Below are 288,358 nucleotides of genomic sequence, written 5' to 3' on the forward strand. Positions count from 1 at the left end.
CCTTTCTTAAACCCATTTTTTTCTTTGTAATTTAAAATGTAATTTAAAATCTTTGTGCTGATATGTTTGTGTGTGGAATAGACCGGAGGCGCTTTTTTTTTTTTTTCCGGTTGGCTATTAGCACTTTGTGCATCACCAACCTTGGGCAGACAGGAAGTCATCTGTATGACTGCAGCTGCTTTCCGTTTCCTCCCCTGTCTGTAAAGTACATGTGCTGTATAGGAGGGCGCAGCCTATGGGGGGTTGCAGGGTCATATGTAGAGTCTCGCTCTGGGGCCTCCGTTGCCTAATTCAGTAGGGGCTGATATGGGGACAAAATCTTGGGCCATGTCTGGTAAAACACAATTGCTGTAGAGTAGGACTGGCCCTGGTATGGGACACAGGGTAACAGCAACCACGTGACCTACATACTTCCCTCCAAAAAGCAGCATCGGCAGCACTCTAAACAGGCTGCTTTGCGGCCTTCTCCCGCCGGGGCTTTTCCTGCGCCGCATTACTGATGATATCATCAGTGATGTGGCAGAGGGAATGCCCCGGTGGGAGAAGGCCGCAAAGCAGCCTATTTAGAGTTCTGCTGATGCTGGATTACCGCATTTCCCCGAAAATAAGCCCTAGTGCATTTTGTGGGCCCCAGATTAATATAAGACACTGTCTTATTTTTGAGATAGGTCTTATTTTTTTAATGTACAATAATCATCTCTCTCTTCCTATCCTTCACCCCAATTCTTCCTCTTTCCTTTCTCTCCCCCACATGTGCAGCATCTTTTCTCCCCTCTCACCCATCCCCTTGTGCCTTCCCTCTGCAGCATCTTTCTATCCCTCCCTCCCATCCCCCGTGCAGCAGAACCCTTACACAGCTTCTGTCCCTCCCTTCCATGAGCAGCCGCCTCCCGCCGCATGGCCGAACCCCTGCTGACCTTCCATCTCTCGCTCCCATCCGAACCCCACCGACCACTAGACCTAAATACCTCCCTCCAAAGAGCAGCATTGGCAGCACTCTAAACAGGCTGCTTTGTGATCTTCTCACGCCGGGGCTTTTCCTGCGCCGCGTTACTGATGACATCATCAGTGATGTGGCAGAGGGAATGCCCCAGTGGGAGAAGGTCGCAAAGCAGCCTGTTTAGTGTTCTGCTGATGCTGCTCTTTGAGGGTCTCACTATTGGAGGGTCAGCGGGGTTAAGATGGGGGGGTCAGCGGGGGTTCGGCTGCGGGGCAGGGGGAGGGCGGGGGAAGCGCTGCTTCCGGCGAATCCAGGGACATTCAGGTTAGGCTTCTGGAGACTAGGGCTTATTTATGGGGTAGGGCTTATTTTTGGGTAAACACGGTAACAGCATACAGTAGGTTTAACTTTCCAGAATAAATGGAGGGAAGCCTTCAGGGTAAGGGGGGGTTCCGAGTTACCTCTTTCCAGATGGTCTGCGCCTTCCTGCCTTCAGCGGCACTTGTTGCAGGGATGCGGGCAATGGGTTTTACACGCTGCATGTGGCTGACCCACAAGTCTTCCCTCTGACGTCAGCTCTTGACATTGGAGAGAAAGCTTCTGGGTCAGCTACGTGCAGTGTGCAAGCGCCGCTGCCCGTGTCCTTGCAACAAGTGCCGCTGAAGGCAGGAAGGCGCAGACCACCTGGAAAGAGGTAACTGGGATTCCCCCTCCCCCCCCCCGACCCAGAAGGCTTTCCTCCAATGTCAGCTCTGACATTGTAAGGAAGCCGTCTGGGTTGGTTTTGGCGGAGGGGTGTGGGCAGGAAGGAGGGCATGGGATCCCTGGTAGCGGTGGCATTGGTGGAGGGGGGCAGGCAGGCAGGAAGGAGAGCATGGGATCCTCGGCGGCAGCGGCCATTAAGGAGGAAGGGGGGCGGGAGACCCGTGCTGTGCTGCATACTGCATGTTGAGAAACTGATGTAGAAGGACTGAGGTTGAGATAGACACTAAAGAATGACATGGGATGGTTTCCCACATTTATCCACGGTGATTAATTCCGTCACCGTGTCATTCTCTACGACAGGGGTGTCCAACCTATGGCCCAAGGGCTGCATGCGGCCCAGTGAAGTATTTTGTGCGGCCCCGGTCAAAGGCAATGCAGTGTTTTCCTCTGCTGCCCCCTGGTGTTTACCGCCTTACCAGCTCCTTCCTCTGTCTTGCTGAAGTGTTTGCGCGTTTGTGTGGCCCCAGAAATATTTTTTTTCGGCCAATACGGCCCAGGGAAGCCAAAAGGTTGGACACCCCTGCTCTACGATGACTCCTATATTTTTTTGTAGCAAGTGTAAGTGGGACTGGGGCAGAGCAGAGTAGGATAGGTGGTGTTGCTGTTTTGTTTGTACAATCAGTGAAAAGAAGAGAATTAGACTTGTCAGGATTTAGGATGAGCTCACAGGATTTTCTTGTAGCCAATCAGTTATTTGAGTTAGTTTGAAGTTGATATTTTGGTCTTTATTTGCTTTCTTTTTTCTCTGTTTCTGTGGCTACATTCTCTCTGTATCCGATTTGCATCACTGAGTTCCGACCTTGTGCAATCAAAGATTGACTTATTTAACAAATGTCTTAACTGCCTAGTCCTAGGTGGTTTACAAAATACGTTCATAAAATATGGACACATGCAGTAATTCTATGCAGATAGGCAACAAAACAGTAATTGCATTCAGAGAAACATATCGTCAATAACATCCTCATAGGCCTTCGTGGGCAATCAAGAAAATACTTCTACAAAATGGGGTGTAGTGTCTTCTTTAGCAATCCAGTGGTCATCAGCACCTGAGAGCTCCACCTGAAGGTGGCCCTTAAAGTCCAGACCAGAGGGGGGGTGCTCCCTCTCCTAGCCCTTTTGCTATGACATTGGCTTGCTCTCTATCTAGACCTCTCTTTTACCATGGAGATCTTCTCACTTATGACTTGATATTATCAACGCATGATCCTCTGCGTTTATTTATACCATGCCTTTTTAAACTTCGTTGCCCCCTCCACCCTTTCTATGAAAACTTATCTCCTGCCATCGCTCCTCCGTTTACCACCTCCCCCCCTTCAGAACCTCAGATAGTGGCTCTCTGTTCTGATTCTAGAACTTTTTGTCCCTTGAAACAATTCTCTTGATGAACAGTGAGCAACGATCGCACATAGCGTGGAAAACAGAGATCGGTCCGCTGCTCGCACTTTTTTCTGCTGGTGTACAACCCGTCGTTGCACGATAACATTGAGCTTGGATGTCGAATTAATTTTAAAAAAGGTAGAATATTTACCCTACATTCCTCCTTTCACTTTGATTCATTCTATGTTGTGTAGACCTTTATTTTTGATTCACGTCTAGCCATTGCTATCATGCTCCAGTTCTAGTGAATATTTATTGATCCCTACAGAAAAGTGAAACAACAGTGTAATGTTGTCAAGGTCAGAATAAAAATTAAATACTCCCTAAGTACCCCACTCGGTCTCATCAATCTGCACAATTGCCATTGTGCTATGGTGGAAGTCTGGCCTCGTTCAGCGTTACCCTTTATCATATACTCAGTTTCCTTATAATGTCTGATGTTACATTCAGTTGAAGATGTTCTTGAACATTGCAAAAAACACATTATTAGGTAGATAATCAAAATGATTTATAGCAGGGGTGTCCAACCTGCGGCCCCGTGAAGTATTTTGTGTGGCCCCGGTCGAGGGCGATGCAGTGTTTTCCTCTGCTGCCTCCGGATGTTTACCGTCTTGCCAGCTCCCTCCTCTGTCTTGCTGCAGCGTTTTGCGGCCCCAGAAAATAATTTTTCGGCCAGTGCAGCCCAGGGAAACCAAAAGTTTGGACACCCCTGATTTATGGGTTAACGTCGCAGTTAATTAGATACAATGGCTTGAAAATTTGGGGCCAATGACTAACTTGAGGTCCTGTGAAAATTTATTGGGGTAAAATTGAGAGCGCTTCGAAGCATTCCAGGATAAGGCTTTAAGTTGACCAGATACTGCTGATATTCAAGGCTATCTGTATTGCTCAGACCACACAATTGGCTATCCTAAAGCTAGCCAGATAATTCAACAGTTAACTGTAGGACCTCCTGTCCAATTCTATAAACAGCACTTAACTGAAGCTTGATAGGCGCTATGTGCCATGTTCTTTGGGAGCTAGATTTTAGGCGCCATTATAGAATTTTATGCTTAGGATAAGCAGCATAGAATCTGTTTTACTCCTTGGGATCTTGCCAGATACTTGTGATCTGAGTTCGTCACTGTTGGAAACAGGATACTGGGCCTTTGAACCATATGTGCAGTGTTCTTATGTGAGCCAAGTGAAGGACAATCAAGCCATTGTGACATCACTGATGAGTTTGGCTCTTAGGCATTGGTGGAATGAGACATTATGACGTCACGATCTCAGCTCTTTGGGTTTCTGCCTGGTACTTGGAACCTGGGTTGGTCACTGTTGGAAACGGGATACTGGGCTTCATGGACCTTTGAACCATGTGTGCAATTCATATGTTCTTATGTGAGCCAAGTGAAGGACAATCAAGCCATTGTGACATCACCGATGAGTTTGGCTCTTAGGCATTGGTGGAATGAGGCATGATGACATCACAATCTCAGCTCTTTGGGTTTCTGCCTGGTACTTGGGACCTGGGTTGGTCACTGTTGGAAACAAGACACTTTGTTTGATAGACCTTCAGTCTATCCCAGTATGGCAACTCTTATGTTCTTTTGTTCTTATAGAGTAATGCTTAGCGCTAATTCCCGTGCCTAACATTAGGACCAGACGTACGCCTTTTGAAACCTGGAATAAATGCTGGTGAGTGTTAGGAGCTCAGTTTTTCAGAAAGACCCTGACATGCCTATAGCTGCTTCCTTTTGAGTTATGTGCTAGTACAGATAGGCGCCATGCTTTATAGAATAATGCGCAGCCAATGCATGAAAATTTTAATTAGCATCAATAATTGATTGTCAGCATCCAATTACTGGTAATTAAGGACTTGTTTCAATTACTTTGTGCATGTATCTATGGCACACACCCAGATTTAGGCATGGATTTATATAGAATCCAGTGGATATTTTATAAAATACGAGTGTCCATTTGGTGAATGTTTTATTTTGTACAAGAATAGTTACAGTAGGTGCTACTGGATCTGATTCTGGGTGCTTATGTTGATTTTGTAAAATAAGACTTTAAAAAGGAACTTTTTCCTAACTGTGATATATGGGAACTGTTGTAAAATTGGAATAAATAAATAAATAAATTTTATTTCTTATATACCGCTATACCAGAAGTTCAAAGCAGAGCACTAAACTTGTCTCACTTGCTTGGTCTTCTAAAAAGAGATGAAGCGGTCCTTTTGCAGATTATCTGCATATGCGCCTAAAAAAAATGAATCTGTCTTTCCACTTTCCGGTCTCATTGCTTGGGAAGGGAATTCAGGTCCTGCATGGACATGGGACTGTCCTATCTCAAGTGCTCACTACAGCTGTCTCCAGTCTCCATTCCAGAATCATTATATTATTGCCAGAAAAAAAAAAAGATTAAAAACTTCAGCTTCAGGTCTTGTTATATAACAGAAACCTCTGTAAAATGTGAAATGCAGGGTAGCTCAGCACCTAGCAACACATTATTCACTGTCTTCTGTGATTTGCAAAGAAGTATATGTGAAATACAAATATACCCTTATTGAAATCCTGCCACCTCCAATATACATGTGATTCCTAGGAGACGTGTTGAGTTGGTGATTTTTGGTGCTGGGATACAGCGCTTTTCATCTGTATGTGATAAATAGAAATGAAACAAATTAAAAAAAAAAGATACAATGACACCTTTAAAAAAAATAATAAGATTCCAAAATTTTTACCAGCATTAAAGCATGAAACATAGGAATATATATAGTCAAACCTCGGTTTGCGAGTAACCCCATTTGTGAGTGTTTTGCAAGACGAGCAAAACACTCAGCAAACTTTTGACTCGCAAACTGAGTGTTGACTCGATTTGCGAGCACCCCCCCCCCCCGATAACTGGCATCGCTCCCCCCCGCTTGCAAAGGCCCCCTCGCTCCAACCGGCAAACCCTCCCCCCCCCGCGAACCGCCCCCCCCCCCCGCCCGAACAACTTAAACTCACCCCCCCATCTGGCACCAGCTGCAGGCACAGATCGTGCCGGTGCCTAGAAGATCTTCCGGCTTCTGCCTGCGCATGCTCAAGGACTTCTAATTCTCGGCGAGAGGGAGAATTAGAAGTCCTTGAGCATGCTCAAGGCAGGCAGAAGCCGGAAGATCTTCTAGGCACCGGCACGATCTGTGCCTGTGTGCTGGTGCCGGTGCCAGATGGGGGGGAGGGTAAGTTTAAGTTGTTCGGGCGGGTGGGCCGGTTCGCACGGGGGGGGGGAAGGGCGGTTGGAGCGAGGGGGCCTTTGCGAGTAGGGGGGGGAGCGATGCCGGTTATTGGGGGGGGGACGTATCAAAGCGAGTTTCCATTATTTTATATGGGGAAACTCGCTTTGATAAACGAGCATTTTGGATTATGAGCATGCTCCTGGAATGGATTATGCTCGTAATCCAAGGTACCACTGTATATTTATTTATTTATTTATTCCATTTGTGCGTCGCACATACCTATACAAGCTCTAGGTGACATTACAGAGGAAGGAGTTAGAAGAGGGTAGGGAGGACTTTGGAGGGCAGGAAGGAGTGGAGAGGAGAGAAGCAGGTCGAATATTTCATAGAAATTCCTAACTTTACAGATAGGAGCACCATCTATGTAAATGATATGTAAATGAGTTAAAGGAATATGTAAAAAGAAATAGAAGGGAGGAACTGTTAAACAATAGAATTCAGGGAAATTCAATTCATCAATTAAAAACAATGGAATAAAATTTAAAATAATTCATAAACGGGGGAAAAAAAATTGAACACCAAAATCAAATAAGTCTGACAAAAGTCCAGTTTCCTCAAGCAGCTCTGTTGCCTCAGCATATTTTAAATAATCCCAATGGCAAAAGTCCCTTAAGAAATACAAAATGTACTTTGAAAATAAACATTAAAAAAAAGAAAAAAAGAAATCAAAGGAGTATATTTCTGTACAAGCCCACAATCAAAATGAAAAACCACTAGGAAAACAGGAGCATCTCCACAATACATTAAAAATAAAGGCAAATTTTCACTTTAAGAGACATTCCCATAGATTATTGACTATAACCACCCATGCCATAGTGAGGGTAGGTGGCTCCCCCCGTGTGCCCTCCTCCCCACCCCCTGCTCCTTCCCTGCCCTCCCACGCCACACTCACGTCCTCCCTTCTCCCCAGTACCTCTTGAAATATTCACCAGCGCAAGCAGTTTCTCAGGCCTGCTGCTCACTCAGGCTTTGGCTTTCCCTCTGATGTCACTTCCTGGCCCCACGACCAGGAAGTGATTTCAGAGGGGAGCCAGGCTGGCACGAGCAGCAGGCCAGGGAAGTTGCTTGCGCTGGCAAAGATTTAGAAAGGTAGGAGGGAGGAAAGGGGGGGACACGAGCATGGTGTAGGGGCGCGGAGCGGTGCCAGCTCCCCCACCATGATGGCGCCCGGGGCAGTCCTTCCTGCTGCCCCACCTGCCTACACCACTGATAACTACGAAGACATGCATTTCCAACTGCACCTCACCCCAGCAGTAGAAGCCAAACCTGGGTGCCCAGCCTAAAAATGCTTTAAATTGCTTAGGATCTTATAAAATCCACTGAGGGCCAGATTCCATAATTCTGAATAATATGTTAGATGCATGTTAATGACACGTGGGTGCCCATTACAGAACTAGCAAAACTTGGGTGTCTGCACATGGGTTTAAAGGCCTACGTTATAGGCACCTAAGTCCTTCCGAAAATCATGCCTAATGGCATTTAAGTCTTTGTCCACCCCTAAACACACCTACTTTGGTGTGAGGTGTCTATCTTTTGCAGAATCGCGCCTAAGAAGAAAAATTTGATTAATCTTACCATGCTAATGTAATTTTGAAAAGTTTTTTTGTCATATCGCTGTCTGTATACAGTCTCTTCCTCTGTAAACCGCTCTGAACTGTTTGTGGTATTGCATTATATATAAAGTTATTATGATCTCCCAATTAAATTTTATTTTGTTTTCAATTATGAGTTGTGAGGCTTGAAAGATTGTTATGCTCGCGCTTTTGAGTGAATGTGAAGGGAACCTTTCCGTCCTGTCAAGTATGTGTTGTTGACATGGCTGTACGTGGATCTTTCAGTCCCTGATCTCCTGAAGAAGCTTAGGGCGAAACAGGCCCCGTTGGGATCAGAGATCAGAAATATATTGATATGATTTCAAGTGTGCAAGCTAAGTCCTTATTCTATTTTTTTTTTTTTTGTATATTTATACCTTTTGGTATATTTAAGCTGTTGGAGGGGGGTGGGGGGTGGACCGATGATCGAAAAGTCAGACCCATTGAATAGATCAGCATTTACTGTCCTATTGTGAATAGGGAAAGGGTGTCTGAGGTCCCTCCACTTTTGTCCAAGATTTTCACAATTGATTTGAGCAATTTCTGAGAATTTTTCATGCCAACTTAGGTTTTTATACTAAAAAATTTTTTCAAGATATATTTAAAAGGAATTTATTATATTTTGTGAAAAATTATATACCCGCTCCACTTTTGATGTTTATCTTGATGATAGTCCGGTGGAGTAGTTTGTCTTTTTTTGTTGTTTGTACTCCCCCGAAATTTGTGGGGATTCCGTTCCAGGAACACCCATAAATTTTAAAAAAAACCGCATATGCGGTCTTGCGTCTTTCGAAAGGCAGGAGAGGGCAGCCAGGGCGCCAGCGGATGTAGAAAATCATTTGCGGTATGCTCCAACCACCTCTTCCTGTTCCTAGTCAGGCTACACCAATCAGGAGCTGCTTTGACACACAGCTCCTGATTGGTGTAGTCTGACTTTAGTACAGGAAGAGGCGGTCTTGCATACTGCAAATTACTGAGTCCGAAACACTGTATACTTAATCAACCATTTACAGGGAAAACATAAAATTGGCACCTTTTTTATTGGACTAACTTAATACATTTTGACTAGTTTTTGAAGACAATACCTTCTTCTTTGGGTCTGAAATGTGAAATACATCTACAGTGGTGTGTAGTTCTCACTTCTCAGCACAGTTCAAGAGCTGAAAGGAGGTATCAAAGCTGAACCGCAATGAGGTTATTCCTTGCAAAGCAGGACCGAGTTGTATTTGCAAGACGATGCTCACCGTACTTGCTTGTGGCATTTAAGTTCTGCAGAAAAACAGAAGCGTTTCGTTTCTAGTGGTTTCAGTTTGGTATCTTTCCTATTACTAAACCTAACTGAAAAAGCTTATTAAATCAGATCAGCGTACCCAAATGAAGAGCTGACTCTGTTAAAATGCTCTGTGCATGAGTTCAGTGCTAGTTCAGATGGTACCCTACTGCAGTAGTCTCCAGTGGGTGGCCCCAGGACTGCTTGTGGCCCCTGAGGTCCTCCATTGTGGCCCTCAGACAGTTGACTGAGATGTTCCTCAATTCCTGCAAATTTGTTAAGTTCAATCTTGCCTGTTTGGATAGTGCGCTAAATCCATAGACTGGGCATGGACCAAAGTTGGTATAGGGTAAGTAGGACTACTATGCCATATGTCCATATGGCCGTAGGACAGGTTAAAGATCAGAATTCATATATAGATGCACCTGTACTGTAGTCAGTGGCGTAGTAAGGAGGGGGTGGGGGGTGAACTGCCACTGGGCGCCGTCTTGGTGAGGGAGCAGGTAGCCATCCTCCTCTCTGTCCCCCCCACCACATATGGATGCCGCTTCCCTTCCCCCGTACCTCTGTAACATTCCTGGCACGAGCAACAAACCCCCAACCTGTTGCCACGCCAGTGTCAGCTCGTCTTCTGATGTCGCTTCCTGGATGCGCGTTGACGCTGGCGCAACAGCAGCTTGGGGGTTGCTGTTCGTGACAGGGACATTACAGAGGTATGGGGAGAAGGGAAGCGGCACGTGGCAGGAGGGAGTGGGGAAGGAGCGTGTGGAGGTGAGGGGAAGGGACACTTCTCAGCGTCACTACGCCACTGATTGCAGTGGTATGGCAAAGCTAGAGAAACCATGAAACGCTTGGATTGTATGCAAATCAAGCTTATGCATATTTATTGTGGATATCCTGAAAACCTGACTAGCTGGCTGAGGGAGGGGGTCCTCTAGGACAGGGGGGGGGAGGTCCCCTAGGACAGGATTAAGAACCACTGCTCTAATACCTACTGCCTGGGAGAAGGGGAAGGGGAGAATGAGGAAGCCTTTGAACACAGTTGACTGTTGAGTTGGCGACCCGTCAAACGCGCGGACAATGGTACCAACAATGCACTGAGAGACCTGACAATTTTTTTTAGGGTTATGAAGTAACCCTTTTTTTTGAGATGGGTGAGGGGAACCCCCCCCCACACACACACACACACTACACTGAAAACATTCAATTGCTATCTAGTGTTAGGGCAGGGATCTCAAAGTCCTTCCTTGAGGGCCGCAATCCAGTCGGGTTTTCAGGATTTCCCCAATGAATATGCATGAGATCTATTTGCATGCACTGCTTTCAATGCATATTCACTGGGGAAATCCTGAAAACCCGATTGGATTCCGGCCCTCAAGGACCAGAGTTGCCCCTGCCTGGTCTAGAACGACACCCAATACTCTAGAACAGGGGTCTCAAATTCCCTCCATGAGGGCTGCAATCCAGTTGGGTTTTCAGGATTTCCCCAATGAATATGCATTGAAAGCAGTGCATGCACATAGATCTCATGCATATTCATTGGGGAAATCCTGAAAACCTGACTGGATTTAGCCCACAAGGAGGGACTTTGGGGACCCCTGATGTATAGGTTACGTCTCTTACATATTCTATATCAGGGGTCTCAAAGTCCCTCCTTGAGGGCCACAATCCAGTCAGGTTTTCAGGATTTCCCCAATGAATATGCATTGAAAGCAGTGCATGCACATAGATCTCATGCATATTCATTGGGGAAATCCTGAAAACCCGACTGGATGGTGGCCCTCAAGGAGGGACTTTGAGACCCCTGTAAGGCTTATCAAGCCTTGGTTTCAAATCTATTTCTTGCTTAAAGTATGCTGGAAACCAGACAAGTCAGGTGGGCAGATTGGAGACTGTTCAAAGAATTCTGTTACCGAATTTTTCCATTCCTGTGCATCCGAGTACAGAATAGTGAAGTTGAAACCATGCATTTGAAAAGGGACTTTTGAAACGGGAAAACCCGGCCCCGGATCAGATGGTTATTTAAACCCTAATTGAACTGAATACTGTCATTTCAAGATCCCAAACATGCTGCATTGTGGGATGGGGGTCTGAGCATCAGCCTTTTCAGTTTTCAAGGGGATAATGGACCCTCCCAAGGCTGGATCTTTGGACCCAGCCCCTCCTCAATGATTTTAGGAAAAGCGAGAAACATTCAACCGATGCTAAGAAGCAGCAAAAACCCTCCATCTTCCCACAAAAGAAAGGGTGGAAGCGCCTACGAACCCCACGAAGCGCCCCCCCCCCTAAAATCCCCCTTGCTTGCAATTGCCTATAAAAAAAACATGCATTGAACAAACGCAGACTCCAGTCTAGATTCCCTTGAACGAAAGATCAACGAAACGAAACGAAACGAAACGAAACGAAAGAGCGACCAAACGAAACATATGGCGATCCCTTCTTATTCGGTCCCTCTTACGGCGTCAACATAAGCGTCAGGGGACCTCCCTAGACAAGCGTCGTCTGGCACCGACACCGGGGCGCCCCGGAATCCAGCGGCAGCGGAGCTGCAGTACGAGCGGTAGCCGGCAGGGGGCGGCGGGGAGCCCGGGGGAGGAGCCAGGCTCCGGCAAACAAAGAGCCCGGGCGAACGGAAGCCCCTGCGAAGGCGGCACGGGCGGCTAGGAGCGGTGGGGGCAACGGGGCGCCCCCGATCATGCGGGGGATGGAGGCCGGAGGCCGGGGGCAGCGAGCCAGGGGGTGACTCTCGGCGCACGGGCCGGGCTGGGGCTCGGCGCTGCCGCTGCCATGGCTTCCCTGGTGAATTACTCCCCTCCCTGGTGGGTGAAGCTGCTGCACCGGCTGCCCCACGTTAACCTGAAGTGGGAGCCCGTGGGCAGCGAGTTCCGGCCGGAGGACACCGACTACCAACAGGTAAGAGCCAGCGCCCGGTCCACCTGCGGCTGATGCACGACGGGCTGCAAGTTCAGACCCGGTTCGTTCGGGCTTCCCCTCCCCCCCCTCCCGAATGCTGGCCGATGGTGGCATGGAAGGACAGGGGTGGCACAGGAGCTGTGCCAAGGGATGCCAGCCTGTCTGATAAGAGAAGCAGGACTCCTAACCTGAACCATTCTAAGCCCGACAGAGATCCTCACGGGCATAGAGCGAGGGGGTCAGGAGAAAGGCACTAGTGCACCCCCATGACCCAATAGGAAATTAAGTGGCACTAGCCTATAAAAAGAACGAGTTTCAATCACCTTCTAGCATAATCAGAGTGAAATCTCCCTATGTGGTTCTGCAGTAGACATGTTGGCTTATCTCTGACAGGGGGCAAGCAGATGCCTGTCTAAGGTCACCAGTGGTTTTGCTTGACCCCTTGACTTCAATGGCAACCGTTGTGGAAGTGTTTGGTCAACTCCATTTTGCTTCACCCAGCAGCCACTTCACTCAGAAATCTACCTGCTCCATCTTGCAAAACGACTCTTGTCATGAAAGAGCTCATGTTTGCTAAACAAAGGGGAAGAGCGTGGCTTTTAGATCTGCCTGGTAAATTTCTGGTTACTTTCTGCTAATCTTAGACCTTCATGCTAGAACAGGGGTAGGGAACTCCGGTCCTCGAGAGCCGTATTCCAGTCGGGTTTTCAGGATTTCCCCAATGAATATGCATGAGATGTATTTGCATGCACTGCTTTCAAGGCATATTCATTGGGGAAATCCTGAAAACCCGACTGGAATATGGCTCTCGAGGACCGAAGTTCCCTACCCCTGGGCTAGAAGATGATTAGAAATGATCTTAGAACAGGGGTAGGGAACTCCGGTCCTCGAGAGCTGTAGTCCAGTCGGGGTTTTCAGGATTTCCTCAATGAATATGCATGAGATCTATGTGCACGCACTGCTTTCAATGCATATTCATTAGGGAAATTCTGAAAATCCGACTGGAATACGGCTCTCGAGGACCGGAGTTCCCTACCCCTGTCTTAGAAGATTGTTTTCTGCTAATCTTAGACATTATGTAAATATATATATATGACAATTGTAGGGAGACCTACAGTTGCATATAGATTGGCCGTTCACCAGTCTTGAGAACTTGGGGAAATCGCTACTTGTCCTGGGATTCTCAGCATACAATGCTGGTACTCTTGGGGAATTCCAGAATCTTGATCCTCTTTGGGATTCTGTCAGGTACCTGTGACCTGGATTGGCCCCTGCTGGAAGCAGTATACTGGGCTAAATGGAAGTTTCAAGTTTATTAAAATTTTTGATTAATCGCTTTGTCTTTTTTTCAAAGCGATGAACATACATATATATAAATAGAAGTAGTTTAATATTACAATATGAAAATAAAAATTAAAACATTAATTATATATGACCTTAAAAATTAATTTAAAAGAGAAAAAAAGAAGAAGAAAAAAAAAACAAAACCTAAATACATATTTGACAAAACATGAGTAAAGGGAAAAGGGATAAGAACTACAAAATATAATAAAAAGAAGGGTGGGGAAAAACATAAGGTAGGAATTTTTTTTTTTTTTAAATTATTGAATTATTGTGTTCCAGATTATAAGTTATTAATCATAAGCGTCCTTAAAAAGGAACGACTATCAGTCTGGCCCAGTATGGCTGTTCTTATGTATGCTTTTATCTGCTCAGTTTCTAGATGAAACAGTTACCATATTTTTCGGTCTATAAGACACATCACCCTGTAGAGGAGGAAAAACCAAGGAAAAAAATGTCCTCCTCTACAGGGGGGTGCGTCTGGTAGTCTGGTGCGTTGTGCTAAGCAGCATAAAGCAGCCCACCTGCAGCCTAAAGCCACCTGCACCTGAAGCTGCCTGCAGCAAAGAAACCTGCCCAAAGCTGCCCGCACCTGAAGCCGCCAGTCCGAAGCCGCGGTGCTCTCCTGGGCTGTCTTTGTAAGTGGAGCAGAGCGGCGCGACGCAGGAGCCAGTCACTGAGCGGCACGGGACCAGGCAGGAAGCGTTAAGGTCTCGCTCCTGCATCGCGCCACTCTGCTTTCCTTACAAAGACGGCCGTCCGGCAGGAGAGCACCACAACTTTTAAAAAGGTACCGAGTGGGGGGAGTGAAGGTGTATTTATGGGGGGGAGGGAGGAATGTGTATTCACTCCATAAGACGCCCTTTTTGGGAGTGGAAAAAAGTGCGTCTTATGGAGCGGAACATACGGTATTTTTCTCTTACCATTATATATGGGTACGGTAATCTTATCAGCTAAGTAAAATGAAACATACCCCAAAAAAATGCTACTGATAAGCTGAATTGTGTGAATATATATATATATATTTTTTATTTTTTTTTAAATGTATTTATTTTTTTTGTAACTCTGACAATCAAAAAGTCCAAGTTTGGGTGCCACACTTCAAGAACTATAAGGAAAAATTCTGACTAAGAGTAATGAAGAGCTGAAGGTTTAATAAATATGATCTATGGGGAGAAGCTGAAAGAGCTGAATTTGTATTAGTATAAAGAAATTGGAGGGGTTGATTTGTTTACAACTGTGTTTCTCAACTCGGTCCTGGAGTCAGGTTTTCGGGATATCCACAATGAATATGCATGAAAGAAATTTGCATATAATGGAGGCAGTGTATGCAAATCAAGTTTATGCATATTCATTGTGGATATCCTGAAAACCTGACTCCAGGACCGAGTTGAGAAACACTGGTTTATAAGACTGTTTTAAGATATACTTATATCCTAGTACCTAAAGATACTCAAACGTTTTTGCTTATCTGTCCTGGTGGGCTCAAACTCGATCTAATGTACTTAGTGCAATGGGGGGGATTAAGGGCTAGATTCCATAAGGAAACCAATCGTGTACCGGGTCAGCACATGCGTAGACCATCTATAGTCAAGGAAGATGGTCTGCGCATGCTCAAGGATCGCTCTCCAGCGATCCGTGCGGTTGGTGGGGGGCGTGTCAATGATCGCCGCCATTTGCATGCAGGCCTTTAGTGAATTCGTCGGCCTGCCTGCAATTGGTCACGGATCAGACATGGATCTCTAGCTTAGTGAATCTAGCCCTAAGTGACTTGCCCAGGGTCACAAGGAGCAGCGTGGGTTAAAACCCACCACCTGAGGGTGCTGAGGCTGTAGCTTTAACCACTGTACAATTTGCCCTCTGGGAGTGATCTTTGCCCCCTTCCACATTTGCATCATGTGTGGCTGCACCGCTTGTACAGTCCTTGGTATAGTTCTGCTTACTGTTCATTCATTCCACGGGTGGTCTCGGGTGGAAACAGCCCCTTCACTTTGGACTCGGGCCCACCTAGTAGGGACATGTCCTTGCTGTGTCTGGGAGGGATTCCCAATTGCTTCCAGCTGAAGACTCCTGGCACTTGTCCGTCCCCTTTCTCACGGGTGATCTGGCATCCCCCTCAGTCTCTCTCATCTCCCCCCCAGCCCTTCCCCCCCCCCCCATGTAACTTTTAAAAACTTCCAGAGGTCACCGGCAGTGAGTAGTATCTCGCCCACACTGTTCTGAAGGGAAGCAGGAAGTTGCACCAGTCGAGAGGCTCTGGTGCTGGCACGAAGAACATGTGTGAACTGCTGCTTACTGTTGGCGACCTCTGGAAGTGAAGTTTTAAAAATGCGCAGATATACCAGATTGCTGGCAGAGAGAAAATTTCATGCCCGCCCGCCCACTTTGGGCTGAGGTCCACCCAAAACTAATTGTCTGGCTACGCCCTTGAATCATTCCATTTAATAACATGCTGTGCTAAAAAAAAATATTCCATGTGTGGAATGACTTGATGGCTTTGTTTGAATACATAGAGGTGTGTTGGGTTATTAAGAAGATATTGATCCGTGAATACGTCGGCATATTCAGTGGGGAGTTGGAATAGACACAAATGATGGGCTGTATCCGTAGGGGTTTTGTCAGCAGAAAACCTGAAGTAATAATGCCACTGTACAGATCCATGGTGAGACCTCATCTCGAGTATTGTGTTCAATTCTGGAGACCACACTACCGAAAAGATGTGTTGAGAATTGAGTCGGTTCAGCGAATGGCTACCAGGATGGTTTTGGGGCTCAGGGATCTCACGTATGAAGAAAGGTTAAAAAAACTGCGGATGTACTCATTGGAGGAGCGAAGACAGAGAGGAGACATGATTGAAACCTTTAAGTATATTACTGGGCGTATAGTGGTGAAAGATGATATCTTCAGTCTTACGGGGCCCTCGGTAACCAGAGGACACTCGCTGAAAATCAGGGGAGGGAAATTTCAGGGTGATGCTAGGAAGTACTTCTTCACCGAAAGGGTGGTCGATCATTGGAACGAGCTGCCTCAACGGGTGATTGAGGCCAGCAGCGTGTTAGATTTCAAGAGGAAATGGGATATTCATGTGGGATCTCTAGGAGAGTAAGAATCAGGGAGTGGGTCATTGGTATGGGCAGACTCGATGGGCTATGGCCCTTTTCTGCCGTCAATTTCTATGTTCTATGTTCTATGTAAATGAGTCTTAAATTGCAACAAGAGAAATTAAAGATGGATATTGGAAGAGCTTTTTAATTATAAGGCTAGTTGAGTACAGGAACACATGTATTCTAATCTAATCTAGGATTTGTGGATCGCTCTGTGCCTTTAAAGGTTCAAGGCAATGTACAATTTACACATGAGCCCATTCAAACATGGGCTCCTGTGTCCTAGCCAAGTGATATAATCTCCCACCCTTAAGTTTTTAAGAGCAAAATACACCCTCATTTCTCTAGGTACAGTGGGTTCTACCTGGAGACTGGTAAATGGACCAAAGGACAGATAAATGGCAGATAAAGGTCAAATGGCCCATCCAGTCTGCCCATGAGCAGTAACCATTATCTCTTCCTCTCTCCAAGAAATCCCATGTGCCTATCTCACACTTTCTTGAATTCAGCCACAGTCTCTGTCTCCACCACCTCTTCCGGGAGGCTGTTCCACGCATCTACCACCCTTTCTGTAAAAAAAGTATTTGCTTAGATTGCTCCTGAGTCTATCACCTCTTAACTTCATCCTAGGCCCTCTCATTCCAGAGCTTCCTTTCAAATGAAAGAGACTCGACTCATGCGCATTTATGCCACATAGGTGTTTAAACGTCTCTATCATATCTCCCCTCCCACCTTTCCTCCAAAGTATACAGATTGAGATCTTAAAGTCTGTCCCCATACGCCTTATGATGAAGACCACACACCATTTTAGTAGCCTTCCTCTGGACAGACTCCATCCTTTTTATATCTTTTTGAAGGTGCGGCCTCCAGAATTGTACACAATATTCTAAATGAGGTCTCACAAGAGTCTTATACAGAGGTATCAATACCTCCTTTTTCCTACTGGCCATACCTCTCCCTAAGCAACCTAGCATCCTTCTAGCTTTCGCCAATCCAGGTCACTAGTACCTGGCCAAAACCCAAGGAGTAGCAATATTCCATGCTACCGATCCAGGACAAGCAGTGGCTTCCCCCATGTCTTTCTCAATAACAGACTATGGACTTTTCCTCCAGGAACTTGTCCAAACCTTTCGTAAAACCAGCTACACTATCCGCTCTTACCACAACCTGTGGCAACGCGTTCCAGAGCTTAACTATTCTCTGAGTGAAAAAAACTTTCCTCCTATTGGTTTTAAAAGTATTTCCCTGTAACTTCATCGAGTGTCTCCTAGTCTTTGTAATTTTTGATAAAGTAAAAAATCGATCCACTTGTACCCGTTCTACTCCACTCAGGATTTTGTAGACTTCGATCATTTCTCCCCTCAGCTGTCTCTTTTCCAAGCTGAAGAGCCCTAACCTTTTTAGTCTTTCCTCATACAAGAGGAGTTCCATCCACTTTACCATCTTGGTCGCTCTTCTTTGAACCTTTTCTAGCACCACTATATCTTTCTTGAGATAAGGAGGCCAGAACTGAACGCAATACTCCAGATGAGGTCGCACCAAGGAGCAATTCAGGGGCATTATAAGTTTCTGGATATCCAGAAATATCCATCCTCTAGCGCTATATGGTTATATTTAGGATAGCAGCATGGAAAATGTTTAAATGCCAATCATGGGGTTTAAATATTGATCTGAATGTGTCTTGCTGTGAAACAGCTTATTTTCCGTCCTTTATATTACTTTTGGCTGTTTTATGATACTGATGATTGACACTGATATACGACAAAATCGATTGCAGCTTTTCCCTCTGGTTTGCACCTCGTTGCCGAGACTTCCCCCTTGAGTTGCAAGAAATCTTGGACCGATTTTGTTGAGAGCTCGATTGCTTTGGTCTACCTTTGTGCTTTCAAAGGCTTATTGTGGGCAGACATGGGAGGCTACAGATTTGTACCTGATTGTAACCCGCCTTGTTTAAAGGCGGAATATAAATAATAAACTATTAAACACCTGTTTTTCTAAAGGTTCTGCCTAGGGCCGCTCAGGTTACTGGCATAAAAGACTGGGACGGACGAAAATGAGAGAGTAATTGCTGGGAGAAGCTACAGGGAGACTGGATGCTATTTTTATTGATATTGTAGTGGAGTTTCTTTTATATTGAATTTACTTTTCTCTGTTCTGCGTGCTAACTGATTTAGCGGACGCTGAATGCTAAGGCCTCCATAAGAACATAAGAACTGCCGCTGCTTGGTCAGACCAGTGGTCCATTGTGCCCAGCAGTCCGCTTACGCGGCGGCCCTCTGGTCAAAGACCAGCGCCCTAACTGAGACTAGTCTTACCTGCGTAAGTTCTGGTTCAGCAGGAACTTGTCTAACGTCGTCTTGAGTCCCTGGAGGGTGTTTTCCCCTATGACAGACTCCGGAAGAGCGTTCCAGTTTTCTACCACTCTCTAGAATATAATACATACCTTAGCATTTAGCACGCGCTAATCTTTAGCTTGTGCTAAGTCGGGTAACGTGCCTTAGTAAAAGGACCCCTTAAAGAGATGTAATTGACCGTGTTTTGCAAAATCACAATTATATGTTGTACTTTCCCCCCCACTTTTTCATTGTTAAAAATTTAACAGTGAGCCAGGAGTACATGAAAATGAACTTGAGCTAGTGAAGGCTGAAGTTTTGGTAGCGTAGAGGGTCCCCACACCTCTGGGGTGCTATTGTGGGGTGCATGCTAAGTTCGAAGTTGGTAGGGACCATTGAAAGTGATTGATGGTTGTTTTTGTGGAGGGGGGGGGTTGTGTTTATGAGATATACATTTCCCATAAACGTAATAAGGAAACAGATTATAGCTCATACATAAACTTCCAAATAAGCATATCACAATTCAAACCCAGGAATAACTCTATAAGAAATTTAACATTAAACATAATCAATCAAGATCTCAAAGAGAACTCGAAATTCTGAAGGCTCCAAAACCTATTTGAACTCCAGTAAAATTTCCACGACCCTTTCAGGATCCCGATACAGCATTTTCCAACTTTTAAGGATCGAAAAGCATGTATTGCTTGTCTTGAAATGTTAACTAAACACTTACAAGGGAAGCAGAGAAAAAAGGTAGGGCCCCCCCCCCCAACCCTCCCCTTTGCTAATACACGGTTCTTCGAAGGAAGACAAGCCTTCCTCTGAAGTTGTGTAGCTCGATATACATCTGGGAAGATCTGAGTGGTCTTACCGCAAAAAGAAACCACTTTTTTCCTGAAGTAGGATCTTTATTTATTTAAGTATTTATATACCACCTACAGCCTAAATAGTTACATTCAGGTACTCAAGCATTTTCCCCTGTCGGTACTGGCGGGCTCACAATCTATCTAATGTACCTGGGGCAATGGGGGGATTAAGTGACTTGCCCAGGGTCACAAGGAGCAGCGATGGGTTTGAACCCACAACCTCAGGTTGCGGAGGCTGTAGCTTTAACCACTGCGCCACTCTGGAAATCAAAATGTAGAAGTGAGCCGAGTAAAGGACAATCAAGCCATTGTGACATCACTGATGAAGTTGGCTCTTATTGGAGGAATGAGGCATTGTGACATCACAGTATCAGCTCTGCTTACCAGAAACTTTTCATACTATTTATTCAGTTTTCTATACTGATCTCCCAGGGGAGCTTAGAATGGTTTACATGAGTTTATTCAGGTACTCAAGCATTTTTCCCTGTCTGTCCTGGCGGGCTCACAATCTACCTAATGTACCTGGGGCAATGGGGGGATTAAGTGACTTGCCCAGGGTCACAAGGAGCAGCGTGGGTTTGAACCCACAACCTCAGGGTGCTGAGGCTTTAGCGCTAACCACTGCGCCACACATTCCCTACAGGTCTGTCCACTTCATTAACAAAGGTCGCCAACAGGGTGGTTCTAGTTGGAACGTTATCTGTAGAGTCTTCCAGGAAGGCAGTCAAATCGGTGCTTTCCAATGGAGGCTCTTGTACCAATTCATCCCGCCATGTCTTCTTCTAATAAATGTGCATTAAAAGTGATTCTTACTGTGCAAAACCATCAGGATGGGGGAGAGAATTCATGGCCCATATTTAGAAAGAAAGTTGGGCGGTTGTAAGAGGGATGTCATACACGAAAAAAACCATAGCTTTGAAACATAGAAGATGATGGCAGAAAAGGGCTACAGCCCATCAAGTCTGCCCACTCTGCTTACCCACCCCCTGTCTATGCCCTAATGACCCAATTTCCTTATCTTGACCCTCGTAGGGATCCCACATGGGTATCCCATTTATTCTTAAAGTCTGGCACGCTGTCTGCCTCGATCACCTGCACTGGAAGCTTGTTCCAATGATCAACCACTCTCTCTGTGAAGAAATACTTTCTGGTGTCGCCATGAAATTTTCCGCCCCTGAGTTTGAGCGGGTGCCCTCTTGTGGCCGAGGGTCCCTTGAGAAAGAAAATATCATCTTCCACTTCGACACGTCCCGTGAGGGACTTAAATGTTTCGATCATGTCTCCCCTCTCCCTACGTTCCTCGAGAGTGTAGAGCTGCAATTTGTTCATTACCCCCTCTTCTACGAAACCGCACCAGTGGTTTTTAGCACGGGGAGCCGCGCTGAATGGCCCGCGCTGCTCCCGACGCCGATAGAAACTCAATGAGCGTCGGGAGCAGCGCGGGCCATTCAGCGTAGCTCTCTGCGCTCATAACCGCTAGTGCGGTTTCGTAGAAGAGGGGGTAAGTGTCAGTATAGACTGCAAACAGCAAGAGCTTAATTTTTACTTTTTTTTTGGGGGGGGGGGAGGGGGCAGCAAAGTCTGTGCAGAACTCTTTCTTATCTTGTTGGTTCATTGGCCAGGGGGAGTAGGCCTAAATGCAACATTAGAACGGCTTGTGTGTCTTCCCGAAGCAGAATGTCTTTTATTGGTAAAAATGCCATCATTGTACTTTGTTGCTTTGCATTTACTGTGAAATAGCAGCAGAGTTAGATCATTGTGAAGAATGCTTATCCTGAAATTTCAGGCATTGAGGGCCAGATTCACTAAGCCCACCGATCGTGTCCCGACCCAGTTTGCGACCCCCCGACCCGATTCACTAACCTTCTGCCCGATCCGATCCGCACCGGATCTGATCCGCACATGCAAATGAGGGGAAATGCACGCATAAGAAGGAAGGCAGCGATTCACTAAACGGAAGATTGTGCTGGCCGATCCAAAAAGAAGCGGCTGCTGAGGATCAGTCGCTCACGCCCTCCGCCGACTGTCCTGCTCTCTGCCGCCCTGAAATCCCAGGCATCAAAACAAAAAATAAAACCAACAGAATAAAACATTTTAAACCCATTTCCTTGTGCAAAAAGCACAAAAAGGCAAGCTCTGCCGACTCTCCTGCTCTCTGCCGCCCTTCCCTGCAGTGCGAGGCCGTGGGTTTAACCTGCGGTTTTAACTCGCTGATTAAAAGCGTGTTCTGTTCCTTTAAAGCCCCCCCCCACCCTTGTTTTGACCTCACTTGTGTGGAGAGCAAGCGCATGCGCGGACCGCATCTACAGGCAAAGAAGATGGGTCTGCGCATGCGTCTGGGTCGCTCTGCAGCGCTCCGTGGGGGTCGCTGTGGGGCGTGCCTCCGATCGCATTAATTTGCATGACGACGCGTAGTGTATCGGTCGCCCGGGAAGACTCGGCCACGGATCGGATCAGATAGGTGAGTTTAGTGAATCTAGGCCTGAGCGTCAATAAAGTGGGAAAAGCATGCAGAATCCCTCTCTATGTGTGACGATCGCTGCCTTAATTGATCAAGCTCAATGCATTTATTTATTCTTGAGTAGCTTTCTGAATTGCACTCCTTTCATTAGGGCCAAAGAAACTGAACAGGTAAAAGACAGAGGATGACGTTTGAATAAAGTGATTAATGGATCTAGTTGTAGTGGCGGCAGGGGAGCCGAGGTTTACAGATAGCAGTGAGATAGAAAACCCCTTTCTCTGGGAAAGGTCCTATTGAGCATGGTTTTCTTGTTAAGATTTATTTCCTGCCTGTGCATCTGAGTACAGAATGGTGAAGTGCAAAGCGGCTGTCAACCACTAATTCATTTGAAAAGGAATTTTTTAAATGGGAAAACCCAGAGGTTTCCCAGGCAGTGATCAGTACAGTAAGAATAAGCCGGATATTGGCAATAGATAATTACGGCTGCGACAATATTCAAATACCTTTAAAGCAGTGGTCTCAAACTCGTGGCCCAGGGGCCACATACGACCCACCAGGTACTATTTTGAGGCCCTCGGTATGTTTATCATAATCACAAAAGTAAAACAAAACAGTTTCTTGATCATATGTCGCTTTAGCTATAAATGACAATATTGTTATTAAGACTTATCCAAAAGGAAAGATTTATCAATTACTAGCTGATGCCCCGGCGTTGCACGGGTATTTAATTATAGCAATAACACTGTAAATGGATTCAAATAAAGATACTTTATAGTGGTGAATGAAATTATTTTTTTACAGCTTAATAAAAAGTACAATATTCAAATTATAATGTGAAATATTTGACAAAATGAATACAATACAACTAACGCAAAACGTGATTATAAACAACATTTTTAGTTTCACCTCCTGGAGCAAGAACATATAAATTCTTGGGTGAACCCAGCCTTGAGCAAGCAACATAGAGTTGTGGGCCGCGAGACCCCCAGAACATATCACCCCAGGTAGTGAGGGATCTGCATACCAAGTTTCGTTCAAATCGGTTAAGCCGTTTTTGAATTACTGTGAGAATGGCAGCTTTTTACATTTTTTCCATTGACATGAATGGGTGAAATCTGATTTTCTGTTTGTAGCTCCGCCCACGTGTGCAGGTGGGCCGCGAGACCCCCATAACATATCACCCCAGGTAGTGAGGGATCTGCATACCAAGTTTCGTTCAAATCGGTCAAGCCGTTTTTGAATTACAGTGAGAATGGCAGCTTTTTACATTTTTTCCATTGACATGAATGGGTGAAATCTGATTTTCTGTTTGTAGCTCCGCCCACGTGTGCAGGTGGGCCGCGAGACCCCCAGAACATATCACCCCAGGTAGTGAGGGATCTGCATACCAAGTTTCGTTCAAATCGGTCAAGCCGTTTTTGAATTACAATGAGAATGGCAGCTTTTTACATTTTTTCCATTGACATGAATGGGTGAAATCTGATTTTATGTTTGTAGCTCTGACCACGTGTGCAGGTGGGCCGCGAGACCCCCAGAACATATCACCCCAGGTAGTGAGGGATCTGCATATCAAGTTACGTTCAAATCGGTCAAGCCGTTTTTGAATTACAGTGAGAATGGCAGCTTTTTACATTTTTTCCATTGACATGAATGGGTGAAATCTGATTTTCTGTTTGTAGCTCCGCCCACGTGAGCAGGTGGGCCGCGAGACCCCTAGAACATATCACCCCAGGTAGTGAGGGATCTGCATACCAAGTTTCGTTCAAATCGGTCAAGCCGTTTTTGAATTACTGTGAGAATGGCAGCTTTTTACATTTTTTCCATTGACATGAATGGGTGAAATCTGATTTTCTCTTTGTAGCTCCGCCCACGTGTGCAGGTGGGCCGCGAGACCCCCAGAACATATCACCCCAGGTAGTGAGGGATCTGCATACCAAGTTTCGTTCAAATCGGTCAAGCCGTTTTTGAATTACTGTTAGAATGGCAGCTTTTTACATTTTTTCCATTGACATGAATGGGTGAAATCTGATTTTCTGTTTGTAGCTCCGCCCACGTGTGCAGGTGGGCCGCGAGACCCCCAGAACATATCATCCCAGGTAGTGAGGGATCTGCATACCAAGTTTCGTTCAAATCGGTCAAGCCGTTTTTGCGTGATCGCAGCACATACATACATACACACACACATACATACCTCTGATTTTATATATATATAGATAAAGAGTTTTACCTCATGCAAAATTGTCATTTCTTTAATAAGACATTAACTATTTTTTCTTTTTTTTATTTAGGAATTTAATAGTTAACAATATCAAATGATACCAAGGAAAAAAAGGTTTCTAACACTAAATTTAACAATAATATACAACACAAAAAATCCGTTTTCAAGTCCACAACAATGATGATAATAATAATAATAACTTTATTCTTCTATACCGCCACAATCTTGCGACTTCTAGGCGGTTTACAATCAAGAGTGCTGGACATTCAGCGAAATACAATAAGTAGATATTCAGAGGAAATACAGAGATCAGAGACCTCAGGAGGCAATAGTATAGAAATACAATTTGCTGAGCAAAAATGTAATATGTACATTTTAGTAGGTAATGTCCGACAGGACCTGTTGGGGATAAATAGCAACGTAAAGTTACGATAAGATGAAGATAACAGATTATATTTATAACAGTGCTGTAAGTTCAGGTGGAATAGGGAGGGGGGTGGGAGAAGGAAGACATGCTACTTTACAACTTTACAATGGGGAGACATGCTACTTTACAAACTAACAAAATAAGGAAAACTAAGAGATTGTTCTCGATTCATATGAATCTTGACCATTTTCAACTATTTGGAACTCTGACATCCTACCATGTTCTCAGTGATGAATCATTTAATGGCAAAAGTAAAAACTCATTTCTGTTCTCGAGCTATTAGAAATTGTTGTAATTGAATGGGATCCCAAAATATATATTCAATGTCTTGTATTTTAACAAGCCAATTACATGGAAATTTTAAGTAAAAAAATGCCTCAAGTGCTAAGACTCTTGTTCTTAATTTTAAAAATTCTTTCCTTCTTAGCTGCGTTGCCCTTGAGACATCAGGAAAAATCCTAACAAAATCTCCACAAAATTTAGTCAACCTGTTTTTAAAGTAAAGTTTCATTATTAACATTTTATCTATCTCACTCATGCATGTTATTACCATGGTGGACCTAATCTGGATCACATCCTGAGTATCCTCCAAAAACTCTTCTGTTACCAGGTGGTCCACCTCCTGGTCGGATTGTATTTTCTTTTGCGGAATATAATAACAATTATTTATTGGGAAATTCTCTGCATTGGGTAATCCCAGTATTTCTTTAAAAATTTTTCTTAACAATATTTCAGAAGATAACAAATTAACTATTTTTTTTCTGAGGCCCTCCAAGTACCTACAAATCCCAAATGTGGCCCTGCAAAGGGTTTGAGTTTGAGACCACTGAACAAATTTCTTAAGATTAAATATCAAACATACTGTGGAATTTTGGATAATTTGTAACTTTTGGAAATTTTTTAATAGAACCCTGCCAAGTATATTACATTGCAATAATCTGGGATGCTTAATAAAAGAGACTGCACCAACAGTTGAAAGGGATAAGGGTCAAGGGTACCACCAAAGTATGTTATATGCAGGTTTTCTGTCCCTAATGGGCTCATAATTTGTCTTGTACCTGGGGCAATAGACGGTTAAGTGACTTAAAAACACAGAGGTGGAACCTATGGATAGTTACCTAGTAAATGACGGCAGATAGAGAAACCTGCATGGTCCAACCAGTATGCCCAACAATCACATTCATTCTCAAGGCAGCAAACCAGTTATTATTCGTTTTACTTGCTGAGTTTCAGTATAAGATGTCTTCCCCCCCCCCCCCCGATGATTTGAATGTATTGCTTCTCCCTCCGTATTCGCGGTTTCAGCAATCGCGGTTTCGATTATTCGCGTTTTTTAGCTTGCAGGCTCCTCCCCCCCCAAATTACATCAGCTTGCATAGAGAAATCACTGATTCCAAGCGTATACAGAGAAAATCGCGGATTCCCGGCACTTTTTTCACCGGGTTTTGCCTCTCCTTCAGGAACAGGCCACGTCTCCCACCGTGTCGTTTGCGGTTTCACCATATTCACCATGGGTTTGAATAAAAAAACGGCAAATAGCATATGAAAAAGTTATTTGCGGTTTTTCTGTACTCGCGGGTCTGTTAATCCCCTATCGCAGCGAATACGGAGGAAGAAGCGTAGCATAAAATACTTATAATTGCTCTTGATCCTTTTTGCCGCGTATGGGACGGAGACCGTAGAAGTCTATCAAGCATCAGCTGCATCGCCCCACTGCTGGAGTCACCATCGCAGCTAACTCCAGCCCCCACCAATCCGTCTTGCATCGGCCAGCATGGCCTTTACTTCCCTGCTGCTGGGCTTCCTTTTAAGTATCATTCCTACACGTCATAAATGAAGTCCTAGTTTTTGATATGCCAAGTTTTCTGTCCATACTATTCTCTTTCTATTCAGGGATCCTTATCTCAAGCATTTTTGAACTCTTGTCACTGTTTTTGCTTCCACTACCTCTAAAGCAGGGGTGTCGAAGTCCCTCCTCGAAGGCCACAATCCAGTTGGGTTTTCAGGATCTCCCCAATGAATATGCATGAGATCTATTAGCATACAATGAAAGCAGTGCATGCAAATAGCTCTCATGCATATTCATTGCGGAAATCTTGAAAACCCGACTGGATTGCGGCCCTCGAGGAGGGACTTTGACACCCCTGCATTAAAGGCTTGGAACAAAAAAGCCAAGCGCAGGGGTCCCTAAAGTCCCTCCTTGAGGGCCGAATCCAGTCGGGTTTTCAGGATTTCCCCAATGAATATGCATGAGATCTGTGTGCATGCACTGCTTTCAATGCATATTCATTGGGGAAATCCTGAAAACCCAACTGGATTCGGCCCTCAAGGAGGGATTTTGGGGACCCCTGGCCAAGCGTTTATCTGCTTCCTGAAGCAGAGAGAGTCCTTGGTAAGCAAAGTTTTTCTGGGAGTGGATTCCAGAATGTGAGAACTACTCTGGAAAAGGCTCATTGGCTAAGGCTGCCAGCTGGATCCAAATTCGCAGGACAGGGTTGATCCAGTCCTGGGTTTACCCCAGTATATGCTGGGCCTAGAAAAAGATGCGGGGACAAATTTTTCCCCGTCCCCGCGGGAACTCAATTTCCCATCCTGGCAAGTTCTTTTCCTGTCGCCGCCCCGTTCCTGCATGCTCTGTCCTCATCGGCATAAGTCTCAAACAATTAAAAATCCTAAGTAGCAACATTAGAGCTCAGATTGTGATGTCATAATGCCTCATTCCACCAATGCCTAAGCTCCGTCCTCATCTGCACAAGCCTCAAACACTTTAAAACCAAAAGTAGCACCATTCTAGAGCTCAGATTGTGATGTCATAATGCCTCATTCCACCAATGCCTAAGCTCCGTCCTCATCTGCACAAGCCTCAAACACTTTAAAACCAAAAGTAGCAACATTCTAGAGCTCAGATTGTGATGTCATAATGCCTCATTCCACCAATGCCTAAGCTCCGTCCTCATCTGCACAAGCCTCAAACACTTTAAAACCAAAAGTAGCAACATTCTAGAGCTCAGATTGTGATGTCATAATGCCTCATTGCACCAATGCCTAAGCTCCGTCCTCATCTGCACAAGCCTCAAACACTTTAAAACCAAAAGTAGCAACATTCTAGAGCTCAGATTGTGATGTCATAATGCCTCATTCCACCAATGCCTAAGCTCCGTCCTCATCTGCACAAGCCTCAAACACTTTAAAACCAAAAGTAGCAACATTCTAGAGCTCAGATTGTGATGTCATAATGCCTCATTCCACCAATGCCTAAGCTCCGTCCTCACCTGCATAAGCCTCAAACTCTTTAAAATCACAAGTGTTCGAGGCTTGTGTGGTTAAGGCAGAGCTTACCGGAATGGGATAGGAACAGCGACAATACTCACGAGGATAGGATGGAGAAATTGAGTTCCTGCTTTTTCAGCTTCTCCTGCTAATGCCTGGTATGTTGAGGGAGAACATTTTATGGTTTCAAGGGACAGGATGGACAGAAAGGTAAATTACATGATCAATTGATAAGATTGCTTGAACCTGCCGACTGCCCGACACTGAGTGAATTGTACATAATTAAATTGGAAATCTGCAATCAAGTTAGATAAAAGGTTCTTGTTTGTTCGACTGCACCTTGGACTGGGCTGGATTTCTTTCAGCTAGCAAGCTGGGCCTGGTCTAAGTGGGTGACGATTGAGATCTGGGATTACAACTCCTCCGGCCTACCGGAGTTCTCTGGCACCAGCGTACACCCACGCTCGAGAGAGACTGTGAAGTGAGGTCAGGGTGAAAATCATTTTATTTTTCTGTGAGCCCTGGTTGCGGGTCCCTGACCCTGGCTGGAGCCTGCAGAGTGGCCACGAGGCGGGACCAGGGTTGCGCCTATTTCGGTCCAGTTGTAGTCTATTCTAAAGTAACAAAGAAATTGCACCTGGCAATTTCCATTCCACTTCCTTGTAATTAGTGGCATATTAGGGTGGGGGAGGGGCGGTCCACCCCAGGTGCCATGTTAGGGCGTAGGCACCCGTTCTCTTCTCCTTCCCTGCCCCCCCCCCCCCCGCCGCGCTTGTGTGCAGCTTCCCTTCCTTCGTTCCTCTGTAACGTTCCTGGCCTGAACAGCAACCCCCAAGCTGCTGCTTGGCTCTTCTTCTGACATCACTTCCTGGACTCGCACCTAGGAAGTGACGTCGGAGGAAAAGCCAACGCTGGCGTGACAGCAGCTTGCGGGTAGCTGCTCACACCAGGTCCGTTACAGAGGTACGGGGGAAGGGAAGCAGCACGCAAATGGCAGGAAGGGGCGGGGGAGGGACACCACCGCCCCAGGCACCTCTCACCTTTGCTACGCCGCAGATTGTAATCCAAAGGGTTCTTCTTAGCAAATCTCAATGCTTTTGTCCCATCCCGGAATAGGGGCTCTCCACTGGTATAATGAATGTCCTGCCAAAAGTAAGGCTTTCCCGCTTCCACTTCCCCTTCCCCAGGCACTCCTATTTGCTCCCAAGCTGGGAACACTGTCACAGTCATTCTCTGCCATGTTACAGGGGTTTCAGACACCATGCACAGCAACCCATCTTGGTTCCCAGGACTAGAGAATGACACGGTGACAAAATTCATCACCGTTCCCATCCCCGCGGATAACCGCGGGAAATAATCCCATGTCATTTTCTAGTGTCTCTTTCAACCTCGGTCCTTCTACACCAGCATTCTTCAAAGCAAAGCTGGGCCCATTCATACTCTGATTCTTATGGGAGCCAAGGATAGTGAAGCCATTGTGACATCACTGATGTGATTGGCTCTTAGGCACTTTTGGAATGAGGCATTATGACATCACAATATCTGCTCTGGATACCAGAGACTGTCATTCTGTAGTGTCTATCTCAACTAATCCTTCTACACCAGCATTCTTCAAAGCAAAGCTTGCGGGTCAGTGGTTGTGCCCAATTATACTCTGATTCTTCCCTCTCTTCTTAAAGAATGACATGAAAATGGTTTCCCGCGGTTATCTGCGGGGACGGGAACGGTGATGAATTTTTGTCACCGTGTCATTCTCTACCCAGGACCTCCTCCTCGGTTCTAGGCTCTCGGTAAGGGGGGAAAAACCCAAAACCTCTATTTCACAGATCCGGTTCTTTTTATTACCTTCTGGCCCTGCCCATAAGGGCTGCCCCCCCCCCTCCAAAAACCACTCACTGGGGCTTTACATCCCAGCCCTCCTGGTTTAGTGACTGCCATGAAAATCTTTTCTCCCACCACCCGAAGCGGAGACATTTTCAGGGTGGGGGCCCTCACATCTGCTTTCTTTCATTGGAATAGCCCAGGGAATTATTCTTCTCTGCCTTCCTCCTCTGTGGGAGTAGCTCAGGGATTTACTCCTCCCCTTTCATTTCCCGCCTTCCTCCTTTGCGAGAATGAGGCAGCAGACAAGATCCTCGGAGTAGCTAAGCATTTTCCTTTAGAATATAAACTAGGTCTAAGCTTATACATGGGAAGGGGTAAAATGCGGACCTTACGGACCTCACAGATCTAAACTCGCACGTCCTTAAACATCTGAGATCCGTGTCACTTTTTATGTGTAGTCAATTTTTATTTTCAAACAGAAAAGCAACCTGGAATAACAACAACATAGAACCAGAATACAAAATAGACTAACCCAGCACCCTGCCACTTTTAGTCTCAGCCTAGGTTATGGCTCTGACAGACCCTAATGCTTCCCCCTCCCTATGCTTAGACTAAAAGTGGCAAAACCTGTGCCTACTTTTAGTCTCAGCATAGGGAGGGAGAAGCATTAGAATCCGTCAGAGCTAAATTGTCATAGAGGTCTGTCGGAGCCATAACCTAGGCTGAGACTAAAAGTGGCAGGGACCTCGGATTTTTAAGGACGTTTAGGTTTAGATCTGCGAGGTCCGTGTTTTACCCTTTCCCCATGTATAAGCTTAGGCTGCTTCATATCTGTTTCCTTGGTGCTTCCTTGCTTGTGGTGCTGCTAAACCAGCAGCTGCTATCAGGGCTAGGTAAAACTTTTATCTGCATGAGTAATTGGGAGTCTGCGTTCCTGGCAGGGGAATTCAGTTCAGGAGATAAAGACCTGAGCAGAGTTTGTTTAGGAAAGTTTTAGACAAAGGGACAATTCACTGGCCAGATAAGAATTTAGCTAAAGCTTGTGTAAACTCTGTCCCCCCCCCCCTCTCCTGCCTTTCAGTTTTTGCTTCATCCTGACAGCTCCGGTCTCAGCTGCTAAGGGGTTCATAGACAACACCGCGAAAGACAAAGGCGCGCGCCGACAACTGAGCGCAAGACGGAGGTGCGCGCCGAAGAAAATTACAGTTTTTAGGGGCTCCGACGGGGGGTTTTGTTGGGGAGCCCCCCCCAAGTTTACTTAATAGAGATCGCGCCGGCGTTGTGGGGGTTTGGGGGGTTGTAACCCCCCACATTTTACTGTAAACTTAACTTTTTCCCTAGAAACAGGGAAAAAGTGAAGTTTTCAGTAAAATGTGGGGGGTTACAACCCCCCAAACCCCCCACAACGCGGCGCGATCTCTATTAAGTAAAGTGGGGGGGGGTTCCCCCCTCACACACACCCCCGTCGGAGCTCTAAAAACTAATTTTCTGCGGCGCGCACCTCCGCGCTGCGCTCAATTGTCTGCGTGCGCCTTTGTCCCGGCGCGCTTTTGACCTGACACCTTTTTAACTGGGAGCAGAAATGACTACAGTAACTGAGTTGGCTTGATTTAAACGCTTTTGCCTTTCTTGAATCACTTTCTCTGTATGTTACCTGGGTCTGTTGCTATAAGAACCAGAAACCTTCCCCCCCTCCCCCGTTTTTACGAAACTGCAAATGCTTTTTAGCGCCGGCTGGTACACTAAAAGCTGTGTGCTGCTTCGACGCTCATAAGAACATAAGAATAGCCCTACTGGGTCAGACCAATGGTCCATCAACCCGAGTAGCCCATTCTCACGGTGGCCAATCCAGATCACTAGTACCTGGCCAAAACCCAAGGAGTAGCAATATTCCAGCATCTCAAAGAATAGCAAGATTCCGGAACCCCAATGAGAGCAACATTCCGGAGCCGAGATTGTGACATCATAATGCCTCATTCCACAGTGCCTCAGAGCCAACCTCAGCAGTGATGTCACAATGGCTTGATTGCCCTATATTTGTCTCACGTAAGAACATAAGAATAGCCATACTGGGTCAGACCAAAGGTCCATCAAGCCCAGTAGCCTGTTCTCACGGTGGCCAATCCAGGTCACTAGTACCTGGCCAAAACCCAAAGAGTAGCAACATTCCAGCATCTCAAAGAATAGCAAGATTCCGGAACCCCAATGAGAGCAACATTCCTGAGCTGAGATTGTGATGTCATAATGCCTCATTCCACAGTGCCTCAGAGCCAACCTCATCAATGATGTCACAATGGCTTAATTGTCCTATACTTGGCTCACGTAAGAACATAAGAATAGCCCTACTGGGTCAGACCAATGGTCCATCAAGCCCAGTAGCCCATTCTCAAGGTGGCCAATCCAGGTCCTCAGTACCTGGCCAAAACCCAAGAAGTAGCAACATTCCAGCATCTCAAAGAATAGCAACATTCCGGAACCCCATTGAGAGCAACATTTCAGAGCTGAGATTGTGATGTCATAATGCATCATTCCACAGTGCCTCAGAGCCAACCTCATCAGTGATGTTACAATGGCTTGATTGCCCTATATTTGGCTCACGTAAGAACATAAGAATAGCCATACTGGGTCAGACCAAAGGTCCATCAAGCCCAGTAGCCTGTTCTCACGGTGGCCAATCCAGGTCACTAGTACCTGGCCAAAACCCAAGGAGTAGCAATATTCCATGCTACCAATACAGGACAAGCAGTGGCTTCCCCCGTGTCTTTCTCAATAACAGACTATGGACTTTTCCTCCAGGAACTTGTCCAAACTTTTCTTAAAACCAGCTAAGCTATACGCTCTTACCAGCTAGAGTTCTGATGAGTATTGGAGCAGCGCACAGCATTCAGCCCGCCGGCCGGCGCTAAAAACTGCTTTCGCGGTTTTGTAAAAGGGGGGTGTGGGGGTAGGATACAGTACATTCCCGCTATATATATCGGAAAGTACTTCCAAAAGCTTTCCTGGTTTTTCAGTGGAGTGGAACATAGTTTTGAACAAATTAAGGACACAACGTTGCCCTGTAATCTTTTTTTTGTAGATATTATGATTGAAAAGCTTAGCATATGAGAGTCTTTAAATGGCCCTTAATGGTTATATGCACTATTGCCAAAACAAGCAAAAAAAAAAAAAAAAAAATACTAGCAGGAAAATGAATTGGCTGAATTACAGCCCTGTCCTTAACCCTATCCTGGTCCCTTCTGCTGATAATACACAACACTATACCATGCTAAGTAGGGTTACCATATGGCTCCAGAAAATAAAGAGGACAGATTGAGACAGCCGGGTTTTACTTCCACTGAGAGCAATGGAAGTAAAAACGCAGATATCTCAATCCGTCCTCCTTTTTCTGGAGCCATATGGGAACCCTAATGCTGTGCAATATACTTTACTGTGGGGCTCATTTTCAAAAAAGGAAAAACGTCCAAAAAGTGGCATTAAGGGTCAGATGGACGTTTTTCTCGCCAAACCCTTCCAATTTGCTATTTTTGAAACCTATAGTCTAGAGCAGTGGTCTGAAATCCGCGGCCCGGGGGCCACATGCGGCTCGCCAGGTACTCTTTTGAGGCCCTCGGTATGTTTATCATAATCACAAAAGTAAAATAAAACCGTTTCTTGATCATATGTCTCTTTAGCTATAAGTTACAATATTATGATTAAGACTTAGCCAAAAGGAAAGATTTATAAACTATTAAGAGTTTTACCTCCTGCAAAATTGTCATTTCTTTAATAAGACATTAACTATTATTTTCTGAGGCCCTACAAATCCAAAATGTGGCCCTGCAAAGGGTTGGAGTTGGAGACCACTGATCTAAACCGTATGAGCCGATGTATTCTTGGCTTCTTACCATCTGAATCTGTTTTGTGGGAGCCTGGAGTGGTTCCTTTAAAGAGCAGAGAGTTGATTTCACCGTTCAGTCTTCCCTCGGCTATCGGAGCATAACCAATAATGAACTTTGGCACGTCACAATGGCTCTTTGTAAAGCAGCAGAATGCGCTGCGAATCTCGTGGGGATTCTCTCTAAGAGGTTACCTATTGAAACCTAATTCATATTTCTTGGACAAAGGTTGTTGGCACTTTTTCACTCCAAAACATCTGATTTAAATTTAGTTAACTGCTTAAGAGTCATTTGCAAGGCCGGCCCTGGCTTTTGTCAGTCTGCCTTCTAAGCTCTGCTATTAACCCTGCCCTTGCTGGAAGCCAGGCTCTGGGGGCGCCGAGCACTCCCGATGTTGAGCATGCTCCTTCATTATGTCCAGGGAGGGGGCATTTGTATTGGGTATAGCACCTCCAATCGTTTTGAAATGCTGGCGCCCGTGGCTAGAAAAGTGCGTCTCAAACTATGTGCCCCCCCGGCACAGTGATGTGCCGAAAAAATTTTCTGTGTGTGCTATGAGAGATTCCAGAATTTAACTTTGGTTTTAGAAATTCCCTTCATAAGTATACCCTAGAATAGATGGCATGCACGTCCTGTGTGCAAGGGGTCTGTCGGCGTTATGAGCGTCTGTGTACGAAAGGATACATCCGCCCAGACGGGCATCTTTCTTTGATGTGATTGGTCCTTGAAAACTAATGGCAAAGTAATTTTACCTTTTTATTTTTCATTTTTTAATGCGGCAGTCCTCCTAACTTTAGCCAAAAGGCGGTCATGGTTTTGTTACCGTTTGGGTCTTCTTCTCTTTGTGAACTTGGATGCTCAGCTCTGACGGAAATTAATTTGAAATAAAGAGGACGACTGCAGATGGTGGATGATGAAACGCGCGTTTTGCTTGTCGACTGTCGAGCTGTGTTTTGAGTTAATTTGCGTAGATTCTAACAAGATGGCGGCCAGTTAAGTCATCAGTTATGCCGTCTCCCTTCCTTATTTTATCTTTTGAATTTATTTCTAAGTTTCCCCTGCATCTTTTAGCATTTTAACTTAATTTTTTTCTGTTGGTTTTTTTTTTTCACCCGATTTGAATTTTCAGTCCTACAATTCATCTTTTTATCCAATTCTCCTCACATTGCCCCTCATACGGCCTTTGGCCCTAACGGCTAATGGCCTTAACGGCAGTGGACATTCTTAATACCTTTTTATAGCGGGACATGGATGTTCGGATGGTTGTTCATCTGCTGGTAAAGGGCAGCGGGATGGAGGTCAGCGAGGGGGAGATCGAGATTTGGCCCGCCGAGACGAGAGACGCATGCATCAAGGGAGGTGGCTTGCGGAGGCATCCGGCTTGCTGGCGAGGATCCGCCGGTGCCGGTGGGAGAGATCGAGGTTTGACCCGCTGAGAGGAGAGCGACACTTCACGTTGGAGGAGGTGACCTGCGGAGACATCCAGAGTACTGGCGAGGATCGGCCGGCTGGCTGACCCACCGAGGACTGTGGTTGCAGATGCGGCGCGCGGTGGGTGGGCCAGGCCTCTGGATGGTGGCTGCTGGGTCCTCCTTCTGGTCTTGACCGTTTACCTGACTTTGTGGACATCAGCTTGAGTTGGGGGACGCTTGCCTTGGTCTGCTTTGGGACCTGGCTGTCATGTGGCTGTCTTCCGGATCCCTGTCTGCCTGCCGTGCTTTCCCGGCATCGCGTGGTCTCTTGTCTCCACTGGACTGGAGTATCTGACTGGACAGGACCTAATATCTGACTGGAATTTATCGCATTTATTTATTGTTTTTTTTAATTTAACGAATTAATTTTTAATCTTTTTAAATTTCTAATTAACTATTACTTTATTTTATTTTTTAAGCTAATCTTTGGGCTACTTTTACTAAGCTGCGCGCGCTAGATGCTAACGCCACCATTGAACTGTCGTTAGTTTTTACGCGTAGCGCGGGGGGTAGCGCGCGCTAAAAACGCTAGCGCACCTTAGTAAAAGGAGCCCTTTGCTTTCATCCTCACCGATTATTTGTTAGAATATGTGTATCTTGTCTCTATCGTTCCTATCTTCAATGGAGTTCCTTTCATTAATCAGTTGTTGCATTGCAAACCGCTTAGGTCAGTAAAATATTGGAGCGGTATATCAAATCTTAATAAACATAAACACATCCATCGCATTGATTACCAATTCTGTTCTGTCTACTTTAGTTTCACCGTTGCATCGCTTATTCTATTCTTTCAAATTTTGAATGTAATTCTTGTTTTTGGTTTGAATGTAATCCGCCTTGAACCGCAAGGTAATGGCGGAATAGAAATCACTAATGTAATGTAATACTCATACGTAGCTTAAAGAACTTTAAATAAATAACTAGAGGATGACACGGAGACAGATTTTTTCCCCATCCCCGTGGGAACTCAATTTTCCCGTTCCAGCGAGTTCTTTTCCTGTCCCTGCCCCACTCCTGCAAGCTCTGTCCTCATCTGCACAAGCCTCGAACACTTTCAAATCCTAAGTAGCAACATTCTAGAGCTCAGATTGTGATGTCATAATGCCTCATTCCACCAATGCCTAAGCTCCGTCTTCATCTGCACAAGCCTCAAACACTTTAAAATCCTAAGAGGCAACATTCTAGAGCTCAGATTGTGATGTCGTAATGCCTCATTCCACCAATGCCTAAGCTCCGTCCTCATCTGCACAAGCCTCGAACACTTTCAAATCCTAAGTAGCAACATTCTAGAGCTCAGATTGTGATGTCATAATGCCTCATTCCACCAATGCTTAAGCTCCGTCCTTATCTGCACAAGCCTCAAACCCTTTAAAATCCTAAGTAGCAACATTCTAGAGCTCAGACTGTGATGTCATAATGCCTCATTCCACCAATGCCTAAGCTCCGTCCTCATCTGCACAAGCCTCAAACCCTTTCAAATCCTAAGTAGCAACATTCTAGAGCTCAGATTGTGATGTTATAATACCTCATTCCACCAATGCTTAAGCTGTGTCCTCATCTGCACAAACCTCAAACCCTTTCAAATCCTAAGTAGCAACATTCTAGAGCTCAGATTATGATGTCATAATGCCTCATTCCACCAATGCCTAAGCTCCGTCCTCATCTACACAAGCCTCAAACACTTTAAAATCATAAGTATTCAAGGCTTGTACGGTTAAGACAGAGCTTGCAGTAATGGGACAGTGACAAAACTCAGAGAGAAAGGACGGGGAAATTGAGTTCCTGCAGGGACGGGGACAAATTTTGTTCCCAAGTCATTCTCTATAAATAACTCTCAAATTTAATTTTTTTGTTGGTTTTGCAATTTTATAATTATAGTGTGCCACAAAAAACATTTGCTCCGTTTAGTGTGTCGAAGCTAAAAAAAAAAAAAAAAAAGATTTGAGACTCACTGAGCTAGAAGAATAACAATGGCCGATAAAAGCCAAATGGCCCATCCAGTCTGTCCATCCACGGTAACCATTATCTCTTCCTCTCTCCAAGAGATCCCACGCTTTCTTGAATTCAGACACAGTCTCTGTTATAAAATCCTGTTTTGTGCTCTCCTCTTGATTATAGGTTTGCTCGCTGCCCTAGGGCTGCTAGGGTTATAGTATCTGCACTGTCTTCCCTCTCTATGCCTGTGTGCATCCATTCTGTACCCCGACATAAGGATAACCTAATCACGCCATTCTATGGCTGACCCATAAGGCCTGCTTTGTACTCTGACTTTCACACTAAAACAGGGGAAACAAATCCACAAAAATCAAACAAGCAAGAGCAAAAGTGGAAATGTCCAATCAGAATGGTGCACAAAAAGTGTCTTTCAACTCATCTGATAAATCCAAATGTCTTTATTCATCCAAAATAACTCATTCATCCAAAGTAACTCAATGACTCGACATGATCATGTTTCGGCCACCCGGCCTGCATCAGGAGTCAAATCTTGTGACACTACAAACCAACACGACCAGCATGATCATGTCGAGTCATTGAGTTACTTTGGATGAATGAGTTATTTTGGATGAATAAAGACATTTGGATTTATCAGATGAGTTGAAAGACACTTTTTGTGCACCATTCTGATTGGACATTTCCACTTTTGCTCTTGCTCGTACTCTGACTTTACCAGGAAACTGCACCAGCATGTGTGTAATTAGTGGATATGTAATTAGTTCACAGGAGTTCTTGTCGGAGTTATTGCTAAATGACCAGTTGGTTGTAATGCTAGCGCTTTCTAAACGGAAATCAAATGCCGTTATCCCCTACTTATGTAGGCTGAGCAGTGAAAACAGAATGACCACTTTATGAAGGAACAACGGAACAAGCGGGATCCAGTAATGTCATGAGAGAACAGAGCAAAACACTCGGCAACTGCAGATAACATAGCAATAATATGACAACCATATTTCATAAGAAAACATCGAGAGGCATAAAGCTCCAGACCGCTCCCTCAGGATAATCCATTAGCAAGAACATCCCAGTACCCCCATTGACCCCATAAATTTTTTTCAACGTGTAGTGCTTATCCCTAAGAATCCCCAACGCATGGGGCAACTCCCATACTGGTCTCTATTGTGGAGGTTGAAGGTTCATATCTGTGCATTACCAGCGAGGGAAAGTTAGATTTTTGGAATGAGTATCGGTGAGCTGGGTAGTAGAGGATGACACGGGGACAAAGTTTGTCCCATCCCTGTCCCCGCAACAGTACAAAATCAAATTCGTACAAAAAGCAAGCAATTGTCTTTTATTTATTTTTTTAAAAAACCTGATGGAACTAGTGCCACAGAGTTTGAGTTTGCAGGAACGGGGTGGGGAAGTGATTAGATCTTGTAGGAAAGGGTGGGGATGAGGGTTCCCCATGTCATTCTCTGTTGGATGGATTTAAAAGGGACCTGAAAACTCCTTTTTAAATGTGCATTTGGGGATAGAGATGGGAGAGAGAGAGAGCGAGTGAGCTGCGAAGTGCCTTCTGCTGTCCTGTTATTTTTGTGATGCTGATTTAAGCTCGCTTTCTATGCCGATTAGAGCAATTTGGAATAATGTGGCAGATAAATTAAAATGAATCATTAGAGCCCATCACCGAATGTAAACACACTGTCTCTTGGGAAGTGCTTGCAAATACTTTTCTGTTGTTTGAATGGAATCAAAGAAAATGAAACTATACTCCCCATGATGGCTTTACTTTTTAGTACCTGATTGTAAAACCACTTAGATAACCTTGATAGGCGGTATATAAAATCCTAATAAACTTGATACTATTAGACATATGCAGCTCTGTTCATCAAAACTGAAGAGACAGTCCCTGCTCAAAAGAGCTTACAGTCTAGTCAGAACAGACAAACTGGACAAGAAGGTGCATCTATACACAGTGCTCAGGTGGGGGAATTATAGAGGGAATGATAAGACAGATATTGGTGCTTAGCAGGTGGGTTGGAGTTTTGGAACTGAGAGCATCTTCAAAGAAGTGGACTTTGAGTCTGGATTTGAAGACTGCCAGAGACGGAGCCTGATGCATCGAGTCAGAATTCCTGAATGTTGCTATTATTTGGAATCCCCAAAGAGTAGCAAGATTCCAGAATCTCGAAGAGTAGCAACATTCCGTGAAGAATCTGCAAAGAGTAGCAACATTCCGTGAAGAATCTCCAAAGAGTAGCAACATTCCGTGAAGAATCTCCAAAGAGTAGCAACATTCCGTGAAGAATCTCCAAAGAGTAGCAACATTCCGTGAAGAATCTCCAAAGAGTAGCAACATTCCCTGAAGAATCTCCAAAGAGTAGCAACATTCCCTGAAGAATCTCCAAAGAGTAGCAACATTCCGTGAAGAATCTCCAAAGAGTAGCAACATCCTGTGAAGAATCTCCAAAGAGTAGCAACATTCCATGAAGAATCTCCAAAGAGTAGCAACATTCCATGCTACGAATACTGCTACTACTAACCATTTCTATAGCGCTATTAGATATATGCAGCACTGTACATCAAAACGTAGAAGAGACAGTCCCTGCTCAAAAGAGCTTTGAACTTAGTCAAGACAGATAAACTGGACAAGAAGGTGTATCAATACACTGTGCTGAGGTGGGGGAATTACAGAGGGAATGGCAAGACAGATATTGGTGCTTAGCAGGTGGGTTGGAGTTTTGGAACTGAAAGCATCTTCAAAGAAGTGGACTTTGAGTCTGGATTTGAAAACTGCCAGAGACGGAGCTTGACGTACCGAGTCTGGCAGTTTGTTCAGGCATCCTCTGGGTATATCCCATGTGTTTTTGAATTCCAGTACTGTTTTTGAACCCATCAGGAGGGTCTTCCAGACATGGGAGGTGGGCTAGTGAACCGTAGAGAGGAGGACCCAGGTCCATAAGCCATGGTGGAAAATGTGAGCCCACCAAAAAAAAACCCAAATCCTACTCTACTGCCATATAGGTGCCACCTGCAGCCATAAGGGCTATTGGGGGTTGTAGACAGGTGGGTATAGTGGGGTTTTTTTTTTGGGGGGGGGGGGCGTTTATGTGCATCTAGAGTTTGTTTTAAAAAATTGCTGAACACATTTGTTTGTGAACACTTTTATGTAAATTAATATATGCCCAAGAAATGAGAAGTGTAGTACGATGGGACAGAAATGGTTCTGTGATGATATGTGCAAATTTTGCTCTTAGCTGTTCTAAAAATATTAAGGATTTATTTGACCGTCAATCTTCTTATAGTAGGGAGATTTGGAGTAGATGCGATTTTTAGATGTTATATGTGAGTCTTGTTTTTACTTATTGTGTATTTATCAAGATTTACCAAATTCACTCCACTAGCAATCGTCTTTCACCAAGGCTAAGCTTCAAGAGATTTTTCGCACTGTTCGTTGCTGCGATTCTATCAGGCGAAGTGTTTGTTTAGCGGTTTTAGTTGAAATCTTATCCACCTGGGACCCCTGATGAAGGCGTGTTTACCGAAACACGGACCGTGTCGGGTCCCTTGGTATGATACAAGGTGGTAATATTAACCGCATTTATGATCTTGATTTAAATAAATTTAGCCTGCATCTTTGTACACTGGTCTGCAGTTTTCGGATTGCTGTCTTCACTGCAGATTTTGTTGGATTCCTTCCTTTGTTGTTTGCTTTACCAGAAATGAATGAACATGTACCGAGAGAAACAAATATAAGCATCAGATACTCAAACCACAAGAAGGACCATCGACTACAAAAATTTGACGTAGATTCCAAAGGCGCTTCAGTATGCGGACCTTTTAATAAGCTGCGTCAGACACTGGAGCACACCTAACGCAGCTTAAATGGCGTACCGTGGGGATGTGTTCAGTGCGTCCTAATCCATGTGCTAAAACTTTTTTCAGTTTGGAGGGGGGGGGGGCAGGTCGTGCCGGGGCCGTTCTGTACTGATCAGCACAGCTGCATTACCGGATTACAGGATTCCTGCGTGAGCCCATACCGCCTACCGAATTTGCTGGCAGTAATTACTCGGATGGTAATTTTAAAAAAAATCTAATCAGGCTGATCTTCGGCTTAAAAAAAAATATGACCCCCGTCTCTGCTTACTACTGCGGTGACCCGTCAAATGCGCCCCGACAAATGTGCGCACCGAATGGGAGGTGACCCATCCAATGTGCCCCGACAATTGCGCTCCCCGATCCCAATCCACAGCGGATACTATTTTCTCTTTTTGAGGATGGGGACTTCCCCCCCTCCCCCTACACGTAGTGTTAGGGTAAGGTTTAGATTATGATGAATCTTGAAACTGGGCCGACTGGATGGGCCATTTTGATTTTTAGCTGTGGCCATGTACCGTGTTATCTGGATGAGAAACTCCTTTAGGTACTGCTGGAAGAGACGTTTCCGTTGGGTTAAAGGGACAAATGTGGCTGCTTAGTGGTAACTCTGGGAAATAAAGTCTCCGTTTTGTTTTCAGATTTTCATGTCATCAGCTTAAGCCTAACAGGAATCGAAATATTCAAAAGTATTGCATGCACATCTGGTTGCAATTACTGCTGGGAGCCTTCGAATCTGTTCCAGCTATTTGAGGGACGCTTTGGGGTGAAAAGAAATGAACAGTGTGGGGATGGGGGAAAATAGGTGAAGGTGGGGCTGAATTGTTGGCCTTCCTGAGAGCGTATGGCTGGCTGCTTTGTTACAGGGTGGCTTGTTCCATGAAACCCAGCAGCTGGTTTCTATTTGCCATTGACTTCAGAGCTTTATTTCTCTCTGGTTTGTCCTTGATGAAACTGATATGATGGTCACAGGTCTAGGTAGGCACTCACTCGGCTGCCCCTCGCTATCTCTGTTCACTTATTTCTCCCCCCCACCCCCACCCCCGCGAGCTCTGCTCAGCTGGTAAGTCCCTACTTTCTGTGCCCTTTTCTTTAGCTGCCAATTCCAGACTCCATTCCTTCTACCTTGCTGCACTATATGATTGGAATAAGCTGCCTGACTCCCTACGGCGTGCTCCTCTCTGGCAATGTTCAAGGCCCAGTTTAAAGCCCACCTCTTGGAGAGTGCTTTCGACTCCTAACTCCTCTCACCTTGGGTTCCGCATCCCAACCCTATATCTCATGTCTGTCTGTCCAAGTGAGATTGTAAGCTCAGGGACCATCTGTACGTAAATGTCAAAATGTACAGCGCTGCCTTCCTCTGGACCGTCTCCATCCTTTTTATATCTTTTTGAAAGTGCAGCCTCCAGAATTGTACACAATCTTCTAAATGAGGTCTCACCAGAGTCTTAAACAGGGGCATCAATACCTCCTTTTTTACTACTAGCCATACCGCTCCCTATGCACCCCGGCATCCATCTAGCTTTCGCCGTCACCATTTCAACCTGTTTGGCCACCTTAAGATAACCACATACTAATCACGCCCAAGCCCTGCTCTTCCGTCGTGCACATAAGTTCTTTACGCCTTGGGTTTTTGCAACCCAAATGCATGACTTTGCATGTCTTCGCATTAAATTTTAGCTGCCTAATTTCAGACCATTCTTCAAGCTTCGCTAGGTCTTTCTTCATGTTGTTCACACCATCCGGGGTGTCTATTCTATTGCACATTTTGGTTTCATCTGCAAAGAGGCAAATCTTCCCCGATAACCTTTCAGCAATATCACTTATAAAAATGTTAAAAAGAACAGGCCCAAGAACAGAACCTTGAGGCACACCACTGGTAACATCCCTTTCTTCAGAACGATCTCCATGGATCACTACCCTCTGTCGCCTTCCACTCAACCAGTTCCTGACCCAGCCCGTCACTTTGGGACCCATCCCGAGGGCACTCAGTGTATTTATTAGATGTCTATGTGGAACTCTTGTCAAAGGGTTTGCTAAAATCTAAATACACTACATCTAGCGCACTCCCTCTATCCAATTCTCTGGTCACCCAGTCAAAGAAATTGATCAGATTTGTCTGACAAGACCTATCTCTAGTGAATCCATGTTGCCTCCGGTCCTATAATCCACCGGATTTCAGAAACTTCACCATTTTCTGTTGTAAAAGCATTTCTATTAATTTGCTTACCACAGAAGTCGGCCTTATCGGTCTGTAATCTCCTACTTCTTCCTTACTTCCACTTTTGTATAGAGGGACCACATCCGCCCTTCTCCAGTCCTCCGGTACCACTCCCGACTCTAGAGAAGCATTGAAAAGGTCAGTCAGTGGAGCCACCAGAACTTCCCCAAGTTCCTTCAGCACCCTCAGATGTATACCATCTGGTCCCACCGCTTTGGCTACCTTTAATTTAGCTAGCTCCTCACGAGCAGGACCTTCGGAAAATCGATCAGGGTCTACCACTCCACCATCCCTATTCGCATTTGTCTTCTGCGGTCCCACGCCCACACGGATCTTCAGCCGTGAACACAGAACAGAAATATTTGTTTAGCAATTCAGCCTTTTCTTTATCAGCTTCTACATATTCCTCCCCTTCACCTTTAAGTCTCCTATCACTGTTTTTTGCTATGGGTTCCCTTCCCCTGTATTGTGCCCCCCAACTTTCCCTCGGGACCTTTTTGAGTAGATTGTGGATGGAGCTGGTGTTGAAACTCAACTGGTAGAATGACAGGGAGTGGGAAAATGGAGCCAGTGAGTTAGGAGAAATGCTTGCCGGCGTTACAAAAAGTCATCCAGTTCGTCGTCTTGTAGCTCCAGTGTGAAATGATTTTCCTGCAGGGCTAGTTTTCATTCCTAGCCTTTTGAATGAGGGCTAACAGGAGATTTTTTTTTTTTTTTCTTGAAATTGCTAGCAGTTTAGTTACCAGGGAAACCTGATCTCTGTGCACGGTTCCCAGAGATCACCTTTGTAACTTGTGAAGAAGTCTGATTTTGTTGTTCATGGTATTTGCATTGCGGAGAGAGCTCAAAGGTTCTCCAGGAAGAGAATGAGAGACACCGGAGGACTGATGCGGGGATGGCTGCTCCTGCAGCCCGGGCTGTCTCTCTGCTATAACACAACTGATCAGTTTCACAAGCGCCAACTTTCCAAATGAAGGAATGCATAACGTCAATACTGAAGGTGCTCACGCTCCCACACTACCCACAAAGCTGGCATCTGTGGTTGACTTCAAGACACTCTAGTCATCCTATCATTATATTTACTTTAAGAAAAAAAAAAAATGTTCCTTGAGACTAGCCTGGCTATGGATCTGGCATCCTATCCTTACTGAAAATCTAGTTTCCTCATTCTCCATAACTTCTCCATATCGTTGATGGTGAACTTTTTTTTATTAGATGGCAGAAATTCGTTGGACTAATAATTACATCTGCAAAGGGGCCTAACGACACTAGAAGAATGGGCCAAAAAGTGGCAAATGAACTTTAACATAGGGAAATGCAAGGTCATGCATGTAGGGAAAAAGAACCCGATGTTCAGCTACAAAATGGGGGGATCACTGCTAGGGGTAAGTAACCTTGAAAGAGACCTGGGAGTGATGGTAGACACATCTTTGAAGGCGTCGGCACAGTGCGCCACAGCCTCAAGAAAAGCAAACAAAATGTTGGGTATCATTAAGAAGGGTATCACAACCAGGACGAAGGAGGTCATCCTGCCACTGTATCGTGCAATGGTGCGACCGCATCTGGAGTACTGTGTCCAGTACTGATCGCCGTACCTCAAGAAGGACATGGCAGTACTTGAGGGAGTCCAGAGAAGAGCAACGAAACTGATAAGGGGTATGGAAAACCTCTCATATACTGACAGACTGAAAGAGCTGGGGCTGTTCTCCCTGGAAAAGCGGAGACTTAGAGGAGACATGATAGAAACCTTCAAGATCCTGAAGGGCATAGAAAAAGTAGACAGGAACAGATTTTTCAGATTATGGGGAACCACAAGTACAAGGGGGCATTTGGAGAAATTAAAAGGGGACAGGTTTAGAACAAACGCCAGGAAGTTCTTTTTCACCCAGAGAGTGGTGGATACATGGAACGCGCTTCCAGAGGCTGTGATAGGCCGGAGCACGTTACAAGGCTTCAAAGAAGGTTTGGATAGGTTCCTAGAGGACAAAGGGATTGAGGGGTACAGATAGGAGTAGAGGTAGGTTATAGGGATAGTCAGGGACCACTGCTCAGGCAATGGGCCTGATGGGCCGCCGCGGGAGCGGACCGCTGGGCGAGATGGACCTCTGGTCTGCCTCAGCGGAGGCAACTTCTTATGTTCTCAAGTCAGTTAACACTACAGTGTAATCGCGTTATAACAGACTCACTTATAACGGAATATCGTCTATAGCGGACGAGGTCCGCTGGTCCCGGCCGTGCGCCTTTACGCTATATGCAGAAAAGCGCCACATATAGCGGACTCATATATAACGGAATTTCGCATATAACAGACAAACAATTTGGTCCCCAGAGCTGCTTATAGCTGTAGTTTTGTTCGGCTATAACAGACATGCAGGCTCCGCCTACAAGGCACGTGGCGTGCTGACAATACAGTATCAAAATGGAGCCCAGGAGAAAATGACAGATTATTTTTCTTTCCAATACAGTACGACATAATGCTTTAGACCAGGGGTGTCAAAGTCCCTCCTCGAGGGCCGCAATCCAGTCGGGTTTTCAGGATTTCCCCAATGGATATGCATGAGATCTATTTGCATGCACTGCTTTCATATAGATCTCATGCACATTCATTGGGGAAATCCTGAAAACCCGACTGGATTGCGGCCCTCGAGGAGGGACTTTGACACATCTTTTAATGTTCTGATTTTACAATCGTTTCGGGCCATACCAATGTTTTGCTGAGTTTTGTTCTTGATGTTGCCGATACGCTTGTGCAGTGACTGTTGTTCATTGACTGAACGTTGTTTCAAGTTGACCTAAATAAAGTTAAAAAAAAAAAAAATGCAACTCTGGATATAACGGACCGTTTTTCCAGGTCCCTTGAAGTCCGTTATAACGAGATTGTACTGTAATTTTGTGAACTAATTATGTGTTAACCGAATCGAGCTCCTTTCAGGAGAGGATGCGGCATACAAACTTAAGTTTAGATTAGATTAGATTCTCAGGGCAGGATTCTCAAAACTTTTAGCGCCGTCGCTAAACTGTTTTCGGGCGGTTTAGCCTATATGCGTTTTAGTGGCGGATTATCAAAATGGATTATCTCTGTCTTTAGCGAGGTTTCTATCAGTCTCCTACAATGGCATGCAAATGGGCTCTTTAACATTGACATGAGCCCTTCGGTGGATTCTTAAAACTTGCCGAGGCATTTTTGAAGAGCGGCGTCGGCTTTTGGTGACAAAAAGCGACTGGACCGGGAGTGCCGTTACAGTGCCAGCACTTAAAAAAAAAAAAAGTGTATCTATATATTTTTAGTGGAAGGTAGTAAAATCACGCTTCTTTTGAGTTTTGGGGAGAGACGGGCATGTTTCATGCACGCTTGTTAAAAGTCTATGTTTCTTCTTGAGCGCGTGTATGATACCCTTGTCTTGTGTGTTTCTGGCTGTGGGTCTTGATTAAATTTTACATTAAAAACAAGATTTACCTGAATTATAGCAGTTTTTTTTGTAGAGAAAGGCATGTTTTGTGCGCTATTGATAAAAGTCAATGTTGGCTTCTCCCCTCCCCTCCCATTCGTCCAGTAGCTCTTGTATGCCTATGGTTGACACAGCGCTTACGGCTTTCCAGGGACATGCGCACTTTCACGCCTCTTTACTTTCATATTCTGTGCATGTGCCGGTCACTAGCACCAGCGACTTGACGCATGCAAATTTAGCGAATCTTCTCTGCTGTCCGTCGACATCATTTACATGCGCAATTTTTAGAGAATGCCTCACTTTATTAAAATTTGCTTTCAAAACGGCTGCGTTAGCAGACCGTCGCTTTTTAACGCGGCTTTCTGAGAATCTTGCCCTCAGTGTCACTCTGTGACAGGGGGTTATCTGCAACCCTCAGCTGAAAGGATATATTTAATTTTTTTTTTTTTTTTTTTTACTATGGGCCATATGGATTGCCCTGTCCGTCTGTCTCTTCATACTGTAGGAGTTTGGTAATCCTCCCCTTGTCATACTTCCTTTTAGCTGGAGTTAGTTATGCATTTCGACTTACAAACAAAAGCTAACTGTGGTTAAGCAGTGTCTTTCAAAACTTCCTTTTTGAAGAGCTGCCACTGCCTTATCACGTTTTCGACGTCTTGTTATGTCACTCTATTCTTGGGAAATGATGGATTGTCCACTGCCAGTGTAACGGCTTTTTGGGGGGTTACAGACGGAATGGAATCTGGAGCACACCTTGTCTGCCCCATTCGCTGAACCTTCTGACCTTTCTTACTGAAATGTGAGCAAGTGCAAAGCGATGCATGTGACAAAGAGGAAGCCGAACTATGCCTACGTGATGCCGAGTTCTGGGTTAGGCCAAAGGGGTTGAAAAGGTGACGGCGAAAGCTAGAAGGATGCTAGGTTGCATAGGGAGAGGTAAGGCCAGTAGGAAAAAGGAGGTATTGATGCCCCTGTATAAGACTTTGGTGAGACCTCATTTAGAATCTGGTGTACAATTCTGGAGGCCACACCTTCAAAAAGATATAAAAAGGATGGAATCGGTCCAGAGGAAGGCTACTAAAATGGTGCGTGGTCTTCGTCATAAGGCATATGGGGATCTCAATATGTATACTTTGGAGGAAAGGCGGGAGAGGGGAGATATGATAGAGACGTTTAAATACCTACGTAATGTAAATGCGCATGAGTCGAGTCTCTTTCATTTGAAAGGAAGCTCGGGAATGAGAGAGCATAGGCTGAAGTTAAGAGGTGATAGGCTCAGGAGTAATCTAAGGAAATACTTTTTTACAGAAAGGGTGGTAGATACGTGGAACAGCCTCCCGGAAGAGGTGGTGGAGACAGAGACTGTGGCTGAATTCAAGAAAGTGTGGGATAGGCACGTGGGATCTCTTGGAGAGAGAAAGAGATAATGGTTACTGCGGATAGGCAGATTAGATGGGCCATTTGGCCTTTATCTGCCATCATGTTACTATGTTTCTATAACCATAAAGCTCTATGACCTCACAATGCAGGTGTAAAGAGCCTTAGCCTATAGGAAGAGGAGATGCAAATGTTAAGAGCCTTAGCCAATAGAGAGAGGAGGAGATAGTGGATGCTCTGGATGGGCCATTTGGCCTTTATCTGCCATCATGTTACAATATTTCTATAACCATAAAGCTCTATGACCTCACAATGCAGGTGTAAAGAGCCTTAGCCTATAGGAAGAGGAGATGCAAATGTTAAGAGCCTTAGCCAATAGAGAGAGGAGGAGATAGTGGATGCTCTGGATGGGCCATTTGGCCTTTATCTGCCATCATGTTACAATATTTCTATAACCATAAAGCTCTATGACCTCACAATGCAGGTGTAAAGAGCCTTAGCCTATAGGAAGAGGAGATGCAAATGTTGAGCTTTAGCAAATAGGGAGAGGAGGAGATACTGGATGCTGCAGATGGGCCATTTGGCCTTTATCCGCCATCATGTTTCTGTGTTTCTATGAGTTACTGCTGTGTGCAATTCTGGTCACCATATCTCAAAAAAAAGATATAGCAGAATTAGAAAAGGTACAGAGAAGGGTGACAAAAATGATAAAAGGGATAGAAAGACTTCCCTTTGAGGATAGGCAAAAGCATCTAGGGCTCTTCAGCTTGGAGAAAAGGCGATATGATAGAGGTCTATAAAATAATGAGTGGAGTGGAAAGGGTCGATGTGAATTGCTTGTTCACTCGCTCCAAAAATACTAGGACTAGGACTAGGGGGGCATTCAGTGAAGCCACCGAGTAGTAGAGTTAAAACAAACCGGAGAAAATATTTCCTCACACAACATGTAATTAAATTCTGGAATTCATTACCTGAGAATGTAGTGAAATCATTTAGCTTAGCGGGGTTTAAAAAAGGTTTGGCTCATTTCCTAAAGGAGAAGTCCATAGACCGTTATTGAGATGGCTTGAGGAAATCCACTGCTTATTCCTAGGATCAGCAGCATAAAATCTGTTTTACTACTTGGGATCTGGGTTGGCCACTGGATGCTGGGCTTGCAGTATGGATGTTCTCATGTGCCAATTATAGCGCAATGAAGCCATTGTGACATCACTGATGAGGTTGGCTCTTAAGCATTGGTGGGAATCGACTCAATCCCCCGGTACTTGGCACGTTACACTAACCATTAGTCTACTCTTCCACTCCCTGTTGTAAAACTGGTACCAGTTACTTGTTTCTACTTCCTTTTCCTTTGTTGGAGAGAGTGGTATGTAAACATTTATCTGTTCTCTCCCCCCCCCTCGCATATAGGACAGTTACAATGTGGAAAACCTCTTTCATTTTTCTTAGTTTGATGACAAATATTGTTTATAAAGCTTGTGGTGTTGTCCTATGAATGTGTATTGTCTGCACCATGCAAACAACAGAGAGATTTTAATGCTACGCAGCCTTAAAGCTGACCTGGAGATTCTGTAAAACCATCTTACTATTCCCGGCTGTAGTGGGCACAGAGCTTTCATTTATTAAATGGTTGATTGCTCCAGAGGCAAAATGCCCAGGGCTGCCCAAGGATAGGGGGCCGCCTGGTTGCACCCTCCTTCCCTCTCCATCACTCCTGATCCCAGATCCTGCTTCTCTCTATCCTCCTGCCGGTCTCCAGACATTCAGTGCGTTGCAGTGAGTTATCATATGGTCATGGTTCTCATGCGGGAAGAGGTGGGTTTTTTTTTTTATTTTTTAGAAGCTTAAAAATAAGACAATAAAATGATTCACAGGGTGGCATAAAGTCTGGCATTTTTCAACATAAATTAGAAAGAATTAATTTGATGCACCATGATATTGGCCAGTGGGTTACATTTGTAATGATGCCACGTAATCCCTTAGGAGCGTGGTTTTCAAGATCAGCAAACTTGCTAGCGTGTGATGTAATTGGACTGCAATTCAAAAGTGTAGGGACTCGGACACACTCCAGAACAAACAAGAGGTCTTGGACCTGTCTTTTGTCCCAGACACCGACAGTACCACCTGTACACAGTCATATATTTCTCTCTATTCTGGTTAGTTTATAGACACACTGATAGGAAGAAAAGTTATACAAAATAGAAATGGACAGTAAACATAAAACATGACGGCAGAAAAGGGCCACGGCCCATCGAGTCTGCCCATACCAATGTCCCACCCCCTAACTCCCTCCATGAAGAGATCCCACATGCCAATCCCAACTTTTCTTAAAATCTGGCACGCTGCTGGCCTCAATTACCTTTTGTGGAAGATTATTCCAGTGATCAACCACCCTTTCGGTGAAGAAATATTTTCTGGTGTCGCCATGAAATTTCCCACCCCTGATTTTCAACGGATGCCCTCTTGTTGCCCTGGGTCCTTTAAGGAAAAAGAGATCCTCTTCCACCTCGATACGGCTCGTGACATATTTGAACGTCTCAATCATGTCTCCCCTCTCTCTGCGTTCCTCGAGTGAGTACAGCTGCAACTTACCCAGTCGTTCCTCATACGGGAGACCCTTGAGTCCTGAGACCATCCTGGTGGCCATTCGCTGAACCGAATCAACTCTCCGCACATCTTTTTGATCATGCGGCCTCCAGAATTGTACTCAGTATTCCAGTAGAATTCACTAATACAACACATGCAGATATTTCAGGGAAGGTATTACAAATGTAAGACAGACAGGGACAGATGAGAAAGGAGATTTGTAGTCCTGGAAGAGAAACAGTCTGAGGCAAGAGAACAAAGTTCCCTAGAGCTATTGCTCTCCCAACAGAGAAATGCACGTGTGTCAGTGACAGGGTTACCAGATAGTCCCGAAGGAAAATCCGGTAACAGGATAATCGCGCGCCAACAATTCAAGACAGAAGTGCGCAGGGGAAAAAGTAATTTTTAAAGAGCTCCGACTGGGGGTTTGGGGTGACAACCCCCCCACTTTATTGGTTAGTGTTCGCGCTGCCGTTGCTGGGGGGGTGGGTGGGGGTGAAACCCCCCACATTATAGAGAAAATGGAACTTTTCCCCAAAAAAGTCAGAAAAAGTTCCGTTTTTGCTATAATGGAAGTTTACAATCCCCCGAACCCCCCTCCAACAGCAGCATGAACACTAACCAATAAAGTGGGGGGGGGGTTACCACCCCAAACCCCCCATTGGATCTCTTTAAAAATTACTTTTCCCCTCGCGCGCTTCTGTCTTGCGCCGAACTGTTGGCGCTGGATTGTCAGCGCGCTGGCATCTTGCGCGCCATTGTCTATGAACCGGAAAATCCAGACCCATGGCCACGCCCACAGGCAGTCCAGTTCCACCCCGTTCCCACTGTAACACGCCCCATTCTGCCCCCCCCAGCCCTGCTCCCAGACGGCATCAATCTATGCATGGACGTTTCGCGATGACATCACCGTGTTGTGTCTGCGCGTGCGTGGATCCCCACCCCTCCCGACCTGATTTTTACAGGAAGCTTTTCAAAGTGCCGGGTTTTGAAAAGCCGTCCGGACCCCCAGACATATCCTCGAAAAAGAGGACCTGTCTGGGGAAATCCGGCCCTCTGGTCACCCAAGTCGGTGAGGGCAAGACCCCTCTTTGCTGAAACTAGGAGTTCAGTTTTCATAGGATTCTCTGTCATGTACAGAGTAGGGAAAATGTATATTCATTAGTTCAGTGTTCTTCAACCTTTTTACACCTATGGACCGGTGGAAATAAAAGAATTATTTTGTGGACTGGTAAACTATCTGATCCCATCCGCACAAGCCTCAGTTATGATTTTATATTGAACGTATTTTATTAAAGTATAAAAAGAAACAATATTCTGTACAATTGTCATTTTTAAATACAAATAATACAGAGCAAGGATCAACAAAACCCCTGTTTCCCCTCCCCTCCCCTTCACATATATCCCCTCTACTATCAAGAAAACTGAACAAGCAAAATTATTACTGAATCCTACAAAGAAATATCATGCTAACAGAATACCGCAGTCACACATGACAGGAATAGTGTTAGGGGAGTGCCCCCTGGTCAGAGAGAGCCCTAAGCCAGCGCACTGCCTGGGCTTTGCAGTCCCCATTTATGTCTCTAGCATAATCTGATATATTCTAATGACAAAATAGAAATAAAATTATTTTTTTCTACCTTTTGTTGTCTCTGGTTTCTGCTTTCATCTTCTTTTCACTCTCTTCCTTCCAGCGTCTGCCCTCTCCCCCTTCCATATGGTATCTGCCTTCTTTCTATGCCCCTCTCCCCTTTCCATCCAGCCTGTTCCCCCTCTCTCCTTTTTACATGATTCATTCCAGCTTCACTGCTCTCTTCATTTTTATCTCTCTTACACCAGATCTAGCATATTTGTCCCGCTCTCATTTCTCTGCTGACCCCCTTTCCAGCATCAATCTCTCTCTATTTTCTCATTCCTCTGTCTCTCCCCTTTTCCTCATCTGATCTTTCCATTCTATCCTGACCCCTTCCCCTTCTCTAATCTCCATGCCAGCTGTTTCCTTCCTTTTTTCCTTCTCCCTTCCCTCCTCCCCCTATCCAACAGTAACTCTTTTCCCATCCCTTTCCCATCTCCCCTCCCAGCAGCATCTCTCCTTCTACCTCCCTCCAGGTCCAGAAGCAGCTCTCCCTTTATCCAGCAGTTTCCCAGCCTCCAACAGTGGCTTCCTCCCCTTCCCTCCCTCCAGCTCTTAGTACTTGCCTGCAGCAGCGACTCACTTAGGCAGCCTTGGGTCCTTTGCCGCTTCTGAGGAAAGAGGAAGTTGCCGAAGTGAATCACTGCGCTAGCAAGTACAAGAGCTGCTGGGAGGGGAGATAGCCACTGTCGAAGGCTCCCCTTGATCTCACTCACCCCTGCTCCCAAACACCCGCGTGCCCTGCCGATTCACAGCCCCCTCCAGCCGGCACAAACAGCGTTGCACCGCAGGCCCTGCCGACCAAGACGAGCCGGAGGCCCCTACCCGCTGCCCTGCCATCAAGTCACCACAAGTGAGTGGGCCACCGACAGGAAAGCTCAGGGCCGGCGCCGCACCACTCGCTCACCCGTGGATGCTGTCAACAACCCGGTGGCAGCCAGCAAACACGGCATGACCCTGCAGCCGCATGGGCTCAACCGCTGCACCCAGAGGCACCGTCTCAACCGACGAGTGCCTGCACACATCTGCACGTGGGCGGACTCTCGCTGCACAAGCAAGCCGTCGCGGAGGGAAGGCCCAGATGCTGCCAATGGCCCCAATCCACACGCTGGCCCCGCGCACTGCCTGGAGCCCGAGGCTGGGTGGAACAGCAGCCTACCGCCAACACCACCGCAGTTGGGGAGCCCAAGACTGGTTCTGCACTGCTATACACCTGGCAGGAAATTTAAGCGCGTCGATCTTGTCGGCCCTGTGCGGACTGGCAGGAATTTTCTGCGGACCAGCATCGGTCGGCAGATAACCCAGGGTCAAGCAATAAACCTTTCATTTCTTTTCATGTTTCTTTGCCCATCTGAATTGTGCTATTTCTCTTTTTACTAAAAAAAACAACTTAAATTGGTCCCTTAATTGGAGGGTTCATGATTGATGAATGGGGAGTAGATTGCCATGCACGTCTCCCTAGGTCACAGTAGCCCCCTGTACTTTCCATGAACCCTGTGAGATGCATGCGATCAAGGAAGGGAAAAAAATAAAATGAAAGGAAAACATGATGTGTGAATCTTGAGGGAATTAGACCAAAGACGCCTCTAGCAAGATGGCAGCAGTTATTTATTGTGGCACCTAAAAGATTATAGGATTGTTAAAGATAGAAAAAGATTCTTAGGAAAGGCGACACACTTCAAAGAACAGAGGGAAAAGAAAAAAAGTGCTATTTATTGTAACACTTTGCAGAGGCTACGTTTATAGCTTTATTCTATCAAGGCTTCATTCTGACAACCTTGAACAAACATTCACACATTCTACATCTCCCTGTAATTAGACCTGCTGCAGTCGCTATGGTTTTTCTCATCCTTCGTACCACAGAGGCTTGCAAAGAGGGATAACACTGAAAGACTTGCACTTCTCCCTCCGTATTTGCGGTTTCGATTATTCACGGTTTTTAGCTTGCTGGCTCCTCCCCCCCCCCCCCCCCCCCAAATTACATCAGCTTGCATAGAGAAATCGCCGATTCCAAGCGTTTACAGAGAAAAATCGCCGATTCCCAGCACTTTCTTCACCGTGCTTTGCCTCTCCTTCAGGAACAGGCCCGGGTCTCCCACCATGTTATTCGCGGTTTCACCATATTCGTGATGGTTTTTAATAGAAAACAGTGAATAACATATGAAAAAGTTATTTGCGGTTTTTTTTTGTATTTGTGGTTCTGTTAATCGCCTATCACAGCGAATACGGAGGGAGAAGTGTATATGAAAAAATGAAGAAACGGTGAAAAATTAAAAGCCCATCACTGTAAAGATATTCCCTTCTCTTACATCTTTTAAAAAAAAGCCACAAATAACTGGATTTTGTTAGGACCGTTCTCCCTGGAGAAGCGGAGACTTAGGGGAGACATGATAGAAACCTTCAAGGCATAGAGAAAGTAGACATAGACAGATTTTTCAAACTAAGGGGAACCACAAGTACAAGGGGGCACTCGGAGAAATTGAAAGGGGACAGGTTTAGAACAAACGCCAGGAAGTTCTTTTTCACCCAGAGGGTGGTGGATACATGGAATGTGCTTCCAGAAGCTGTGGTAGACAGGAGCACTGTACAGGGCTTCAAAGAAGGTTTGGATAGGTTCCTAGAGGACAAAGGGATTGAGGGGTACAGATAGGAGTAGAGGTAGGTTATAGGGATAGGAGTAAGAGGTAAGTTACAGGAATAGGAGTAGAGATAGGTTATAGAGCTAGTCAGGGACCACTGCTCAGGCAATGGGCCGCTGCGTGAGCGGACCGCTGGGCGAGATGGACCTCTGGTCTGCCTCAGCAGAGGCAACTTCTTATGTTCTTACTACCGAATATCCAGGTAAATCTGATGGCACATTTTTGTGCTCAGATTTAAGACTGCAGTTTTGGGGCTTAAAGAGTTGTTTGCACAAATTGTAGTTGGATCCAGTCCAGTCTTTAGTTTTATATACCGATTCATCCCACACAAGAAGGGCTTGACTCGGTTAACAAAAATTTCCTAAATTCAACTAGAGAGTAAAGATAGACTCTACTCCAAATATTAACTTGGAACAGAAGAATCGATCAGATATTTTTTTGAAATAAATGAGTTTTTAACATTTTCCGAAAAGTTGTTAATTGAGAAAGCCAAGTTTCGAAATTCTGAATATTTCTTGAATGAGATGATAAACAAGAATTGAAAAAGACAGGAATTAAGGGGGGGGGAAATAAATCCCATACAAAATTTTAAAAATCACGCAAGTGCATTTAAATCAGGGATCTCAAAATCCCTCCTTGAGGGCCGCAATCCAGTCGGCTTTTCAGGATTTCCCCAATGAATATGCATTGAAAGCAGGGCATGCACATAGATCTCATGCATATTCATTGGGGAAATTTTGAAAACCCGACTGGATTGCGGCCCTCAAGGAGGGACTTTCAGACCCCTGATTTAAACTGAATTCTCCAGAACACGGGAAGCCAGTGAAGTACCCTAAATAAAGGGGGGTCACATGATCGTATTTATGCATACCAAATATCAATCTTGCCGCAGTATTCTGAATAAGTTGCAGCCTTTTCAGGTTGCATTTATTCAGACAAACATAGAGGGAATTAGCATAATGCAGCTGTGAGAAAATAATCGCCTGAACCAGAACTGCAAAATGCTGCTGGAAAAATAAATGGCGTGGATGGTGTGGAATATTCGACTGTTTGGCTAAATGTAAAATCTTTGCTTCCCCTCCCCCCCCTTGGAACGCCCTGATTAGCTTAATTTATGCATGGTGAAAGTTATACGGGTAACAATGTTACCCATGCAAATTTAGGGGCCCTTTCAATGCACTCTATGATCGTTGGAGCAGCGCAGAGTATTCAGCACACCGGCTGGCGCTAAAAACCTCTTGCGCGGTTTTATAAAAGGGGGGGTGGGGTGGGGGTAAATAGGCCCTGATTTTAAAAATGATGCCTAAAAGTTAGGCATTCTAGACGCCTAATTCGGGGCTAGATTCACGTAGCAAACCGATCGGTTTGTGACCCCGGCCTGATTCGCTTACCTCTCCTGCGATCCGCTTCGAATCCGTGCATGCAAATGAGGTGAAACGCATGCAAATTGGGACAGCGACCCGATTCACTACACCAAATTTCCGATCCGACTGGGCTGGCCGATCACCTGAAGAAGCGACCGCTGGGGACCTGTTGAAAACGTCTTTCCGACTGGAAGCCCTGCTCTCTGCCCTGCAGTCTCTCCTGCCTGCTCGCCCTGAATGCAGCCCTGCTTCTTATCGCCTGCTGCTCGTCTTTCCGATGCTCTTCTCCTGCCTGCCCAAACTACTGCCTGCCCCGAACTGTCATGGTTTCTTGCCTGCCTGGACTCTCCCACCCTTCCCCGCAGTGCAAGCCCGTGGTTTTAGCCCGCGGGCTCTAAGCAGGTTAAAACCACGGGCTCCATTTATCTTTTTATTAGTGAGGGCGGCAAGATCGGGACCAGCTTTTTGGGAGCCACATGGGTTGGGGGGGTCAGTGGAAGTGCAGCGATTGGTTCAGTCTCCCCGAAGTCCTGCCGCCCAAAGTACAAAAAAATTGGGCATGTCACTTAACCCTCCGTTGTCCCAGGTACAAAATAAGTACCTGTATATACGTAAAATTTTTTAAATACTTTGTATAAATTGGAAACCGCTTTGCTTCCAAAAGCGGTATATCGAGACCCAAATAAACTTGAAACTTGATTTAAAATGTTTTTGTACCGTTTACAAAAAAACCAAAATGGTTTGAATATATAACCACAAAAAGACGGTATACAAATCCCATTCCCTTCTCTTTCTCCTTTCCCTTTTTTTTTTTAAAAAAGGAGACTTACCTGGAAAACACTTGATTTTAGCTAGGCAACTCTTGACTATTGAGAATTGCTCGGTAGACATCAAAATTTAAGCAATTTTAAAATGGAGCAATCAAAGTTACACTCGGATCTTACTTCGAAATTGGATCCCAACGATTTACTTCCTGTTTATCATCATAGGTTTGATAGAATGCCTAAGAAAGAACACCAGGTCCATTCAGTGTTCACTTATACACGAGCGGCTGATCAGCCAAAGATTGCTATGTTTTGGCTGCTGGGTAAACAAACCAAAAAACTGCAGACTTTGTACACGATGCAGGCAGACTTTATTATGACAAGTAGATCTTTGATTAAAAACCTTTTACCAGGTGAGGGACCCAACACGGTCCGTGTTTCGGACTAAAGTCTGCAGTTTTTTGGTTTGTTTGTTCTGGATTGTTTTTCACTGCAGACAGTTGAACCTTGGTCTGTTCCTTGGTTTTGGTTGGCTGCTGGGTAGCCAACGCAAAGTTTTCTGTGTGTTTAAAGAAAATATATGGGCCATTAAGATTTTGCTAGCAGGGTTCCAAGAAAAAAAAAATTCAACAGTTTAGGAGGCTACACGTGCGTTAGCCTGTTTCTTAAAATCATTGCTGTCCCATGTTTCTATAAGGAACTTAATATGTATCCTATTGTTTGTTTACAAAGGAACTGTCCTTATGGATAGCTCCTTTGTAAAAGTAAGGAATATTTGATTGGAAAATATGCTTTACTCAGGTTTCTGGTTCTGAATTAACTTTGTCTTGCATCTTAATGAGTCTGATTTTGACCTGCAAAGAGAAGTCAGGAGTTGAACCAGCACAGCCCGGAGATCTGTAAGATATTTTCCATCCACAATAGTCCCAAGCATTTAACGGATGAAAGACCATTTTCAATAAGGAGTTGTTTTTCCCATCAGGACAAAAATGGGGAATAATCCTTTGTGAATAAGGCCTTAAGTGCTCCGTTCTTTCCCTCGACGACACTAAATGTGTTAGAGCTGAATTGATCTTTGTGGGGTTGTATCGTATTCTGTTCTCGAGAGGGTTTCCTCAAATGAATGGAAGAAAACAGTCTTGGAAATATCCAGCATTCAAGGGATAGTCTGGGAGAAAATGTTCTTAAAATCCACTCACTGGACTTCCACTGTCTTAAATGCACTGTTTCCTATACCTTCCTATACTGTCCTATATCTTCTGAATGTCTTCAACTCTGTTGGTTCCTAATATGAGCTCTTTGATTCTTCTTCTCTTTGTGCTTTAGTCATTAATTTAATTAAAAAAATGTTGACCTACTCTGGGGGCTGAACATCTCAGACAGTGTTAAAAAGGGATGCCTTAATTCATCCTTTAGGAAATTTAAACTCTGCGTTAGAGATTTTATCGTTGGCCATCACGGTAGAAGCTCCAGTACTCATAGAATTCCTCTGAGCGTCGGAGCTTTTACCACAGCAATTGGCAATAAAAAAACCCTAACATGGCTTGATAAAAGGAGGCCTTAGTACGTATTCTTTCCTTTGTTTTCTCGAAATTCTTGGTCATCATCTTCATGGGCACCAACCAGTCAGGCTTTCAGAATTCCCCTAATGAATATGTGTGAGGTTGATTTACACGCCTACTACCTCTATCCTGAAAACCAGATCTGTTGGTGGCCCTTGAGGACTGGAAGTGAAGTCTAAGGATTGTATGTTTTGGCAGATGCATAACTGAGCTTCTTCAGGGCTGTTTGAGAACTTGATAGTGGGCTACTGGAGCAAATCCTCCACATTCTTCTATTGGTGGAATTGTTTCCTCATACTTATCATTGATAGGATGCGTCAGAACTAGTGAATGGTACGGTTCTATGCACTTCTGTTTCATTCTTTTCACAACTAACACTTTAAATTAATGATATTTTGCATGTAAAGAGGTTCAACTGGAGATCAACGGTGGGAGACAAGGGTAGGCAAATGTTAAATCCCACAATGAAGTGCACAACCACACTTTGCAAAACAGCTATATAATATCAAGAAGTACAGCTTTTCACAGAACATTAACTGTTGGAATATCACATCAATCTGAAATACAAGTTTCCATATGAGAGTCTGCAAACAGATATGAAAACAGTCGCTTCTAATGCGAACTAAGTTGGCCACACAGGGGAACTCCTCCTCTGGTGAAAAAAAATAAGAATAGTTTCACAGTTTATTAAAATTTGATAAAATGCTAATCGTAAAATTCAAAGCATTGTACAATATAATGAACATAAAATAGGGGCGACGAACTCCAAGTATCAAAGAAACACACACTAGACCTAACAAACTAGACTTGGGTAGTATTGCGAAACAAAGACTGGGGATGAAGTCACAGGGAGGTGGTAAGAGCGGATAGTGTAGCTGGTTTTAAGAAAGGTTTGGACAAGATCCTGAAGGAAAAGTCCATAGTCTGTTATTGAGAAAGACACGGGGGAAGCCACTGCTTGGCCTGGATCAGTAGAATGGAATGTTGCTACTCTTTGGGGATTCCGTATGGAATGTTGCTCCTATTTGTGGTTCCAGAATATTGGTAATCTTTGAGATGCTGGAATGTTGCTACACCTTGGGTTTTGGCTAGGTACTAGTGGCCTGGGTTGGCCACTGTGAGAACGGGCTACTGGGCTTGATGGACTATTGGTCTGACCCAGTAAGGCTATTCTTATGTTCTTACGTGAGCCAAGTATAGGGCAATTAAGCCACTGTAACATCACTGATGAGGTTGGCTCTGAGGCACTGTAGAATGAGGCATTATGACATCACCATCTCAGCTCTCATTGGGGTTCCGGAATCTTGCTATTCTTTGAGATGCTGGAATGTTGCTCATCTTTTGGTTTTGGCCAGGTACTAGTGACCTGGATTGGCCATCGTGAGAACGGGCTACTGGGCTTGATGGGCCATTGATCTGACCTAGTATTCTTATGTTCTTAAGAGGTAAGGGGGGAGAGCTGCAATATTGAAAGGAAAGAAAACAATCAAGGAAGAAACGAGGAGGGAGGGGGAAAAGGGTAATGAGAATAAAAGAGAGAGAGAGAAAAAACTCGATATGGTAGCATATAATGAGTGTCGATGTACTGAGGAAAGCTTGTCGGACACAGATTATCTCCCTTGTTTTCCCTTTTCAGTTTTTAATATTAATAACTTGGATTTATATAGAGCCTTTCATCTAGAGAGGGCTTCCACTGTGCTTTACGTGTTAATGCTCTGAAGAATGCATGCAGCCATTTTGGAGTTTCCGGAGGGAAGGAGGACCACCGTTGTTGATGATATTGTTATGGTTACCAATTCTGGTTCAGCAAACTGAACTATAAGGAGAGAAGGTGACTTTCTCGGGCCTTAGCGAGAGTTTCAAACTAGAGAATGACACGGTGACAAAATTCATCACCGTTCCCGTCCCCGCGGATAACCGCGGGAAACCATCTTCATGTCATTCTTTAAGGAGAGAGGGAAGAATCAGAATATGAATGGCCACAACCACTGACCCTCAAGCCTTGCATTGAAGAATGCTGAGATTGAGCAGCAACATTCCAGAGCAGATATTGTGATGTCATAATGCCTCATTCCACCAGTGCCTAAGAGCCAATCACATCAGTGATGTCACAATGGCTTCATTATCCTTGGCTCACATAAGAATCAGAGTATGAATGGGCCCAGCTTTGCTTTGAAGAATGCTGGTGTAGAAGGACCGAGGTTGAAATAGACACTAGAAAATGACATGGGATTATTTCCCGCGGTTATCCGCGGGGACGGGAACGGTGATGAATTTTGTCACCGTGTCATTATCTATTTCAAACTTTCATCTAACCACTGGGCTATGCTGCCTTCTTTCAAACCATTAAAATATCAGTGTAGGTTAATTTGAACTCTTTAAGGTCAAGTCATTGTGTTGTTATTAAGGACATAAGAATAGCCCTACTGGATCAGACCAATGATCCCTCTAGCCCAGTATCCCATCTTCATGGTGGCAAATCCAGTTGGTTCAGCGGGCACCACAGTCCCTTGAGCCAGCATTGGTTAGGACTGCCAATGTGGGCCCTCTTGAGTGCATGCATGTGCTCAAGGCCTGCCCCTTCTAAATTTCTGTTTTGGAAAGGTGAACCGTGAGTGCACACATGTGCTTAGAAGCCCTGCGCTTGCTGCCTTGAGGGTCCTCGACTCCTTAGCGCTGTAAAGGTGGGCCGTGATGGCATTCTTGATGGCAACGATAAAGGTGGAGTTAACCCCGATAGTGGGACAAGAGGGGGGGGGAATTGTGGATACCAGGGGAGAGGAAGGGAAGAGAAGCAACTGGACACCGAGAAAGGGGGGGGGGGGGGTGGAGAACGAATGAAAGGAAAGGTAAGATGCTGAGCATCTGGAGCAAGAGGAGGGAAGATTATGGACAACTGTGTGTGTGGGGGGGAGGGTTAAGGAAGGGAAGCAGCTGAGCCCCTGGGATTGGGTAGCGATCAGAAAGCAGGGGAAATGCTGGGCATGATGGGGAGGAAGAGGGGTAGAAAACCAAAGGAAGTTGCTGAATAAGGGGGGGAGGAGCCTGAGTTGCCATTGGTGGGGGTGTAGGACTGAATTTTGCCTAAAGTTTCAGATGCCGTTGGTTTGCTCCTGATCGTAGGCAAAGCAGGGTAAACTAAAACATTTCTTTACCAGTTGATACGGCTTCCCCTCATATTTCTTTTTCTTGCCCTTGCATCGAATGCTGATTTGAGTTACAGATTGAGCTGTGCCTGTTTCCCTTCCATTTCTTCTTTTCGCCGCTGTTGCAGGCATCCCTTTTGTCTTCCTCTCTAGCTTCTCTGGATGCGCGCTGATTAGCCGAAGTGCTCTGACAGGAGCTGTGGCTGTCGTGCGTTCGCAGGCAGAGAAAGGAGAGAGAGCGGGGGCACCTGCAGACGAAGCCAGCCCCCCCCCCCCCTCCATCGGGCCTTGGTGTTGCTGTGCAGCTCTGAACATCGGCAGCCAATGGGAAGCTGGGCATCTCGTCGATCAGCCAGCCAAAACGGAGCCCGAAGACGTGCCGTGTGTCTAAGCCCAAGCGACTGCCTCCTGCCTTGTTATTGCCGAGCTCACGTTCGACTGGTTCCGTTGTGGAAGCCGGGAAGTCCGGCTGGCACGGTGGCACATACCTTGCAAGCTGGTCCAAAAGTCCAGAACAGTTCGACCTCCTTATCGTGGGTGGTGTCCGCCTGTAGCTTTGTCTGCTTTTTGCTGCAGTGAGAGATAGCTGTGCTAATTTGATATCTCTTTTCGTTTTCTGGCTATGTGCATTTGACGTGCCGTCTGAATCCCGCAGTAGTGACGGGGGGGGGGGGGGGGGGGAGGAGAATCTTCAGTGCATTTCCTTTTTCTTTGTAGGCGCACTAGGCAAGGCCACTGAATGTAGGGTTAGTATATGACTCCAGAAAAAGGAGGATGGATTGAGACATCAGGGTTTTACTTCCATTGAAGTTATATGGTAACCCTAACTAACCCCACCACCCTTTTTTACAAAACTGTAGAGCAGTTTTTAGGGCTGGCTGCAGCAGTAACAGCTCCAACGCTCATAGGTTTTGTAAAAGGGGGGGGGGGGGGGAATACATAGTAACACAGTAGATGACGTCAGATAAAGACCCGAATGGTCCATCCAGTCTGCCCAACCTGATTCAATTTAAATTTTTTCTTAGCTATTTCTGGGCAAGAATTCAAAGCGCTAACCGGTTCTGTGCTTGGGTTCCAACTGCCGAAGTCTCCATCAAAGCTCACGTCAGCCCATCCACACCCTCCCAGCCATTGAAGCCCTCCCCAGCCCATCCCCCACCAAACGGCCATATACAGACACAGACCGTGCAAGTCTGCCCAGGACTGGCCTTAGTTCAATATTTACTATTATTTTCTGATTCTAGATCCTCTGTGTTCATCCCACGCTTCTTTGAACTCCGTCACCGTTTTCCTCTCCACCACCTCTCTCGGGAGCGCATTCCAGGCATCCACATGTTTCACAGGGTGGCTGTTTATTAGAGAAGTTGTAAAGGACCTATATACAGTACGCACAGCTCCAGAAAGGGCAAGAGGGGGTCGCTTTTTAAAGTTGCAGAAGCCGGGTTGGAGATTCCCCCCCCCCCCCACCAACCTTACATTATGATGTAATCAAATCTATGAGCTCTTGACAATAGAAAGGTTATCTGTAGAACAGGGATCTCAAAGTCCCTCTTTGAGGGCTGCAATCCAGTCGGGTTTTCAGGATTTCCCCAATGAATCTGCATGAGATCTATGTGCACGCACTGCTTTCAATGCATAGTCATTGGGGAAATCCTGAAAACCCGACTGGATTGCGGCCCTCAAGGAGGGACTTTGAGATCCCTGCTGTAGAAGATCGGGGATGATAGGCTAAGAAACGATTTCCGAAATTGCGGCTCCCTTACCTACATACCCTATCAGAAAGCAACCTGTGGGACCTGTGGTTTTACTTTTGACCGACTATAGCATCTCACAGCTGCCTTTAGCTTTTTGTAATATGTAGCTTGGGAAGGGAGGGTTACGGGGGTAAGAGGGACATGAGAAATGGAGCTCTTCATAAGGTTAGAGTGTTAATCTTTGCATAGATGTTTTAGATATGAATTGCCAGAACAGGAAATGTATGCGAGTTTGGTGTTTATATGTAATTTGTTCACAAGCAATACGAAGACAATAAAGATATTTGAATTAGCTAGGGGGATGGGGTTCTCCTAAAAGCAGACTAAGGTTTTAGACCTCTCTGAACTTGCCTACCACGACCCCAAGTCCCTTCCTTCTCCCTCTCCTGAGGCGTCTTCCTGTCTCTGTTGCCTCTTACCACCCACTAAGGATGTGCATTTGTATAAAATGTTATTTATGTGCATAAAGAAACAAAATTTTAAAAAATGAAACCCAAAGTTAAAAAATGAAACCCAAAGTTTTCCCTGCACCCTCCCCCACCCCAAAACACATTAGACGTATTAGACTGAGATCATTTCCAGTGGCCAATGTTGTATAGTATCTTAAGCAAATATAACGGATTACTATACTTAAGTCAGGGTGTCAAAGTCCTTCCTCGAGGGCCACAATCCAGTCGGGTTTTCAGGATTTCCCCAATGAATCTGCATGAGATCTATTTGCACGCACTGCTTTCATGGTCTGCTAATAGATCTCATGCATATTCATTGGGGAAATCCTGAAAACCCGTCTGGATTCCGGCCCTCGAGGAGGAACTTTGACACCCCTGACTTAAGTAAAAGTTTTTGATTCTTTTACTTGTAAAGAAGAACAGGATAATATTTGTTACTTTTACTTTTATTGAAGTAATAATTTTGCAGACTTTTACTACTTTTTCTTAATAATAATAGTAGTAGTAGTAAAAAGTGTAAGGGAGATGTAGATGACAATTCCTCAGTAAACCAAATGAAAGAGCAAAACCGGGAGCAGGATTTTGCTATTGCAAACTTTATCATGTAAACAGTGGATCATTTCATCTTAAATTTTGCTGTTCAGCGAACATAGCAGATAAGAACAGTGGAGTTGCCTGTGTTTGAGCTGGTTAGATGAGTTGGGTCACTTTAAAGTGGAGATGAAGCTGAAGCCGGTAGCAATTCTTGATGATAACCTGCCTTAAACTCTATTTCTGAGGATTTGGCAGGTTATAAGACTACATATAACATAACATGAACAGATATTGTAGCTGCGGTGCTTTTACTTTTTACTCAAAAAGTATTATTTTAGGCACTTTTTACTTGAGTAAATTTTTGTGTTTTATTATATTTTTTTACTTTTACTTAAGTATACTTTTTACTTCTACTTAAGTAAAAAGTACCAAAATATGCATTTACATTCCAGATGTAAGCTCCCCCAACCCCTTTTCCCTACATGTTTGGGCCCAATCCATCGATTTTTCTTTGAATTTATGCCTCCGGTTGAATGGATTGGAGCAACGCTTAGGATTCTTTTATAGATCTTGAAATGTATTAATTGGTTTTTTTTTTAAATGCCAAATTTAGAGCTTTATGCTATTCAGAATGTTGCTTACCATTTTAATTTTGTTCCATTCATGTGCATATATGTTTCTCCTGCCTTTTATTAATGGCTTTCACGCCTTGGGCATAGAATCTAAAGCTGCCTTAGTAACGGTCTCTTTGTTTTAAACATGACATCCCTTTGCTTGGCCCATTGCTGCCATAAAGCCAGGAATTTCCCAGAGCTTGCTTGCTGCATATGACTGCTCTCTGTAAATACGGCCCTGAGGACAAGGCTAGCTTTCATGGTCCACTGTCTTGAAGTTGTGCTTTCCTGGCACTGTTAACAGAGGAAACTTGGAGGAGAAAAAAACATCCTGTACGTAAATCTATTAAAATGCCTGTTTTGAACTGTGATGCATACATGGAGTTGCTTCTGTTAAGTGTCAGATGAAAACCCACTTAAAGTACGGTAAGTTTCCTTGTACAGTCACCCGAAAGCTAATTTCCTCAAGAAAACATATAACATAAATCTTTATATACCGCGAAAGCCTTTTGGTTCAAGGCGGTTTACAGGAAAAGTGGCCGAGTAGAGTCAGTGAATTACAATAATGGAGAAAGGACTGAAAATTGTATAGATAGCATAGAGCAGTGGTCTCAAATTCATGGCCCAGGGGCCACATGCGGCCCGCCAGGTACTATTTTGAGGCCCTCGGTATGTTTATCATAATCACAAAAGTAAAATAAAACAGTTTCTTGATCATTTGTCTCTTTAGCTATAAATGACAATATTATAATTAAGACTTAGCCCAGGGGTAGGGAACTCCAGGCCTCGAGAGTCGTGTTCCAGTCGGGTTTTCAGGATTTCCCCAATGAATATGCATGAGATCTATTTGTATGCACTGTTTTCAATGCATATTCATTGGGGAAATCCTGAAAACCCAACTGGAATACGGCTCTCAAGGACCGGAATTCCCTACCCCTGATTTTAGCCAAAAGGAAAGATTTATAAACTATAAAGAGTTTTACCTCATGTAAAATTGTCATTTCTTTAATAAGACATTCACTATTTTTTCTGAGGCCCTCCAAGTACCTACAAATCCAAAATGTGGCCCTGCAAAGGGTTTGAGTTGGAGACCATTGGCATAGAGCGAGGTTAAGCAGGATTTTATAAGAAGGGAGGAAGATAACTAGGTAGGAATGTTCATAGTCTTAGAGCAGGGGTCTCAAAGTCCCTCCTTGAAGGCCGCAATCCAGTCGGGTTTTCAGGATTTCCCCAATGAATATGCATGAGATCTATGGGCATGCACTGCTTTCAATGCATATTCATTGGGGAAATCCTGAAAACCCGACTGGATTGCGGCCCTCAAGGAGGGGCTTTGAGATCCCTGTCTTAGAGCAACAACGTGAAATAGAGAGTCAAGGGGTCGGGAGTCTTTTCAAGGAAAGATTTAAGGTGGGTCATCCTGTTTGGGGACGAGGAGCGTTTTGAGGAGCTTTCTGAAATTCATGTAAGAGGTTGATGTTCTGACCAGTTGGCTCCATTCGGGATCTTTGGAGGCTTCTTGGTAGGGTAGGAGTCTGTTGATGAATCTCTTATGGGTGCATCCTTTAATTGAGGGGCAGGCGAAGAATGATTGAGGTCGAGTAGAGCGTCTGGGTCTGACGAATGTGAACCGATTGGTGAGGTAGTTGGGCAGTAGACCGTACAGAACTCTGTAGAAGAGGCATCCGAATTTGAAAAGTACTTGGCTCTCAATTTTCAGCCAATTAAGTTTTTGTTAGAGAGGTGTGATGTGTTTGAATTTTTTCATGTAGGTAAGGTAGGGTAGGTAGGTCTCAAAATGTAACATGGTACAATAAATTTTTTTCTAGGATATGAATTAATTTATAGAAGCCAGTGGCCAAGTCCATGGGAACCAGGGCCTTGTCTCTTGTTTTGCAAAATTTAATGCTTTGAACTTGGCGCCGTAACCACTTTGTGTCATGATTTCTTGTTTTTCAAGAATTAAATATCTTGGGGGGTTTTGGATGGATCATTCTAAAATATCAATGAAGCAATCATGGCTAGGGTTACCATATGGGTCCAGAAAAAGGAGGACGGATTGAGACATCCGGGTTTTATTTCTACTGAAAACAATGGAAGTAAAGAGGACAGACAGAGACCTCTGGGCTGTTGAAATCAATGGAAGTAAAACCCGGATGTTTCAATCCGTCCTCCTTTTTCTGGAGCCATATGATAACCCTAAACCAGGGGTAGGGACCTCCGGTCCTCGAGAGCCATATTCCAGTCGGGTTTTCAGGATTTCCCCAATGAATATGCATTGAAAGTAGTGCATGCAAATAGATCTCATGCATATTCATTGAGGAAATCCTGAAAACCCGACTGGAATACGGCTCTCGAGGACTGGAGTTCCCTACCCCTGCCCTAAACATTAGGCCTCTTCTATTAAGATTCTAGCATGGGGAGCCGCGCTAAATGACCTGCACTGCTCCCGAAGCTCATAGAGTTCCTATGAGCGTCGGGAGCAATGCGGACCATTCAGCGCGGCTCTGCGCTAAAAACTGCTAGTGCAGTTTAATAGAAGACGGGGATTGTGTCTAGTCCAGGGGTAGGCAATTCCGGTCCTCGAGAGCCGGAGCCAGGTCAGGTTTTCAGAATATCCACAATAAATATGCATGAGATAGATTTGCATCTCAAGGAGGCAGTGCATGCAAATCCGTCTCATACATATTCATTGTGGAGATCCTGAAAACCTGACCTGGCTTCGGCTCTCGAGGACCGGAATTACCTACCCCTGGTCTAGTCAGTTAGATCAGGGAGAAAGCATACGTCTTTGTCCTTCCCCCCCTCCCTCTCTGAGTGTGGTGGCTCTTGGCTGGTTTTCCATGTTCTCTTTCAGAGTGCGAGTGTTTCTGATCTGGAGCTGCAGGACCCTCACCCACTGTGAAGATCTTTTCTCTGCCTTGGGCTTTGAAGTGTGAGTGGGGGGGGGGGACAGAAAGCTAAATAAAAAAAAAATAAACCACTTTACTGTTTTCTGAGTAGTGAGTCACCTTCTGGAATAAAATGGGTTGATAGTCCAAACCCCTTCATTATGCAACCCCCACCCCCTTTAACAAAACCACGCTGTTATCGCCATGGCTGATGCTAAAAAACGCTAGTGTGATTTTGGGAAAGGAGGGGTAAAAAAAACATCTATTTCAGCACTCTGGTAGCTATGCATGTGTGATCAATTAATCGTTAGCCTTTTTGTTCAGGATTAATGAAAAACAAAACGGATATGTTTGTGGGTTACAATTCGATCTTAAAGAATGTATGAAATAGAAAGCACATTGTGGGTTTATCTTGAAAACTATCCAATTTTTTTTTTTTTTTTTAATTGGATATCTGTTGCATTTGCAACTCCAGAAAATGGTATATCCCCCCCCACAAATAACTGTGATTAATTGCACGGATATCAGCTAGCATTGTGCATCTGAAAAAGTTTCATCGTGCATGGCAAATTTCCCCACTAATCTGAGTCAGAAACGACTCTCAGCCAGGCTTTTTCCTGCCACTGTTTGACCTGTGCTTGGCGACCTTTATTTTCCCTAAAGGCCTGAAATGAAGGGAAGGTTGCCTGCCCTGTCATTGTGAGAGAACATTTCCAAAGCACTCTGGGCTGTGGAAGTGCTTACTTTTTTCCGTTTTCCTCCGGAAAGCTGCCTGGGAGTAAATAGGTGCACCTTAGGGGTAAATCTTTTGATTGTGAACTTTCCTGCGTTAGCTATTGTTATTTAATTGTTAATCACCACTGGATCCTTTTGCAAAATTAGTCATAATAGGTAGCTGGAGAGAATTTCTTGTCCTGTCCAATGTGCCTCTGTTGGGCCATGAGTTTGTCTGAATTTCTCTCTAGGAACATAGTTATGGCTTCGTCCCCATCTCAGAAACCAGAAGGAAAGTACCGTATTTTATCGCATATAACGCGCGCGTTATACGTGGTTTTTACAAACCGCGCATACCCTTGCGCGTTATACGTGTGAGCGCATTGTACAAAAATTTTTTTACATAGTTTCCCCCCCCCGACGCCCGATTCATCACCCGGAAGGAGCGCTCGCACTCCCACCCCAAAGGACCGCTCGCACCCCCACCCGAAGGACCGCTCGCACCCCCACAGCCTCCCCCCCTCCCCCATGGAGAAGCTGTCTACCTTGTTTCCAGATGCCAGCCCAGCTGCTTCCTCTGCCGGCGGTCCTGCCCCTTCTCAGAGCCCTGTGCTGCGCTGCTTCCTCTTCAGGCGGTCCCGCCCTTTCTCTGATGTCAGAGAAAGGGCGGGACCGCCGGAAGAAAAAGCAGCACAGCAGGGCTCAGAGAAGGGGCGGGACCGCCGGCAGAGGAAACAGCTGGGCTCGCTGGCATCCGGAAACAAGGTAGACAGCTTCTCCATGGGGGAGGGGGGTGAGGCTGTGGGGGTGCGAGCGGTTCTTCGGGTGGGAGTGCGAGCGCTCCTTCGGGGTGGGGGTGCGAGCGGTCCTTCGGGGTGGGGGTGCGAGCGGTCCTGCGGGGGGGTGAATCGGACGTCGGGGGGGGGGGCATTAGGCTTTCAGGGTAGGGACAGGACTTCAAGGAGGAAAGGAGAGTCGGGGCGGGCGAAAACAGAGTCAGGGTCTCCAGAGGAGAGTCGGGGCGGGCAAAAGGAGAGTCGGGCAGCATGCGCGGTATACGGGTGGGCGCGGTATATAAAAATTTATGTACATAAATATGTGTTTTTTGCACGCTATACCCGGGTGCGCGTTTTACACGGGTGCGCGTTATCTATGTGAAAATACGGTAATTCCAGTGGTTTATTGTAGGTTTCAGTTCACGAAAAGAATAGGGGGATCATAATCAAAATGGAAATACGTCTAAAATTGGCACTTGGACTATTAATAAGACAAGTCATCTAAGTGCCGATAACCAAAACGGGTTTTAGACATATTTAAAAACAGCTTAGACCTTTTCAGTGCTGCTGTACGCCCAGAGCTGAAAGGGGCGTTTTAGGAGGAGTGGTCAGGGCGGGACGTGGGCTAACTTGGACTTAGTCGCACTGCAAATATAACCGAAAGTGTAACGAGGCTGCCTGGACGGAACTTGTACGTTGTGACTTAGGCAATGTAAAAGCAGGTCTAAGTGTTCAGAAGATATCAAAAATGACCAGATAACCACTGTAGACACAAAGTACAGACCCCCACACACTCCCCCAGTGATCACTGACCCCCCCCCCCCACACACACACACAAAACACCATAAAAATAGGAATAAAAACGTACATGCTTGCCTCCAGAACAGTGGTCTCGAACTCAAACCCTTTGCACGGCCACATTTTGGATTTGGAGGTACTTGGAGGGCCTCAGAAAAAAATAGTAAAGAAATGACAATTTTGCATGAGGTAAAAACTCTTTATAGTTTATAAATCTTTCCTTTTGGCTAAGTCTTAATAATAATATTGTCATTTATAGCTAAAGAGACATATGGTCAAGAAACGGTTTTATTTTACTTTTGTGATTATGATAAACATACCGAGGGCCTCAAAATAGTACCTGGCGGGCCACATATGGCCCCCGGGCCGCCAGTTTGAGACCACTGCTCCAGAACATCAGCACCTGGCATAGGAATGCCTAGTAGAGCAGCACAGAGGTGGCTTAAGTAGTCTGGGGCTATTGGGGTTGTAGACAGATGGGTCTAGTAGGTTTTGGGGGACTCACCATGACCTATAAGGGAGTTCTGGTGAGAAGTTTATATGGCACCCTTTTTGTGAAGTTCGCAGCAGTGCCCTGTAAGGTGCTCCACTACTCTTTTGCCGTGTCTGGGTGTCCAGTCCATCACATTGCTGGCCCCTCCCACGTCCAAAAGGTCTTGTTCTAGGTGTTTTTGACTTGGACGAATTTTTGGACGAGAATGGGGTATAAAGATAGACAACTTAGCGGTCTGGATGATCAAACGGCGCAGTTTACAGAATCAATAAGATCCTGAGATAACATACAATGCTGTCGCGTTCCTTAACTACTAACCTGTGAAAGTCAGAACCTATAAACTCTGAGGGCCAGGTTCTTAAAACTTAAGGTTGCCTTTAAGGCGGTCGCTAAACCAGTTCCAGCCGGTATAGCTTGCATGCATTTTAGCGGCGGATTATCAGAACGGCTTATCGTGGTCTTTTCCGAGCTTCCTAGCAGTCTCTGATTCTTCCATGCAAATGGGCTCATCAGTATTTAAACGAGCACTCTGGTCGATTCTTCAACATCGCCGAGTGATTCTCCAAGTGTGGTGTCGGCTTTTGGCGGGCAAAAGGGGAATGGTCCAGGGGGTGCCGGTACTGTGCCAGCATTGTGAAAAGCACATCTCCAGTGTGTGTTTTGACTGTGGCTAATGAAACTAAATAAAAATTACATGATTAATATAAATTATAGTCTTTTTTTTTGGGGGGGGGAGGGGTGGACAAAAAGCATGCTTCTTCAGTGCGTATATTATAGCCGTGTCTTATGTATTTCTGGCTGTGGTTCATGATAAAATTTGACTTTAAAAACAAATGACAAGATTTACATGAATTATAGTAGCTCTTATCAGTTTTTGCGACATGAGCGCCCAACGGCTACAGCCGCATGTGTCGCGCGCCTATGACGTGAGCATATATTATGCTCAAATAATGTGTGTGCTCACGGCATTGCTTTTCTCGGCACAGGCGCGCATTTACATCTCGTTCGTGGTGTATTCCGCGCAAGTGCCGATTTCTATCACAAGTGACTCATCTCATGTAAATTTAGCGAGCCCTCGCTACTTTCCGCCAACCTCATTCGCATGCACGTTTTTTTGAGAATGACTCGCCTTTTTGAAATCACTACAGTATCGGCTGCAACAGCGGTCCATCGGTTTTTACCGCATAGTTTTAAGAATCTAGCCCTGATTTCTTCAGCCTGCAGTAATCGTGTGTAAGAAGAAGAACCCATATCTTTAGAAAACTTGACATTTTATTATCCTTAAAGATACCACCACTTCTGCAAGAGGAAATCTGACGGCAGCTGTTATCCTACGGCTATGTTTTTCATTCTGTCGGGTGCTGATCCATTCAGGAAGCTTTTTTTCGGGAATAGCTCCGGGTACTCTGTGTTTTGCTTTAAGATCCAAATTTAGAGAATGACACGGTGACAAAATTCATCACCGTTCCCGTCCCCCGCGGATAACCGCGGGAAACCATCTTCATGTCATTCTTTAAGGAGAGAGGGAAGAATCAGAGTATGAATAGCCACAACCACTGACCCACAAACTTTGCTTTGAAGAATGCTGGTGTAGAAGGACTGAGGTTGAAATAGACACTAGAAAATGACGGTGTCAGGTCAAAAGCATGCCGGGACAAAGGTGCGCGCAGACAATTGAGCGCAGCGCGGAGGAAATTACTGTTTTTTAGGGCTCCGAAGGGGGGGTGTGGGGGGGAACCCCCCCACTTTACTTAATAAAGATCGCGCCGCGTTGTGGGGGCGTTGTGGGGGTTTGGGGGGTTGTAACCCCCCACATTTTACTGAAAACTTCACTTTTTCCCTGTTTTTAGGGAAAAAGTTAAGTTTACAGTAAAATGTGGAAGGTTACAACCCCCCAAACCCCCCACAACGCCGGCGCGATCTCTATTAAGTAAACTGGGGGGGCTCCTCAACAAAACCCCCCCGTCGGAGCACCTAAAAACTGTAATTTTCTTTGGCGTGCGCCTCCGTCTTGCGCTCAGTTGTCGGCGCGTGCCTTTGTCTTTCACGGGGTTGTGTGTGAACCGAAAATGACATGGGATTATTTCCCGCGATTATCCGCGGGGACGGGAACGGTGACGAATTTTGTCACCGTGTCATTCTCTAATCCAAATTAGGGACTCCCAGCAATGCAAGGAGGCCGTCTGGGTGTTCTGCAAGACTTCTCTTTTGACAAGTTGCTAGTTTTGGGTAAGCCTAATTTAATGACGTTTTAAATCACCAGGGCCCTCCAGAGGAAGCTGATTTCATACAGTGGGATGAGTACTTCAGCCTCTCTCTCTCTCTAAACAGGCTTTCAGGTAACATTTCAGCGACACAAAAAATGGATGAAAAGTAAGGGAGATAGGGGACAGCAGGCAAGTCACGACTGAATGAGTTATGATGATTACAAAGTTTGAAATGAGCTGGGATCTTATCGGAAACAAAATTAACCCTGCCAGTCACAAAAAAACCACCTAAAGTGACCAGATAAGCACTGCAAACACATAATACAGACCCCCACCCACTACCCTAATGATCACCGACCCCCCCCCCCCATAAAAATATTAATCATAACTTGAAAATTGTGCCTCTAGAAAATCATCACCTGGCAGCCTGGAATAGGAAAGCCTAGTTGTGCTGCACAGAGGCGTCTTAAGTTGTCTTGGGGTGGGTTAGGCACCCATGGAGAGGAGGACCCATGCTCATAAGCCCCTGTAATCACTGCATTGATATTACAATATGTGCACTCCCCCTATACACCCCCAAAACCCTTCTTTACTGGCATATAAGTGGCTCCTGCAGCCATAAGGGCTATTGAGGTGGTAGATAAGTGGGTCTAGGGGATTCTGGAGGTGGTTCGGAGGGCTCACCATGACCTATAAGGGAGCTGTAGTGAGATGAATTCATGGCACCCTTTTTGTGAAGTTCACAGTAGTGCCCTGTAAGGTACCCCACTATTTAGGTGCCATGTCTGGGTATTCAGTCCATCACTTTGCAGACCCCTTCCACGTTCAACAGAACTAGTTCTAGGCGTTTTTGACTTGGATGAAAAGGTGGACGAAAATGTGGTATATAGATGGACGATTTAGCGGCTTAGACGATCAGATCCGCAGGACGTATACTTAGACGATTTTTGAAACGGAAAAAAATTTGGACGGATTTTTCGAAAATGTGTCCTAAGCTGTTTTTTTACTTTGGACGACTTGCGACTTAGACGAAAACGAATTTAGACGTTCCTTACGATTACGCCCCTCCGTGTGCCTCTATAAAATAGGCTACAAATAAGTGCCCTTCATACTGAGAAATTTTTTATGAAATTCCCCTCTCAGTAGGTGATCCTTTCCACGTGGAGGCTGCAAACTAAAACACTGCTTTAATTTTAGCCACCCTTTTTTTTTCTTCAGTTGTTGGCAAATTTTGCGATAAAGTATGACCCAAAAGTCATATGGAGACTCCTCTATAGCTCAGCCCCTTTCTACTAAAAATGTGAGTGCAATATTCAAATGGTTTGCTTCAGGTACATTCTTCCAGTAGGCAAAGCGGAAGAGGTTTAGTGTACATCAGTGGTCTCCAACTCCAACCCTTTGCAGGGCCACATTTGGGATTTGTAGGTCCTTGGAGGGCCTCAGGAAAAATAGTTAATGTCTTATTAAAGAAATGACAACTTTGCATGAGGTAAAACTCTTTATAGTTTATAAATCTTTCCTTTTGACTAAGTCTTAATAATAATATTGTAATTTATAGCTAAAGAGACATATGGTCAAGAAACTGTTTTATTTTACTTTTGTGATGATGATAAAACATACCGAGGGCCTCAAAATAGGACCTGGCGGGCCACGAATTTGAGACCACTGTTATAGGCTAAGGCTCTTTACACCTGCATTGTGATGTCATAGAACTTTATGATTATGGAAACATAGTAACATGATGGCAGATAAAGGCCAAATGACCAATCCACAGCATCCACTATCTTCTCCTCTCCCTCTATTGGCTAAGGCTCTTAACATTTGCATCTCCTCTTCCTATAGGCCAGTGGTCTCCAACTCAAACCCTTTGCAGGGCCACATTTGGGATTTGTAGGTCCTTGGAGGGCCTCAGAAAAAATAGTTAATGTCTTATTAAAGAAATGACAACTTTGCATGAGGTAAAACTCTTTATAGTTTATAAATCTTTCCTTTTGGCTAAGTCTTAATAATAATATTGTAATTTATAGCTAAAGAGACATATGATCAAGAAACTGTTTTGTTTTACTTTTGTGATTATGATAAAAATACTGAGGGCCTCAAAATAGTACCTGGCTGGCCAGATGTTGCCCCTGGGCCGCGAGTTTGAGACCACTGGGTGTACATGTACTTATTTGTAGAAGCCTTAATGTTAAAATCGGATTTGAGATTTCAGCAAGAGACTGGTTGGTAGGACCTGTCAAGGTTTCTTTAGGTACCTATTTCCACTTCTTGGCCAGCAAAGTAGGTTTTTGTTCCACACTTTCTGAAATGATGTCTTTCACACCACAAATACAACTTGCTTTTTGGTACTTGTTGGAAAGCATGCCCATAGAGGCAAAAACATAATTGCCATACTGGGATAAACTGAAGGTCCATCAAGCCCAGTATCCTGTTTCCAACAGTGGCAACCCAGGTCCCAAGTACCTGGCTAGATCCCAAGTAGTAAAACAGATTTTATGCTGCTTATCCTAGGAATAAGCAGTGGATTTCCTCAAGGCATCTCAATAATGACCCTGGACTTCTCTTTTAGGAAATTATCCAAGCCTTTTTTAAACCCCGCCAAGCTAACTGATTTTACTACATTCTCTGGCAACAAATTCCAGAGTTTGATTACACGTTGTGTGAAGAAATATTTTCTCCAGTTTGTTTTAAATCAGCCACTTAATAGCTTCATTGCATGCCCCCTAATCCTAGTACTTTTGGAAAAACAAGCGATTCACATCTACCCTTTTCCCCTCCACTCAGTATTTTATAAACCTCTATTATATTACCCCTGAGCCATCCCTTCTCCAAGCTGAAGCGCCCTAACCGCTTTACCCTTTCCTCATAAGGAAGTCATCTCATTCCTTGTATCTTTTTAACATGATGGCAAATAAAGGTCATTTAGGGATGTGTGGCCAGAACATTTTGTTTCGTGTCATTTCTGTAAATGTTAATCCTTGTTTTTGTTTTTTTTTTTTTCAGGCAGGGTTTGGAAGGCATTGCCAGAGGTTGTGCAGTTAACGTAGCTAGTTTTAAGAAAGGAAAAGTCCATAGTCTGTTATTGAATGTTGCTACTATCTGGGGTTCCGGAATCTTGCTACTCTTTGAATTTCTGCACGGAATCTTGATACTCTTTGGGGTTCCGAAATGTTGCTACTATCTGGGGTTCCGGAATCTTGCTACTCTTTTGAGATTCTGCATGGAATCTTGATATTCTTTGGGATTCTGGAATGATGCTACTATTTGGGTTTTGAGGGCTGGATGAATCATTGGCCTGATGCAGTAAGGCTATTCTTATGTTCTTATGCTCTTAATAGCTTATGACTACACAATGAGGATACACCTGTATATATTTAATTATATTGATATTGGTAATATTTGTGGTTTATTGTGTGTGCTCCTTGTGAAATGAATATTGTCTGTGGGGGGGGGGGGGGGGGGGTTGTGAGGAACTTTCTAGCACACCTTAATAGGTGGAGCTAGGAGCCAGGCTTGATTCCAGAATATAAGCAAATTGTTTTTGGTTTTGTCCAATGGCCCTAGTTACGATTTTATACCTTGAAGACGGCATTTGGAATCATGTAGACAGTACGAGATGTGGAATAGGTCCCTGGGGGTCTGTTGTGGTGATTCATTTAGAAAGTATTTTGCCAAGAATTTGAAGGGGGAACAAGTATTAGAAAGTATGTGAAGTATAATTTACCTCTGAGTCAATGTGTTTTTCAGGTTTTACTTTCTTCCTGTGCTCTTAAATGCTAATCTGGGTATGTGGGAGTATTCTACCGCATTCAAGAAAGTCTCAAAGGTGTTATCACAATTGTACTTATTAAAAGAAAGGCATAGTATATTGTGCTAATAAATTCCACCCGCCAAGCTCCCAGCCCACTCATTACTTCACCCTTTAAGTGTACTTTACATTTTGTGGTCTTCACAGATTAAGAGCATAAGAATTGCTATTCAGAAGGTCCATCAAGCACAGGAACCCAGGTCCCAAGTACCTCAAAGAGTAGCAACATTCCAGAGCTGAAATTGTGATGTCATAATGCCTCATTCCACCAATGCCTAAGAGCCAACCTCATCAGTGATGTCACAATGGCTTGATTGTCCTGTACTTAGTTCACATAAGAACATAAAAATTGTACTAGGACAGACTGACAATCCATCAAGCCTAGTATCCTGTTTCCAACAGTGGCCAACCCAGGTCCCAAGTACCTAGCTAGATCCCAAGTAGTAAAACAGATTTTATGCTGCTTATCCTAGGAATAAACAGTGGATCTCCCCAAGCCGTCTCAATAATGGCCTACGGACCTCTCTTTTAGGAAATTATCCAAACCTTTTTTAAACCGTGCTAAGCTAACTGATTTCACCACATTCTCCGGCAGCAAATTCTAGAGTTTATTTACACGTTGTGTGGAGAAATATTTTTGCCGGATTGTTTTAAATCTACTGCTTAGTAGCTTCATCGCATACCTATAAAAGGGTCCTCTTATATGCGAAGGAAAACAAAAATCTTGATTGCTGTTTAGATTTCTGTGGGGTACAATTCTACATGTCTCTTTTGTGGATGCCTTTAAAAAAAATCCAAGGACATCAGGGAAATTATTTTCAGTTCATTTTCAGATTTTTGGGCATTTTTCCTTTTGGACATTTCTGTTTTTGGCTTGTTTCATACACTTCTGGTAATAAAACTTTTAATACTTGAAAAATTAACTTATATTAATCTGTGGGTTAAAGGAGTAGAGGAGTAGCCCAATGATTAGGGAAGTCTGGGTTCAAATCCCACTGACTCTTTTTCCTTGTGACCTTGTACAACTTAGGGGAATTTCTATAAACTGGCACCACAAGTCTGCTATTACTACTTCAGCTCATATATGAAACTACATTGGCTGCCTATAATCTCAAGGATCAAGTTTAAATAGGCATCACTGCCTTTAAGATCCTGACCGGCAAAGCCCCCGACTACCTAACAGAGTTGGCCAACCTACTCCAGGGTTCCTCCAACAGACATTCCATCAGAAATCTTTTCCACTTAAAATTCCCAACACGCAACAATATAGAGTCTGCCAGGCATATTACCTTAGCCATCTAATATTAATTAGCAAAATACTGGAACCAACTCCCACTTTCACTACGATCTTTTATCTCAGGTTCAGAAAACTTTTAAAAGCATTTCTGAACTAAGATAGGGAGCCATCTCTGAAGTAACTGAAACGGTAATTGTAAAAGCCCATTTCTAAACTGTCTAATGCAACTCTTGGGACGTAATGATGAGCCAACAATGACCTACATGAACTTATAACCGTGTATTTTTAACTAAAACCTAACTGTATTAATAATAGCAACCATATAGAGCCAACTTGACTATGGTAATATAGCCTACCTGGCAATTTCCCAGAAGAACTTCCAACGATCATAACTGGTGCAAAATGCGGCGATCAGGCTAATTTTGGGTCTGAAGAAGTTCGACCATATAATCCCTTCCTACCGACTCCTGCATTGGCTGCTGATGGAGGCAAGGGTGAAGTTTAAATTCGGATGTTTCTGCTTCAAAGTACTTTTCGGCCTAGCCCCCAGATATATTACTGACCTTTTCTCTTTCTCAACCAATCGACTTAAGAGAAGCTCAAGCTTGAATTTTGTCCATGTCAGACTGTCCATTGTAACTTCCTGGGTAACTGATCCAACCTCTTGCAATCTGACCTTGAATAGGTAAAGGCGGAATAGAAAACCTGATTTAACATAACATTATAACATAGATATCTTACTGACTCGGCATGAATCATGGTTTGGCCAAATCGGCCTGCGTCGGGGGGTCAGTATTTGCTCAAGAATGTTGTCCCATTTAACATGGATCAGTAATGTGACTCGGCAAGGATATTCATTGCATGGTAACAATTAAAGTAACAACGACCTAAACACTAAATGCAATGGCGTTCTTCGGCAAATGCTAATTCCTGACGCAAGCCTGTTTGGCTGAAACATGAGTCAGCAAGATATCTATGCTTGGATTAGATTGGATTGGATTAATTACTTTATATACCGCTTATCACAATGTATTTAAGTGGGTTACAGAAAAAATATTAAAATAAAACATTTGGAAACGACCTCTATACCATCTACTGCAGTGGTCTCAAACTCGCGGCCCGGGGGCCACATGCGGCCCGCCAGGTACTATTTTGAGGCCCTCAGTATGTTTATCATAATCACAAAAGCAAAATAAAAGTTTCTTTATCCTATGTCTCTAGCTATAAATTACAATATTATTATTAGGACTTAGCCAAAAGGAAAGATTTAAAAACTACTAGCTGATGCCCCGGCGTAGCACGGGTATTTAATTATAGCAATAACACTGTAAATGGATTCAAATAAAGATACTTTATAGTGGTGAATGAAATTATTTTTTTACAGCTTTATAAAAAGTACAATATTCAAATTTAAATGTGAAATATTTGACAAAATGAATACAATACAACTAACAGAAAACTTGATTATAAACAACATTTTTAGTTTCACCTCCAGGAGCAAGAACATATAAATTCTTGGGTGAACCCACCCTTGAGCAAGCAACATAGAGTTGACCATGGGAAAAACAGGGGGATCTTAAATCCACTCCACGGTATGTAATAGTCTGTCCCTGTGATTTGTTGATTGTGATAGAGAATGCAAGTATCACTGGAATTTGCAATCTCTTAAACGGAAAAGGAAGATGTGTAGCAAGTTTCGTTCAAATTGGGCAAGCTGTTTTTGCATTGGCAGCTTTTTACATTTTTGCCATTGACATGAATGGGTGAAATCTGATTGTCTGTTTGTATCTCCGCCCACGTGTGCAGGAGGGCCGCGAGACCCCCCAGAACATATCACCCCAGGTAGTGAGGGATCTGCATACCAAGTTTCGGTCAAATCGGGCAAGCCGTTTTTGCGTTGGCAGCTTTTTACATTTTTGTCATTGACATGAATGGGTGAAATCTGATTTTCAGTTAGTAGCTCCGCCCACGTGTGCAGGTGGGCCGCGAGACCCCCAGAACATATCACCCCAGGTAGTGAGGGATCTGCATACCAAGTTTTGTTCAAATCGGGCAAGCCGTTTTTGCGTTGGCAGCTTTTTACATTTTTTCCATTGACATGAATGGGTGAAATCTGATTTTCTGTTTGTAGCTCCGCCCACGTGTGCAGGTGGGCCGCTGGACCCCCAGAACATATCACCCCAGGTAGTGAGGGATCAGCATACCAAGTTTCGTTCAAATCGGGCAAGCCGTTTTTGCGTGATCGCGGTACATACACACACACATACATACATACATACCTCCGATTTTATATATATATAGAAAGATAAACCTTGTAACCCATTCTGAGCTACTGGGAGGATGGGATAGAAATTGAATTAAATAAAATAAAGAGTTTTACCTCATGCAAAATTGTCATTTCTTTAATAAGACATTAACTATTTTTTTTCTGAGGCCCTCCAAGTACCTACAAATCCAAAATGTGGCCCTGCAAAGGGTTTGAGTTTGAGACCACTGGTCTACTGTGTTGTTGCCTAATTTTAAGGGCCGAGGGAAGAAATGGAAAGGAAAACAGTGACAGAATTCAAGAAAGCGTGGGATGAACACAGGGGATCTCTAATTAGAATATGATTGGGATAAATTGAAGTACTAAGGCCAGTATCAGGCAGACTTGCTGTATATGGCAATTCGGTTTAGGATGGGGTTGGGAGGGATCGGGGATCTCCAGCAATTTGGAACATGAGGATGGTGCTGGGCAGACTTATCACAGTCTGAATCCCACAAAAGTTTGAGACAGTTTGGATAGGCTGGGGTGAGCTTTGAAGGCAGCTCCAGCAGTTGAAACCCAAGGACAGTAGCGGGTGGACTTCTAAGGTTTATGGCCCAGAAATAACAAAGAAAAAGACGCTTTAATCATGAAATTGTAATTCTTGTAATTAAAGGGCAGACTAGATGGACCAATCAGGTCTTTATCGGCTGTTATTTACTATATTATTTTTTTAATTTCTAGGAATGAAAAACTCTGTTTGTAAACTCAAGCATCAAACCATAATTCTTCACAGAACTTATGGCAGCCATCTTGGAAATCTGGTTGCCTGGAAACAGCACATACTTTAAACAGTGCTGAGGGCCTGCAGATTTCAGACAGTAATTTACATGCATGAATTACTATTTGCTTGCATAAATAGATTTGAAAATTGCTTTCTTCAAATAAATGATTACCATGTTTTTTGTTTCAGAAACCTTGCAAATAACACCCCGTGCAAGAGTGCAAATTTGTTTAGAAAATTTAAATGATGGCCAAGATATTTAGAAGCCAAGGGAAGAATAATTGAGTAATTCATTTTTTACTCTGAGTTTTCCCTGAAAATGTGTTTTTTAAAATTTCCTTGTATATGTTTGTATCTTTGATACCCTTCCACTTTTTTTTCCTCTCCTCTAGACACTCTCTCTCTCCTTCTCTTTTCATTCCCTGCTCCATTCCATTCCAAACAACTCTTTTTTTTTTTTTTTTTTTTTTGTAGCCCATCAGCGGTGGTTCTGCTCTGCCTGGGTCCAGCTTCAGCAATAACTTTTCCACCAGGGCTTAACCCCAGCAGCAGAAATTTCTGGGTTGGGCTGTGCAGAGTAAAAGGGATTTCTGTGGTTCAGTTGGCCTCTTAATTTCCATCTGCCTATATGTGGTTCTTTTTAAAATGTATGAGTCTAAAACTATGGGCTCCTAATACGAAGGTGCGCTAGTGTTTTTAGCGCGCACGCCGGATTAGCGCGCGCTGGCCAAAAAACTACCGCTTGCTCAAGAGGAGGCGGTAGCGGCTAGCGTGCGCTATTCCACGCGATAAGGCCCTAGCGCGCCTTCGTAAAAGGAGCCCTATGTATGTTAAACTGTGAGTCGCGGATTATAAATGTTTATAAAAGTGGATTAGAAATGTTTTAAATAAATAAATCTGCTTTAGTTTCACCGTTGTTACAATTACCCATAAATAACGCTCAGATTTAATTTTTGGTTGGTTTTGCAATTTTATAATTTCAATTACAATGTGCCATGAGAAACATTTCTTCCGTTTAGGGCCTGTTTTACAAAGCCGCGCGGCAGCAGCCCCGAAGCCCTTTAAATCGCTATGGGCTTCGGGGCCGTTGCCATGCGGCTTTGTAAAACAGGCCGGATCTAAAAATGTTTGAGAGACACTGGTTTAGGAATATGACTGAGCTTCCCTAATGCTGTGGCTTTTCTTTCGCTACTGCAGGCCCTGCTGCTTATAACTGGAATTGCACTGTCCTGTCTCGCTCTCGACCTTTTATTCCTTCTGATCTATTCCTTCTGGTTATGCTGCTGCCGCCGTCAGAAGAGCGAAGAGCACACAAACGCGGATTGCTGTTGTACCGCCTGGTGTGTCATCATCGCAACGCTTCTCTGCAGGTGAGTTAAATCTGCGGTGTGCGAGGGAGGGCGTTCTGCATGGAGATGTTTTAGCCAGTTTATGTTTTGAGTGTAAGGGGTTAATTTCTATTCTTAGGAAGCGTTCATTTCATGTTCGCCATTTTTTTTTAACGCATGCAAAAAGGGTGTGTCCGTATAAAAATAAACTGAAATAATGAGGCTCATTTCCAAAGCAGGTTGGTTTGTTTATTCAGTTTTCTATACCGTTCTCCTGGGGGAGCTCAGAACGGTTTACATGAATTGATTCAGGTACTTAATCATTTTTCCCCGTCTGCCCCTGTGGGCTCACAATCTATCTAATGTACCTGAGGCAATAGGGAGATTAAGTGACTTGCCAGGGTCACAAGGAACAGCGTGGGTTTGAACCCACAATCTCAGGGTGCTGAGGCTGTAGCTTTAACCACTGCGCCACTGTAGAAATCAAAATGTAGTCAAAGTGAGCCAAGTATAGGACAATCCAGCCATTGTGACATCACTGATGAGGTTGGCTCTTATTGGTGGAATGAGGCATTATGATGTCACAATACCAGCTCTGGTTATCAAAGGCTGAAACTTGTCACACTATTATTTATTCAGTTTTCTATACTGTTCTCTCAGGGAAGCTCTGAACAGTTTACATGAATTTATTCAGGTTCTTAAGCATTTTTCCCTGTCTGTCCCGGCAGGCTCACAATCTCTCTAATGTACCTGGGGCAATGGGGGGATTAAGTGAATTGCCCAGGGTCACAAGGAGCAGTGGGGGTTTGAACCCACAACCTCAGGGTGCTGAGGCTGTAGCTTTAACCACTGCGCCACTGTAGAAATCAAAATGTAGTCAAAGTGAGCCAAGTATGGGACAGTCAAGCCATTGTGACATCACTGATGAGGTTGGCTCTTAGGCATTGGTGGAATGAGGCATTATGATGTCACAATACCAGCTCTGGGTATCAGAGGCTGAAACTTGTCACACTATTTATTCAACTTTCTATACTATTCTCCCAGGGGAGCTCAGAATAGTTTACAGGTACTCAAGCATTTTTCTCTGTCTGTCCTGGCGGGCTCACAATCTACCTAATGTACCTGGGGCAATGGGGGGATTAAGTGACTTGCCCAGGGTCACAGGGAGCAGTGTGGGTTTGAACCCACAACCTCAAGGTGTTGAGGCTGTAGCTTTATCCACTGTGCCACACTCTCCCCATATGTGTCTATGGATCTTTGTATGTCATAAGAACCTAAGAATTGCCGCTGCTGGGTCAGACCACTGGTCCATCGTGCCCAGCAGTCCGCTCATGCGGCGGCCCTTAGGTCAAAGACCAGCGCCCTTACTGAGACCAGCCTTACCTTCGTACGTTCTGGTTCAGCAGGAACTTGTCTAACTTTGTCTTGAATCCCTGGAGGGTGTTTTCCCCTATAACAGACTCCGGAAGAGCGTTCCAGTTTTCCACCACTCTCTGGGTGAAGAACTTCCTTACGTTTGTACGGAATCGATCCCCTTTTAACTTTAGAGAGTGTCCTATGTACTTTGAAAATAATTAGCAATGTATGCTATACCACCTTATTTTTCTAAGATGCACTATATTTCTCCCTCCATATTCATAAGGGTTAAGGGAAAGAGAGCCCGCAAATACCCCAAAATTGCAAATGACTTTTTGCTTTCATATTCGCGAAGTTAGGGTGTTTGCCCTTGCGAACGCCCTGAATTCACAAATAAAACTTCCCCTTTGTTTTCTCAGAGGTCCTCCAGATGCGGCCCTGAGCTGGGGGAAGGAGACATGAGGTTCGTGTGGGGGCAGGGCTGGAGGCAGAGCGGGGATGGTCTGGGAGCAGAACAGGGCGGGGCCAGGTATCCTCTTTTTTTTTTTTTTTTTTTAAAGACAAAATCTGGTATCCCTGCACATGAAGTTTAAGTACTCACAGACCTTCAGGCTCTACCAAGACACTGAAAATTGCTCCTTAGATCTATTCAATCAGCCCAATAATTTACCAAATTCAGATTTTGGATATAATCCAACTTTTTATTTTCATTGCTTTCGATCTGTCAAGAGTTATAGATTATTCATGTGAATAATTTCTCTGTATACTTCTGCCGCTATAATGTTTTTACGATTAAATATTTATTCAGATTGCCCTTAACTCGAGTTTGTCGTATGGATGAACTTACTGCTTCTGGAGTTAAACTTTCATTGACACACATGTCAAAAGTTAATCATTGGTTATTTCTGATTTGTACTAAAATTGTCAGTTCCTTCTAGAAGTAGGTTCGGGTCCTTTTGATCTGCGCTGCAGGGAAGTGATAGAAAAAAAAAAAATAAAAAATCAATCCAAGGGCTGAGAGGCCTCAGTAGGTGAACATTTCTGAAAGGAAAATGGCTTCTTTTAGAGGCCTCTCAATCAGGGTGGTTTAAGAGAATTTCAGGGGTTCAAAAGAATGCAAAATATTTTAAATTGAAATGATCAAACATTTTAAAAGAACCATTAAAGGATTTGATAGAGGCACTTGGTTTTCTTTATCTACTGGCAGGTATAAGCCCTTAAAACTGTGCAGATTTGAAGTTATTACAGTCGCTTCTATCAACCCATTCCCCCACCATTATCACCACCCTCCCTTCGTTGAGATGTTGAAGCATATGTTGACTGACAACGTAATGCCTAGATGAGCCTGTACTGGTTTTAGGGTTTTTTTTTAATTGCAAGAAACAATAGGAAAGGAGGTCTGTCACGGAGCCCTGGTAGTTCACAAAAGAGAAAAACTTAACAGTATCTAAACAAGCGTTTAGTACCCAAAGAGGGCCGTTTTCAATAGGATGTCTAAGTCCGACTTTGGAAGTTTCCTGTAAGACGTCCAAAATTGGAGATAGAGAAACATCCATATATATATATTTTTAAAAAATATTTATTGATTTTCAAGTATTAACAGTCCAATACATATATCTCTGAACACATAACAAATCAAGAAAAGCACATTTCCCCCCCTTTACTTAATCAATACTATAAATGCACTTATTCTTCCAATAACCCACTCTTATTTAAAGTAGTAATACCTTCCCACCCTGGATGTGTAAGAAAATCCAACAGAAATGAAAGAGAAATGACAACTATAAAGAAGCAATAAAAGATGCCAACGGGCCCCACACCAAGTTAATTACCTTATTATGCCCCAACATGAATCAGGTTGGGCAGACTGGATGGACCATTCGGGTCTTTATCTGCCGTCATCTACTATGTTACTATGTTAACATCTCAGCATTCATTTTTTCATACTTGTAACTGGAGCATAGGTTCGCCCACCAAAAATGAAAGTTGAGGCGATCATAGTTCTTCCAATTACGTGTTATCATCTGCATGGCGAGAAACATCCATTTTAAAAACGGGAACCACGAGACATTTAAAAAAACAAAAAAATTTCTCTACACTGCGCTTTTGCTGACGAAAAAACTTTTGCTACAGCACTGGGTGAGCCAGGCGCAGGCCTCCTTTACGCAGTGGATTCAAAGGATGCAGGAGCTTGCCTCCTTTGAGATACATGCCTACCGTTCTGCTTCTTCCACCGATAAATGTCTTTATGTTTCTCTGTGGAGCTGCTGAGGCGGCTGTGTCTGCTCTATCACTCTAAGTCTGATCTGAAGAATCTCGGAGACTCGCTGATGCCTCTGTGTTCTCTCGGGCCGGTATGATTGGGGTGTGTATGGATGGTGAGTTTGAAGGGGTTTGCCTGGGGTTTGGCTGGTGTGGTTGGTCTGGTGTGCCTTGCTGGACAGTGTGAGTTGAGTGAATGGAGGACGTGCGTGGGACGTGGAGTCCATTTATATATAAAGTTGGGCAGCCTTACTTTGTTCCCCTCTGAGGCCTTCTAACTGCCTTAGGTCTGTACCCATGTATTGGAGGCCAACTTCAGGCCACTTTCGGCATTGATATTGTTTATATTATTCTTGCACAGCATTTACTTGCTGGGGGGGGGAGGTTTCCACCTGCCTTTTCATGGTTGAGCGTTACTGTGGTCCTCCCAGGCCTGCCTGTTTTATTTGCTCTTTCTTACTGTGGTGTTGTAGCTTCTGTTTCTTTGTTATGGCGATGGCTGTTACCTCAATAAAAATTATTTTTAAAAAAAAAAAATTGGGGGGGGGGGGGAAATCGGCCACTTGGACGCCTTGGCCTTGGCCACCAGAACATCTAGGCCGCCAGAATGTCTAACTTTATTCGCTATTTTCGACTTCAAAAGCATCCAAGTTAGAAATATCCGAATCAGCACCTTTTAGACATGGGAGGGGCCACCTTTCTAATGGACTGGCCACATAGACATGCCAGCAGAGCAGTGGGGTACCTTAGAGGGCACTGCTGTGAACTTCACCTAAAGGGTGCCAGAAGTACATCTCGCCATAACCCCCTTATAATTTACGGTGAGCTCTCCAAAAGTCCCTCAGAATCTATACCCACCTGTCCACTACCCCAGTAGCCCTTATGGCTGTAGGGTTTTGGTAGGCCCATACTTAACACTATACATGTGGTTAGAGTGCCTTATGGGTCTGACTTCTCCTCTCTATGGTTCACTAGCCCACTCACCAGTCTACTTAAGACATCTGTGTGCTAGTCTAATAGGCTTTCCTATAAGAGGTATGTACTTATTCATTCGGATACTTGGGGGTGGGAGGGGGGTCTTTGACCACTGGGGGAGTGTGGGGGGATCATAACTTAATCCCTCAAGTAGTCATCTGGTCAGTTTGGGTTTGTTTTGGGCATTTAGATGCTTCTAAACAGGTCTAGCCTAAAACGTTCAAGTTCTGTCCGGGACATCTTACAAAAGATTTGTTTATCACCGCAAGATGCCCAAATCTAACCCGCCCCAAAGACTGCCCATATCATGCCTCCTAACAAACCTCCATGAACTCTGGATGCACAGCGGGAAAAACGTCCTGCTAGATGTCCAGGGAAACGTTTTAAATTATTGACACTCGGACGTCTCCTGTGATTAGAACGTCCACATGCCGACATAGGCAGTGTTTTGGATGGTTTGATGGTTTGATTATGCCCCTGAAAGTAGGGTTACCAGACATCCGTGAAAATAATAATAATAATTTATAATAATAATAATAATTTTATTTTTGTATACCGCCATACCCAGGGAGTTCTAGGCGGTTCGCATCAGTTAATCAGAGTTACAAACAATGAAGTCATTGAAATTAACAGGTTAGGAAAGTACACTAAAAATGAGTAGGAGGGAATTCCTGGCCATTAGTGGGTGGTGATGAAAGAAGTAGGAGTCAAGTGTCTTAAGAGTTCAGTCTGTGGAATAAGTGTGTTTTGAGTTGTTTTCTGAAGTCAAGGTAGGCGGGGGCATCGAGCACAATTTGGGCTAGCCATGGGTTCAGTTTAGCTGCCTGGAAGGAGAAGGTTCTGTCGAGGAACCTTTTGAAATGGCATAATTTTAGTGAGGGGAAGGCGAACAGGTGAATTCTGCGGGAGCTCTAATTGTTGTAGTTTAAATTGAAGTGAGGGTTGAGATATCTAGGTGACATCCCAAATACTGTTTTGTAGCAGAAGCATGAGAACTTGAACAGGACTCTGGAATCAAATGGTAGCCAGTGCCATTTATGGTAGAAGGGGGTGACGTGTTCCCATTTGTTCAAGGCAAAGACGAGGCGGACGGCGGTGTTCTGAATCAGTTTCAGTCTCCTGATGGTTTTCTTCATGGAGCCCAGGTAAATGATGTTGCAGTAGTCCAGGGTGCTAAGAATGGAGGATTGTACTAACAATCGAAAAGAGGTGCGGAGTTTCCAAAGCACCGAGATGCTTTTCTTAAATATTAGATCGGTGTGATTCTCCAGGGTTAGATGTTTGTCTAAAGTGACTCCCAGTACTTTTAAGGTTTGTTCCAGGGGAAAATCTGATCCATTCACTTGAATTGTGGTGTCCTTGATTTTGTCATTGGGTGTTGCTAGGAAGAATTTAGTTTTTTCAGAGTTTAATTTTAATCTATAAGATATCATCCAGAGTTCTATCTGATTTAGCGTGCTTGATAGAGAGTTTAGCAACTCTGGTGTAAAACTGGTTAGCGGGATGACTATAGTGATATCGTCTGCGTAGATGAAGAATTTGAGCCACAGGTGGATTAATTTAGTTGCTATTTATTTATTTTGATTTCTATCCCGCACTCCCGGAAGCTCAGAATGGGTTACAAAAAATAACAGTCCCAGTAAATTAAACATACTTGGGGGTATTGGTGGATACAACGATGAAGCCAGCGGCACAATGTGCAGCGGCCTCAAAAAAGGCGAACAAAATGTTGGGCATTATCAAAAAAGCCATCATCACCAGAACGAGGGAAGTTATCCTGCTGCTGTATCGAGCGATGGTGCGCCCGAATCTGGAGTACTGCGTCCAATACTGGTCGCCCCACCTTAAGAAGGATATGGTGATGCTCAAGAGGGTCCAGAGAAGAGCAACAAAAATGATTAAGGGCATGAAAAACCTTGCTTATACCGAAAGGCTGGAGAGGCTGGGGCTCTTCACGCTGGAAAAATGGAGACTTAGAGGGGACATGATAAAGACCTATAAAATCATGAAAGGTATAGATAAGGTAGAGCGGGACAGATTCTTCAGGCTAGCAGGGACATCAAAAACAAGAGGGCACTCGGAAAAACTGAAAGGAGACAGATTCAAGACGAATGCTAGGAAGTACTTCTTCACTCAGAGGGTGGTGGACACCTGGAATGCGCTTCCAGGAGAGGTGATAGGACAGAGGACAATAATGGGTTTCAAAAAGGGCTTGGATGACTTCTTGAGGTTCATAGACAACCCCGCGAAAGACAAAGGCGCGCGCCAACAACTGAGCGCAAGACGGAGGCATGCGCCGAAGAAAATTACAGTTTTTAGGGGCTCTGACGGGGGGTTTTGTTGGGGAGCCCCCCCAGTTTACTTAATAGAGATCGCGCCGGCGTTGTGGGGGGTTTGAGGGGTTGTAACCAGTGTTCCCGCTAAGCTGCGTTGGCCTGCGCTCACGCACAAAATATTACATCGCAGCGCACAAGTTTCTCTTCACAGCGCACACACGCGTCGCAAATTTCCCCACAATTGCCATGCTTCGGTTCCTCTTCTTCCTTCCTTCCTCCCCCCCCGCGGGACCCTGCGGCACCATCAACTCTTACTCCCTCTAATGTCGGCCCTGCAGCTCCAGACTTCCTCGCACCTTCTCCCCTCCCCCTTTGGATCGCTATTATTTTAAATGTTATAGCCGCGGAGCTGTATCCATCAGTGGAGATGTCTAACCTCGGCCTGCCCCGGAACTCTTACTGCAACAGTGACTTCCTGTTCCTGCCTAGACGGGCGGCTGCTGCAGTAAGAGTTCCGGGGCAGGCCGAGGTTAGACATCTCCACTGATGGATACAGCTCCGCGGCTATAACATTTAAAATAATAGCGATCCAAAGGGGGAGGGGAGAAGGTGCGAGGAAGTCTGGAGCTGCAGGGCCGACATTAGAGGGAGTAAGAGTTGATGGTGCCGCAGGGTCCCGCGGGGGGGGGGGGGGAGGAAGGAAGGAAGAAGAGGAACCGAAGCATGGCAATTGTGGGGAAGTGCAGAGCTGCAGGGAAGAGTGTTGCGGTACCCAGCTGGAGGGAGAAGGAAGATGAGGGAGGGAATTAAAGGAGATGCCAGGGCTTGGAGCGTAGGAGGAAGGTATGCCAGTCTAAGGGAAAAGGAAGGGGGAGATGTGAGAGCATGGAGGGGGAGCGAAAGATGGAAGAAAAGGAAAGGAGAGAGATGCCAGAGAATCAGGGAAGGGGAGATACCAGACTATGAGGAGAGGTGTGGGAGAGGGAAGGCGAGGAGAGAGATGCCAGACCAATGGGGTGAAAGGAGAGATGGAAGGGGGAGGCATACAGTTTCTGGAAGGGGCATAGAAGGAGAGAAGATGCCATATAGGGGAAGAGAGACGGCAGACAGTGGATGGAAGGAAGAGAGTTACAAGAAGATGAGGAAAGGAGAAACCACAGAAGACAAAGGTAGAAAAAAATTTCTATTTATTTATTGCTTTAGGAGACATGTGTCACTGTTTCTGTGAAGCATTGTATGCAGAGTCCAGCTTCTTGCTGGTTCAATTTAACCTTTGTCTATGTATTTTTATTTTATCCCCCCTTTTACAAAACTGTGAAGCGTTTTTAGCACCAGCCTTGGTGGTAGCAGCTCTGATGCTCAGAATTTTATGAGCATCAGAGCTGTTACCTCCGTAGCTAAAATCCACACTACAGTTTTGTAAAAGAGGGAGGGGTTAGTTTGTGATTACATATTCCTTACTAGGCGAAGGTGTTTTCTGTGTTCTGTGTGTTTTCTGTTAGGATTGACGGTGTAGGATTGATCTGTGCTGGTCTGGCTTGTTTAGTTTTACAATGGGTGTATTGATGTACTGCTCACTGCAATATGTAAGATGCTGCCTTTTCCTAGGTACTCATGTGTGACGTGTGGTTTGTTACTAAAAATCATGTTTTTCTTACAGATGGGGGGGGTGCCAAAAAATGATGGGCCCCGGATGTTACATATGCTAGGTACGCCACTGTATGTAAAGATACCAGAAAGCTGGCGTAGCAAAAACTTCTAAGTTTTGAGTATTTAACCCTCCCACAATCTCACGGGCACTCGTTTCAAGTTTATTGAGATTTTGATTTAAACGCAATATCAAATATTTTCAATGCGTATAACAAAAATAAATTTGGGGAAATAAATAAAACCATTTGAACCAGTGTTCCCGCTAAGCTGCACTGGCGCACAAAATATTACATCGCAGCGCACACGTTTCTCGTCACAGCGCACAATCGGAAGAGGCGTACGGCAGATGGCAGGGCGGCGAGAGGAGAATCGGGCGAGTTGGCTCATAACTTGCTGGCGCCCGATATTTTTGGCTCACGGTGAAAAAAGTTTGCTCACAACACCCGCCCGCTTAGAGGGAACACTGGTTGTAACCCTCCACATTTTACTGTAAACTTAACTTTTTCCCTAAAAACAGGGAAAAAGTGAAGTTTTCAGTAAAATGTGGGGGGTTACAACCCCCCAAACCCCCCACAATGCCGCGCGATCTCTATAAGTAAAGTGGGGGGTTCCCCCCCACGCCCCCCCGTCGGAGCCCTAAAAACTAATTTTCTGTGGCGCGCGCTTCCGCACTGCGCTCAATTGTCTGCGTGCGCCTTTGTCCCGGCGCACTTTTGACCTGACACCCTTTTTGAAGGAGAAAGGGATTACAGGGTATAGATAGAGGGGTACTTTACATGGTACTTCAGGATTAGGGCATAAACAATTCAGATGGAGGGAACTTACAGGTCAAGGACCTGGAGGGCCGCCGCGGGAGCGGGTTGCTGGGCGCGATGGACCCCTGGTCTGACCCGGCAGAGGCAATTCTTATGTTCTTATGTAGTGCATCAAGGGCATGACTGGTCATGAGACATAGGGGTCCTTTGTAGCACACGCTAAACTCTAACGCCTTAGTTAAAGAGGGGGATAGTGAACATATGAGGAGTCTGTCTACTGGCGTCCGTTTAGTTGAAGGGGAGGGTCTTGCAACCAGGCCTATCACTGGACTCTAAGCACCTAGGGAAGTCTAACAGAAGGGCTGGCTGGCCTTGGCAGCCGCAACATGGATCACTTATGCCACACTCCCCAAGCCTGGTATTCCAGAGGGTAGCCTGTTTTGCCCACCCCTTCTCACAGCCCAGCCCAGGATTTATTTGTGGTCCTGAAATCTACCTTGGCTTAAGAGCAAACCACATTACTGTGTTGAAGAAGTAACCTGATTTTAGTCTGGCTGGTACTTGCTCTTGGCTTTGCGCCACTGCATTTCCTTCTTGGAGTGGAGGAACGGTTAGAACAGTGGCCCAAGAATGAGGGAAGTCTGATTCAAATTCCACTCTGGCTCACTGCAATCCTGGGCAAGTCATTTCATCCCCCCAACTTCCCCCCCCCCCCCCCACACACCTAAGGTATAAACTTAGATTGTAAGCTTTCCAGCATATCAAAAAACAAAACAAAACACTGCACCTGAAAGTAACTCGCTTTGAACTTCTGAAAAAAGCAGGTGCTAAATCCAAAATTCTTCAGTGCAGCTGGAAATAGATTGGTTTTCCCCGATCCAGTGAATTGGCCGTTGCATTCGCTTCGTTCGTCTCGGTAGTGTCAGAAAAGACTGCCATCTGCTGGTTGGCTGGGAAATATTTTGTTTGAACTTGAACATTTTCAATTGCCTCCGCGATGGTGTGGAATTCCTTGCTGGATTTCCCCACCCCCCGGCATGAAATTGATTTGTGTAAACATTTAGGAAACAAATGAAGGCCCCGTTACATGGAGAGGCTTTTCATTTAGTTGAGTAATATTTTGGGGGGAATGTGTTGCCTGTTTCTGCTTTATTTCTGATAAAAGCAAGGCCAAATGGCCCATCCGGTCAGCCCATCTACACCAACTACCATCCCACGTGCCCGTCACACACTATTCCATGCATCTACAATCCTTTTTGTTAAGAAAAAAAAAAAAAGTATTTCTTTAGATTACTCCTGAGCCTATCACCTCTTAACTTCATCCTATGTTCGGAGAAGAGACGGCTCAAGGGTGATATGATAAGAGGTCTGTAAAATACAGAGTGGAATGGAAAGTGTAGATGTGAATCACTTGTTTACTCTTTCCAAAAATACTAGGACTAGGGGGGCATGAGATGAAGCTACTGAGTAGTAGATTCAAAACAGACTGGAGAAAATATGTCTTCACACAACATAAAATTAAACTCTGGAGTTCGTTGCCGGAGAATGTGGTGAAATCAGTTAGCTTAGAAGGGGAAATCCGCTGCTTATTCCTAGGATAAGCAGCATAAAATCTGTTTTACTACTTGGGATCTAGCTAGGTACGTGGGATCTGGGTTGGCCACTGTTGGAAACAGGATACTGGGTTTGATGGACCTTCGGTCTGTCCCAGTACGGCAACTCTCATGTTGTTATGTGAACCAAGTATAGGACAATCAAGTCATTATGACATCACTGATGAGGTTGGCTCTTTGACATTGGTGGAATGAGGCATTATGACATCACAATCTCAGCTCTGGTATGTTGCTACTAATTGAGTTTCTGCCGTGTATTTGGGACTTGGGTTGGCCACTGTTGGAAACAGGATGCTGGGCTTGAGGGACCTTTGGTCTGTCCCAGTATGGCAATTCTTATGGGCTCATAGACAACCCCGCGAAAGACAAAGGCGCGCGCCGAAGAAAATTACTGTTTTTAGGGGCTCCGACGGGGGGTTTTGTCGGGGAGCCCCCCCAGTTTACTTAATAGAGATCGCACCAGCGTTGGGGGGAGTTTGGGGGGTTGTAACCCCCCACATTTTACTGTAAACTTAACTTTTTCCCTAAAAACAGGGAAAAAGTAAAGTTTTCAGTAAAATGTGGGGGGTTACAACCCCCCAAACCATCCACAACGCTGCTCAATCTCTATTAAGTAAAGTGGGGGGGTTCCCCCCCACGCCCCCCCGTCGGAGCCCTAAAAACAGTAATTTTCTGCGGTGCACGCCTCTGCGCTGCGCTCAATTGTCTGGGCGCGCCTTTGTCCCAGCGCGCTTTTGACCTGACCCCATTCTTATGTTCTTATGTCCACTCATTCCGGAGCTTCCTTTCATATGAAAGAGACTCGACTCATGCGCATTTACATCACGTAGGTATTTAAACGTCCCTATCCTATCTCCTCTCTCCCGCCTTTCCTCCAAAGTATACAGATTGAGATCTTTAAGCCTATCCCCATATGTCTTAGGACGAAGACCATTGACCATTTTAGTAGCCTTCCTCTGGACCGACTCCATCCTGTTTATATCTTTCTGGCGATGCGGCCTCCAGAATTGTACACAATATTCTAAGTGAGGTCTCGCCAGAGTCTTATAAAGGGACATCAATACCTCCTTTTTCCTACTGGCCATACCTCTCCCTATGCACCCTAGCATACTTCTAGCTTTCGCCATCATCTTTTCAACCTGTTTGGTCACCTTAAGGTCATCACATACAATCCCACCCAAGTCCCGCTCTTCCGTCGTGCACATAAGTTCTTCACCTGCTAAACTGTACTGCACCCTCCAGGTTTTTGCAGCCCAAATGCATGACCTTGCATTTCTTAGCATGAAATCTTAGCTGCTAAATTTTCAGACCGTTCTTCAAGCTTCGCCAGGTCCTTCCTCGTGTTATTCACACCGTCCGACGTGTCTACTCTATTGCAGATTTTGGTATCGCCCGCAAAGAGGCAAATCTTTATTTGTCAGCCCATCAGCAATGAATGGATGGATTATGCCGCTGAGTTAGCTACTGACTCATGGCATCATGCACCCTGAGGGCTCCACCCTGTGATGGGTCAGGGCAGAGTGCAGGGGTGGTGTGCCATTGCGTTCTCCTGTGTAGTGCGTAGCTCCTCGGATATGCTGCGGCAGCATTGGCTGTTCAAAATCCATGATGCAGCTGTCTAGTGGCGAAAAAAGGACCTTGTTGGAAGCGAGAACGAGCAGTTTGTGACCGTTTAATTCAACGCCTTTTTGATGCTGAGGGTGGAAGAAAACTATGCGGAACATGTGGTGAACACCATGCCCTTGAGTCAAGTGAAAGCTTTTGTTTTCCTTTTTAGTAACCCGGTGCATGGTGGCGGGCTTGGTCCCTGTGTGAGATGAACATTTTTGTTTTTATGGGTGACCCGTCAAACGCGCGCACCGTCAAACGCACGCAGGACAAATGCATGCAGGAGCCTTTGAGAAGTACACTAGCAGCTTAAAATCAATGTGATTGCTGCCTTGTAACACTATTTTGAGGCTTTTTCTCCACGTTTTGTAATAAATGTGTCTCTCTCTGAGGTAAATCCACCGCTGGCTTGTAACATTGTTGATGTCTGGAAATTTTTAGAGATTATTCGTTACTGTTTAAATTATTTTTTCGTGGGATATTTAAACGTCTCTATCCTATCTCCCCTCTCCCGCCTTTCCTCCAAAGTATACAGATTGAGATCTTTAAGCCGGACCCCCATATGCCTTATGACGAAGACCACGCGCCGTTTTAGTAGCCTTCCTCTGGACCGACTCCATCCTTCAAAAGAGAGGAGAAGTTATTTTAAAATGTGTTTTTCTTTAGCTCATGATCTGAGCTTCAAGATGCCTTTTTCCCTGGCAGTATAATTAGAAACAGCATTTATTAATTCTAAAGCTCTTGTCAATGAGAAATCACATGAGCCCGGACAGATACTCATATGTGTAATCCTCCAGAACTGCTGACAGACACCAGGAGGTCAGTGGTCTATAGGAAATACTGAGGATCCAATGCTTGGTTTTCTCTGATTGAGTTCCGTGGCACCCAAGTAAAGAATTCTGCAACACAAGGCTTTGCTAAAACTCCAACGGGGAAGCAAGCTGCAACTTTTCTTAGAAGAAAAACCACTGGAACCCTAAATGCTGGATCAAAGGCAGAACCCTTCCAGTCTCTATGTTAGAGAATGACATGGGGGACAGATTTGTCCCCGCAGGAACTCAATTTCCCTTCCCGTCTCCGCGAGTTTTGTCGCTGTCCCTGCCCCATTCCTGTAAGCTCTGCCTTTACTGCACAAGCCTCGAACACTTATGACTTTAAAGTGTTTGAGGCTTGTGCAGATGAGGACGGAGCTTAGGCATTGGTGGAATGAGGCATTATGACATCACAATCTGAGCTCTAGAATGTTGCTACTTAGGATTTTGAAGTGTTTGAGGCTTGTGCAGATAAGGACGGAGCTTAGGCATTGGTGGAATGAGGCATTATGACATTACAGTCTGAGCTTTAGAATGTTGCTACTTATGACTTTAAAGTGTTTGAGGCTTGTGCAGATGAGGACGGAGCTTAGGCATTGGTGGAATGATGCATTATGACATCACAATCTGAGCTCTAGAATGTTGCTACTTAGGATTTTTAAAGTGTTTGAGGCTTGTGCAGATGAGGACGGAGCTTGCAGGAATGGGGCTGGGACGGGAAAATGAGTTCCTGTGGAGAAGGGAAAAATTTGTTCCTGAGTCATTCTCTACTTGGAAGAACAGTATAGAAAATTGAATAATGTGAAGAGTTTCAGCCTCTGATAACCAGAGCTGGTATTGTGACCTCATAATGCCTCTTTCCACCAATGCCTAAGAGCCAACCTCATCAGTGATGTCACGATGGCTTGATTGTCCTATATTTTAGTAAATTTTGATTTCTAGAGTGGTGCACCAAGTCATTCTTCATTCCTGGAGTGTTATCAGCTGAAGCTTTTTAATTCTTGGAAATCTCAGGAGATGAGCTAATTAATTTGCCTGTGTAATTACCAGTTTGCACTGTAACAAGGGAAGATAACTTCTATTTCTAGGAGCATGGATGGCAGTCTTAGAGCACCCTGCTCCCCGCCTTACTTTTGTAATAGGAGGCTTTTCATTAAGTCCTCTCTCCCAGCCGCGGTTCTAGATTTGTCTAACAGGATTGATTCAGTCCTGGGTTTACCCCATTGCACGCAGGGACTGATTTTCCCATTGTACACGCTATATGAAAACAAGCCTACTGTAACGTCCTCTACCTTGGCATCACTAAGACAAGAGGGAGAGCTTTGCAGTTGGTACAAAATGCTGCAGCTAGGCTAGTACTGGTTGGCAATAGGATGGCACAAATAACACCAATTTTGAAGAAATTACACTGGCTACACTAGAAACATGATGGCAGATAAAGGCCAAATAGCCCATCCAGTCTGCCCATCGGTAGTAACCGTTATCTTCTCCTCTCCTTATTGGCTAAGGCTCTTAACATTTGCATCTCCTCTTCCTATAGCAGGGGTAGGGAACTCCGGTCCTCGAGAGCCGTATTCCAGCTGGGTTTTCAGGATTTCTCCAATGAATATGCATGAGATCTATTTGCATGCACTGCTTTCAATGCATATTCATTGGGGAAATCCTGAAAACCCGACTGGAATACGGCTCTCGAGGACCGGAGTTCCCTACCCCTGTCCTATAGGCTAAGGCTCTTTACACCTGCATTGTGAGGTCATAGAGCTGCCCATCCACAGTAACCATTATCTCTTTCTCTCTCCGAGAGATCCCACGTGCCTCTCCCAGGCCCTATTGAATTCAGACACAGTCTCTGTCTCCACCACCTCTTCTGGGAGACTGTTCCATGCATCTACCACCCTTTCTATAAAAAAGTATTTCCTTAGATCAGTGTTCTTCAACCTTTTTACACCTATGGACCGGCAGAAATAAAAGAATTATTTTGTGGACCGGCATTGGTCTGCAGACTGGCGGTTGACGAACACTGAACTAAGTCGTGGGCCATCTGGAAGCCTTCCCTCTGATGTTGCGACATCAGATAGAAGGCTTCCAGTTCAGGCGCAGGACGTGCGTAGGAGCCGCTGCCCGTGGCTTTGTGCACTGAGTCAGTGAGGAAGAGGAAAAGGGAGCCGGTTAGAAGATAACGCCGCTTCAATCGCACCGCGAACCGGCGGTTGAAAAACACTGTTTTGGGCCTGATGCACATGCCGGCCCTGTGGACTTCAGCTTGTCTGCGGTGTTCTTTGCTCACAGGTTTAAAGACATTAGACTGTTTTCAGTCCAATTCTTTATATGTGAGGTTGCAAAACCATTGGACCCCTGAGGAAGGCGTGTTCGCCGAAACACGGACCGTGTAGGGTCCGGGTGGATTTTTATCACTATATTTTTGAGCATTGTACTTTTTTAATTGAATTTTCATGGTTTTATATGTCAGTGTTTAATAAATTATCTCCAGAACATCTGTATCCACAGTTTTTGTTTTCATCAGTGGATTGTTTTCACTGTGGATCATCGGGTCTCCTCATTTTTCTTTGTTGGGCAGACTGGAAGGGCCATTTGGCCTTTATCTGCCATCATGTTACAATGTTTCTATAACCATAAAGCCCTATGACATCACAATGCAGGTGTAAAGAGCCTTAGCCTATAGGAAGAGGAGATGCAAATGTTAAGAGCCTTAGCCAATAAGGAGAGAGATAATGGTTACTGCAGATGGGCATTTTTTTTGCTACTTCAGCTTGTCTGCGGTGTTCTTTGCTGACATGTTTAAAGACAATAGACTGTTTTCAGTCCAATTCTTTATATATGAGGTTGCAAAACCATTGGACCCCTGAGGAAGGCGTGTTCGCCGAAACACGGACCGTGTAGGGTCCGGTTGGATTTTTATCACTATATTTTTTATCATTGTACTTTTTAAATTGAATTTTCGTGGTTTTATATGTCAGTGTTTAATAAATTATCTCCAGAACATCTGTATCCACAGTTTTTGTTTTTGTTTTCATCGGAGCTTTTACCGCTGCAGCCGGCGATAAAAAAAAACCAAATTCTTAACATAGCTTCATAAAAGAGGGGTTAATGTTTATGATTGTTGTAAACCGTGTAGAGGCCTAGTCGAAAGTGGATCAGCAACTTTAGGAATTTGTACGTTCATATGATTTGCTATATTTCAGTAAGTAAATTTCTGCTATCCTGATTTTATATTGCAATGTTATTTTGACTGTATATTATTACAGTTTGTATTGCATACTCTGCTACTTGCAGCTCATCTAGATCTTTATCAATTAAATAATCTTACATCCTATATAATAAAACCCTAGAGCGCGCATGCGCTCTTGAAACTTCGTGATCCCTGCCACTTTGATTTCTGATCCGTGGCCGCGTTCCATTTTAGAACATGGTGGCAGGGATCACTCTAGCCACTCCCCTCCTCCCGCCCTCACTCACCAACCGCTGGAGGAAGCGCAGGCAAGCTCTCTCCCTGCCCGCGTCCTCGCCGCCCCGATTGGTGCTGGCAGCGGCGGCCGGGAGGAGGGCTTCGTGGAGCGTCGCCGCATGCCAACACCTTCACAGTCTCCTGAGCCGCGTCCTCGCCACCCCGATTGCTGGCGCTCAGTCTTCACGCTTCCGCGACGCAGGCGGGGATCGGAAGGGTAAGGGAGCCGAATCGGCGAGGGTTGGGCTGGGAGGGGAGAGAAGCGGTCTGCCTCGGGTTTTTCAAGGCCTGGCTTCTTCGGGCAGCAGCAGCGTTTACAATTCACTGCTGTTGCTGGCTTCAGGCCTTCCTCTCTGGTGGGTCCTGCCTACTTTCTGTTTTCAGGAAAACGACCCGTCAGAGAGGAAGACCTGAAGCCAGCAACAGCAATGAATTGTGAATGCTGTTGCTGCCCGATGAAGTTCAAGGAGGAAAGGGAGCAGAGAGGGAGAGAATGGCTTGGAGGGAAGAAGAGATGGCAGGGCATGGAGGGAAGGAGGAATGTATGCCAGACCAAGGGGAAAGGAAGGAGGAGATGCCTTATGGAACAGAGAGAGAGAGGGCGTACACTGGATGGAAAGAGAAGAGAGGGCAGTGAATGGAAGGGGCAAGACAGAGGGTGAACAGTAGATAGAAGGGGTAGAGAGAGGGAGAAAGACACTGAATGGAAGTGTGGGGGAGAGGAGGGACAGCTGCTGAATGGAAGTCTGAGGGACAGGAGGAGCAGACGTTAGAAGGAAGTGGGGAGGAGAAAGAAAAAAGGGCGCATGCAGGATTGAGGGAAGAGGATAGAGTTAGAAATAAAGATAGACAGACAGGGGGCCATGGAGAGACAGACATAAAGAATGACAGACAGACAGTATCCAAGGAGAGTGAGACAAATTAAAAAAAACCAGAGAGACATGTACTCTAGCACCCGTTAATGTAACGGTTTTAAATATTAGTTAGAGTAATAATGCAGGTAAATAATAATGTTTCTGCAGTAATGACATTTTGAATCTTAAAAGCATGTTTAGATAACTGATAAGCTCCTGTGAACATAGTAATTCAGGAAACATAAAGTAGCTGCCTAGTTTCTCATACCCCCCCCCCCCACCACCACCTCTTTCGTGCGTCACAAGCTGAGTAATGGCGCCTGCCAGAATGTGTGGAGGAAATACTTGGCAGCGCATCGTTTGGGGGTGTGAGGAAGCGAGACTTTGTAGGTGTATAAAAAAAGAGAAATTGGGTACTGAAATATCTTTAGCTCTCTGAGCGGTTGCTGTGTTTTTTCCTTATGTCCATTGTAAGAATGATGGTAGCTTATAGAAACCTAGAAAATGATACGGCCTGTCTTCAGGGCCGACTCGAGGGACTGTGTCACCTTGAGCCAACATAAACATAAAACATAAAATCAACTTATAGACCGCATAACCGTGAGGATCTATACGGTTTACAAAAGATTATACTACAATCACAATTGAAACTTTTAGAGAAATTAGCTGCCCAAGAATCTAGAAAACAAATAGGTCTTTAGATGCCTTCTGAAATTCAAGTATGAAGCAGATACAGAGAAAAATATGAAAGCCAACTTTTGCATTAGCGGCTCTTACCCCTGCAGTCTAGTATCTCTGTCCTCCCTCCCCTGTGATCTGGCATCTTCCCCTCTCAAGTATCCCCCTTCTGTTGGCTCAGGGCACTAATGATACAAGATGCTAAAATTCCAGTCTGGCATTGATCCTTCTAGAACAGGGGTAGGCAATTCCGGTCCTCCAGAGCCACAAGCAGGTCAGTTTTTCAGGATATCCACAATGAATATCTATGAGATGGATTTGCATCTCAAGGAGTCAGTGTATACAAATCCATCTCATGCATATTTATGTGGATATCCTTAAAACCTGATCTGCCTGTGGCTCTCGAGGACCAGAATTGCCTACCCCTGTTCTAGAAGGTTTGAAGGTAGACCAGACTGGGATTTTGGTGAGAACATACGAGTGGTTCCATCAAGCCCAGTAGCCCGTTCTCAACCTGGCCAATCCAAAGAGTAGCATCTCAAAAGAATAGCTAGATTCTTCAACAAGGCTGCGTCAGGGGCCTACAACCAACTTCCACCAGGATCGTTTTTTCAGCACTGGTGGGAAGCGGTTGTGTGTCACCAGTTGGTTGTAGGCCCCAGACGCAGCCTTGTTGAAGAAACGCGGTCACGTGAAGCACTATCTCCTGGGAGCATTAATTGAAAAACCGCTTTTCTTCATGCGGTCTCCTTCTTGTCTTCTGTTCCACATTGGATCTAATAGATAGGCTGCCTTGTTGTTTTCTTACCCCTTGAGACAAGTTTTACAGGTGCAAAAGAGTGGTGGGAGAGTGTGGCGCAGTGGTTAAAGCTACAGCCTCAGCACCTTGAGGTTGTGGGTTCAAACCCACATTGCTCCCTGTGACCCCTGGCAAATCATTTTATTGTCCCGGGTACATTAGATAGATAGTGAGCCTGCTGGGACAGACAGGGAAAAATGTTTAGTAGTAAGCTTACCTAATTCTGGATGTGGCCTTCTCTTTACTTTTTCTTTTGAGACCCCCTTCCTCTCCTGGTGTGTAGGAAGGAGGAGACTGTGATACTAGGGTTGCCAGATTTGTTCAAGAAAAGAAAGAAGACACGTGGTCCCATCTCATTTTGCACCAGCCCCACCCACACAAATCTTGTCTCTTTTCCTTACCAAAGTCCGGGCTGCGCATGGAGGGCCTCCGGGCATGCGCGAGTGCAGTGCGATGACATCACACGCTTGCGCACATGCATGTGACATCATCACGTCACATCCACCTATGCTCGGTGGCCCTTCAGATGCGGCCCTGAGCTCGGGGCCTGCCAAAATCCGGACAGACGGCTGGGTTTTGAAAATCCGTCCGGACATCCAGACAGTCCTCTAAAAAGGCGGCACACCGACAAATCCACGCAGGACAATTGCGCCCCATGACTGAATCTGCCGTAAGTGGATATCTGGAAGGCCCTGATTTGCTCAGACTCCTCAGGCCCCGTCCCTTGGAAAGCGCCTCAAGCCCCTCCCACTTATATAAAGGGTTCCCATAATCATGATATAAACCTTACTTTAACTCTAGATACCAAGTGAATGTTTTAAGTGTAGTGGGGGGAGGCCCCCCCCTCAAAAAAGTACCCACCATCGGGGCGCATTTGATGGGTCACCTCCTATTCAGTGCGAGTATTTGTCTTGCGCACAATTGTCGGGGCACATTTATCGGAGCGCAGTTGATGTGCGCCGATTTGTCGGGTCACCTTCCCGGCCAAATGGCAACCCTATGTGGAATGGCCAAACTTAAAGATACAATATATTTCAAACACGCAGTCCTCATACACCCTAGACGCTACTCACATAGTTTTCATGCCCATTGCTGGGGTGGTATATTCATCATTCTTTGCTGTATGGTAATTAATGTGCAAAAAATATGTGTATAACAAGAAGGAAGCACTTAACTTCAGCCCGACGGTTACTCGACAAACAACATAATGAAGGGAATAGACTTAGTAGATAAGGACAGGTTGTTCACTCTCTCCAAGGTAGAAAGAACGAGAGGGCAATCTGAAGTTGAAAGGGGATAGATTCCGTACAAACGTAAGGAAGTTCTTCTTCACCCAGAGAGTGGTAGAAAACTGGAACGCTCTTCCAGAGGCTGTTATAAGGGAAAACACCCTCCAGGGATTCAAGACAAAGTTGGACAAGTTTCTGCTGAACAAGAACGTACGCAGGTAGGGCTAGACTCAGTTAGGGTACTGGTCTTTGACCAGAGGGCTGCCGCGTAAGCGGACTGCTGGGCACGATGGACCACTGGTCTGACCCAGCGGCAATTCTTATGTTCTCATGTTCTTAAAGACGCTGCCTGGAATACGTTTGGAATGTAAATGAAATAGAGAACGCTCTAGTGCGCTTTGGTGAATAACCTGCGTAAAGGAAGTGGCACGGCCCCTGAGGAAACTATGCAGTGAAACGGTGACAGGTCAAATGCACGCTCACTTGCCGGCACTCAGATGTCCCTCGCTCAGACGTCTTGCGCTCACTTGCCGGCGCTCAGATGTCTCTCGCTCAGATGTCTTGCGCTCAGTTGTCCTGCTCGTGCTTGTTGCTGAAAATGATTTGCGTGGAATTGTCTTGCGCTCAAATGTCTTGCGCTCAGTTGTCTTTGCGCTCAGTTGTCTTGCACCCATTTGTCCGCGCGCTGTTGTCTTGCGTGCATTTGACTATGAACCCAGTGAAACGGTTGAGTAACCATCGGGCTGGTTAAGTGAGATAGAGAGTTACATTCTTTATTTGGCGGGTCCTGTTCTTATGTACATTACAGAAAGTTACTGAAACCAAGTCTTGCTTGTAAAATTTTCAGAGAATTGAATTGATTGATGTCTACTTTGTAGTTCACTGGGAGTGTCCAGTCTTCTTTTTTTGTGAACCGCAAGGTTTTGCAGTCTAGAAATGTGATGTAATGTTGTTATAACAAAAAAATAAAAACTCTGTGGAGTGACGATGTTCCTAAATGGACTTTATTCCATCCACATAAAAATAAATCATCCACATAAGAGCCTTAAAGGACCTAGTCCGCTAGGGATACATGACCCAACACGGTCCACGTTTCGACAAAAAGTCTTCTTCAGGGGTCCTATAAAGGTGAATACGTGGGAAACAAATGTGTACCTTTGGAACTTTGACACTTTCAAATAAAGCCCATTTAGGAACATCGTCACTCCACAGAGTTTTTTTTGGTTTTCTCTGGATTTTCTTCTTTGTGGATATTTCGGGGTCAATTCCTTTTGTTTTTTGTAATGTTGTTATACACACTTATGAATACACCACCCCAGCGATGGGCACGAAAACTGTGTGAGAAGTGTACAGGGTGTATGAGGTCTGCGTGATTGAAAAATGTTGTATTAGTTTGCTCTCTCTCTTTTTGTTTTTTTAAATTATAATTTTAAAAATTATACATTACACAAAGTATAAGAATGGAATTTCCAATACGAAAGAAAAAAAAAAAAAGGAAAATAAACTACATCTGTAGTAAAAACAACCAACATTTTCCATCAAGCCCACATCAAGAGAGATTACTATTTTAAATTAAAGAAAATTACATTCATAATTAAGAGATTTATAGTAATATAATCCAAGTAAATTATATTCCATGAAATCAAAAGTTCTCAATTCATACTGGTATTCTTAATTAACTCCTAAGACAGTAATTATCAATTTAAATTTATGAAGATTTATGGGTTTCTTGAATTAGTAAAAACTGCTCTAATTGTAGAGGATCCCAAAAAATATAATCTTTGTCTTGATATCTTAATAAACATTTGCACGGGAATTTTAAATAGAAGGATGCTTCAATTGCCAAGACTCGAGGTTTTTTAATGTCAGAAATGCCTTCCTTTTAAACTGTGTTGTCTTGGCTTCGTCCGGAAAAACTAGAACGTTGTCCCCACAGAATTTTTTATTTTGAAAAAATAAGTTTTCAAAATCAGTCTTTTGTCGGATTCATTTAGATATTTTACTAGTAAAGTTGCCCTAGTCAAAATAGTATCTCGCGAATCTTCTAAAAAACCGGTAAGATCAAATTCTGTGGGAACAAGTTGTTCTGTACCTTGTTTAGAAGTAATTTTTTTCTTTTGTGGAACATAGTAACATGTCGATATAGGCAATAAATCTGCGTTAGCCAGACCAAGGATTTCCTTGAAATATTTCCTAAGAAGGATTTCAGGTAATAATAAATGAGTCCTTGGAAAGTTAACTAAACACAAATTTTTGCTCTCTTTATGTTTGGTAACAGATCAAAAGCGTGCCGGGACAAAGGCGCGCGCAGACAATTGAGCGCAGCGCGGAGATGCGTGCCGCAGAAAATTACTGTTTTTAGGGCTCCGACGGGGGGGTGTGGGGGGGGACCCCCCACTTTATTTAATAGAGATCGCGCCGCGTTGTGGGGGGGTTTGGGGGGTTGTAACCCCCCACATTTTACTGAAAACTTCACTTTTTCCCTGTTTTTAGGGAAAAAGTTAAGTTTACAGTAAAATGTGGAGGGTTACAACCCCCCAAACCCCCCACAACACCAGCGCGATCTCTATTAAGTAAACTGGGGGGGGGCTCCCCAACAAAACCCCCCCGTCGGAGCCCCTAAAAACTGTAATTTTCTTCGGCGCGCACCTCCGTCTTGCGCTCAGTTGTCGGCGCGCACCTTTGTCTTTCGCGGGGTTGTCTATGAACCTTATGTTTGGACATTTAGGATTCTTTGAGTAAGCTTGAAATTTTCATTTTTGAGTGGAGTGGCTAAACCCCGACGTGAAACAATGAGTGAAACTGGGACCTTTTCCTTACAGACTCAGTTCACCCCGCTTTTAAGTGTGAAAGTCCAACAAGTCCAGAATTCCCTCGCCATTTCTGGCCTGTACATTCCTCTGGGTTCTGGAGGCCATGCGCCATTCCAGAGTACCCAGCAGGGGCCTGGAGCCCACCCTGTGTAAACAGTGTAGAAAAGCTGATTAATTTGGTTCTTTCTTGCTCTCTCTCCCAACAGTGCTGGAATTGCTGTGGGTTTCTATGGAAACGGAGAGACCAGTGATGGCATCCACCGGCTCACATACTCGCTAAGGCATGCCAACCGCACAGTGGCTGGAATCCAAACCCGGGTGAGAATAAGGCGATACTCTCCATCCTGCTGGGGGGGGGGGGTAAAAAAAGCAAAAATTCTGGGAATTTGTTTTGTGCTTTCTGCATGTTTGTTTGCTTGCGTCTGTCTCGTCTGTAACCTCCCTGTCCCTCTAACAGGGATAACTTGTGCAATTTTTTATTTTTATTTTTTTGTATCGACTTGGGCCAGACATAGAAAGTAGTTTCCATTTCAAGCCCCTCTTCCATCTGTATGCAAATTATTTCAGAAAAAGATGGGACTTTGGCCTAGATTCACTAAACTTACCGATCCTGTACCGATGGTTTTGCGATCTTTCCCGACCAAATTCACTAAACTGCTGTGCGATCAATCTCCGTCCTGATCCGATCCGCCCACGCAAATGAGGGGAAATGGCATGCAAAAGTAGGAAGCCATCAATTTCACTAAGCAGAAGAACAAACACCGATTGGGTTTGCCGATCCGAAATGAAGCGACTTCTGAGGACCAGTCTCTTATGTCCTTGCCGACTCTCTTGTTCTCTTCCGCCCTGATATCTCAGTATCGAAGTTACAACTCCATATAAAACAACCATCAAAATAAAACTGTAAAATATCTAATATAATAAAACGCTAGGCCGCACATGCGCACTTCCTATGTGTGCGCCGGTTTTCCGTGAGCTGTAGCGACATATAGGAAGTGCGCATGCGCGGCTTACGATCTGTCCTGCTCCCTCTTCAAAGACGCAGCGGTCGCCGCCTCTCTGCTTTCTCTCTTCCTCCCCCCCCCCCGAGCCGGATTTCGACTGCCCTTACGGGTTTTAAGTTGGGCACTGCTTCTCCTGCGGTGCGGCGGCCCGAGTCGGATGTCGGCCGCGGCGGCCTGAGTCAAATGTCGGCTGCGGCGACTGTCGGTGGCTGCAGGCCGCGGCAGCCAAACCCGGAAAACACTTAAGTAGGGCATGGAGTTAAGAAGCAATATATGGGGGGGGAGGCAAATACTGCACAGGGAAGTGGGGTGGGAGGGAAATGCTGCAACACACGGAAATGGAGGGCAGAAAAGGGGTTGATGGACAGGGGAAGAGGTGCTGATGAACAGGGGGGGGGGCAGAAAAATAAAGACAGGCCTACTGCTGGACAGGGGGAGCAGGGGGAGGTAAAACAAAGGGAGAAGGGCTTCTGTTGGATAAGGTGGTCAGTGATGGGGTGGTGGAGGACACAGGGGAGGTAAAAGGAAGGGAGAATGGACAGGGGGAGCAGGCAAGGGGTGGTAGTGGACAGCCAAGGAAAAAAAAACAAACCAAAAACAGATAGAAATGCAGAAAGCGGCTAAGGAGAGAGAGAAAAAAATAAAGACAGACACACACACACATATTCTAGCACCCGTTAATGTAACGGGCTATAAGACTAGTTTTTATATATATATATATATATATATATATATATATGCATACGAATTCCCTTTTTATATATTCTGTAAAAAGTGCAGTGTGATCCCGTGGTTTTAACCTGCGATTTTAACCCGCGGGTTTAAAGCGTGTTCTGTTCCATAATCTGGCTAATCATTCATTTTAAAATGTCCACTCGTAGGGCCAGCAAGTAAACTGCAGCCACCCCTTTATTTTGAGCTCGCTTGTGCGAAGAGCAAGCCCATGCGCAAATTGCACCTACAACCAACAAGGATTGTCTGCGCGTGCGTCTAGATCGCTCTACAGCGATCCGATCCGATGATTTGCATGTAGAATCTGTTGTGAATCGGTCGCTCGGCCAAACTCGGCCAAGAATCAATCGCCCAACAACAATCCAGACCGGTGAGTTTGGTGAATCTAGGCCTTTGCTCTTAACATTTCAAGGGATGATGTGATAATCCAGCCTTAGGCATCTGGTTTTGCAGGTGTGGAAGCAGGTTTCCTATTTGGATTAATTTCCTTAAATAGTGCTGCCATTTTAAAAAAAAGAAAAAAAAAAAACACCTTATATTATCATGTTATTCTAGACCACAGGTGTCAAAGTCGGTCCTCGAGGGCCAGAATCCAGTCGGGTTTTCAGGATTTCCCCAATGAATATGCATGAGATCTATTTGCATGCACTGCTTTCAATGCATATTCATTGGGGAAATCCAGAAAACCCGACTGGATTCCGGCCCTCGAGGAGGGACTTTGACACCCCTGTTAGACTCTTCATGGCAAAAGATTACTAGCAGGTTTTGGAAATATAGGGTTACCATACGGCTCCAGAAAAAGGAGGACGGATTGAGACATTTGGGTTTTACTTCCATTGCTTTCACTGGAAGTAAATCCTGGATGTCTCAATCCGTCCTCCTTTTTCTGGAGCCATATGGTAACTCTATATGCCAAGTTACCCAGTTCCAGGCTAGAAATTGTAGTACGTTCCTGGATTTCTGACCACCCCCATCCTGGTGCATTATGGGACTTGCATCACTGAGTTCAATGGGCAGGGATCAGGCACTACAGATCCCACACTGCTTTGAGATGTAAGTTCAAAACCAGGACTGACCACAAACTCTCCAGCCTGGAACTGGCTAGCTTGGCATCCCTGTACATGCAGCTCCTGTTAATGTCTTGTGGCACCTCAAAGCGTGAGCTCCAAAAAGGAGGGAACTTGTATTGATCGCAAGAGCCGATTCACATCATTCCCTTATAAAAAAAATAAAAAAAAGACAACCCACACACCTTATTGTGATTTAATATAAACTATTTCAACCTGCAGTGAATTCTGTATTTTCCAGGACCTGTAGAGCCACCAGAGCTCCACGCACTCGACCCTGGCAGTAGTGAGAAGCTCTGAGTGAGTGAGCTGGAAAGGTTCCCTCTGGAGCACAGCTTTGCTTAGCTGCTTGCTAGCAGATAAGGTTTATACCAGATCTCTACAATACCCATTATTGTAGGCAAGCGTGAACCTTGAGAGAAGGACACATCAAAGACAGGACACGGGAAGAGTAGCATTGTTGGACACCTGCTTTATTGCATGGCCTTTCAGTAAGATAAGCAACATGCTTAGGGATACCATATCTGAAACACAAACAATTCTGGATGCATGGCCCTACCCTGCATATACACGAGAGTAGCAGGTTCTGTTTTCCCCAGGGTCTGAGCTGTAGACTTTTCTTTGTATTCTTCCTTTTTTTTTTTTCCCTCCATGTCTACGGCGCAAGTAATTTAAGGCAGGGCTGGCCCAGCCATTAGACAGACTAGGCGTTGGCCTAGGGTGACTTATTTTGGGGACAGCAGCAGTGCTCCAGCATCTGAAAGAGCCTGCCATCACCTGCTACATCTTTTTGGGCTGTTCTGTCCTGACCTAAAGCTTAAATAACATTGAGTGCTGTACAGGCCCTAAAAACACAGCTATAATTTCATGCTAAGAAATGCAAGGTTATGCATTTGGGCTGCAAAAACCCATGGGAAAGGTACAGTTTAGCGGGTGAAGAACTTATGTGCATGACGGAAGAGCGGGACTTGGGTGGGATTGTATGTGATCATCTTAAGGTGGCCAAACAGGTTGAAAAGGTGACGTGAAAAGCTAGAAGGATGCTAGGGTGCGTAGGAAGAGGAATGGCCAGTAGGGAAAAGGAGGTATTGATGCCCCTGTATAAGATTCTAGAGAGACCTCATTTAGAATATTGTGCACAATTCTGGAGGGCGCACCTTCAAAAAGATATAAAAAGGATGGAGTCGGTCCAGAGGAAGGCTACTAAAATGGTTGGTGGTCTTTATCATAAGGCATATGGGGACAAACTCCAAGATCTTAATATGTATACTGTGGAGGAAAGGTAGGAGAGGGGGAGATATGATAGAGACCTTTAAATACCTACGAGGCATAAATGCGCATGAGGTACGTCTCTTTCATTTGAAAGGAAACTCCAGAGCGAGAGGACATAGGATGAAGTTAAGAGGTGAGAGGCTCAGGAGTCATCTAAGGAAATAGTTTTTTACAGAAAGGATGGTAAATGCGTGGAACAGTCTCTCAGAAGAGGTGGTGGAGACAGAGACTGTGTCTGAATTCAAAAAAGCCTAGGATAAGCACGTGGGATCTCTTAGGGTGAAGATGAGATAGTGGATGCTGCAGATGGGCCGACTGGATGGGCCATTTGGCCTTTATCTGCCATCATGTTTCTATGTAGCAATGTTCACCTTCCTCCAAGATAAACTTCCTGTTGGAAGTAGATGGTCATGGGAGTACTTGAGTGTAAGCCCTTGCTTGCAGGGTTCACGCAGCATTCTGTCTTTTCCAAGCTTCCGGCCGAGCTAGCTTACCTGGCAGGACATAAAGGAGGGTGGGGGCAGAAGGAGAAGGAAGATGCTGGACGTGGGGGTGGGGTTAGTGAAGGGGATATCAGAGGTTAGTCACCTGGGGGGGGGGAAAGAAAAGATGTTTGATGACACTTTGAGAGGGAAGGAGTAGAGAGGGGAAGAGGGAAGTGCTATCCACTTAAGTCGGGGGAGAGGTTAGAGAGGAAAAGGGAAGTTGGTGGCGAGGAAGGACTAGGCCTTAGAAAATGTTACGCAAGGATTTTGCCTAACGCCTCCTTCTCTCTCGTTCACACATCATTTGCCCACAGGTACAAGATACCACAGAGGTCCTGAACCAGACGGTAGAATCGAATGCCCTCGTCCTGGAAGAGCTGTACACGAAGCGGACAGATTATGTTCACGTGGTCCAGAAACTGCAGAGGCTCTCTGGCGATCTGCTTCGGCAGGCCTCGGGGATCCCCTTCTGGAAGAACGAACAGCTCTCGTTGGAAGACTTGGCAGCCTGGGTTGATCTGTACGATTGGTACAGGTAGGTACGATGTTCTGCATCTGGGTACAGTTACGTGGATTAGGTAAGAGATGTCTTGTCATTTGCTGCTTCCAGGTCAGAGCAGATTACTAGAGACTCAAAAGGGCTTCGTAAAAGAGGCTCTTGGTTTTTCATTCTTGCTTTCGTCAACGTTTTATTGTGATAGTTGCAGCTCTTTGGCCTGGCCAAATCTGAAGTTAGCATTTTGGAGTTATGGCCTGACAAGCCTAAACTTGTCTTGCTCACAATCGTAAAAGCTCCTGATTAGATTTATAGCAGCCTCAACTGCTATTTCTGTGCGTCTTGCAAAGTCAGTTCAATATTTCTGCCTCTTGAATGTCTTCGAGTCCTCCGGCTTCAGTGCCATTGACATTTGTATCTACCGTAAATATCTGTGCTACAAATTGAGTCCTGCCGGGCCTTGTCGTTCTAAAGAACGGAATTTCACGCAGTAAACAAACATGCTTTTTTTTTTTTTTTTTCTTTCCTTTGCACAGTCTCTTTGGTTTAATAAGGCTTCACGTAGCATATGTAAATATACTCTGGCTAATCTAAGACGGGTTAACCACAGATAATGAACGGTCCTGGGGGATGGAATGGCTTTTAAAGCTTTGGGATCAATATTCAGCGGCATTTTTCCAGCAGAAACGGCTCCTTCCTGGATCCCACTCACCGCAGCCAGCCAATAGTTTCGGCAGCATTATTCGGCTAAAGCTAGGCTGTTTGGGGGTGGAGCGGGCAGTCATCTGGGTGCAAGCTACGACACTGAGAGGGTCCATGTTCATTGAGGCCCTTTGGGCCAGATTCAGTAAGGAGCAGCTAGATCGCAGGTTCCTAGCTGAATTGTGCACGGATTCCAGATTTTTTAATTGGCTTAATTGGAATGATAAATAATCATACCGTTTTTAAGCCAACAAAAAAAAGATATAAATTACCAATTAAGAGTTCCACATGAAACTCCATGCGATGCCTACCCATGTGTATCCAAAAAGTAGGTATGGTTAGGGGCAGAAATTGGCGAGGTATAACTTAGTTTCTGGTAGGCACTTGTGTTAGTCGTTGGTGAAGTAGGCCAGGAAAACCATGGCCTATATTACTGGTGCCTACTTGGGCGCTGGTAGGCGTGATTCTATAAGCGATGCCTTAACAGTTGATTTACAACCGCGCTTAGCGGCGCCTCTCATAGGGTTACCAAACGTCCGGGAAAACCCAGACCCGTCCTCTTTTTAGAGGACGTGTCCGGGCACCCGGATGAACTTTCCAAACTCGGCAGTTTGTCCGGGTTTTGGAAAGCCCCGCCGCGTCTGGAGGGCCTCTGAGCATAAGCTGATGATGTCGTACGCATCCGCCTATGCTCGGAAGCCCTCCAGACCCGGCAGGAAAGAGACAAGGTGGTGTAGGGGCGGGGTCTGAGGGGTGGAATGGGGGGAGGGGTTTGAGACAGAACGGGGGCGGGGCCTTGTGTCCGGGATTTTAAATATGGTAACCTTAGCCTTTTATAGAATCAGGTCACTTGTGCTTTTTCATCGGTCATCTGGGCGCAGCCATTATACAGCCCCAGCCCCGTCTAGATAAGTTAGGACAGCAAAATACTTACCTTGTACCTGAATATTCGGTTCATAGACAAAACCGCCGAAGACAAAGGCGCACGCCGATAACTGAGCGCAAGACGGAAGCACGCGCCAAAGAAAAAGATTGTTTTTAGGGGCTCCGACGGGGGGTTTTGTTGGGGACCCCCCCACACTTTACTTAATACAGATCGCGGCGGCGTTGTGGGGGGTTTGGGGGGTTGTAACCGCCCTCATTATACTGGAAACTTAACTGTTTCCCTGTTTTTTAGGGAAAAAGTGAAGTTTTCAGTAAAATGTGGGGGGTTACAACCCCACAACGCGGCGCGATCTGTATAAAGTAAAGTGGGGGGGTTCCCCCCCCACACCCCCCATCGGAGCCCTTTAAAACAGTCATTTTCTTCGGCACGTGCCTCCACGTTGCGCTCAGTTGTCTGTGCGCGCCTTTGTCCCGGCGCTCTTTTGACCTGACACCGAATATTCAGTGTTGGTGTCTGGGTAAAGCCCGGCATTAAATACCCAGGTACAGTAAATAAGATTTATTATCTTCCAAATAAAAAGATGCCTCAAAATGAGATGGAGAGAAACAGATTGACTTTGGGAATGTTACCTCTCTTTTGGAACAAACTTTGAATGTAGAGACTGAAAGAGTTACTTTTCTAATATCTTTTGTTTTTGAGCAACATTTAAATATGATTTTAAGGTTATACTTTAAGAACTCTCAAAAACTATTTGGAGAACAACGGACTTGGATGTATCCAGACGTTTCAAAAGTTACTCAAGAACGAAGAAAAGATTTCCTTTCCTCTTAAATTGGGGGGCTACGTTTCTTTTAGCATATCCCTGTAAATGTTTGGTGAGGTATTTGGGAATTAAGTATACTTTCCTCTCTCCAGACCATTTGAGGGAGTTTCTAAAAGTCAAAAAGATCATTAAGGATTGATTAAGGAATGGATTATTAATTAGATGGTAACCGTCTTTACACTAAGCCTTGTCCTTTGAACTTATTACTTTAAATTATCTCCATTATTAACTGATTATCACTCCCCCCCCCCCCATATTGTGGCCTAAGAAAGGGCTAAAGCTATACTTCTGTATTTTGACAAGTTTTTGTTTAATCGGTAAAAAAATGGTTTCTTTCTCTGTGTTGCATGGAACAAGATTTATTCTTGTGAATTGGTGTGAAAATTGAATAAATAAAATTTAAAAAATAAAAAAAAAACCCAGGTACAGAGTGTTAGAAGTCGATGCTGACCGTGGTTTCTACCTCTTCGCTTCTGCTCATGTTTCTCTGCTTGTAGACCCTGCAATTAAGGACCTTTACTGAAGCCGAGTCGCAATTTCCTGAGCAAATACTTCCCCTAGCTCAGGGGTAGGCAATTCCGGTCCTCGAGAGCCGGAGCCAGGTCAGGTTTTCAGGATATCCACAATAAATACGCATGAGATGGATTTGCATCTCAAGGAGGCAGTGCATGCAAATCCATCTCGTACATATTCAATGGTGGAGATCCTGAAAACCTGACCTGGCTCCGGCTCTCGAGGACCGGAATTGCCTACCCCTGCCCTAGCTAGCTAATTGATAACAAAATATTTTTAAAAGGTTTTGCTATGAATGGTTGAAAAATTTCAAGTTGGTTTAATTTTTTGAGATCACATGTTGAAATATGAATTAATTAATTGAATTGAGAGGAGGGGAGGCCAGTAAAGGGTGATGTAAGAACTTTTGCATAAAGGAATTGATAGATAAGGTACATTTCCAAATTTGTGGCAGGTCCAGCCCAACCGTTAGGCAATTGCCCTCCCCGCCCCACACCCCTTTAACTGAACAATGAATCCCTCACACTCCCTTCCTAAACCTTATATCCACTAATGACTACTGACAGCTACACGTGTCACTAACCATTAGCCGCTAATGTGTTGCTAAAATCACAGCAGTATAAATTATACTAGCAATATCCATCCTAACGGCCTTCACTTTATCTTGAGAGTTTCAATAAATTGCCTCAGGTTCCAATACTCTTCTCCACACTCCATTTGATCTCTTCTTGTGCCCCCTTGGGGGGGTGTGGGCACCCCTGGTTAAGAACCCTTGCCTTAGGGATTGTGCTGCAATTATTGGGCACGGCCTTTGCCCCATATATGGTGATTTGGTTTAGGACGACCTGGGGAGAGCTCCAGCGACAGGATGGTTAGGATAGGCTAGAGTGGGCTTCAGTGGCATTTCCAGCAGTGGGAACCTAAAGAGAGTACCGGTTGGACTTCTATGGTCTATTGCCCAGAAATATTAGAAACATAGAAACATGACGGCAGATAAAGGCCAAATGGCCCATCTAGTCTGTCCATCTGCAATAACCATTATCTCATCCTCTCCCTATTGGCTAAGGTTCTTAACATTTGCATCTCCTCTTCCTATAGGCTAAGGCTCTGTGCACCTGCATTGTGAGGTCATAGAGCTGCCCATCCGCAGTAACCATTATCTCTTTCTCTCTCTGAGAGATCCCACGTGCCTATCCCAGGCCCTCTTGAATTCAAGGAAAGGCAATTTAACCATGAATGCATAATGAGTGTGACTATTGGATGGATCATTCAGGTCTTTATCTGCCGCCAGCTAACTTATTTTCTGACTGCTGTGGTTTCTGGTTGGGTCCGCAGGTGGCTGGGGTATCTGGGCCTGCTCCTTTTCCACGTCCTCATCTGTCTGCTGGTGCTGTTCGGCCTTATCCGGAACTCTAAGGCCATTCTCGTAGGGTAAGTTCTGACATAAACTGGGGCCCTGTTAGTCTGTCTCTCTGTTCTCGCCATCACTCACAGAGAATTTGCGGCGGTTTCCATCAGTTACTTAGGGGGTCATTTTTCATTAAACGTTTTCCACGTGCAAAATTGCACACAGGGATACAAGGGTATAAAAAAAACAAAAAAAAACAACAACAAAAGAAAGGCTGCAAATTAGTTTATTCTGTTCTGTGCTCTGTGTGCTCCATTCTCAGGAGCTAGTTTGAGGGAGGCTGAGGTGGAGTCGTAGTGGATGTATAGAGTGCATGCACACAGATTTTTGCGCCTTTAGTGGACAGGATTGTGTGCTGCGAGGGCTGTTATATAGGGGCACATAGGCCCTCAGTCTATAAATGGCACCTAAAATGTAGGCATCAAGGAAAGCGGCCCATAACTCCGGTCAGTCATAACTTGGGCGCCATTTTTTTTTTTTCGACTCCATCCGCGGCAGAGTCGCCAAAAATTCCATTTTATAGAATTGCCCCTAGCAACGTCTAATTTGGACTTAGGAGTCAACACTTTAGGTGCTTCTATTTATGCCGGGTTTTTCTTGGCCTAAATACCGGTGCTTATGTTAGGTGTCTCACGGTGCTAATGGCCCTTTTGACCACATCTCCCCTTCACTGAACCAGAACCATTAGCCTCCAATACACCTGCGCATCATCTTCAGACAACCAATGTTAGCTTTTAAACGCCTCCATGGCAAGACCTCCGTCTACATAGTGAGGAAGTTTCCAATCTACCACCTTCAGCAACCTCTCCAATCCCCCCTCCATGGCATGACCCCCGACTACATAACAAGGAATTTTCCTATCTACCACCTTCAGCAACCTCTCCAATCCCCCCTCCATGGCATGACCCCCGACTACATAACGAGGAAGCTTCCAATCTACCACCCTCGGCAACCTCTCCAATCCCCTCCATGGCATGACCCCCGACTACATAACGAGGAAGCTTCCAATCTACCACCCTTGGCAACCTCTCCAATCCCCTCCATGGCATGACCCCCGACTACATAACGAGGAAGCTTCCAATCTACCAACCTCGGCAACCTCTCCGATCCCTACTTAAACTCAGGCTATGTAAGCCTCTTGAAAATCGCCTCCACCTGGAAATGACCCGGAAGTGATCATGCTCCTACAGCACGCCTAAACTATGGAACCAACTCCCCCCCCCCCCCCCTGTCATCAGGGCAATTGACAATCTACTGCCCTTCTGGAAGGCAGTGAAGACACTACCGTTCAAGAACCAGCACGGTTCTGGTCTCAAACTTTAACTGACCAAAACATGGTGCACCTGTAACACAGAGCACCTGACTCTTTATGTCAACTGGTACTTGTTCTCTTATCTACCGCAGCCATGCTGATACCATTCTTAGATCCTATATAGCAGTGGTCTCAAATTCAAACCCTTTGCAGGGCCACATTTTGAATTTGTAGGTACTTGGAGGGCTGCAGAAAAAATAGTTAATTTCTTATTAAAGAAATGACAATTTTGCATGAGGTAAAACTCTTTATAATTTATAAATATTCCCCCCCAAAGGCCTGCATGTTCCTCCCTTCTTTGCAGAGTCCTCCAGCTTCCCCCCCTGGCCTCCCAGTCTTAGTTTCAGCTAATTACCGCAGCCTGCAGAGAAGATTGCCGGTGCTGTAACGTTCCTTGCAAGCTGCCATTGGCCTCCGCAGCACATTCCCTCTGCCGCGGTCCTGCCTCTCTTCTGACTTCAGGGTCAGGATTGCGGCAGAGGGAACATGCCGCTGAGAACGACGGCAGTCTGCAGGGATCGCTGCAGCACCGACGAATCTCTCTGCAGGTTGCGGTAATTATCTGAAGGTAAGAGCGGGAGGCCAGGGGGAAGCCGGAGGACGCTGCAAAGAGTGGGCAGCACTAGTACAGACAGCACTAATACAGACTGCGGGCCGCAAAATAGTACCTGGCAGGCCGCATGTGGTCCCCGGGCCGCGAGTTTGAGACCACTGCTATATAGCTTGTGTGTGCTTAGATTCACTATTTAGCATGTTTGCTCTGATACTTTTCTTAAGTTCTCTTTAGCATGTGTGTTATTGATCCTGAAGACTTCTGTGGACGGATCTTGTAGCCCGTTCTGGGCTCCTGAGCAGGACGGGCTATAAAACTAAATAGATAAATCAACTTTAACGCCTACATGCAAAACAGACCCGCCCTTAACCAGGCCCACTTTCTGGTGGGCTCCTTGGCCTACGCGCCTACCTGAAATTCATAGGCACCTCCTGAGTTAGGCGCCTACCACCCAATCCATTTTTTCCCAATTATGAGCTCAATTATCACTCATTATCAGCGTCAACAGTGCACTAAAATATATCAAGCAAAATAAGGTCCCGACCTAGAGTTTAGAGAGTTTTTGAACTTGTTGACATCATGTCCTTTGAAATTTTAAAAAGTAGTTTGCTTTGACTATAAGTCTATGGATGTCATGGCTTTTGATTAAAAACTCTTGGAAATGGGCATTGTTGTTGCCGAAACGCCATGTCTCGGATTTTGTGGCTGGATTGAAGTTCAGTCAGCCCATCGAGATATTTTTGGATACAGTTTTTTATTCACTTATTGTTTGGCGTCAAAAAAAAGTTGGAATGTCATCGCATCGATCCATCCATCGATCTGCAAAAGAGTTTTGAATAGACGTCCGGACGCCCGGACATGTCCGGGTAAATCCAGACGTCTGATAACCCTATCTAGGCTGAGACCCTATTTAGACTAGGCTCCTAAATGTAGGTGCTTACAAACAGGCGGGGCCCAGTGAGAGGAATGAAGTTGGGCATTTGGGGATGAGCACTCTTTCTAGAATAGTGTTGAGTGCCGAATTTGGTGCTGAATTCATTGTTCAACTTTCAATTCAGCAGTCAACTTTGGGTGTAAATCTTGACGCTCAAATTGGGTGTGGATCCATGCTATTCCGCTACTTTGCGCCCATCTTTAGTGAATTCCCCTTACCCTTCCACGAACTTGCCCCCTTTTGAGTTGCATGCAATCCAATTTTTGGCACCCATTGTTATAGAATAGTGTGTAGCCTAATCAGTGTTTATTAAGTGCTTGTTTGCTCCAGTAATTAAATCATTGGAGCCTATTAACTAATTATTTTGGGTGCCCTTTTTAGGATACAAGGGTCTGTGTTGAATTTTAAAGTTTGCTAGGCATCTATTTTCAGCCTACAACGTAGGTTCCTTAATTGGGGCACTTTGTGATCATTGAATGTTGACCTCAGAGCAATCTTTTCCTTGTCCCGTAGGGTGTGCATCCTGGGGGTACTGGCCCTTATCATCAGCTGGGCATCGCTGGGCCTGGAGCTGGCTTTCGCTGTGGTAAGTAGTTCCAGCTATGTTTCTTTTAGCTTATCCTTGAGCTGAGTGGACTGTCAACCAGGGACATCTTTAGGCTCCTGGATTTACCGGGGACTTTTCTTCTGCTCCTCCAGGGCTCCAGTGATTTCTGCGTGAATCCCGACGTGTTTGTCGCCAAAGTGGTAGAGGACCGTGGTCTGCTGAGTACAGGTCAGGGCTGCATTTTGGATACCTTCTGCGCTGCAGCACATTACCCCAGTTTATCTGTCCTTTTTTTCCCCTCCCCCCCCAAAATGAAGGTAGTAGCTTTTGTAATGGATTAACTCAGTGTCCCGCAAACTTTCTCAAGCCATGGCACACTAAAAGGTAGTGGCCGTGGCTTGAGGCACTTGGATGAGTGCGGATATCGCCGCGATGACATCACGTGCATGGGTGACATCATCCTGTCGATGCCCGCGTGTGTGTGACGGCCCTCCAGGCGGGCCCTGAGATGCTGGTGGGGGGAGGTGCCAGACGGGAAGAGGGCCAGAGAGAAGGATAGGTGCTGGCGCTCACAGATTGCCTACAGGAAGTGCCTCTCTCCACGAGAGGCACGTCATGTAGGCAGTCAGCTGGCGACGGCGCTTCTCCTACTCCCCAGTGTACCGCGGCACACCTGAAATCTCAGGAGGCACACAATTTGAGATACACTGAACTAACTCCTACCTCTCTGTAAGGGGATTTAAAAAATATTTTTAATTAATGCTGAGCCTTTGCAGTGGCTTAGCTAGGGAGGGTGGTGCCCCACTGCTCTTCCCCGCCATTCAGTGCTCCTCACCGCTTGAGCGCCTCCCTCCGCCTCCACGTACCTCTTGAGGTATTCTCCGGTGCGAGCGGCATCTTCCGCCTGCTGCTCTCGCCAGCTTCAGCTCCCTTCTGACATCACATCCTGGTCCTATGACCAGGAAGTGGCGTCGGAAGGGAGCCGAGGCCGGCGCGAGGGGCAGGTTGGGGTGGGGAGGAGAAGTACCAGCGCCAACCCCAAGACAGCACCTGGGGTGTTCTGCCATCCCCCCCCCGGGCCTTCCCCTTTCTATGCCACAGGGCCAGGGACCTGATTAGGTAGCACTGTCCACTGCAGGATAATAAAGATGAACCAGGGACACTGTTACCTAAGGAGACTCCTGGCCTTTGATTTTATTATGTACTTTTCATTGGATCATAAAAACAATAATTAATTTATATTGTAATTTTCATTATTTTCTCAAATGCATATTTGTCATTTTTTTATGAAGTGAGTCCCCCTGTAATGTGAGGCCTAAACTGTAGCTTGTTTATTCATTCATTCATTCAGTTTTCTATTCCGTTCTCCCACGGTTTTACATGAATTTATCTTATCTGCTCTGTACATAAATCTGGCCCTGGCAGCATTTCACTCTCCAAAGTTCATTATCCAGGCCATTTATAATACACCATAATACATTGGTTACTGTTAAAGGTGAGAAGTTATTTCCATGTTTGTCTATGCATCCTACAGATGTAGACCAATGGGAAGCCATATCAACCACAGGAAATGAGCAGAAAAACTTTGCTGTAGAGGATGACATGGGGCCAAATTTTCTCCGTACCAGTGGGAACTCATTTTCCCTCCCGTCCCAGCGAGTTCTTTTCCTGTCCCTGCCCCATTTCTGCAAGCTCTGTCCTCATCTGCACAAACCTCAAACACTTTAAAATCCTAAGTAGCAACATTCTAGAGCTCAGATTGTGATGTCACAATGCCTCATTCCACCAATGCCTAAGCTCCGTCCTCATCTGCACAAACCTCAAACACTTTAAAATCCTAAGTAGCAACATTCTAGAGCTCAGATTGTGATGTCACAATGCCTCATTCCACCAATGCCTAAGCTCCGTCCTCATCTGCACAAACCTCAAACACTTTAAAATCCTAAGTAGCAACATTCTAGAGCTCAGATTGTGATGTCACAATGCCTCATTCCACCAATGCCTAAGCTCCGTCCTCATCTGCACAAGCCTCAAACACTTTAAAACCATAAGTTGCAACATTCTAGAGCTCAGATTGTGATGTCATAATGCCTCATTCCACCAATGGTTAAGCTCCGTCCTCATCTGCACAAACCTCAAACACTTTAAAATCCTAAGTAGCAACATTCTAGAGCTCAGATTGTGATGTCATAATCAGTGTTCCCTCTAAGCGGGCGGGTGTTGTGAGCAAACTTTTTTCACTGTGAGCTAAAAATATCGGGCGCCAGCAAGTTATGAGCCAAATAAATATGTTGCTTTCTACCACAGAACTTCCTTACGTTTGTATGGAATCTATCCCCTTTCAACTTTAGAGAGTGCCCTCTCGTTCTCCCTGCCTTAGCTACTAAGTCTATTCCCTTCAGTACCTTGAATGTTTCTATCATGTCCCCTCTCAATCTCCTCTGCTCAAGGGAGAAGAGGCCCAGTTTCTCTAATCTTTCGCTGTACGGCAACTCCTCCAGCCCCTTAACCATTTTAGTTGCTCTTCTCTGGATCCTTTCGAGTAGTACCGTGTCCTTCTTAAAGTACCAGTGCTGGACGCAGTACTCCAGGTGAGGGCGTACCATGGCCCGGTACAGCAGCATGATAACCTTCTCTGTCTCTTCAGTCCAGCATCTGCCCCTTCCATTCACTGTCTGTCTTTCCCTGCCATCTCTCCTCCTGCCCCCCCCCACCCCCCAATTTGGTCTAGCATCCATCATCTTCCTTCTGTTCCCCTCATGGTCTGGCATCTCTATCCTTCCCTCCCCCCTGTGGTTTTTAGCATATCTCTCTTCTCATTTCCTCCACTCAGATCTGATCATTCTCTGCTCTCTCTTCCCTTTTCTTCTCTGGTCTTCCTTCTCTATTTTCTGCCTCCATCTAAATTAAATTCTTTCTTACTATTTAGTCCCGTTTCCCTCTTTTCACTGTGTCTACACACAGCTTGTCACCCCTTTCCCTCACCCCTCCATTATCTTACTATTTTCTTCCCCCTTTATTTATCTCCTCCTTCCATCCAGTATGTGTTCTTTCCCCACTTCCATTCAGCATCTGCTCTCCCTTCTCAACTGACATCCATCTGCCTTCTGCTCTCTCTCCCTTCTTCTCACTTCCATCATCTGTCCCCTTCTCTTTCTCTCTCATCTCCTCCATTCCATCATCTGCCCCTTCTCTCTCTCTCTCTCTCTCCCCCCCCCCAACTTCCATCATCTGCCCCCCTTCCCCTCACCTTTGTGGGTCACTTTCTTTCCCCTGAGGGTGGCTCATGTCACAGGGGAAGCTTTGGCCGAGCAGAACCGCTTGATTGACAGTGGAACTTACTTGATTGATGTCGATGCTGGGGCCCGTTGCCGTTTGAAGGAAAAAAAAAAAGGTGGAAAAAAGGAACCTGTAAAGGCGAGAGGAAGGGAAACCTCCAGGACAGCTGCTTTTTGCCCTCCTTCAGCGGCCCAAGAGTTCAGACCAGCAGCGGCAGCTCTGTATGCTTTTAACTTCGGCACAGAGCTGCCCCTAATCAATAGTTTAGCGCGGTTTCATGAGGCAGCCTCGGGGCCTTTGATAGCCGGCCCGCTTCGATGATGCGATGTGGGCCGGCCTAGCAAAGGCCCTGAGGCTGCCTTATGAAACCGCGCTAAACTATTGATTAGGGGCAGCTCTGTGCCGAAGTTAAAAGCATACACAGCTGCCGCTGCTGGTCTGGAGGTGCGGAGACAAGGCAGGAGGCAAACGCGGTGGAAGGCAGGAGTCCCGGCACAGCGACTGCAACAGGAAGTTGCAAGTCAGCTGACGCCGGCCTTTCGTTGCGGCGGGGACCGAATCCTTCGCGGACCGGCAAGATTTTGTTTGCGGACCGGCGGTTGAAGAACTGTGCTCTACACTGTGTGCGCTGTGACGAGAAACTTGTGCGCTGCGAGGTAATATTTTGTGCGCCAGCGCACCCCAGCGCAGCTTAGCGGGAACACTGGATAATGCCTCATTCCACCAATGCCTAAACTCCGTCCTCATCTGCACAAACCTCAAACTCTTTAAAATCATGTGCCCAAGGATTGTACAGTTAAGTCAGAGCTTACAGAAATGGGACAGGGACAGCAACAAAACTTGTGGGGACAGGTCAGGGAAATTGAGTTCTTGTGGGGACGGGGACAAATTTGTCCCCATGTCATTTTCTACTTTGCAGTCTTTTCTGTGATTCTACTAATCGTCACTGCAAAGATGTTTCATGAGGAAGAGCAAAGTGTGCAGTGTCATGATGGAGGCGCTTCTCAAAGTCGCTGTGACTCTCGGCACCAGCCAGGCTCGGGTTCATCTGCTGTGAAAGCAGTGAAGCGGGGAAGCTGACAATCATTTGGGGGTCCTTAGGCTACAGCCTATGGGCCTTTATGGTGCATGTTTTCTCCTGAACACACCCTGTGCTGGAAGTTTAATGTTTCTTTTTCATCACCATAAGCTGAGTGAAGTTCCCAACCAAAAAATACAGTAGCAATATAATACGTTGACAAACTCAGTCAACCCCTAGAACAGTGGTCTCAAACACGCGGCCCCGCCAGGTACTATTTTGAGGCCCTTGGAACGTTTATCATAATCACAAAAGTAAAATAAAACAGTTTCTTGATCATATGTCTCTTTAGCTATAAATTACCACTTAATAAAACTTGTGAATCTCACTCTCCACTTAAACAAAAGCACTGTCGCACAAATTTTTCTTGCACTCTCACAGGATAATTAGAGATTAACAGGGGTCTCAAGTGCTCACAGCCATGGATCTGAGATATTTTTCAAAAACAATGGCTGATACCGTGAGCTATCATCGGTCCCGTTTATATTCTCTATACCTCTGATTCGTGCATATTTATTTACTTTTATTAATTCATTGTAAAACTATATGTTTTCTAATAATTTGCCATTCCCTATTTATCAGGAAACGGGACCGATGATAGCTCACGGTATCAGCCATTGGTTTTCTTTAGCTATAAATGACAATATTATTATAAAGACTTAGCCAAAAGGAAAGATTTATAAACTATAAAGAATGTTACCTCCTGTAAAATTGTCATTTCTATAATAATACATTAACTATTTTTTTCTGAGGCCCTCCAAGTACCTACAAATCCAAAATGTGGCCCTGCGAAGGGTTTGAGTTGGAGACCACTGACCTAAAAGGATACTGGCTAGATGGACCATTGCTTTGACCCTGTAGGCTATTCTTATCACATAGATACCTAATTGACTTGTGATAACAGTTGCCATCTACTTAAGTGTACCTGCAAGTGAACTGTGCAAATCCAAGTCACCCCTCGCCAAACCGGGGTGTGGATTGAGTAGCAAGGAGAGTAAAGAGCTGTTTGTAATTTCAGTGCTTTATTGGAAAAGAAGATAAAATTATTGTGTATAGTTGGCCATGGTCTGTGTCCCATAGAAACATGATAGCAGATAAAGGCCAAATGGCCCATCTAGAGCATCCACTATCTCCTCCTCTCCCTATTGGCTAAGGCTCTTAACATTTGCATCTCCTCTTCTTATAGGCTAAGACTCTTAACACCTGCATTGTGATGTCATAGAACTTTATGGTTATAGAAACATAGTAACATGATGGCAGATAAAGGCCAAATGGCCCATCTAGTCTGCCCATCCGCAGTAACTATTATCTCTTTCTCTTTCCGAGAGATCCCACGTGCCTATCCCAGACCCTCTTGAAATCAGACACAGTCTCTGTCTCCACCACCTTCTCCAGGAGACTGTTCAATGCATCTACCACCCTTTCTGTAGAAAAATATTTCCTTCTATGACTCCAGAGCCTATCACCTCTTAACTTCATCCTATGCCCCCTCATTGCAGAGTTTCCTTTCAAATGAAAGAGACTCGACTCATACGCATTTACATTACGTAGGTATTTAAACGTCTCTATCATATCTCCCTCTCCCGCCTTTCCTCCAAAGTATACATATTGAGATCCCCATACTCCTTATGACGAAGACCACCACACCATTTTAGTAGCCTTCCTCTGGACCGATTCCATCCTTTTTATATCTTTTTGAAGGTGTGGCCTCCAGAATTGTACACCAGATTCTAAATGAGGTCTCACCAAAGTCTTATACAGGGGCATCATTACCTCCTTTTTCCTACTGGCCATACCTCTCCCTATGCAACCTAGCATCCTTCTAGCTTTCGCTGTCACCTTTTCAACCTGTTTGGCCACCTTAAGATCATCACATAAAATCATGTTTTTGGTTAAGTGCCATTTAATGACTCGGGGCTCCTTTTACAAAGGTGCGTTGGGACCTTAACGCACGGAATAGCGCACGCTAGCCGCTACCGCCTCCTCTTGAGCAGGCGGTAGTTTTTCAGCTAGCACACGCTATGCTAATGCGGTGCGTGCACTAAAAACGCTAGCGCACCAGTGTCTGTCTAAGGATGTCCTGCTATCTTGTAATGGAGGAAGAGAAAAGATCAGCTGGTGGAAGCAAGAGGCAGCAAGCTTGGGAATTTACAAACAATGTGTCGGCTGCTGGAACGGAAGAACTGGGTGGCTGTATCTAGACATCGCGAGGATGTGTAAAGAACCCTGACCCAAGTCGCAAGTCTAGGGTTTGCTTATTTGTCCATCCCCCACACTTGATAAATATGGAGTTTTTCACTGGCTCTGTGCTAATATGGAGTGCATGAGCCACAGTACTGGGCCATGGTGCACTCTACCCTGGAGTACTGCGTCCAGCACTGGTCGCTGTACATGAAGAAGGACCCGGCACTACTTGAAAGAGTCCAGAGAAGAGCGACTAAGATGGCTAAGGGGTTGGAGGAGTTGCCGTACAGTGAGAGATTAGAGAAAACTGGGCCTCTTCTCCCTCGAACAGAGGAGATTGAGAGGGGACATGATCGAAACATTCAAGGTACTGAAGGGACTTAGTAGATAAGGACAGGTTGTTCACCCTCTCCAAGGTAGGGAGAACAAGAGAGAACTCTCTAAAGTTAAAAGCGGATAGATTCCGTACAAACGTAAGGAAGTTCTTCTTCACCCAGAGAGTGGTAGAAAACTGGAACGCTCTTCCAGAGTCTGTCATAGGGGAACACACCCTCCAGGGATTCAAGACAAAGTTAGACAAAGTTCCTGCTGAACAAGAAAGTACGCTGGTAGGGCTGGTCTTTGACCAGAGGGCCGCCGTGTTAGCGGATTGCTGGACACGATGGACCACTGGTCTGACCCAGCAGCGGCAATTCTTATGTTCTTATGAGGGTAATGAATGTGTAATGTTTTCCAGACATGGGCTAATGAGGAGGAGCGGAATAAAGTCATTTAAAATTGAAAACCAAAGAAAATCAGGCCCTTTGCCTGTGCATTCTTGCCGAAATGTGCTTGCAATTATCGCGTGCTCTTGAGCTTTAAGCATATACCATATGTTACAAGTTGAAAAAGGCACGCTCAGGGCGACCCAGTGGCACTGTCCCTCCTTCCCCTGTTTGCAGACCGAGATATGTCCGTGGGGGGCACTTGGAGGTAACAAACCGTGGCAAAACGTGTCTCAGGAGGAGAGTGGGATAAGAGTATGGTTAGTGATTGATGCTATGTAAGGGAATGCATGTATGTTTCAGTCTGAAATATCAGTGCGCTAAACTGGTTTTCTTTTCTTATTTATGTTTAAATCTATTTTATTAAGCAACAGGAAGTACAACAGCAATAATAACCATGGTATGCATTTTCATCAAACACCCGCGGAGGACTGGACTCTTATGTCCTCCCCGGACCCATCATACACCCACCCCCCGACAAAGAAAACCCTACCCCCCACCCACCCCTCCCCATCCCCCCACAGATACAGAAAACTCGTAAGCATGGAACAGCAGAGATATCTAGAAGTACAGTTTCAGAGGTGGAGGCTATTCAAGACCCGGCTACGACTCTCAGGAGGCAAAATGTTCAAATATGGAGTCCAAGTGTGCACAAAGTCTCTGCTCCGGCGTCGGGAAGAACGAGCCAAACGGGCCTCCCAACCCATAAGTTCATGGAGGCGATTCCTCCAGTACCAGAAGGAAGGTGGTTCAGAAGACAGCCAGCAACACAAGATACATTTCTTCCCCAAAATAAAACATTTACTAAGAAATAATTTTTCATATGAATTGTACATATACAAAAATGGGCAAACAGCATAGACTGCGCACAATACTATAGGGGAGTTCAGATCGCCACCGGAATTAGGGAACTCAAGGTGGTATAATTCGTCATCAGTCCCAGTACAGCATTTAAAGTGTTTCTCATAACTTAAATTAATTGCGATTTAAAACAAGTTGATTTTCCACTGGCATCAATTCAAATTAAGGACATAAGTGAGCCGCCTTCTTCCCTTGCCCCTTGCACTGTAGAGCTGCTTCATTTGAATGTAATGTATGTCGCAGCTGGCAAACATTATAACTATTTTCCCAATAGTTCCAGTACAAATAAATGTATCAGTGGTCGTGCTCTTTTAGCCAGTAATAGTTCAGGTTCTTGCGGCCCTGTAAGTAATGTAATGTAATTTATTTCTTATATACCGCTACATCCGTTAGGTTCTAAGCGGTTTACAGAAAATATACATTAAGATTAGAAATAAGAAAGGTACTTGAAAAATTCCCTTACTGTCCCGAAGGCTCACAATCTAACTAAAGTACCTGGAGGGTAATAGAGAAGTGAAAAGTAGAGTTAGAGGAAAAATAAAAATAAAATAAACATTTTAACAAGACAGCATTGATCTAAATACTTAAGTAAGTGAGGGTTGATGCAGCTTTAAACTGGTTGGAGCACGTTGATCTGAAAGGTCCTTTAGAGGCACTTTTGGGATCATGCAGCAGGTCTGTGGGTACTTTGCCCTTCCAGACTCAAGCTGATTTAGAAAGGGAAAAGCCTCTTGAAGGTGCCCTTTGAAAACCCTATGGAAAATCCAGACCCCCCCTAGCCCCGCCTCAGCCCTGCCCACCGCTCTTGTCGGGCAGGAGGGCATGTGGTGATGTCACGCACGTGCCCTCCTGCCTGACGGCAATTTGATAGAAGCTTTTCAAAACCCAGACGGATCCCCGGACGTGTCCTCAAAATGACATCTGGTAACCCTACTGGTAACTATTACCTCCTCCCTCACCACCTGCTTCTGGGTCTCTGTATCTCTGATTGAAGCAGTTATCGAAAGCCGTTCACTTAATTGAGTGTTTCCTGTCGTATTGCCTTACCATGATCGAATTTGACGTCGACCTTGTCATGCTCCTAATTTTCTTGTACCCTCAACTCTCATGTACAGTCTTCTACTTAATTATTGTTAGCTGTATCGAACGTCACATAACATAATAAAAAAACACTTGTATACCGCAAAACCATATGGATCCTTGTGGTTGACAGTCGATTAAGAAAAACTGGACATCTGTCAGTGAATTATAAAAATCTATCGTACTCGTACAAATAAGATCTTAATTGTTTTCTAAAATTCATGTATGAAGTGGAAGCCAAAAATAGTCCCCAGAGAATGGAGTCCTGGGTAGCTGCTTGATATGAAACAATTTATTGTCAAATCTTTTGTAATGACATCCTTCAACTGGTGGCAACTCAAACATTGTTGATATACGTGGGGAACGCTGAAAACTAGAAAAATTGAAGTGGTCAACTAAATACCCAGGAGCCATACCATGCACCGCCTTATAACATAAACATCCGAGCTTAAACATCACTCTCGCCTCAGTTGGGAGCCAATGTAACTCTCTTTAACTCACGGTGTATTGCAGTGTACAAATAAAATTTTATGTTATATTATCTTTATTAGGCCTGCAGAATGCATCCGGCCTGTGAGCCACAGGTTGCCCACCCCTGCTTCAGGGAATGTGAGGAAGGCTTAACAGGATGTGAAAAAAATCCAGTTTGGGATTGCTGACATTGGGGATATGATGATGGAGACTGATGGGTGACTGGCAGGGATGGAACTGGGGGAGAATGTGTATTAGGGAAGAAATGGACTCTTAGGCGGCAGAATGGAGCGAACCACAGGGGCCGTGACCCTGTGAAATTTTGGTTCCACACAGCATCAGCAGCCTGGGAGAGTTTTTGGTTTGTTAAGCCCTCCCAAGCAAAAGATATTTCACTGCCCTTGATTGGACAGAAAGAGAGAGCAAGCAACTTTGGGGAGTATCTTTCATTTTAGTCAAATGGGTCTAAACCTGAACAAAACAAAAGGAATTGTGGAGTCCGATGTTGAACTGATACGGGCTTTATTAGGATTCAAAAGTGTATTCAAGCTTAAAAAAATAATAGTTTATCCACAACTTTGGTGATTGGAGAGGACCCAACAAGGTCCGTGTTTCGATCGAAAAGGTCTTCCTCAGGGGTCCTATAGATATGGATATGAGTATGAACCTGAGGTTCTGTCATTGGACAGGGACTCCCTTTTCCATGTGACAATTGCTTTTTCCGGTGATGGTTCTGGCTCACAAGTTGAAGTTTTTGGGAAACTACTGAAGACCACAAACGCGTGGCCTTGGATGTGAGCTGGTAACAAGCTCGCTGCCTTTCTCTGTTCGTGAATTTGGCTGCTCCTTAGGGAGCCTCTCTCAATTGTGAAAAACATGAGACTGATTAAAATTCAGAGGCAAAGCTGGGCTTTAATTAGAAGAAAGCTGATAACTGGCAAGGAAGAGAAAATGCTTTATTTGGCGCTTGACTCATCTGTAAGTTGCATGAGAGACTATCAAAGTCGTTCCAGTCAGCAGCACCGTCGTTCTTGGCATCTCCAATCTGGCTTATGTGGTTCCCATTTACTCTCTCAACTTTTTAAAAACATAAGAATAGCCATACTGGGTCAGACCAATGGTCCATCTAGCCCATTTAACATCTAGTATCCTGTTTCCAACAGTGGCCAATCCAGGACTCAAGTACATAGCAGAAACCCAAATAGTAGCAACATTCCAGAGCTGAGATTGTGATGTCATAATGCCTCATTCCACCAATGCCTAAGAGACAAACTCATCAGTGATGTCACAATGCCTTGATTGCCCTATGCCTGGCTCATGAGAACATAAGAGTTGCCATACTGGGTCAGACCAGTGGTCCATCATCTAGCCCAGTATTCTGTTTCCAACAGTGGCCAATCCAGGACTCACCTGGCAGAAACTCAAATAGTAGCGACATTCCTTGTTATCAATCCCAGGGCAAGCAGTGGCTTCCCCCATGTCTCAGTGTGTTACCTTTTGCCCTGTCACATATTTCAGTAGACTGATTGGCATTTCGTATATTCCTCCTCCCCTTCCCCAATATGTTATTCATGTTATGCCTCTATGGTTTGAAGATGAGATGCTGTCTTTATGTCCTCTCCATTATTGCAAAGAAGCACAATGGACATGAGAGAGGACAGGACACATTACGTCCCCCTTCCTTACTTACTAATTATGTTACCAGGTGTGCAGGGGTAATCAAGGACCCATGTATGCTTTCTCATCCTTTCCTCCCTGCTCCCCTTCCTCTTGCATTCTTCAGTAGAGCTGTATAATCTTGGTCTTTCATCTGCAGGAGTATGAACTCATAACCTTGTGGATGTGTAACGCTCTAGAACTGAATTGTTGTAGGGTATCTCACTTGATCGTCTCCAGGAGTATGAATTCACATTACAGTACATTCATTACATTAGTGATTTCTATTCTGCCATTACCTTGCGGTTCAAGGCGGATTACATCCAAACTAAAACAAAAATTACATTCAAAATTTGAAGGAATAGAATAAGCGATGACATAGAATTTTTAAGGTAATATATGTTGGGTAAAGAGTTACCAAAGGGAAGTGGAGGTCTATAGGAGATAAGAATAGGGTGAAATTATGGGTTTTAGATAACGTTTGGTAGATAAAAGAGTATTAGAGAGATCTAAGGGTAAACAGAGTGTTGGATATTGGGTTGGGATTGGTTGTGCTGGATAGGTTTTATGTGTTTTTTGAAGAGTATGGTTTTAATATCTCTCCTGAAGGCCTTGTAATCTGTAGTCGAAGATAAGAGTGGTGACATGTCTGTCCAGTTTAGTTGCTTTTGGAGGCTATTTGGATGTGGATGTGTAACACTCTAGGACTGAATTGTTATAGGGCAGTGATCTCAATCTCAGACCCTTTGCAGGGCCACATTTTGGATTTGTAGGTACTTGGAAGGCCTCAGAAAACAATAGTTAATGTCTTTGACTGTTCATGCAACTAGCGAGCCTTCACCAGTGTTCCTCCCTGACGAAGAGACGAAATCCGGGTCGGAGGGACGGGAACTTAATCAGATAAGAAACAACCACCAGTACTATATTTTAGATAAGCACTTTATATTCATTTTCTTTTATTTTTATATTTTTGTTATTTTAATAAGTCACCAATGAGAAGCAACATCGTTAACATCTCCCCAATAATAGACCAACATCACATGTTGGTTATATTTACCAGATAGGTTCTATACAGACCTTAAGATATAGGGAGGGCCGGGGACTTGTGAAGGCGATGATGGTCCCCTTGAAAATCTCATTGTAGTGACACTACCACTATATGGGCTTCTTGGTCTGAGCACTTCACAAATAATTTATAAAAAAATATATTTTGTTTAATTATCAAAGAAAAAGAAAAATATTTCTAATCAAACTATAGCTGTGATTATAAGAGTATATATTATTAAAGAAATGACAATTTTGCATGAGATAAAACTCTTTATAGTTTATGAAAGTCTTAATAATATTGTAATTTATAGCTAAAGAGAAATATGATCAAGAAACTGTTTTATTTTACTTTTGTGATTATGATAAACATACCGAGGGCTTCAAAATAGTCCCTGGTGGGCCGCAAGTTTGAAACCACTGTTGTAGGGTATCTCACTTGTCTCTGAATAAAGGGGGGAAGCCAACTGTTGAATGTGGAGAGCAAATTCAGTGTAGTCCTAGGAGAGACTGATCATTTTAGGTCAGAATTAGTTTGCATTGTGGGTTGAAGATTTTAAGAGCGAATGCATGGACTCCACTTTCACATACACAGTACTTTGAATGCTCTTCAGCATGCCAAATCCTGTGCCACTATCCGATTGGACTCCAGAAGAAGGTCTTTATGACCAAAATACGGACCGGGTCGGGTCCACGCCACAATGCCTTTACTGTGTGTCCTATGGATTTACCGATTGACCAGCTCAGAGAAAACAGGAGAGTCCTCCTTCCCAAATCATGGAAGGCAAAGTACCGAACAAAGAAGGTGAAGCCCCAAACATATTTCTCCTCAGAATCGGACTCCCGAGGCAGGCCTTTTTTAGGCCGAAACACGATCGGGTCGAGCCAGTAACATATTATCTAATAAAGGAGATCGAGCACTAACCAGTGACCATCCGTTTGTTACTTTGCTTTACTGATTGACCAGCATCACTTTCAATTGTGAAGACTTTTGGATCTATTTATTGACCTGTATCACTTTCAAATAGACATTTGTATCAAGATCATTGACGCCACAGGTCTCGTCTTTTGCTTCAATCAGTATAGGAAATCGTTAATTAGTCTACGCTATTAATCTGTGTCTATGACATGCTATTCATTTTTATCTACGTCTCTTAAGCTCTGTTTCTATGCAAATCTATGTTACTATTTTTTAGCTATGAATTTTAAGGCTTGTTTGTATCTTTATTTTATTATGTTTTAAAACTATGTATGTATATCCTGTTTACTTGTATATCCTGTTAACCAGGATATACAAGTAAACGGTATAGAAATAAATAAATACACATAGTGAAGTCAGAGTTGAAGGTTTTGTGTCCCGACTCCACAGCCCTGCCAATAGCATACAAGATCTACTTGCTGCAGAAAACCTGAAAGCAATATACGAGGGGGGCTGAAAAGTTCTCATTCCAAACAAGTAGAGAATGATGTAGATATGGTTCAATCAATGATCGGAAACAATGTCAAAACATCGAATTTTGTTTTTGCAAATTGGCTCTTCATGAACTAAGATAACGCTCTTCAACTACAATGGCAAAATAACACTCAGGATTTAGGAAGTTGGTTGCATGGGCTGAGAACTTACCAGCACTCCCTTGTATGTAATAAAAATGAGCCAAGTACAAGATAATCAAGCCATTGTGACATCACTGATGAGGTTGTCCCTTATTGGTGGAAAGAGGCATTGTGACATCACAGTCTCAGCTCTGGTTACCAGAGACTGAAACTCTTCACACTACCAGGGGATTCTGAAAATTTCTCAGCCCAACCAAGAAGAGAATGATGTGGATATGGTTCAACCAATGATCGGAAACAATGTCAAAACATCGAATTTTGTTTCTGCAAATTGGCTCTTAATGAACAAAGATAACCCTCTTCAACTACAATGGCAAAATAACACTCAGTTGGTTGCTTGGGCTGAGAACTTACCAGCACTCCCTTGTATGTAATAAAAATGAGCCAAGTACAAGATAATCAAGCCATTGTGACATCACTGATGAGGTTGTCCCTTATTGGTGGAAAGAGGCATTGTGACATCACAGTCTCAGCTCTGGTTACCAGAGACTGAAACTCTTCACACTATCAGGGGATTCTGAAAATTTCTCAGCCCAACCAAGAAGAGAATGATGTGGATATGGTTCAACCAATGATCGGAAACAATGTCAAAACATCGAATTTTGTTTCTGCAAATTGGCTCTTAATGAACAAAGATAACCCTCTTCAACTACAATGGCAAAATAACACTCAGTTGGTTGCTTGGGCTGAGAACTTACCAGCACTCCCTTGTATGTAATAAAAATGAGCCAAGTACAAGATAATCAAGCCATTGTGACATCACTGATGAGGTTGTCCCTTATTGGTGGAAAGAGGCATTGTGACATCACAGTCTCAGCTCTGGTTACCAGAGACTGAAACTCTTCACACTACCAGGGGATTCTGAAAATTTCTCAGCCCAACCAAGAAGAGAATGATGTGGATATGGTTCAATCAATGATCTGAAACAAAGCATAGAATTTTGTTTCTGCAAATTGGCACTTAACGAACTAAGATAACACTCTTTTCAGCTGCAGTGGCAAAATAACCCTCAAAATTCAGGAAGTTGGTTGGTTGGGCTCATAATGTTTTGACCTGTATTTATTTTATTCTTTTTCACTTGACAGATGTGCTGCGCTATTATCTTACCTGTAACAACGGATACACAAACCCTTTCCAGCAGGTGAGTAGCTGAAATTGCAACAGATTCTGTTTCCGCACACAGTTCAAACTTCTGTTCCTGACCTATAAGTGTATTTGGTCTGCAGCTCCCTTTCTAGTCTCTCCCCACACCCTCCAGCCCATCTGGGCACTCTGCTCATCAGATAAGTCTCTCTTATCTGTACCCTTCTCCTCTACAGCCAACTGCAGACTCTGTTCCTTCTACCTTGCTTCACCTAATGCCTGGAACCTGCTGCTTGACTGGATATGTCAGGCTCCGTCTCTAGCAGTATTCAAATCCAGACTCAAAGCCCATTTCTTTGAAGCATCTTTCAATTCCAAATAGAGAATGACACGGGGACAAATTTTTCCCCCCGTCCCCGCAGGAACTCAATTTCTCCGTCCCGTCCCCGCCCCATTCCCGTAAGCTCTGCCTTAACCCCACAAGCCTTCAACACTTATGATTTTCAAGTGTTTGAAGCTTGTGAAGATTGAGGGCGGAGCTTGCAGGAATGGGGCAGAGACGGGAAAGAACTTGCGGGGACAGGACGGGAAAATAAGTTCCTGCGGAAACGGGGAAAAATTTGTCCCCGTGTCATTCTCTGATTCCAAACTCCAACCTACCTTCTAACGTCTTGTCTTTTCGTTCCCTCTGTAATTCCCCCACCTGAGCACTGTGTGTAGATTTTATTTATTTATTTAATTTTTATTTCTTATATACCGCTATACCGTGAAGTTTGAAGCGGTTTACAATAAAGATACATTTTGACAGTACATGGGATACAAGTGGGTTACTATAAAGGTGCATTTTGTCAGTGCATGGGATACAATAAAGATTCGTTTTGTCAGTACATGAGGTGCAGGTGGGTTACAGTAAAGAGACATTATGTCAGTACATGAGATTCATGGTGGAAAGTATAAGTTAGTTTCGAACCTTGGATTGAGGCGAGGTGTGGAAGAAGGTCGTGGCGAGGAAGAGTTGCACCTTCTTGTCCAGGTTGTCTGTGTTGACTAGATTCTAAGCTCTTTAGAGCAGGGACTCTCTCTTCTACGTTTTGATGTACAGCGCTGCGTATGTCTGGTAGCGCAATATAAATGGTTAGTAGTAGCGGACTGAAAAATGTTCAGCCAGCACAGTTAATACCAACAGCAGTATCGATATTCTCTTATAGCCTGCAAAATTCATTTCCGTTCCATGCCATGGGTCTCCAGCCTTTTGCAGTGCGAATGAGGGCTGCCAAAAGATTTCAAGCGTGCACATACAGTCCGCTCTCTTTATTCGCACATTCACAATGCACGATTTTGCCCTTCCCCGGTTGCATCGGTTGCCTCTGTGTTCGCATCTTTGCGAACCGCGCTTAAAACCTCCCCTGCTTTTTGCTTTCACTTTCCCCTCGTGGTCAGGCTTTGCTTCTAGATAAGGCCCCCGAGCATCTGGCGTGCAAATTGTAAGCAGTGGTGCAGTAAGGGTGAGCGACACTCGGGGCGGTGGTACCCCTCCCCCGCCCCCTATGTGCAACCCCCCTTCCCTTTCCCCATATCTTTTTAACGTCTAATACGTGAGCCGCATGCCCACATCGGTGTTGGGCCACCCTTTGGCACCACTTCCTAGACGCGGGTGCCGGAAATGACATCAGAGTGAGCGCCGCTGCCGATGCGGGCAGCAACCTTGCGCCAGGGAAGTAAAAAAGGTAAGGGGTGCACGGCAAGGAAAGGAGCGGGGGACGGAGAGGAGGAAGGCAGCGCCAGGGGTGGACTGCCCCCCCTCGCACCCCCCTTTTGAACACCACTGATTACAGGTACTTCAAATGCTGTCCCATGCGGGAACTTGACCCTATTTCCCCATTAGGATCCGATGTTCACTTTCCATGGTTTTGAGGCGGAACGTGTACTGCTGGGCCCTAAACTCTATTTTCCCATAGACTTGACGTTTTGTTATTCGTGATTTTGCGGTTCGTGAGCATTTTGGGGAACCGTGCTACCATGAATAATGAGAACGGACTGCTTCTCTGGTTCTCCAACTACTGGACTCCTTCACAGGGGAAACCACTAGGCCCAAAAGATTAGTCATAGAAATGGATTTTTTTCATATATACACTGCAATATATATATATATATGTATTTTGTATCCTTTTCACATTGAACAGAAATTATCGTGGAGTCACAAAGCCCTTGTGGAAATGCAGGATGACGTGACGGAGCTCATGAGCTCGGCGGTGAGAGAGTATCCCAACTCCAAGGTAAGTGCTTCATGCGCTTCTCGGTTTCCTCTGCACCTTTCCCAAGAGGAGAGGTGACACGTTAAAGTCTTGAGGATGTAGTAGATCTCTCGGTTTCTCAGCTTTGTCATCACCTCGTGATCTTGTTAGCTGACCTCTGAGTTGTTTCTAGGACCACGTGATCCGAATCCAAGGAGCTTTGAATTCCACAGAGGTGAACCTTCAGCATTTGACCGCCCTGGTGGACTGCCGTGGTTTGCATCTGGTGAGTGCGGAGTCGTCGTCGGTCTCTCTTGGAGAGGTTGAAAGCTGTGGGGTACTGATAGGGTTGCCAGATTTATCTGGACATGTCCTCTTTTTAGAGAACAGATAAGGCATCCAGTTGGCTTTTCAAAACCCGGCACGATGCCCGGGTTTTGAAAAGCTTCCACACAAAACCAAAATAAATTCATTTATATCAAATATGAGAGCAACTAGTGGGGAGTGGGATACATCACGTCAACCTTGAGATGGACAATCTATATTGCTGCAGACTGCTCCTTGCTGCAGACTCTCACACACCAACCACCCCACCATGAATCCATCCTTCTGGATCCTTCTCCTCCTACTCTGCTCACCCCTCTATCCTTCCCTCTGTCTGAAACCTCCCTCCCCCAACCTACTCGACCCCGCTAACACCAATATCATCTGCCCCGGACTCAGAATCCCCACACTGATACGCACCAGAAATTCCCCTCCCAAGAAAAACCCCCGAAAAGTCAACCAAGATTCCCTAAAGCCCCTACCCCCTGCCAATCCTCTCAACACTATCCCGGACTCTCTCACCCCAGTCCCGACACTTTATTGCAACGCCAGATCCGCGTGCAACAAGACCCAAATCTTGAAAGACCTTCTAGACGAGCTCGACCCTGGATTTCTGTGCATCACAGAAACATGGATCGCCAAAGACGACCTATTCACACAAAACGAACTCCTCCCCCACGGTTACCAAGGCCTCTTTTCCCCCAGACCCAACCGAAAAGGAGGTGGCCTGGCACTCCTCTACAAATCTTTCTTCGACGTCCAGCTCCTTGAGACGGGCACCCATCCTTCTCTAGAATATTTGCTTGCTTCAGTCAATGATGAACTCCGCACCCACCCATTGGGCATCCTATTACTATACCGGCCACCCACCCCTTGGGCAAAATCTTCAAATCTCGTCTATGAGACCATAACAAATGCCTTCCTTAAATTCCAAAGACTTCTGATTGTTGGTGATATCAATCTCCACCTCGACGACACAAATAACAATGATACATCCGAATTCAACAACTTCCTTACCTCTCTTGGCTTCCCCTCACCCACCCCATCCCAAACCCACGAAAAAGGGCATACTCTAGACTTCACCACCTTCATTGATCTTACCACCTTCAAAACCTCAACCGACGACACTCGCTGGGAACAAGTCCCTTGGTCAGACCACTTCTTAGGGACTACCTGTCTCCCCGTCTTCATGTCACATCTTGACTCCCCACCCCACTCCACTCATTCCATAACCTACCGCAAAAAAACCTCGAGCAACCTATTCTGGTCCAAATTTCTCAACAAACTCTCCTCCAACCCTAGACCTATAGACCCCGAATCACATTGGCACAACTGGACCATCCTCTCAGAGTCCACCTACCACTCCCTTGCTCCATTAACCACCAAAACCATCTCCTATCCCCGAAAGGCCCCCTGGTACCTACCCCTTCACAGAGAATTGAAACAGAAGTGTCGCGCTTTGGAGCGCAAATGGAAAAAATCCAAATCCCCCTCTGATAGACAGACCTGGAGGGCTAATATTAAATTTTACAACTCAACATTAAAAAAAGCCAGGAAAAACTTCTTTGGAGACAAGATCTCCAGATCCAACAACCAGATCAGTGCGCTGTTCAACATCTGGCGCTCCCTAACTATAAAAAAAGACCCGTCTTTGCTTCCGCCATCTCTATCAGCCGAGGCCCTTGCAAATTTCTTTAATGAAAAGATTACCACCCTAAGATGCTCCTTCCCCCCCTCAGTCTCCTACAATTCCCTGACCTCTACTATTCCCAACTCTACCTTACCGGTATCCATTCCTGCCGATAGATCCTGGACCACCTTCGAGCTTGTCTCTGAACCGCAAGTCTCCAAACTCTGCCTCAAACTAAAAACTTGCAAGTGCATTTTGGATCCTTTCCCCTCCTACCTATTCGAGAATATCCCTACACAGGCCATCGCTTCCCTCACCGAACTTATAAACTCTGCCTTAACATCAGGCCTTTTCTCCCCCGACATGGGACACATTTCACTGTCCCCTCTACTGAAAAAGGCCGACCTCGATCCCTCCATTCCATCAAATTACCGTCCTATAGCAAATATCCCTCTCCTAACCAAGCTATTAGAATCCATCATATCCACCCAACTCTCATCCTACCTAGAACGATTCTCTATTCTCCTACCCCACCAATTCGGCTTCAGACCCAACTTTAGCACCGAATCCCTCTTGGCCTCACTAATCTCTAAGGTGCAACAACTCCATTCTCGCAACAAATTTGCTGTTCTTCTTCAATTCGACCTCTCCGCAGCCTTCGATGTCGTTCACCACGACATCCTAATCTTCCAACTCTCCGAAATAGGCATAAGCTCCACAGTTCTGGATTGGTTCTCGAAATTCCTACGCTTCCGCTCCTACACCGTTAACACAAACGGTTCCTCATCCCCCGCCTGGAAGCCAAAATGTGGAGTCCCTCAAGGCTCACCCCTCTCCCCTATCCTTTTCAACATCTACATGTCCTCTCTGAAACTCCTTCATTTATCCCCACTAGAAACTCTCTACTCCTACGCCGATGACATCCTCATCCTCCTCGAAACCGACTCGAACCTCTCGAACCTCGCTGAGAACATTTCCACATGCATTACGAACCTCCAATCCTGGGCCCAATCTGTACAAATGAAACTGAATGAGTCCAAAACCAAACTACTTTGGCTCGGCCCAACCTTAGACCATTTACCCACCTCCATCCCTCTATCTTCCGGCCCCACTCTTCAGCTTGAGTTTTCAAGCAAAGTCCTTGGCATCATCTTAGATTCCTCTCTCTCCTTCAACGATCACCTCAACTCCCTAGTAAAAAAATGCTTCTCTAGCCTCCATATGTTGAGGAAAGTAAGATCCTGCTTTCATCATTCTCATTTCGCCATCCTCGTTCAATCCACCATTCTTTCTAGACTGGACTACTGCAACTCCATCTATATAAGCCTAACAAAGAAAAACCTCCATAGACTTCAGCTAATTCAAAACGCCGCGGCCAAGCTTATTTTCGCAAAAGGCAAGTTCGACCACGTTTCCCCACTCCTCTCCAAGCTTCACTGGCTCCCAGTTTACTCCAGAGTCCTCTATAAATGTGCCTGCATAGCCTTCAAGATTCTACATGGCGTCCTCCCTCCTGTTATCCCACTCTTCTGGAACTCCTCAAACCCGCTCTCGACTAGATCCTCCCAAAAACTGAAACTATCTTTCCCTTCTATAAAAGGTATATCCCGCGCAGGAAAACTTGGAACATCCCTCCCCTTTAGAACCACAGAACTCTGGAACAACCTTTCATCCCCGCTCAGAAATTCTAGCTCCTTCCAATCCTTCCGCAAACACTTGAAAACTTGGCTCTTTTCAAAAACCTAATCACCTCCCGTGCTCTAGTATCCTGTCCCCCTCTATCTCCCCAGTCCCTCTCCTATATCCTTTCCTTGTAGTTCCTTTCCTCTCAACCTCTGTAAACCGTGCCGAGCTCTGCACACGCGGAGATGGTGCGGTATACAAACCTAAGGTTTAGTTTAGTTTAGTTTAGTATATTGTTGTGTTTGTAAACTCAAAATATAATACATATAAAACCACACAAATGAAAAGGTCCCATAAATGAAATGTCGTCCATTGGATCTCTATAACATAGGACATTTCATTTATGGGTCTCTCTTGTTTGATTGGATGTTGGGTTTCTGTTCACTCTCTTTTGTTCCACATTTATATCAAACTAGTCTTTAACCCTTTCAGGACCAAGGGACATATTTGTCCCATAACTTTAAAATCCTATAAATTTTGATTGGGATAGTCTACAGTTCTAAATTTGATATGTACGGATTCCATATGATACTGCCTTTATGTAAACAAACTGGTTCCGACATTCATTCATTAGCGTCGTTGCCAGATTGACGAGAAGATTCACTTGCCACACTGTCCATAAGCCAGAAGTGTGATTTTTTTAAAAAAAAATAATGATATTTCACAAAAAAAAATCAATTTTTTGGCATCTGCAAGCCCTTTTTACCATAAAAATGTCATCAAAACCACAAAAATTGGCCTACAATCCTTATGGTCCTGAAAGGGTTAAGCCCGTTACATTAACAGGTGCTAGAGATTCCTCGGCTTCCTCCCCCTCAACCCCCTTGTTTCCCTTTGCACAGTCTCCCTGCTTCATCCGCTCCTTCTCCTGCGCGGGCCACCGGAGCAGAGAAGACTGGGCAGAGGGGGCTGCTAGCCGGGGCCGGCGGAGAGGAGCTAGGCGGCTGGAGGAGTAGCAGCAGCCGCTGCCGATTGCAGCCTCCGTCCCGCCTTCGCCTCCCTGGATTTGCTAGAGCGGCCTGCAAGGTTCGCTACAGTGGCTGGCGAACCTCAGCAGGCCGCTTTGAAAAGGACCGGCAGTGGGGAGGGAGGAGTCGCGGGCACACGCGCTAGCGCAGGCGCTGTGAGCACTGGCACAGAAGCACAGCTCACGCCACCAGGACTCACGGATTTTTGACAGCACATACGCGCTTAGCCTTTTATTATTATGGATACAACATACCTAATTTTTCAGTCTGTAAGATGCACCTGACCATAAGACGCACCTATGTGTAGAGGAGGAAAAACCAAGAAAAAAAAAATTGGTTTAGAATTTTTTTTTCTTGGGTTTTCCTCCTCTACACATAGGTGCATCTGGTGCTGGGAAGCCCGCATCCCGAAGTCCCCCGGTACCTTTTTTTAACTGGCGGTGGTCCAGCACGGTCTCCTGCTGGACGACTGCCTATCTCCCTGCAGAACGGCACATAAAAGGCAGGAGCGCGACCTTTGCGCTTCCTGCCTGCTCCCGCGCCGCTCCGTGATTGATGGCAGCCAATCACGGAGCGGCGCGGGACCAGGTAGGAAGCGCAAAGGTCGCACTCCTGCCTTATGCGACGCTCTGCAGCGAGAAAGGCTGCCGTCCAGCAGGAGACCGCGCCAGACTACTGCCAGTTAAAAAAAGGTAGCAGGGGAGATGTATTTGGGGGTGGAAAAAGTGCGTCTTGTGGAGCAAAAAAATATGATAATTTCAATCAGCCTGACACTTGGTGCAGGCTGCCAGGGTTAATTACAGTTCTGTTGTTCTGAAGTTTTCTTTTATAACCATGTGGAGGATAACGTTTGTGCTTTGTCACTTGGTTGTTGTCAATGTCTGTATGCCGTTTTGTGCGCTCCAAAAGCGGGATAGAAGTTTTACACTTGAATTAACCCTTGCTGTGCTCTTTCTCCTCAGGACTATGTCCAGGCTCTTACTGGCTTCTGCTTCGATGGGGTGGAGGGGCTCATCTACCTGGTCCTTTTCTCCTTTGTCACAGCGCTGATGTTCACTTCCATCGTCTGTAGCGTCCCCCATACCTGGCAACAAAGAAGGTAAGCGCGACCGGGACAATGCAGGAGGCAAAGGAAGAGGAGCTCGTGGAGCAGATGAGGGGCCAGTGGTAGGAAACACAGGAAAGAAGGATGGGGCTGACGGGATCCAAAGTCTTTCGGGGCGTCATGTCTGAGCCTGTGCAGTGAGGTTTTTCTTGGGGGGAAGGCATAGCGAGGGTAAGTGGCGCCCCTCCCCCGCTCCTTCCCGACCCTCCCCCCCTCACTGCCATGCGCATGCCCCCTTTCCCTTCCCCCATACCTTTTTAATTTTCCAAGCGAGAGCAACAGCACAAACTGGCTGCCCGCGTCGTGTCGGCTCTCCCTCTGATGTCACATCCTAGGGGCGGGGCTTGGAAGTGACATCAGACCGAGGCGACACCGAGCCGGGCGGCACATTCGTAATTCTGCTCACGCAGGAAAAATTAAATTGATATGAGGGAAGGGTCACATGCGCACAGCAAGGGGGATTGGGAAGGAGGGATGCCCATGCCCTTTACAAAGACCACACCCAGGGCAGACCGCAGCCCCCATTATTATGCCAGTGGGTATCCACGATGTCTCCAGAAACTCATTCACCCAGGTCAATGAGCTTGAAGATTGCCTACCCTTCCCGCAGGTTAAAATACACACCGATATCTCTTTTTGGCTTTGTTTGGCTGGCTGCTCTTTGCTGCCTTTCAGAACCTGTTGCCCTAGGCGACCGCCTAGTCTTACCTAATGGTTGGGTCGGCCCTGCCAAATGGATTTGTTCGGTATTTGAAGGCAAAAGAGTGAGAAAGGTGATCAAACAAACCAAAAGTCCAATTACATTTAAAAGGACTTTAAGAAATACAGTGTTCATTTTACAAATATCCATGGCACAAAGATAAACGGCCTGGCCGTGTTTCAGCGATGGGGCTTGCATCAGGAGTCGCGCAAGCCGGAAGCCTGAAGTCATAATGCCATTATACAGAACCATGGTGAGGCCTCATTTGGAATACTGTATGCAATTCTGGAGGCCACACTACCGAAAAGATGTGCTGAGAGTAGAGTCGGTGCAACGGAAGGCCATCAGGATGGTCTCGAGGGCTCAAGGATCTATCATACGAGGAAAGGCTGAAAAATTTGCGGCTGTACTCACTCGAGGAACGTAGGGAGAGAGGAGACATGATCTTGACGTTTAAGTATATTACCGGCCGTATCAAGATGGAAGAAGAGATTCTCTTTCTCAAAGGACCCTCAGCCACAAGAGGGCATCCGCTGAAACTCAGGGGCGGGAAATTTCATGGCAACACCAGGAAATATTTCTTCACCGAGAGAGTGGTTGATCCTTGGAACGAGCTCCCGGTGCAGGTGATCGAGGCAAACAGCGTGCAAGAATTTAAGAGCAAATGGGATGCCCATGTGGGATCCCTTAGAGGGTTAAGCCAAGGGAACCTGTCACCAGGAGTGGGATCCCTAGGATAGTAGACTTGGGGGTGGGTCAGTAGAGTGGGCAGACCTGATGGGCTATGGCCCTTTTCTGCCGTCATCTATGTTTCTATGTTTCTATTGTGCCACTGAAGCAAGGTGATGAGCTATTCAAGGCAATTGGAGCAAACCGCTGCACACCTTCTAAAACCCGATGCTCGCGCCTCTCCTTCCCTTCCAGCCTGTTGCCGCCATCTCGCTCGTTAGCAACCATTTCCAACTGCTATTGATGCACACGGCGGCAACAGTTCCTCCCTTCTGTCAACGTTACGTAATTTTATGAAGCGTGTTTTACACACAGAATAAGGGCGCTTGTAAAATTGCACCGGAGTGTGCAATTCCATCGTGAGAGAAAGCACCTATTACCGTATTTCCCCATGTATAGGCCACAGGAAATGTAGATTTAGGTTTTAAAACTCTTAGATAAGCCGCCCCATGTTACTAGCCGCGGATTATCTAAGCATTTTAAAACCTAAAATGGCCTATACAATGGGGCGGCCTATACATCCCTCCTCCCCCCCCCCCCCCGGTAAATACCTTCGCCGGCTGCCTCGTCACGTCCAGCGGTGCAGGACAGGAGCATTCTTTTCTGCATCCAGCCAGTACCGTGCTGCTTCCTTAATGCCTGCATCTCGCGAGTCCCGCGAGAACTGGCGCAGGCATTGAGGAAGCAGCGTGAGGCCGGCTGGATGCTGAAAAGAATGCTCCTGCCCTGCACCGCTGGCCGCGACGAGGCAGCTGGTAGCCGTCCAGTAGGGAGCTGCAGGTACGGGGGACTCCGCGGCTGATCTTCCAATGCGGCGGCTTATCTACGATGACTTTGGATAGGCCACCCCATATAAGGAAGCCGCACCCAGTGCAGGGGATTGTAAAAGCCATGTATAGGCCGCGGCCTATACATGGGGAAATACGGTAGTTCAGTGTCTCTCAAACTGTGTGCCACGGCACAATGGTGTGATTCTGGGTGTGCCACGAGAGATTCCAGAATTTTACTTTTTTTTTAAAACATTCCCTTCATAAGTCTACACTAGATGACATGTACGTCACACATGTTATGAGGGTCTGTGTGCGTAAGGATACAACCGCCCAGGTGATCATAATTCTATGACGTGATTCGTCATTGACAACTAACGGCAAGTCATTTTAGTTTTAGTTTTTAGTGCAGCAATTATCCTAACTTGAGCAACAGATCAATCAAGGCTTTGTCACCGTTTGGACCTCCTTATCTTTGCGAACTTAGATCATATGGATCATAGCCAGGTCAGAGATAGTACCTGAAAGCTATACTGACCATGAAAGACCAGGTAGACTCCTTAATCAGAAAGGGTTTCTTCACTCTCTGGAAACTTAGATCCGTCAAATCATATTTCGATACGTCAGCATTCAGAATCTTAGTGCACTAACCTCGTACTAAGTCAGCTTTGACTACTGCAATATATCCTATTTAGCAATCTCCCAAAAGAACATGTGACGTCTTAAAATAATTCAAAATGCAGCAGTCAGACTTATCTTCGGGCTAAAGAAATTCAATCAGGTAACACCCTACTACTGGCAGTTGCACTGGCTGCTGATGGAAGCACGTGTAAAGTTTAAATTCGCCTGCCTCTGTTTCAAAGTACTATATGGACCAGCCCCCAAATACATATCGGACCTTTTCTGCTGCTCTGCCAACAAACGCAAGAGAAGCACACATTCAAACTTCGTTTCCCCTCCAGTTAGAGGTTGCAAACTGAAAAAACATCACGAACACCTTCTCTCACACCGGGCGGCCCTATGGGGTAAAGTCCTAGAGCAATTGCTCTCGCCCACTACCTACGAAGAATTTAGGAAGCGTCTAAAAACTTACCTGTTCCTGAAATACCTAGACAACTGACCTGTTCTCCCCCTTACTCACTCACTCTTTCCGCTCTCAAGTCCAATTATTCTGTACCTTCTCTAATCTTTTAGTAAACCGCATAGAACTTCACGGTGTTGCGGTATATAAACTGTTAATTATTATATATCCTGGTCAGAGGCAGAACCTGGAAGGTAATATCTGGATATTCAGTGCTGAGCTATATGCAGGTCAGAGGTAGTTATACAAATATAGCCAGCGTTCAGTGCTGTAGTCACAAAGCTAACTGGGCAAAGATAGGACTGTTATTTAAAGGGTAAAGGGGATGGGACTTGATTTACCGCTTTTTGTGTGTGGTTACAAAATCAATGCGGTTTACATATTTTAGGCAGCGACTTATTTTGCCCCTGGGGCAATGAAGTGTTAAGTGACTTGCCCAGAGTCACAAGGTGCTACAGTGGGAATTGAACTCACAACCTCAGGGTGCGGAGGCAGCTGCTCTAACCACTAGGCCACTCCTCCACTCCCAGTGACCTATGTTGCCAACTTCTCCCCTTAGTACAAAGAGTTTTCAGTCTCTGGTCACCAGAGCTGAGATTGTGATGTCACAATGCCCTTATTCCACCAATAAGAATCAACCTCATCAATGATGTCACACTAGCTCGATTGTAAAGGGAAAAGGTCTTGATATACTGCTTTTATTGTGTGGTTACACAATCAATGTGGTTTACATGTTTTAGACAGGTACTTATTTTGTACCTGTTAAGTGACTTGCCCAGAGTCAAAAAGAGCTGCAGTGGGAATTGAGCTCACAACCTCAGTGGGCTGAGGCAGGTGCTCTAACCGCTAGGCCACTCCTCCAGGACTGTAAGTTAAGCACTTTTAGCTATATGGACACCTACTGGACGGTGTCAAAGTGGTCAGAGGGGATTTTCCGATTAAGTACCAAAATATCCCTTTCTGACCTCGGTGCAATTTAACGATGAAAGGAACCTCTCCAACCCAGTTAAATTGTTTTGCATTTCCTTGTCTTGACGCCTACTGGTATATAGCAACCAAACAAAGAGAAAAGGGAGGTCCCAACCTAAACTGCAGTAAAAAACCAACCGAGAGCAAACAAAACAAAACTGCAGATCTGTACAAGACGTAGGCAAAATTTATTGTGACAAAATAAATATATGCAAACCCTTTTACCAATCAAGGGACCCGACACGGTCCGTGTTTCGGACAAACCTTCGTCAGGGGTCCATGGTAAAAAAGGATAACAAAAAAAGTCACAAAAAAATTGTAGAGTAGCAGCAAAGTGTTAGCGACGTCGAGATTCACCAACTGCAATGAAACGTCGCAATGAATCTCGACGTCGCTAACACTTTGCTGCTACTCTACAATTTTTTGTGACTTTTTTTTTTGTTATCCCCCTTTTTTACCATGGACCCCTGACGAAGGTTTGTCCGAAACACGGACCGTGTCGGGTCCCTTGATTGGTAAACGGGTTTACATATATTTATTTTGTCACAATAAATTTTGCCTACGTCTTGTACAGATCTGCAGTTTTGTTTTGTTTGCTCAACTACTGGTATAGCCCACAGTAGTCTACAAAAGTTCAATGTGGCTTACAATTTTTTATATATATATATATATATAAAAAATTAGACCATAGTCAGAGTAAAGCAATAATAAAATCAACCATTCTTAATCAGAATAAGACAAAAATCTACAGAATTTAAAAAAAAAAGATTTTAGCCTTTTTCTTAAGGAAGGATAATTTCCTGACATCTCATTTCCTGAGGCAATAAGTTTTGAATATAGGCCCACTGTTTCCATGCAAGATAATAATGCACCAGAGTTGGGAACACAGTCAAGACACAGCTTTTCCCTTCCCTTCCCTGACCTCTGGGAATGCCTCCTTCCGGTAGGGATAAAAGTGTTACCTGTTGTGGAATCCTGCACATCATTTTAGCCTGGTTAAGCAGAGAAATTTTCAGACAGCTTTTCCATAATTGTCCTATAGGGGGAGCAGGAGCTTGGACTGGGGTTGAAAGGAAGAATGTAGAGATGATCCATTGGTACTTTTTCAGAGGGTGTGGACGACCTTAAGACAGTTCTTTCCACTGCAGGAGCTCGGACGAGGATGGGGAAGAGGAGTCCACTGCTCAGGCGAACAGGCAGGCCCCTGATAACCTGTACCGGGTGCACATGCCCAGCCTGTACAGCTGTGGGAGCAGCTATGGCAGTGAGACCAGCATCCCGGCGGCGGCACACACCGTCAGCAATGCGCCTGTCACAGAGTATATGTGAGTAACCCGTAACACCTCTAAAATTCACAGAGCAGAGCTGGGGCAGTCTTTGATGGAGGCCTGGGCCTCTAGAGTAACAGGAGAAGATATGGGGTCCCTCTAATGGCTACCCTTTGGTTTCTTTAACCTCAATTAATTCATATTAAAAATTCTGATACATGCAGTCCCCGAGTTACAGACGCTCGACTTAAGTACGACCCGTACTTAAGAACGCGGTTGCGGCTTCATTTGATTTCCCGTGGCCTAGACTCCTACACTTCTCCTGTAGCAGATTCAGGAATGATGCATGGCCACATTAAGAACAGTGTGTGGTTGTGCAGGCTGTACCTTAGAGGGAACACTGGTAGGGAGCTGGGAGCAGAGGTGAGCAGCAAGAATCTTAAAATCTACAAGTTCTGAGTTACATACAAATCCGACTTAAGAACAGTTTTAAAAACGTAAACTTGTTCTTAACACAGGGACTGCTTTTACTATGATTCAAAAAAAACATTATTCCATTAAACTACCGCCTAGGTTCGGAATGAAAGATGTTGTCCCTAGCGCCCAAGACTTTACTGTCTGTCCTGGCATCAAAGACGTAGAGCAGCTGGGAGGGTGAGTCAAAAGGCCTATGTGTAGGTTGACTGCCATAATTGAGATATATGGCCAGTGACGTGGCAAGAGTAAATGGCTCATCTTGGGTTTATTTTGATAAGGTGTAGCCCCGAGACCATACACTTCTAATCCAAACGCTGTCCCAGCTGTACCTATGAAATGATGTTGCTGTCTGTATCTGTATTATGAGCACAGGCTATGTGGGAGATCGCTATATGCGTACGCAGGTCGATTGTACCGTGATGGTGGGGGGAGTTAGGGCTGTTTTTGTCATTAGCTGACTGTGTATCCAGGTAAATGGTAGCGCAGTGTGCGCACTGAACAGATGTGTTTTTCCCATTCCAGGAGTCAGAATGCAAACTTCCAGAACCCTCGGTGTGAAAACACCCCTCTGATCGGCCGGGAATCCCCACCTCCCTCAGTAAGTTCTGTTCTGAGGGTTAGCTTCAACAGAATATTGAAAACGGAGAGAACTAAAAAAAATAAATAAATAAATAAAAACTCCACTGTCTCTCTAACGGTCCACGTGACCTAGAAACATGTCTGTAAAGCAGTGTACCTCCAATGTTGCGGGTCTGCGCTCCTTCCTGCTAACGGTGCGTTGACTTGCTCTGCAGAATCTTATGGGGTGTTTTCTCTGTCTGCCAGTTACGAAATAGCCTCCTCTACCCAGCACTTCAGCTGGTTAATTCAGCTACAATCCAAGACTTGGGGTTTGAGGCAGCTAGAGAATACAGATTTGAGAATATTTAGAGCAGGGCTGCCCAAGTCCGGTCCTCAAAATCTACTGGCTGGCCAGGGTTTTCAGGATATCCTCAATGAATATGCATGAGAGAGAGATTTGCATACCAAGAAGGCAGTGCAGGCAAATTTCTCTCATGCATATTCATTGTGGATATCCTGAAAACCTGGCCGGCCAGTAGATCTCGAGGGCTGGACTTGGGCAGTCTTGATTTAGAATGTTGAGTACAGGGCCCTTGGGAGAGGAAAGACCCACTGCGGAAACCAGAAGCAGAAAATTGAATGGAATCGTTCTCCAAGGTATGAAAGAGGATGGGGGGAACTTGGGGAGATGTAGACTGTGTTTTCATTAATGGCTCAAGTTGAATTACATTCGGGTATAGTAGATATTTTGCTGTCCCTGGAAGGTTTAGAACAGGGGTAGGCAACTCCGGTCCTCGAGGGCTGGAATCCAATCGGGTTTTCAGGATTTCCCCAATGAATATGCATTGAAAGCAGTGCATGCAAATAGATCTCATGCATATTCATTGGGGCAATCCTGAAAACCCGACTGGATTCTGGCCCTTGAGGACCGGTTTTCAGGATTGCCCCAATGAATATGCATGAGATCTATTTGCATGCACTGCTTTCAATGCATATTCATTGGGGAAATCCTGAAAACCCGATTGGATTCCAGCCCTCGAGGACCGGAGTTGCCTACCCCTGGTTTAGAACCTAAGAAAGTCACGGGTAAGGGATGGACAGCATATGAAGAGAGCTGAAGAAGGAAAAGTTGGACTTGGGGCGGGTAGGTATTATTCGAGATCAGGGTACGGGAAGGACTGTCAGGTGCATTTTAACACACAAGCAGTCTTTCCATCAACGAACAGGACTGAGTCAGGCACACAAGTGGAATGACGCCACCCTCTAGAGTGTCGGGACAGAACTGCTGTCCCAGAGCTCGGAATTTAATGTAAATTTCTCGACACGCTCAGCTTTTCCCATTCAATGTGGTCTTGTCAGCGCCTCAGTTTTGTCTTCTACTTTGCCAAAGAGAGGTACGACTAAAGCTCTCCCACCAAAACAATTTCTTTTGTTCTTTCTCTTTATTTATTTATTTTTTTTCTCAATATGCTGTCAGATGCTATTCCTTCTTCAGGTACTGCAGATAAGCTTCTTCCATATGTGGTGTATTTGCTTGTGTCCGATTTGTATGAAAACCTCTATCTTAAAGACCATTTTCTTTAGCCGTACAGGTCCAAGCCATAACTTTAAAGACTGCATGCTCTGCCTAACCTGGTGAAATAACAAGATAGAGCATCTCTGGTGTCGCCAGGACCACCTTCATCATTCTCTGTTGTGATTGTGTCATGAGAGGATCACCCCAATTTCTTACTCTGCTCACAGTTGCTTCAGACAGATCCCTCCCACCTACACAGAGGCCCAAGGAGTTTAGACGCAGAGGAGCGTTTTATAGAATTTATTCCTCTATGTTCTGCGTATCCAATTGAATCTTTGGTTCATAGACAACGGCGCGAAAGACAAAGGTGCGCGCCGACAACTGAGCGCAAGACGGAGGTGCGTGCCGAAGAAAATTACAGTTTTTAGGGGCTCCGGGGGGGGTTTGTTGGGGAACCCCCCCACTTTACTTAATAGACATCGCGCCGGCGTTATGGGGGGCTTGGGGGGTTGTAACCCTCCACATTTTACTGTAAACTTAACTTTTTCCCTAAAAACAGGGAAAAAGTTAAGTTTTCAATAAAATGTGGGGGGTTACAACCCCCCACAATGCCCCCACAACACGGCACGATGTCTATTAAGTAAAGTATGGGGGGGTTCCCCCCCATGCCCCCCCCGTCGGAGCCCTAAAAACAGTAATTTTGAGCAGCGCGCACCTCTGCGCTGCGCTCAATTGTCTGGGCGCGCCTTTGTCCCGGCGCGCTTTTGACCTGACACCAAATCTTTCCTTGTGCAAGGTGGGGCACAGCTTCAGCAGATGTCCTCTGTCCAGGCCCTGCGCATGGCCACCCAGAGCTTTCCGGGTGAACATGCCAACCATCACTATTGTGCATTATCTTTCTCTCCAGACATCCAGGCCTGTGCTAACCTTCCCCTGTGCGGTTGCTGGACCACACCACTCATTCCCGCTCTGCACATCACCATCGCCACTCATCGCATCCATTCTGTAGAGATAGTGCAGCTTATCTCTTCTTGCAGGACATGCTAAAGTGCTCGGACAAAGATTCCTTTTAAAGGAGAACCTCTGTTTCAGCTAATATGTACGTTCTTAGTTTGTCAAAATCTCAAAACAGGGGACGTAACGAAACCAAAGGTGAAATCCCAAAAGACAAAGAATGGAATTGTCCAAAAAAGAGTGATGTGCACTAATCAAGTATCCACAAACTTCATCTGAAGGTAAAAAGATCCCAGTTTTCAATCTGCCTGAGTTGTTCAAGGCGCTAATTTCATTTGTATATCACTAGCGTCCACGTATCTTTGACAAGTGTTTTCATTTCCGGTTTGTGATTCTCAAGACTCCTGAGGCAGGCCTGGTGGCCGAAACATGTACATGTCGACTCATTTGAATCATTGATTGTACCAAGATGATATTGTAAGAATAAAGACATTCTTAGCTTGTTCCATGCGTGACAGTGCCTTATCTCCTCAGGGCCATTTATTCCGCAAAAGAAAACGTGGGGGAGAAGAATTAGAATAATTCCCATATCATGTCTTCAGTGAAGATAGCACACTATTGGATTGTTCCGAAATAGAACTCTTGTTTTCACTCCCCAATGCTACCCGTTACTAAGTTAAATCCAGCTTTGGGTCATTCTGCTTACCAGACCACATAGGATGCTTCAAAACCTAATTTGGGCATTTTCTGCCTCTGTAATCCCAACAAGACCTTTCACCTCAGAGGTGAACTTCCATCTTTCAGAAGATTATCCACTTCAGACGGCCACATGCCCTTTAAAGGGGAGTGAAACGGAAGTGAAATTTAATTCAGCTCCAAGCTTTTCTAGTCTGCTGGGTTTTCTGCCTTGATCATTGTCTCTGTAACTTTAGCTGTCATGAAAGGTTCCTTACCAAGAGCAGCTGTACAGTGATACCTTGGAACCCGAACTTAATCCGTTCTAGAACCCCGTTCGAGTTCCAAGACAATTTTTCCCACTGAAAATAATCCGTTCCTGGGTCCCAAAAACTCAAATTTTAACAGTAAATACATTGGATTTTAAGGTAAAATATTAACAAATATTCCAAAGCAGCATTCAGATTCTGGGGCACAAACACACACATACAGTGTGCAGGGCGTTAGGATTCCAAAGCAGAGGTCGGGTTCTGGGGCAAAATTTGCTTGAATTTTTAGTTCGGATTCCAAGTTGTTCGAGTACTGAGGCGTTGGATTCCAAGGCGTTAGTATCTAAAAGAATGAAAATGAACCATTGGTTCAAAGCGATTTAGCAAACTGTTCATCATCTTTTATTTCTTTACAATTTAAGCTCAGTTCAAGCGATTCCTTCTCACCGATGGGCCAACATCGTTGCTGAGCGCATGGGTTGACTTCATAGTCATTGAATGACTACTCAGTGCCATACCAAGGGCTGTACATGTGGTGTGACCACACAGAACACAAATATTGCTTCCAACCGACTATCTCCTCCCATTGGCAAAGCGGGTGGGTCAGTTTGCACAGGGTACAACCATAGCTCAATATGGTCTGACTTGACAGAAGGGCTCCGAGGAAGAATAACATTATTCGCCGATGATGCCAAACTAAGCAATGTAGTGATGACCTACTTCTACTGGAGCACTGGTCTAGGTCCTGGCAACTCAGTTTCAATGCCAAAAAATGCAAAGTCATGCACCTGGGAAGCCGAAATCCATGCAGGATTTACACCCTAAATGGCGAGATCTTGACAAAAACTGAAGCAGAAAGAGACTTAGGGGTGATTGTCAGGGAAGACATGAAGTCTGCAAATCAAGTAGAGCAAGCTTCATCCAAAGCAAGGCAAATCTTAGGTTGCATACGCAGGAGTTTCGTCAGCCGTAAACCTGAAGTCATTATGCCACTGTATAGATCCATGGTGAGACCGCACCTGGAGTACTGTGTGCAATTTTGGAGGCCGCATTACCGCAAGGATGTGCTGAGACTGGAATCGGTCCAGAGAATGGCCACCAGGATGGTCTCGGGACTCAAGGAGCTCCCGTACGAGAAGCGGTTAGGGAAGTTGCAGCTCTACTCACTCGAGGAACGTAGAGAGAGGGGAGATATGATCGAGACATTCAAGTACCTCACAGGTCGCATCGAGGTGGAAGAGGATATCTTCTTTTTCAAGGGTCCCGCGGCAAACAAGGGGGCATCAGTGGAAAATCAGGGGCGGGAAACTGCACGGTGACACTAGGAAGTTCTTCTTCACTGAAAGGGTGGTTGATCGCTGGAATAGTCTTCCACTTCAGGTGATTGAGGCCAGCAGCGTGCCAGATTTTAAGGCCAGATGGGACAGACACGTGGGATCTATCCGCAAAGATAGATAGGGAGGGTCATTGGAGTGGGCAGACTTGATGGGCCGTGGCCTTTATCTGCCGTCTATTTCTATGTTTCTACTTGAGTAACCCTGTTCCCTGGATACACCTTTATCATAGTTTATCATGCCTTAGTCATATTTTTTTCACTCAGAGACTAGCTAAGCTCTGGAATGCGTTGCCAGATGACATGTTAAGAGCGGTTAACGTAGCTGGTTTTTTGTTTTTTTTTAAAGGTTTGGACAAGTTCCTGGAGGAAAAGTCCATAAACTGCTGTTGAGACAGATATGGGAGAAGCCACTACTTGCCCTGGATCAGTGGCATGGACTGTTGCTACTATCTGGGTTTTTGCCAGGTACTTGTGACTTGGATTGGCCTCCATGAAGACGGGACACTGAGCTAGATGGACCATTGCTCTGATCCAGTAAGGCTATTCTTAAATTCTTATAGTCTAGGTTTCCTCCCATCATCTCAGTCTATGGGATGAAGAAACCCACCTCCTTCCTCAGTTTATTGCTCACCAAAGCTGAGGCTAAATCGGTCCTTCTAAGCCACGTATTTTCTGCTTCACAAAGGACTTCCTACATGACCTCCGTATTCTTCATGTCAGATTGACTAGTTACGCGACCCCCGGCAACTAATCTTGTCACCCGATTCACACCCTAAGACCCCTATGCCCTACCCTGGCCCCTTCTATCTCACCATGTCCCATTCCCCATTAAACTGCTTCCCTTTAAACTGCATCTTCACCTGCTGTCTGCACCCCCTGTTTTTTTACCTACATGCCCACTTCCACTTTGTACCACTTTGTACCCCTTTGTTATACCTACATTCTTGGATTGATCCTTTACGCAGATTGTCTTGACCTTCTTCCCTGTACCATTTTTTGCCCTGATTGTACCTATCTTCGCTGATTGTACCATTTTTTGCCGATTGTTCGCTGATTGTTCCTATTTTCTCTGATTGTACCATTTTCGCTGATTGTCCAGCCTTTCTTCGTTGTAAACCACCTCGAACTACTATGGCTTTGGCGGTATATAAGAAATAAAATTATTATTATTAAATTATTATTAATCCCCTCCATTCTTTCTCTTCTGTTCGGTAAGTGGAATGGGGTGTACGCTCGTTCCTGTAGAGAAGATAGGTATACGTATTCCATATTCCCAACAGTACATCAGGCTTACTCCACCATTTCAACCCACTTCTGGTAGAAAGCCTCAACTTTGATTATCTAGTGACATTTAGGGTACTTTTCACATGTCCCCATTTTTACAAGTGTTCAAGACTGGCTTCTCCAAGGGAAGTCGCAGCCTTTTAACTCTCTTGAGAAAGGCAATCGCTCTACTTTCCCCATAATTTAATTTGTGTTCTAAAGTCTATACTAGAATCAATAAAATTATTACTATATAATGTCAAGAAACTTTGAAACCAAAATCCCTTCTTTCAGGATGTAGAATTCAGACTGCTGTAGTGCAAATTTCTGTCATTCACTCAGCACTCAATATCACAGCCAGCGAATACTTATAAACAGTGGCGTAGCCAGTCCTGCAATATAGCGAGGGACTGGGGGGGGGCAAATTATTCCTACCCCCCTACCCCTATGCAAGCATTCTGGAGGGGGACCCGAGTTCCACTGCTTGCTTACCATATCCACAGCCCAATGACTTGTTCAATTTTTTCCCCTACCGGATTAGGAATGAGACGACCACTGGGATCAATGTTTTTACTGCTCTCTGATTCTCTTCCTCCTTGGTGACACTTGAATTATGGAAGGGTTGCACATCCCCTGTCTTAGAAGTTAGTCTGCTCTTTGCACCTTGCCAGCATCATTTACTTCTTCAAACCAAGTATGGCGAGCTTGTTCCGACATCGTTCATTAAAAAAATTCTCAGCATATACATTTTGAAATCTTATCTCCCTCTATGCTCCGTTCATTGGACAAGTCCCTCTAATCTGTATCCTACTTCTCCACCGCCGACTCCAGACTCCGTCCCTTCTTTCTTGCCGCGCCTTATGCCTGGAACAGGCTGCCAGAGCCAATGCGTCATGCTCCGCCTCCAGCGGTCGTGAAATCCAAGCTAAAAGCCCACTTCTTTGAAGCCGCCTTCGACTCTTAACGCCCACTCACTGTCAGATAACCTTTACCCATTATGCCATTCCTTCTATCAGAACCCTGAGAATGTCCTGTCTGTCTGTCCAAATTAGATCGTAAGCTCTTCTGAGCAGGAACCGTCTATTGACTTAAAAGTACAGCGCTGTGTGCACCTTTCAGGGCTATAAACATGATAAATAGCAGTACAGTAATAGTAATAGAAATATAAAGGAAATGCACTTTATACAAAGCGCTAAGAATAAACCTCATTCCAAGAAAGAAAATACCTGGAGACTACGACTGTCATCATTCTGCTCGCAACAGATATATGTTCTTCTCGGTGGCACGTCAAAAGCGCGTTGAAATTGGCGCGCCGACAATCTGCGCGCAGGACGAAAGCGAATCGCCAGTTCCACTGCTTTTACACTTTACCGTTAGCGTTCTGAGAGGGGGTGTGGGGGGAGAACCCCCCAACTATACTTCTAACTGCTCGCGATCCCACTGGGGGGGTGTTTGGGGGGGGTAAACCCCCCCCACCACTATACCGAAAACTCCTGAACAGTAAGAGAACAGAAGTTTTCAGTGTACTGGGGGGGAACCCCCCTCCCAACCCCACCCCAACAGGAGAGCGACCAGTTCTGTGTACTGGGTGGGTTCCCCACTCTCCTCCCCACCCCCTCAGAATACTAACGGTAAGGTGTGGAACCGGTGGCGCGCATTCATCCTGCACGCAGATGTCGGCGTGCTGTCGTCGGTGTACCGTTCTCCTCGGTTCCGAGATCAACGTGCATTAAATTAAACCTACTACAGCAGCAGGTACGCTTTTTCATCCTACTGTGTTAGATATCATCCGCTCGGCGCTAAAGGTTGTCGTCACTTTACGCCGCGCTCCCTAAGATTCTTTCATCAGCCCTCGGCAAAAGAAAACGGCCTTGGGTTAGGCGATCCTCATCAAGGCCGCTCAATAGCCTTAACAGTTCTTTCACTGTTCTGGTGTAGGCCGCTCTTAAAAGTCTAAAACGGCGTCTTGCAAACTTTGCAAGCCGCGGCACGCTGAACTGGCGGCTGCGGCTCGAGGGCACTCGGAAGTGCGCCCACGTCGCCGCGATGACATCACGCGCACGCGTGACCTCATCCCGTTGACATTGGCGTACGCACGGTGGCCCTCCAGACGAGGCCCCGAGCCGTCAGTAGTGGGTGCAGAAAAAGAAGAGGTGGGGAGAGACGCCAGGGAGGAGGGAGAGGCGTTGCACGTCCTGTAGGCAGTCAGCCGGCACTGGCGCCTCTCTTCCTCCCTGGCATCTCGCGGCACACCTGAAATCTCATGCGGCACACTAGTGTGCCGTGACGTACAGTTTACGATACACTGGTCTAAAACAACAAAAAGCTGAGCAGCCCTAAGCTAGGGGCTCATATTCAGCGAGAGTCGCCCCACTCACATTACCCCTCTCCTCAAATCACTTCATTGGCTCCCCATCCGTTCCCGAATGCAGCTCAAACTCCTCTTACTGACTTACAAGTGCGTTCACTCTGTAGCCCCTCAATATCAAGTTTCAAGTTTTATTTCACATTTGATGGATCGCCTATTTCAAAATTCTAGGCGATGTACATAATAATATAATATAGAAACTTTAACCAAATTACAAAATCAATTAAGACTCACATGAAAGATAGGGAAGGAGGGTAAAGTTACAATGTGGGAGAAGAAAAAAACAAAAAACCAGGAAAGAACGAAAGGTAGGGTAAAATTTATGAATAAAAATTTATGCGTAAAAAATTTATGCATTAAAATTGTTTAAGGGCGTCCTTTAGTTATATTATAAATCAAAGACGTCCTTAAATAAATAAGATTTTAAAAGCTTTTTAAATGTTATGATATCACTTTCAATATCTCCCCCTATGCCCCCCCTCCTCCCCGCTAAACTCCGTCCATCGGATAAGTCCCTCTTATCAGTACCGCCAATTCCAGACTCCGTCCCTTCTTTCTTGCCGTTCCCGTATGCCTGGAACAGGCTGCCAGAGTCAATGCGTCATGCCCCATCCCTAGCGGTCGTCAAAGCCAAGCTAAAAGCTCATTTCAGCTCTTCTCTACCCACCATTCCTTCTGCTAGAAACACCCCAGCCCCGAGATGTCCTGTCTGTCCAAATTAAATTGTAAGCTCTTCTGGGCAGGGACCGCCTTTTGAACGTTAAATGTACAGCGCTAAACGTTAAATGTGTATGCCTTCTCAGCGCTATAGCAATGATAAATGGTAGTAGAGATCGGCCCACTTGTGCGCTGACTCAGTCCTGCTTGTTGATGGAAAAAGTAGTCTTGATCTCTGATGGATATTTACCACAGACAACAGAATTGATAAAACACACACAGAGGCGTAACGAGGGGGAAAGGTGGCTGGGACGGTGGTGTCCCTCTCCCCCCACACTGTCATGAGCGTTTGCCATTTCCCTTCCCCCCGTACCTCTGTCACATTCCTGGTGTGATCCGCAACCCCCAGCCCTGCTGTCGCACCTGAGGGGGCTCTCCCGCTGACGCCGCTTCCTGGCGCGTTTCCGGGAAGCAACGTTAAAAGAGCCGACGCAGGCGCAACAGCAGGTTAAGGGTTGCTGCTCGCTGCTAGGAACGTTACAGAGGTACAGGGAAGGGAAACGGTGTGCGTGGTAGTGGAGGGGGGCGGAGAAGAACGGGTGCTGCACTCATCTTACTACGCCAGTCAGTTTCTCCCACCTCCCCAAGCGTTGCTTTTTTTCCTTCTATAGCTTTAAAATTAATTGAGGTGCTGAGACGACCGTTATTGTTGGGAAGGGTGATGCGTCAAAACTACGGAGGACAACGGCGCACCGACATTTAAGCGCAGGAGAAAAGCACGCTACTGCTTTGAGGCCTTCCCTTTTGCGCACTTAGAAGTCCTTGTGCTCTCGTTGGGGGTGGGGGTGGGGAAACACTCCCCCCCCCCCCAGCTACACTGAAAACTCCAGAAGACTGAAAACAGGAAGGAGAATAGGAGTTTTCAGTGTACTGGGGGGTTCCCCCCCCTAAAACTCTCCCCCCAACGGGAGCTCGAGGACTTCTAAGTGTAGTCGGAGGGTTCACTCCCACACCCCTGTCAGAGCACGTAACGGAATGCCTCGAAGTGGCGGCATGCTTTTCTCCTATGCTCAAATGTCGGCGCGCCGTTGTCCGCGCTTTTGATGGCGTACCGTGGGAAGGGCAGCAGAGAGCCAGAACTTAACACTGGGTGCTGTCAGATATCACGCCACTTGCGTGCATTATCAATTCCGCCGTCCACGGAAAACTTACTGCCAGTGGCCTAGTAAGTGGGGCGGGGAGGCGGTCCGCCGCAGACGCCATGCTGGTGGGGGCGGCCGTACCCCTCCTCCTCTCGCCCCCCTCCGCCTCTTCCCACTCCTCTCCTTGCCATGTGCGCGCCCCCCCCTCCTTCCTTTTCCCTGCATCTCTAGTTGTTCACCGCCACGAGCAACCACTTCGACGTGCTACGACCGCCTCGTCTCTCCCGCAGACGTCACGGATGGAGAGCCAATGGGGTCGCGGAGAGCACGTTGAAGTTCTTATTGGTCGCGGCGGTGAACAACTAGAGGGATGGGGGAAGGGGGTGCGCATAGAGAAGGGGTGATTGGGGAAGCGCACGGGGAAAGGGCACCTCCACCCCAGGTGCCTCTCACCCTCGGTACGCCACTGCCTACTACACGTGGTCACATTGCCCTTCACGCTGTGCAGACACCAGTGAATTTCAGAGCATTTTTAACCCTTAAGAAGCAGTTTGAGTGCTGCATATGGTTAAATATAATAGAACAATAGATTAATAGCTAACAAGCAGTGGCGTGGTAAAGGGGGAAGTGGGGGTGGGGCGGTCTGCCTCAGGTGCCATCTTGATAGGAACACTGGCGCCAGTCCTCCTATCGCCCCTCTCACGCCTTTTCCCTTCCATCGCACCTCTTTAATGTTCACGGTTCGAACAGCACCCTTAAATCTGCTGCTCGCGCCAGCGTCGGCCCTTTCTCTGGCATCACTTCCTGGACCCGCGCCCGGGACGTGATGTCAGAGGAAGAGCTGGCGTGAGCAGCAGGTCGGGGTTTGCCGTTCGCGCCGCGAACTTTAAAGAGGTACGGGGGGAAGGGAAAGGGGGCGCGCGCAGCAATAGGGGGCGGGGGAAGGGCATCTCTCACCCTCACTGCGCGACTGCTAACAAGTAAACTTCACGTTAACAGGCACAAGAAACGAGAAGATCCCAAACAAAGGATTTGCTTTTATTTGTGTCAGTGCAGCGTGTTCAACCAAGGTCATTGGTGCTGCTGTGTTTTCTCCACTCAGTCAACACAGAGAGATAGATCCAATAGCTGGTGCCTGAAAAAGGATGCCCCCCAAAAAATCAGCACCCAGCACTTGTCTAATAAAGGGCTCTCAAGTGCTCTTTATAGAATATTTATTTTAAAATGTATATACACTTCTTCCCCCTCCTGATTCACAGTTTTAGGACTTGCAATTTTGATTATTCACAATTTCCTAAAACCGGAATCACCCCCCCCCCCCCCCCCCCCCCCCGCTTCCCAGACCTCCCTCGACCTTACCTGGTAGTCTAGCGGTCTTTCAGGGGCAGGAGCGATCTTCCTCAGCTCCTGCCCCGTGCAGATCACTCATCCAAAATGGCTGCCGTGAGTTCCCATTGTAGTCTTGAGAGACTACAGGAACTCACGGCAGCCATTTTGGATGAGTGATCTGCACAGGGCAGGAGCGGAGGAAGATCGCTCCTGCCCCCCCGAAAGACCGCTAGACCACCAGGTAAGGTCCGGGAGGGAGTCGGGGGTGGGTCAGAGCCAGCCCAAAAGTTATTTGCGAATTTTTAATATTCGTGGGCCAGCTCTGCCCCTAACCCCAGCAAATATAGAGGGAGGCGTGTACTGCTTTAAACCAAAGCAGTGTGCAAACAGCATACAAATGAGCAATTATATTGTACACATCAAACATTAATTTCAAGCAAAATTCGAGGCATAAAACCTCTCTCACTGACACCTGTATGTATGTTTTCAGAAGTTTTTTTTTAAAAAACATCTCTAGCCTTTCATAGGCGCAATTGTCCTGTCAGAGCATTCCAGGACTTCACAGCTGCTACAGAAAACATTGATATCCCAATACTTGCATGCAAAATATTACAGGGCCAATCTCATCGCATGTTCTGATCGTAACAGCCCTGTAGGACAGTATAATCGCAGCATATCCTGAAAACAATCAGGGACCTTGTGGTATAGAGTCTGGCGTACAATGGATATGACCTTGAATTGACCTCTTTGCCAAATTCCGCGCACAATTTTGAGTGCGAGGATTTAAACTCACGGAAACCTGCTGTAAATCTTGCCGTGTAAGTTAGGTGTGGATCTCTGGCATTCAGTAATGCGGTGCGAATCTTTACTGAGCGCCTCGGACCCTCTCGAGGCTGCGCTCCCTTTTGAGTTTGTACTTAGCAAGACACACGCACACAAATCCAAATTGTTGCCAATTATGGCCGCTAATTGGCTCATTAGCCAGTTTGGCTGCCCACACATCTCAGGCTAGCGCTCAGTTTTGTGCACCGTTTAAAGAAACCAGGGGAGAGCTTCCCCAGGGTAAGCACTGTCCTATCCCCTTTCAGTTTTCGTCTCGTTAATTGGGTTTGGTTTCAGATTCTTTTCTTCCACCATGACGATCGACCATTGTAGCACTCTGACCAGCGGTCGGTTGTAACCAAATAAGCTACTCGGAAGCCCTTTGATTACTAAGCATAGTCTGTCATTTTGCAGCGACACGGGAAGTTAGAGCCTGACCAAACTCAGGACCTTCGATTTCTGCTGAAACCGAATCTGCGACCGAAATTGGCCGCTCGGCTTTGGTAGAAACTGTAAATAAACATAGAAACATAGAAAAATGACGGCAGAAAAGGGCCAAAGCCCATCAAGTCTGCCCACTCTAGTGACCCTTCTCTTTGATTTTGCTCACCACCTCCTGCCCTTACCTCATTAGAGATCCCACATGAATATCCCATTTATTTTTGAAATCTGCCACCTTCCCTTCCCCCCTCCCACCAACGGTGGCAGCCCTCTTCTCTCTCTCCCTCCCCCCCTTTGCATGATCACTTCCCACCCACCCTATAGGCCTCACTGGGTCTACCTTAGGAAGGCCTGGTGATGTAGTGGAACTTTGGAAAGATAGCACTCACTGTCCCCAGGTCAAGGTTTGGCTAATGCTGATCCATACTGGGGTTCATTAACTGTAAAACAGCATTAATTGCTCATTAATGCCATGTTTCCAAGTTTATTTAAAATTTTCTATCCCGCTCTCGGGAAAACCTTCAAGGTGACTTACAGTCTAAGTCAGTGGTCTCAAACTCGCAGCCCGCCAGCACTATTTTGAGGCCCTCGGTATGTTTATCATAATTACAAAAGTAAAATAAAACAGTTTCTTTATCATATGTCTCTTTAGCTATAAATTACAATACTATTATTAAGACTTGGCCAAAAGGAAAGATTTATAAACTATAAAGAGTTTTACCTCATGCAAAATTGTCTTTTCTTTAATAAGACATTAACTATTTTTTCTGAGGCCCTCCAAGTACCTACAAATCCCAAATGTGGCCCTGCAAAGGGTTTGAGTTGGAGACCACTGGCCTATAGGAAGAGGAGATGCAAATGTTAAGAGCCTTAGCCAATAGAGGGAGAGGAGAAGATAGTGGATGCTGTGGATTGGTCATTTGGCCTTTATCTGCCATCATGTTACTATGTTTCCATAATCATAAAGTTCTATGACATCACAATGCAGGTGTAAAGAGCCTTAGCCTATAACAGTGGTCTCAAATTCGTGACCCGCCAGGTCCTATTTTGAGGCCCTCGGTATGTTTTATCATCATCACAAAAGTAAAATAAAACAGTTTCTTGACCATATATGTCTCTTTAGCAATAAATTACAATATTATTATTATGACTTAGCCAAAAGGAAAGATTTATAAACTATAAAGAGTTTTATCTCATGCAAAATTGTCATTTCTTTAATGAGACATTAACTATTTTTTCTGAGGCCCTCCAAGTACCAACAAATCCCAAATGTGGCCCTGCAAAGGGTTTGAGTTGGAGACCACTGGCCTATAGGAAGAGGAGATGCAAATGTTAAGAGCCTTAGCCAATAGGGAGAGGAGGAGATAGTGGATGCTGTGGATTGGTCATTTGGCCTTTATCTGCCATCATGTTAGTATGTTTCCATAGCTATAAATTACATTATTATTAAGACTCAGCCAAGGCCTAGAAGGCTTGATTGGGTGGTATAAGAAATTTTAAATAAACTTGAAAGATTTATAAACTATAAAGAGTTTTATCTCATGCAAAATTGTCATTTCTTTAATAAGATATTAACTATTTTTTCTGAGGCCCTCCAAGTCCCTACAAATCCCAAATGTGGCCCTGCAAAGGGGTTAAGTTTGAGATCACTGGTCTAAGGCATATTTAAAATACACAACGTACAAATAATAAATCAGTACTTCATACAAACAAAAAAAGCAACACAATCCAGATAATGAAAATTTAACGTAAATAATGTTCTTTCCTTTGTCTTTCGAGGTTCCCCCCCCCCCAGCAATATCCATCATACCTGAGTATAGGCATCAGGAAAAATAGAAGTCTTTGAATTCTCTTTGAACTTATCAGCTGAGGTTAATTCAATGTAGTTGCGCAGGCAGCTCAGGATCGCGCCAAAATTTGGACGACCTTTATTGCACCCGGGAGTAAATGTGCACGTGTAGTTTGTGCGTGTGTTCACCTGATATAAAAAATATCTTGGTACATCTCGGCTGCATCCTTGCTCTGCCCGAGCGATGCCCTCAGGAACACCTGTGAACGGCACTTGTATAAATGTAAAAAAAAACAAAAGGAATTGACCCCAAAATATCCACAAAGAAGAAAATCCAGAGAAAACCAAAAAAAAACTCTGTGGAGTGACGATGTTCCCAAATGGACTTTATTTGAAAGTATCAAAGTTCCAAAGGTATACTAAAATCATCCACATAAAATAATTCCATCCACATAAAAGTAAATCATCCAGTGTCTCACTTCCGGTTCACCACACAATTGTTTCCCACGTACTCACCTTTATAGGACCCCCAGGGACCCCTGAAGAAGACTTTTTGTCGAAACACGGACCGTGTTGGGTCCTGTATCCCTAGCGGACTAGGTCCTTTAAGGCTCTTATGTGGATGATTTACTTTTATGTGGATGGAATTATTTTATGTGGATGATTTTAGTGTATCTTTGGAACTTTGATACTTTCAAATAAAGTCCATTTGGGAACATCGTCACTCCACAGAGTTTTTTTGTTTTTTTTTACATGTATAAATGTGCACTGTCCACTTGTCGAATGTACTTATTTGCACAATATGACGGGCTAATTTTATAAATGTCCTTTCTTGAATATAAAATAGCCTTTATATGGAGAGGACCTTTATAAAAATGAAACCCCTCAAGATGTATAAAGATAGCCTACAGACAGCCCCAGGGTCCTGAGGAGGTTCCTACCATAGACTCAAGGCAGATTAGGAGATAAGGTGGCTAATGCAGGAATAGAGACTGACCCGAGGACTAAATTTTTCCCTGTCCCTGCCCCATCCCTGCAAGCTCCTCATCTGCCCAAGCCTCAAAACACTTTAAAGATCCTAGTGTCCGAGGTTTGTGCGGGTTAAGCAGAGCTTACAGGATTGGGGGCAGGGACTGTGACAAAATTCATCAGGACGGGGAAATTGAGTTCCTGCGGGGAACGGGGACAAATTTGTCGCCGTGTCATTCTCTATGCAGGAAGGCCTTGGTTTCTTACCCCAAAATGGGGGAACCACAAGAGGCCCTGTGGGAGTGAGAAGAGAGTACATTCGTGCAACCCAGGTCTTCGTGTGTTTTTAAAAAAAAATATAGACAGTAATGTGTTCACCTGCTCACTGCCCTTACTCTATATTAAATACACAGTGGCTGCGTTTAATTTATCTGCATGGAATTGGACTGAGATATACTTACTGCATCTTTACAGCTATGGTTACAAAGTGATGACAGAGAAATTAAACCTGCACAGGAGCTTGGTGAAGAGAGGAGAGATTTCAGGACATAAATACAGGAGAGAGGGCCCGGGCGGGACCACTATCGGTGTGCCACGCTGTTCACTTTTCATTTCCTCCTCACTTCCTGGGTGGTTTGGTCCCTTTTTGTTTCCTCAGTCATCCCTCCCTTCCCCTCACCCCAGATTGTCTTCTCCGTTCTTGTCCCCAGGATGGTCTCCGCAGGAAGGCAGAACTCTTTCTCCCTCTCGTGGGCACGGAGATGTGCCTTCACTTGCTTGCGTTGTGTTTTTCATGCACGTTGAGGCTGCCCTTCTCTTTTTCTCTCTCTCTCTCCCACGTCACCACAGCTGTATTTGGCTGCCATGGACAGTAGCAGCCATATGAGCTGGCAGTTTAAGCCCTTGGACAATGCAAGGACGTTCTGGTAGCAGCGCCCGCTAATGGAACAGGTACAGAATCAAGGTCCTCCTCCTCTTCCTTGCACAGCCCTCCCTCCCTCCATCCCTGCACTTGATCCCTGCCCCCTCCCTGGCCAGTGCCTTATTTCTCACATTCCCTCTCCCCCACCCACAACCCATTCCCTTCCCACTGAGGCTTGAAGCAAACTGGACTGCCCTTCCCTGCCGCTGGCGCAGAACACCATGAGTATTTCGCTTGGGCAAAGTATATCTTCAAAGGATTTCACATGTGCAGTTAATCTACATTCAACCTGCAGTACACAAAGGAACCAATGATTCAACTACAACAGCAATTTGTTATTTCTATAGCGCTACCGGACACATGCAAGAGACTATCCCTGCTCAGAAGAGCTTACAGTCTAATTATGACAGACACACAGGACAAAAGAGGAGTCGGAACGTGTAGTGCCCATGAAGGGAATTAGAGGGGGCTGGAGAGGTGGGAGGGGACTATTGAGTAAACTTGCTGCAGTGGCGTAGTGGGGGGGGGGGGGTACAGACTGCCCTGGGTGCAAGATCGGTGGGGGCACTGGCACCTCACCCTGCCACACCACGCACCCTCACCCCGTACCTCCGTATTATCATCTCTAGCGCGAGCCACTTCTGCCTGTTGCTCACGCCAGTCTGGATCCCCTCCGAATCACTTCTGGGTCACAGGCCAGGAAGTGACGTCGGAGGGAAATCCAAAGTTGGCGTGGGGAGCTATGCTTGCAGAAGCTGCTCGCTCTGGCGAAGGTTAAGAAGTACGGGGGGAATTAGGGAGAGCGCAAGTGTGGAATGGGGGGTGGGAAGGAACGGGCAGGGCACGGAAGGAGGGTGCCGGGGGGGGGCGTCACCGCCCCAAACTATGCCACTGACTTGCTGGTCAACGATTCCCCTTTGTGGTTATCCAGAGCGAATTCTTTGTTCCTGCCGCATGAAGGGATTAGCATGATGCCCAATGCATACAACATTTTAGGTTTGGGAATTTCACCATGATTAATGCAGATCAGAATTATGGAGCTAGAGGGGCTTTCAGATGGTTTCAGCCCATGAAAATTGTGATATTTTCTTTTATATCTTAATACCTCTCCTTGCCACTACTGCCAGGAATTTCAGAAACATTTGATAGGCTTTGGGGAAATCTGTTGGTGCCCACCTTCTAGTGCCAATCCTGGGTTGTCGGAGCAGAATAGAAAATACATTTATATTTCATGTAGCACTTTAGATTTATTCGGCCATCCTTGCAGAAAGAAGCCTTGCTGGATTACTTGAATGGGTCGGGAAGACATTTTTCACCCACCGACAGGACGGCGGCGAGTGCTGCGATCCTTGTCGGCTGTCTTCTAGGCGGTTGGTTCTACAGTGCAACCCATCTTGAAATGAGAGCCGATGTGTCTACTGTGCCTGAGTAGCTTCTGTTGAAGCTTGAAGAAGTCTAATTCTGGCCCTTGTTGTCTGTGTCAATGTATGTGTTGAGATTCAGTTCGCCAGCGTTCCCTTAATTAAAATGCTATGCAAACTTGCAGTCAGTTTGAGCTGCCCACAGCTCTTGCCAAGTCAAACTCAAAATATGGCTAAGTGAAACCAGCTATCCCAAAACAAGAGGAAGCCTGAATTAGAATCGGTTTGCAGAGCTATCGAGTACGAAGAGTTATTTTTACAGGCTACTTTCCCCCCTTCTTCTGTTTCAAAATCTCAGCATCACCAAATTTGGCAGCGTTAACTCATACAGGCTGGTAATTTCTAGTCTTATGACGTTGGAAGAGGCAACCGTGAATTTAAAACACAGCCTGCAACCCAGAGAAATTGACCGACGTGTCCAGCCCGTCGAAGACTCTACACTGCACGGTTTAGACTTCACGTTGCATGGCATCGTGGGGCTGGTTTGCGTTGCAAATCTGCTTTCATCTCTCAGCTAGAACGCCAAGGGCCATTTACTCTTTTGCAAGTCGACAATTTGGAACGCACATTTTCTGAGTTACTAGCTGAAGCGAATTAAAAATGGTTGGCTCAGCCATAACGCCTCTCTTTGCAAATGGTATCACATTTCAGCTGTCCCCCCCCCCCCCCCCCCCATCCTCACGACTCCCCCCGTCTGCCATTGCTTACTGGAGCTGTCCATGCATTCACCTTCTTTCACCCTTTCCTCTGCCAGTTGCTCACTGTTGTCACCCCTGTCTCATTGTGCCATCAGCCTGCTCTGCTTTTGTGGGTGTTGGGGCAGTAGAGAGGTGTGGAGGCGCTTTGCACCATCCATGTCATTGCATGTCGTGAGATGAAGTAGCTGCATGTTTGCTGCATGGGGCTTGCATGTTTTCCAAACATGATAGTCTCTTTCCAAAAAAACTTCCTCCCAGTCTGTGCATAAAGCTTCTCGTGCCATAGTCTTTCCACTTCCTTCCCTTCTACAGGTGGTTTGCATTGACCTCAGTGTTAACGGAACAATAACCATTGAATGGATTTCCTGCCATCTCTCTTCCCATTTTTCCTGTAGATCTGAATGTGGTATTTTTGTCTTCCGTTCCTTACATTCAGATATTGTTTCAGGTTAAAAAGTAAAGGCGGTATGTCTTTGAATTTATTTTTTAATGCATTTTGGAGTACTGAATAGGAGAAATTCTGGCAGGGTGTGGGATTTTTCATGTCTACTTCCTTCTCATCTCTCTCGGGATCAAAAGGGGTGGGTGGCCTGGAAGTGGCCCCAGCAGCTGGGTATTTGTATACTGTGGCGTTTCCAGGTATCAAGACTTTAGAAGGGTTGTTCCCCCTTCCCCCCCTCTAGTAATGGTAGGAGCTAGAGAATGACACAGGGACAAATTTTTTCCTGTCTCCGGCCCCATGGGAACTCATTTTCCCATCCCGTCCCAGCGAGTTCTTTTTCTGTCCCTGCCCCATTCCTGCAACCTCTGTCCTCATCTGCACAAGCCTCAAACACTTTAAAATCATGTGTTTGAGGCTTTTTGCAGTTAAAGCAGAGCTTCCAGGAATGGGGCAGGGACAGCGACAAAATGTGCGGGGACGGGATGTGGAAATTGAGTTCCTGCGGGGACGGGGACAAATTTGTCCTCGTGTCATTCTCTACACTGCACTACTCTAGAAATCAAAATGTACTAAAAGTGAGCCAAGTAAAGGACAACCAAGCCATTGTGACATCACTGATGAGGTTGGCTCTTATTGGTGGAATGAGGCGTTATGATGTCACAATACCAGCTCTGGTTATCAGAGGCTGAAACTTTTCACACTATTTATTTATTCAATTTTTTGTACTGTTCTCCCAAGTAGAGAATGCCAAATTTTTCCCCATTCCCGCAGAAACTTATTTTCCTGTTCTGTCCCAGCGAGTTCTGTTTCTGTCCCTGCCCCATTCCTGCAAGCTCTGTCCTCATCTGCACAAGCCTTAAACACTTTAAAATCATAAGCAGCAACATTGGGGTTCAAAGGTAAGTCCTATCTGCTTGTTTTTGGGAAAACCTCTGATATGGCAGAGCTCAGATTGTGATGTCATAATGCCTCATTCCACCAATGCCTAAGCTCCGTCCTCATCTGCACAAGCCTCGAACACTTTCAAATCCTAAGTAGCAACATTCTAGAGCTCAGATTGTGATGTCATAATGCCTCATTCCACCATTGCCTAAGCTCCGTCCTCATCTGCACAAGCCTCGAACACTTTCAAATCCTAAGTGTTCGAGGCTTGTGCGATTAAGGCAGAGCTTACAGGAATGGGTCAGGGTCAGCGACAAAACTCGACGGGACGGGGAAATTATATTCTTGCAAGGATGGGAACAAATTTGTCCCCATGTCATTTTCTAGTAGGAGCCTCCATACCCTGGTCATATCACGGTGCCAACGGAACATTTCCACTGGTTATAGAAACACATTTCTAATGAGGAATTAATATATTTCCCCCCCCCCCCCACCACCTTTTTATTGTATCTAGAATATTTATCCTTTTTTTTTATATAAATTTGTAGAAACAGTTTCTGATTCCACTATAATCTCTCTCGCTCGGCTCCTTTTTGTATAAATAAAACTCGATAAATCTGAAAAATAAGATAGTACAACCGAGCTTCCCTTACAGTTGACAGACTAGGTAGTTACACTTAGGGCTTCTTTTAGCGCACGTTACAATGCCGCACGCGCTAACCCCGCGCTACACAGAAAATACTAATGCCAGCGTTAGCGTAAACCGCTAGCTCACCTTCGTAAAAGGAGCCCTTAGTGAAGAAATGTTTAATTTTAGAATTTTGGAAGGAGCTATTTTTAACCCAGGAAAGTGTGAATTTCTGACAAGGATGCTGGGTTGAATGTTTTGCCTTAGGGAAAAGCGACAGATGGAACCCTTACAACTTGCTACTAGACCCTGGATCTTAAATCATAATTTTAAGGTCTTCCTCCTGATACATAGGGGGTCTTTTACTAAGGCGCGCTAGCTGAGTTAGCACGTGCTAAATTCTAACGCGTCCGTAGAATATATAATGGGCGCTTTAGCATTTAGCGTGTGCACGCCTTAGTAAAAAAAAACCCAAAGTTAATCGCTACGGGCCTACACTTTTATTCCGATTGCAGGCACCGATAGGAAAAATCCCTGCTGCCAAGGGATGAACTTTCCCTTTGCGAGCTTGTAATATGCTCCCCCCCCCCCCCCCCCCCCCCCCCCCCGGTCAGCTTTATGACAGATGTTAGGAACGTATTTTAAATGCGCTGCTGATACATTATTGGGCTGGTGTGGATAGGTTTAGCCGTTTCAGGGTTTGTTAAACCTGAATGGGTTTAGTGAAGCATCACGTTCTGTTCTATTGTATGACTAAAACACCTGGAGGACTCGTCAGGCCCTTTTTAAAGGCCCTTAAATACATGGCAGCCTTGTTTGTGTCCTGTGCCTGCTTCCTCTATCCGCCTTAATCCATTCCATTTTTTTAAAACCTCACGTTTGTGTAAAGTACCATTTGGCTCTGAGTTTAGCACTATTATCCCGTTATCCCACTCTTCTGGAACTCCTCTAACCCTAATTCCACTAGATCCTCCCAAAAACTGAAACTATCATTCCCCTCTGCAAAAGGTATATCCCGCGTAGGAAAACTAGGAACATCCCTCCCCTTTAGAACCACAGAACTCTGGAACAACCTCACATCCCCGCTCAGAATTTCAAGCTCCCTCCAATCCTTCCGCAAACACCTGAAAACTTGGCTCTTTTCAAAAATCTAACACCTCCCGCTCTTTGGTACCCTGACCTTCTTTATCTTCCTAGCTCCTTTCCTATAACCCTTCATTGTAGCTCCTTTTCAACCTAACCCTGTAAACCGTGCCGAGCTCTACGCTTGTGGAGATGGTGCGGTATACAAACCTAAGGTTTAGTTTAGTTTAGTTTATATAAATCTCAGTCGTAGAGCCCAGTAAAACTGTCTGCCTCGATCTTGTTTTTCACAAAGTTGACACTGAGTCTCATCATTAGTCATGCCAGGGTTGTTATCATTTTTTTTTTCTTCAACATAGAGCTGTAACATTTCCCTTTTTCGAAACAGCCACATTCTCTCCTCAAGACATGTGCCATTGTGAAAAACCAAATTTGTTCATCGTTTATTTCAGTTAGATTTTTCAGCCATTTGTTTTACTCCTATGTTTTGTTTTGTTTTTTGTTTAAACCTTTCTGCCAGAACTTGTGTCCCAGGTACGCTCATTGGACAGAAACGCACCAACATATGTGGGACACACTTTTTAAAGCTTGTGTTGTTCGCTGTTCTGAACTGGATGTTTTTATTCTGTTCTTGATACAGACTTTAGAATTAGGTGGTCTCCATAATGAAACCATCTGAACCATTTACCATATTTTTTGCTCTATAAGACGCACCTGACCATAAGACACACCCACCTGTAGAGGAGAAAAAAAAAATTCTGAACCAAATGGTGTACCCTGTCCCACCGCCCTGCCCTGTACCCTGTCCCCCCTTTGGTGGTCTAGTGGTAGGCAGCCCCCCAGTACCTTTTTTAAAATCTGTTGGTCCACCGCTGTATCGGCTGGAGCTTTCCGCACTCCTGCCTGGTCCTGCGCCGCTCCCTGAATGGCTGCCATCAGTTCTTGCAAGAACTGACGGCAGCCTTCAGGGAGCAACGCAGGACCAGGCAGGAGTGCAGAAAGCTCGTGTCTGCCTTGTGCGCCGCTCTGCCACGAGAGATGGAGGCAGGCATCCAGTGAAGTAGGGGCAGGAGCGCAGAAAGCTCCTGCCGATACATTGCTGGACCAACAGATTTTTAAAAAGGTACCGGGGGGGTGTGTGTGGTATATTCGCTCCATAAGACGCACCTACATTTCCACCCACTTTTTTTGGGGGGAAAAGTATGTCTTATGGAGCAAAAAATACGGTAAATCTCTGTAGCCTTCTGCAAAGCGTGGAATGTTCTGGAAGAGCAATGACTTTATCCCCTGAATGTGTGGGAAAGGGGAGGGGGGAGGGAAGCAGTTCCACATCTCTGTAACATCAGCAGTTCTTTTGACTTAGGATTTTAATTTTCTCTTTTGTTTCCCTGCAGTACACCTCCAGCATGAGAGCCAAATACCTCGCCACCAACCGACCCGACGCCGGCAGCGGGCACTGAGCGACTTTGAAGTACCAGTGAACCAACTCAGACCGTGCCAATTTTCCGAAACCCCGCACTGTCGTGTTTGACCAAGCCTGGCTTTGTGTTCCCGATCCAGCTCTCTTCCGGCCGTGGCCCCCATCCTCTTCCCTCACACGCCTTCATTCATGCCAGTCTCCTCCTGGTACCTACCGAAGAGGAATTCAAATTTTAAATATAATGACCAGCGAGCAAAGCTTGCTGGTGAAGGGGAAAGGGGAGCACACGACAGATCGTCCAGTGAAATCAACAAGTCCCACGGTTCTTCCTGTCTACAAGTGAAAAGTAAATTATTTACAGTGCATTGTGAAGTTTTTTTGTTTTTTATTTGGGGGGAGGGGGATTTTCTGCTTGACTATGGCTCCCACTTGGCAGATGGGTTAAAGACTGTTTGCAGATGACCTAATATGGGTTTGTTTTTGCTTTTCTGCATAACTTTCAGCTGCTTCATTTCTTCGACAGGGCAAAAGAAACGCACAGCGAAGCATCTGAACTAAAATAAAGGTGTTGTTTTTGACCATGTAGAGCAGAGAAGCTGTGCTTGCGAAAACCTCGCATCCCTGCTTCACTGGGCCTAAGGGCCTTTCGTTACCTGGAGTGGAGAAATTTCCAAGGGTCCAGGTTCAGAGAGCTGACTCAAACTCTGCTTCTGAGTAAGATTAGTTGATGCCTGGTAAGATCTTGAGGGAGGGGGAGAGAAAGCAGAAATATTGTAATAACATTGACTGGAAAAGAGAAGCACCTCAGCAACTTCTGTGTTTTGGGTTAACAATTTTTATTTTAATCTTGCAGTGTCTTCTCGTTCTGGTCCTGTAGCATTATGAGAGGGAGGGCTTTTTTGGGGGGGATGCTCCCTCCCAATCGTGCAGCCATACAGCATAAACGTTTGGCAAGGTCACAGGGCAGATCTTTCTGCAGTACAGGTGTGCATGAACCTGGGGGCTGTTCAGTAGGTGTTCTCATGTACGGCCAAGACTTCCTCGCCTGGGTGCTGCGAGCACTCTCTCTCTGCTGTAGCCCCAGCCAAGGCAGGTCTGCCGAGCCATGTCTGGGCTTAGGAATCAAACCCAGATCTCCTGTGGAGCTATCACCAAGTCATTGGATGAGCTCCTGATTCAATATTCAGAAACTAGAATGATAATCAAAACTAATTTTTTTCTGGCCACTCTAGAGTTCAGTGTCTCGTAGAGATGCAGGGATCATCTGGTTGCCCGTTTTGACCCATGATTCAACGTTATTGGGGAAGACCGAGCATTATGAGTTGCTGTATATTATGAAAAGCAGGATATAGTGAACGTGGAACAGAAGCCAGCTTGTTTTGTGCCAAATTCCTTCAAGAAAAAGACTTTGTGATTTTTAAATTTTGCACCAAGTCCATTTTAGGTGTGAAGAAGGGTTTCACACTTCTCTTCTAACAGACCTCTTGTTCTTAGTCTGGCCCAGGACCATGTTAAGGCCAACTGATGTCCTAAGCCCAGGCCAATAATGGTGCCCCTTGGCCCTTCCATTGCTTAACTGACAAGACATTAACACCATTAAGTGCTGAGAAATACTGTTGCTGTACAAAACATCATGTACATATATTTTTAATGATTAGAAAAGCACTGAAATTCATGTTGGATAATTGGTGGGGCAATGGCAGTGAAAGAGTTAAGGGCATAATGGCTAGGGGGGAAAACTCTATAGCTCCTCCTGATTTTGGTGCCCTAAGCACATGCTTAATTAGCTTTGTGGTAAATCCAGGCCTGGTCTGGCCAGTGCGTGTAGGCCGTGGAAGTAGTGGAAACCTATTTCCTTTTGCAAGATTTATAGATTTTCTCTTGTTAGTTCTTCCTTATGTCTCATTTTAATCTTCAATTTAAAAAAAAAAAATTCTAATTCGTCAATCACACAAAGAATTTATCCGTCTTGGAGCAACAGTACTAATAGCAAACGTGTTTCTTTCTGACTTTATTTCCTTCTCCAGAAGATGGCAGTGTTTCAAGCCCTTCTTACTTACCTTTGCATGGTGCATTTGAAGGCTTTACAGAAAGGCTTCATTACCAGCACTTATTCAACTCATATGGCCTGAAGGGTGTACATGAGACATCCGTGAAAACCTGGCATTTGTCTTGGTTTGGGAAAGCCCCAAAGAGCTCCGGCCGCGTCTGGAGGGCCTCTGACCATGAGTAGATGACGTCACACACATCCGCGCATGTTCCAGGCCCCCCAGACGTGGCTGGAGCTCGTCCAGAAGAAGAGAGGAGGCTTTGTGGGGGCAAAATGGGACGGGGCTGGAGACAACTGGGCGGAGCTTGGTCAGAACAGGGTGGGGCTGGAGGCTGAACAGGGCGGGGGGGGGGGTCATGTGTTCGATGTTTCCAGGAGAAAAATATGGTAACCTCAACATGAGGAAGGAGATCTTTGAAAAAACTAGGACATTTTTTCAGTGGATGCTCGGGGGTACTTGGTACTGATATCTTTTCCATTTCCTGCTAAAACTGACCCATGGTCTCCAAGTATTAATGAAAGAGCTCAGGCTTTGCACGCCATAAGACCATAAGAATAGCCTTACTGGGTCAGGCCAATGATTTATCTAGCTCAGTATCCCATCTTCACGGAGGCCAATCCAGGTCTGACCCAGTAAGGCTATTTTTATGTTCCAGGCATCCTCCCACAGAGATCCAAGTGGCTGGCAGTTTCCAATTCATAAGATTAGTTTGTGATAAAGGTCCCCTAATTTTGACTGTATATTTCAAACGAAAACCACAATAAAGGCTATGTAATCAGTGGCGACCTTCACATGCTCTGGAGAGCAGCAACACTTTCTTTATTTACCAGTAAAATTTGGTAGTGTCCCCTTCATTGAGCTACTTGTCAACTTCACCCTTCTGTCTTCACCTCCGTGCTACATTTTGCACATCCTGGGTGTTGAGAGCAAGGCGTTGTAACACTTTTCCCTCTTGAAATAAATTATTTTTTCCTTCCTCTGACTTCTCTCTTTCCGTTTCATGATCGTGAATGTTCCAGTGAAAGAACAGCAGAATCTCTGAACTCGTCTGTATCTTCCAGAAAAGGAAGGACCCCACCCCCCACTCTGCCAAAAGGGGCTTAGAAATAACGGGGAAATGCCGAAAGAGTTCCCAAGATACCTTACGTTAGCCATGTAGTCGAGCTACAGGTGACTGGGAGCAGGTAGGGCTGGGAAAACACGGGATCATGGGACTTTTTGCTGCTAACACAGAGCTGTTAGGATAGGAAAAGTGGGGGGAGGGGGGAGGGAGGGGGCCTCTGTCTTCAGGAAAGCGAGAACTGCCCACACCTTTATTTCAGACTGTCTTAATGGCTCTACTGTCCTATTCATGTGCCCAAAATATGAGCATTTCAAGAACTGTAGTACGGTTGGCTGTCTGCCTCGTACTCCTTACATTATCTGCTTCATATTAGCTTTATTTATGCTTTACTTAATTCACTAGGAAATCAAATATTTAAAAAAAAAAAAAAAAAAGCCACACATTATGTTTTGCATTGTGTGTTACTCTGCACACAGCTGCATAAAGAAATTTAGTAAAAACAATAAGATGGTTTTAAGATGTAGTAAATATAGCTTCAGTTAAAAAAAATTGACAACTATGCAGCATCATACTGGGACAGACCGAAGGCCCGTCAAGCCCTGTATCTTGTTTCCAACCGTGGCCAGTCGAGGTCACAGGCTGACAAGACCCCCAAAAGAGTAAAAATAGATTTTATGCTGCTTATCCCAGATCCACCTAAATAATAGTTTATGGACATTTTTAAGGAACTTGCCTAAACCTTTCTTTTTTAAACCCTGCTAAACTAACTGCTTTTATCACATTCTACTAAGAATCTCAATAAACTCTCGTGTCATTGAATCCTGGCATATCGTGGCAACTGGTTAAAAGTGCACATCACCACTGTTTGCACAGACAAACCAGAGTTTTGGGTGGGTCAGCATCTTTCTTCTGCATTATTTAGGAATTTCTTGAACTGAGCGACTTCCAAAGCCTTGTCAGGTGCTCTCAGTTGTATTCTGGCACTCTGTGTCTCTTCATATATATATATAAGCGATGGAATCAGAAGCGCTGCTAGCAAAAGCTGGTTGCTGTATTCAGTTGGCTTTTTAATGCTAATATTGCCACACAGCTGGTGGGGATTTTGCAGTTTTTGCCACTGATCGCTTGGGGCAGTAGGGTATAGAAAGGCGAGAGGTGTATACCATAGGCAGCCATCCGCCACTAGCGTCTTTCCTGCTCCCTGGCATCTCTTGTTTCTTTGCGCCTCTTCTTTGTCAGCACCCCCTACTGGTCTACTGAAGGCCTGCGCGGATGTCGACATGATGACATGCAGGCGTGTGATGTCATTGCGGCAATGTCCACACACATCCGGGTGTCCTCGAGCTGCAGCTGCCGGTTTAGTGTGCCGCGGCTCGTAAAGTTTTGCGAGACACTGTTCTAAAGCAAAACCAGCTATTTTGGTGGTGTCTGGGGACAGTCAGCACTTGGTAGGGTTACCAGATTTTACTCCAGTAAAGTCCAGACCTATAGCCCCGCCCCCAGGCCCACCCATTCCACCCAGCCCAGCCCCTTTACTCTCGTGCGTACGCGGATGCCCTCCCGACGCTGTCCCAAGGTGGAAGCTTTTCAAAACCTGGACAAAGTGCCGGGTTTTGATAAGGCACCTGGATAAATCCGGACATCTGATAACCCTAGCCCTTGGCCAGTTAAATGCCAATATTCATCATTTAACCAGCCAAGGTCACTGCATAAATAGGACTGACTTCTACGTGGTCCTATATTTATGCAGCTAAAAGTTGAATATCGCACTTCATCGGCTATGGTTTAGCCTGCTCTGGAAATCCGAAAATTCTGTGCTGGAGCCCAGGCATAATACCAGCAGCAGCCAGCAAAATGCTGAGCACAACCTCGGTGTCTCTCAAACTGTGTGCCCCGAAGAGATTCCGGGTGTGCCACGAGAGATTCCAGAATTTCACTTTATTTTTAAAAATTCCCTTCATGAGTATACCCTAGAATAGATGACATGTACGTCGGGTACGCAAGAGTCCGTCAATGTTATGAGCGTCTGTGTGCGTAAGGATACAACCGCCCAGACAAGCGCCATCCTTTGGCGTGACTGGTCCTTGAAAACTAACGGCAAGTAATTTTCACTTTATTTTTTTATAATTTTTTTATGCAGTTGTTATTCTAACTTGAGCAACAAAGCCATCGAGGCTTTGTTACCGTTTGGATCTTCTTTATCTTTGCCAACTTGGCTTTTCAGCTCCGACAGAAATTAAATTGAAAAAAAAAAAAAAAAAACACTGCAGAGGGTGGACGATGAAATGCATGCTTGCTTGTCAACTATCGGGCTGCGTTTTGCGTTAATTTGCACTCAAAAACAAGCACATCCATCGCATTGATTAGCAATTCTTTCCACTTTACCCTCTAGCCCAGGGGTCTCAAAGTCCTTCCTGGAGGGCCGCAATCCAGTCGGGTTTTCAGGATTTCCCCAATGAATATGCATTGAAAGCAGTGCATGCACATAGATCTCATGCATATTCATTGGGGAAATCCTGAAAACCCGACTGGAATACGGCTCTCGAGGACCGGAGTTCCCTACCCCTGGCCTAGATATTTCAGGAACAGATGTGTTTTTAAGCATTTCCTGAATTCCCCATAAGTAGTAGGCGTAAGTAATTGCTCTAGAGCAGGGATCTCAAAGTCCCTCCTTGAGGGCCGCAATCCAGTCGGGTTTTCAGGATTTCCCCAATGAATATGCATGAGATCTATTTACATGCACTGCTTTCAATGCATATTCATTGGGGAAATCCTGAAAACCCGACTGGATTGCAGCCCTCAAGGAGGGACTTTGAGATCCCTGCTCTAGCCGATTTAGTAAAAGACAGGCTTAGTTTCACCGTTGTTACAATTACCCACACGTAGCTTAAAGAACCTTAAATAAACAGCTCTCAAATTTCATTTTTTTTGTTGGTTCTGCAATTATATAACTTCAGTTCTAATGTGCCGTGAAAAACATTTGCTCCGTTTAGTGTGTCGGAGCTAAAAAGGTTTGAGAGAGACAGCTAAATATTGACCCCTGCGTTTTCTCTTCTGTCTGTATAGCCCCGGGCAGTTGTATAAGCATTTCCTTACCCTATAGTGGACTGTTTCTTGTATTAAAACCCATTTAAGGGCTAGTCCAGGGGTCTCAAAGTCCCTCCTTGAGGGCCGCAATCCAGTCGGGTTTTCAGGATTTCCCCAATGAATATGCATGAGATCTATGTGCATGAACTGCTTTCAATGCATATTCATTGGGGGAATCCTGAAAACCCGACTGGATTGCGGCCCTCAAGGAGGGACTTTGAGATCCCTGGGCTAGACTTATTGAACTGAGCTGCGTTTCCTGACGGTCCCTTTTTATGCCACAGAACCTGTGATGCCTCTGCTGTACGAGCCACTGTCCTGCTTTTCCAGAGTTTTCCCTTGATTTGACCCCTTTAGGTCTGAATTCATTTTGACGTCTGCCTCCTGCTTAAGCAACTTGTGCTGTTTAAATTCCATCCCCGGGTTGCCCATTGGAGTTTAATAACTGTGTACAATAAATGTATGTATGTTCTTAATTTATAAAGCTGATTTGAGGGGGGAAAAAAGTAAGAACAAATCTTGCAAACCCGAAACTAACACTGCAAGCTGGGAGAGAAACAGGAAGTAGTATTAGCTAGTGTCCCCCGCCTCCCTGTCAACTGGATCCTGTAGAGTTGCTGGAACTGGATTGCATCAAAAGTGATCAGCCACTTGCCTGCACAGGATGCAAGAAACTGGGGGGGGGGGGCTCGTATTTTTCTTGTATAGTTTTTACCTTTTTGAATCATTCTGATGAGACAATTGAACATTCTTTGGAACCAGCGATGTGTCTGCGCAGTGCTGGTGAACTGATTTGTCTCACGTCGCTCTTGGTCATCCCTCATTGCCCAGGAACGTAGGCATAAAGACGCTTCTGCACATGAGGTGACTTGCTCTGCGCACTCTTTGGAAATGAGTCGGGCACATAGACTAAAGAGATCTTCACAGCAGTGCTGGATACAAGAACTCAAAAACAGAATGAGAGAGACTTTTCAATCTTTTTCTACAGATGTCGGTGTCATACCGTGGGTTGTTTAGACCTTGTAAATACAGTAGCATCTTAGAATGATTGATTTTTGGAGTTTTCTTTTCTTTTTTGTCTCCCATCTTCTAGATAGAATGCTATATGAGAAGTCAACCTGATTTCATCTCATGGGGGGAGGAACAACGATAGTCTTCTCTATTGGACATGCAAAAGAAAGATGGAATTAGCCGACCATAGATGTAGCAGGAAGACATTGACATGGGGACCGGTGCGGTAAAACTGTCCTTCATGTTTGAGAAGCACAAACCTTGGTGTTAACTGGTTGGGGGTTGGGTTTTTTTTTGTTTTTTTTTTTGTTTTATGTTTGCTCTTGCTATAGAAGCTTTGTTGGTTTGGGTCTTTAAGAGCTAGCATCTCCACAATGTGAAATGTACAGAGCATGTCGTGCTTGGCACCCAGCCCTCAAGGCTGCAATATGATTGCAAAAGGAAATCCACCCGAGATGTGGCGGAATGCTTCCCTGCCATGTTGAGAATCTAGAACTGTAGCAACAGTATCTTCTGTGTAATATGAAGAGCTTAACTGGATAACTTTGCATTTTGAGTGGGGTATTTTGCCGATATCCATGAGGAGAAAGAGCGAACACTTGAGGTAGCACCAGCAGGTCTTTGGGTATTTCTTAGGTATTTAGTCAAATTTCCTGGTCAGCATTGCCTTTGTTTTACATTCAATGAGCTGGTCCTGAATCAACTTTAGGGGGTGAACGAATCTGAAGTGACTCCTGGTAAACATTCAACCAGTAAAGACCATAACTCATTATGTAACCATACTACAGAAATACTGCCTAGTAGTGCCATTTCATGATATGTATTGACAAAAGCAATGTCTGGTAATTTGTCTTTTTATTTTTAATCGTATGTATTTACTCTCTATCTCCTCCACTGCAACTTACACTGTACTAGTTCTGTTAAAACTCTACCATCTCACCATGACCTCCAGGCAGAGGAGTCAACTCTGTGGGTGCTTGAGGACAACAGCAAACTCTTTGACTGTGTCCAGGGATGGACAATTTCCACTGGGTTTAGCACCACCAATCATTTTTGAAAAGTTGGCTCCTCTGGGAAGGTTTGTTTTTCCACAGTTGTCCCGAGCTCATCTATCATAAAGAAGAAATCCAGAACTTTCCCAATGACCCACAACCACTACCCACATACTTCATCTTTTCATACCCTCGGATTCCAGGTGATGGGTGTTGAGGGCTTGTTGAACATTGGATTTAATCCTTCATTCATTGGATTCAATCCTTCATTCAATGGAAGACAACACCTAGTAAGCCATGATCTCTGATAGGTTAGTGAGAGGTGTTGGGTAAATGCGTATACTAATTATTATTTCTATCCCTGCTCAAAAGAGCTTACAATCTAAACAGACAAACAGGATGTCATGGATACAGTTAAGGGGAACGGTTAATCAGCTGGCAGGATTGGTGAGCAGTGGGAAGTAGGGTTATGGATTAAAGGCTATATCAAAAAGGTGGGTTTCCAATCTGCTCTTAAAAAGGGAAGAGGCTTGACGGACAAACTTGGGTAACTTATTCCAGGCATAGAGGGCAGCTAGATGAAAGGAACGAAGTCTGGAATTGGCGGTGGATGAGAAGGGTACAGCTAAGAGCGGCTTATTTGAGGAACGGAGTTTTCTGGAGGTGTGTAAGGAGAGAGAAGAGAGGTATTGAGGGGCAGAGATGTGTGAACCATGCCCCCATCTTATCATCTGAAAAAACACCAATCTGTATTTTACCCCATTGTGTCCTCTCCACTCCCAGGCAATGTGAGCCTTGCATTGTCGGTTATAGAGATGTCTTGAGCTAGCCAACGGGAAAATGCTAGCAGCCTCGATAGCAATTCCCTATTCCAAACAAAATCTGGTGGAAGCCATCGTAAGATGACAAGGGAAAGAAAGTGAGTTAAACTCTGTACGTGTATAAATACATACATATTCTTTCTGAAACTAACACCAAATGTTTGACTAGTGAAACGACCCTGGTAATTGTCCAAAAGGGTTTTATCAATGACTAAATCAGAGCATGAAATGAATAGATGTACAGACTAGAAGTACTGTGTGTTGACATAGGTAAGCAGCACTGTGATAGGAGATTGCTATTTAGAACATAAGAAATGCCCTCACCGAATCAGACCTTTGGTCCATCCAGTCTGGTGACCTGCACACGCGGAGGCCAATCTAGATGTTCCTTGATGGAGACCTAGGTGTTCCCTTATGATGACCATATTTAGCCGTATCCCTCAATGTGATTTGCAAGGAGGTGTGCATCCAACATTTCTAGGTATTACTCGGTAATATGGTCAATGTCAACTGATAAAGAGCTCTTGGCCCATTCTATCTACCTAGTTGAACCTATCCTATTGTATAATTACTTGATACCCTTCTACCTCCTATATCTGTCTCAAAAATCTGCCACAGTTTTGGTTGTTTCTACCTCTACTGGTAGATTGTCCCATCCTCAGATTCTACTACCCCTTGGCAAAGAAATAGTTCTTCCGCGCCTCCATCACTGGTGTGGGCCACTGGTTGAGCTTCTGCCTCTGCACCCAGAGGTTGTGAGATCAAATCCCAGTGCTGCTTTTTGTGACCCTGGCCAAGCCATTTGATCCCTCAATGCCACCGCTTTGAATGTCAGCTTTGAAATACCAAAGCTACAAAAAGGTGGTATACAAGTCCCCTTCACTAGCGTTATATCAGGAATTTCTCTTCAAAATGCTGGCCTCTGGTACTTTTATTGAAACTACAAAATACTGAATGTTTGTTATACCCCATCTTCACTGCTCATGTCTACTAGAGCAGGGGTGTCAAAGTCCCTCTTCAGGGGCTGCCATCCAGTTGGGTTTTCAGGATTTCCCCAATGGATATGCATGAGATCTACTTGCATGCACTGCTTTCATTGTATGCTAATAGATCTCATGCATAGTCATTGGGGAAATCCTGAAAACCCGACTGGATTGTGGCCCTCCAGGAGGGACTTTTGACACCCCTGTTCTAGAGAGTAAGAGGCTCATAAAACTTTGAAATGTCCAAAAAACAGTCTAAGTTGGCACTTGGACAACCTAATAGCAGGGACGTCCAAGATAATGAAAACCAACTTTCTGGACGTGGAGCAGCACTTCTAAGCTGCTCTGCATTCAGAGCTCAAAGGGGCTTGTTGGGAGATGTGTTATGGGCGGGAATTAACTTGGATGGACTGCAGTGATAAAGCTTTCTTAGAGGGAACTTAGACGCCTCAGTTAGACCTGTTTTAGTTGTGTCTAACTGCCCCAAACTGACCAGAAGACCACTGGAGGTATTAAGGCATGATTCCCCCTTACTCCCCCATTGGTCACTGACACCCCCGCCCCTCCTACTACCCAGAGATGGGGGGGAAACCCAGCACATTGAGGACTTACCATTGGCTGATCGCGGCAGAGGAATTGGATTCCTGCCAGCTCAGCTGAAGGTGATTCCTCTGCCGCGATCAGACAAGATAGTCGAGTATGTCTACAAAACTTGTTTTCATGGGGACGTTTTTATTTTTTATAATGGCCAATAAAGATAGATGTCCTAAGAACCAAAACTTATACCTAGGTCATTGTCAAAAATAAAAGATAAGGTGTCTGGCAGTTTTGAAAATGGGCATTTTTCCTGCCCAAAACGTCCAACGTCCTATCGAAAATGCTCCTCCTTGCTTTCAGTCCCTTAATCCTCGCTCTGTGAAGACCTTGCATTTGCAGGTCTGGCACCCTTTTGGTAGCTGTCTTTGCAACTGTTCGACTGCGTCCATTTCCCCAAAATGTGGCCCCCAGAAAAGAACCCAGAACTCCAGGTGCTCTAAAGTCTCCTCATGCCACGTGGATTCACTATGCAGTTCCAGACTCAATATTTCCTTTTTAAAGCTGAGGACCAGCCCCACTCAGCAGCCGGTTGTTCCATCGGACATCTGGTTTTTACCTGTGAATAGGGGGAGATCAGAGCTTTTGCACATAGGCTTAAAAACGATCATTTTTAAGGGAATCGTTCTGTTCACCCTGTTGCACGAAAGTTGACTAGTAAACATGTCCTTAGCCTTTTTTTTGTAATTAATTTTGTTTTTAATGCTTGTCTTTGTTTTTAACCGTAATGGTTGTTTATCATACCACTTTATATACATATAATATATATAAATTTATAATTTCTTTTTTAATATTTGGACCAATTATAGTAGTGTTTTTAAATTGTAAGGGTTACACTGAGCTGTGAGCTCCTTTTTTTGGTATTTTTCCCCCTTTATCTTATAGTTTTACTCAGTTGTTTTTTTACTGTAATTTTTTGTTTGTTTGTTTTTTCCCCCACAATGAAAGAAAAATTCATATGTGTAATTTCTGTGATTTCTATTCTGCTTGGATTCAATGTTTTAAAATAAATACAGGGAAAAAAAAAAGCAAGAGGTTCCTGGTTTCTTGACTCCATTCCTCTGTAGTTAGACGTTTCTAAACAGTCTTATGGCTCTTTGCTACTCATCCCTCTTGGACACACACCTAACCACTTGGGTTTTCAGGATTGCCACAATGAATATGCAGGAGAGATTTCCATACTGTGATTGTCGCTAGATGCAAATCTCTTGAATGCATATTCATAGTGGAAATCCTGAGCCCCGACTTACTGTTGCAGGAGAGGGCAGAGAAACATTGCTTATTCAAAGCTTCTATATCGCTACTAATGGCTGCATGAGCTTCGGTAAAGATGTTATCGTATTTCCCTGCATATAGGCTGCACCCATGTATAGGCTGCAGAAAGGGGCGGCCTATGTTTAAAAGCCGGACGATAAGCTGCGGACGATAAGGTATTAGCTGTGGCTTATTTTCCGGTACCTCCTCTGCCTTTTAAAATCTTCCCCCCACCCCGGCACTTTTCTCGGAGCCTCCTGGATGGCGAATCTCCAGCGGTGCAGGGCAGCCGCGATCTCTTCGGCGTCCGGCCTAACCCTGCACCGCTTGCTGACTGACGTCAGTTCTTGCGAGTCCCGCGAGAGCTGACAGCCATTCAGTGGGCGGTGCAGGCCAGATGACGAAGAGATCGCAGCTGCCTTGCACCACTGGAGATTCACCATCCAGGGGGCTCCGAAAAAGGTACCGTGGGTGGGGGGGGGATGATGAAAATTTTTTATATAGGCTGCCCCATACACGGGTTTGTAAAACCCATGTATAGACTGTGGCCTATATATGAGGAAATACAGTACAATACATGAGCTAAATATATATGTATCTTTCCTCTACATATACAATAATTATTGTTTCTGTATTGTCATATACTGTATTCCATCTCCAATCTGCTGACAACAACGGACGACCTCAAAACATTCCGAAAAGAAATCAAAACCCTGCTTTTCAAAAAATTCATCCAAATATCTTAACCCCTCTTCACCTACCTCCAGATAATTCTCCCCCAAATAACCCCCCCAAAACCCCTAAAATAGATTGTAATCTTACCTATTCTAACTGTATTCTATTTGTTTATATCACACAGTTCGGCACTGTCAGTTTACCATCCAACCCGTAAGTTCCCCTAGGATTCTATCCAGCTATCTCTCCTCTGTTAAAAAAAAAAAAATAAATAAAAATAAATTGTATCTTCACTGGAAAATGCCCAGTCAAATCTTTTGTAATCCGCCTTGAACTACAAGGTATAGGCGGAATAGAAATCCGTAATGTAATGTAATATACTCGTCTTTGTATTATTTGTGAGTTCACCCTTTCGTGTTCCAAGTTGGGGGGTAGCCTGCTGTTTCTTCCATGTTTCTACTCCCCCTAAACATCTATTTGCTAAAGTGTTCTGTGAAGAGTATCGTTTTATTCCTTTCTTGAACATTTTGGTGTCCTTTTCTCGTTTTAATTCCTTCGGAAGGGAGTTCCACCACATTGACGCCATCACTGAGAACATTCTGTTCCTGACGCTTTTGTATTTGATGTCTCTGAAGGAGGGTATTTCCAGTAGGTGTTCTTGGCTTGAGCGTAGGGCGTGGGTTGGTGTATGATTGTCTAGTCTAGTTACTAGGTATTGCGGTTCTGACAGATGAATGATTTTGTGTATCAGTAACATGATCTTGAATTTGGTGTCAGGTCAAAAGCACGCCGGGACAAAGGCGCACGCAGACAATTGAGTGCAGCGCGGAGGTGCACACCGCAGAAAATTACTGTTTTTACGGCTCCGACGGGGGGGTGCGTGGGGGGGAACCCCCCCACTTTACTTAATAGAGATCGCGCCGTGTTGTGGGGGGTTGTAACCCTCCACATTTTACTGAAAACTTCACTTTTTCCCTGTTTTTAAGCAAAAAGTTAAGTTTACAGTAAAATGTGGAGGGTTACAACCCCCCAAATCCCCCACAACGCTGGCGCGATCTCTATTAAGTAAACTGGGGGGGCTCCCCAACAAAAACCCCCGTCGGAGCCCCTAAAAACTATAATTTTCTTCGGCGCGCGCCTCCGTCTTGCGCGGGGTTGTCTATGAACCCTTGAATTTCACTCTTTCGGTAGCGGGGTGGCACTCGCCTGCTTTGGTTTTCCCAGCAGAAATCTAGCTGCTGCGTTTTGTACTATTCGGATCTGTCTGATCACGTGCTTTGGAACGCCCAGCAGCAGTCGAAGATTGAGAGCAGCAGTGAGAATCACCGTAGTGGAGAGACCGAAGCACCCGTCCAGCACTGGCCAGTCCAGGTCACAAGTACTGGCAAGTTCCCAAAAGAGTAAAATAGATTCCGCACTGCTTATCCCAGGAATAAGCAGTGAATTTTCCCAAGTCCACCTTAATAACAGTTTATTGACATGTAGGAACTAGAACAAACCAATGTTTAAACCCTGCTATGCTAACTGCTTCTACCACATCCTCTGGCAATGCATTCCACAGCTTATATGTTGAGCGAAGAAATATTTTCTCCAATTTGTTCTAAATGTACTACTTAGTAACATCATTGCATGCCCCCTAGTCCTTGATTTTGGAAAGAGTAAACAAACCTGTTCAAGGGTTGGGTTAATCTAGTTTAGTTTGTGAGAGTCAATTCTATATATATGATTGTGTTCCCCATTTTTTTACTGGTACATCGCTTAGAAATTTTTGATAAGCATTAGAATCAAATTTTTAATAAAACTTGACACTTGATTTCTCCCCTCAGCTGCCTCTTAGTCTTTCTTTCCAGACTGGATTATTGTAACTCCATCTACTTAAGCCTGACAAAGAAAAGCCTTCACAGACTCCAGCGGATCCAGAACACTGCGGCTAAACTAATTTTCGCAAAAAGCAAATTTGACCACGTCTCCCCCGCTTCTGGCTAAGCTTCACTGGCTCCCAGTAATCCTCAGGGTTCACGACAAATGCGCCTGCCTAACCTTCAAATCTCTTCACGGTATCCTGCCTCCCCTTTTCCCACTATCTTGGAACTCCTCGAATCCCAACACCACCAGATCCACTCAAAAATTCAAACTATCCTTCCCCTCTTTAAAAGGCATATCCCATGCAGGAAAATTAGGGACTTCCCTCTCCTTCAGGATCACCGAACTCTGGAACCGCTTTACTACCCCCGCTTCGGTGCCTGACCTCCCTCCAACTCTTCCGAAAACATCTGAAAACTTGACTCTTCTCTAAAATGCAATGACCCCTCCCTCATCGATATACTAATTCCCTCTAAACTTCTCTTTCTAAGTCCTTCCAGTTTTCATTGTAGTTTCTTTCTATACCAATTCCTGTAAACCGTGCCGAGCTCTACTTCTGTGGAGATGATGCGGTATACAAACTTAAGGTTTAGTTTAGTTTAGTTCAGTTTCAAAGGGGAGTCGTTCCATCCCCTTCATCATTTTGGAGACCTTCATATTTGGTTGTCCTCTGTACCTTTTCTATTTCTGCTTGCTCGTTGCACTTTCTTCTTTCTCCCCTCAAAAAACAAACAAACCATTGAGCAGTTTGTCAATGTGAGCTTTTATTCACCGTTGCATTGATCAAGTTCTACAATTGGGCTTTCGGCACTGTCGGAGGACAACGAGCAACTGCTCAAAGACATAGCGGAAGTTTCAGCCAAAAAAACCAAACCAACCACAAACACGAAGTCTTAAATCTGCCGGACAGTTTTTCACTTTTTGAGCAATGATTTGATTTTCTGCAACTTTGGGAGGGAAGAACTATTCCACAGCTACCGTATGCCACCAAAATCTTGTGCATAGAATTGTAACATGTTTGCCTGATTCTTTAACACACATTTGAGCAAAGCCTCCATTGTGCGTGTCCAAGTTTTTCCTGGTAATGTAGAAAATGCATAAAGTGAAAGATGCTCTCCATGAAAATTGAGGAAACTGGTTGGTTCATAGACAACCCCGCGAAAGACAAAGGCGCGTGCCGACAACTGAGCGCAAGATGGAGGCGCGCGCTGAAGAAAATTACAGTTTTTAGGGGCTCTGATGGGGGTTTTGTTGGGGAGCCCCCCCCCCAGTTTACTTAACAGAGATCGCGCCGGCGTTATGGGGGGTTTGGGGGGTTGTAACCCTCCACATTTTACTGTAAACTTAACTTTTTCCCTAAAAACAGGGAAAAAGTGAAGTTTTCAGTAAAATGTGGGGGGTTACAACCCCCCAAACCCCCCACTACTCCCCCACAATGCGGCGCGATCTCTATTAAGTAAAGTGTGGGGGGGGTTCCCCCCCACGCCCCCTGTCAGAGCCCTAAAAACTAATTTTCTGCGCCACGCCCCCCGTCGGAGCCCTAAAAACTAATTTTCTGCGCCACGCGCCTCTGCGCTGCGCTCAATTGTCTGCGCGCGCCTTTGTCCCGGTGCACTTTTGACCTGACACCAAACTGGTTTACTTTGAAACTAAACTAAACTAAATCTTGGGTTTATATACCGCATCATCTCCGCAGATGGAGCTCGACACGGTTTACATGGTTAGGGAAGAAACGGAACTCCAGTGGAATTATATAAGTAAGAGAGAAGAGAGGTTAGGTGTGAGAGTGCCAGGAAAGGGACGGGGTTACGTTTTGGAGAAGAGCCAGGTCTTCAGAAGCTTACGGAATGGTAGAAGGGGGCTCAAATTGCGGAGAGGGGATGAAGAGTAGAGGATGACTGCAGATAAGATCAATTGGTTTGGATCCCATTTATAATGGTCTAGCAATGGATATATTCCAGTTTGACTGCCTGACAGATAATCCCTCTTCTTCAAAATTAGGTTTTTCTTTCTCTTTCCTCCGTTCTCTGTTATTCTGAGAAGACATGCTTTACGAGATCCCCGTACTTATGAGACCGACAGACACCTCTCTTATCTACAGAGGTGCTTTCGCCGGCCAGCTATAGAATTGTGATGCTAATCTCGCTCTTTCTTGATCAGGCTGGAAACTTTTCAACTGACCCTAGTAAGCGGCAGCAAAATCCAGGCTTTGGTTTATTCTAATAAGGAACTTTCCCACGCCCTAAACCCAAATTTATCATGGCAATATATGAAGGACTTTAGTGGGTGAGACTTGTAAAAAATAAAATAAATAACGCCTAAAGACGCCTAACTTCAGAATCCATGCACAACTCTTTTTAAAATTGGCTTAATTGGCATGGTAATTGACTGCATCAGTTTTCAGCCAATCAGAAAAAAAAAAAATAATTAAATTGCCAGTTAAGAGTTCCATGCAGAAATCTTAGGATATCTCTTGAAACATTCACCAGCACGAGCAGCATCTTTCACCTGCTGCTCATACCTGCCCAAGTTAGGTGGGGGGAGGGGGGACAGACCGCCCCAGGCACCACCTTTGCGAGAACATTGGTGGCTCTCCTCCCCACCCCACCGTGTAACTGTTGAAGCATTCGCAGGTGTTCATGCTGGCCTCGTCTCCCTTCTGAGATCATATTCTGGTCTAGTGACATCATATTCTGGTCCAGTGACAGGACAGGTCATCAGATTCTGGTCCAGCAAAAGGGAGCTGAGGTCGGCATGAGCAGCAAGTGGAAGAAGCTTCAAGAGTTACACGGTGGGGTGGGGAAGAGAGTGCCAGCACACCCTACAAAGATGGCACCTGGGGCAGTCTTCCCCCCCCCCCCTCCGGTTCATAGTCAGTAGCGCGCAAGATGCCAGCGCGCTGACAATTCGGCGCAAGACAGAAGCACGTGGGGGAAAAAGTAATTTTTAAAGAGCTCTGACGGGGGGTTTGGGGTGGCAACCCCCCCCCCCACTTTATTGGTTAGTGTTCGCGCTGCTGTTGGAGGGGGGTTTCGGGGGGTTGGAAACCTCCATTATAGAGAAAACGGAACTTTTTCTGATTTGTTTCGGGAAAAGTTCCATTTTCTCTATAATGTGGAGGGTTTTACCCCCCTCCCCCGCAACGGCAGCACGAACACTAACCAATAAAGTGGGGGGGGGGGGGTTGCCACCCCAAACCCCCCGTCGGAGCTCTTTAAAAATTATTTTTCATTCGTGCACTTCTGTCTTGTGTCGAATTGTCGGCGCGCTGGCGTCTGGCGCGCGATTATCCCGTCACCCTTTCCCCCCTGCCCTTTACTATGACATTGCAAGTAGCTTGGGTGGCAGTTTACAGCAGTTTTCGAAATGAAAGCATGAATACGCTTTCCTTCTGAAAATTACTCCACACAAATTGCACAGCAATCACGGAGCTCTTTAGGGCTAAATTCAGTATATGAAACCCAGATTTAGGCACAAATCAATAAGAGCTAAATGTTGCTCTGAGATGGGCACTGATAACAGAATAGTACTAAGGCCTTAATTCTATGAATGATATCTAAAGTTAATGGATCTAGGCGCATAACGATTATTTAAAAAGCTTAATTGGTTCATCAGACTATTTACCATCAAATGTAATGCAACCATGGGTTACAAAATAAATTTGAAATATGTTATAGTTTACCCAGGGCAGAAGACCTGATAGAAGTTTTTTTTTCTCTAATATTTTAAAGTGAAAAGTTTTTTTTGATGGTAGCCAGCAAAATTAATGCTGTATTTGCCTGACTGACAGTATGAATTCTGGAATGCTGATGTCTGCATTAGGTCTGATGATCGCATGTAGAAGGAGCAGTGCTGGTCAGGATTCGAAAACTGCAAGAGAGAGAGCAGTTGGGTAGTGATCAGTCTGGAAGACAGGTTGGTTTGGGGTGGCTTGAGAATAGTTTAAGATACATCGTGGGTGGAAAAAGTTTAGGGAATTTCAATTATCCTTTCTTTTCTAGGGGTAGTTAGTCAAAAAATAAAGAAACAAATATAATTTTCAGGGTGATAGGGTTTTGCTTCCTTTGATTTTTTTTTAGTTAGGAAGTAGGTACGCTGATGATTAGAGCTGAATCTCCATAGAGGAAAGAAGAAGGGCTGGTACCCAACGGCTGCGTAAATAAAACAACGGAACCCTGTGAGAAAAATTGACATCTGAACTCTGTGAGGATAAAATTATTTGGAAGGACTAAATTCTTTGAGGGAAACTTTTTTTTTTTTTTAAATCTTATTCTAAAGTTATTTAGATATATATACTTTTTGTTAGAGTTGTAACAATAAACCAACAAAAACTCTTATTCCTTGTATTTTTTTATTTAAGGTAATTTTATATTTTATGTTAACTTTTCCCTCTTTTTGTTATAATTCTTACTTTATCTGGTTAGGTAACCTAAGATTAAAGGTTAAGAGAGTGGGAATTGGGAGTTCAAAGAGGGAGAGCTTACAATAAGAAAATAAAAACCTTACTGGGTCAGATCAATGGGGGGGATGATCTGAGCTGTCAAGGCTTACTTTCCTGTCAGTGCCTGAGCCAATTAGCGCTCAGTCACTGATCAGAAAGTAAGGCAACGACAGCTCAGACCCGTTGCCAAATTTTTAGCCGCAAATGTGGCACAAGGAGGTGAGAGAATCACTCGGCGATGATAGAGAATCGCTTGGAGTGCTCAATTGAATACTAATGACCCCCTTTGTACTACATTTGCATGACAGTATCAGAGACTGCCAGATAACTCAGAAAAGACCACGGTAAAGCCGTTTTAATAATCGGCCGCTCAAATTCATGCATGCTAAACCAGCTGGAACTGGTTTAGCGAGCACATTTAAAGGCAGATTTTAGTTTTCAGAATCTGGACCTCAGTTTGTAAACTTTGTCAAGCAGGGTTGTCTCTTACATGGTTTATATAATGTACAGGGCTGTGTGCGTCTGGCAGCACTATATAAATTATAAGGAGAGGTAGCAGTAACGGGTCTGTGCCCCTATTCTATAAAGCAGGGCTGCCCAAGTCCGGTCCTCAAGATCTACTGGCAGGCCAGGTTTTCAGGATATCCACAATGAATATGCATGTGAGAGATTTGCATACCAAGAAGGCAGTGCAGGCAAATCTCTCTCATGCATATTCATTGTGTATATCCTGAAAACCTGGCCTGCCAGTAGATTTTGAGGACTGGACTTGGGCAGCCCTGCTATAAACAGTGCGCCTAATATCTATTGCAGGGATCTCAAAGTCCCTCCTTGAGGGCCGCAATCCAGTCGGGTTTTCAGGATTTCCCCCATGAATATGCATTGAAAGCAGTGCATGCACATAGATCTCATGCATATTCATTGGGGAAATCCTGAAAACCCGAATGGATTGCGGCCCTCAAGGAGGGACTTTGGGACCCCTGATCTATTGCATGCATTTCCTAAGGGGGTGTTCTCAGCATGTTGGAGCAGGTTTTTGGGTTTTGTTTTTTTTAATGCTTGCCTTTACGTGCCTAAATACTCCATTCGGTGAGTGCAAGTTTTACATCAGCCTTTGGCTAATATAAATGCTCACATCTAAAGTTACAAATTGATATAGTGAGGTGGGTTATCTTAGACCACCTCTGAAATATCCTCTAATAATACTTCTTCTTCAAACCCTCTGAAATGCCACCAAATGTTCAATAAGATTTCATAACACTTGGCTTTATGCATCCAAATCTTCATTGGGTCACTTTATAAAACTTGATTTGTGTTCCATAAATTAGATAAGTGATCACTTATTTTTTTTACTTTTTTTCAACTTTTTTTTAGGAAATATTAAAGGAATGTTTGTACTTAGCTTAGGTGGTAAACAGACAGGGACAAGTTCGCCAACATGTTTCACCCTTTTGGGGTTTCTTTAGGGCTACAATCCCTAAAACATAAAACCATCTTCAGTAATACTGATTTAATACTCTTAAGCTCTAGCTCTTACCTTGGCTTAACTTGAAATTCACGACGTGACCATCCAACTCTTTATGTAAGATGGCCGCGGCGTTTTTCTGCTCTCATTAAGTACTCCCGACGTCTCTGGCCCAGCATTAACAGCCAGTCGGGAGTAAAACCTTATTCCATCTAATAAAAGCACCCCTGTAAATTCGGAGGGGGAAATAATCACAATAAACCCCCAGCGAGACCTCATATAAGGGACAGCCACTCTAACTCCAAATTTAGACCATAGGGGATTATGGTGTTGAGGCGGTAAATCCACCTCTGTTCTAAATAATTCAATTTTGCTTCTAAATCTCCCTCTATTCCCTGTGTTGTCAATGAATCTATGATCCTTCACTTAATCCACATCTAAAGTTAGGCACTAAAATGCATTATACAATTCATACTTCAACGTCGAGAGAAAGGGCACTAACTTTAGGTGCCATTTATTAGATCCATCCCATAGTGTGGGAAGGAGTAGTGAAGGGGAGAGGAGATGCTGGACAGGGAGCGAGGCTAGGGAAAGGAGGGAGAGATGCAGGACATGGTGAGGGGAAGAGAAGTTAAAATGCTGGAAACCTGGTGAGGGGGAAATGTTGGAAACTTTGGGGAGAGGGAGTAAGGAAGGGAAGAGGAAATGCTGAACTATGGAGGAATAGGGAATAGGAGATTCTGGGCATGGCGGAGGGGAAGGCAGGGCTGAAGAGCCACCTACTAAATTCAAGGGGTTATATTTGATTTTAAAAAAAATTGACATTTCACAATCACATAAGCTCTGTAATCAAATCTTGTTTTTTTCAAACTCAAGATGATTCGGTCAATCTCTAAATTCCTAGAACCGAAATGTTTGAACATATTGGTTCGCTCATTAATCATTGCAAAACTGGATTACTCAGAAAGAATTGAGACGCCTTCAAATAATTCAAAACGCTACAATCAAACTAATAACAAAAGCTAGGAAATATGACCATGCAACCCCCTTGCTTCGGAATGCCCATTGGTTGCCAATCAATCAAAGAATTTCTTATAAAATTTCATTAATAACGTTTAAAACGATACACTCCATATTACCTCAATTCATCGATAAATATCTTATTCCGTGCGGGATTCTTAAATCGTCCAACCGTACATTGCTTTCAGTCCCCTCCCTTCGAATAATAGGAACAAGAAGGCATGACATTTTTTCAGTGATGGCCCCCCAACTTTGGAATACCCTACCAGCTCCCGTAAGGGAGGAGAGCAACCTTGACCATTTCAAGGGCCTACCTGAGTCATCTATTCAAAGAAGATTTCAACATTTGATTTTTTTCACTCTTATCATTTCTTCAAATTCCTCTAAAGAAACAAGTAGCAATGTTCCCCTTCCTTTTGTTTGTCCCTTATTTGGCTTTCTTTCCCATACAACTTGTAGTTCCAACCCAGCTTCCTTTTTGTCTTATGTTTGTCTGTCAAAATTGTCAATTATAACAAAAAACAACGCATCGAAACAGCAGTACAGTAAATAAACAATTACAAAAAAAAAAAAAAAATCGTCAATTATTAGTAAGCCAGTTATTTGATGTTGTTTTACTTAAATTCTTTTAATTTTCCTGTAAATGGCGTTGTTCTTATCTTGTTATGTTTTTTTGTTGGTTTTTTTTTGTGTTTGTGTTTTCCCCATTATTTTTTAATTTGTATTTCGATTAGAAATTGGATAAGCGATTGAATCAAATTTTAATCAAAACTTGAAACTTGATATCAGATACAATCAGGTCAGCTCTTACTGAATGCTGCTGTCCTCATGCATTTAAGACGTTAACATTTGCGATGATTCTTAATTTAAAAGTTAAAAAAAAAAAAAAAGTGTATCCCAAACTGAGGGCTCCTTTTACTAAGCTGCGTTAGGGCTTTAACGTACGGAATAACGCATGCTACGATGCCGCGTGCTAGATGCTAATGCCAGCATTGAGCTGGCATTAGTTTTAGCTGCGTAGCGCAGGGTTAGCACGCGCTAAAAACGCTAGCACACCTTAGTAAAAGGAGCCCTGAGTCTGTGTGGATCCAAAACTGTCTTCCCATGTCAGAATTCACATGCCTGCCTTCCCCCCCCACCATGTGTCCTGAATAGGTAAATGAAAAACCCACCCAGGGAGTGGAGGTGAGGAGTCGCCTAGTGTCAGAGTCACTGCCCCTGCACCCAGAGAGCATGGGATCAAAACCCAGCACCACTCCCCAATCCTCCATTGCCCACCACCCTAAATGCCATAACCACAAAGAGACAGTACACAAGCCCCATTCCTCCCCCTTTCCACCAGGTGGCAGCATTAGCTTGAATTCAGGCCATTGGCATCAAGGGGAATGACTTTGGTTTGTTTCTGAATTTTTCTTCTTTCATTTTCACACGCTTATTCAGTTTGGAATTCCCTAACACAAGCATATTGCCTAGTTCCTGTTTCTTATTCAGACTGTGGGCTGCTTCCAAGACACTTAAAGCTGTTTCTTTTATCAAGAACATACATACATGAGGTTGGAGTCTGGGAAATTTTCTCTGTGTTCTCATTGGTTGGCAGGTCTTCCTGCCTCCCTCCCACCACTGATTAAATCCAGAAGGGACTCTAGTAAACATATGCACAATCCAGAGCAGAGTAATGAGAAGAACAAGTTTCAAGATTATCACAAGAAACATGCTTGGTGGAGATTTTTGTTGCATTTGATTCATGAACCAGGTACATTTACATAACTTAGGGGCCCTTTGATTATGAGGGTCAATTGAAAAGTTTCCGGCAAAACTTTTTTTTTTTTTTTTTTTTTTGGGGGGGGGGGATTGAAATTTATTGTCAACATAGGGCTCCTTTTACTACAGTGAGCTAGCGGTTTTAGCGCGCGCTAGACGCTAACGCCTCCATAGAGCTCGCATTAGTATTTTTCATTTAGCGCGGGGTTTGCACGCGCTAAAAACGCTAGCGCATCTTTGTAAAAGGAGCCCATAGTCTCCTTTTAACTTAGAATACATTTATTCCAATGTTTTACCAGACCCTTCGTGCCTTCAATAAAATACAAAACATCTGAATTGGAAAAATAGCTATTTACAGCATCTATGACTGCAGAATCTGAAGAAAGTTTCGTCCCAGACAGCCATTTTTTTCAGTTTCAGAAACAGAAAAAAGTCACATGTGGCCAAATCCAGAGAGTACAGTAGATGGGGAATTAATTTGAACCGCAATTCATTCAATATTGCGATTACTGATGTGTGTTCCAGAGCATTGTCCTGGTGGAAGAGAACATTCTTGGCCAAACGAAGGATTAGATTAGATTAGATAATAAACCAGCATAGTATTCATCATTAATGGCTTTTCCCTTTTCCAGATACTCAATAAAAATTATCCCATAGAAAGCCCAAAAGATGGTCGCCATCACCTTCCCAGCCAACAAAGCCGTTTTCGCTTTCTTTAAAGTCGGTTCATCTCTTGTAGTCCATTGTTTGGATTGTTGCTTTGTCTCAGGAGTACGAGATGAACCCAAGTCTCATCCACAGTCACAACATGCTGCAAAAATTCATTCTCGTTACACTTAAAATGCTCAAGACACATTTTCAAAATGTCCAATTGAACTCGTTTTTGGTCAATGGTTAGCAAACACAGCACCCATTACACACTCAATATCCTCATGCCTAACTATTTGTGTAGGATGGTGTGTAAACATTATGATGAAATGTCAGCAGCCTCTACTACCTCATTTAGAGTCACTCGGCGATCTTCCGTCACAATTTGGTAAGCTTCATCAACCATTTCGCTGGTTGTTGCTGTTTTTGGACACTCGGAGCGTTCTTCGTCAACAATGCTTGTCTAGCCACGTTTAAACTCAGCAGTCCACGCTTTCACCATTGAAAATGAAGGAGACGCACCACTATACATTGCATCTAACTCAGATTTAATCTAGGTAGGCGATTTTCCCTTCAAATGAAGGAATTTTATCACAGTGCGATACTCAATTTTGTCCATTTTCTATAAAGTGGAGCGGTTGTTCACTTAAAAAGGCTGACATGACAAAACTAGACAACAGACTGACTTGAAACTCTACTCGTAGACGTTTGTCAACGCCATCTGCTGGACAGCTATAGAATTGTGATGCTAATCATGCTCTTTCTTGGTTAGGCTGGAAACTTTTCAATTGACCCTCGTAAGCCGCAGTAAAATTCAGACTTATTATATGCTAATGCTGGACTTTCACACACACTAAACCCAAAGCTAGCATGGCAATATATTAAGGACTTTTTTATTTTTTGCAGGTCCATTAGTGGGTGAGACTTGTAAAAAACAAAACACAGGAGCATTTTGAGTCGGACTCTGTATAGGATGCCTATATTAGACGCTGCTAGGCATCCTGATCGAGGACACTTAGAGACGTCTAACTTCAGAATCCACGCACAACTTTTTAAAATTGGCTTAATTGGCATGGTAATTGACTGCATCAGTTTTCAGCCAATCAGAAAAAAAAATAAATTGCCAGTTAAGAGTTCCATGCAGAACTCTTAGGATACCTAATGACACCTACCTTAAAAGTAAGCATGGTTAGGGGTGGAGAATAGGCGTGGTTGACTTAGGCATCGCTAGCCATCCGAGTTAGGTGCCGGTAAATTCGGTCAAGTAAAATCTGGCCTAATATACTGGCACATACTGTATTTTTCGGACCATAAGACACACTTTTCCCACCCCCAAAAAGGGGGTGGAAAATGGGGTGCGTCATATGGACAGAATACACTGTGCCCCCCCCAACCCGGTACCTTTTTTAGTGGCGGTGGTCCAGCGCGGTCTCCTAGACGGCTGCCTTTGTCTTAGACGAGTGACGCACAGTGCAGGAATGCGACCTTTGCGCTTCCTGGCTGGTCGCGCCGCACTGTGATTGGAAATTCTGGTAACCCTATCCCTTCCCTGTTCCACCTCCAGCCCCACTCCCATAAAGCCTCATCTTTCTTTTTCAACCTCCGGGCCACGTCTGGAGGGCCTCCGAGCATGTTCGGATGCATGTGATGTCATCCGCACATGCTCAGAGGCCCTCCAGAAGAGGTCAGGGCTTTCAAAAACCTGGACAAACTACCGGGTTTTGGAAAGTCCGTCCGGGCACCCTGACAGCCCTCTAAAAAGAGGAAATTTTTGGGTTTTCCTGGACAACTGGTAGCCCTAGCTAGACGTATCTAACTTTAGGCATCATTTATAGAATCGGGGCCTAAGTGCTCCCGCAGTAAGCCCACATTATCCACTAATCAGAACACGCTAGCTGGTTAATGCTTCCATGACAATTCCCCCTCCCCCCAAAATATATATTTTAAAAATTTCATGTGTTATGAGTAGTGTGACCATATGGCTCCAGAAAAAAGGGGACGGATTGAGACATCCAGGTTTTACTTCCATTGAAAGCAACCAAGATGTCTCAATCTGTTCTCCTTACTTCCATTGCTTTCAATGGAAGTAAAACCCGGATGTCTCAATCCGTCCCCTTTTTTCTGGAGCCATATGGTCACAGTAGCTTATGAGGCAAACTTCACAAAACTTTAATGTGGCTTGCAGTTGCAGTAGGCCGCTTTTCCACAATAAGGTCATGTTGGCGCTTACCACAGTTTAGTAAATATACAGCAGGCACGGATAGCGCTGGAGGCCCACAGTTTGTTCGCCAGTCTTGCGCATTGGCTTCTCTTCTGAAACCTTTCTGAGCTACCCTGTAGCCAAATAACTGAAGAAGCTTTGACCCCTGATTTTTTTAAAAAAACCTTCAAGGCTCTATATCTTCACTCCTGTCCACAATATTTTGTGTAAATTGGATTCTGCAGGCTTGAGGCCTGTTTGACCTAGTAGAATCTTCTTTGCACGGATCCATGCATGTAAGTCAACCTGAGGATCGCCTGCATGGCCGGGTAAAGCATTTAAACCAGAGCCAGAGCTCTCGCTTTGGCTGGAGTTGTATACTTTATCTACACAACTCCCAGAGTATAGAGGGAAGTGCGCCTATGTCAGTATCTGAAAGCTCTTTAGAGGGGCATGTCTTCAAGCAGGAAGCAGTTAATTTTGTTAGCTGAATAAGAGGAAGCTGGTTAGCACAGCTAACAGGGTTTGTTTTCAGCTGGCGGACAGCCTCACAACCTTTCCGAATCAGTTTTCTTTCACTGTGTCTCATTCAGGCTGTTTAGTCATTTTGACCATGAGTATTAGATGCGATTCTTTATACAGCTCCGGGGCAATTTGTTTTGAGTACTCAGTCCTTGAGCCAGTTGTTCTCGCTAAGTTTCTAATCAGAACCCAAGAATAGCCTTACTGGGTCAGACCAAAAGTCCATCAAGCCCAGTAGACCATTCTCACAGTAGCCAATCCAGGTCACTAATACCAGGCCCAAACCAATATTCCATGCTACCGATCCAGGGCAAGCAGTGGCTTCCCCCATGTCTTTCTCAATAACAGACCATGGACTTTTCATCCAGGAAATTGTCCAAACCTTTCTTAACACCAGCTACGCTATCTGCTCTTACCACAACCTCTGGCAACGCGTTCCAGAGCTTAACTATTCTGTGAGTGAAAAAAATTTTCCTCCTATTGGTTTTAAAAGTATTTCCCTGTAACTTCATCGAGTGTCCCCTAGTCTTTGTAATTTTTGAGAAAGTAAAAAATTGATCCACTTGTACCCTTTCTACTCCACTCAGGATTTTGTAGACTTGAATCCTATCTCCCCTCAGCCATCTCTTTTCCAAGCTGAAGAGCCCTAACCCTTTTAGTCTTTCCTCATACGAGAGGAGTTTCATCCCCTTTCATCCTTCTTTGAACCTTTTCTTGAGATAAGGTGACCAGAATTGAATGCAATACTCCAAGTGAGGTCGCACCATGGAGCAATACAGAGGCATTATAACATTCTTAGTCCTGTTAACCATCCCTTTTAAAATCATTCCTAGGGTCATTTTGGGTCCTGAATGGCTGAAAAAGAACCAGCAACTCTCTCCTTGTGCAGGGCCAAGATGGCGTGGTACAGATGGATGTCATTGGCACAATCTGTTGTCTCTCTCAAATCCTCCCATTTTCTCGGCTTATGTCACTGTTCTCTCTTTCCTTCCCCCACCCCACCAAGTTAAGCATCTCTCCTCTCTCCCCAGCTCCTTTAGTTCACCATTTCCAGCATCTCTCCTACTCCCCAACAGACATCCCTCCACCACCAAACATCCCCTCACCACAATTTGGTCCAGCATCTACCCTGCTCTCCACTGACACCCGTGACGTATTTGAACGTCTCGATCATGTCTCCTCTCTCTCTGCGTTCATCGAGTGAGTATAGCTGCAACTTACCCAGCCGTTCCTCATATGAGAGATCCTTAAGTCCCGAGACCATCCTGATGGCCATTCGTTGAACCGACTCAACATTACCAAAAAGATGTGCTGAGAGTTGAGTCGGTTCAGCGAATGGCCACCAAGATGGTCTCGGGACTCAAGGATCTCTCATATAAGGAACGGCTGGGTAAGTTGCAGCTATACTCACTTTAGGAACGCAGAGAGAGGGGAGACATGATCGAGACGTTCAAATATGTCACAGGCCGTATCGAGGTGGAAGAAGATATCTTTTTTCTTAAAGGGCCCACGGCAACAAGAGGGCATTCGTTGAAAATCAGGGGGGGAGGAAATTTCATGGTGACACCAGAAAATATTTCTTCACCAAAAGGGTGGTTGATCGCTGGAATAATCTTCCACTACAGGTAATTGAGGCCAGCAGTGTGCCAGATTTTAAGAAAAAATGGGATAGGCATGTGGGGTTCTCTTCATGGAGGAAGTTAGGGGGTGGGTCATCAGAGTGGCCCTTTTCTGCCGTCAGTTTCTATGTTTCTACCACCACCAGATCTAGCATCTCCCCCCTCCATAAACAACCTATCCAGCATCTTTCCTCCCCCACCAAATTCCCCAGCACTATCTAGCATTTATCTTTCTCCCTCCCTGGCACCCCCCCACCAGTCACCCCCATGCTCTAAAGGCAGAATTTATGTCCAATCATTTCTGCCTTTGGCACACTATATTTCAAAATGATAGTACCAGAGGTAGAAATGATTGGGCATTGCTCTTGCCTTCAGTTGAGGTTGGGGTGGGCGGGTGGGGGGGGGGTGGATTGGATGGACATTGGGGCAGGTGGAATAGTGTCCAGGAAATTGGGAAGAACGTTCAGGGCATTCGTGGAATCTCTAGGGACACTGGCCATCTGTCCAGAGAAGGTCAACGGGGGCTGTCTCAGGAAATCTGTGATGGTGGCCAAAGGCTTGCATCGAAGAACAGTGCCTTAAGCTATGAACTCTGATTTCTTTTCAATATCAAACCGATCTAAGAAAACCAGAATAGAGCTGTTGACCTCTTTTGGGTGTGGGGTAGGGAGGATTTGAATTTAGTTCACACTTTTTCAGTAGTAGGTTTAAAGCAGGTTACACTCAGGTACAGTAGATATCAGGGGGGTTTGTGGGTGTGGGGGATAGACTGCCCCAGGCACAATCCCCCCACCCCAAACTCGCGCCCTCCCTTCCCCACCCCATACCTCTTTAAAATCTTTGCCAGCACGAGCAGCTACTCTAGCCTGCAGATCGCACCAGCCTGGCTCTCTCTGAAATCACTTCCAGGTCGCGGACCAGGAAGTGATGTCGGAGGGAAGCCAATGCCAGCGTGAGCAGCAGACCGGAGAAGCTGCTCTTGCTTGCAAAGATTTAAAGAGGTATGAGGGGTGGTAAGGGAGTGTGTGAGTGTGACATGGGGCACGGAAGGAGCGGGGGGAGGGGAGTTGGTGAGGAAGGAGCGGGGTGGGGGGTGGCAGAGAGGAGGGCGTGGAGGGGCGTCACCGTTCTGGATGCCTCCTGCCCTCATTATGCCACTGATAGCTATTTTCCTCTCACTGGAGAGCTTATAATCTAAGTTTACGAGTTACCTGAGGTCATGGAAGGTTAAATGACTTGCCCAAGATTACAAGGAGATAATAATAATAATAACTTTATTTTGTATACCGCCATACCCAGAGAGATCTAGGTGGTTCACAGCAATTAATTAAGATTACAACGGAGAGATCATTGGAGTTAACATTTTAGGAATGTCGTGGTCAATGAAGTTGGTAGGAAAATACAAGAATGTACAAGGAATGTACAAGGAATATACAAGAATGTACAATAGGAAGGTAATATTTTATTTTCAGGAATATGCCGGTCTTTGAAATTAATAGGTTTGGAGGGAACGATAAGAGGGAAGGAGGGGGGTTCACTTGTGTTGATTGGAGTTGAAGAGGTGTGAGGGTGAGTTAAGGGTTCTGTACGTGGAATAAGTGAGTTTTGAGGTTTTTTTCTGAAGTCAAGGTAGGTGGGGGCGTCGAGTACAATTTGGGCTAGCCTTGAGTTTTGTTTAGCTGCCTGGAAGGAGAAGGTTTTGTCAAGGAACCTTTTGAAACAACATAATTTTAGGGAGGGGAAGGCGAACAGATGAGTTCTGCAAGAGTTCTTATTGTTGTGATTTAGCTTGAGGTGAGGGTTGAGGTAGCTTGGGGATAGACCAAATACAATTTTGTAGCAGAGGCATGCGAACTTGAATAGGACTCTGGATTCAAATGGCAGCCAGTGCAGTTTATGGTAGAAAGGGGTGATGTGTTCCCTTTTGTTCAAGCCAAATATAAGGCGGACGGCGGTGTTCTGAATCAGTTTTAGTCTCCTGGTGGTTGGGATGTGATGGGTTTTGAACCCTGACTGAAAGCTCAGGTTCTGAACCATGAGCTCAGCTCAGCTCAGCTCTCTTCTTGGCCTGTTGGCTGAGATTTAGAACCTCTATGATACTGGAGGAAATGGGTTTCACGTCCTGTCCCCAAATTCTAGCAGGCAATGAGCGCGGGTACAGCAGGATTTAAACCTTCTGCTTAAAATGAAAGATGAATTCTCTTGGTGCAGGTGACAAGGGTCTCATGAGACCGAAAGCTTCTCTGAGTGTCTAGTGATGGGAAGTGGCAGAAGCAGGAAAGGAACGTCCTGAGTTGATTCAACACTCAAATATCACCAGTGACAGATCTAAAAATATGTGCACCGTGCAAACGGAATGCAGATGCCAAAGGCACCAGCAAGCTGTGTTCTTAGTAATCTAACCTAGCTTTTAAATGGAGCTAGCCACCAATCTAAAGGAAATGTCGACACAAGCCAGCATTTCAACGCTTTCCAGAGGTTTTCATCAGATGTACTTCCAAACCTACAACAGGGCACCTCTGAGGGAAAGATTGACACATTGGCTTTCATAATAATAATAATAATTTATTCTTATATACCGCCAAACCATCAGTTGAAGGCGGTTCACAACAAGAAGAGGCTGCACAAATAGTGAATTGCATACATGAGCATCAAATGTTTCTCAGAAAATACAAATTGGAATTAAGCCTCTGTTTTAAAGTTTTCTACGGTCTAACCCCTAAATACATCACTGACCTATTCTCCTTCTCAGCCAGCAAACACAAGAGAAGCTCCCACTCGCACTTCGTTTCTCCCCCGGTTAGAGGATGCAAACTAAAAAAACACCATGAGCATCTTCTCTCACATTAGGCTGCTCTATGGGGTAAAGACCTAGAACAACTCCTATTGCCCATCACTTATGAGATATTCAGGAAACGCCTCAAAACCCACCTATTCCCGAAAGACCTAGACAGCTGACCCACTTCCCTCTTTCCCCTCTCTTGCCCTTTCTCCTAATTGTTCCCCACATCCCTTAAGTTAATTCAACTTGTACGTCAACTCAACTTGTACCCCAATAATCTTTTGTAAACCGCATAGAACTTAACGGTATTGCGGTATATAAACTGTTATTATTATTATTATTATATTTATCAAACAGGTAAGTTTTAAGAATTTTTCTAAATAGACTACTGTTTAAGCCCGTCACATTAACGGGTGCTAGAATACATGTGTAGAATTTCTTTCTTTCTTTCTCTCTCCTTCCCGCTCTCTATCTTTCTTTCTTTCTGTCTCTCCCTGCCCCCTTTCTTTCTGTCTCTCTCCCTCCCGTTATCTATCTTTTTTTCTTTCTTTGTCTCCCTCCCTTTATTTATCTCTTTCTTTCTTTCTGTCTCTCTCCCTCCCGCTGTCTATCTTTCTTTCTTTCTGTCTCTCTCCCTGCCCCATCTTTCTTTCTTTCTCTCTCCCTTCTGCTGTCTATCGTTCTTTCTTTCTTTTTGTCTCTCCCTCTTACTGTCTCCCTTTTTTTTTTCTTTCTGTCTCTCTCCCTGCCCCTTTCTTTCTCTCTCTCCCTGCCTCCTTTCTTTCTCTCTCTCCCTGCCTCCTTTCTTTCTTTCTGTCTCACTCCCTGCCCCCTGTCTGTCTTTATGTCTTTCTTTCTTTCTTCTATTGGCTCCCGGTGCTGTCCATCACCATTTCCTTAGTCCTCTGTACCTTTTTGGCCCTCATCGATTCTCCACTGCATTTATCACTCTTTCAGTCCCAGCTCCATTCCTATCTATCCTTCCTTCCATTGCCTCCAAGGCTATTCTTCCTGTCCCTATATTCCACCCCACCCAGCTTCTCTTCCTTTTTTATCCTTTCTCTTGTACCCCACCCCAGGACCAATTTCTCTCTCGTCTCTCCCCTGCCCCTCCCCACGGTACTGTAACTCTCCCCCTCCCCATTACTTTAACCATCTTCACCCAACACCCCAACACCAGAGCCTGCACCAATTCAACCCCCACCCCCTTCCCCACCTACCTCCTCCCTGGCCACTGCACTGAATCTTTGGACAGGCTGCTCCTCTCCAGCCCATCACCCTGATGTACCCTCCACACACATACACCTGGTCCACCACCCCCACAGGTCTGCCCTCCCTCCGCATGGGTCTGGCCTCCTGGATCCCCAATACTTACTTGAGGCGGCAGCAGCGGTCCTAACCTACCAACCCCTCCTTCCTCCCTCTGTGTCCCAAAGCAGTAGCAGTGGCAGCAGTCCTGACCTGCCATCTGAAGTGATGCGGTAGAGGAAAGGCCCTCTCAGGGCTTGCCACGAACAGCCTGTTTACAGCGCTACCACTGCTGCTTTGGGTAAAAAATGGGGGGTTGGCGGATCAGGACTGCTGCCACTGTGCTGAAATGCTTCTTTTCTCGGTGGTTCCTCCCTGAGATGCTTCCCTGCTCGGCGGTTTCTCCTTGCTCTGCGTTCCACCCTGCTCGACGGTTCTTCTACTGCTCATGCGGAGGCAGGGAGTTTCAAGTGCGCATGCGCGGCTAGGGTTTTATTATTATAGATAATAAGACTGAGCTTGGGGAATAAGAGCATTCCGCAAAAAAACAAAAGGAATTGACCCCAAAATATCCACAAAGAAGAAAATCCAGAGAAAACCAAAAAAAACTCTGTGGAATTGACGATGTTCCTAAATGGACTTTATTTGAAAGTGTCAAAGTTCCAAAGGTACACCGAAATCATCCTTTAAGGCTCTTATGTGGATGATTTATTTTTATGTGGATGGAATTATTTTATGTGGATGATTTCAGTGTACCTTTGGAACTTTGACACTTTCAAATAAAGTCCATTTAGGAACATCGTCACTCCACAGAGTTTTTTTTTGTTTTCTCTGGATTTTCTTCTTTGTGGATATTTTGGGGTCAATTCTTTTTGTTTTTTGCTACATATGATTTGAAAGTGTTTGAGGCTTGGGCAGATGAGGACGGAACTTAGGCATTGGTGGAATGAGGCATTATGACATCACAATCTGAGCTCTAGAATGTTGCAAACACCAGCAGTGTCTCACTTCCGGCTCACCACACAATTGTTTCCCACGTACTCACCTTTATAGGACTCCCAGGGACCCCTGAAGAAGACTTTTTGTCGAAACGCGGACCGTGTTGGGTCCTGTATCCCTAGCGGACTAGGTCCTTTAAGGCTCTTATGTGGATGGAATTATTTTATGTGGATGATTTCATTGTACATTTGGAACTTTGACACTTTCAAATAAAGTCCATTTAGGAACATCGTCACTCCACAGAGTTTTTTTTTGTTTGTTTTCTCTGAATAAGAGCATTCCAGCATGAATTCATTACACTAGCCTGAAATGCGAACGTTTTTCCCAAAAACCTCTTACTGCGACATGCTTTTACCGATGGGAACATAAACCAACAGGTTTTTCGTGTATTCTTGCTTGAATTATAAAATTCAAAGTGGGAAGAGAGGTAGGTTGGAATCAATCCAAATAAAACTTTAAAACAAATACAGACAAATTTCAACAAAACTCTAGCCTTGAATGGCAACCAGTGAAGCTTTAGATAATAAGTTTCCAAGTTTATTATATAATTTGATTAATCGCCTATCACAATTTCTAGGCGATGTACAATTTCATAAATAATCAAATATGGGCAACAAATCTGACAAACAATAGTCATATCAAATTAAAATAACAAATACAAACATTTCTATACATAGTTTAACTTATACATATAATATCAAGGCAGAGGGAAAATTATTAATGGGTTACAATCAATATTAATTTAAAAACATTCAAGGAAAAAAACAATAGGAAGGGCAACAGATAAAATTAATAATAATATATAAAGTAAGAAGAAGCCGAATCTTTGAAATTATTCACTAAAAGCATCTATAAAAAGAAAACTCTTAAGTTTGGGCTTGAATTTATCTAAGTGCTTTTCCTCTCTAATAAATAGTGGAAGGTCATTCCAAGATTGGGGAGCCCAAAATCAGACCGACTGCTGTACTCTGTATTCTCACTTTGGGTCTGGCCCAGCCTCCCCAGTGCTGTATTTCTGTAATCATTATTTTTCCATCGGACCCAAAGGGTCCCGAGCAGTATTATGTAATGAGATAGCAGGCCGGCAAAAAAAAAAAAAAAGAGTGGGAACCTTTTTATTATATTGTTTATTTTCATTCAGCGGCGTGCCAGAAACGATTTTATTGGTGTTCTCTGCCTTGTTTTATTTAGGTTTCTTTTCCCTTTAAGGAAACTCACTGCCGTAGATAAGAGTGAACAGTAAATCTGTTAGCTAGCTTTAAGGGAGTGGGAAGACGCACAGCTGTAACCCAGCATCCACTGGAACGCGGCGGTTTCTCAGTTTTCCAGTATTTATTTAACCGAAGAGAGTTTATACAGCTTGCTTTTAGCAAATTAAGGCCACCGTGCTCTCTGTGCTTGCCAACATTTTCTCTGCTTTCCTTCTTCCTCAGCAGCGGGGTTGCTCCGCAGAATAATTCCACGTGTTGGCTCCAGGAAAATGTTCAAAAATAGTTTCTTCCCAAAGTGTGGTCCATAAGGGCAACGCAACAATTTTCTCATAAGACCTCGGCATGTTTGACTCGAGACGCTCGTTTGCATTCTGGCTGTTTTCTTGTGAATACTCAGGTTAATTGCAAGAAAAATGATTTATTTAATGTGACTTAACCCCCCCCCCCCCCAAAAAAAAAAAAAAATCACTGTGTTGTAGTGCAAAGTTCAGCCAGAAATGCCAGAAGTCACCGATTTTTCATATTGGCCAACTTGTTCTCTACATCACCAGGTGCTGGGCTGTCGTGTCTTGGTCTTTTTTGTAACTGCTCATTAAAAATGTTTAAAAAAAAAAAAATTAAGCAGGGTACCAAAGTTCAGCTGTTTGTGGCCATTTAAACATGTTTATTTTATGTATTTATTCAGTTTTCTATACCGTTCTCCCAGCTCAGAACGGTTCACATGAATTTATTCAGGTACTCAAGCATTTTTCCCTGTCTGTCCTAGCAGGCTCACGGTCTATCTAATGGACCTGGGGCAATGGGGGGATTAAGTGACTTGCCCAGGGTCACAAGGAGCAGTGTGGGTTTGAACCCACAACCTCAGGGTGCTGAGGCTGTAGCTTTAACCACTGCACCACTCTAGAAATCAAAATGTAGCAAAAGTGAGCCGGGTATAGGACAATCAAGCTATTGTGACATCACTGATGAGGTTGGCTCTTAGGCATTGGTGGAATGAGGCATTATGATGTCACAATACCAGCTCTGGTTATCAGAGGCTGAAGCTTTTCGCATTATTTATTTATTCAATTTTCTATACTGTTTACATTAATTTATTCAACTACTCAAGCATTTTTCCCCACCTGTCCTGGTGGGCTCACAATATCTCTAATGAACCTGGGGCAATGGGGAGATTAAGTGACTTGCCCAGGGTCACAATGAGCAGTGTGGGTTTGAACCACAACCTCAGGGTGCTGAGACTATAGCTTTAACCACTGCACCATTCTAGAAATCAAAATGTAGTAAAGATGAGCTGAGTATAGGAGAGTTGAGCCATTGTGACATCACTGATGAGGTTGGCTCTTAGGCATTGGTGGAATGAGGCATTATGATGTCACAATACCAGCTCTGGTTATCAGAGGCTGAAACTTTTCCCACTATTATTTATTCAGTTTTCTGTACCGTTTTCCCAGGGGAGCTCAGAACGGTTTACATGAATTTATTCAGGTACTCTAGCAGTTTTCTCTGTCTGTCCTGGGGGGAGCTCACAATCTATCTATTGTACCCGGGGCAATGGGGGGATTAAATGACTTGCCCTGGGTCCCACGGAGCAGCATGGGTTTGAACCCACAGCCAGTGGCATAGCAAAGGTGAGAGACGTCCGGGTCGGTGGTGTCCCTCCCCACCCTTATTTCCACCCCACAACCCCGCTCCTGCTGCACACACACCCTTTCCCTTCCTTTCCCCCGTACATCTATCTGAAGTTGTGACTCGCAGCAGTCAACAACATGCTCCTTGCAGCCCTGTCAGCTCTCCTTCGGATGTCACTTCCTGACGAGATTGTGAAGAGCACTTTGTCGACCACTTTGAACAACGACTTCCGCTAGAGGTATGGGGGAAGGGGGGCTTGTGCATGGAGGGAAGGAATGGAAAGAGGCGGGGGCGGAGAGGAGGAGGGGTGTCGTCGGACTGCCCCATCATCCCCACAACTGAGGCTGTAGCTTTAAGAACTGCAGCATGCTCTTCTTTCCAGGCGTATTTTTATCATGGTACCGTATGATGTACAAGTGCTTTTTGCGTCATCATCTTCTGCTGTTACTTTTGCTACTACCATGACAAATGCCAAACCTTGGTGGTTATTAAATGCCCTTTGCCAGTTCACACTTTTGTGAGGTGACTGGGCTGAGAGGTGGAACTTTCCGACACTAACATAGGGAAAAAGCTGATCTAAACCTAGGAGGTCATTCTCCTGGCACTCTTTACATAATGTGACCATTTTTTCCCCCCAAAAACAGGACATCTACTTATTTTTAGGTAATAACATTGTAGATATCTGTCTTTCTTTCTTTTTCTCTCCCTGCCCACTTCCCTTTCTTTATTTCTTTCTCTCTCTCCCTGCCCCCTTTCTTTCTGTCTCTTTCTTTGTCCCTCCCTGCCCCCTTTCCTTCCCTTTCTTTATTTTTTTCTCTCTCTCCCTGCCCTCTTTCTATCTTTCTGTCTTTTTTCTCTCACCCTGCCCCTTTCTTTCTCTCTCCCTGCCCCCTTTCTTTCTTTCTCTCTCCCTGCCCCACCCCGCTGCCGATTTCTTCCTGTTTCCCTAATGCCAACGCAGCAGCAGTCCAGGTGCATGCAGCGACTTTACAAGCGGCGATCCCACAAGCCTTCCGTCCCCCCCCCCCACATCAATTCTGACATGAGAGAGGAAATTTCGGGTCAGCCAGGCTGACCCGGAACTTCCTCTCCGACATCAGAATTGATGTCGGGGGTGGGTGGGAAGGCTTGTGGGCCCGCGCTTGTAACATCACATCCCGTTGTCCCCAAGCACAGCGTGTTTTTTTGAAATTGTTACAGTGGGTTGCTCTCTTTCTGCAAACGGGACATTTTGTCGTCCCGAAGCTGTGCATGGGGACAATGCAATAGGCTACCTAAAAATGGGATGGTCCCATTCAAAATGGGACGTATGGTCACGTTATCTTTACATCATACTAAGATCACACTGTTGGCTACAACCAGTCTCCTCTGAGGAGCCATCAAGGGTGCCTGAAGACCTAGGCTACCGTTTCTTGCAGACAGTCCAAATTATTACATATTTATTTGCTAGGCTTTGCTGCCTCATTGGGGACTGGAACCCAGGCACGCCAGTCACACTGTGTGACCTTTTGTTACAAAACTGTTGATTTTCGGGTCTGTCTGTGCTGTTCTTTCCCATACAGGGTGTGGCTCTTGAGAAATACACCTGGGCTGCTTGTTAAACCGCAGATATCCATCATCTTGAAGTAATGGAGCAAATAGTTGATCATCCGTTTAATTCTTTCCCCAAAATCTCTTTTCATTCTTGAGTGGGCGCATCTGTGCTTAAGAAGTTTGCGTTAAACAAGGGGCTTAGCCAACCCTCCCGTTTTGGGGGCACACAGGGGTGGATCGAGGGAGCGATGCATTGCTCTCGTCTCCTCTCCCTCTCCCTCTCCCCCTCCCCTACACCAAACATACCTTTTGCTGGCAGGGATGACGAGGCTCTGCCAACCAAATGAATACAGCTCTGCTTCCTTAAGGCAGGGGTCAGCGGTGTGCCTTCAGCTGATGACACTGGGATTTCTCGAGTGTGCCTGAGAAGTCCTGACATTGGCGGCCAAAGGCACGTGACAACTTCTGCCTTAAGGAAGCAGCGCAGGGAGAGGAGAGCGGCAGTACCGAGTTGGTGGGAGCAAAGTGGATGAGTAGCCTCATGGTTAATGCATTGGCCTGAGAACCCAGGAACTCCTTGTGACTCTGGGCAAGTCACCTAACTCTCTATTACCCCAGGTCAGGGCAGGATTAATGCTTTGGTAGGCCCTGGGCACCCCAGTTAGGGTTTTGCCCGGACATGTCCTCATTTTAGAGAACATGTCTGGAAGGCTTTTCAAAACCCGGCACTTTGTCTGAAGAGGTCCTGAGGATGAGAACAGGTTGAGGGAGGACGGGCTGGGAGGGGTGAGACTGGGGAGCAATGGGGCGTGATGTGGATGTAATGGGGCAGGTGGAGCTGGGCGGGCTCTGGGTCCAGAGATAAAATCTGGTAACCCTAACCCAAGTACACTGGGCCCCCTGGACCTGCCCCTCCATGACCTTCCGCCCTCCCTGCCTCTGCTACCTCATGTCTCCCCCCCCCCCTCCGGGCCCACTTCCAGAAGTCCAAGTAGCACCTTCTCCTTCCTTCGTCATTATTCACCGCAGCCGAACTCGCAGTCTTCAGAAGGCTACGGGCAGTGGTTTCTGCACGCTGACCCAGAAGCCTTTGCTCTGACGCAAAATCCTAGTGTCAGAGGAAAGGTTTCTGGGTCAGCTGCAGACAGCGTGTAGGCCCAAGGCCCGTGGCCTTTTCAAGACTGCGAGTGTGGCTGCACTGAATAATGAAGAAGGTAGGAGAAGACAGTGCTTGGATGTCTGGAGCCGGGCCCTGAAGCAGGTACACTGACGTCATCGGAGCAGGCAGTGTTCCAGGCCCCCATGAACTCTTTGGGCATAGGGTAAGTTTTTGTCCTAAAAAAAAAAAAGGACATGTAGCCCAGCCCTATTCTGCCCATAGCCCCACCCCGTTCTGCTCATAGCCCCGCCCTTTCTGCATCCTGGCCCTACACAAACCTCTGCCTCTTCGAGGCCATGTCTGGAGGACATACGCACATGTGCAAACGCCCTACAGAAGCGGCCTTGAGCTCAGTGGTTTTCAAAACCTGGACATAGTGCCAGCTGTGTCCTCTAAAAAGAGGACATGTCCGGGTGTGCCTACTCGGCTTATCCTTTAATCCTGCCCTGCCCCAGGTACAAGATAAGTGCCTGTATATAAGAAGTAAACAAGGGTGACATATCAAATCCCATCCCCTCTTTTGTATGGATATTTTTCGTGTGTGTGTGAATATATGCAAAAAAAGCTATTCTGCCAGTAAAAGTCAGATCTTCGACAGCTTCTGAGTTTTGTGTCTTGATTGCAGACAAATTTCCTGGAATGTTACTCTTTCTGGCAGAAATGTTTACTAGATCAGTATATTGTTGGAATTGCTTCATTCCCCCAGGGTCACTTTTACTCCAGTGTGTGTGTATGTCGCAACCTAAGGATCTAATTTCCACAGGGCAATGCGTATGGAAACAGGATTCAAGGAAGCACCGAATGAACTAGGCAGGTGCCTAGTGCACCATGATTCTAAGGGTAGCAACAATGGCCAGGGCAGGATTAATTTGTCAAGGGCCCCTAGGCACCCAAAGAACACTGGGCCCCCCCCCTGCCCCGCCCCACCCCACCCTGCGCCCAGGCGGAAACAGAGGGAAGCTTTGGGCAAAGCAGCACCGCTTGCACAATTACAGTTCCCGTTGCCTTTCTTACCCGCGTTGCTTGCTTGTCTTACTTTCTGTCGATGGGGGGGGGGGGGGCTGAGTTGCCGATCGGGGTGGGGCCCACGTTGCCGATTGGGGGGGGGGGCCACATTGCCAATCAATGCTGGAGGGGTCCATCGCCGTTTGGAAAAAACAATGTTGATGCCCTCCTTCATCGGGCCCCCCTGACCATTTCGGGCCCTAGGCACGTGCCTACTTGGCCTGTTGGTTAATCCTGCCCTGACAATGGCAGGACCGAATGCAGTGCTTCCACTAGCCCTGCCTCACCATTTGTACAAGTGCTCTTCTGAATCGAATCACAACTGAGGCTGAATAAATGAGGTGATTATGTAGGAACAGTGTAGAAATCCCATTAGCAGCATGTGAGAGTTTTGATATAATATTCTAAATTGATTTAAGGCACACTGGGGAATTCTATAAAGTTCACCTACAGTTAGGCACCTATACCTGGTCCCCTAGCCGACGTAGGCACCTCACTTACCCCCTCCTCCTTTTACTAAGCCGCGGTAGAGGTTTCTACCATGGTCCGGAGCGCTAAATGCTGGGAACGCTGCTCTGCTGTTCCCAGAATTCCTATGAGCGTCGGAGCCGCACCGGAGCATGTAGGGCTGCGCATCGGAGCATGTAGCAATTTAGCGCTGCGCCAAATGTCGGGAACGCTGCTCTGCTGTTCCCGGAATTCCTATGAGCGTCGGAGCCGCACCGGAGCATGTAGCGCTGCGCATCGGAGCATGTAGCAATTTAGCGCTGCGCTAAATGCCGGAAACGCTGCTCTGCTGTTCCCTGAATTCCTATGAGCGTCGGAGCCGCACCGGAGCATGTAGGGCTGCGCATCGGAGCATGTAGCAATTTAGCGCTGCGCTAAATGCCGGAAACGCTGCTCTGCTATTCCCGGAATTCCTATGAGCGTCGGAGCCGCACCGGAGCATGTAGGGCTGCGCATCGGAGCATGTAGCAATTTAGCGCTGCGCCAAATGTCGGGAACGCTGCTCTGCTGTTCCCGGAATTTCTATGAGCGTTGGAGCTGCACCGGAGCATGTAGCGCTGCGCATCGGAGCATGTAGCAATTTAGCGCTGCGCTAAATGCCGGGAACGCTGCTCTGCTGTTCCCGGAATTCCTATGAGCGTCGGAGCCGCACCGGAGCATGTAGGGCTGCGCATCGGAGCATGTAGCAATTTAGCGCTGCGCCAAATGCCGGGAACGCTGCTCTGCTGTTCCCGGAATTCCTATGAGCGGCGGAGCCGCACCGGAGCATGTAGGGCTGCGCATCGGAGCATGTAGCAATTTAGCGCTGCGCCAAATGCCGGGAACGCTGCTCTGCTGTTCCCGGAATTCCTATGAGCGGCGGAGCCGCACCGGAGCATGTAGCGCTGCGCATCGGAGCATGTAGCAATTTAGCGCTGCGCTAAATGCCGGGAACGCTGCTCTGCTGTTCCCGGAATTCCTATGAGCGGCGGAGCCGCAATGGAGCATGTAGCGCTGCGCAACGGAGCATGTAGCAATTTAGCGCTGCGCTAAATGCCGGGAACGCTGCTCTGCTGTTCCCGGAATTCCTATGAGCGTCGGAGCCGCACCGGAGCATGTAGGGCTGCGCATCGGAGCATGTAGCAATTTAGCGCTGCGCCAAATGTCGGGAACGCTGCTCTGCTGTTCCCGGAATTCCTATGAGCGTCGGAGCCGCACCGGAGCATGTAGCGCTGCGCATCGGAGCATGTAGCAATTTAGCACTGCGCTAAATGCCGGGAACGCTGCTCTGCTGTTCCCGGAATTCCTATGAGCGTCGGAGCCGCACCGGAGCATGTAGCGCTGCGCATCGGAGCATGTAGCAATTTAGCGCTGCGCTAAATGCCGGGAACGCTGCTCTGCTGTTCCCGGAATTCCTATGAGCGTCGGAGCCGCACCGGAGCATGTAGCGCTGCGCATCAGAGCATGTAGCAATTTAGCGCTGCGCCAAATGTCGGGAACGCTGCTCTGCTGTTCCCGGAATTCCTATGAGCGTCGGAGCCACATCGGAGCATTTAGCGCTGCAGGCCACGCATGACACCTCTGCCGTGGTTCCGTAAAAGGGAGTTAATTGTTTAATAGACTTAATCGGCACTGGTAATTGACAATTAGCAGTATTATGGGGTAAAGACCTGGAACAATTACTTATGCTAGCTAATATGGGGAATTTAGGAAACACCTAAAAACATCTGTTCCTGAACTACCTCAGCAACTGATTTGTACAATCTTTCCCACTTAACTGATCCCTAGAGCCACGGTTCACTAGTATTAACTTGTCAGTTCCACTCAATATCTACTATTTTTTGTATTTTTTAAATCTTTATTCATTTTCAAACTTACAAGTGTGTCAATATGTTAAAACAGATTTAACCATACATATATCACTTAATAATCATCAATAGTACAAATGATATGCTGTTACCTCCCACCCTTCCCACCCCTTCTTATAATATAATCAAATACCTTGTACAATATATAATAATAAACTTATCCCCCCCTCCCCTCTCATAATTGAACCTGTAAAATTTAAGGGGGAAAAAAATGTCATCTAATCAGTACAATACTTTGTTAATGGCTATTTTTAATCATTATAAACCGCATAGAACTTCACGGTCCTGCGGTATATAAACTATTATTATTATTATAATTATAATTGACATAAATTGCTCTTAATTGGGGTGGTAGGTGCCTCCCACCAAGTGGGCATGGTTAGGGAGCAGATCGCGGGTGCGTTTTGTATATAGGCATCTGTTATGGCCTTAGGTGTCAGTAGGAACCTAAGATGCAGGTAGTTAGGCCAAGAAAACCCTGGCGTAAACACCTAGTGACACTTAAGGTTCATAAGAACATAAGAACATAAGCAGTGCCTCCGCCGGGTCAGACCACAGGTCCATCCCGCCCAGCAGTCCGCTCCCGCGGCGGCCCAAACAGGTCACGACCTGTCTGAATCACCAGAAGGGGCTCCCTTGCCACCTTGGTTTCTCATTTAAGTCCTGTCTTCCTATCGAAGTCCTAACCTTCCGGTCTTGCACATGCACGACCTGGTTTGGTTTCTATACTCATTACCTGGTTAGCTTTCTATACTTGTGTTACATCCCAGCTCCTCCCTCAGTATCCCATGATCCCTTTATCCTTCAGGAATCCGTCCAATCCCTGTTTGAATCCCTGTACCGTACTCTGCCTGATCACTTCCTCCGGTAGCGCATTCCAAGTGTCCACGACCCTTTGGGTGAAAAAAAACTTCCTTGCGTTTGTTTTGAACCTATCTCCCTTCAGTTTCTCCGAATGCCCCCTCGTATTTGCTGTCCCCTTCAGTCTGAAGAATCTGTCCCTATCTACCCTCTCTATGCCCCTTGGGCAGCGCTCAGCATGATTCTATAAAAGGCGCCTAACTCTTATAGACTCAGGCTTACTGCCATGCTAGGCACCTAATTTTTAAGCCTCATATATAGAATTGAGCCCTAGAAGTTAGACATCATGAATGTGGGTGCCCAGCCAGTATTCTAGAGCGCCCCATTAGATGATACTCACATCTTTGTAAGGAGACCCCCTGGGTTTCAAGATGGCGCATACTTTTGGGTCTCATATATGAAGGGGTAATTTTATAAAAATAACAATCTTTAGCTCATAGAAACATAGAAACATAGAAAGTGACGGCAGATAAGGGCCAAGGCCCATCCCGTCTGCCCACACCAATGACCCTCCCTTACCTCTCTCTGTGAAGAGATCCCTCGTGTTGATCCCATTTAGTCTTAAAATCAGGCACGCTGCTGGCCTCAATTACCTGTATCGGAAGACCATTCCATCGATCCACCACCCTGTGTCGGGATCAGCGCAGAGCATTCAGCGCGCTAGCCTGCGCTACAAACCACTTTCGCAGTTTTGTAAAAGGGATGGGGAGTAAATAGGGCACCTGTTGGGGGTATTCCCAGCAGTGGCGCCCCTCCCCCCCCCCCCGCCACGCACGCCCCCTTCCCTTTCCCCGTACCTTTCTAACTTCTCCGGCGTGAGCGGCACGCCCACGTCGGTGTCGGCTCGCCCTTTGACGTCGCTTCCTAGGTGTGGGTCCTGGAAGGGACGTCGGAGAGTGCCCCGATGCTGATGCGGGCGGCAACCTTGCGCAAGGGGAGGAAAAAAAAAGGTACGGGGCAAGGCAAGAGGTGCACAGCAAGGAGAGGAGTTTGGGCAGAGAGGGGGAGGAGCTCCATGCCCTTAGGAAGACTGCCCCTCCCCCCTAACTATACCACTGGTTCCCAGTATTTTCTATTGCAGATTGTACAGCAGGGGGCGTCCAACCTTTTGGCTGGGCCGCATTGGCTGAAAATAATGTTCCTGGGGCCGCACAAACGTGCAAACGCTGCAGCAAGACAGAGGAGGGAGCCGGCAAGACGGTAAACACCCAGGGGCAGCAGAGGAAAACACCGAATCGCCCTCGACTGGGGCCGCACAAAATACTTCACCGGGCCGCAGGTTGGACACCCCTGTTGTACAGTAACATTCTGATTAATGTGCGGTACCTGGTTAAGGTGGAAGGGGTTTTGTTAATGACCAAACACCTTCCTCGCCCACTCTCTGCCCATGTCACCCCCCCCCCAGCACAAAACCAAACACTTAACACACCGTTTAACACACGGAGACCGCCAAATTAAAAATAGAAACATAGAAACATAGAAGGTGACAGCAGATAAGGGCCATAGCCCATCAGGTCTGCCCACTCTACTGACCCACCCCCAAGTCTACTATCTTAGGGATCCTACTCCTGGTGACAGGTTCCCTTGGCTTAACCCTCTAAGGGATCCCCTTAACAAAGACCGTGCGCTTGCAGTTGCCGCTTAGAAAACCCACCCGGCAGGTGCTCAACGCGGTTCGGTAAAAGAACCCCTGCATTTTTAAAGGCGCGCTAACATACGCGCGCCCTCTAGAGGTCATCAATCCCGTTCTGCCTCCTGTGATTAGTTTCACGGTGTCGGAACTGGATTTTCTAGGAATGCCCATTGCAAGGGAGGGAGTCGGTCGGTTTTCTTCACTATTTTTTCCACGTAGACCTCAAGAAGATGGCTTCCTGCCAACCTGAGTGACAACCTAGTGTCTCTTGAGTGACATCTCTGGCCTCCAAGTGACCCAACAGGGCAAAGGTGAGATGGTGGCCTTTGTTACTCAAGAGAACGAGTAAGAGCCTGAGGTGCGACTTGATTAGAAAGGAGGAAGTTATATATGTCTGGGATCTTAAGGTGAAGAGATAAGTCACTTCATGACCCCGTCAGCCCCTTCTTCCCTGAGAGCACACTATAATATCCAGTTTCCTTTCTCCTCCTCCCCTGCCTCTCCCCATTTTCTTTTCTTATTGCAGTAAAAAGGAGGGTGTTGGTACAACACGAAGAATCCCTTAAGCTGGAAAAGTGTTTTGCAGGAAAGATATTTGTAAGTCTAGCTTTCCTTTGTTGGATTATTCGCTGATGTAGATAAGAAATGTTCTAGAGGTCTTTGGGTAAAGCTCCCTCAACAGAGCAGCTTAATTTTGTTCCTCTTGTGTGGGAACATGGCGAAGTTTCCTAGGCCCTGTGATGATATTTCTTCCGGTTCGGTTTACAAAATTTAGATTTTGCTTGGATGGAGAAGAGACCCTACTATGGGAGTGTTTCATGTTGTTTTCAGTTGATGATTATCTGGTTAGAGTTTATTGCAAAATCATAACATAACATGGATTAGAATTTATAGAGAGAGCTTCTGAATTTCTTTTATAACTGGACATCTGGACATCCACCCCCCCAAAAAAAAAAAAAAATAATAAAAACTTCTGTAATAATAGAAAGATCAGAAAAATGGTCCTTCCTTGGGCACTGTGATGTCATCATCCAGCGTCCTTTCTGTTAGTGGCATACTGAGGTGGTGGGGGGAGGGGGGCACGCCTGAGGACACACTTATCTTATGCCGGAATTCTCTGCAGAGTGGCAGGAGCATACTTTTTTGCTCCCACCCTTCATTCTGCCTCCCAAACTCTGGCTGCAATACCACAAAAGCAGATACTTCTCGTGAGATACAAGAAGTATATGCCTTCCCCTCACGTTTTCACACCCATGTTGCTGGCCTCAGGAGGCTAAGAGGTAGCAGTGAAGACAGGAATTGCTGCCGTTCTGCAGGGAATTCCAGCACTTGAAGCTAGTGAGAGGTGGGGACTGACACAGGGGTTCCGAATGAGCATCTCCCCAAGAGTTGAGGGCGGAGATGTGGTCTGATGCTGGGGCTGGAGAAGGAAGCCGGAGGCTCTTCAATATCACCAAAATTCGCCTCTTCCTCTCTGAGCGCACTACCCGGACCCTTGTCCAAGCTTAGATTACTGCAATCTACTCCTAACTGTTATCCCTCGGTGTCGCCCTCCCCCCTTGCAATCTGTGTAAAACTCTGCTGCACGACTCATCTTCTACCAACCTCACCACGCTCACGTCACCCCTCTCCTTAAGCCACTTCACTGGCTCCCTAATTGCCATCGCATACAGTTCGAGATCTTATTGCTGACCTACCAGTATGTTCATTCTGCTGCCCCTCAATATCTCTCCTCCCTTCTCTCTCCTTATAAACCTCCCAGAGAATTCCCTTCCTCAGATAAGTCACTCTTAGCGTTACCCTTCTCTTCCACTGCCAATTCCAGACTTGGTTCCTGTCATCTAGCTGCCCCCTATGCCTGGAATAAATTACCCGAGTTTGTCCGTCAAGCCCCTTCTCTTGTTTAAAAGCAGACTGAAAACCCACCTTTTTCATATAGTTTTCAATCCTTAACCCTACTCCTCTGCCCTCCAACCCAGCCCACTTATTAACCGTTCCCCTTAACTGTAACCATGGCATCCTGCTTGTCTGTCTTGGCTGTTTAGACTGTAAGCTCTTTTGAGCAGGGACTGTCTTTGTGACTCAGTACAGCACTGCGTGCGTCTGGTAGCACTATAGAAATAATTCATCGTAGTAGTAGTGTGAAGAGTTTCAGTCTTTGGGAAGCAGAGCTGAGCTTGTGATGTCATAATGCCTCATTCCACCAATAAGAGCCAACCTCCTCAGTGATGTCACAATGGCTTGATTGTCCTGGACTCCCCTCTGCCCTCCAACCCAGCCAGCAGATTAACCCTTCCCCTTAACTGTATCCATGACATACTGTTTGTTTAGATTGTAAACTCTTTTGAGCAGGGACTGTTTTCTTCTTTGTGACTCTGTATAGCACTGCATGCGTCTGGCAGCTCTATAGAACTAAATCATAGTAGTAGTGTGAAGAGTTTCAGTCTTTGGGAAGCAGAGCTGAGAATGTGATGTCACAATGCCTCATTCCACCAATAAGAGCCAACCTCCTTAGTGATGTCACAATGGCTTGATTGTCCTGTACTCCCCTCTGCCCTCCAACCCAGCCAGCAGATTAACTGTTCCCCTTAACTGTATTCATGACATTCTGTCTCTCTCTTGCCTGTTTAGATTGTAAGCTCTTTTGAGCAGGGACTGTTTTCTTACTCTTTGTGACTTTGTACAGCGCTGCATGCGTCTGTTAGCACTATAGAAATAATTAATAGTCGTAGTACTATATCTTCATATTTAGGCATGCACTGTACAAATACAATTGTACTTTAGCTAGTTGCAAAAAAAAAAAAAAAAAGCATCTTAACCAAATAGATTAGCTCTTTGTAGCTAAGAAAACTGAAAACTGCTTGCCTGAAATGTATTCTCTGTATAGCAATGTAGCTCTATCCATGCTGTGGAGTCAAATAGCCCTTAAGCCAACTTGAGCAATAAATGTGACAGGCCAAATATTGTCTGGTATGTGTTTCTCACGTGGCTTAGACATATCTCAAAACTCACAGCTTTAATTGCAAATCTGTTCTGTGCCTACATTTCACATCAGAGTTCAGGGTGAAAATGAAGGTCAACAAACCAAAAATATACAAGTGGAGAAAGCATGTGGAGCAGGGCTCAGGAAATTCTTTCTATGTCCTTTATCTGTCTGCAACTGTGCATGTGTATCCGTGTTGTCTGTGTGTGCGCCACCTAGAGGAGAGAGAGAAAGGGGATTTTATTTATTAGTTTCTAAAATACAGTCAACAGAGTGGGAAAGGAACTCCACGGTTCATAGACAACTCGGCGAAAGACAAAGGCGCGCGCCGACAACTGAGCGCAAGACGGAGGCGCGCACCGAAGAAAATTACAGTTTTTAGGGGCTCCGACAGGGGGTTTTGTTGGGGAGCCCCCCCAGTTTACTTAATAGATATCGCGCCGGCGTTGTGGGGGGTTTGGGGGGTTGTAACCCTCCACATTTTATTGTAAACTTAACTTTTTCCCTAAAAACAGGGAAAAAGTGAAGTTTTCAGTAAAATGTGGGGGGTTACAAACCCCCCACACCCCCCACAATGCCCCCACAACGCGGCGCGATCTCTATTAAATAAAGTGGGGGGGTTCCCCCCCCACACACCCCCATCGGAGCCGTAAAAACAGTAATTTTCTTCAGCGCGCACCTCCGCGCTGCGCTCAATTGTCTGCGCGCGCCTTTGTCCCAGCGCGCTTTTGACCTGACACCGAACTCCACTGGTTTCCAGCAGATGAGAACAAAAGGAAATATGAGGAAGAATTGACACGGCCCATGTTTGGCAAAGGTGCTTGCATCAGGAGTCAAAACAAAGCATTTTCTAAACCAGTGTATCGCAAACTGGGTGCCTCCTGAGATTTCAGGTGTGCTGCGACACACTGGGGAGGAGGAGAGGCGCCAGTGCCGGCTGACTGCCAACAGGACATGCTTATTGTGGCGAGAGGCACGTCCTGTAGACCAGTGTTCTTCAAACTTTTGACACCTATGGACTGGCGGAAATAAAATAATTATTTCATGGACCAGCACCAGTCCGCGGACCGGCAGTTGAAGAACACTGGGCTAAGTCGTGGGCCAGACCCCACCCATCTCCACCCAATCTCCGCCCCAGACTCCGCCCCCGTAATAGTACTAATTGTAACACCATTTTTTCCATTCATTTTTCATATATACACACATTATAATCGTATTAACAACATAATGGTTAACCACAAAATTAAACTACACAAACCACACTGTATGCTTCTCAATATTCATTCCTATTGGAACACAGATAACCCCTAAGCAAATACGGGACCAAAAACTAAAAGTACTAATATATTTTTTTTTAAAACACCCTAAGATTCAAGATTCTGCATGCAGTACAACCCCAGAGGAAAAGATGTAAATCAATCAATAAGTAAAAAAATAAAATCATTCCCCGTATCGTTGTTGTCTCCCTCCCTCCATGCTGTGCCTTGCCTTCTGGCCTGCCCCCCGGTGTTATCTTTGGGCCGGCTCCCTCTTCCTCAGTGCTGCAGTGCACAAAGCCGTGGGCAGCGGCTCCTCACGCATCCCGTGCCTCATCTGGAAGCCTTCCCTCTGACATTGCGACGTCAGAGAGAAGGCTTCCGGCTGAGGTGCAGGACAAGCGTAGGAGCTTCTGCCCACAGCTTTGTGCACTGCAGCACTGAGGAAGAGGGAGCCGGCCCGAAGACAACGCCGCATCGATCGCACTGTGGACCAGTGGCTGAAGAGCACTGTTTGGGGCCCTGTGGACCGGCAGAAAATTTCCACGGACCGGCACCTGTCCAATGACCGGCGGTTGAAGAACACTGCTGTAGACAATCAGCCGGCTCCTGGACCTCTTCCCTGCTGCCACCCCCTTCTGGCATCTTAGGGCCCATCTGGAGGTCCTTTGCACGTGCACAGTCGTGCACTTCAGGATGCCTCAAGCCACGACCATTACGTTTAGTGTGCCGCGGCTCGAGAAAGTTTGCGGGACACTGTTCTAAACCATCGTGCACAAGGATTGCAGCAGGATGGTTTACAGGCTATGGGGCCCTTTTGCTAAGCTCTGTTAACAAAGTGGCCTTAGGCGTTCTTACGTGTGTCATTCCCACGCGTTAAGGTCATTTGTACCACATGGTGTCAGGTCAAAAGCGCGCCGGGACAAAGGCGCGTGCAGACAATTGAGAGCATCGCGGAGGCACGTGCCGCAGAAAATTACAGTTTTTAGGGCTCCGACTGGGGGTTGTGGGGGGGGAACCCCCCCACTTTACTTAACAGAGATCGCGCCGCGTTGTGGGGGCGTTGTGGGGGGTGTGGGGGGTTGTAACCCCCCACATTTTACTGAAAACTTCACTTTTTCCCTGTTTTTAGGGAAAAAGTTAAGTTTACAGTAAAATGTGGAGGGTTACAACCCCCCAAATCCCCCACAATGCCGGCGCGATCTCTATTAAGTAAACTGGGGGGGCTCCCCAACAAAACCCCCCGTCGGAGCCCCTAAATACTGTAATTTTCTTCAGCGCGCGCCTCCGTCTTGCGTTCAGTTGTCGGCGCGCGCCTTTGTCTTTCGCGGGGTTGTCTATGAACCATTTATTGCAAGCTATGATATTACATCACCCACATTGCCCGTTAAGATCTGAGATGGCGATCCACTTGTCACTAGATGGAATGCAGCTGAGACTGGGACGAAGGCAATTTCAATAGAAGGGCTGAAATTGTTGAACAACGTAATTGGACAGTTAAGAATGATGGACAATATAGAAAATTTTAAAAAGCTGCTGAAAGCCACCTTATTTGTGGAAGTGGGTTTTTTTGAACATATGCCCCCTCCTTCGCAAAGCCGCCCTAGCGTTTTTCGTGCCAGCCGCAGCGGTAAGAGTTGGGACGCTCATAGGAATTCTATGAGCATCGGAGCTGTTACGGCGGCGGCCGGCGCTAAAAAACGCAAGTGCGGCTTTGTGAAGGAGGGGGGATAGTCAGATTTGAATAGCAGGAGATAAGAGACAAGTAGCAACATATGATTTTTAAATGTTGTTTGTGTTTTTAATGTTACTATGTTTATTTTAAAAAATTTATGTTGCAATCCACTTAGTTTTTAAGCAGACAATCAGGGCCGGATTTAGATGAAAAGAGGCCCTAGGCTATTCCACTTATGAGGCCTTTTCACCTCCCATTTTTAAGTTTGTAAATTACATGAGAGATAATAAAATACATCATTACTGTGATATATATCAATATGTTAAATGAAACATGTTGTTATTGGTACTAACCTTTATAAAAAATGTGACACGGATAATAAAAAAAAAAAAGTCGAGAACACTTATTTGGACATTTATTCTCAGCACCATATATAGTACTTGTAACAATAACTAATCAAACATAACACACAACATTGCCCCTTCCTATGTCCATAGTGCCCCCAGTGCGTCCTTCCTCACCTCACCCCCCCTTCGATGCCCGCCTGCCTCCCATCCCCCTTCCATTGAACACCCCCCATGCCATCCTGCCTGCCTGCCTTCCATTAACCCCCCCCCACCTCCCCTCCGATGCCAGCCTGCCTGCCTCCCATCCCCCTTCCACTGAAACCCCCCACCCCACCCACCCCCCCGATGCCAGTCTTGGCCTCCCTGTCCTGACAGATCCACGTTTTGCCTCTCTCCCAGCGGGGCGATCCTCCTCCCAGGGCGAGAAAAAGAAAGGGAGAAGCCGAGTCGGTGCCCCGTTGCGGCCGGAGCCGGTTCTGATCCCGAAGCGTAGAATTTCTCCTTATTTTTGGTTCAGTGTTTTAGTGTTCACTGTTTTTAGAATAGTGTAATTTTAATTTTGCTAACAATTTGAATGTAGGCCCCTCTTGATCTTGAGGCCCTAGGCTGTAGCCTACTTAGCCTATAGGAAAATCCGGCCCTGCAGACAATGGGCTCCTTTTGCTAAGGTGCATTAGGGCCTTAACGCGTGGAACAGCATGCATTAAATTGCCACGCACGCCAGACCTTAATGCCAGCATTGAACTGGCGTGAGTTCTAGCTACGTAGCGCGGGTTTAGCGTGCGCTAAAATCCTGCATGCGCTAAAAACGCTAGTGCGCCTTTGTAAATTCGCTCAATGAAAAAATTTTTATGCCCAAAATCCCTGAATATATTGATATACTCAGTCATTTCAAAGATTGACTATTGTAATGCCTTATTTAAAGGAATAGCCCCAAAAGAAATCAAACGCTTACAAATTATACAAAATGCCTCGATTAAAATGATTGAAAACGCTAAGAAATTCGATCACGTTATGCCTTTGCTTGGGAAAGCACATTGGCTGCCGGTTATATATCGCATAACATACAAATTAAATTTACTCACTTTCAAATCTATAATGTTTAAAACTCCAGCATTTATTTATAAATTTTTAATCCCCTACAATACTTCGAGAGTATTACGATCAACTGAACGACACTTATTAGTTGTTCTGTCGTTAAAAATTATTGGTACACGACGTCACTCCATTTTTTCAGTTACGGCTCCTCAAGCCTGGAACGCCTTGCCAATTTATTTGAGAGAGGAAAGAATGCTAGATAAATTTAAGAGCAAACTTAAGGGATTCCTTTTCAAAGACGCTTTTAGTGACTAATTGAATTTTTTCTTTTTTACATCTTATATTAAATTTCTCCCCTTTTCCTAATGTTTTTAACATTAAATGTTTCTTTTATATTGAATTGTATTTCTCCCCATAATTTTACCCTTCTTTGATCATACATGTTAATCAGCCTTGTTGCCTTTGTCTAGTCATGTGATTTTATGTTATTTTAACTTGTTTAATATACCGTACTCTGCCTGATCACTTCCTCCGGTAGCACATTCGGTCGTGGACACTTGGAATGCGCTACCGGAGGAAGTGATCAGGCAGAGTACGGTACAGGGATTCAAACAGGGATTGGACGGATTTCTGAGGGATAAAGGGATCGTGGGATACTGAGAGAGGTGCTGGGATGTAACACAAGTATAGAAAGCTAACCAGGTAATAAGTATAGAAACCCAACCAGGTCGTGCATGGGCAAGACCAGAGGGTTAGGACTTCGATGGGAAGATAGGACTCAATGGGAAACCAAGGTGGCAAGGGGGCCCCTTCTGGTGATTCAGACAGGTCGTGACCTGTTTGGGCCGCCGCGGGAGCGGACTGCCGGGCAGGATGGACCTATGGTCTGACCCGGCGGAGGCACTGCTTATGTTCTTATGTTCTTAATATTAAGTTCTTTTAGTTTGTATGTTTACCCTAACTTTGTAACTTATAGATGTACATCGCTTAGAACCTGGAATAGGCGATTTATCAAATCTTATAATAAACTTGGAAACTTGGTAAAAGGAGCCCTAGAAGTCTTTTAAATAAATAAAAGAAATGTGTTCAGCGTTCTTATGTTTGGCCTTAAATCTGACCCAAAGTGCTGAGTACACTTTTCTTTAAACTTTTCGATTTGGTTTGGTTTTTTCGGATCTTATCAGATAATTGTGAAAGCTCTCTCTCTCGCCTGCAAGAATATGATTAACCAGCAAAACAAGAAAGTTTGTTCATAGGTTATCTGTTTTGAGGACTGGCACAGACACAGTGAAAGTATTATGTAACCTAGACTATAGCAAAACAGTGAAGGAAATATTCAGGTTACTGGACGATTTCAATGCTGGAATGGTCAGGCATGGAGCGACGGAGAGGCAGAAAAAAATACACCGTGGAATATGTAACTCTGCGCGAGTCAGTACTTTAATTCTCTCGCTCCAACTGGATTATCCAATCTTCCCTCAAATCTGACATTTTTAGAAACTATTGTAAGTTCTCACTTGGCAGAAAGGAAGGAAATTAAAATCCGGCCTATGCAAAGTCGTTAAAAAAATGTCAAAATGTCCTCCCTCCCCCATGAACATATTCAACTCTGACCCAACTTGACTTGAAGCAACTAGATGAAAGGAACAAGGTCTGGAATTGGCAGTCGAGGAGAAGGGTACAGCTAAGAGCAGTTTATCTGAGGAATGGACTGGAGTTCTCGGGGAGGCGTATAAAGGAGAGAGAAGAGAGGAGAGATATTGAGGGGCAGCCCATTTTGAAGAAAGTTCCCATACCTTCCATGAAAACACTGATCAAACAGAATCTTGACACAATCCTCGACGAAGAAAAACTGTGTGATCCACACCAACACGGGTTCACCCAGGGTAGATCCTGCCAATCTAATCTGATTAGCTTTTTTGACTGGGTTACTAGACAACTGGACGCCGGAGAGTCACTGGACGTGGTATATTTGGACTTCAGTAAAGCATTTGATAGCGTCCCTCATCGAAGATTACTGAACAAGCTGAAATCGATAGGATTAGGAGACACTCTAACTACATGGGTTGGGGATTGGCTGAGCGGTAGACTTCAGAAGGTGGTGGTGAACGGTACCCCATCCGAAGCATCGGACGTGATCAGTGGAGTGCCGCAGGGCTCGGTCCTGGGCCTGATTCTATTTAACTTATTCATAAGAGATATGACGCAAGGACTTAGAGGAAGGGTATCACTGTTCGCCGACGATGCCAAACTTTGCAACATAGTAGGCAAAAGCTTATTACCTGATAATATGACACACGACCTACTGTTGCTGGATCAATGGTCAACTACTTGGCAGCTAGGCTTCAATGCTAAAAAATGCAAGATAATGCACCTGGGTAAGAGAAACCCGCGTAGAATTTATGTACTAAATGGTGAGACCTTGGTTAGGACCACGGCGGAATGCGACCTAGGGGTGATCATTAGTGAGGACATGAAGGTTGCCAATCAAGTGGAGAAGGCTTCCTCCAGGGCAAGACAAATGATGGGGTGTATCCGCAGAGGTTTCGTCAGCAGGAGACCTGAAGTTATGATGCCGTTGTACAGAGCCATGGTGAGGCCTCACTTGGAGTACTGTGTTCAGTTTTGGAGACCACACTACCGAAAGGACGTGCTGAGGATCGAGTCGGTTCAGCAAACGGCCACCAGGATGGTCTTGGGGCTCAAGGATCTCACGTATGAAGAAAGATTAAAAAAATTGCGGCTGTACTCACTTGAGGAAAGAAGAGAACGGGGAGATATGATTGAAACATATAAGTACATCACGGGATGCATCGAGTCAGAAGATGATATCTTCTGGCTCATGGGACCCTCGACCACGAGAGGGCATCCGCTGAAAATCAGGGGAGGGAAGTTTCATGGCGACTCCAGGAAGTACTTCTTCACCGAAAGAGTAGTGGATCATTGGAACAGACAGGCCAGCAGCGTGACGGATTTTAAGAGAAAATGGGATACTCACGTGGGATCTTTAAGGGAGTAAATTCAGGGGAGGGAATACTTGGAATGGGCAGACTTGGTGGGCTATAGCCCTTTTCTGCTGCTTTTTTCTATGTTTCTACCTTCAGAAGGGGCAAGGGCGAATGCAGAAGTGTTTTTCCACCTTGAGCTGGAAAATGCTGAGAAAACTCTGCTCTTTGGGGGGGGGATCATTTCTTTTTGAAGATAAAACTAAAGGACCATTCTTTATTTTAATCTATAATTATTTATATCTTTGACCAGGCCCATGAGATTAAACAAGCAGCTTTTTTTCTCCAGCAAATCTTCCATTAAACAAACCCCAAAGTACACATTTACATATTATCTTTTCAATCAACAGCCCTCTTTTCAAAACTTTTGCCTAGAGAAAGTCCTTTTGAAAGATATCCCCAAGTACTGAAAAGCCACACCAGAGCAAGGCAGCCAAGATATTGAAAAAGCACAAAATCCCACAGTCATGGTGAATGAACGCTCTTTGCTAAAGATGGTTAATAAAAGCACACATACTGAACTGAATCAAACCACCGTGCGGAACAATCGATGACCTTATTAGAAAATTCTTTAGCAAAATCTAGGCAAAGTGTGACACTGTCTTCATCATAAAGGACTTGTTTCAGAGACAGCTGCTGGCTATTTCCTGGAACCCAGGGATTACCATGTGAATGAATATCGATGTGAAAAGGAAGGGAAGCATAACTTGTACACAGAGCACAGTGAGAATGGGCTCCTCACAAAATCTTACACACACTGACACTACGAGGGTGGTTTGAAAGTTTGGTACAAGAAAAGCAAGTTAAACAACGCAGTCTCTGTCGAGGGCTATACACTTAGTCCAGCGAATGTCAAGTTTATTCGTTTTGTAGGAATAATACGGTAGCTTTTGTCAAACTCTGCAAAATGCTCATGGATGACTTAATGGACTCTGGCACCATCTCATGGAAATTTACCAGACTTTTCAAACCACCCTTATATTTTAGCAATAAAGATGGCAGGTCTCTACCACCTAGACAGTCAATTTTTCCAATACAATTCGCCCTACCCCCATCCTACAAGCTCTGGCCTCATCGGGAGGGTCTTTGAGCCTGCCTGGATGGGAGTGATGTCATCTGCGCAGGCTCAAAGGCCCTCCAGACGTGGCCAGAGCACATAGCAAAGAAAGGAGGCTTTCTGGGGGCGGGGCTGGAGGGCAGAATGGGGCAGGGCTAGATGCAGAACGAAGAGAAATTTGGGCTTTCCCGGATATCTAGTAACCCTACTATATGTTATGGTGGGAAGTCCAAAGTTGGCCAACTTAGGCTGAGTGGCTTAAGAGAGGCACAAAATGACTACATAGGTGATAATTATGTAAAGTTCAAAGTGCTAAGAAACATAGTAACATAGTAGATGACGGCAGATAAAGACCCGAATGGTCCATCCAGTCTGCCCAACCTGATTCAATTTAAATTTAAAATTTTTTTTTTCTTAGCTATTTCTGGGCAAGAATCCAAAGCTCTACTTGGTACTGTGCTTGGGTTCCAACGGCCGAAATCTCCGTTAAAACCTACTCCAGCCCATCTAAACCCTCCCAGCCATCGAAGCCCTCCCCAGCCCATCCTCCACCAAATGGCCATATACAGACACAGACCGTGCAAGTCTGCCCAGTACTGGCCTTAGTTCAATATTTAATATTATTTTCTGATTCTAGATCCTCTGTGTTCATCCCACACTTCTTTGACCTCCGTTTTCCTCTCCACCACCTCTCTCTCTCTTTCTTTCTCTCGCTCTCTTTCTTTCTTTGTCTCTCTTTTTCTTTTTTTTTTTCTCTCTCTCTCTCTCTCTCTTTGTCTTTCTCTCTTTGTCTTTCTCTCTCTTTCTTTCTTTGTCTTTTTCTTTCTTTCTCTTTCTGTCTCTTTTTGTTTCTCTCTCTCATAGTAACATATAGTAGATGATGGTAGATAAAGACCCAAATGGTCCATCCAGTCTGCCCAAACTGATTCAATTTAAATTTTTAAAAAATTTTTCTTAGCTATTTCTGGCCAAGAATCCAAAGCTCTACCCGGTACTGTGCTTGGGTTCCGACTGCCGAAATCTCCGTTAAAACCTACTCCAGCCCATCTACACCCTCCCAGCCATTGAAGCCCTCTCCAGCCCATCCCCCACCAAACAGCCATATACAGACACAGACCGTGCAAGTCTGCCCAGGACTGGCCTTAGTTCAATATTTACTATTATTTTCTGATTCTAGATCCTCTATGTTCATCCCACGCTTCTTTGAACTCAGCCACTGTTTTCCTCTCCACCACCTCTCTCGGGAGCGCATGCCAGGCATCCACCACCCTCTCCGTAAAGTAGAATTTCCTTACATTGCTCTTGAGTCTCCCACTCCTCAACCTCAAATTATGTCCTCTGGTTTTACCATATTCCTTTCTCTGGAAAAGATTTTGTTCTATGTTAATACCCTTCAAGTATTTGAACGTCCGAATCATATCTCCCCTGTCCCTCCTTTCCTCTAGGGTATACATATTCAGGGCTTCCAGTCTCTCCTCATACGTCTTCTGGCACAAGTCTTCTATCATTTTCGTCGCTCTCCTCTGGACCGCTTCAAGTCTTCTTACGTCCTTCACCAGATAGGATGAGAGCAGAAGGGGTGACCTTGAAAAAGTACTGATTCTTGCTACATAGCTTTCTCCAGATCCTTAGCTAGAAGATGCCATGCAGCATTTCTGCCTGCTTTGTCTGCCCTTGGAACTAGATTTTGCTTTTTCTCACTCATGACTCAGTTTAAGACAATACTGCCAGTTAAGGAGTTTTACTTCCAGGAACATTTTTCTGGTCTTTAGAGCTGCCATTTTGACAGTTTGTCTTGGTTCTTGTATGATTCATTGATGAGGGGGAGTGTGATTTTGGGAGGGGTATGAGAATAAGGGCCAGAGCTTTCACAGTGGGCACAAAAAGTGCTTCACCAGCAGCTTTGCTCAGCCCTGGTGTGGTAACTTCCTCTGAGCCTTCCTGTGCTAAGAATACACACGTTCAAGTGAAACTGTCAAGAAAAATTTTTTTTTTTTGTGCTTTGCAGAAAACATAACGGATACATGACACATACCAGTAAAACAAAAAGCAACTACGCTTTTACCAAGAAAAGGAGATGGGACTGATGCTACTAACCTTTCGATTCAATCATGATCAATTCTGGCAGTAGACTGGATTCTTCTGTAGATAAGCACACTCATGTGGGATGTTACATTTCATAGAAACATGATGGCAGATAAAGGCCAAATGACCCATCCACAGCATCCACTATCTCCTCCTCTCCCTATTGGCTAAGGCTCTTAACATTTGCATCTCCTCTCCCTATTGGCTAAGGCTCTTTATACCTGCATTGTGAGATCATAGATCATTATGGTTATAAAAATATGACAGCAGATAAAGGCCAAATGGCCCATCCAGAGTGCCCATCCGCAGCATCCACTATCTCCCCCTGTCCCTATTGGCTAAGGCTTTTTACACCTGCATTGTGATGTCATAGAACTTTATGGTTATAGAAACATATTAACATGATGGCTTATAAAGGCCAAATGGCTTATCTGCAGCATCCACTATCTCCTCCTCTCCCTATTGGCTAAGGCTCTTTATACCTGCATTGTGAGGTCATAGATCATAGATCATTATAGAAACATATTAACATGATGGCAGATAAAGGCCAAATGGCCCATCCAGTCTGCCCATCCGCAGCGTCCACTATCTCCCCCTGTCCCTATTGGCTAAGGTTCTTTATACCTGCATTGTGAGATCATAGATCATTATGGCTATAAACACATGACAGCAGATAAAAGCCAAATGACCTTCTGCAGTAACCATGATTTCTTCCTCTTGCTAAGAGATCCCAATGTGCCTGACCCATGCTTTCTTGAATTCAAACACATTCTTTGTCTCCACCACCTCTATCGGGAGACTATTCCACACGTCTACCACCCTTTCTGTGAAAAAAGTATTTCCTTAGATGACTCCTGAGCCTCTCACCTCTTAACTTCATCCTATGCCCTCTCACTCTGGAGTTTCAATGGAAAGAGACTCATCTCATGTGTACTTATGCCACATAGGTATTTAAATGTCTATCATATCTCCCCTCTCCTACCTTTCCTCCAGAGTATACATATTGAGATCACATCTTTTTTTAAATAATTTAAAAAGAAAACTCCAGAAAGGAACTTCAATGTAGATAGAAAAGACCACTCACCCAAGACCAAACACAAAATCAAACAAATAGTCATACTTGGAGTTTCAGATTAATATGTCTGAGATTCTCAATGTGTCCTTACCAGTGGAGTGGGTACGACCCTTGCAGTCTGTTTTTTCCTTTTGTTGGGTATTTAGGTGGTTATTTAGGGCCTCCAGGGTCTTCTCTGTTTGACCTGAATTACCTTCCGGTGATCCAGCAAATGCATAGGGACCTGTCTGTGTGGAGGGTGTTGTGCTTTTCTGGGCTAGGACAGATAGCGATTGTCAAGATGTTGATCCTGCCTAAACTCTACTGAAAACTAAAACTTAGTTTTATAGACCAGGTCTTCAACCAAAAGGAGCTCGATTCAGTTAACAATGACTTCATTTCCAAAATGTTTGGAAAACAAAAAAAGTTTTCAGAGCTTTCTTGTTTCAAGTCTTGCCCATATGGGTAGGGAGGAAAACATTAGAGGGGGTGCAGAGGGCTTTGTGGCGGTTTAGTTGGGAGGGGAAGGCACTTTGGATTCGGAGGCAGGTTCTATATTTCAGTACTGCGGGGGGGAGGGGGGGAAGGAGGGTCCCTGTTTGCAAAAATATTATCAAATTTCTCTGTTGCACACACTTTTAGAATGGCAAGCGCAGGTCTATAAACCTTGGGTGGCGATTGAGCAGGAGGGTCTGCGCCCCGATACTTTACTCCATTTCCCCTGGGTGAGATGGGGTGAGTTGGATTCAATCTCTACGAACCTTCAGGTTTGGAGACAGATGAGGGCATTATTACTGGATGGACGGAGGTAGTCTTGGAATACCCCCATCCTTCTTAACTGGGAGTATCAGCCTGGTCGGAAGGGCAATGTTTATGTTAGCTGGACTCGCAGGGGACTGGTCTGTGTGGGTCAGCTGGTGGACCTTGCTGGCCGTACAATTAAGAGCTTTGGAGAGCTGCAAGATCGGTATGGCTTAGAGTCTGGTGATTTATAATCCTACCTTCAGGTCAAACATTATATTCAAAGCTCAGGGATGTTACCTGGTTTGTTGCGGGGGAAGTCTCGTTTTGAGAGTATTTTGGAGAAGGGAACTATTTCCCGGATATACCAATGCTTAAACATCCTTACAGATGGGCCGTTGCCATATGATTGCATGGGAGAAGGACTTAGGCAGATTGCTTGCTTTGTCTGACTGGGAGGTTACATGGCGTCAGATAAAACTCCTTGGGTATGGCTTTAAAGCAGGGGTCTCAAAGTCCCTCCTTGAGGGCCACAATCCAGTCGGGTTTTCAGGATTTCCCCAATGAATATGCATGAGATCTATGTGCATGCACTGCTTTCAATGCATATTGGGGAAATCCTGAAAATCCAACTGGATTGCGGCCCTCAAGGAGGGACTTTGAGACCCCTGATATAGAATATGTAAGAGATGTAACCTATACATCAGGGGTCCCCAAAGTCCCTCCTTGTGGGCTGAATCCAGTCAGGTTTTCAGGATTTCCCCAATGAATATGCATGAGATCTATGTGCATGCACTGCTTTCAATGCATATTGGGGAAATCCTGAAAATCCAACTGGATTGCGGCCCTCAAGGAGGGACTTTGAGACCCCTGATATAGAATATGTAAGAGATGTAACCTATACATCAGGGGTCCCCAAAGTCCCTCCTTGTGGGCTGAATCCAGTCAGGTTTTCAGGATTTCCCCAATGAATATGCATGAGATCTATGTGCATGCACTGCTTTCAATGCATGTTCATTGGGGAAATCCTGAAAACCCGACTGGATTGCAGCCCTCAAGGAGGGACTTTGAGATCCCTGCTTTAAAGTATTGATGTGGTGGAATTACACTCCGGTTCAATTTGCAAAATGGAGTGGAGAGACTGATCTTTGCTGACGGGGTAGTGGAGAACGTGGTGGTTATTTCCATATGAGGTCTACCATTTTCTCTGTCAGCGCTCCATCTCTTTGGAATAATATTCTGGTTCCCTTAAGGGAAGAATCAACTCTTCACCATTTTAAGACAAACTTAAAAACATTTCTTTTTCTTGATGCTTTCGAGACCTAAATGCCCTTTTTGGGGCTACATCGTTTTATTCTACTTTTGTTCTTTCCCTATATGTTCTTTTTCGTACTTGATAAATTGTAGTACTACCCTTCTTCCCTTTTTTTCTTTCTGTTTGTTTTTGTATTGTTTTTATAAACCGTCCAATCGGCCTTCTAGGCGGTGAACATTATATTAAAAACATATATGGGATAACTATACATCCTTTAAAGACTCTACACTATGATATGTTTCCACAAGCACTCAGTATAAACAGTATATTATAATAATGCAGGGGTGTCCAATGTCGGTCCTCGAGGGCCGCAATCCAGTCGGGTTTTCAGGATTTCCCCAATGAATATGCATGAGATCTATTAGCATACAATGAAAGCAGTGCATGCAAATAGACCTCATGTATATTCATTGGGGAAATCCTGAAAATCCGACTGGACTGCGGCCCTCAAGGACCGACATTGGACACCCCTGTAATAATGTATTAACAAGGCACTAGGGCAGGGGTAGGGAACTCCGGTCCTAAAGAGCCGTATTCCAGTCGGGTTTTCAGGATTTCCCCAATGAATATGCATTGAAAGCAGTGCATACAAATAGATCTCATGCTTATTCATTGGGGAAATCCTGAAAACCCGGCTGGATTCAGCCCTCAAGGAGGGACTTCGGAGACCCCTGCTTTAAAGGATGTATAGCTATCCCATATATATTTTTAACATAATGTTCACCGCCTAGAAGGCCAATTGGGCGGTTTATAAAATTGTTTAATAAACTTGAAAACTTGACCCGCCCTGGTGTGCAGGGGTTTTGGACCGTGGCCTGACAAATCCGCGCAGGACAATGGCGCCCTGTCAATTGTGGATATTATTTTGTCTTTGTAACCCTCTTTTTTGAGGGGGGAACCCCCCTCCCCACTTAAAATATTCACTTGGTATCTAGTGTTAGGGTAATGTTTAGAGGAGGATTTAATTCTCATCTAAACCTTACCCTAACACTAGCGCAATAGACAGGCCGCCATTGTCCTGCGCTCATTTGTCAGTTTAGCGTTTTGGACTCAGGCCTTTGCCCTCTTTTCATCCATCACAGTTCACGAGGTTCCCTGCCGGTCTATCTCAACCTTCTTACATCATTTTCCTGCGAATCTTGAGGAGGAGGTAGTGGCTTTCTGTAAATTGTTGCTGACTGTGGCTCGCTTGGTGGTTGCTGCATCTTGGAAGCGGACCTCTCCGCCTGATTAGAATTTTCTTGCTCAATAAGTTAGGTGCTTGGCATGCTCTGTATTTCTTAACTGTCTGCCGCCATAAACATATGGGGCATTTTGCACGAATTTGGAATCGATTTGATCGTTAGAGACAAACTCATGCTGTTTGAAGGGTTTGGGGCTGGGTAGGAGGGTAATTTCTAGGTTGTTGTTTTTATGCAAGGGGTAATGAAGAACCCCTGTACTTCCACGTCTATTGGTGTTTCTAATTGCTCATTTGTTATTTGCATATTCTTTTCAATAAAAAAAACATCAATTAAAAACCAGACAAACCATCATAAAAACCATTATCAGCCTTTCCCGGCTGAGGGGGAGATAGGATCGAAGTCTACAAAATCCTGAGTGGAGTAGAACGGGTTTCAAGTGGATCGATTTTTCACTGCATCAAAAATTACAAAGACTAGGGGGACACTCGATGAAGTTACAGGGAAATACTTTAAAAAAAATAAAAAAAAATTTAAATTGAATCAGATTGGGCAGACTGGATGGACCATTCGGGTCTTTATCTGCTGTCATCTACTATGTTACTATGTCACTCAGAGAATAGTTAAGCTCTGGACCACGTGGTAGAGTAGATAGCGTAGCTGGTTTTAAGAAAGGTTTGGACAAGTTCCTGGAGGAAAAGTCCATAGTCTGTTATTGAGAAAGACATGGGGGAAGCCACTGCTTGCCCTGGATCGGTAGCATGGAATGTTGCTACTCTTTGGGGTTCCGGAATCTTTTGCTACTCTTTGGGGATTATGAATGGAATATTGCTACTTCTTGGGTTTTGGCCTGGATTGGCCACCATGAGAACAGGCTACTGTGCTTGATGGACCATTAGTCTGACCCAGTAAGGCTTTATGTTCTTATTAATCTGTTGACCCTGTAGAAGAAATATATTAAAGAAGGCATACGGTTGTAGATAGATCTGCTCCAGCTGTAAGTAAATGCTGCTTTGGAATCCTAACTTATCGTTATTTAGGGCCAGATAGAGCTTTGGCAACCCAGTGAAAACACTGGGGTCCGGATGCTCTAAACCAGTGGTCTCAAATCCGTGGCCTACCAAGTACTATTTTGAGGCCCTCGATATGTTTATCATAATCACAAAAGTAAAATAAGAGTTTCTTGATTATATGTCTCTTTAGCTATAAATTACAATATTATTATTAAGACTTAGCCAAAAGGAAAGATTTATAAATTATAAATAGTTAAATTGTCATTTCTTTAATAAAAATGTGGCCCTGCAAAGGGTTTGAGTTTGAGATCACTGCTCTAAACTCACTGAGCCTGTAACGATCGATGCTAAACCAGTCTCCCGACAACAGCCCCCTGTCAAGGTCAGCAGGAGGGATGCCCACTGCTTCCTACTTTGGCCACCTGGACCCCTCCCTCTATACCCCCACCCCGTATCTTATTCTAAAGGCAGCAGGAGGGATAACCCCCCCACCCCTCCTAATGGCAGGCCCGTCTCTTCATAATGACAGGCTTTCCCTTTCCCAGTGTATTCTGTGATGCGCTGGGAGGGGCCTAAGACACTGATTGGTTCCCATAGGAGGGGCCTTAGGCACCTGAACCAATCAGACCCTCCCATGCCTTTTGACATTCACACAGAATTTACAAGCACCACTTCTAATTAGTGCTAATGATTGCTTAATTGGCACGGATCGTCACTAATTAGTTTGTTAACCAATTAAATTGCACGTGTACGTCGGCAATGTACACAGATTTGCATGCGTAGCTTTGGAGTGTTGAATTTGGGTGGGTGTGTGCAGACAAACGTGTTAAATGAACATGAAAAAAAAAAAAATATGCCCCCCCCCAAATCAGGAGAGACTTGGCTTAGAAATCACTTCCGGGTCGCGGGGCCAGCAAAGGGACGTCGGAGGGAAAGCCAACGCCAGCGCAAGCAGCAGGCCGGAAAAGCTGCTCATACTGGCGAAGATTTTAAGAGGTGGGAAGGGAGGGTGTGAGTGTGGCCTGGGGCTGCAAAAGGAGCGGGAGGTGAAGAGAGTGCAGGGGGGGGGGGGGGGGGGAAGGGCACCTCCTACCCTTGCTAGGCCACGGATGGAGACTGCCCCAACTTTTGTTGGTTGGGCCGAAAACTTTTCGGCAGAAATGCATCAACTGTGTGAACAGGAAGTTAGGCCTGTATTAGTTCCCTGCCAAATTCATAACCTAACATAAAACTCACTTGTATACCGCAAATACCTTTAAGGGCTCCTTTTACGAAGATGCGCTAGCGTTTAGCATATGCACTGGATTAGCACACGCTAGCCCGAAAAACTACCGCCTGTTCAAGAGGAGGCGGTAGCGGCTAGCGCGCGCTATTCCGTGCGTTAAGGCCCTAACGTGCTATCGTAAAAGGAGCCCTAATTCTATGCGGTTCACAAAGACTCATAATACAAATTAATAAACATCCAATATCTAACTTCAAAAAGATTCCCTAAAAAGATACGTTTTTAAGGCACGTCGAAATTGGGAATATGAATATATGAGTTAAATCCCTAGTCCATAAGGCTGCCTGAAAAGATAGCAATCGTTCCTGAAATTTCTTACACAGTATTTACATCCCTTTACAGAAGAGAATGAAAACCAATGAGTCAACCTGATTTTTCATAGTACACTTCCCCCTCCATATTCGCGGTTTTGATTATCCGTGATTTTTTTTTTTTTTTGGGGGGGAAGCATAGTTTAGGATCTTCCCGCTTCCCTACAGGACTTAAAATGTCTAGTAGCGCTATAGATTACTCCTTACGTGGTGGTCTAGTGGGCAGGAGCGATCTTCCTATGCTCCTGCCCCGTGTAGATCGCCAATAGGAAATGGCTGCCCTGAGCTTCCGTCGTAGTCTCGAGAAACTACGGGAACTCACGGCAGTCATTTCCTATTGGCGATCTGCACGGTGCAGGAGTGTAGGAAGTTTGCTCCTGCCCCGAAAGCCTGCTAGACCAACAGGTAAGGCTGGGATGCCGGGGAGGAAGGTGGGAGGGAGGCAGGGGTGGGTCAGAGCCGGACGAGAAGTTATTCGCAATTTTTCACACTTCGCGGTCCGGCTGTGCCTCTATGCCCCACAAATACCGAGGGAGAAGTGAGGATACGATCTAAAATTACACCACGTATCTTTATGGTTGACTGGATACTATAGATTGTATCATTTAAAACAGGGGTAGGGAACTCCGGTCCTCGAGAGCCATATTCCAGTCGGGTTTTCAGGATTTCCCCAATGAATATGCATTGAAAGCAGTGCATGCAAATAGATCTCATGCATATTCATTGGGGAAATCCTGAAAACCCGACTGGAATACGGCTCTCGAGGACCGGAGTTCCCTACCCCTGATTTAAAACAATAGATGTAAGATCTTCGTTTAAATTTGGTGATGCAAAGAATAATTTAGTTTTCTATATTAATTTTCAATTTAAATTCAATCAGAATGACCCAGAACAAAATAGAGAGACCAATCCGCAGACACTTCTTAGCAAATAAGATGCTTTATTGAAAGCAAAGAATGACAAGTACCACAGCAGCACCATGGTCACGATCAGGTTTAGTTCCCTGAGACAATTTTTCTTATTATTTTTGTTTTAAACATTTATGTTTTATCTTCTTAAAATATTTTATTATACAAAGAGAAATTAGGTTTAATTCCAGATACTGGAACATATAAATTAACCTTTACCAATATCACAATTACAAAAAACAAAAAAACAAAAACAAAGGATAATCAGAAACATTTCTGATCCACAGAAAATGTAAAAAAACCCAAAAAACCCAATAATAAAAAAAGACAGTAAAAAAATGTACTGTCCTCTTAAAATATTTACAAGACGCCCATTATGGGCTATTTTGTTTCAGTGCTGGCTTGGGAAAAAAAAAATATATCACAGCTCACGCTTGATAGATGCTCTGCCCACAGAAAGCAAACAGACCAGAAACATAGGGCTCCTTTCACTAAGGTGCGCTAACGTTTTTAGCGCATGCTAGTTTGTAGGCGATAGCGGCCGGCACGCGCTATTCCGCGCGTTAAGGCCCCAACGCATCTTTGTAAAAGGAGCCCATAAGCAGAGATCTGGAACGCTAAAGACAATGCGTGTGGCACTGTGGAGGAACCTCTCCGGGAAACGGAGCCGGTAATACTTAAGTGCGACTGTCTGATGCTCACAGCAAACCCGACAGATGACTCCAACTCATGCGCCAACAAAACTGTCGACTAGCGCTGCTCTGCTTTATAATTTTGGCTTATTTGCTTGAATAAAACCCCCTAGAAAGGCGGCAGCCTATTCTCAAATGTCGAGAAGCCATTCATTTATATATGAATGGCTTTTCGACATTTGAGGTTGAATACCACTGTCCTAGAGAGTATTCAACCCAGTCCTGAGGGACCACTTGGCCAGTCGGGTTTTCAGTCTCTCTCATCCATATTCATTGTGGGTATCCTAAAAACGGATTGGCCAGGTGGTCCCTCAGGAACGGGTTGAATACCGCTGCTCTAGGATTTCTCTGCTGTTGGTAAATTCTATACAGAAATCTTACAATTTTGCTCTTCCTGGCAAGCTGCCATCTTTCAACGGGGCAGTGGGCAAAGTTTACACTGAAGGAGGACAGAGTGTATTCAAGTAAAAAGCCGGAATCTTTTTTTTCTCTTGTTGAAAAGTTAATCTCACATAAATACTGCATAGATTTGTTATTGTAAACATTTCGGTAAGAAAAAAACCCCTAATATACTGAGCATTCTTTATAGAACATCTCGGACCCATCTCATATCCCGGCACTCTGTCCTCCTTCAGTGGGGTGAACTGGTATTTTGCAGAGGCCGGCTCTGAACATGAAAATATATTTTTTTAAAAAAATCTTTCAAAGTGCTTTATGGACAAACACCCTCAAAGCTTGCTATAGTAACAGCTGAAGTGGGAAAGAGCCAGACAACTGCCCAAGTGCTAACATGTCCTACCAACCACCATATGATAAATGTGTGTGTGGGGGGGTGGGGGGGGAGGATGAGAAGACCAAAGTCAGAAACACCTCTTCAGAGAACACCCCCTTCCCGCAAAAAAAAAAAAGAAGAAAATCCTTCATTTGAAAAAGCAGCCGGAGTCTGAATTGTCAAGTTGGAAGGAAATCATAAATTAAAAAGTCTGATGGGTTGGATTGTCAAGAGAAAGGAGAGAGAAGGTATCAGGATTGCAAAAAAACAAACATAAAAATAAAAGAAATTCTTGAAAGGCAGCAGCTGGCATGAGGAAGGTCACTGTTCACTCCCAAGGCTGCAATGACAACCAAGCCGTTCCAAAGACAGTTTATCACAATGCTTGTGCAAGCCACGCCCAGGCAATGGGAGGAAAGGGGAAAAAAAACAAAGATACTTGGAACTTCTCTTCCACAATCCAGTAGAAGCCTGTTTTGATATCTGAAAAGAGACGGCGGCCATGACTGGCAGCTCTTAAAGATCAGTTCGCAAAGTCAATAGCAAAGCGAGAGAATGGGGGGGCCGCACAGCAGCCTATTAAACAAACACTGTGCATTACCACAGCAATAAACAGCTTCACAGCAAGGACAACACATATAGATCCCACAAGCCCTTTGGATACCAGGGAACTTGGGACGAGGTTAGAGAGAACACATGTCTTCTAGTAAACGATGTTGGGTGGACACCATGGAGTATCTGGGTACAGCAGGCAATGAACGGAGCGGAACCTGGAAGAGAGAGAAATAAGCAGTCAATGGCGATGAAAAGGAATAGGTGAGTTAACGGCAAAACCTCAAATTAAGATCAAGGAGACCAACTAGTAACGGGAAAAAAAAAAGAAAGAAAGAGTATGCTTAAAATCACCAATTGTCACTCCCAGTCCAAGGGCCACCAACGGGTCAGGTTTTCAGAATACCCGTAATATATAGGAGCGAAATTTGCATACAATGGGACTAGAAGGCATCCCTTTCATTAGCGGCCCTTGAGGACTGATGGCAAAGACAAGACTTAAAGAAAGGTCTCTAGATCTTATTGTAGTGCATCGGATGACTTTACATTACACATCCTTGTGTTATATTTTGCCAGGTAGTAAAGTAGTGTGATAAACCAATTTTCATTTTTGTCCTAATATATAGTAATGTAGTAAATGACGGCAGATAAAGACCCGAATGGTCCATCCAGTCTGCCCAAACATACACTCCCTATAATTTAATTTAAATTGTTCATTTTCTTAGATATTTCTGGGCCAGAAACCCAGAACTCTGCTCGGTATTGTGGATCTACTGGAGTCTCCGTCGAAGCTCACTCCAGCTCATCTAAACCATCCCAGCCCATCCTCAACTGAATGGCCATATACGTGACACAGACCGGGCAAGTCTGCCCAGTACTGGCCTTAGTTCTTCAATAGATACCATTATTCTTCCTTTTAGGGAACCTCTGTGCTCATCCCATGCTTTCTTGAACTCTGCCACCGTTTTCCTCTTCACCACCTCCCACCTAAGGTGTTTGGTAGAGGAATTTGCTAGTTACCTGGATGGATCATCTTCAACAGAGAAAGCTCCTTTCATATGGATGGAATTCCGCTTATTTTCAAACATTCCGTAGCTCAAAGTAACCTGCGAGACACAAGAAGAGACATAGCAGGTGAGAAGGTGTTCTGTAGCACTCTAGAATGTCATCAAATTACAAGGACCTGTACTGCTTAGGTGACTATATGGACTCGCAACATAGCAAAGACTGGTAAACATGGATTTTCATGAAAAGTACATGCACATACATGTTAAATGTAAATCTGTATTTAAATCATTGTAAAGCAACAACTTTGTGTGCCTACAGATTGCCCATAGTAGTGGTTCTTAAACCCGTCCTGGGGGACCTCCAGAAAGTTGGGTTCTCAAGATAACTAATGAGTAGGCATCAATGAGATTTGCCTATAAAGCAGATAGTAGGCATGCACATTTTTTTGCTCATGCATATTCATTAAGGATATCTTGAAATCTCAACTGGCTGAGGGTTCCCTGGAGCGGTTTAAGAACCACTGGCCCACAGTATCCTGGGACATTTTAATGGTTCGAATGACGTTGCTGTTCTGCTGGTATCCGTAAAACTTACTCTACAATGACTTACTCAAGGTACTCCTGGGAAGATCTATCGGACAATAATGTGAATCTAGTTATCCTAAAAGCTATGTTCAAATGAACCAGGAGAGACCATTTACGCAACTTATGGATTCCCTCTTTGCCCATTTCACAAGTCTGTTTATCATAGTTAACAAGCAATGCTTCATCCTGGTTGGACAGTGGTTTATGGGTCACAAATATACCCCCAAATCTTCAGGAGCCACAGAACCACAACCATAGGGTTTCTTATGCTTTTACAGAAGAGAAGGGATTGGGGTGATATTCTATCCCTGTTCCATAGGAAAGGCACCAGAAACTCCTCTATCACTGTAAGATCTCACAATATCATCTCTGCCCTATTACCTGCTTGTGAATTTCCATCTTGGACACCTGCTGGAGGTTCTCCAGGTGTGAATGGAAGAGGTTGCTACGGATAAGTTTCACCCCCAGTACAGACTCGATGATATAACCAATCGTGCAGTCGTCCGGTAGACGGATCTTTTCAGCCGTGCTCATGAAATGCCCTCCGCTGAAGGGAGACAAAGAAGAGGGCCAAAGGTCAATACCGATACAGAAAACCTAGAGGTGGACAGTACTCTCTATACGTTGCTTCCATAACCCTCCAATAGGACATGAAATTTAAACAATTTGATGGACCCCTGATCTCAAGACTGGAAAAACTTGTACTATTATTGTGCCAAACTGTAATTCAAATTATTTATAATCAATTTTTACTTGAACTAATCAAGTTATAAAACTATATTAGTGTAACTACTGTGCTCAGATCCGCCAAACCAATGGTTCCCAACCCTGTCCTGGAGGACCCCCAGGCCAATCGGGTTTTCAGGCTAGCCCTAATGAATATGCATGAGAGAGATTTGCATATAATGGACACGACAGGCATGCAAATCTGCTTCATGCCTATTCATTAGGGCTAGCCTGAAAACCCGATTGGCCTGGGGGTCCTCCAGGACAGAGTGGGGAACCGCTGCGCTCAAATGAAAACCTTATCTTGACGAGGCTGTTTGGTCTTTATCAATCAGGCGTGCCGCTGCTTTGTGAAAAGCGAGTATAAAATCGATATGAAGCGCCCAATCTAACTATTATGCACACCCGGAGGTGGTCCCGTTTCCTGTCATGGTCCATAGCAGCAGCCCAAGTTCCCGAGAGTGTCCTCCCTCTTGAAGACGCAAACACGTGAAATTCGAGTCGAGGGACCGGGTTTCAAGCCACCTCCAGGTGTGCGTAATAGTTATATTGGGCGCTTCATATCGATTTTATACTCACTTTTCACAAAGCAGCGGCACGCCTGATTGAACAAACAGCCTCGTCAAGATAAGTATAAAATTCTTACCTGGTGGTGGTATTTGGACGAAGGCTAACCTGGGACAACGATGGTCCCGGACCGGCTTATGCTTATGGTTTTCATTTGAGCACTGGGGTTTAGCGGATCTGAGCAGAGTAGTTACACTAATATAATTTTATTATAACTTGATCAGTTCAAGTAAACATCGATTATAAGTAATATATTATAGATATATAGCCTGTGAATTTGAATTAAACAGCTTGATATAACAGCACGGGAAAGTATAATTAGTGTACTCCAGATTGGGTGGACTAATTATTGTACAAAATGTTTTGAAAGTCAGAAGGCGCTAGGTGAGAAATGTAAAACTGAGCCACTGGTAGGGGGGTCATTCAATGAACCGCTTGCCTATCTGGTACGTAACCACTCTGACAGATCCAGAGAAACTCGACAAATGCAAGCTTTTCTCCACCGAGGTACAGTGGTACGAGCACACCCCCCCCCCCCCGCAATCCGGCACCCCCCCGCCACAATTGGGCACCCTCCCGCCGCTTCTTACCCTCATCTGGGCACTCTTGAAGATCGGCCTACTCGTCTGCTGGGCCTTGAGCATGCTCAAGGCCTGCGAGTTCACATTCTGAACGTGAACGTGAACTCGCAGGCCTTGAGCATGCTCAGATGCTCAAGGCCCAGCAGATGAGTAGGCCGATCTTCAAGAGTGCCCAGATGAGGGTAAGAAGCGGCGGGGGGTGCCCAATCGTGGCGGGGGGGGCGGTCGGAGCGTGGCGGGGGGGGGGCGGTTCAAGGCAAGGGGGGTGCCTGATCGCAGGGGGGGCCTTCGAGGGGAGCAATGCCGGTTCTCGGGGGGGGGGGGGGGAACGCATCAAAGCGAGTTTCCATTATTTCCTATGGGGAAACTCGCTTTGATAAACGAGCATTTTGGATTACGAGCATGCTTCTGGAACGGATTATGGTCGTAATCCAAGGTACCACTGTATATAGAGAGTCTTCCTTTGACTTGGCAGACCCAGTGATTGATGAGATCAAAAATCTGTTGGGTTTCTTTTGACCAAACTTGTTTTTTGCAGGTATTCTAGATACTCCATGCGAGTCTCGCAAAGCAAAGGCAGCCCGGCATGAAGCAGAAGAAAAAAATATGTCAGGCTCGGTTAAGGGTAAATACAGCATTAGCGATTCAGCTGGAATTTCACTGGTGGGGCTGCTTTAGCCACAGAAAGACAGCTCTTCTCTGGCGGAGGCGTCCTTCCTGACAGAAAAATGTTCTATCGCACAGACAGATAAGGGATCAAATCTATCGCCTGCGCAGGTGTGTTCAGATAAAGTACAGGAACATTAAGGGCTCCTTTTATGAAGGTGCCCTAGTGGTTTTAGCGCACGCTAGACGCCAACGCCTCCACAGAGCTGGCGTTAGTATTTTCAGTGTAGCGCGGGGTTAGCGCGCGCTAAAAACGCCACCGCACCTTTGTATAAGGAGCCCTGAGAGTCTTACTGTAATACACAGATATCTGTTCTCTTACCTGGCCCATGGACTCATCTTCAGTGCTAGCCCACGGCTAATACAGAAACCAGCTCCCCCCGTGGCAAACCAGAAATGGACAGGACGCTGCGTGATGAATAATTAAAAGAAGTTACAAATACATTTACTCTTATTTACAGAGAAGCCCATACAATCTAGCATCCTCTACTCAACTTTTCCCCTACCCAAGCAACTTCCACTCGTGGTCTGTTTTGGCTCTGTCTTTTCCCCATCCCCTCGCGTGCTCTTACCATTTTGTTTTCACTGATTCTTTCAGTAGCCTGGATGGGCCGATCCAAGCTGGGTTTGCCGATGTAGATATCCTGGGTGTGGGGATAATTTGACAATAGCTTCACTAGGGTTCGCACATTCACATAGTTGTCATCGTCAACATGGCAAAACCACCTAGAGAAACACAGAGATGATCCGGCGAATTAGAGGCAGGTGATAACACGGTGAGCCCAGCGGTGATAAAAATGCATGAGTGGAGAAAGCAAGCAATACAGTTGCTAAAAATGCAATGACGACTTTCCGCTTTCACTAGTACTTTGGCTTCATAGTACATCTTGGGTAGCTTTTCTGTTTCCTACCATAAGCTCCAGCTCTGTGGGCTCTTGAACAAACTCCTGTACGAGTCCAAGGAGGAATCATTTATGTTTTGCACTGAAATTTGGTCTTCATTTTCTGTTATTCTCTATGTTTCTATTGCATGGGACAAGCACATAGGATCTCTAAAGGAGAGGAAGGGGTACTAGGTGACATGGATGGGCAGAGCTTAGACACTGGTGGAATGAGGCATTATGACATCACAATCTGAGCTCTAGAACAGAGGTTCCCAATTCTGTCCTGGAGGACCACCAGGCCAATCGGGTTTTCAGGATAGCCCTAATGAATATGCATGGAGCAGATTTGCATGCCTCTTACTTCCATTATATGCAAAACTCTCTCATGCATATTCATTAGGGCTAGCTTGAAAACCCGATTGGCCTGGTGGTCCTCCAAGACAGGGTTGGGAACCACCAAGGTAGGATTAACCAATAGGCCAAGTAGGCATATGCCTAGGGCCTGAAATAGTCAGGGGGGCCCGATGAAGGAGGGCATCAACATTGTTTTTTCCAAATGGCGATGGGCCCCTCCAGCATCGATTGGCAATGCGGGCCCCCCCTGATCGGCAACACGAGCCCCACCCCGATCGGCAACGAGGGCCCCCCCCCATTGATGGAAAGTAAGACAAGCAAGCAATGTGGGTAAAAAAGGCAAAGGGAACTGTAATTGTGCAAACAGTGCTGCTTGCCCAAAGCTTCCCTCTGACGCAGCTTCCTGTTCCCACCTGGGCGCATGGTGGGGTGGGGCAGGGGACCCAGTGTACTTGTATGCCTAGGGGCCCTCGATGAATTAATCCTGCCCTGGGAACCACTGCTCTAGAATGTTGCTACTTATGATTTGAAAGCATTTGAAGCTTGTGCAGATGAGGACAGAGCTTAGGCGTTGGTGGAATGAGGCATTTTGACATCACAGTCTGAGCTGTAGAATGTTGCTACTTATGATTTTAAAGTGTTTGAAGCTTGTGCCAATGAGGACGGAGCTTGCAGGAATGGGGCAGGGAAAGGAAAAGAACTCACCGGGACGGGAAAATGAGTTCCCGCGGGGACAGGGAAAAATTTGTCCCCATGTCATTCTCTAATTGTAACTACATAGAAAAAGTGGTATATCAAGTTTCATCCCCTTTACTTGAAACTCAACAGTGTTGGACTACACTAATTACTGCACATTCATCATTAGTGGAAGATGTTACCAAAGTCGTCTTTCCCTCAAGCCCCTTTACACATGCATACGCATTGACAGGAGATACAATAATGGCAATGCATAACTAATAGCATCCTTACTTTTTTCCAGACTCCATAAACTTGTCATACTCTACAGCCATCTTACAGGACAGGGCTTGACGGCTGTGGGCTGCCGAGCAGTTTGTGTTGATAATGTTTCCTGCAGACAAGAAAAAACAAATCAGCACCATTAATCGAAAGCGCTGTTAGAAAATCATTAAAAAAAAAAAAAAATTTAAAAAATTAATTATCTGGTCGGCCCCTAACTCAGTAGACATGTACACCGAAACGACTAACAGAAAGTGGGCGCGGATTCTGGGTGTGGTTCGACTTAGACGCACTCATGTAGGCCAGGAAAACCCTGGCGTAAATGGAGGGTGTCTAAGGTTTCAACGCCTACAGGTGCCCAAGAGCGCAGAGGCACTGCGTGGTATCATTCTATAAACAGGGGATGACTGGAAATTGCACTCAACAGCACCTATGAGTAGGCGCTGTTTATAGCAAGTTTATTGCAAATTGCGTGCCGTGGCGATATTCCCAGTATGCCACGAGATACTGGCAAGGAGGAAAGGTGCTGGCACATCCTGTAGGCCATCAGCCGGCTCCTCTCTATGCCTCTCCTTGCATACCCCCCCTCCCCCAATGGCGGCTCAGGACCCTGTCTGGAGGACCTCCGCACCTGCACAATGTCACGCATGCACAAGTCATCACCACCTTCGCGCTTTTCCAGATGCCCTCCAGCCGTGGCCCCGAGTTTAGAGCGTCATAGCTCCGGAGCGTTTGCGAGACACTGGCTTATAGAATCAGGGCCTTATTGAAAAATGCTCAGTGCCCAAAATTTGAGCATCGTTTACGGGATCTAGTCCTGCATGTGCAATCCGCCCTATTGAATTAAGGCAGGGAATTGTAAACCGTGTGCTGTGGCGAGATTCTGGGTGCGTCGCCAGGGACGGAAGGGCACACGACGTATACCGAGTGTCACTTCCGGCGTCGGCACCTCTCTGCCCCCACACGGACCTCGCCTCATTTTCTCCGAGCTGGGGGACTGTGTCTGGAGGGCCTCCGAGTGTACACGGACGTCGACACTATGATGCCACGCGCGCATCATCGTGTCGACGTCCGCGCCCTCCAGACATGGTCCCCCAGCTCAGGGGAAATGAGACGAGGTTCGTGTTGGGCAGGGCAGGGTTGTGGGTATGTCACAGAAAAACATTTTCTCCATTAGTGATGGATTTAAGGACTAAAAAAAGCTTTCAATTATTATATGCAAGGGCACCTCTTACGGACACAGAGACACTTCTCTCTCATTCGCGGGGGATAGGGGCAGAGCCGGACTGCGAATGGCGAAAAACCGTGATTAACCGGCTCTGACCCACCCCCACCTCCCTGCCGCCTTCCCGGCCTTACCTGATGGTCTAGAGGGCTTTCGGGGCAGGAGCAATCTTCCTGGGCTCCTGCCCCGTGCAGATCGCCATGAGGAAATGGCTGCCGTGAGTTCCCGTAGTCTCGAGACTCCGAAGAGAACTCCCTACAGCCATTTCCTCATGGCGATCTGCCCCGAAAGCCCGCTAGACCACCAGGTAAGGCTGGGAAGGCGGCAGGGAGGTAAAAAAAAATCACGATTATGTGAAATCGCGAGTGCAGAAACTGCGAATGGGGAGGGGGAAGTGTACATATTCCATAAATCAATCATTTAATTTAAATGATCCTTTTTCTTAGATATTTCGTGTGCTCAGGTTCTATCTACCAGAGTCTCCGTCAAAGCTCACTCCAGCCCATCTAAACCATCTCAGCCCTCCACAGCCCATCCTCACCTGAATGTCCATATACGGGACACTGGCCATGCAAGCCTGCTCAGTACTGGCCTTAGTTCCTTCAATGTGGACCCATTATTTTCCGATTCGAGATCCTCCGTGTTCATCCCACGCTTGTTTGAACTGTCACCGTTTTCCTCTCCACCACCTCCCTCAGGAGCGCATTCCACGCCTCAACCCCTCTCTCCGTAAAGTAAGAATTTCCTAACATTACTCTCGAGTCTTCTTTACGGAGAGGATGGTTGAGGCGTTGAATGCGCTCCCGAGGGAGGTGGGATAAACACAAAGGATCTTGAATCGGAACATAATTGAAGAACTAGGATAGCCGTACATCTATACCACAGCTAACTCTCAGAAACAGATTTCAGATCTTACAGGATGGAACCACCGAGGAAACAGCGGAAGAGGCTCATGAGGATACCCAGCCCACAACGTCAAAACCAGAGCACGCAGACCGACCCCCTCGGAAGGAACGAAGAGTGGTAGTCATTGGTGACTCCATGCTAAGGGGCACTGAGGGACCAATTTGCAGGCCTAATTTGCAGGAGAGAGAGGTCTGCTGTCTCCCTGGAGCCAGGATCCAGGATATTACCGCTAGCCTTGACAATATTCTAAAACCTAACGATCATTTTCCCATGTTTCTCATCCATGTAGGCACAAACGACACTGCTAGGAACGACACAGAGAACATCCCCAGAGATTTTGGAGCGCTGGGAAAGAAGCTGAAGCAGATAGGAGCGCAGGTGGTCTTCTCGTCAATCCTTCCAGTGAGAAACAGAGGCAGAGCTAGAGATGAGCGTATTCAACGGACTAACGAATGGCTCCGCGAATGGTGCATAGAAATGAACTTCGGATTCCTGAACCACGGCGAGACGCTCCAGGGACTGCAGGGACCAGACGGACTCCACCTGACCAGAAGAGGTAGAAACGTATTTGGACATCGATTAGCCCGCCTACTCCATAGGGCTTTAAACTAGGTAAGTTGGGGGAGGGTACATACTTATATCCCAGAGCAGTAAGGAACCACCCTGAGGAGGCAAGTGGCAATCACACTACAAAGTCTAAGGTAAGTACCAAGGATACCCACAACATTTCAGGGAGAAAGGTAACTGATAATTTAGGAGCCACACTAACTCACAAGGGAATCTCTTCACAGATATGGAGGGCTATGTATGTTAATGCACACAGCTTGGGAAATAAAATTCTAGAATTAGAGACTGAGATAACAAATGCCGATCTTGACGTGATAGCAATATCCGAAACCTGGTTCACGGAATCGCATGGGTGGGATATGGTTATACCAGGGTACAACCTACTTCGTTGCGACCGAGTGAGTAAATTGGGAGGAGGAGTAGCGCTATACACTAAGGAAAGCATCAAAACCACCAGAATCACAGATATTAGATACACCGGGGAAGCCCTCTGGGTGAACCTGGCCAGAGGGAAAGAAAAATGCCTATACCTTGGTGTGATATATAGACCTCCCAGGCAACAGGAGGACAAAGACATGGAATTAATTGAGGACATAGAGAACATCACGCTGCGCGGGGACTTAGTAATACTAGGAGACTTCAACATGCCAGATGCAGATTGGAACACACTCTCCGCGACTACGGGTAGCAGCAAAAGAATATTAAACTCCATAAAGGGGGCACGTCTCAAGCAAATGGTGTTGGAGCCCACCAGGGATCAGGCAATACTAGACCTGGTCCTCACCAACGGAGATAGCGTCACGGAAGTCTCAGTAGGAGACACACTGGCCTCCAGCGACCATAATATGGTATGGCTCAACCTTAAGAAAGGTTTCCCTAAGACAAACACAGCAACAAGGGTTCTCAACTTTAGAGGTACAGACTTCAGCAGCATGGGAGATTTTGTCCATCGGGAGCTATATAAACAAGCAAAATCTGACAATGTGGAGGGTATGTGGTCGTCTCTGAAATCCATACTACACGAAGCAACAGACCGATACATAAAGACAGTAAGTAAACGCAGGAGAAACAAAAAACCCCAATGGTTCAGTAAAGAAATTTCAGACCTAGTTAAACAGAAAAAAGACGCATTTATCACCTACAAACATCTAGGCAGAGAGGGGGCAAAAGAGTACTATCTAGACAGATCTAAAGCTGTCAAAACGGCAGTCAGAGAGTCCAAACTCCAAATGGAGGAAGAGTTAGCACGGAAAATTAAGAAAGGGGATAAATCTTTCTTCAGCTATATTAGTGACAGGAAAAGAAACAAAGATGGGATAGTACGCCTGAAGCAATCGGACGGTAACTTTGCGGAATCAGATTCTGAGAAGGCAGAACTACTAAACCAATACTTCTGTTCAGTATTCACCCGAGAAGCGCCGGGAGTTGGTCCACAGCTGCAGACGGGAGATAACCAGAAAGACCCGTTTCAAGATTTTGAATTTACGCCCAGTAGCGTCTACGACGAACTATCAAGACTCAAAGTAAAAAAAGCCATGGGACCAGATAACCTACATCCCAGAATGCTAAGGGAGTTAAGGGAAGTCCTGGCAGAACCATTATCTGTTCTTTTCAATCTTTCCCTAAGCACAGGAAGGGTCCCCTTGGACTGGAAAACCGCCAACGTAATCCCACTCCACAAAAAGGGCTGCAGGACAGAGACAGCAAACTACAGACCAGTGAGTCTCACGTCTATAGTGTGTAAACTCATGGAAACACTGATCAAGCAGAAAATTGACACAATCCTAGACGAAGAAAAACTACGTGATCCACACCAACACGGGTTCACCCGGGGTAGATCCTGCCAATCTAATCTGATTAGCTTTTTTGACTGGGTTACTAGACAACTGGATGCTGGAGAGTCACTGGACGTAGTGTATTTGGACTTCAGTAAAGCATTTGATAGCGTCCCTCATCGAAGATTACTGAACAAGCTAAAATCGATAGGATTAGGAGACACTCTAACTACATGGGTTGGGGATTGGCTGAGCGGCAGACATCAAAGGGTAGTGGTGAACGGTACCACATCTGAAGCATCGGACGTGATAAGTGGAGTGCCGCAGGGCTCGGTCCTGGGTCCGATTCTATTCAACTTATTCATAAGAGATATGACGCAAGGACTTAGGGGAAAGGTATCGCTGTTCGCAGACGACGCCAAACTTTGCAACATAGTAGGCAAAAGCTTATTACCTGATAATATGACACACGATCTACTGCTGCTGGAACAATGGTCAACTACTTGGCAGCTTGGCTTCAATGCTAAAAAATGCAAGGTAATGCACCTGGGAAAGAGAAACCCGCGTAGAACTTATGTACTAAATGGTGAAACCTTGGTTAGGACCACAGCGGAACGCGATCTAGGAGTGATCATTAGCGAGGACATGAAGGTTGCCAATCAAGTGGAGAAGGCTTCCTCCAGAGCAAGACAAATGATGGGGTGTATCCGCAGAGGTTTCGTCAGCAGGAGACCTGAAGTTATGATGCCGTTGTACAGAGCCATGGTGAGGCCTCACTTAGAGTACTGCGTTCAGTTTTGGAGACCTCACTACCGAAAGGACGTGCTGAGAGTCGAGTCGGTGCAGCGAACAGCCACCAGGATGGTCTTGGGGCTCAAGGATCTCACGTATGAAGAAAGACTAGAGAAATTGCGGATGTACTCACTTGAGGAAAGAAGGGAACGGGGAGATATGATTGAAACGTATAAATATATCACGGGGCACATCGAGTCAGAAGATGATATCTTCCGGCTCATGGGACCCTCGACCACCAGAGGGCATCCGCTAAAAATCAAGGGAGGGAAGTTTCATGGCGACTTCAGGAAGTATTTCTTCACCGAGAGAGTTGTGGATCATTGGAACAGACTCCCACTCCAGGTGATAAAAGCCAGCAGCGTGACGGATTTTAAGAGAAAATGGGATACTCACGTGGGATCTTTAAGGGAGTAAACTCAGGGGGGGAGGATACTTGGAATGGGCAGACTTGGTGGGCTATAGCCCTTTTCTGCCGCTTTTTTCTATGTTTCTATGTTTCTAACTAAGGCCAGTATTGGGCAGACTCGCACAGTCTGTGTCCCGTATATAGACAATCAATTGAGGACGGGCTGGGGAGGGCTTGGATGGCTAAGATGGTCAAGATGAGCTGGAGGGAGCTTTGACAGACTCCAGTAGATAAAATCTAGCACATTACCAGGCAGGGCTCTGGCGGAAGGATGGAGCCAAGGGGATGGTAGAGGCATTTGAAAAGGCTCTTTACCAGTCAGTCTGCCTCCCTGCTAGGATATGTTAGCAGACTCCCGTCTCCTGTCCTTCTATTCATTAGGACTTTCCCAGCACTGGCCACCTGTTACTTGCTTGGCTGCCTCAAAGGGATCGATTCAGAGTCTGAATAGGAATCATTTGCATCAAGAGAATAAGGGGACCTGACCCAGACTCAGGGGGGAGGGATGCTGAGTAAACACTGTGCAAATAACTCACCCTCCTGGTTCCTGCCCCCCAAACAAAAACTAGAGGCATTCGAACTATACATCGGTCGCTGCCACCGGGGAGAAGGGAGGGAGGGGTTCTCAACCTAGTCGCCTCTAGCTTTTTTCGGGGCACTGAAAGACAACTGGTTAAGTGATCAGGGCATCTCAGAAAGCAGGAGCCACACTCGCCCTCTCTTCCTCCCAAGAAGGCAGAGATTAAAAAAAAAAAGAGCCAAGTCTCTAAAATTTGATCCTATTTCAGCCATACTTAAAGATACCACATTTTCAGCTGAAAACTTGGTCTAAATTTTGGACTGCCGTTAAAATTTTTTTTTTTTTTAAAAAGAGGGCAGTTTAGGAGTCAATAAGATCTTTTAATATTAGCCTCGATGGTAGTTTCATAAACCAATTTTGCATATAAAATGCCTCTTAGAAAATTAGACCATATCTACACGTTACATTTAGGGCCCCTTACACAAAGCTGTGGTAACGATCCCACGCAGTAAATGCAATGCAGCCCCATTCAATTCCTACAGGCTGCATCGCATTTGCCGTTCCGAGACAAACTACCGCAGTTTTGTAAAAGGAGCCCTTAGTGCAAATAGACACCAGGGGAGGAATTCGGGCAGAGATGCGATTTGGGCATACCATATAGATGCCAACGTCGATGCCCTTAATCTGGGTGCCATTTCTGCAGGGTTTCTGCTAGTGTTTTACGAAGAGATTATAGACATGGGGCCCGATTCTCTATAGGACGCCGATCTCCGCGGCCACCGATCGTGTGCCAATCGCACGTCGGTGTCCTTTGGAAAATCGCAGCTAGTTTTCCCGACAGATGCCTTAAATGTAGGCCAGCATTTCACAGGCCTACATTTAAGGCATCTACCTCGTGCCTACAGACGCGTAGGGATACTTACTGACGCATAAGGCCACCTCCGGGGGAAACCACACCCACGCCATGAGCGTCCGTAAGCGCCCCTGCGTCTCTCTGAAGACACGCGACAGACACCTACAATGTAGGCGTCCTTCCTCGCCCAAATTTATTTTTAGAGAACGTGCGTCCCAATTGGCTGTCGGATGGCAGTATGATGCCTACCGCCACCTAAAATCAGGATGCACGGTTAGCGAATCAGACCCACGGTGTCTTTATCTAATAGGCACCTTTCTGTCCTATTAAACTAGGTGGCGTGTTATAAATTTCCCTTCCACATGCCCAACTCACCTGTCCGTTTCTTTAGCTCCTCATCCTCGCCATCTGTGAAGATGAAGGTCTAAAAGAGAAAGAAAGAGGAAGCATTAGCAAAAAGGCTGCCCTTCTTCCTCCCGCAGCCCATCCCAGCATTCTCCAAAGGCCGCTAGTCACAGTGATCTAAGCCCTAGCCATTTCGATTAGGTTAGGGCAGCTTATAAATGCTTTTAAAGAGAGAGAGGCTGTTCCCATCAGCATTTCTTTTGCGTTTCGGTTTACGGGCAGCAGCTGCGCGACTTAAATTCCACAAAACAAAACAAAAAAATAACCCCACCCTCTTATCGAGAGTGGTAGCAAGTGGATCCGTTGAACACGTTTGTCTCTGTTTGAGAAGGGCTTCTGTCTTCCCAGCTCCGATTCCTCTCCAGGGAGACAAAGGTTTCCAAATCCCTCCACTCTACACGGTTTGGCAGCGATTAAGAACTGGGAATTTGAGCCCTCTTCCTCCTCCTCCTCATAAAAGCGCCAACCGTAAATCTCTGCGATTTGGCTCAAGTGCAAACACAAGGAACGCCAAGCAAATGCTGTTGGGAACACTACCTTTGGGGGGGGGGGGGAGAAAAAATTATTTTTTTCATGGCATAGGACAGTGTCGAATACAAGTATATATTCCCAACACATTTTTCTCCGTGTTAAGCAGGGGGATCCGTTCTACAGCTCATTCCAGCAAGTGACAAAAGCTATTCATTCATTTCATTTCACACCTGTCTTAACTTGAAACGTGGTTTCACTAAATGCTATGTTTAATTAATTTCAGGCAAGAGGTCTGTTTTGGCAAATGCTATCACTCTCCTCCCTCCTACCACTTTGAACTTGCTCAGCTGGCTGAAGGTCAGGCAGCGGCGGCAGCTGCTGTATCTCTGGCACGAGACCCGCCACGCTCAGCCCTCCAGGTATAAACTGCGTGTCAGCCTGCATCGACGGAGGCCCCCCCCCCCCTTGCCAACTTATTCATGCGGCCCAGCCTGGCACGTGAAGCGCATACAAGAAAGCTACGGCCTGGGTGCACGGCAGAACCTGCCCTGCCCTCCGTTTACCAATCTGACCCCACTCTCATTACCTGTCCCACCTGCCAGGCAGCACTCCCTTGTTTGCAGAGCTAATTCAAGCAGATGTCTGCAGTCTGTGGGTTTTATGTTCCATTGGGATTTTTTTTTTTTTTCCTTTTCTCTTAAGAGGGAGTAGGTAGACTTTGTAATAGACAAAAAAAAAACCTCAGACTTTTTGTTTGTTTCTAACCAAGACAAGTGAGGAAACAAATTTCTGCCAACCCTTGACTGCACCAGCTAAAAACACAAAGACATGGAAGAATTGAAAGTACGGTGGGGGGGTGTGGGGATCCCTGGAAAAATGAATCAAAACCAAAGTAGGCATCAGCCGTGGCCTATACTGTAATCCAGTGGTCTCAAGCTCCACCCAACCCTTTGCAGGGCCACATTTTGGATTTGTAGGTACCTGGAGGGCCTCAGAAAAAAATAGTTAATGTCTTATTAAAGAAATGACAATTTTGCATGAGGTAAAACTCTTTATAGTTTATAAATCCTTCCTTTTGGCTAAGTCTTAATCATAATATTGTCATTTATAACTAAAGAGACAGATGATCAAGAAACGGTTTTATTTTACTTTTGTGATTATGATAAATATACCGAGGGCCTCAAAATAGTACCTGGCGGGCCGCATGCGACCCCCGGGCCACAAGTTTGAGACCACTGTTGTAATCCATCTGGCCAGGAATGGCTATGCGGGGTGAAGTGGGTTCAGATCTAGGTGTAGGAGAATTTTTTTTTTTTTTAATTCGTTTCCTTGGCTGTCTTTACATAGGAGAGTTAAGCGGTAGTCTATTCCTTCTCATTAGCATACAGCTGGCCTGGTTAAGTTTGATAAATGGAGTGGCAGAGGCAGGGGAGAAAGGGAAATGCTGAATTTTGTTTGTTCAAGTCCCTGGGGGGTGGGGGGCTAAGCAGTTCTCTGCCAAAAAAGGCCTTTTTTCTTCATACAATAGCAGAAGTCTGACAAAGCCAGCGAGAGCCGGGGAAGCAAAGGGGCAGCTTTCAACCCATAAAAAGTGGGAGATGCGTCTGCCACTGTGGTCTACAGAAAGGAAACTTATTTGAAGAAAATCAAACCGAAGATCAACCCCCCCCCCCTCCCGGTATTAGTGAAAAGCTTGCTTCTGTATAGAGTGGGGGAAGGGAGGGGGGGGGGGCAGAATGGCAGTCTCATCTCAAACTTGAAGTTAAAGCTTTGGCCTGCAAGGGAATTTTGTTTTCCCAAGAAAAAAAAAAAAATGACAGTAGAATGGCACCACTGCGGACAGCAGTTAAAACAAACAAAAGAAAAAAACACAAAGGCAGGATACCTGAATTTTACGGAAGCTGCTTTCACAAACTCGGAGGGGGGGGGGGAAGGGAAGGACTATTTACTTCCATGTATTAATCATGTCCCATCCATGCACAATGTGATTCGAGAACAATTTAACAATACAGAACCGAAATATTCTGTAAAACACAATCACATACGGAGCATTTTGCCCTCCCCCCCTTTCCCCCGCTCTCCTCAATAATGGTCCTCCCGACCTCCAACCCTTTTCCTCTCTCCCCTCAAAGGCCCGCATTGAATTTCACTGCACTGTGATACCTACAAACTTATCTATATCATATCATAATTTTTTGCTGTATTTATTGAAATGTGCGGCCTATTCCAAACAGGTCCTCTCAGACATCATATACCAAACTGTATATCTTATACTTGCTCAGCAAATTGTACTTCTATAATTTTGCCTTCTTAAAGTCTCTGCACTCTGTATTTCCTCTGACTAATTCGCTGAATGCCCAGCTCTCTTGATTGTAAACCGCTTAGAAGTCGTAAGATTGTGGCGGTATAGAAGAATAAAGTTATTATTATTATTATTAGTTGCATCATAGTCTTGGCCATTGTTCACTAGTGATGGCCAGTGGTTGACCTGGCTGTTCAAGAGGGAACCGGGGTCTGTGGCCATCTCTGCAACTGTTGGGCTGATTTTAAAGAGGGGATAAGAATGCCCGTGAAAGTCCTGGGTAACGGGGAAGGAAGGATCGGACCACCATAGCTCCTAGACTGTTCCCAATTGTGCAAGCAGACCTAAGTGTTATGAGGAAATTGCTGTTCTGAAAAATAAATAAATAACACATCAAACCAAGGAATTAAGGGAATCAGGCAAGGAGGCTGCTACTGGTCCCTTTGGTCTGTTCCATTCAGCCCATTGGTACCAACTAGAGAATGATATGGGGACCAATTTTTCCCCATCCCTGCGAGTTCTTTTTCTGTCCCTGCTCCATTCCTGCAGGCTCCATCCTCATCTGCAGAAGCTTCAAAACATTTTACACTCCTCCCTCCGTATTCACGGGGGTTAGGGGCAGAGCCGGCCCGCGAATATGGAATATTCGCAAATAACTTTTGGGCCAACTCTGACCTACCCCCGCCTGCGTCCTGGACCTTCCCCAGACCTTACCTGCGCCCCGTGCAGAGCCGTCATCAAAATGGCTGCCACGAGTTCCCGTTGTAGTCTTGAGAGGTAAGGTCTGGGGAAGGTCCGGGATGCAGCATTTCTATTGTTAAAAAACAAGGGGGAGGTCCGGGCAAAAATCGAGAATAACCAAATCTGTGGGTACGGAGGGAGAAGTGTAAAATCCTAAGTAGCAACATTCTAGAGCTCAGATTGTGATGTCACAATGCCTCATTCCACCAATGCCTAAGCTCCGTCCTCATCTGAACAAGCCTCAAACGCTTTAAAATCCTAAGTGCTCAAGGCTTGTGCAGTTAAGGCAGAGCTTACAGGAATGGGGCAGGGACAGCGACAGAAACAAACCAAAAAAACTTGTGTGGATGGGGAAATTGGAGTTCCTGCAGGAACGGGGAAAAAATTGTCCTCGTGTCATTCTCTAGTACCAACACCCTTTCAGCTAGCCAGCTTTTTAAAAAAACAAACAAAAAAAAAAAAACTTTTGTTATTGGAACATGTTTTCTCTTTCTTCCAACCATTTTCAATCATGCATCAATTATTCTGGAACTGTGTTTTAGGCAGGGTGTGTTGAGTGACCCAGTAAACAGTATTAGCTTTCTGGCATTGCCCTTCTAATGCATTTTGCTGCTGATTTCAAATGGAAGGGTGTTGCCTACAGAACCCTCTATGCACTGGGGAAGCATGTTCAAAACCTCAGCCATGGTCAAGCCTCCCTGTACACAGCGACACTCCCGCCGCTGGATGGTCAGGGACCATTTAGACTTCGCACTGATTAGATCAGGGGGACAGTGTCTCCAGCAGCTGCCTCTTGATGATGGCTCCAAAAATAAACCTTGCTATAAATAGATTAAAGTGGACTCTTTGTTTATTGCCTGCCTGCGTTGAAAATCCTGGTCCCTGAACGACCCCCTCCCTTGTCCCCTCCCACATGCACATGGCTATGTCTACAGGAGACAATAAAATTATCTTCCACCCAGAGAAGTGCTGCCCCCCCTCCCCCAAGATCCACAGGAAAGGACCACACGAGCCCTTGGAAAGCGACTCCGGAAAGTCATAGCCTGCCCGCCTGTCTCCTGCACACTGGGCAGGAAGGGTACAGCCTGTACATGGCCCCGGGTGTCACCTCCCAGCCACTATCTCGACTCGGCAGCCTCCTGCCCCCTTCCTGCCTCTCCTCGCTGCAGGAATCCAGCCAGAGGATTCAGCTCTAGTCAGACAATCACAGGGGCTCGGCTCTTCTCTGTACAAATTTGTATTTGTTAGAATTTTACAGACGGCACTGCTGGCTGTTTCTAAGCTCCAGTGTAAGATGAGGTCAGTGGGGCTTCCGCGAAACTCAGCTGGGATGGAAGTCTTTGGAGGAAAAGCAGAAACAGTATGGGGGCAATCCCACACTTAAATAAAAGCTTTCAGTCTGAAACGATCTAGGGTTCTGATAAATTCTGTTATGGCACAACAGTGACGGATTTCAACACACCTCCCAGATGAACAGACATAAGGTGGTCCAAGAGCCTTTGCTTTCATGGGCAAAGCAGTGGTATCCTTTTGTGCCACGTTTACTTTTTATCCTTGATTGAACCCCTTCAGTCTGACCTCATGGTTCCTTGGCAGTGCCTATCTTCCATTTCTTGGGTCCGTTGAGACTGCAGATCCCACAGAGGTAGTGTCAAAGCCTCCAGGTGGAAGAGGAGGAGGAGGAAGAGGAAGTCTTAGTCATTGTAAAATAGTGACATCTAGTGGCCAGATTTAGGAGTCATAGTTGCAGGGTTCCAGAAGGTTGACTGATGATTAAACCCTTGCCCCACACACAGAATGGGGATGGGGGGGGGGTGGGGGCCACCTTCACTGGAACCAGATCTCTCTTCTTTCACTGGTGAAAGGCCTGCACTGTCTGGTACAGGAATGGGACTTGGAGCTGGGTAAAAAAACAGGAAGTCTCGCTGTTCACAATAAAAGCTGTCGATGTAAAGAAAAGCAAGATATCAAATCTCCCCTCTTCCCCTGCCCCAAGAACAATAGTGGCCACCACAATATGAGGTCATGACAATTCAAGTCTCCCCCCCCCCCCTTGAGGTCTGCGCAGTTATTCTAAGAGGACTATCCACGTGGGACATCCCATTACAAAATGGTGCGGCACACCCCTACAGTTTAGCAGAACTCCTGCCTCAGACCGGATTTTTGTCTTTTAAGTTCCTTTTTCAACATTACTTTCGTTCGTTTTGGACATCTGGCAGTACCACTTCCCCCTTCTTTGCGGAAAAGCAGCCCTTACTCATACCCTGTGGTTCCTTAACATGATCTCCCTTGGGGGGTGTGGGTGGGGGGAAGGACCTCTACGAGGGAAAGCATTTTATGCAAGGTTTTGTTAAAAGCCATCAGGATTATTAAAAGCTCTTGTTTTTCTGTTGAAAGGGTTTTGAAAGTGTTCCCTGTGTCTACCGTAACGATCACGAATCTGCAGGGTCGGGGTCCAAACTCTATGCAGGTATCGCACTACAAAGAGGAGTGAAGAGTTTAAAACTTTGAATTTCCCACTGGGTGAAAGGACAGGTTTGGCTGGAAGATTCCAGTTCTCAGTGGTTTCCTCAAGCTGTTCTAAGTTGTCCTGACTTCAGGGAGAGAATTAGTAGCTGGAACAGTTCACAGTCCTGCCTCGGGCCAGATCACCTGCAGTATATACTGTACACAAATATTGCTTAACCCCCCCTCCCAGAAAGAGAGAAACCACCCGTTAACTATCCAAACAGGCTGAGCAGCAAACGGTTCACCCACATGCAGCAAACAATCAATATTTAAAGTGACAACAATATCTCTCTGGAGTCCACTGTCTCCTAGGCTGGCTGGGATTAAAAAACAAAACAAAACAAAAATCTTGGCATGGAAGAAGTTGGCACATTCAGTATGAATGGCATGATGAAAAGTAATCACACAGGGCCTTAATTAAATGCTTGCACTCGGCAAGAATCTGGAGGAGCACGGGCTTTCACAATACACTTTTCCTGTACATTCATGCGCTGCACGCATCAATTAAGAAAACGCAGACGCCAATTTACACAGATCCGGATTTCTGACCACCCCATCCTGGTGCATTATGGGACTTGCAGCACTGATTTCAATGGCCTGGCACTACAAAGGCCGCACTGCTCTGGGATGTAGGTTCAAAAGCAGGACTGGCCGCCAAGTCTCCAGCCTCGAGTTGGGTAACCTTGCATATCTGCAAACTGTTTCTGCTCTAACTAGAAGATTCCCTACCCAGGTGTTTCAGTGCTATTGGGTACATTTTCTTATACCTTAGAGACCTGTTGTAAGTTATTTATAAACTACCTCTTGCTGTTCACTGGCTGCTGCCCAGGTGAATATGAACTGCAAGAGAAAAGTGCCACTTTTGTAGGAAGGGCCAAGTTAGAATGGCTTATAAGCAGAACTAGAGACCTTGTCCGCACACTGGAAACATCACAGGTACACGAGCAGTGTTACCCTGTCTGCACTGGTAACATCACAGGTACACATAAGCAGTGCTACCGACCCTTTCGGCATTGGTGACATCACAGGTACACATGAGCAGTGCTAGTGACATCACAGGTACACATGAGCAGTGCTACCGACCCTTTCAGCATTGGTGACATCACAGGTACACATGAGCAGTGCTAGTGACATCACAGGTACACATGAGCAGTGCTACCGACCCTTTCAGCATTGGTGACATCACAGGTACACATGAGCAGTGCTAGTGACATCACAGGTACACATGAGCAGTGCTACCGACCCTGTCGGCATTGGTGACATCACAGGTACACATGAGCAGTGTTACCCTGTCTGCACTGATGACATCATAGTTGCATTGCTGTTGATCAGAGTATTTGCTCACTTGCAGTAGTTAAAACAGGCTAAAACTGATTTCTAATCCCGCTCCCTGAGGAAGCCACCATTTTTTAAAAAATCTTTTTGGGTGGTGGATTTAACCCACCTTTTTTTGTTTCAGTAGCAGTTCAAGGTGAGTTGCATTCAGTTATCGCCCATTGGCTTGTAAGTCTTTTGGGCAGTACCTGAATGAGAGCTATCGCAAGTAGCCCTGGACATTATTTGGCAAAGCAGGCTAAATATCCAAATTGGGGTTTTTTAAATGCTTCTATTTACAAGGATGGGAAATAGAATAGAAAAAAGTCATTTAAAGAACTTCTACATATTGTAACATTATACTGTACTATAGAAATCTATGGGAAATAGTCTGCCAAGACAGTGCAAGATGATCTGGGCCCTGGAAGCATGCTTTTCGCCAATTGCATTCCTGGATCAGACAGATTACCTCCCATCTGTTGTTCTGCTAACTATTTTTTTTTTTTTTAAAGACTGTACCCCTTATGTAATCTAATGCCATAGGTCTGAATTTCATGGTGTTTTCCATCCACTTTGGATGCATAAGGCAGAGGATTAACATATCCAGGGCTGCACAGGAAAGTACCATATAGTGATGCAGCAAAAAGGTACTTCAAACTGGTTCAGCCCAGTTCTGCTGGACCGAGCACGCACCTACATACCAGCACACACACACCCGTGTTTGTAGTGTAAACACTGTGCAGAGTCGTGGCTGGCTCATTGCAGCAGGGTTTGTTGATATATATACAGAGCGGCATGTCAGGAGCAAGTCAGCACAGGGAACGCCCACCGAGCCGTTACACCTTAGGATAAGGACTCCGGCCAAGGCTCCGTGGAGAGCTTGGCTCTGTCAGGGCCCAGGAATCTGCTGTCACATCCACAGCTTCCTTGGCAGAAGGAAGCTCTTTAAATGGAGAGTTACTGGCAATTTCCAACAATCAGAATCAGGCCAACAAAAATTTTAAAGTTCCCAAGAACCAGACATGTTCCAGTGGAAAAAGTATCATCACCCAGTGCAAGCCTTGTTAGAGATGCCAAGTTACCCAAATCCAGGCTGGAAACTGTGGGCAGACCTGGATTTCTGACCACTACGTCCTGGCGCATTGGGGGGATCTGCAACAGTGATTTTGACGGACCGTGTCAGGCACAACGATTTAGGATGTGCGTTCAAAACCAGGCCTCACCCCAAAATGTGCAGCCTGGAGTTGGGTAACTTGGGGAAGGGAGGGGGAAAAAGGAAGAAGAAACAGACGGGTCTCTTTCTTTCCCTCCCTCAAGTCTGCTTCCTATGGTATAAAACGTTTTAACAAAACGGAACCAAAACATGCAACATTAAGGAGAAGCTCCTATTCCCAAGGAATGAATAAACTATGTAATCTTACATTAGCAAATGTCTGGGATTGGTGAGAACTTGCAGTTAGGGTAATGATTTTTCAAGCATATGTAGCGATGGCTTAAGAAAGATGAGATGGATGTGACCCTACGGTCTGTGATTCCTAAACATCTAATAAAAATATATCTGGCTATAGGCCAGGGCCAGTTTAACTATTAGGCAAGACTAGGCAGCTGCCTAGAGTGGCAGCTTCTGAAGGATGGCAAAGAGGAGGGGGTGGTTTTGAGGTAGTCATAATTCTTAAGTTTACCAAAATTTGGGAGGGCAAGGTGCAGCCTATGAGCAAAAGTGACACCTAGGCAAATTCAAAGCATGTCACTGGAGCAAGGCGGGCACTTTTCAAATAGTTCGTTCACCCAGAAAATAGTTTCAGGAAATTTTCCTCGCTATATATATTACATTACATTAGGGATTTCTATTCCGCCATTACCTTGCAGTTCAAGGCGGATTACAAAAGAATTATCCAAGATGTATTACAACAAAAACTTACAAAAAAAAAAATTAAAAAAAAAATTGGTCATTTTCAAAAAGAGTGAGAAATGGGTAAGGTTATTTGTTTGGGGTAGTTGGCTTTAGTGAGAGGTGGAGTTTGAGACTTGCGGTATTATTTCTTTTTTCAGGGTTTTCTTGAAGAGTATGGTCTTTATTTCTTTTCTAAAAGTATCAAATAATGTGTGTGTGTGTGTGTGTGTGTGGAGGGGGGGTGTTTGATGATCGTGATCTCTGAGTTTTAATTATCAAAATCTCAGGGGGCTGCAAGGCCTGAAGGTTCAGCTAGAGCAGGGCTCACACAACCAATCAGGTTTTCAGGATATTTGCATACCAAGGAGACAGTGTATGCAAATCTCTCACGCATATTCATTGTAGAGATCCTGAAAACCCAACTGGTCGGTTTGTGGCCCGAGGTCTGAGTTGAAAACGTACGGATCCAAAATTCTCGCAATAGTCCTGCTTCTTACGGCGAAAAGGGGACAATATGAAATCTGAAGACATGGGGAATAAACGTCCAGCGCTGGCTTTCTCCCAAGAATTGGCTTTTTTTTTTTTGTATATGTAACCTTGGGGGGAGGGACTGTGCACTGAGCAGCAATGAAAGGCATCACTTGACGTTAGCGACAGATTTGGAAAAAGATGGCTAGGGAAGACGAGGACGGCTAAAGACTCTCAGCCCAATTTCCTGTATTTTATCAGCTAACTCTTCAAGGTTAACAAAACTGCCCTTCACACACACATTCAATACGCATGCTTTGATCCCAAGGGAGGAGGGGGGATGGCTATTATTTTTTTAATAAAAACCCACTGTGTTTTTCAGGAAAGGGGGGTTAGGACTTCAGCGGACAGGAATTTCCACGTGGGTAGCCTTTGAACGAGGGCTACATGGGAAAGACTTGTCAACAGTCTGAAAGACAGTCAAAATGTGGAAAACAGAAATGATTTGTGGACGAACAGAGCTTGGTCGGCACAAAAAAAAAAAGGAAAAATTAGCCCTCTCCTTTAACAAACATATTTTTCCCCATTCAAGCTTATTTGCTTTGCCACAGTTGCCAACGGAGGTGCTGCAGTGTGGCATACCCTTAGGCATGAATCCTGTTCATTTCTTCTAGTTGCTTGTGCACGCCCATTTCTGAGGGTGGTAGGAAGCTGGTCTCATTCTCTGCAGTACCCAATCCTCGATGCCTAGTGACCATACCAAATTTGTTCAGGAAGGGAGAGAGAGAGAGTATAAGAAAAGCACATTTTTGCAGGGAAATTCAGGACCTGGGGCAAAAACAAAAACTCTAGCATCCTTGCTTATGTTGCCAAATGGTACGCTGCCTCTCAAAGTCATTCACAGTCAAAAAAAGACGTGAAGTTGGAAAAAAAAAAAAAAAGGATTCGCTCCTGTCCTAAGTAGAAGTCTGCACGGGAACGGGGATCGCGGGAATCCCGCGGGTCCTCCGGGGGTCCAGCAGGAATCCCCCCAACCCACGGGACTCCCACGGAGACCCCTCTCTAGTCAACGGGACTCCCACGGGGATGGAAGGCTTTGGAAGCAGGGTTCGTCCATATAATATAATGGACACGTCAGCCTTAGTAAAAGAGGGGGTTTATAAGTGAATTACCTGAACAGAAAACAAAAAGGGTTCCACCAAAGAGATTTCACAAGGAAAAGAGCAGCGCAAACACAAAAGAAACTGGAATTGATGATCCTGTCAGAAGTAATTGCTGCTTTTTATGGGGACGAGCGGGGATGGAGGTTATTCCTTGCGGGGATGGGTGGGGACGGAGAGAATCCTGACGGGGACGGATGGGGATGGAGAGTATCCTGGCAGGGATGAAGAGGATCCCGGCGGGGATGGGTGGGAATGGAGAGGATCCTGGCGGAGACGGGTGGGGACAGAGAGGATCTCGACGGGGACAGGTGGGGACGGAAAGGATCCTGGCGGTGACAAGTGGGGATGGAGAGGATCCTGGCGGGGATGGAGAGGATCCTGGCGGGGATGGGTGGGGACGGAGAGGATCCTGACGGGGACGGATGGGGATGGAGAGTATCCTGGCAGGGATGAAGAGGATCCTGGCGGAGACGGGTGGGGACAGAGAGGATCTCGACGGGGACAGGTGGGGACGGAAAGGATCCTGGCGGGGACAAGTGGGGATGGAGAGGATCCTGGCGGGGATGGAGAGGATCCTGGCGGGGATGGGTGGGGACGGAGAGGATCCTGGCGGGGATGGGTGGGATTTCTGTCCCCATGCAACTCTCTAGTCCTAAGCAGCCCTTTGGAGAGCTTGACAAAAGCCATCAGATGCTTTTCTGCCTAAAGGGGCAGTCTCTCCATTCCAGCAGCTCAATCTGGAAGGTTTCAAACTTGATTCCCACCATTTTCTCTTTCCTGGTGTCCCCCTCTTGGTTTTCAATTCCTGAGGAGTTTGAGAAGTTCAGATCTTTCAAATGGTTGTCCCTCTAGCCTTGTACAAGAACTGTCACTGGCCCGTCTTGCTTGCAGTTATTATTCTCCCCCCCCCCCCAATCAGCTTCATGGCCCTTATCTCTAAGGCAACCTGACCTGGACCAGCAGTTCCAACTCTGGCTTCTGCGTTCCCATGGAAAAACCCCACACAAGAGGCTTCGAGGCCTTTCTCTCTGCTTGGAGAAAAGAGGCATTGTTAACAGGCACAGGGGGACAGCGTGAGAGCCAAGCCTCGGACTCTGGGAACTCCATGTGCCCGGACAGACGAAAGAAAACAACAAAAAAACCCCACAACCCCTACAAGAAAGCAGGCGCAACATTCCCAGGGATGTCACAGTAGATGCCCTGAACATTTATCCTGCTTTCCCCTCCCCCACCTCACAACTGTAGAAAATAACGGAGGCTGGGGAAAATCGGCCACTATTTCTTCAAATTGAAATTTTTTTTTTTTAGAAGTGTTGAACATAGGGATGTGCCCCAGTCTCACCAAAATCTTGGGCAGGGTCAGAATGATTTCATTTAAGAAATAGATCAACCCCCTAATCAGGACCAGCCTAGCCATTAAACTAGGCAGACGCCTAGAGCAGCAGCTTCTTGGGGGTAGCATGAGCAGCTACAGCCAAAACAAAACTAGATCCTGACAGCCCCATCCATCAGTATATACAGATATCCACAGAGAGAGAGGGGGGGGCAGTTTTCAAAGAGCTCATTTTCTTGGGGAAATGGCTTTTGGGACTTGCCTTTAGGTAGATCTATAGGAAACTAAATAATTAAAAAATATGATATCCAGTTTATACATAGGTTCATTCTGGGATGGATAGAGTTGGGGTAATAACTATTAAGAACATAAGAATAGCCATACTGGGTCAGACCAATGGTTCATCAAGCCAAGTAACCTGTTCTCATGGTGGGCAATCCAGGTCACTAGTACCGGGCCAAAACCCAAGGAGTAGCAACACTGCATACAGAATCTCAAAGAATAGCAAGATTCCAGAATCCCAGAGAGTAGCAAGATTCCAGAATCCCAAAGAGTAGCAAGATTCCAGAATCCCAAAGAGTAGCAAGATTCCAGAATCCCAGAGAGTAGCAAGATTCCAGAATCCCAGAGAGTAGCAAGATTCCAGAATCCCAGAGAGTAGCAAGATTCCAGAATCCCAGAGTAGCAAGATTCCAGAATCCCAGAGAGTAGCAAGATTCCAGAATCCCAAAGAGTAGCAAGATTCCAGAATCCCAAAGAGTAGCAAGATTCCAGAATCCCAGAGAGTAGCAAGATTCCAGAATCCCAAAGAGTAGCAAGATTCCAGAATCCCAAAGAGTAGCAAGATTCCAGAATCCCAAAGAGTAGCAAGATTCCAGAATCCCAGAGAGTAGCAAGATTCCAGAATCCCAGAGAGTAGCAAGATTCCAGAATCCCAGAGAGTAGCAAGATTCCAGAATCCCAGAGTAGCAAGATTCCAGAATCCCAGAGAGTAGCAAGATTCCAGAATCCCAAAGAGTAGCAAGATTCCAGAATCCCAAAGAGTAGCAAGATTCCAGAATCCCAGAGAGTAGCAAGATTCCAGAATCCCAAAGAGTAGCAAGATTCCAGAATCCCAAAGAGTAGCAAGATTCCAGAATCCCAAAGAGTAGCAAGATTCCAGAATCCCAGAGAGTAGCAAGATTCCAGAATCCCAAAGAGTAGCAAGATTCCAGAATCCCAGAGAGTAGCAAGATTCCAGAATCCCAGAGAGTAGCAAGATTCCAGAATCCCAGAGAGTAGCAAGATTCCAGAATCCCAGAGAGTAGCAAGATTCCAGAATCCCAGAGAGTAGTAAGATTCCAGAATCCCAGAGAGTAGCAAGATTCCAGAATCCCAGAGAGTAGCAAGATTCCAGAATCCCAGAGAGTAGCAAGATTCCAGAATCCCAGAGAGTAGCAAGATTCCAGAATCCCAAAGAGTAGCAAGATTCCAGAATCCCAAAGAGTAGCAAGATTCCAGAATCCCAGAGAGTAGCAAGATTCCAGAATCCCAAAGAGTAGCAAGATTCCAGAATCCCAAAGAGTAGCAACATTCCAGAATCCCAAAGAGTAGCAACATTCCATGCTACTGATCCAGGGCAAGCAGTGGCTTCCCCCATGTCTTTCTTAATAACAGACTATGGACTTTTCCTCCGGGAACTTGTCCAAACCTTTCTTAAAACCAGCTAACTATCAAAATCTTGGGGTGGGAAGTGAGGAACCCGGGGCCTGAAAGTTAATTGAGAAGGGTGGGTACCAAATACTCTTACACTGCTCCAATCCCAATTTCATTAATACACAAAGCTAGGGATTAACTAACCTCTCCACCCCCATCCCTACCCAAACTGGATTCCTGGGTATGTGTGCTCTCTATTGAAGTCACAAAGGTATAACAAGGCCTCCAGAACATTATGCTGACTTTCTGGGCCAGGGAAGCTGCCCAAGAACCCAATTTCTTGGAGGAGGCCCCCGTCCGGGCCCTTTACGGAAACATTCATGTCGCATTGGCATTTCACAACTCTACTTCCTCTATTTGAAATCTGTCCTGCAGGTAGCAAAAGATCCTAGGACATGGGTCAAAGATTTCGGACAGACCCATCATTTCCCTGTTTTTGGCAAGATCTCAGATTGGTATTGATGAAAGACAGCACCGACAGATGAAAAATGGCCTTTAAAGGAATTATTTTTAAATCAGGCGACATAATGATAGATTTAAAAAACAACAACAACCTGTAATACTAAGAAATATCACAAACAAGCACAAAAAGAAAGGAGACCTTTGAATAACACCTAACTAAACCTAAAGAGTCAATAAATTGGTATTCTGTACAATTTTAGCTAATCTGATGCAAAATCACTCCAACATATTCAATAGTATTTCTTGAAAATGATATCAACTTATAGAGAGAAGCCAGTGCTCAGAGACGTGGAGGTGAAAACAAGGGGCGAACCCTAAAACTATCGCCTCGTCACCCAATCATCGCATATTCAATACATCGAGTCGATATTGAAAAATCTTCGTGCAACTGTGTAACCACAGGTTGACACTTTCTCATACAATAATTAATCAGAAGTGGTTCAAAAGTTATGCGAAAAGCAAACTTATCTTGAATTACAGATTCCGACGTGGCCCGTTTTGACCCTGCGTCAGGGAACCAAAATCTGAATCCAAAGCGTTACTTCAAGGGTGGAAACGTCTCAGCTCCCCCCCCCCAAAAAAAAACCCCCACTCAGGGCTCCTTTTACTAAGGTGCGCTAGCGTTTTTAGTGCCCGCACAAAATTACCACGCGCTAAACCGCGCGGTACGCTTCTAGAATAACACTGGCGTTGAGGTCCAGCGCGCGCTATTCTGCGCGTTAAGGCCCTAACGCACCTTAGTAAAAGGAGCCCTTAAATTCATTTAAAGCTGTAACCGGAAAATTTCCTCCCTCCACTGGCTTCTCTATAAGTCGATATGATTTTCAAGAAATACTATTGAATATATGGGAATGATTTTGGATTTACTATAGTCTCTTTAATCACTCACAATGCATCAAGTACTGAACTGTGGTCCCCCTCCCCCATCTACTTATTTGACTGAGTACAATTTTAGCTAGCCATAGCTGAATATGGATTTATTTATTTATTTATTTATTCAATTTTCTATACCGTTATCCCAGGGGCGCTCAGAACGGTTTACATGAATTTATTCAGGTACTCAAGTAGTTTTCCCTCTCTGTCCCGGTGGGCTCACAATCTTCTCTAATGTGCCTGGGGCAATGGGAGGATTGTGTGACTTGCCCAAGGTCACAAGGGGCAGCGTGGGTTTGAACCCACAACCTCAGGGTGCTGAGGCCGGAGCTTTAACCATTGCGCCACTCTAGAAATCAAGATGTAATAAAGGTGAGCTGAGTATAGGACAATCCAGCCATTGTGACATCACTGATGAGGTTGGCTCTTATTGGTGGAATGAGGCATTACGACGTCACAATACCAGCTCTGGTTATCAGAGGCTGAAACTTGTCACACTATTTATTTATTCAGTTTTCTATGCTGTTCTCCCAGGTAGGCTCAGAACGGTTTACATGAATTTATTCAGGTACTCAAGCGTTTGTCCCTGGTGGGCTCACAATCTATCTAATGTACCTGGGGCCAGGGGGGGGGGTTAAGTGACTTGCCCAGGGTCACAAGGAGCAGCGTGGGTTTGAACCCACAACCTCAGGGTGCTGAGGCTGTAGCTTTAACCACTACGCCAGTTTCAGTTTCTTTCCGTTACCCCCCCCCCCCCAAAAAAAAAAAAAATGTTGAATACTCCTGCTTTCCCTCCATATATTTTCCCCATAAAGTTTAACTCTTGTTTTAATTGACAGCACCAGAAATCCCATTTCACTAGCACTTCAGATGAAAGAGGCAGAGGAGGAGGCAAGAAGGAGTCGGTCCTCTTTGCCCTGCGCTTCTCAGCGGGTGGGGGGAGGAGAAGAAAATACAGTTGCATAAAACAGGCTTCCTTTTTTTAGCAGCTTCCTCCCAAGTATGGCTCTCACTCAGATGCTAAATATGCATACAGCCTTCTCCTTGAACCTTTTCTCACTTCCCTGCTAAATTGAGTTTTTGCAAGATGAAACCCTTTGGGATGAGAAGAATTATTTTATCCCGAGCTGTCACCCCCCCCCCCCCCTCCGGGGGGTTTCCGATCCCCCCACTGCAGCCACGGGGACAGATTTGCAGTTTCCCTTTCGGGTTAACTCTCCACTACCTTTTCCTGAGACACTGAAATGGGGGGGGGGGGGGGGGGGGGTTTACAGGAATTTTGACAATTGCAACAATTAGATTGCAAGGAACATCTGGAAAGGCAACACCTGGCCGCCCTTCCCGGCGCATCACCTGTCCTCCAGAGCCCAGAAATTCATAGGAAGAGACCCCCCCCCCCGAATTATTCCTGATTCCTCGCTTCAACTGCTCACCTCCTCCTTGTTCCTGGAGATCCAGGTATCCATGAGCAGATCCATCCGCGCCCTGTGGAATTTCCGGGTGGTTTTCACGGCGATTAAGACATCTCTGGCCGTGATCTCTTCCGCGGGAGGCTTGGGCGTGCTCCGCTCGGCTCGGGCTGAGCTCTCCGGCGGCCCCATCTCCCTCCTCACCCGGCTCAGGGTGCTGAAATAAGCCGTGAAGCCCTTCGGGCTCTCTGGCGCCGCCCTGCCGGGCGCCGGCTCCTCTTGCCCCCGGGCGTTCTGCCAGACTAAAGGGCCGGCGCCTTCAGCCTCGCTGGCTCCGCTCTGCAGCACTTGTCTGTGCTGTTGATCCATCACCAGGACCAGCAGGCAGGTGAACGTAGCTCCGATCAGGGACAGCAGAAGCTTCTTCCCGCAGCTCTTCAGCATTTTTGCAGCCCTCTCTGCTGTCAGGCAATCCCCAGACTGTGTGACCCTTCGTCAGCCTCCGGCAACTTGCCTCCCGATGCCCTTAACCCCCACCTCAAACTCTACCCAGCAGCGAGCGAACCGCTGAGTGCCGCACGCCTTCCCCGACACTATTTCATATAGAGATTTTTGAGATAGACCACACCCACATGGGGGGCGGAGTTACCCTGTGACCACGCCCCCAGTTGTGCATTCCTTGCCCGGTGTCTGTCTGCCTTTTCCAGCTGCTGGCTGGGTCGGCGATTGAAGGCTGCAGTAAGGGATGTTGGAGGCGGCCCGAAGCCGGGTTCGATCCGAATTACTGAGATTTGGGGAAGACGAGAAAGCTAGGTTTGGAGGACGAAGAACGACTGGTCGGTCACCGCTCCTGTTATTTTTTCAACACACAGGGGATACGGCTGGGGGGGGGCATTTTTAAGTGAATGATATAAAAAGGAAAGGAAGGGGATTTTGGTCCCCAAAAGTTAATAAAAAATGTATTAAAATCAGTCCAACAAAAGATTACCTTATTTCGATTTTCTATTTATAAATGTTTATCAATACAGCTACAATACTACTTTATTCTAAAGCAAAAAAAAAAAAAAAAAGAAGAAAATCTCTTCTCTTTTGTCATCTCTGGTTTCTGCTTTCTTCATCTTCTCTTCACTCTCCATTCCATCCAGCATCCTCCCTCTTTGTCCTTTCCATTTTTCTCTTTCTGTCTTCACTCCCTCCCCCAAGCTCTGGCATCTCTCCTCTTTTCTTTCCTTCCTTCCCACCCCAACTCACCCTATGGTCTGGCATCTGCTTCCTTTCTCCCATGCCCTGGGGTCTCTCTCCTCCTTCCATCTCTCCCCTCCCTCCATGCTCTGGTATCACTTTTCCTTCCTTTCCCTCCCTCTCTTTCTTCCCGATGGTCTGGCATCTCAGTCCCCTTCCCTGCCCATGGTCTGGCATCTCTCTTTCCTCTCCTCTCTCTCCCTCCCTCTCCCCAATCAGGTGCAGCATTTCTCTCTCCCACCCTCTCTCTTTTCACATCCCAGTCAGCAGCGCAACATTCAGAACTTGCTGCTCTTGGATTTGAAGCTGCACATTGGGAAGAATAACCCAAATCATACCGTAATTAACAGGTGCTAGGGTCCACCTTGGGGGTCAGCGCTCAAGAAAAAGATTGCTGAAATCTGTCCAATGTGTGGTGGCAGCCAAAAAAGCAAACAAGATGCAGATCTATGCAGAGCTACAATTTTTGTTTGAGTTTCCGGAACACTGGACACAGGGTTTCCAGCTGTCACGCTATATGGATGAGATCCTGTTATGGATGACGATGAACCATTCTAGCCTTAATGTCTCGAAGACAAGGATTTTATGTCTATCTCCCACTGCTATTGAGAGGAGGCTTCACTGAATTTCATGTATGCAGGTGTTACAGCAGTAATTCAGCAGGAAATTAAAAGTTTGGGAGTCATCTTGGACACGTCCTTAAAATTTCATAGTCATATCTCTTTCATAGTTAAGACTGTATTTTTTTAAGATCAGGATGATACTAAAATTATGGGGCTTGTTGTCAGCTGCGGATTTTCAATCAGTGATGCAGAGCTTTGTTTTGCCACATTTAGACTACTGTAATTCTCTTTTATGTGGCATACCAAAGAAATCTCTAAGAGCACTTCAAATGGCTCAGAATACCGCTGGAAGGGTTATAGCCAGATTACCTCGCTATTCTCATGTTACACCTATACTACCGTGTTTCCCTGAAAATAAGACCTACCCCGAAAATAAGCCCTAGCATGATTTTTGGGTCCTAATGTAAGCCCTACCCCCAAAGTAAACCCTAGTTAGATAGAACCCCTCGAAGCCCTTCCTGAATGTCCCCAACATTCCCTCTGCTGCATCACTTATGATGTCATCAGTGATGTGGCGGCACAGGGAAGGCCCCAGTGGGGAAGGCCGCAAAGCAGCCTGTTCAGAGTGCTGCCGCCGATGCTGAAGAGAGTGGAGATACGGAATATTGGTCTTGCGGTGGGAAGGTCGATGGGGTTCTGCTGCGGGGGGGATGGGTGTGAGGGACAGTGGGCTTATTAGACAGGATCGTGGGTCAGACAAGCAGGGCGCAAAGACTGCCAATCGGCCGGTAGTTGGGGTATCATGCATATATATGTGACTGGATGATGGAAGACAGAGTAGAAGGTAGGTTGAAGGGTATATCGGGACTGGGGGATAAGGGAGTTTCTACCCTGCAGACCTCTCATCTTCGTCCTTATTCTTGGGTATCAACTGCAACAGGGCACTTACAAAAGCTCTAGAAGTGCTTTTGTTTGGGTTTAAAAAAAAAAAAAAATTGATTTTGTTTCTTTCATCCAAAGCAAATATGGAAGGGGGGCAGATTATTAAGGTGCACAGCCCTCTGCAATGTGGCACGTGAATTGGGGTGGAAGAGAGGGAGAGATGATCATTGTACATGAAGAAAAATAAGACATCCCCGAAAATAAGTCCTAGTGCGTTTTTGAGGATCAAAAATTAATATAATACTTCAACTATGGAAAATTATAACCTGTTAACTGTATATTATATATGTTAGCCTGTAACCCGTTCTGAGCTCTTTGGGGAGGATGGAACCATAGCTTAGCACCAGAGCAAAGATGTAGAAATGACCAGGAAGTGAAAAGTGAGACAAAGGATTCAAGTTTAGCTGAGAGAAGAAAGGGAGGTGGCCTTAGGAAAAAGACCACTGGCAGAGAAGTTTTTACAGGCAAGCAGGAGTGATTGCAGCATGTGTATGACTACGCTGACCACAACGCTTAGCTCACAAATTCTGGCAAGAAATAACGACAGCAATAAAGACTAAACTAAAAACTAAACTAAAACTTAAATTTATAGACCGGGTCTTCAACCAAAAAGGTGCTCGACTCGGTGTACAATAATGTAAGTATAGTACATAAATATAGAAGAAGAATGTAATCTAGAATGGCTTAGTTTCCACAGTGTTTAGTAAACGAGAAAGTTTTCAGAGCTTTCCAAAATAAAACAAAGGGGCCTAGACTACTAAGTGAAAGTGGTAACTCATTCCAGAGCTTGGTTAGTTTGAAAATGAAAGTGTGGCTGAATCTCTTGAAAGTTCCATTTTTACCCCTAAGTGAAGGAAATGTAAGTTTTAATTTATTTGAACTCCTAGCGAGATGAGATCTGTGTATATTCCTATCTAAAGGAACCAAAGTAATAAAAATGCCAAAGATAATTTTAAATGCAATACAAACACACTTAAATTGAACTCTAAGGTACACTGGAAGCCAATGTAATTCCTTGAGTAATGGGGTTATGTGATCAAATTTACTCATACCAAAAATGAGCCTGGCAGCGGTGCTCTGTATAAATTGAAGTCTCTGCAGAGTGACCTTTGAGAGACCCAGGTACATTAAGTTGCAATAATCCAACCCTGACAAGATAATTGACAACCAATACAGAGAAGTGTTGCTGATGAAAGAGCGCTCTCACTCTTCTCAGGATACGGAGGCTAAAGAAATACCTTTTAACAAGAGGATTTAGCTGATCCATAAATGTAAGAGATGAATCAATAACAATACCCAATATTAGCCAGGAAAACTCAATTTTCAGAGATTCTCCTGTGAAATTACTGAATCACATAAAGCATATCTTAGAGCCCTGTCACAACCAGGGTAAGGCTGCCAGGGGTATAACACTAATCAGGGCTAAGCAAGACATCCCTCCAGTTGTATCATTTCCATATCAATATGTACAAACAACTGAGTCTTTAATTTCCCCCCCCCCAAAATTGAGCTATAGATAATAACATGTGGGTACTGGGCAGACTTGCACGGTCTGTATCCTGTATATGGCTATTTGATTTAGAATGGGCTGGAGAGGGCTTCAACAGAAACTCCGGTAATTTGGAATGTGAGGACAGTGATGGGAAGACTTTTACGGTCTGTGTCCTGCAAATGACAAGATGGTTCAGATAGGCTGTGGTGGACGTCTATGGTTTATGTCCCAGAAATGCCAAAGAAAAGCATTTTAATCATGAATTAATAATGAGTGTGACTGTTGGGCAAACTAGATGGACCGTTCAGGTCTTTGTCTGCCATTCTTTACTATGTTTTTATGACAAACAAATCAGGCCAGATAATTTATTCCATGGATATGGACCAGCTATAGAAAAAGTCAGATGTCTCCACATAATGCACCTTAGCCAAAGAGGGGTCAGCTAACATCCGAGTCCCATTAGACCTTCAAGTGAAACCTAAATCATAACCATAAGGTGTGGTTGACTGGTAGAGCTGCTGTCTCTGCACCTACAGGTTGGGAGATCAAATCCCAGTACTGCTCCTTGTGACCCTGGGCAAAGTCACTTCCAGTGCCCACAGCTTTGAATGTCAAAGCCACAAAGAAGATGGTATACAAGTCCCCATTCCCTAAAATATCTGCGCAAATTGTCAGTCAAGATTTTAAAAATTATCATTATTTTTTTTATTGAATCTTTTACTTCACCGAGAGACAGTGCACGGACTTTATTGACAAAGATACATGATTAAAATGTTGAAGCCTACAATCAGTCTAACAGTAGCATTTTTCAGTTTTAAAACATGTCTATGATAACCCAAGTAATCTATTCTTATCAATACCAAACTTTGTACAACAACCCTAAAATCCTCTTTTGGAATCATAGATTTAATTTTACTCAAAATGATGTCACTTCCTGGGCACGGGACCCAGAAGTGACGTCAGAGAGAGGAGACACCAACGCGGGCCGGGCAGGGAAAATGCAAGAGGTATGAGGGAAGGGGCGCATGCACGTGGCGAGGAGGCGGAGAGGAGATTGGTTGCCTGCACCTCTTACAAAGACTGCGCCTGGGGCAGATCTCCCCCACCGCACTACACCACTGAGTCTACCTTTGATGGAGGCTAATGCCAGCAAGTCGCAGGCACTCTGTGCTTTCAAACTTTATGTCCTAAATGTGTGTGGGTCTGATTTGACAGTCAGACTGAGATTAAGCAGAGACTGAACCAGGCTTCAGTGTTTATAGCACAGCAGGAGTTCAGTGGCACTGTCAGGGCATAGGCAAAAGAAGACTGTAGATCTTAGTGCTAGCTTAGTGCCATTTAAAGTCAAAGAATTTCAGGTGCATGGTAATAATGAAACAAACATCCCTGCTGAACATTTAGGCTATAGAGTGAGGCTTGACAGTTACAGAGAAAGAGAGAGAGAGAGAAAGAGAGAGACAGAGAAAGACAGAGAGAAAGAGAAAGAGAACGAGAGAGAGAGAGAAAGAAAGAGAAAGAGAGAGAGAAAGAGAAAGAGATAGAGAAAGAGAATGAGAGAGAGAGAGAGAGAGAGAGAGAGAGAGAAAGAGACAGAGACAGAGAGAAAAAAGAGAGAAAGAAAGAGAGAGAAAAGAAGAGAGAGCGAGAGAGAAAGACAGAGCGAAAGAGAAAGAGAGAAAGAGAGAGAAAGAAAGAGAGAGAGAGAGAAAAAAAGAGAGAGAAAAGAAGAGAGAGCGAGAGAGAAAGACAGAGCGAAAGAGAAAGAGAGAGAAAGAAAGAGAGAGAGAAAGAGACAGAGAGAAAGAAAGAGAGAGAAAAAAGAGAGAGCAAGAGAGAGAAAAAGACAGCAAAAGAGAAAGAGAGAAAAAGAGAAAGAGATAGAAAGAGAAAGAGAATGAGAGAGAGAAAGAAAGAGAGAGAGAGAAAGAGAACGAGAGAGAGAAAGAAAGAAAGAGAGAGAAAGAGACAGAGAAAGAGACAGAGAGAGAAAGAAAGAGAGAGAGAGAGAAAAAAGAGAGAGCGAGAGAGAAAGAGAGAGAGAAAGACAGAGAGCGAAAGAGAGAGAGAACAAGAAAAAGTTTGTCTTCTGTGGGTACATGAGTAGATTACATGAAAGCCGAAGTGTATTCAGTATTTCATTAGTTATTAGGATACATAAAATCACCCAAGGTGGTCTGGACACAGGCAACAGACAAATAAAGCAGAAGAGAAAATCCAAATAATATGCGGCCAAAATCAAAAAGTAAAGGCAAAATACATTTAACGGCTTTAATAGAAGTAGCTGTGAGCAATTGAGCATCTCTCTTTTCCACACAGTCCCTGTGCAAGACGACGCATTTGTTGTATCGCTCAACTAGCCTCTTCATTCCTGCAGAGAAGAAGCTTTTGGGCTGCTCCCAAAGCCAAGTGAGGACCGCTTCCTTTACTTCATCGTGCTTGGTCTTTTGCTCTCCAGGTCGTAGCGATGCGCCCATGTCTTGTTGCTGGTGACAGTTCTCTCCACAGTACTCGGATCTTCTTCGTACCGTCTCGGGAACTGGGTTGCCACCTCCGCACGCTGTTGCTTATGCAGATCGGTAAGCAGTTTGGGAATCCATCATGCGCAGCCTTTCTAAGTCATCGTGCATTTTGGCAAATGCAGAGCGTTGGATTCTTGCCCAGAAATAGCTAGGGGGAAAAAAAACCCGATGAATTTTTAGATTGAATCAGGTTGGGCAGAATAGATAGAAACAAAGAAACATAGAACTAGACGGCAGATAAGGGCCACGGCCCATCTAGTCTGCCCACCCCAATGGCCCTCCCCTACCTTTCTCTGTGAATAGATCCCACGTGTCTATCCCATTTGGCCTTAAAATCAGGCACGCTGCTGGCCTCAATAACCTGAAGTGGAAGACTATTCCAGCGATCAACCACCCTTTCAGTGAAAAAGAATTTCCTGGTGTCCCCGTGCAGTTTCCCACCCCTAATTTTCCACGGATGCCCCCTTGTTGCCGCTGGACCCTTGAAGAAGAAGATATCTTCTTCCATCTCGATGCGGCCTGTGAGATACTTGAATGTCTCGATCATGTCACCCCTCTCTCTGCGCTCCTCAAGTGAGTATAACTTTAATTTAGCCAGCCGTTCTTCGTACGGGAGATCAAGTCCCGAGACCATCCTGGATGGACCATTTGGGTCTTTATCTGCCTTCATCTACTATGTTACTATGTTACATAGCTGATATCCAAATTTGCAGCCAACTGAGACGCCGCTATCCATTGATCTTCTTTAATTAAGGCATTCGCCCTGTCAATCTGCTCTTGTGCGCGCGATGTTGATGGGCGACCAGAACGACCTTCATCAGTTACACCTGTTCTGTCCGCTTTAAACTTTTTATCCACTCATAAACCTTTCGTTGATTCATGGTGTTATGCCCATACTGAGTCGATATCCCACGGTGAATTTCCGCAGCTTTCACTCCCTCTGCCCGCAGAAAGCGTACTACTGCATGTTGTTCTTTGATGGTGCAACCTTGCAATGGAGCATCCGTGTTTCTGAGCTTGCGGCTATCACACGACTAAAAGCCGAGCACTGCGCTGCGTGCGGACGAACTATCCAACCAATGTACGAGTACATACGTTGCATTTCACTAGCTCCGTTCCAGTTACTGCAAAATTTAACGATTGCCTTTCATTTCTGATTCGCCCTCGTACAATAAGGGGCCAATATCAGGCTATGGTGGTCGGTCTTTTTTAACGCTGACTGCCCCATATACAATATCCATGTTTTGAGGGGAGGGGGCTTATTTTTTAAACTCAGAATTAGGGTAAATATAGAGGACAGCCAGGCTTACAAATGTAGGGGCCCTTTTACTATATCACGTTAACGGGGGTTTAACGCAGGAGAAAAGGCTTCTTGGAAAACATGTTAAAAGTTGTTTTGTGGTAACTTGCCTGTAAGCATGTCCTAATCCCATGCTAATTATTTAGAAAAATATATTTTTAGGCGGGTGTCATGGATGGGGAATGGGTGTGGAAGCGCTATTCAGTTAGCCCTAACCCCAAAATTTTATAAGGCACCTAAAAAAATCAGCATCAATCAGAATCTGCTATATATATAGAATCATGCTTAATGGCGGTGTCAGGTCAAAAGCGCGCCGGGACAAAGGCGCGCCCAGACAATTGAGCGCAGCGCGGAGGCGCGCGCCGCTCAAAATTACTGTTTTTAGGGCTCCGATGGGGGGGGCTTGGGGGGAAACCCCCCCACTTTACTTAATAGACTTCGCGCCGCGTTGTGGGGGGGTGTGGGGGGTTGTAACCCCCCACATTTTACTGAAAACTTAACTTTTTCCCTGTTTTTAGGGAAAAAGTTAAGTTTACAGTAAAATGTGGAGGGTTACAACCCCCCAAACCCCCCATAACGCCGGCGCGATGTCTATTAAGTAAAGTGTGTGTGGGGGGGTTCCCCAACAAAAACCCCCGTCGGAGCCCCTAAAAACTGTAATTTTCTTCGGCGCGCGCCTCCGTCTTGCGCTCAGTTGTCGGCGCGCGCCTTTGTCTTTCGCGCCGTTGTCTATGAACCCTTAATGGCCATACATGGCATAACATTTAAACTCACCCATTTAGGCCAAGGAAAACCAGGCCTACATAGCTGTGCCTAACTTGTGAGCAAATTGAGCATATTCTACAACAATGCCTAACTTCTAGGAATGCCCATGATTAGGGGTTACCAGATGTCTGGGAAAACTTGGATATGTCCTCTTTTTAGAGGACTGGATGGGTTCCTGAATGGACTTTCCAAAATCCGGCAGTTTGTCCGGGTTTTGGAAAGCCCTGAGCTCCAGCCGCGTCTGGAGGGCCTTCAACAAGCGTGCGCGGATGACGTCACACACACCCGTGCATGCTGGAGGCCCTACAAACGCGGCCTGGAGGTCAGGAAAAAGAGACGTGCTTTTTGGGGGGCGGGGCTACAGGCGGAATGGGGAGGATTGGAGGCAGAACAAGGCAGGATTGGGGGCAGAACTGGGCGGGGCCATACATCTGGGTTTTTCTATTGTCAAATATGGTAACCCTATCCATAATCCATCTATGCTCCTCTCTTGGCCATAAGAACATAAGAATTGCCACTGCTGGGTCAGACCAATGGTCCATCGTGCCCAGAAGTCCGCTCACACGGCAGCCCGTAGGTCAAAGACCAGTGACCTGAGTCTAGCCTTACCTGCGTACGTTCTGGTTCAGCAGGAACTTATCTAACTTTGTCTTGAATCCCTGGAGGGTGTTTTCCCCTACGACAGACTCCGGAAGAGCATTCTAGTTCTCTACCACTCTCAGGGTGAAGAAGAACTTCCTTACGTTTGTACGGAATCTATCCCCTTTTAACTTTAGAGAGTGCCTTCTCGTTCTCTCTACCTTGGAGAGGGTGAACAACCTGTCTTTATCTACTAAGTCTATTCCCTTCAGTATCTTGAATGTTTCGATCATGTCCCCTCTCAGTCTCCTCTTTTCAAGGGAGAAGAGGCTCAGTTTCTCTAACCTTTCACTATATGGCAACTCCTCCAGCCCCTTAACCATTTTGGTCGCTCTTCTCTGGACCCTTTCGAGTAGTACCGTGTCCTTCTTCATGTATGGCGACCAGTGCTGAACGCAGTACTCCAAGTGAGGGCGTACCATGGCCCGGTACAGCGGCATGATAACCCTCTCCGATCTGTTCCTGATCCCATTCTTAATCATTCCCAGCATTCTGTTTGCCCTTTTTGCCGCTGCCACACATTGCATGGACGGCTTCATTGACTTGTCAACCAGTACTCCCAAGTCTCTTTCCTGGGGGGGTCTTTCCAAGTACTGCACCAGACATCCTGTATTCGTGTATTAGATTTTTGTTACCGACATGCATCACCTTACATTTATCCACATTAAACCTCATTTGCCATGTCGTGGCCCATTTCTCGAGCGTGTTTATGTTACGTTGCAGGTCTTCGCAATCCTTCCGCATCTTCACTACTCTGAATAACTTTGTATCGTCTGCAAATTTAATCACTTCACTTGTCGTACCAATTTCCAGGTCGTTTATAAATATGTTGAAGAGCACGGGTCCAAGCACCGAACCCTGCAGTACTCCACTCGTGATGCTTTTCCAGTCCGAGTATTGTCCATTTACCCCCACTCTCTGTTTCCTATCCGCCAGCCAGTTTTTAATCCACGTGAGTATTTCACCCTTGATTCCATGGCTTGCAATTTTTCGAAGTAGTTGTTCATGTGGAACCTTGTCGAACGCCTTCTGAAAATCCAGATATACAATGTCGACTGGGTCACCCTTGTCTATCTGCCTGTTTACTCCCTCGAAGAAGTGCAGCAAGTTTGTCAAGCAAGATCTTCCCTTGCTGAAGCCATGCTGGCTGGTCCTCATCAGACCGTGTCCGTCAAGGTGATCAATGATGCGGTCCTTTATCAGTGCCTCTACCATCTTTCCTGGTACCAAGGTCAGACTCACCGGTCTGTAGTTTCCTGGATCTCCCCTCGAACCTTTCTTGAAGATTGGCGTAACATTCACCACCTTCCAATCTTCCGGAATCCTTCCCGATTTGATCGACAGATTGGCTATTAGTTGAAGCAGTTGAGCTATAGCCCCTTTCAGTTCCTTGATTACCCTCGGATGAATGCCATCCGGTCCTGGGGATTTATTATTTTTAAGCCTATCAATCTGCCTGCACACATCTTCTAGACTGACCGTCAACCCCGTCAGTTTCCCGTCTTCGTTTCCTGCATAGAGCCTGTCGGCTTCCGGTATGTTGTGTATATCCTCTTCGGTGAATACAGACGCAAAAAATGTGTTCAGTTTGTCGGCTATGGTTTTGTCCTCCTTTAGCACTCCCTTTATTCCATGATCATCCAATGGCCCCACCACTTCCTTCGCGGGTCGTTTCCCCTTAATATATCGAAAGAACGGCTTGACGTTTTTCGCCTCCTTGGCTATTTTCTCCTCGTAGTCTCTTTTGGCTCCTCTTACCGCCATGTCCCCTTTTGAGATTTATGCACTAGAAGTGACGCGAACCACTTTATAGAAAGTGCCTAAAAAGTTGTATGTGTAACTTCTGAGTACTAATTAGAGTCAATTATTAGGTGTTAATTGCCAGTTATCAGCTATGTGCAACTTAGGACGCCATAAACAGAATTTGGGCCTAACTGGATAACACAGACAATGCCTAAGCACTTAGCACCTCCTATGAGGCGGTAATTTGTGGTACGTTACTTCATGTTAAGCCTACTTTAAACAAGTATAAAAGTCGCCTTTTCCTGATCATGACAGGAATAGCTGTTCAATTGATCACACATAACTGGAAGAACCATGACAGGATTAATTATACTTTTTGGTGGGTAAATGTGTGTACCGCATATAAGTATGAAAGAACATTTGGGGACTAGTAAGTCCTTTAATGATGTATGGAGTCCATTGACTACTTTTGTTGCATTACAGTAAGGATCATGTTCTTCCCTTTTCGTTAGATTTCTTTACACATCCAGGGAGGGTGGGTGGGGGAAGGGAAATGTACGTTGAGGAGTTAAATTATTTAATTATAATACTGAAATCACATCATATGTATTATTGTATTAATAATTAAGATGAGAATGGGAGTAAATGATTGTTTAATGTAATAATTGTATCGTTATTAGTGCGTTTTATGCAGTATTTATGATTTAGCAATTGTATTGCACTATCAAAGTTTGAAAATCAATAAAGATTTAAACACAAATAAGATGGGGTAAGTGCTCCTGCATTAATATTTTTTATAAGTCTCACATATTAATGAAAAAATTAGTGCAGGACTGCAGAAAAATAAAAAATAAAAATAAAAACCCAACCAATTTTAGGGATGCTCTAGAAGTAAGCTAAGCAACGGTTAATCTTCTGGCTGAGTTGGAGGGCAGAGGGGAGTACAGGACAATCAAGTCATTGTGACATCACTGATGAGGTTGGCTCTTATTGGTGGAATGAGGCATTGTGACATCAGAGGAGTAGGGCTAAGGATTGAAAGCTATATCAAAAAGGTGGGCTTTCAGTCTGCTTTTAAACAAGGGAAGGGGCTTGACGGACAAACTCGGGTAATTTTTCCAGGCATAGGGGGCAGCTAGATGACAGGAACCAAGTCTGGAATTGGCAGTGGAGGAGAAGGGTACAGCTAAGAGCGGCTTATCTGAGGAACTGAGTCCTCTGGGAGACGTATACAGAGAGAGAAGAGAGGAGAGCATAACCCACTGTCCATTGGTTTCTTCAAGTGTTAAAAAGGAGCTTTTTTTTCAACAGAGCTGCAGAAACTTTGAGGGACTGATATTCAAAACCATTAGTGCAGACCACATTTATATCCATTTAAATGAGGTCATTAGTTATCCCGAACCAATGCTAAAAAAAAAAATGTTTTCCAAACGTGTATAGCATGGGAAATTTGCTGCCATTAGAAGGTTTGGTTGAGAAAAGAAGTGTCTAGTGGCACCCTTTCTCTGACTCCATCCTGACTATCCTGCCCCAGATGGGCTTCCCCAAAAATGAATGAGGATCTAATATCCCTCTCCACCCCAAGCATTGACTCCCCCCACCCCGCCCCCCAAACCAAACTATCTGACCCCTCCCCCAGTGCACAAAATGTTTTGTGTTCTAATGAACGACCAGCCCCCTTCTCCCCAAAGCAGAAAAAAGACCTGGTGGTCTAGTGACCTGACCCTCCCAGTCACTTTGGCCATTCACCTGGTGATCTAGTGAGGATCAACCCCCCCATCAAACCTCTATACCTTGAAGGAAGCAAGAATGATGCCCACTTGTTCCTGCTTCTTCAGGCCACCATCTTGAAAATGTCTTACACACCCCCATCCCCATGTGGTGCATTCTGGGATGCACCAGGACTTAACTACCAGATAAGGAAGACTGTTCTTCAGCAGTGATCTTTTTAAAAGAAGCATAGCATTTTACTTAATAGATATTGGGGTCTTCTGAACTCTTATATCCTGGGGTTGCCACTGAGAGGTGATTTATACGGTTTGGAATAATTGCAGCCCTTTAACACGATTAGGGGAGGACTTCTGGATTTGGAAACATGTTTCTCATTAGCAAGAACAGCTTTCTCCAGCAGGTCCTCAGCACTCTCCAGCTGCTCCTGTTTTTAAAAGGAACAGCTGCCCAGCTGTGTGGCCAATGCAAAGAGAGATACAGTACAAAAAGGCAGACATCAGTAAAAAAAAAAAAAAGAAAAAAAGTGGAGAAGCCAGTGAAAGCTGAATACAATCAGTGCTTGCAAAATCACAAAAAGAAAGAAGCCTTTTATTGTGCAGTGGGTCTGTTTTTCCTAAGATTGACCTGCTACCATGCCTTCTGAATCTTGGAACTGGTCTGGCGTAGCACTGCAGACAGATGTTCGGGTCACCGGCAGTCATCCCAAGCAGAGCACAGAGTGCTTGCATCCCTCATGACCAGCAAGCATGAGAGGGATTAGCAGAATGACAGAAAACAACAGTACATTTGTTTCTTGCTTGCCCAGAAAGGCAGGTTGGGAGTTTGTAGATTCACATCATGCAATCAAGGTAAAACTGCTAGGTTAAGTATGGGGGAATTGCTCCTGCCCCACTTTGCCACTAGGGCTTTGGGGATGGGCTGTGGAGGGGACCGGGAGGCGGGAGTGTGATTCAGGGTGGGAGCCCTCATGTTATTTGCAATTTTTTAAAAAATATTCACGAGGGAGCTGTGCCCCTAACCCCCACAAATATGAAGTGTTTTTGGGTTTTTGTCAGGTATTTATGACCTGGATTGCCCACTGTGGAAATAGGGTACTGGGCTAGATGGTCTGATCCAGGTTGGGTTATTCTTGTGTTCTTGTGATAGGCTCAGAAGTAATCTAAGGAAATACTTTTTTACAGAAAGGGTGGTAGATATGTGGAGTAGTGTCCCAGTAGAGGTGGTGGAGACAAAGACTAGAGAGTGACATGGGGAAAAAACTTGTCCCCATCTCTGCCCCATCCCCACGAGCTCAGCCCCATCCCCGCATGCTCGGTCCCCGTCCCATCCCCGCAAGCTCACTCCCCGTCTCCATCTCGTCCTCGTAAACCATCTAATCCCATCCGCACAAGCCTCAAATAGTTTTATACTGAACTTATTTTATTAAAGTATAAAAAGAAACAATATTCTGTACAATTGTCAATTTATAAATCAAAGTTCTGGCTGCCGAATTAGAGGAAGAGATCTTTAGCAGGCAGGGCTTTGTTTATAAATGTTTATCAACACAATTAATATACTACTTTATCCTAAAGCAAAAAAAAGAAAAGAAATATAAATTTTTTTCTACCTTTGTTGTCTGGTTTCTGCTTTCCTCATCTTCTCGCCAATCTATTTCTTCTATCCACTGTCTGCCTTCTCTCTGCCTCTTCCATATGGAATCTGCTCTATTTCTATGCTTCTACCAGAAACTTTGCCTCTCCTTTTCCACATCTCCCTTCACCCCACCCCATTGGTCTGGCACCCATCTTCTTCCCTCCACTCCTCCTATAGTCTGGCATCGCTGTCTTCGTCCCTTCCATCTTTCCTTCCTTCCCCCAGGTGGTTTTTAGCATCTCTCTACTCCTTTTCTCCCCTCAGATCTAGAATCTGTCTCCCCCATTCACATTTGTCCTTTTTTCTTTATTCCCTCCTTCCATCCAGTATGTGCTCCCCTCTCTCTCTCACCTCCCCACTTCCCTTCAACGTCTATTCCACTCTCCCCTTTTCACTTTCCTTCAACGTCTTCTCCCCTCTCTCTCCTACCCACTTCAATGTGTCTGCTCCTTCCTCCCCTCCCCTTCTCTCTCCACTTCCTTCCAGCATGTTCCCCTCTCTCTCTCTCCTACCCACTTCCATGCAGCATCTGCTCCTCACTCTTTCCTCCCCATTTCCCTTCAGCATCTGTTCCTCTTTGCCCTCCTCTCTCCCCTCCTCCTCTCTCTCCACTTCCCTTCAGTGCCCTTCGTGCAGCCTTCTCCCTCCCGTTTGCCGCAGTCCAGCAGCCCCCTCCCAATTGCCATGGTCCGGGCATCTCCTTCCCTCCATTCCCCTCACCTTCACTGGCGATTTTCATTTTTCTGACTCTGAGCGGCCCGAGTCTTTTCTCAAGTCGCATGCAGCTGCACTGAAACTTTTCCTCTGATGCAACTTCCTGTTTCTGGTTGTGTCAGAGAAGAAGTTCCAGGCAGCTGCGCTTGACTTGTTCATAGGCTCGTGCAGCTCGGAGACAAAAAAAATAAAATCACCAGCGAAGGTAAGGGGAAGGGAGGGAGGGAGATGCCCGAACCGCGGCGATCAGGAGGGATGAGATAGGGGCCTGCTGGACCGCGCGATCGCAAAGGGAGATAAATGAGGCAATGCAAGCAAAATACTTAACTAAGGGGATAAGGCCATTCACCGCTCCATGGCCTTGTCCTCGTACCTGCAGCAACCAGTATTTTTTCCTTCCCGTTTCAGTGGGTTACCCGTGCTAATAGTCACCATGTCATTCTTTAACAAAAACTGTGTCTGAATTCATGAAAGCTTGAGACAGGCATGTGAGATCTTTCATGGAGAGGAGGAGATAGTGGGTGCTGTGGATGGGCAGACTGGATGGACCATGTGGCCTTTACTTGCCAACATGTTTCTGTTTCTATAGCCATAAAGCTCTATGACCTCACAATGCAAGTGCTAAGGAGCCTTAGCTTATAACAGTAATGCTCTATGACCTCACAATGCAGGTGTAAAGAGCCTTAGCCAATAGGGGCAGTGAGAGATTTTGGATGCTGTGGATGGGCAGATTGGATGGGCCATTTAGCCTTTATTACATTACATTACAGATTTCTATTCCGCCATTACCTTTCGGTTCAAAGCGGGTTACAAAAAGAGTTATGGAAGAAGGGTTACAAAGTTAGATCAGAGATCGTTTCCAAGAAAGGGATAAGAAGGATCAGGGGTAGGGGAGGGGATGGTAAGAAGGGGTATTCATGGTATTAAGCTTTATTAAGGGATTTCTTGAAGAGTATAGTTTTTACTTCCTTTCTGAACATCTTGTAGTCTGGGGTTGTTATCAATAGGTTGGAGATTTGGTTATCTATTTTTGCTGCTTGAGTGGCTAGTAAGCCGTCGTATAGTTTTTTCTGTTTTACTTCTTTGATTGGGGGGTAAGTGAATGGGGTGTGTGTTTTTCTATGTCTGGTAGAGGTGGTTTGGATGAGGCGGTCGTTTAGGCAGATTGGGCTGTCTCCATTTATAGTTTTAAATAGTATACAGTAGAATTTAAATTGTATTCTTTCCTGGATTGGAAGCCAATGTGAGTTGATGAATGCCTCAGTAATGTGGTCATGTTTCTTCAATGAATAGACGAGTCTCAGAGCTGTATTCTGAATTGTCTGTAACTATTTAATCATTATTGCAGGGCAGGGTAGGTAGAGGATGTTGCAGTAGTCTAGGATACTTAGGATTAGAGATTGTACTAGGAGCTGAAATTGTGTTTTTTCAAAGAATTTATCTGTCCTCATGTTTCTGCGTTTCTAATTCTACAACATTGCACACCCAAAATTGCAACTAGCATGCAAATTTTCATGTGCAGTTTACAGAATAGAGTCAATTGCATACATAATGTAACAATGAGATGCTAATTTGCCTTAACAAGCAATTATTGGTTCTAAATAGAGTTAATTGGCCCTAATAGGCAGTTACACGTATTACTGCCCTTAGTCAGTATTCTATAAGTTGCACACTCAAATTTCAGAGTGTGCAAGTGGGGTATGAACCTGGAATGGGCATAGGTAGGCCAGGAGCATGTCAGGCTGGACTGACACTAATGTTTAATGCGCTAAAAAAGCAGTGAGCACAGTCAAAAAACATCTGCCTTAACTGGTTAACTGCATTAACATGGGATCATCTTCTGTAGGCCAGTGGTCCCAGGCTAGAGCTGTCCCCTTTCCTTTCCTTGGGATTCTAAATTTCTGTTTTGCCCCCTAGCTGTAGTCTTATGGTACTACTAGGTGACATCCTTCCATATAAGAAGGCAGGTATGTTGAAACAACCAGGACTTAAACTTTTATAAAAGAGGGTTCAACGCAGAGTTCAGTCAGAAGAACATTCCAGAGAGACAGGTCTAAGCAACTGAATGCAGTGGGACGAAGAGGATTCCCATCTGAGCTTACTAAATGAGGAGATAGCAAGGTGATACCTTTGCAATGACCCTGAAATAGCTCTTTTCCAATAACATGACAGGAATGAACCTCACTCTTAAGTCAAGGTTTGGTAGGTATGATCCCAGATGCACTAGATTTACTGCTAATAATCTACTTAAGACTAACAGCTGCATTCTACACAGTACTTTTTCCCCCTATGGATACCATAATACTTGTTTAGAATGACAAATAGAGGGATAGAGATATGCAGTGAGACAGTATAGCCTGAGTTAAAGAGGGTGAGTGGAAACCCTAGGTGGGTGGTGCCACTTAGAAAGTCTACATACTAGATCTATGGATAACATGCATTAGTGGAATTGTTTTGAGGATCTGGTGGGGTGAGAAACTGACCCCCAGGTCACAGGGGACAAACAAGTCCGTCCTGTTCCAAGCCCAGTGGGTGTTTCTCAACGTGAAACAGTGCTTGTCAGGGTGGGAGTGCCAGAGCGCTTTGTTAAGAGGAGACCCGGCAGTCAAAAGAGCTGGATTGGATTGCCCTGCTTTAAATGAATCTTGTGTCTGCTCTATGCCAGGTTTCTGCAGTTGGGTGGTTTTTTTTTTTTTTTCTCTCACTTAAGAACTCAACACCAAAAAGCAGAGTCACCTAGCCTAGAGGGTTTATGTAAAGCTGTCAGATGTTTAGAATGTAATTCAGTTGCTAGTTATACAAAACCACTGGCATTCGCTTTTTATTTCTGTTTTACAGTTCAACCCCCTAAGATAATATTTGGTGTTTGAAGCACGTGTGCGCTTTGCCTGCTTGGCTGCCCTTTCATATTATGTCTTTAAATAAACCAAGGCTTTCTACCCCTCGTCACTGCTCGATGCCAGCAACACAGATACATGTTAGTAAGGTAGGACCCAAGGACAAGCCTGCGGCTCAGTTCACTACGCAGTAATTTATAAAATAATAGCATGTTCCATTACAGTCTCTCATCTTTGGAGACTGTCATACAAATCCAGGCATCAATGACTGGATTTTCTGCTCGAGGAGATGCAATCTGCATGTTTGTAAAGCAGGAAATCGTTCAGCGCAATAGATTTCATTTAGAACTTAAGGATAGAATAACACAGGAGAGTCAAATCCACAAACATGGAAAGATCCCCCCAAAAAGATTGGTGAACTCAAGATATCACACACGGTTCATAGACATAATCGCGGAAGACAAAGGTGCGCGCCGACAACTGAGCGCAAGACGGAGGCGCACGCCGAAGAAAATTACTGTTTTTAGGGGCTCCGACGGGGGGTTTAGTTGGGGAGCCCCCCCCCACTTTACTTAATACAGATTGCGACGGCGTTGTGGGGGGTTTGGGGGTTGTAACCCCCCACATTTTACTGGAAACTTAACTTTTTCACTAAAAACAGGGAAAAAGTGAAGTTTTCGGTAAAATGTGGGGGGTTACAACCCCCCAAACCCCCCACAACGCGGCGCGATCTGTATTAAGTACACCATATATTGATATATGGTATATTGAAGAAATAAAGAATTGTGTATGATATCTTGAGTTCACCAGTCTTTTTTTGGACCTTTCCACTACTCTGAGTCTGATTTAGAACTTAAGAACATAATTGCCATACTGGGACAGACTGAAGGTCCATCAAGCCCAGTATCTGGTTTCCAACAGTGGCCAACCCTGGTCCCAAGTGCCTGGCAGAAACCCAAAGAGTAGCAACATTCCAGAGCTGAGATTGTGATGTCATAATGCCTCATTCCACCAGTGCCTAAGAGCCAACCTCATCAGTGATGTCACAATGGCTTGATTGTCCTATACT

The 288,358-nt window shown here is 45.3% G+C and overlaps 2 protein-coding genes across 3 annotated transcripts; one reads left to right on the forward strand and one right to left on the reverse strand.

The window, feature by feature from the left end:
- The first annotated feature begins 11,799 nt into the window (after positions 1-11,799).
- On the forward strand, positions 11,800-174,577 carry TTYH3 (tweety family member 3). Of its 2 annotated transcripts, XR_004536473.1 has the most exons (15): positions 11,800-12,119; positions 82,361-82,533; positions 105,844-105,955; positions 110,512-110,732; positions 114,953-115,048; positions 118,338-118,410; positions 118,524-118,599; positions 133,488-133,543; positions 135,669-135,761; positions 135,913-136,005; positions 141,287-141,423; positions 146,824-147,000; positions 147,943-148,018; positions 170,982-171,353; positions 171,531-174,577. XR_004536473.1 is itself a non-coding variant. In XM_033914512.1 (14 exons), exons 1-14 carry the CDS (start codon positions 11,994-11,996, stop codon positions 171,045-171,047), a joined length of 1,575 nt encoding a protein of 524 aa, XP_033770403.1. In that variant the 5' UTR covers positions 11,800-11,993; the 3' UTR covers positions 171,048-171,592. The 2 variants fall into 2 exon arrangements, 1 of the variants encoding a protein (XP_033770403.1); XM_033914512.1 differs by having other exon boundaries at positions 170,982-171,592.
- Positions 174,578-236,754: 62,177 nt separating this feature from the next.
- Positions 236,755-269,729, reverse strand: LFNG (LFNG O-fucosylpeptide 3-beta-N-acetylglucosaminyltransferase). The gene is made up of 8 exons (XM_033915065.1): positions 269,195-269,729; positions 252,508-252,556; positions 245,098-245,197; positions 243,463-243,616; positions 243,213-243,298; positions 240,732-240,897; positions 239,779-239,864; positions 236,755-238,976 (listed from the first exon to the last, which is right to left on the reverse strand). Exons 1-8 carry the CDS (start codon positions 269,612-269,614, stop codon positions 238,910-238,912), a joined length of 1,128 nt encoding a protein of 375 aa, XP_033770956.1. The 5' UTR covers positions 269,615-269,729; the 3' UTR covers positions 236,755-238,909.
- Between the last annotated feature and the right edge of the window lie 18,629 nt (positions 269,730-288,358).

This window comes from Geotrypetes seraphini, chromosome 11 (genome assembly GCF_902459505.1).
Source record: "Geotrypetes seraphini chromosome 11, aGeoSer1.1, whole genome shotgun sequence".
Taxonomy (NCBI): Eukaryota; Metazoa; Chordata; class Amphibia; order Gymnophiona; family Dermophiidae; genus Geotrypetes; species Geotrypetes seraphini.

Coding starts and splice junctions, on each gene's coding strand:
- TTYH3 (XM_033914512.1), top strand. CDS start 11,994: ATGGCTTCCCTGGTGAATTACTCCCCTCCCTGGTGGGTGAAGCTGCTG. Junction 133,544..135,668: donor ACACAAACCCTTTCCAGCAG/GTGAGTAGCTGA, acceptor CACATTGAACAG/AAATTATCGTGGAGTCACAA. Junction 135,762..135,912: donor GAGAGTATCCCAACTCCAAG/GTAAGTGCTTCA, acceptor AGTTGTTTCTAG/GACCACGTGATCCGAATCCA.
- LFNG (XM_033915065.1), bottom strand. CDS start 269,614: ATGCTGAAGAGCTGCGGGAAGAAGCTTCTGCTGTCCCTGATCGGAGCT. Junction 243,299..243,462: donor GAATCAGTGAAAACAAAATG/GTAAGAGCACGC, acceptor TTCATCACGCAG/CGTCCTGTCCATTTCTGGTT. Junction 239,865..240,731: donor AGATGGAAATTCACAAGCAG/GTAATAGGGCAG, acceptor TGTGTCTCGCAG/GTTACTTTGAGCTACGGAAT.